This window comes from Sciurus vulgaris (assembly GCF_902686455.1).
Source record: "Sciurus vulgaris genome assembly, chromosome: 10".
Taxonomy (NCBI): domain Eukaryota; kingdom Metazoa; phylum Chordata; class Mammalia; order Rodentia; family Sciuridae; genus Sciurus; species Sciurus vulgaris.
Window position 1 is genome coordinate 74,965,851 of NC_136470.1, and position 288,358 is coordinate 75,254,208.

General features: G+C 38.8%; 2 protein-coding genes and 1 long non-coding RNA gene across 11 annotated transcripts in view; all 3 read right to left on the bottom strand.

The window, feature by feature from the left end:
• Positions 1-2,205: 2,205 nt before the first annotated feature.
• On the bottom strand, positions 2,206-159,219 carry SLC12A8 (solute carrier family 12 member 8). The gene is made up of 15 exons (XM_079156219.1): positions 159,169-159,219; positions 156,493-156,675; positions 154,144-154,233; positions 132,373-132,519; positions 124,998-125,189; positions 112,347-112,578; positions 67,302-67,415; positions 44,432-44,519; positions 42,578-42,665; positions 34,697-34,843; positions 27,965-28,610; positions 12,390-12,487; positions 11,780-11,897; positions 6,695-6,755; positions 2,206-2,666 (listed from the first exon to the last, which is right to left on the bottom strand). The coding sequence occupies exons 3-15, from the start codon at positions 154,192-154,194 to the stop codon at positions 2,507-2,509; spliced, it is 2,142 nt and encodes a 713-aa protein (XP_079012345.1). The 5' UTR covers positions 154,195-154,233; positions 156,493-156,675; positions 159,169-159,219; the 3' UTR covers positions 2,206-2,506.
• Positions 159,220-166,881: 7,662 nt separating this feature from the next.
• Positions 166,882-288,358, bottom strand: part of ZNF148 (zinc finger protein 148) — a 130,660-nt gene continuing 9,183 nt past the window's right edge. For 2 of the 9 annotated variants that reach the window (XM_079156189.1, XM_079156190.1), the window contains 8 exons: positions 261,937-262,018; positions 255,013-255,148; positions 243,902-244,250; positions 219,500-219,625; positions 209,981-210,104; positions 208,637-208,720; positions 173,649-173,767; positions 166,882-173,388 (listed from right to left, as the gene is read on the bottom strand). In XM_079156189.1, the coding sequence (XP_079012315.1) occupies positions 171,790-173,388; positions 173,649-173,767; positions 208,637-208,720; positions 209,981-210,104; positions 219,500-219,625; positions 243,902-244,234 (2,385 nt within the window). In that variant the 5' untranslated portion in view covers positions 244,235-244,250; positions 255,013-255,148; positions 261,937-262,018 and the 3' untranslated portion in view covers positions 166,882-171,789. Of the gene's footprint in view, positions 173,389-173,648; positions 173,768-181,750; positions 182,731-202,334; positions 205,018-208,636; positions 208,721-209,980; positions 210,105-219,499; positions 219,626-243,901; positions 244,251-255,012; positions 255,149-261,936; positions 262,019-288,358 lie in introns of those variants that run through there. The other 7 variants (XM_079156193.1, XM_079156192.1, XM_079156191.1 and 4 more) reach the window with 6 other exon arrangements.
• LOC306670890 lies at positions 200,411-201,816 on the bottom strand. Its single transcript, XR_013766529.1, has 2 exons — positions 200,961-201,816; positions 200,411-200,906 (listed from the first exon to the last, which is right to left on the bottom strand). It is a non-coding gene; the product is annotated as an uncharacterized lncRNA (long non-coding RNA).

A 288,358-nucleotide genomic window follows, 5' to 3' on the forward strand; every position in this document is an offset into this window, starting at 1 on the left:
GGAAAGAGGACCAGGAGATAAATTCTGACTCCTTCCTATCTGGAAGCGGGTCTTAAGACAGGCGTCCCTACGGTCTCTTCTGAGTCCTTTGAGAGTAAGCATTTGGATGCACTCCCCAATAAAGTGGTAGCTTATAAAAGTCTGCTTTCTGGGGAACCCAGGCCAAGACCTGATTCATATTACTATTTTCACCATCTAGTTTGATTTTAGACTTCTGGCCTCTAGAGCCATAAGAGAATAAATTTCTGTTTAATCAAAGTTTGCTTTCTTTAAATTGTTTCTTTTTTTGGGGGGTGCTGGGGATCAAACCCAGGGCCTTGTGCTTACAAGGCAAGCACTCTACCAACTGAGCTATCTCCCAAGCCCCTGTAAATTGTTTCTAATTGTGACCAGGAATCTGACATTTTACCAAATCTATATTTTGTGAACATAATCATAAACAAGAGCCTATCTTTCAGAGAGAAGGTTAAGATCTAGCTGGTCCATTGCCATGACCTTTCTGACCCTCACCCACTCTAAGCCCTTCCATCCAACATATCTCTGTTTTTCTTTTCCTTTTTTCCCCTCATATGTTTTTATTGATGCATTATAATTTTACATAATGTGGGATTCATTGTTATATATTCATACGTGCACATGATGTAACTATAATTTGGTCAATGTCATTCTCTAGTATTTCTCCTTTTCCTTCTCTCCTCCCTCACCTTGGTCCCTTTCTTCTACTCTACTGATCTCCCCTCTGTTTTCATAAGCTCTCTCTCACACACACACACACACACACACACACACACACACACACACACACACCTTTTTCTTCTCTAGCTTCCACAAATGAGAAATCCACAATGCTTGACGTTCTGAGTTCGGTTATTTCACTTAACATGATGGTCTCTAGTTCCATCCATTTTCCTGCAAATGACATAATTTCATTTTTCTTTATGGCTGAATAAAACTCCATTGTGTATATATATCACATTTTCTTTGTCCATTCATCCACTAATGGACACCTAGGCAGGTTCCATAATCTGACTATTGTCAACTGTGCTGCTATAATCATGGGTATGCCTGTATCACTACAGTATATTGATTTTAATTATTTAGGACAAATACTAAGGAATGATATAGCTGGGTAATATCGTTAGTCCATTCCTAATCTTTTGAGAAATCTCCATAATGCATGTCAGTGTTTTCCAAAATGTGGTCCATAGACTACCCACTTTGAATCACATGTAGCACTTGTTGAAGATGTAAAGCCCATGATTCCACACCAGATGATAAAAGGCCTAACGTGAGGTACAGACATTTGTTGCCTTGAACAAGCATCCAAGGTGATGCTTAGCACACCAATTTTTGAGAAGCTCCAATATCAAAGAATCAGAAGTGAGCCAATAGTCCTTTCTTCTGAGGATCAGTGGCAAAACCACTGACCCTGGGCCAGATCCTGAACTTATCAGGAGAAGCCATTGCTGGGCCCCCAGGGCTAGATGCTTGTGATGAATGTCAGCCTGTGCTTTTAAAGCAACCAAGAGTTCCATCCCCTGTGCTATTCATTCCACAAAGACAGTTGCCTAGGTGTTCAGGGAGTCAGAGACTATAAATATTTTTGAGAACAGGAGTTGGCATTAGGCAATTCATAGAAATTTAATTTTTAATTAAAAAGCCTTCATCAAACAATAATAGCCTTTTGATTCTGTGATTCTACTTTTGGGACTGTCCTACAGATATGCTTTATGATTGTATATATGTAGAAGATTATTCACTGCAGAACTGACTGTAACAGCAAAAGATCAGGCAGAGTTAAAATGCCCATCACTGTGGAGCTGGTGAAATAAATTATGGAAACATCCATACAATGAAAAATAATGAGGAAACTCTAAGTATTGATATGGAAATGTCTCTGAGTTAGATCGTTCAGGGTAAAAATAGCAAGGTGCAGAACATGTGTATAATAAGCTACCTTTATGTACAGAAAGGGAATGATAAGAATCCACATTCCTATTTACTTCAATATTTATAAAGAATTGCTGGAAATGTGTATGAGAACAGCAGTTACCTCAGTGCCAGGGGATGGGAACCGAGCAGACAGGAAACAATGATGGGAGGAGACTTTTAGCTCTATGTATGATTATACTTTGGGACTCAGAACCATGTAAGCATATTAAATATTCAAAAAATTATAATACAATAAATTTTAAAATGCCTTTATTGTGGCCCTTGGAACAAGCAATCTGGTTTTGGTTCTCCACACCTGATCATCTTGCTGTCACCTGAAAGTCCTGAGGTCCCAGGTGGAGCGCTCCAAGTTGGGTGCCACATAATGGAGGCCACTGCCATTCCTACTGTTCCCGTGGGTCAGACTGGTGCTCCAGAGCAGAATGCAACCCAAAGTAGCAGCAGGAGGACAGACCTTGGACTCTCCTGTCAAGGAGAAGCAGCTCCACAGGGTTCTATTTGGGTCCACTGAGCTCAGTGAAGCTCTAGGAGAGGAAGGGTCCCGGCCTGGCCCCTAGTACAGAGGCATCAGCTGTTCCTGATTCACGAGGGAGGAGTGGTGGTAGCGATCTCGGGTGGCAAAGTCTGTGTTCTCTTGGGTGAGCTGAGTCATCTCCATGTCAACTCTAGCCAGGGGCGGTGCCAAAATGATCTGCTCCTGGGACCGCAAGCTCCTTCAGAGAGACACAGAGGACGGTGAGGAGGAGGGAGCAAGCAGAGAGGGAGTAGCGGAGACAACTCTACTCTGAATAAATGTATTTGTAACCTGAGACAGGAGGATCGGAGTTCGAAACTAGCCTCAGCAACTCAGTGAGACCCTGTCTCTAAATAAAATATTTGGGGGGGTGTAAGAGGTGGGCGTTCACCGGATTGGACAGGAGCGAGTAGGGAGAAGGAAGGCAGGATGGGAACAGAATGATAGTAGAATGAATCGGACATCACTTTCCGATGTTCATATATAAATACACGACCAGTGTAACTCCACATCATGTACGACCACAAGAATGGGAAGTTATACTCCATGTATGTATGATATGTCAACATACACTCTACTGTCATGTATAACTAAAATAACAAAAAAAATTTTTTTAAAGGGGCTGAGGATATAACTCAGTGGTTAAGCACCTCCTGGGTTCAATCCCTGGTACCGCCCCCCTGAAAAAAAGAAAATTCAGTTGTGCTAATGTTTAGCATGTATTTAAATGTTTAAAACACAATTGTGCTTTTTTTGTTTGTTCTTGTAGTGCTGGGAATCAAGCCCAGGGCCTTGTGCATGCTAGGCAAGTGTTCTATCTCTGAGCTTCACCCCAGCCCAAAGTACTGAGAGCTATATGTACAATAGTTTGTGAATTGAAAGTATGAGAAATACAGTGTATTGAAGAGAGGAGGGGAGAGACAGAGAGGGGAGGGGAGAGAGAGAGAGAGAGAGAGAGAGAGAGAGAGAGAGAGAGAGAGAGAGAGAGAGAGAGAGAGAGGGACTTCTTACCCTTTTTAAGTAGAAAAGCATAAAACCTGGTGGGAGATAACCCATAAAGAGAGTTTTTGCCTCATAAATAGTGTTGTGTTGGGGCTCTATAGCTTTTCTTTGCTTTTTTTGTGAAACGAAATAAAGGAATGGAGAAGCTGGAAAATTGCAGAGTGAAAAGAGAAACCATCCCTTTGATTCACTGGATAGAAAGTTGAATGAGAAATGATTTCCAGAGAATGATTTCCAGGTTTACTTAGCAAGTAGCTGAGGTAAACCGCAGAAGATTTTGACACTAAAGTGACCTCCAAACAAAAAGTAAATCCGGATATAGATCCCATTGTCACTACAGTCTCTGCATGCAGTTATGGTTGGAATAAAAGAAGAAGGTTAGGGATACGAGGAAAGTGTTAGCGGCAGAAGGGAATTAAGGAAGGCCCAGACTAGCAGCCAGGGCAGCTATGGAAAGCAAATCTGGTCACATTTCTGTCCCTAATCAGCTCAGTGGCCTCAGAAAGCCTCTTTATCTCCACATACTTCCATTTTCTCACCTTTCCAGGTTGTTTCCAGTTCCTACAGATCTTAAGTCTTCACTGAGGCATGGATTTCCTCTCAGAATTTTACTCTAAAAGAATTGGTTACTCTACTAGTAAGGTTCGATTGTTTAAATCAGGAATATATTTGAAAGTTGTAAAAAGATAGGAATTAATGTCATCAATCTGTGGAACTTAAACAGTAACTTCAACTGACTGTAAAATGTCCAGCTATGAGAAGATCAGGTCCCATGATTATGGCATTATTTGTAGAGAACATATTTGAATTACATAGGTTGAGAGCTTCGGAAAGCTAGATTAACATTTACAGAGGTTAAACCTTCAAAAAGTAAGATTAGGAAGTGACAAAATGCCACACCAATCAATCAACACAGGACAGCTGCTACGGCTGCAGGAAAAGTCTTCTGGAGGTCAGAACTAACTTCACCTAGTAATGGGAGCTATAGGTGTAACAGAGGACATTATACCCAAATCCTTCTGCTCAAACACTTGGCTACAGTTTTCTTCTTTGATTTTGAAGGACATTGTGGGGTATAGTTGGGAGGGAAAACTCAAAACTACAAAACAGAAAATACAGCTACCAATTTCTATTTTTAAACGAGTCACCATTTCGTGGTCCTTTCTGCTCCTGAACATCTACAATATATGGCCCAGGATCCATGGTGAGCCCAGCACCATTGTTGCTGACTGAGCTGAGGCTCACCACCCACTTCACTCTCTTTAGCACCAGGATTGCTATGAATCATGTGGAGTGTCCTTTTCTAGGATTAATCTCTTCCTTGTACATCATTCTTTCTACACAGCACTATAGTGACGTACAAGGTAAAGCCTCAAGAATTCAGGATGCCACCAAATGATCTCCCACAGCCATCTTTAGGCTTTAAAACTGGAAATGACTAAAAATATTCTTGTAAATCAGACCACGTCAGATATCATCACCCACAGACCAACTACAGCTCAAGAATGTGTAGTTCACTTCTACACAGAATCTATTTCTACTTCAACTCTACTTGTCCTCAGGACCAGGTTGTAGGGGAAAAGAGATCAGTGTGGGTATGCTGTGACCTGAGTCACCTGGCCTTGTGCCTCAGACTGAACCAGAGGAGGACAGGCCACCCACCTTTCCTGCAGCCCCACACAGGACAGGGAGCCCTGCTGGCCATGCAGATGATGGGCCTTACAAACTCCACCCTCCATTCCTCCCTCGGTCTCCAACCCTCCCTGTGGGTTTCTAAAGCGCTGCTCCTTTTTCTTCATCCAAGCTCCAGCATTAAGGTTTCATTTCTTGTGCCAACGTGAACAGATCAGCAGTGCTGGCAAAGAGCTGTCCTAGAAGGGATTCTGGGAAATGAGGAGTGGGTGTCAGTTTACGAAGAGAAAAAGTCCTAGAGTCCAGTTATGGTGGTGGTTGCATGACAGAGTGAGTGAACCTAACACCACTGAGCAGTACTCTTAAAAATGGTTAAGAATTCTACTGTCATGTATAACCAATTAGAACAAATAAAGTTAATTAAAAAAATAAAACAAAAATAGTTAAGAAGGTAAAGTTTTTGTTATATGTATTTTACCACAATAAAAACAGGAAGTGGGGGAAATTTTTAAACTTACTTCAAGGATCAATGGGAAAGAGCCCTGTAATGCATTAGCAATGTCTGGGCATGGAAGGTGGGAATACTGGCAAGTGCAAGCCAGACATCAAGAGCTTTCACAAACAAACCCACTCCAGGTGTGGTGGCACACACCTGTAATCCCAGCAGCTCAGGAGGCTGAGGCTGGAGGATTCCAAGTTCAAAGCCAGTCTCAGCAACTTAGCAAGGACCTAGTGAGACCCTGTCTCAAAGGGCTGGGGATGTGGCTCAGTGGTTAAGCACCCCTGGGCTCAATCCCTGGTACTTAACAAAAACAAAAACGCGTACACAGAGCGAAACCCCGTAATTGCTTGGTTGGATGGGTTCTGCCTAGATTTGCCCAGTCTGCAGCTTTGGTTCCTCACCGACACTGAAACAGGATGGAACGGTGGGCTGATTCCCCAGAATCCTGAGGTTTTAAAATGTGAGGAAGTGCCGGCACTACAAGAGTGGAGGGGAAGGAGAAAGATTAGGGCCAACGGACAGTACATTCTCCACCTTAGGCATTTTAGATAGCATTCTGCCACTGACCTACTCTGATCCCAGGTGAAACCTTACCTTTTCTCCAAAGCCATGTGTCTCAGGAGAGTTTATTCCCTTTGTTGTGTATCTGTATCTGAACGTGGAGGTCCCACGTTCAAATCCCTACTTTATTTCTGACCTTGGTTTTCTACAGTCACCAATACAGTGACACCAGCTACCTCTGGCTGAAGAGGGAGGAATAGGAGTCCTCGTTTCACACTTCCTTGGGCCTTAATCTTCTGTATACTTAGATACTGATGCTAAAGTCCTAGACCATGAACTCACTGAGAGTAGCTCTCTTGACTTGCCATCCCAGAATCAGATTCTAGACAAAGCTCCTGTGCATAATGCCTGAGGATAAGAATGTGAGAGGACGTGAGCTTGGGGAAGCTTCTGAGGAGCCGCAGCTGGGGACTGGTGGGGTGGAGGGCAGTGAGGAGCAAATGTGAGCCTCCTGGAGGCTGTCAGGTACCAGGTTCCCACACTACAGTGTGGCCCAGCCAGGAGAAGGATCACTTAGCACTGGCACAGACCTGTAGGAGGGGATCAGAAGAGACCTTATCCATCGGAAAAAGCTGAAGTTGGAGGCTGCTCCTGCAGGGAAGACAGATATAAATATTTATAAATGTCCCACATTCCCAGGTTGAATCAGGTGACTCTGTGCCCCAACACACACACACACACACACACACAGCATAAGCACAGTTTTCCCTTCTTCATTGTAATACTCTGTGATATGGCGGCCCATTAAGAACTCTGTACCCATATGTAGCTTCCAAAAATTTATTTCTAAATTACAAAATCCCAAGAAGGAAATTGGAGAAAGTGCTGTAAAGAAAATAGCAGGGATTTACTAACTGCTGTCTTAGGAGCTCAACATTTTTGTATAATACTTTGAATATTATCCATATTACTAATTTTTAGTAATATTTTTAGATTCACAACAACATGTGTTGAATCCATGCTCTAAAACCTCCCCACTAGACCACCCTCTGAGAGTAGGCAACATGTTCCTTCCATCCTGGCAACCCTCGGAGCATCTGGCCCTTGGGAAGTTTTCAGCAGGCATTAAGAGAATCGAATGGCTCAACAGGTAAAACTGAGAGGGGATATGAAGTGAGACTGCTATTGATGCTGGACAAATAATTCTGATGTCAAATGCACTGGTTTGACTAGGGGTTATCAATCCTTTCTTTAATTATTATTTGAGCTTTAGAACTTTATAGTTCTAACTATAACTTTAGAAAATGCTTTTCTAACATATATAGTGGGAAATTGATGAATTAGATCATGTTCACTATATGATCAGGAAATTAGCATTATTTGAAGAGGCTTACATTAGAATCTTGGTTAATGTCAACAGTATGCAACTGATAATATTTATTCAGTATCATTTAGAGTTCTTATGATTAAAGGGAGCATAAATTTTAGATTTAGGTTAAAATCAGAAATTGCAAAGGGAAGATTCCTAATACATTTAGTGAATCAGCTATGTATTTTCAGAGGTCAGAAAATAAAACATAAAAATTTTATTATGTGATTTTATTTATGTGTGATCACTTAGATTTTACATTATCTAAATATTAGATGGCTATCAGCCTGAAATTTAATCTCTACCTTTCCTGTGATTAGATTTCTAGGAAATATTCAAATTTCTTAAGATAAAACCATTTTTAAAAGGAAATTCAGAAACAACCATTGATTTAATCAGTTTTAATTAAGATATATTGTGCTGGGCACAGTGGCACATGCCTGTAATCCCAGCAGCTCTGGAGCCTGAGGCAGGAGGATCATGAGTTCAAAGCCAGCCTCAGCAATTTAGTGAGGCCCTAAGCAACTTGGTGAGAACTTGTCCCTAAATAAAATTTTAAAAAGGGCTGGAGATGTGGTTCAGTGTGGTTCAGTGGTTAAGCACCCTGGGTTTAATCTCCAGTACAAAAAAAAAAAAAAAAAAAAAAATATATATATATATATATATATATATATATATTATCCATGAAATTAGCTGGCATAAGGATTTCTTCTTAACATTACTAAATCATTATTTTTAGTTAGTTTAATATATATTTAGTTTTAATTAGTTTCTATTGGTGCTTTATAATTATATATATTAGTGGGGTTCATTGTGACATATTTATACATTCACACAACGTAATTTGGTCAATTTCATTCTCCAGTACCTTTTCTTTCCCTTCCTTTCTTCCTCCCCCACTCCTCTTCCTGTACTCTGTCTCACTCCTAACTTAATGAGATGCTCCTTTCTCCTTTTCTTCTCTCTACCTTCCACATATGAGATAAAACATAATCCTTGACTTTCTGAATCTGGCTTATTTCACTTAATGCTCGCAAGTTCCATTTATTTTCCTGCAAATGCAATAATTTCATTCTCCTTTGTGGATGAATAAAACTGCACTAATATATATATACCACATTTTCTTTATCCATTCATCTGTTGATTGACACCTAGGTTGGTTCCATAACAGCTATTGTGAATTGCACTGCTATAATTTGGGGAATGCCTGTGTCACTATAGTATGCTGACTTTAATTCTTTAGGATACAAACTGAGGAATGGTATAGCTGGGTCATATGCCAAATCATTACTTTCAGTACACATGTGGCTTAAAGTATTTGAAGTGTATTTCTTTTTAAAAAAATGCATCTATTATTCTAATTGTGAAGAATTTATTTTTCAGTTTACCTGGATTGTTCTGGTTCATCTGATTTAGTTAGGACTTGAAACTAATCGCTTTATTTTAAAATGAGCATCATAGAATTTTCTGCAAAAGGCTCTCTATTGTATTTGTCTTCTTGGCAGTAGGGCAGGGTAGTAACTGGGGATTGAACTCAGAGGATTTACCAGTGAGCTACATCCCCAGCCCCCTGCTCAGCCTCCCTAGTTGTTGGGATTATAGGCATGCACCACCAACCACAACTGTAATGTATTTTTAAATAGCTTTATTGTTGAGGAAAAATAGACAGTAAACCTTGTGTTATGACTTGAATGTACCTCCAAAGTGCATGTGTTAGGAAATTAATTCCCAATGCAACAGTGTTGAAAGATGAGAACTTCAAGAGATGATTGGGTCATGGGGACTCTGCCCTCCTGGGGAGTGGGTTCTGATCAAAAGATGAGTTCAGCCAGTTCTACCCTCTCTTCCCCCACCTCCCCCTCCTCTTCCTTCTTCTCCCTCTTCTTTCTCTTTTACTACGTTTTGCTTTTCATCATGCTATAATGCAGAAAAAACGTCCTCACCAGGCACAGACCTTCTAACTTGGACTTTTCAACCTCCAGAACTATGAGCCAAACAAACTTGCTCATAAATTATCCAGTCTGTGATATCCTGGTACAGCAGCAGAAAAGAGACCAAGACAGTAAGTACTGACTACATTTTTCTATTTTTTTGTATTCTTAATGTGTTGGCATTTCAGGTCTTGATCCTGGAGGAGGAGGGCCATCTAGCTAATTTCTAGATACAGCAAACAACTCCCCTGTGGGTGTGCCAAACCAACCAATCCAGAGGCCATCTTCATCCTTCATCAGACTCTAACATACCAAGTCAATAATCCCCTTGGCCTAAATCACATGGGTATGGACAATTAGAGACTGTCCCTAAAGTTCAGTCTGCCAAAATTATTCATACTGTTCAATCTTAACCTTACTCAGTGAACCTACCTGCCTCTCCAATTCCTTCCCATAAAACTCCATTGACAACTCTGACCCAGGCTTTCTCCTCTTCCTCTTCTATCCCTGACACTGGTCCTTCCCCCATGTGGCGCTGTGTGCCAGGCCTCCTGTTTCTGGAGTACAGCTCTGTGGCTATAAACTTCTTCCTACATGACAATCATTTCCAGGCTTGTGTATTGTACCACATCTGATTAAATCAAATCCAAACAACATTTTCAGAACAAACTGCAATGCACTTAAAATGTACAAGTTGGTCTGTTTACACACACACAGTGAAACCATCATGCAAGCCAGATAATGAACATATTTGTCACCTCCAAAACTTTCCTTCCATGCATCCCTACTCTACACTATCTAAAAGCAACTACTCATCAGCTGTCACTATAGATTAGTTTGCATTTTCAATAATTGTATATGCACACACATATATATGTACATATGTCACATATATGTATATACATATAGCATGAAATAACATGCTATGAACCCCTTTTTGTCTCTTTCACTCAGTATAATTTGGGGGTTCATTCATTTATCAACAGTTCATTCTCTTCACTGTTGAGTACATTCCATTATGTGGATACACCACAATTAATTTAGAGTCACCTATTGATAGATCTTCAGATTATATCCAGTTTGGGGGTATTATAAGTTAATCTGCTATGAATATTCATGCCCATGCTTTTATATGGCCATATGCTTTCAGTTCTTTTGGGTAAATACCTAGGAGTGTAATGGCTAGGTCATATAGTAGGTATATGTTTAACTTTTTCATTAACTGACAAACTGTTTTACTGTTTTACTAAATGGTGAACCATATTTCACTACCACTAGCACTAAATGATAGTTGTATTTGCTCCACGTTCTTGCCAATACCTGGCTCCAGGCTGTTTGTAAAAATGTTAAGGTTTATTATGTCTTCTTGATGAATTTTTCCCTTTATCTTTATGAAACAATCCTCTTTACCCTTGGTAAGATCCTTATCTCTGAAATTTACTTTGTCTGATGTTAATATAGCTATTCCAATTTTCTACATCTTTTTATATCCTTTTACTTTTAATCTACTTGTGTCTTTATATTTAAAAGATGTTTTTAACTGGGTGCAGTGGCAAACACCTGTAATTCCAGCAACTCAGGAGGCTGAGGCAGGAGGATCTCAAGTTTGAGACCAGCCTCACCAATTTATGAGATCCTTAGTACTCTACATGTTACCTCAAGATTAAAAAAAAAAAAATTTGAAGGACTGGGCATGTAGCATACTGAGTTCAATCCCCAATACCAAAAAATAAGAAGATGCTTCTTGTAGACAGCATATAGTTGGGTCAGGCATTATTATTCAACTGCCAATCTTTACCATTTAATAGGGAGAGTTTAGGAATTTAGACCATCTATATTTAATGTGATAATTGGTATGATTAGTTATATATAAACCATCTTGTTTTGTATCAAATATCTTTTATTGTCTTTTTTTCCTTTTTGCTGCCTTATTTTGATTTGGATACTTTTCCATTCAATTTTATCTCCTTTATTGACTTGGTCCCTATAACTTTTCATTGTTACTTAGTGGTTACTCAAGGGTTTCTAGTACAGATCTTAAACTCACCAAAGTCTAACTTCAAGTGGTATTGTAGTACTTCATGCACAGTATACTTCATCAGTATATTGAAACCTCATTTCAACAGCATGTTTCATGTGTTATTGGTACCATCCATTTCACTTCTCTGTGTCTTATAAACCTCATAATTAATTTTTATTATTTTTCATTTATTGTCATTTGTGTCCATGTCACATTTCTCTTGGACCATAAGTTACTTGAAAATGGGATTCAAACATGAGTCAGTGTTGGCAATTAATAAGTGTTCAAAACACTTTTCCCCCATGAATGCTAAAGAGAGAAAGAAAAGTAGTGGGCAAAGTCCTCAGCCACTTACCAAGGTGAAGTCCTGGACTGGCACAGCCGATGTAGAAATACACAATGGCAGCCACAGCGATGTTAACCAGGGTGTAGACCCACTGGGTCACAAACACGATGAGAAGGGACCCAACAGCCTATGGCAACAGTTGGAAGGACAAGTCACCTAATGGTTTCTACAAGTAACAGGCCTTGAGAAACATTAGACTCTATCATCAACTGATTGCTACAAAAGTCTAAACAACTGAAGTTCAGTCATAATTCAAGAAACTTCACTTAAGTAGATATTTGGGATAATGAATACCTCTGAAAGTAACCCTTTAATCAAAATTATCCATAAACAGTTATCCTATCCTAGTTCCTTGGCCTATTCCTCCCCACAAACAACAAGTTAGTATGAACCCCATGTAACCCAGAGGTTATCCGTTATAATTATTTAATAAGTAAATAATTGATTAAATAAGTGGCCCATTAAATGTAAATCTTGCCAAATGCAGTCTCATCTAATTTTCAATACAGAAAGCAATTAAAACACTTTGCTCCTAATTAAGCCCTCTTCTTCCTCAAATCACACATCCTCCACCTGAATTATTTCTCAAGACAAATAAGATCAAGATGAAGTTACTCACCCCTAATAGGGAGACCCAGGGGTTGCACATGCGGGCATAGAAAGAAGTTGGTCTCCTCTGGATTTCTTGTTCCTGAAGTCTGGACTTCAGGAAGAAGCCTAAAAAATAAGTCAACTCCTTGGTTACCAGTTTGCTACCCAATACTTTTCTACTCTGCTGTATTCACATGAGCAAATATTTCTAAGTTCCTCTTCCCCAATTTTGTAACTCAATCTCAAGACAACTCCTATCACTTGCTCTTGAAGAAGGGAGAAAGAAGGGGTTTCTGGCCTCCCATCAGCCAAGGATCTGATAAGAAAGGTAAGTGAGAGGCAGAGTAGAGATGGAAGCTCCCCTAAAATCCATTGTGCATCCATCTAGGTTTGTCATCTGGGGAAAATAGAAGTTTGGATGTCACTGCTATTCTTGGCCCTTACATGTGACCATTTGCACTAATGAGTTGGGTTGGCTTTTGTCTCTCCAGGGGAGTTTTTGCTAACCCCTGACTCTAAAGGTAAGCTCAGCTCAGCCTAGTCTCAGGTTTGGACCAGAAGATGATGAAGGAGAAAGAGGAAGGGAAAATTGCTCCTTTGATTCCTTCCTCTGGTGGTTGAGGGGACTGAGGGGGAAAAGGGTTTGGCCATAAATACATGTATGGTCCTACTTCATCCTCCAAGGATTTCAGGCACACTGGAGTTTCTCAGAAACAGGTCATGTTTTATGTAGTTCTGCCTTCCTCATACACCTGGTTCCAGAAATGATCAATTTAACCATGAAAATGTGTATAGGTTGTTTAGCAATATGGTCTAATCGATGAACACTGCAATGGTGATTTCTAACAGATGGTATGTTGGGTTAACTTTGCTGTATGCTTATACTGTGAGAAATGGAAAGTCCAGTGGTCCATTTTCAGAATAAAGTCTTTAGTCTTAATAGGAATGTAAGATCCAGCTATAGCCATTTTAACTGTAGCCCTTCCCTTTGTCCACCCAATTTTCAAACTAGCCAATTGCATAGATTATAACCCTGATTTCCTCCTATCAGAGCAAGGGACAGTGTTGTGTTAGAGATAAACACAGGCAGACTGCCCACCCAGGTGTGCTTGTTTGGCAGACTTGGTTTAGTAGCACACCCATCTGTAGAGTGTGCCTTCTGAGCTACTTCTGAGGACGCGTTTGATTCCTTGCGGCACCCTGGTATTTCTAACAATACTCATTTCAACATTAAACCCTCAGAGTTTGTTGCTTGGGAAATGTGATTGACAGCTCCCTAACTCTCTATTCTCCGGTCCCAGTTCCTGAGTCAGCAAAAATGCTTTAAATATGCCATCTCTTCTGCCCATCCCTTCCCTGCTACGCATCCTGAGCCTGTCTCAAGCAGCTGTCTTCTTCCCCATCTCAGCTACTTCTGATGGGTTGGCCCTGGGAATCCAGCTGGGATCCACTTCTCAAGGATCCCCTAACCCTCAACTTGCCTAACTCCTATTCATCCCTCAGATCTCAGCTCAATATCACTGCCTCCCAGAAACTGTTCCCCACCACAAAAATCTAATTTATCCCCTCATACTATTAATATTTCCTTATGACCCATTTCCTTTCCTTCATAGAATTTATCATTATTTGTAGTTGTATGTTTATTTATATACTTCTAGGTCCATGGGATGATGTGTTTCATGGAGACAGCCTGTCCTAAGTGTAGGGCTTGGCATGTCGCTGGCATTCACTATGTATTCTTACTCCAAGCCTTCATCCTCCATGGTCACTGTGACTTTCAGATCTAGCCCCCTGAAGCACATTCCTTTAGACTATTTCATTCCCTGCCCTTTATCATTGCTGTTCTTCCCCAACTTCCTGGTTACTCTCTTTCTCTTGGTAAAGACTTAAGCCCCTGTCTCAGCTTCTTTCTATTACTAAAGTGATGGATGATAAAACCAGGCCTGGATGTGAAGAGCACGGTCGGGCCTGGAAAGGGAGCGTTCCCCTCCCCTTTTAACCAGTCCTCCTTCAGGAAACCTAAGCAACACCACAGACCCCTACCTTTTGGATTGTCAATAACTCTAGGAATCTAACTACTCCCCTTTGAAGTGTAAATGCCCCTGTGGAGGCTTCTGGCCCAAGGCCTTGTGTGAGGAGCCAGTTTCCCCCTCTGCTTTTATAAACACACTTCCATCTAGAATCCCCTGCGCAGGGCCTTCTATCCTATAGACAAGAACTTTTATGGCACCAGATAACCTATAAGTGTTGTGAGAAACTGGAGCTGGGGCCTCAGAATTTGGAGTCTGATCTCTTCTGGGCCCCCCAGCATAAAGTAAAGTTTGAGCTCTTTCTCTCTCACGCTCAAGTACCATCTGCCGCTTTCTTGACAGGTCTGACTCTGGCAACACTACATCATTCTTGGTAACTTCCTGGTGCCTTCTACATAAACAACTTACTTGATGCCCTGCTTGCTTAGTTCCTTCAAGTCCTCCTCTAACAACCTTTTTAAAATTTTTATTTGGGCAGGGATCAAATCCAGGGCCTCATACCTGCTGGGCAGGTACTCTACCACTGAGCTTCACCCAGCCAGTAACTTTACACTTCTTATACTCATTTTTTGGTTTGTTGTATGGTTTTCCTTGAAACACAATTCTTCCAAACAGATTTACTAAATCAGGGAAAATATACAATTTTATATTTCTTGTTACATCTTGAAAGATCACTCTTCAGAAAGAATGAACCAGACTTCCAGTTATGGCAGTGTGAAAAGTTCAGTGAATTGTCTTCCCCCAAAGTAAGTACAAAATGAAAGAAAGTATCAAACTCAACCACTTCAGGGCTCCAGAAACTTACCAAATGAGGACAACTGAAAAGCACTTATTTATCAAAAATTGCTGGAACTAAGGGTAAGCACAGTGAGAGCGTTTGACCTTCCTGCCCAAGCTGCTCCCTTTCCTGTCCCAGTTCTTACCTGTGTGAAGCTAGTCAGACACCAGAAGTTTTTCTGCTAAAGGGAATAAATAATTTCGATAAGGGGTAGGAGGAAACTGCCTTTTTAAGTTAAACATTATAAGCACAGTAGAAAAATGAGCAGAGAAAATCCTCAGATTTGCAAGCGTGAGGGTGCAGTGCCAGTTAGGATGATCAGTAGTCCAGCCAGAAATGTAATGGAGAGAGCCTGGAAATGAGAAAGCCATCAAGGGACTAAGTAACTTCCCAGATTTCCCTGGGTGACAGGAAAACAATGTCCATGACTGGGGAGACTGAGAGAGCCTGGCAAAGAGTAAAAGTCAGGGGAGACTGGAGAACTGGCCGAAACTTTGTGCTTCAACCCACACAGAGCCACTAGCACAGAATTATACAGACATGGGGCAACCTCCTAGGAAGCTCATTAAAATGAGAATAAGAAACTGACTAAAGACATCAGCAGCCACATACCACAGGGAGATGGATTCCACAGTTCAAATCCAGGCAATTAACTACAATGAACAAATGAAACCAACATATAAAAACTCAGAAATAAACATCAGAGTCAAGAGCTGCTGCAATTTACCCACAATGTCCAGTTTTCAGCCAACGATTACAAGACGTGCAATGAAATAGGAAACTGGGACCCATTCTCAAGACCAAAAATAAAAAAAATAAAAAAAAAAAAACAAGAGAGACCAACTGGGAATTAGGTCTACCTGTTAGATTTGGCAGACAAAGACCTCAAAGCAGTCATTATAAATATATTCAAATAATTAAAGGAAGATACAATGTCAGTGACCCAAGGAAAATATGATGACAATGACTTTAAAAATAGGGAATTATCAATACAAAAATATGAACTATAAAAAAGAACCAAAGGAAAAGTAAAGAGTTAAAAAACCACAATATCAGAGAAGAAAAATTTACTAGATGGGCTCTTCAGCTGATTTGAGAAGGAGAACAAATCAGTAAACTTGAAAATAGAGCAACAGAAGTGATCCAAAGTGAAGAACAGAGCGGGGAAGTTGGAAGGGAAAGAAAGAGAGCCTCAGAGACCTAACAAATGTACAGTGGGGCTCCACAGGGGCAGCAGAGGAAGGGTGGGAAAAAGGCTTGAAGAAACAATAGCCAAAATTTCCCAATCTGATGAGACACTTTAATCAACAGGTCTAGAAGGAGCAGATCAATTGTTCCTAGCAAAATGTACATATACCTGATTACCACGGACCTACTATTTTTTATTAAATTTTTGAATACTTAATATACATGTGCAATGATATCTTAAAGGTGGTTTGTGTTCATTTAATCAATACCATGGCCAAATTCATAAGAAATATAGGAAGTGTCATTCACTTTGTAGACTTCTATACAAACCTATTTAAAGTCAGACAAATCTGGGTTCACATTGCTTTGTATCTTGAGCAAGTGCCCACCTTCTCAAAGTGTTTTATTATCTGTAAAAAGCTAGTAACAATTCCCAACTCTAGGCTTAGGAATGAAATAATCCATATTTAGGGCTTACTTGGTAAATGTAAGTCACATAGGACATACTTGGTAAATGATGGCTAATTTTAGCTACTAACAACATTTAATACTTAATAATAAAAGTTAGTCTGTTGAATGAACATGAATGAATCTGGGCACTGATTTTTTTTTTTTTCAAATGTAAACTGTGTATTCATCTCTCCTGACCTCTTTTTAGAATCTGGATTGTGATTTTCCTGTACTTTTTAAAGAATGTGCTTTGGAAGTTGTGCTTTTATCAGTTGTGATTGTCAGAATAATTGTTTCCTTCTGTGACACAGTGTTGTTCAAATGTTTTTTATTTCTATTTAATCAGATCCTTTTTGTCTTTGATGATGTCCACAATAGTCAGAAAGATCTCTCTTGCACAGCTGTTATAAATAAGGAATCCATGCATATATAAGGTACAGTCCCAAGTTATTTTTTTAAATCCATTTGCTCTCAAGAATATTTATTCAATTGTGATTTGATTCTTACCATTTGATGACATCTGGGTTGCCAAGATTTGGTTCTTCTAACAGTTTAACTCTTCCTAGTCTGCTTTACTAATTGACATTTCGATTTTCTAGCTGTATCTGTTCATTGCTTATTAGCTTCACAGGGCTTTACTGAGTGCTGCTCCATGTGCTGTGTGGGAATACTGAGATGAAGGCAGATGTGCAAAGACATGGTTTGTGACCAAGGGAAGCTCAAGTCTAGTAGCAAAGACATACAACAAAATTAATGTTTATCGTCCTTAAGACACCCAGATGAATAGGCTTGCAGACAAATGTATAAACAAATGTGATGTAAATGTGACAATACTTGATGCTACTAGCAGAAATCAAATGTTGCGCAGTGGAGGAAATCAGAGAACTTTTCTCAAAAGAGGTGACAGTCTTAAAATAGTTTTAAGCCAGACTTTTCCGAATAGAGAAAGTAAAAGGAGGTAAAGCAATTTGAACAGGATGTGCAAAAGCATGAAGCACAGAATGTGATGTGTTTAGGGCACTAGTTTGGGTGCAGCTGAAATGCACAGTGCATGGGTTGTCATGATATAAGCAGCCAGGAAGGTAGGACAGGGCAGGACGTGAGGAATCCTGCATGTCACACAGATCTGGGATTTTAGGTGTAGGTATTTGATTCCCGCAAAGGTTTTTTTGTTTGTTTGTTTTTTGTACCAGGGATTGAACCCAGGGGCACTTAACCACTGAGCTACATCCCCAGCCCTTTTTTAATTTTAATTTTTTATTTTGAGACAGGGTCTTACTGAGTTGCTAAGGCCTCACTAAGTTGCTGAGGCTGGCTTTGAACTTGTGATCCTCCTGCCTCAGCCTTCCAAGCCACTGGGATTGCAGGCATGCACCATGGTGCCCATTCCAGCAAAAGTTTTTAAGAAAGAGAAAAAGATCATTTAGTGGACAGTGTAGAAGAGAAATGGGATGCGGGAAGAGCCTGGAGGCAGGAGACAAGTTTGGAGACTTAGCAAGAGTCCAGGTACAAAATGATGAGGGAAAAGGCAGCAAAGAGGGAGAAAGGAAGTGGTCAGCAAGAGTGGAAATACCAAAAACCGGGCAGCTGGGTAGTGACCACTTCATTCATTAAGTGGTGTAAACTGACAACATGTCTCTCCTGACAGTCCACTGAGAAGACAGAAAACGCATAAAATAGGCATAAACCTACATCCAAAGAGAGAGAGGAAAGATAGAAACAAGGCTAGGAAGTTGGGAAGGTGGCAGTGGTGACAGTCTGAGCAGAGCAGAGGAGCATGAGCTCTAGGCCCTATGGAGGGTGCTAACAAGGAGCTGCCCATCCACCCATTAGACCCAGCAAAGCTTAGGACAAGGAAGCACTGTGTCCCTCAAATGGCCAGATGCACAGGGCTAGTGGCCAGTCTCCATCTGTTGTACTCCAAGATCCTCCCCTCTGCCCAAGTAGCCCAGCACCAGCGTGGATCCCTTCTCCTGCTTGACCCCCTGCTGAGGGGGCTTTTCCTCTGAAGAAACCCAGCCTGAGTGCCAGGCTGGGTGCACCAAGTACAGCAAAAAGTGGGATGTGAATGTCCATCCCCTAAACAACAGGATCCCCTCTCCCTTATCTCACCTTGCTCCCAGAATGTAAGCAGCCATTGGTGTGTCCCCCAGGTAAGAGATTAAAGGACTCTGGAGGAACAAAAGAGCCCCAGAGAAAAACCTCTAGATATTCACATTTGGGTCCCTCCAATGAAGAGGCCAGCCCAGTCCTATTATGCTACAGTGAGGTCCTCCAACCGAGAAGTCCTGCCATGGACACAGTCTCCTAAAGAACTTTTTAGTACACTCATCTATCCCTTAGTAACCATGGGGACATTGGTTTCAGGATCCCAACAGCCCCAGCCCTTTTTATATTTTATTTAGAAATAGGGTCTCGGGGTGGGAGGGGTGGGGGGAAGGGAAAAAATAACAGAATGAATCAAACAACATTACTCTATGTAAATTTATGATTACACAAATAGTATGCCTTTTCGCCATGTACAAACAGAGAAGCAACATGTATCCCATTTGTTTACAATAAAAAAAAAAAAAAAAAAAAAGAAATAGGGTCTCACTGAGTTGCTCACAGCCCTGCTAAATTTCTGAGACTGGTTCTGAATACTGGGATTACAGATGTGTACCACCACCCCCAACTCAAGTCCCATATAGAAAATGGTATACTATTTGCAAATAACCTACACATATTCTAGATTACTTATACTAATACAATGTAAATACCATGCAAATACTTGCTAAGTTACATTGAATGCATGTTCTACACAGACACAACCCTCACAGGCCTAACTAGAGAGTACACAGCAGCAACTATGAGAACTTTTTTGTCTATCATTTTCCATCCACAGTTGATTGAATTGAGCAGATGTAGATCCCATGGATACAGAGGACTGCTTGCACTCTACCTTTAAATCTGAAAAGAAATCAAAAGATCAACAGACATTTTAATAAAACCTCCAAAATGACCGAGAGCCAGAAGAAAACCAAAGAGAAAAGAATCTAGAGAAACGAGGAGCAATGATAGGAACAGAAAGAGATTTTAAAGGGGGAAGCTAAGCAATAACATCAGAGGTAAGGTAAGTCATTGTGTTCACAAAACAAGAATGGATGACTTTCAAATTAGGGGGAAAAAGATTTAGACAATCAGGTTACCACCGAGAGTTCTTAGAAATAAAACGCAGGATAATTGTGGCATAGACTAAGTGTTGCTACCCTATTTCCCCTTCTGTCTTAAGGAAAAACGTAAAAAATGTAATTTTATGTGAAGTAGCAGTATGACCAGGTAAAAAGACTCTCCCCGGCCCCCCTTGAGCTTGTTACCATCAGAGGACTCAATGCCCACCGCTGAATCACAGGAGTGTGGGACGGGACTTCTGAGGAGTCCCCAGGTGCCTCCGCTGGCAAGTTTTCTCCTTGGTACCTCCTCCCTTCCCTTTAACTACTGCCTGGAACACGAAAGTAACACCAAGGCTCCAGCAGCCACATCACGGATCATGGAATAATGTGCTAAGCATGGTAAAGAAAGAAGTCAGAAGGAGCCCGAGTCAGTTAGGACCATGAAGTGGCCATGGCAGCCCTGGACTGCCCACTTCTGGCTCCTTTTGTATGAGCTAGAGTAAGCCACTATTATCTTGAGATTTTATTATTTGCAATCAAGCCTAATTGTGACAGATACAACCACCAACATCAATTATTGGAAGAGTTGGGAGATAAATTCAGGGAATATTCCAGGAAGGAGAACGAAATGATCAATAAGCGAACAACAGGAAAGAGCAAAGGGAAGAAAATGAGAGAATCACTTTGGATGATTCAGACCAGGGATAATGGAGTGGGGGCTGAAGAGAATCATCAAGGAGGAACCAGGCAAAAGCACAGACTTGGTGAATAAGCAAGAACAATAACAGAAAAAAAAAGTCATGAGACACGCCAGAGCTGCTGAGACTGACCCAGCCAGGCTATGTCTGTGCCACCATGCCCTGAGATGGGGTAACGAGAAGGCAGGTGACTCACATATGACCTGTATAACCCTCACCCCGTGGAGGGAAAATAGTATAGGTGACTGAACACTAAAGAAAGCTGGACAATGTACTACCTAAAAACCAAACAGGCTAGCAATGAAGAAAAATATATAAACAGCATCAACATGATGGATGATAAGGGGAGAGAGGACCCCAAAGATATAAAGATTTTGTTCTTGGGGACCCAGAGGTATTAAGAAATCAATAGGAGTCAGTAGACAGAAGTGCCTTTTGAACAAATGATGATGACATGCTCTGAACTCAGTTGTGTAGTCTTCTCAACTCTCTACACCTGAAGTCAACAGAAAAACCCCAGGACTGAAGGCTGGGAGAAGCTCTAGAATATAAGTACTTACTCAGTGGCCAGTACAATGGCTGAGAAATGAAAATGTCCTAAAAACTTGCAGAGAGGGAAAAGCAGGGTCAGGCATCATGCGAAGGCTCTAAGGTTAAGAGATCGGTTTGCCAAATTTCTCAATAGTGAAAAGAAAGCTCCCTGAAAGTGAACAGATGATAAAACATTGCCTCCAAAAATCATAGGGGAAACTGCTTTCAATTTAAGAGTTTTATGCTCAACCAAACTATAAATCAAGTGTGAGGTCAGAAATTTTCAGACCTGTCAGGACTCAAAAAAAATGTAATTTTCATTCATTTTTTCCTTAGGAAGCTATTGGTGTATGTATCTCAGCAAAACAAAACAGTAAGAAATAAACCAGGAAAGCTGGGTGCTACAGCCATGCCGTGGCTGAGGCAGGAGGATCGCAAGTTCAATGCCAGCCTAGGTCACTTAGCAAGACCCTGTCTAAAAAAATAAATAAATAAAAATAAAGGGGGTTGGGAGCATAGCTCAGTGATTAAGAAGAAGAATGAAGGAAGAAGAGGAGGAGGAGGAGGAAATGGAGGAGAAGGTATGTCTCATCCAGAATCTACCTTTGACTGGTTTAATCACTAAGGGATTTAGCAAATAAATATTGGGTCTTGTTGATAGAAATGTAAAATGGTACAGCCACTGAGAAATAATATGGCAGTTCCTAAAAAATTTAGAAAGTAGTATTTTCCTATGATCCAGCAATTGTACTTCTGGTGATATACTCAAAAGTGTTGAAAGCAGAGTTTCAAAGAGATATTTATACACCCATGTTCATGGCAGCATTATTCACAATAGCCAAAAAGTAGAAGCAGACCAACGATGCATGGATGGATGAATAGATAAGCAGGATGTGGTACATTCACATAATGGAATATTTTTTGAGCCCTAAAAAAGAAAATGATTCTAACACATGTTACAACAGGGGTGAACCTTGGATGCATTCTGCTAGATGAAATAAACCAGTTACAAAAACATATACGATTCCACTTATATGCAATACCGGGAGTCAAAGGCATAGAGACAGTTAGGATGGTGGATGTCAAGAGCTGGAGAGTGGGAGAAGGGGAATTAAACTGAAACAGTTTCAGTTTTACAAGAAGAAAAGAGTTATTGAGACAGATATGGTGATGATTGTACAACACCATAAATATATTCAATAACCCTAATTAAATATATTTAATAACCCTAAACTGTACTCTCAAATGTCTAAATTGGTAAATTATATTTTGAGTATATTTTGCTACAATTTTAAAAAAGGATTCTGGACCTCTGAGACTAGCTGGGCCAGGTGCGATGGCACATGCCTCTATTCCCAGCAATTTGGGAGGCTGAGGCAGGATTGCAATTTGAGGCCTGCCTTGAAACTTAGTGAGACCCTCAGCAACTTAACAAGACCCTTAAAAAGGGCTAGGGAATGTAGCTCAGTGGTAAAGTGCCCCTGGGTTCAATCCCCAGCACCAAAAATTTAAAAAGAGACAGCTGGAGAGGCCAGGGAGTCAGGTCAGGGCTATGTAACCAAGGAAACTCAAAATTATAGGTCATAGCAGCCTGGTGGGCCACCACTGCTGCAAATACCTGATCTGGAAGTCCTGGACACTGGAGCCAGTAATGTAGTTGCCCTGCAGCTATCATCGTGCTTCTAGAAAGTTCCTTGAAGTCCTCCCTTTCTTCAAGTTTCCAGTTCCCAATTCTAAGTCCAGGGAGGACTCATCTGATTAGCAGAGCTTTGGTTACGTGTCTAAACTCTGACTGCAGGACAAACCAGAGAACTGAGTACCTGACATTTTCAGTTTTGAGTGTGAAAGGCTTGCTTTGCCTTCCACCAAGACTCATAACATTGGAAATTCCTTCAACACAGGTCCAATGCCGGGCAGGTAATAACAACAACAAAAACAGAAGTCCACTACAATATTGAAATTTATTGTTTCCTGGATCTGATACAGAAGTGTGGTAAAGAGAAGAATTCAAGGACAACAGTTTGGTAGCAGGTCTCAAGTACAAAAAGACTAGAGTGCACCAGGAAGATGGGAGCCATAGAACAGAGGGGAATAAAAAAAAATGGATATGATAGACTCTGAAGAATGGGAACATTGAGAGGCATTTGAAGGGACAGAGGAACCTAATTCAACATCATAAAGACTGTATATGAAAAACAAAAGCAAACCTCATAGTAAAGGAGGAAAAACTGAAAACATTTCCTTTAAAATCTGGAACAAGACAAGAACGTCTACTCTTATCAATTCTATTTAATATAGTGCTAGAAATTCTAGCCACAGCAATTAGGCAAGAGAAGGAAATAAAAGAGATAAAAATAAGAAAGAAGTCAAATTATCACTGCTTACAGATGATATGATCCCATACCTAGAAGATTCAAAAAACTTCACTAAAAGACTATGGAGCCAGGGGCTGGGGTTGTGGCTCAGTGGTAGAGCACTTGCCTGGCATGTATGAGGCACTGGGTTCAATCCTCAGCACCACATAAAAATAAATAAATAAAATAAAAGTTTTGTGTCCATCTACACCTAAAAAATATTTTTAAAAGACTACAGAGCTAATACACTTGGCAAAATAGCAGTAAACAAAATCAATATGCAAAAATTTAGTAGCTTTCCTATATGCCAACAATGAATCTGACGAGAAAGAAATCAGGGAAACAATTTCATTCACAATAGACTACAAATAAAACAAAATGAACAAACATAAAAACCAAGGCATACATCTAACTAAGGAGGTGAAAGACCTCTACAATGAAAACTATAGAACACCAAAGAAAGAAAATAAAGACCTCAGAAGATGAAAAACGACCTCCAATATTCATGGATACTCAGAATTAATATTGTTAAAATGGCCACACCACCAAAGCAATATACACATTCAGTGCAATCCCCATTACAATATTAATGACATTCTTCAAAAACTAGGAAAAAAAAAAAAGAATCCGAAAATTCATTTAGAAGAATAAAAGACCCAGAATAGCCAAAGAAATTCTAAGTCAAAAAAGCAATGCTGGACTTTAGAGCTACAGTAACTAAAACTGTACCTGACTTTAGAGCTACAGTAACTAAAACTGCCTAGTATTGACATAAAAACAGACACATAGATCAATTACATAGAATAGAATACACAGAGACAAACCCACATAGATACATCATCTGATCCTTGACAAAGGTACCAAGACACATTGGAGAAAAGATAGTCTTTTTAAACAAATGATGCTGGGAAAACTGATTATCCATACATAGAAGTATGAGACTAGACTCTTATCTCAAAATGGATCAAAGATCTAGGCATTAGGTGAGAAACTATGCAACTCCCAGAAGAAAACACAGGGTCAACACTCCGGCACACAGGCACAGGAAACGACTTCTCAATAGGACCCCTAAAGCTCAGGAAATAATACCAAGAGTTAATAAATGGGACGGCATCAAATTTAAAAGCTTCTTCACAGCAAAGGAACAATTAAGAATATGAAGAGAAATCCTACAGAATGGGAAAAAATCTTGGCTAGTTACTCATCTGACAGAGGACTGATGTGTATAAAGAACTCTAAAAACTTAACACCAAAAAATCAAATGACTCAATTGTTAAATGGGAAAATGGATTAAACAGACACTTCTCAAAAGAAATACAAATTGACCAACGAATACATGAAAAAAAGTTCTACATCATTAGCAGTTAGGGAAATGTGAATCAAAACTACCCTGAGATTTCATCTCACACCATCAAGAATACAAATAATAATAAATGCTAGAGAGGATGTAGAGAAAAAGGAACACCTTTACATTGTTGTTGACATTGTAAATTAGTACAGCCACTATGGAAATCAGTATGGAGGTTCCTCAAAAGACTAGGCATGGAACCACCATATGACCCAGCTATACCACTCCTTGGTATTTATCTTACAGAATTAAAATCATCGTATCATAGTGACATATGCATACCCATGTTTATAACAGCACAATTCACAATAGTCAAACTATGGAATCAGTCTAGGTGTCCATCAACAAATGAATGGATAAATAAAATGTGGTGTATATAACAGTGAAATTTTATTCAACCATAAGGGAAAAATGAAATGATGTCATTTGCTGTAAAATTGATGGAATTTGAGAACAGTATGTTAAGTGAAATAAGTCAAACTCAGAAAGTCAAGGGTCGTATATTTTCTCTCATGTGGAAGCTAAGAGGAAAAAGGAAAAGAAAGATGGTGGTGGAGAACCTCATGAACATCAAAGGGAGATCACTGGAATAGAGGAAAGGGGGGCTGGGATTGTGACTCAGAGGTAGAGTGCTTACCTAGCATGCATGAGGTACTGGGTTTGATTCTCAGCAGCATGTATCAATCAATCAATTAAATAAAGGTCCATCAACAGCTAAAAAAAAATATTAAAAAAAGAGGAATAAAAGAAAGGGACCAGGGAGTGAGAGGCAGGGAGGGAGTGGGGAAGTGCTGGGAATTTATATTGGCCAAATTATATAGTTATATTGTGTGCATGTATGACTATGTAACAACAAATCCCGTCATAATGTATAATTATAATGCACCAATAAAAATGTGGAATAAAGAAAGAATATTGAGAGGCATTTGAAAAATCTACAAAAACATTTAGAGAAAAATGATGATAGGAAAAAAAAGACTATTATTAACCTCAGGAAACGGAATAAGTTGCACAAAAAAGGAAGGATGATCACAGTGCAATGTATGGCTCAGAATTAAGCAATATTTACAATCATGATAATGTGAATACTAGTACTTAATTTAATATACAACTGTGGTATAGCTAAATTGTGGCATTAGATGAGAAGTCAAAGTGCATGAAAGAGTTAAGTCCCTCATCAAAGGAAGTCAGTAAAAAGATGATGTCTGAAATTGACACAGGTTAAGTAGCAATACAAATACATTATTTAGTAACAGGAAGGTTAACAGAGGAGGCAACTTTTTGGTTGAGTCCCAAGTTTTTTGGTCTGGGAGTGGGGTTGGGGTAATGAAGGGTAAAAGGGATGATATGGAAGAGTAGGAACTACTGTTTCTGATTATCTCAATTTTATTTATTTGTTTGTTTGTACTGAGGATTGAACCCAGGGACATTTTACCACTGATTTTATCCTGAGTTACGCCACCATCCCTTTTTTTCTTCTTTTTTAATTTTGAGACAGGATCCTACTACGTTTTGAGGCTGGCTTCTAACTTGCAGTCCTCCTGCCTCAGTACCTTGCCCCAAGAGCTAGGATTATAGGCATGCATTCCTGTGCCTGGCTGATTACACAAATTTTAATATGATTTTGCTTATTAAACTGAATACTTATTAATTTGATAAAAGTAAAATAACAAAAATTGTTAATAATATTCCTATCATTAAAACCTTTCCATCAATTTAGAGGTAAAGAAAAGAAATCATGTTTATAGAAGAAAATAAAGTTTTTAGATATATCCTTCTGTCTTTTGCCTCCTCCTTGCCCACACCTGTCTGAACAGATCTCAAGAGATGGTATACTACAGAAGAAAGAACATGAGCTTCAAAAATAGGGAGACCTGGGAGTGACATTCAGTGTGCAAAGAATCAGCTCTAAGACTTTTTTGTGACCTCACTAGAACTTAAGAGTCTTTGTTTGTAAAACAGAAAATGCTGATATCTGTAATATTTATTACATAAAATAATAGGTGTGTGTGTTACTCAACTTTCCATCACTGTAACAAATACCTGAGAAAATCAACTTATAAGGGGAAAAGGTTTATTGGCTCACAGTTTTGGAGGTTCCAATCCATGATTGGTTGGCCCTGTTACTTTGGGCCTATGGAGAGGTAGCACATTATGGCAGGAGCACATGGTACTCCCATTTATATAAGCTGGGGAGCAAAAGAGCAAAGAGAGGGAAAGGGCACATTCAAGAGCAAGTCTTCAATAACCTAAGACCTCTCATTAGCCCACCCCCACTTAAAGGTTCCAACAGTTCCCAACAGGGCCATGCTAGGGATCAAGCCTTTAACATGTGGACCTTTGGGGGATATTCCAGATCCAAACTATAGCAAGATGGAAAGCACCTGTAATATGGAGGTCCTCCAACATTATGAGTTCTTTCTTACTCATGTCCTCTAAGCTTCTCCTTGAGAGTTTCTGTTGGTGTCTCTGTGCTTATAGGTTTGAGACAGCAAAGAAAAATTATGTTTCTTTATCTGCCTTCTCTCTATCTTATTGTGCCTGGTTTGAAAGATTCATCTTCCAAAGTCTCATGCTGGGTCCTCACCAGGGTATTGACTTCAACATGTTTCCGCTTCTCTTGAAAGGCGAAATTGGTTTCATGCACATTGGCATTGTATTTCAGCTGATTTTTAAATTATGTTTTAAGATGTTGGTGGATCTTTATTTTATTCATTTATTTATATGCGATGCTGAGAATTGAACCCAGTGCCAGAATTGAACACATGCTAGGCAAGGGCTCTACCACTGAGACTCAACCCAGTCCTATCAGTTGACTTTTGAGTGACAAGAAATTGCTATTCAATTACTAGCCCTGGCTTCCAATTCTTTACAAATAGGAGTATAGAAATTTTTGTTGAAAACTAACTATACTATGTGAATTATAAATAATACAACTGGTACCTGGTATTTATTCTAAAATAAATATCAAACAAATAACGCCAAGAGTTATGAAGATGATGAAAGCTGGATAGGAGAGGCAATCAGTGGTCACTCTCAAATAGGAGGTTCCCAGGTGATTCCAAAGCACTCACCTTCTCCACTGGCCCTAGGCTGGTTGTTCGGCTCAGGGACAAGTCGTTGCCCATGTGCTCCCGCAGGCAGAATCCCTTCACTCCTGGAAGTCAGCTGGTTCTGGTAGAACTCCTGGTACTCCCAGAAGACAGTAGGCAACCTGTCAGAGCCCTTGGGAGGGAAGGAAGTAGGGGACTTGAGGTCCAAGAGGAAGCTATCTTGTAGGGTCTTCTTGGTGGCCTTCTTGCATTTCTTCTTCTGACTCTCTGGGATCCTATCACTCTCTCCAGAGCTGGGCTGGCTACTCTCCAGCCTCCTGGTTAGCTGGAGGAGATGATCCATGTCCTTGGTGAATTGTATCAGCGTTCCCTCAGACAGACTTTGGGCAGAGCCCTCAGAGCCATAGCTGGGAGTCTTCTCTAGGAGCAGGTGCTCAGAACAGCGGAGCGCTTCTGAGGTCTCTCTGGGCACAGGCTCAGGCACCTGAGGAAGGCTGCAGGGACCCATAGACAGGGAGAAGTAAGAATAGTCTACTGCCATGTACGTCAGCATGAAGTTGATGGTGACGATGGGTGCCAGAACATTCACCTGACCCACAAGGACAAAAGCCATGGTCACCAAACTGGTCAGGCAGATGGCTGCTACTGGTGTCCTATTTGGCCCTTTCTGCAGAAACAAAAATAACATGCGGGACTATGAAATTTCAGATGAAAAGTTTCAAACATTTCAGAATTTATATGATGGAAACCAAAATCATAATGGCTCAGTCACTTCTCTCTGTGTGAACTTGGGATAATAATATCCAACTCATGGTGTGTTTCAGTCAGCTTTCATGTTGCTGTGACCAAAATACCTGACAATAACAACTCAGAGGACAAAAAGTATATTTTGGGTCACGGTACCAGAGGTCTCAGTCCACACACACAGCTGACTCCATTGCTCTCTGCCCAAGGTGAAGCAGGGCATCATGGGAGAAGGGCGTGGTAGAGGGAAGCTGTTCACTCATGGCAGCAAGGAAGAAGAGAGAGAGTGGAAGAGGGGAAGAGACCCCCTGCACTGCTAGCAGTCTGAAAGGTAGGGGCAGGCTGAAGCCACCTCCAGATCTGGCCTGTAGGTCTCCCACACATGTTCCTTCAGGTGCCTCCCGCCTCTCAGAAGACTGCAATAGATAGCAGCCCAGAGGCCACGGGTTGAGGATGGCAGGTCACCATCTGCCTGTGTCTGGGGATCAGAGCCTTTGCTGACCTAAACTCCTGGCCCAGACAGTTAGAATACAATTCAAAAAAAAAAAAAAAAAAAAAATTAATTTAAGAATAATAAAAATATACTTCTCCTGTGTCTGAGAGTTAAATTTTTGGGTATATTTGTTATAGCTGTTTTGCAGGCTCTACTAATAAAACCACAAATAAAGTAAATCCTCAGGAACTTAAAGAATCTTAAAAAGGAGGGTCTTGGATAAGCTGAAGAAAATGCTAGTGCTTTAGGCCAGGACCTTGATAAGAGTGGATTCTAAATTGATTAAATAGGCCAACATGAACTCCTCTTTACCAAAAGATACCAAAAGAAATGAAAAGATCAGCCACAGAATGGAAAATATATTTGTAACACATATAACTGACAAAAGGTATCTAGAAAATGGAAAGATAATTGAAAAACTGCAGCCCAGTAAACAAAGAAACAAGTAAAAAATTGAAACAAGTAGTTTACAAACCAATGTCCATTAAACATAGGAAACACTGTCTGGCAAGGTGGCCGACACCTACAGTCCCACTACTGCGGGGAGAGGGCTGAGGCAGGACTGCAAATTGGAAGCCAAGCTGCACATGTAGTGGGACTGCCTCAGAAAAAGTATAATGAAAGGGCTGGGGTTGAAGTTCATTAGCAGAGCACTCCTGGATATGATCCCCAATATTATGAAATAGAGAGAGAAAAAGAAATCAAGCCCAACCTCACTAGTAATTAGAGAAATACAAATTAAAACCACAGTGAAATACCATATAGACACTGACCAGATTAGCAAATATGTAAAATTCTGATAGTATCAAGTTCTGGCAAAGCCACAGAAGAATGGGAACTCTTATCCACTGCTGATAGGAGTGTAAATTAGTATAACTACTTCAAAACAGAGAGGTGTCATCTGGTAAATAAAGATATGCACATCTTGCAATTCAGCAATTCCTTTACTGGAATATAGTCTGGAGGAAGTCTACATTTACAACTAGTACTAGAGTCTTTATAGAGTCCATAACACCCCCAAGTAACAACCAAGCTGCTGCTACAAGCAAACTGAGGATGACTCTCACGAATATAATGGTGAGTGAAGAAAAAGCATGCCACGAAAGAACACACACACACACACACACGCTCCATTTACAGATTGATTATTCCGAACACAAAAACTCTACATTCCTCTAAAATTTTTTGAGTGCTGTTATGATGCTACAAGTGGAAAATCCCACACCATGAAATTTTGTCTCATGCATAAAATTACTAAAAATATTGCATAGAACTGCCTCCAGGCTATGTGTACACGGTGTATATGAAAAACATAAATGAATTTTGTGTCTACAGTTCCATGCCCAAGCTATCTCACTATGTATATGCAAATATTCCAAAGTCCAGAAAAACCCCAAATCTGAAACACTTCTGGACCCAAGCATTTAAGATTAGGGATGCTCAACCTGTATTTAAAGTTCAAAAACAGGCAAGTCGGGGGTTGCAAACTCTGGCCCCCTAGGCCAAATTCAGCACTACCTGTGTATGCATGCTATGAGCTAAGAATAGTTTTACATTTTTAAACAGTTGGGGGAAAAATCAAAAGAATAATAATATTTTGTGACGTGAGAATTACATGAAATTCATATTTGGGTCCATCAATAAAGTATTTGGCATTATCTGTGGCTCTTTTTGAGCTACAACAGCACGGCTGATTAGTGGTGACTAATACCACATGGCCTGCAGAGTCTAAAGTATGTAGACACTTTCAGAAGAGGTTTGCTGATCCCCAAGAAAAACCATAAATAAAGCAAGGAAATTATTATCAACATTGGCTACAGCAGTGAGAGGGAAGGGCTTTGACCAGGGAGGAACAGGGCTGGCAGGGTTCCTGGGTGGAGGCTACAAGGGTGTTCACTTCATGGTTCTTAAAATGGTTCACACTGGTTTTATGCTCTTTTTTATATGTTGAATACAGGTCCAAAAATGTAAATTGCTACTCTTCCTCCATTAAAAAAGAAAATAAGCTAATATAATTTAATCATATATAGAGAAGCTTTCGTGGGGTGTGGGGGAAGTTCCGAAGTTAAAAGACAGAGCAGGAGGGGTAGCTTAGTGATAGAGCACTTGCCTAGCATGCACGAAGCCCTGGGCTTGAACCTCAGCTTTGCTAAAATTCAAAAAAAACAAAAAGTTAAGAGAAGACAAACCAGGAGAAACATTTGTCATACATAGCGCAGTTAATCTTCCTAACAAAGAAAGACCCTCTAACAATTAAAATGAAAATCACCAATTAATCACAGAACAAAATACAAATAGCTTTTAAACAGAGGAAATGAGGTTCAACTTCACTCAGATAAGAGGACTGCGAACTTGTCTCCTAAGGTGCCATCTCTCACTACACGATTGGCAAAAATCACATTTGGCAACGAGCTGCGGGCAGAATCCTTGTTAAACTGTGTTTGCTGCCCAAGGCAAGAGTGCAAACGGGGTTCTAGACACCCTATGTCTAGATATTTACAACTAAGAACCTCATTAACAACCTGTTAAACTAAATAGGTTCTGACATCCTTCCTCAGCAAACATGAGGAGGAATGTCAGGTTCAAGTTCAGAATTCCTCAGACTTCCTCAATGAAAGATGACCATGTGTAGCACCAGCTCAGAGCCCACCAGCTTCTCTCCTGAGACCATATCATGGGGGCCTCACATGTATATGTGACCCTCTGCCCATACTTTGGGAAGTGCGCCATCTAGGCAAGGAATTCCAGGGACACCATAGCTGGACATTGTCTAGAGTAGGAACATTGCATCCAGGTGGGCATGTCCCTTACAAAGAAGCAGTCTTATAAAGCAGGATCTTTTGGCCTGAGTCTAAGAGTGGTACTGGCTCTCATCCACTGCTGGTGGAAGTACAAATGAGCTGGGCATGGTGGCACATGGCTATAATCCCAGTGACTTGGGAGACTGAGACAGGGGGATCACAAGTTTGAGAACTGCCTCTGCAATTTAGAGAGACCCTGTTTCAAAATTTTTTAAAAAATTAATTAAAAAGGTTAAGGATGTATCTTAGTGGTAGAGCATCCCTGGGTCAATCTCTAGGACTAAAACAAACAAACAAACAAAAAAATGCACAATGATACACATCACATGGTAGGTATTTTGGCAAGATCTATTAAAATTAAAAGTGCATTCACCCTTTGACCCAGCAATCCTACTTATGAAAATGTATTCACATATGCAAAACCACACACACACACACACACACACACACACACACACACACACATACACACACACACAAAGACTATTCATTGCAACACTGCTTACTGGAAGCCACTCAAGTATCAATCTATAGGGAAGTGATTAAACTATGGTATATCCTCACAATGGAAAAAGAATTAAAATTTCTGTGTTCATATTTTTAAAAAAAGTTTCCTAGGCTACATAAAGTGAAAAAAAAAAAAAAAAAAAAAAGAACAAGGTACAGAACAACATACAGAGAACACTATCTTTTGTGTAAAAATGGGAAAGAGAATAATTCATTAAAAAACTAAGAGGTTGGGCTCGGTGGCATGTGTCTGTAATCCCAGCAACTTGGGAGGTTGAAGCAAAAGGGTCCCAAGTTCAAAACCAGCCTCAGCAACTTAGTGAGGCTCTAAGCAACTTAGTAAGACCCTATCTCAAAATAAAAAAGGGCTGGGGATGCAGCTCAAAGGTTAAGCACCCCAGAGTTCAATCCCCAGTGGGTCTCCCTGCCCCAAATACAAACAATAATAAGTACAGGAGAGAATGTGGAAAAAAAGGAACACTTTTATGCTCTTGTTGAGATTGTAAATTAGCACAACCACTATGGGAATCAGTGTGGAGGTTCCTCCTTCTAGGCATGGAACCACCATATGACCTAGTTATACCACTCCTTGGTATTTATCTTAAAAAATTAAAATCATCATAATACAGTGATAACATGCATACCCATGTTCTTAGCAGTACAATTCACAATAGCCAAAATATGAAACCAGCCTAGGTGTCCATCAATGAATGAATGGATAAAGAAAATGTGATATACACAATGGAATTTTATTCAGCCATAAGGAAAAATGAAATTATGTCATTTGTAGGAAAATGAATTGAATTAGGGACCAGTGTGTTTCTTTATTTGGAGGAGGGTACCAGGGCTGAACTCAGGAGCACTTGACCACAGAGCCACATACCCAGTCCTATTTTGTGTTTGTTTAGAGACAGGGTCTCACTGAATTGTTTAGTGCCTCTCTTTTGCTGATGCTGACTTTGAACTTGTGATCCTCCTGCTTCAGCCTCCCAAGCTGCTGGGATTACAGGCGTGCATCACCGAGCCTGGCAAGACCAGTATGTTAAGTGAAATAAGCCAAAATCAGAAGGTCAAGGGTGGTATACTTTCTCTCTTATGTGGAAGCTAGAAAGGAAAAAGGAAAAGAAAGGGGTGGGAGGGGGAAGTGCTGGGAGTGATATTGGTCAAATTAGATTGCTACCTTACATGCATGTAACAACAAATGAATGAATACACAATAACAAATCCCATCATTAGGTGCAACTATAATGAACTGATAAAAAAATGTGGAAAGAACATAAAACTAAGAAAAGCAGTGACTACAGGACAAGGGGAAAGAGGTAGGAAGACTCATGACAGAAGTGTATACTTTCTACTTTCTTTTTAGTTTTCAACCCTGTGTTCATTTCACCTCATAAAAAATTAAGTGAAAGAAAATAAAATAAAAGCCATATCACTATCACAGATGGAAGGCAGTACAGACGACAGTCACCCTTCCTCCCCAGCCATGCTGACTGGGGATAAGAAGTGGATGAAGGTCAAGGCAAAAATTACAGTTGATTTTCATGTGCCGTCCCAACAGGGAGGCTGGGAATCAGAGAGGCTGGGGGAAGGCCTCTGAGGTACCCCCCACGACAGAAACAAGCCATAACTTGCAGATCAATGGGATTCTGTCTATTTCTCTTTTGTAATCCTCTAGTTTTAGGAACATCTCTTTTGATCATTCCAGTCATGACTCAACTAATCTACTCTGTATCATTTAAGGTTTGGGTCATGGTAGTTAAGAGAGTCCAGAACTCAGAGATGTGGGAAATCTTCAAACAGCACTCCCCAAGAGCAACATGAGCATCAAGGGGCAGTTAGACCTGCAAGGACCAGCTTCCGTCCTAACCAAGAGATTCTTTCTTCTATGCTAAACATGGAGGATTCAGAATTTGTTTTTATTAAAGGAGAGGGTATTTCACTTCTCTGCAACTAGGGTCCAAGCTACTGTGACTAGTTAGTTAGCTAGTTAGCTAAGGAGCCATGCGGTGGTGATATTTAAAATGCTTCATGTAATGGGTCCCAGCCTAAGCCAGCCAGAGGACAGAGTTGTAAGAAATAATGGCTGCACTTTGTCCTACCCTAGAGAACTTGCCCAGAGGCTCTAATCAGAAAAACTTCAGCAATTGATGAGTCAACAATTGGGTTAACAGAAAAATCTGTTTCTCAATAAAAAGGGTCACTCACCCCTTGCCCCAGACAGGCAAGTGCAGGAATCACTTTCTCCTGGGCAATGCACTGCAGGATCCGGGGAGCGCCATAGAGTCCTCCCATACAGGAGGCCAGGGACGAGATGTATAAACCCAAAAGGAATAGGAAGCCCACCAGGGACACCTGTGTGAGAAAGCAGTTTCATTATTGCTGTAGTTTGGATCTTGAAAGTCCCCCAAAAGGTCCATGTGTTAAAGGCGTTGGACACAAGGTGGCCCTTTGGGAAGGTAGTGGGACTTTAAGAGGTGGGGCCTAGTGGGAGGTCCTTTGGTCATGGGAGGTGTACCCTCAAAGGGGATTGTGAAACCCCAGCCCCTTCCTCTCTCTCTTTTGTTTCTTGGCCGCAAGGTAAGCAGTTTTGCTCCACCACATACTCCCTGTCATTGCCATCTGGCATCCCTGCCAGAGGCCCAAAGCAATGAATGGATCCACAGATCGTGAACTAGCACCTCTAAAGCCATATGCCAAAATAAACCTTCTCTCTTTAAAGGTATTATCTCCGATATTTTGTTATAGTGACTGAAAGCTGACTGACATAATCATTCAATGCCAGACCCTGTTTTTACTCCCCTGGCACTTGCCCACCCACACTCACCTAATTATACACTCCAGATTCCACCTCTGAGTTAGAGTTCTCATTCCCAGCCTGACTCTGCCACATTCCACTATTTCGAGTGAGTCTACCATCACATCTTATAGGGATGACACAGTGGTTCTTAAACTGAACAGGAGTCACACTCATCCATAGGGCTCATCAAAACACAGATTTTGGCCCCACCCGTAGAGTTTCTGCTTCAGTAGGTCTGGGGTAGGGCTTGACAATGTGAATTTCCAACAGGTTCCCAGGTGATGTTGATGTTGATGGGCTGGGAACCATCCTTGGAGAAGTGCTGGCCAACTACCATGCCATTGGTCTCCTGCCTCTAAGCATTTTCTTTCTCAATCACCCACTAGGCCTCCACTAGAGTTACCTCTCTAACCTCAAATCTGATCCTAATGCCTCTGCTGCAAACATATCAATGGTTTGATACACAGGCCCTGCACAGTCTGTGCCCTCTCTATCCCCTACCCTGCACAGAGTCACTGGTCAGCACGATTTCTCTGCCTGCTGAAACCCTGTCTGCATCCCTTAATCTATCCATTGTCTGTCTATTGAACTCCTAACTGAGCATCAAAACTCAGCACAAACCTCCCCTCAAGAGGTCATCCCCAAACCCCTTCACAACAGTGGTTGCTCCTCAGTGCCCTGGGCACCTCAATATGATGATAGAATAGTGCCCATCATTGTCTTCTCCACCAACCTGCAGGCTTCCTTTAGGAAGGTCTCCTGTCCTGTTCACCCAGTGTTCTTGGTGCCCAACACAGATACATAAATGAATGAATGAATGAGATCCATGACCAATATGCCCCAAAGGCACCAACAGATAGAACAAGAGAGGGCAGAGCTGTTCTCCTTGGCATCAACTTGCAAAAGATCCGTGCTGTTCAACATGCAGCTCTGTCCCAGCCTGAGTCCTGAACCCCTCATCCTCCTGAGCTGGACTCCTTCATACCCTCAGGGAAGCCTCTCCGTTTTCTTGACTATTTGTGATACCCTCTCCATTCTACCTCACTGTAGGCACAGTGGTGGGAACTGTGTATTCAAGTGCTTCTTTGTCAACTATTATAGATAGGTTAGAGACGATTTCCAGCTTTGTCACTTACACCCTTCTTGATGAAGGCTCTCCATGCCTCACTTTTTTACTTCCTTGCTTCCACAATGCACCAGATCTATGATGTCAAATTACACTGAACCTAAGTCCCTGGCTGGATCTATTCCCTGACTCATAAATTATCACTAGAATAATTTGATGAATTCATCAGTCAGGATTCTTGATTGGAAAAAAGAACTTTTTTTTTTCAAAAAAGAACATATTTGTAGGGCACTGGAGGTTCACAGAATCATCAAGAGGCCAAAAAATCAGCCATGGAGAAAGGTAGGACCCAAGCTTGAAAGCACTCCAACTCTTCACCAAGAAGTGGCTGGCCAGCGTGCTACCTGTACCCCCACCACCCTGCAGATGAACTGTCACCGTTTCTTTGTCTTTCACTCATTCACACACTTGGAGCATCTGATGCCCAGCTGTGATCATGTGCCCTACCAGGACTGTAAAGGGACAGGTAAGAGGTCTTGTTCTTTGGGCTTCTGAATATGGTCTCACACCCTTCAAGACCATGCATAGGTGGAATAACCCCTAAATAGTCAGGGAAGTCAGAGGCTTGCCAGACCATCTAAGGTCCACTACAGAGTATATCCTGTCATTGATTCAGTTGGATTGCCTTTCCCTATGTGTATGATCTCATTCTTATCCCCAGTGAATCTCACCTCTCTCTTCGTTTTCTTGGGTTTTCTCCCCTTCCTTCACTTACCATTTTATTATATGAAATTAGTATCATCTGATGTTTCCCATCACTTTGTATACTCTGATGGCATTTTTTTCCCCTTGCAGGATAGGAAAAAAATAACAAAATGCCATGGCTTGCTTTGCTCCTTAGGGTAGAAATGAATGGTGTACCTCTTCCCCGCTGCTCAGCACCTATCACAGTCTGGCAAACAGGGCTCAGTCGCTGAATTAATAAGGCACATGACTTATGTGATCTGTGCCCTTGATACCTTACAAAACGATTAGATAAACTGGTCCTGTGATTAATCCTCCTTCCCTTCTGAGACGTGATCATTCTTCTGTAGCCTTTGTTTCTGTCTTCTCTACCAAATGCATCCTGTTGACTGGTTTAAAAAAAAAATAGACTCTATGATGAAATTTTATCAAAAGCATTTTGAAAATTTAACTCAGTATTTCTCCACTCTGGCTTTACATAAGAATCACCCCAGAGGTTCTGATTTAATTAGTATTGAGTGGGATACACATTTTGTTGATTTTTAAAAAGCCTTTCAGGTGATTCTGATGTGCAGCCAGTGTGAAGGACCTCTGGGCATAGTACATCGTATCTATTGCTTTTGCCTTTAAAGACTTTTTCCAGAGAGGCAAGCAGGGTATCTCCTTGAATAAATTTGTTTCTTATCCGAAAAGCTGTACAGTTCTCTCTTGGTATCCATGGGGGATTAGTTACACAACTCCTGACATACCAAAAATCCATGGATGGGCTGGGGTTGTAGCTCAGAGGTGGAGCCCTTGCCTAGCACATGTACAGCACAGGGTTCGATCCTCAGCACCATATAAAAATAAATAATAAAAAAAAAGATATTGTGTCTATCTACAACTTAAAAATAAAATCCAAGGATTCTCCAGTGTCATATAAAATGGCAGAGTATTTACATACAACCTGCACACATTCTTCCACATACTTTAATAAAAGGTGAAAGATTCATATGATCCTGTATACTGCCTAAGTGTAATGTAAGTGTTAGGTAAATAGACATTATTCTGTATTGTTTAGGGAATAATAACAAGAAAAATGTCTTTCCATCTTCAATATAGATGCAGTGATTTTTCTGAATATTTTTTGATCCAGGTTAGTTGAATACATGGGCGTGGGATCTGGGACTATAGAGGGCTGACTACATATTTATGTTAATTTTTTTTTTTTTTTTTTTTTTCATTTAAAGCCTGTCCATTTACTCTGAATGGGAATGAGACTCCCTAGTCTGCATCCTTCTGTGTTGGGTTGACCTCAGGAACTTGCTGAGTCTCCGGCTCTGTGAGTACGTGACACTGGTGACTTCATCTTTGGCTAGTCATCCAGAGACACACCCTGGGATTCCTCCAGAACCTTGGGGCTGGGGACAGATGAGAGAGTACCCAAATATAGTGACTTTTTAATGTTCAGTTTGTCAGTTGTGTTTAGGATAGCCTATTCACTTACTGCTTTTATATATAAAACTATTATTCAGTCTATTGCCTGAAAATAAGTGAAATATTGGTCCACACATGTAAAGAAATTATAAAAAAGTAAAAACCCTCCATTCCATCTCTCTCCCAGCTCTGCTGTTCTGTCATCCATCCATTTAGTAAGAATTTCTTGAGGATGGTTGTAGTCCTGGCATGGGGCCAGGCATTAGAGATTAAAGTGGTAAGTCATGCAGCTTTGCTCTCAGCCCTTGCTGAACTTAGTCATTTTCTCTTCGTATTGTACTGAAAGTTTGCTAAACATGCTAGTGGAGGTAGAAGTGAAAATTTATTTGAGTAGATCTGTGTCATTAGTTTTAAAAGAAATGATGTTCCTGTGTCATGTGCCTGTTTGCATCATCACAAAAAGCTATCTTTTCAAAACGTTATATGGGTATGAACTAATTTCTTTTTTCAGTTAACTACTAATGAAAATAATTGATTATATCTTTCTGCCATTGGTATTTTATTCCAGCTCTCATTCTGAGTTTCAGCTACTGAGGGATTCCACCAATTCACTGCTGCTCCCTCCTCTTGGTTTAAAGTCATTTGCAAGGGACTTGGTTCTGCCTCATCTAGTTCCTGTGGCCCCTTATTGATACTGAGGGTGACAACCTGAAACCCTTACAAGGCCATATGTATTCATAAGGCAACGTTTCAATAGTCCCTGGGCTTTCTCCCATATCATGTTTTCACAGAGTCACAAGTTTCTAATTCTCTCCTTACTCCATGGATTGACCAACACTGCAACTTTCAGTCAAGTTTTATCTCTCACTTGAGAGCATTTTTCCAGTAAGAGGTAAAGTCCGCTTTACTTCCTGAGACGCAGCACTGTGTCCATGATGAGAGCAGAGGACAGTCGGGCTGGGCTGGTGGCAGGTACAGAGCAGATGACTCAGACCACTCACTGTCCACCAACTCTGTCCCAGCCCCACCTTCCCATGCTTGGGCTTTCAAGGACCCTCCTGAACCTGTGAACCCATGACAGCCAAATCCAAAACAGAATTCACTTGGGGATTTCCAATTTTTCACAAAGATACTTTAAGGGTATTATTCCTACTTAGTTTGCTCTTACTCTGCTAGTTAGCATGCCCCACAGTTCCTAAGGTACTTAAGTCTTTTTAATTTGTAATAAACATCCATTTCCTGGAATATACATATATATATATATGTTTTTTAAAAACATTAATTATTTAATTCTAAAACTATTCTTTATAAAATTTCTTTCTCTGCCACTGAATGATATTGGGATTGACTATTTTAGCTTTTTCTATTCAATTAAACATGGTGAATTCATTGAGAGAGGAGGGGATTCTTCCTAAAACAAATGTCTCTATCTGTAAAGGTATCCCCAAAAGGAGTGTGGAGAGGAGTTAAAGTTCACAAGAAAGCATAACATTTCTGAGACTTGACACTCAGAAGTGGGGAAAGAGTTCCTCTGGGGGTGGGGATTAAAAAGTAGAAGACTTGGAGAAACCATGGGCTGGGAAGCCAAATAATTAGAAATAGATCTGAGAAAGTGCAGGAAACCCAGAAAGAAACAGATTGACTGACCAACTGCAGGCAAGTGGAAAGGAATCCAGGCAGCCTCCAGTCATTGAAGAGAATTGTTCCAGCAGAAAACACCCAAGAGAAAGAGAGAGACATGCATTGAGGAGACTCGTGTGAACCAGCAACAGGGACAGAATGTTGAGACTGGCAGGTGTCCATGACTGAAGAGGGTAGTCAGGGCACCAGACAGAAGCAATCATGCTTCTTCAGGGACCAGGAAAACTCAGGGATGTGCTGGCTCAGAACCAAGGCCATAGCTAAGATGTGAACCTGAGCCAAGCAGTTATTAAAACTGCACAGGGTAGCGGGTTGTGTCAAGTAAAGAAACTGCCCCTGCACCTCCCAGGCTCTGCAGGCTGCACCTTCTCATCTGCAGGCTGTGCCCTCCAGGGACTGTTAGTAAAGTCATCTGTGGCCCAACTTCCTGCCAGAACGTAGGACCTGCAGCTGAGTCAGACCCAGTGAGGTGAGAGCAGGAAAGGAGAGATGGCTTGGGGAGATGCTGCGCAATCCCCACGTGCAGCAGCAGAACACCAGCAAGTTGCTATTTGAAGTTGTCCGGGTTGGTTCCATCCCTGTTCACTCACTTGCTGCACCAATCCCTGTTTGTGACTGAGAACCAAGAACAGTCACTTATTTTTCATCACAGTTTTTACAGTCACCTATTCCAGGAAATGGTCTTTCTTCCTCTCCAGGATCTAAATCTCCACCATCCACCCCAGTGTATGCTCAAGAAATACCTCCCACAGATTATGGCAGAGGCCTGTGTGGCCAGTGCTGCCAACCAGCTAAGGGGTGCCTACCTGTCTCGACCACTGGGACTGGTGACATTTCAAAGAAAGTTCCTTCAGTTTGAGTGTCTATTATCGGGTGTGGAATTTCTACCTTCTCTGAAGAAGCTTTTGCTGTATTGCTCTGTGGCCTTCCTTGGATACAAGGCTACTTACCCTCACACATACCAATTCTGAGCTCTCCCTGCAAAGATGGGGAAGGAATCTCAAACCAGGAGAAAATCATCTTTTTCTATCCAGATCAGAGTCTCTAATGGTTGAAATGAGCTCTGTGAAGGAATCCACTAAAGAGGAACAAGCTTTAGAAGCAGGCAGGGGTAGCCAGCCACTGGCAAGTTGCAGATGAACAACAAGCAGTTCCCCCTGGTCAAACAATCCCTCTCCTTTCAGCTGCTCCCTTCAATTCCTTAATGCAGCTAAGCTTTTCATTTCACCACTGGAGAAAAGGCCTTTGGAGGTGAAACTTCAGATGAAAGGGGCATCCGATATATCTGATGGACACAGATTCTTTCCTCCAGAGCAAGCTTTGCAAGCTGGGGACCTGAGGCCTTGGGTGCTACAAGGTGTGTGTCAGCTCTTCCACTGCCTGACCTACTTCCCTTTCAAAACCTGCTTTCATACTAAGGTCAAGATCTCTAAAAACAAATATCACCTTTACTTCAGTGTCTACATGCTCTAAAAAGAAACCTGTGCTAAGGTGAGAACTGAGCCTCAGTGCAGTTCTACAAAGTAAGTCCATAGTCTCCCGACCTCCTGTGAAGATCAGCTGCTTTGCAAAGCTGCACACCAAGAGAGGAAGGTACTCTCCCCTAAAATAGAAGTGGCAACACTCAAGAGTTAACCATAAGAAAAACTCCCTGACAACACTTCTCAGAAAATGATGGGAATCTCAGGATCCATGTTTTCTCCAGGAACTTGAGGAAAGGGAGGAATTTTAGGGGAATTTTCAGGAAAACGTCTGGAGATCTTATTCTTGTGGGTTTTAATGATGCCAAATAAATGTCCTTGATGTCACGTGGCCTCCAGCATGCAAAGGAGGCTATGGAACACAAGGAATATGCTAATCTTCTCCTGGCAGAGTGCATGCCCCAGAAACAAAGATGTTGCAGCCAAATCAACCCAGAGTTTCTGAGATTCTGGGGAAAGTCAGAAGGGTGAGGGTCCTGCCCTACTTCCCTGTCAGGCCTCCCTAGCACTGAGCTCCTCCTCTCCTCCACCTCCCTGCTCTGTCCCTGTCCTTCAGCATCCACTTTGCTGCTTGTGAGCAGCTTTCTGTTTGTGTTGAAAGGTGAAGCTCTTGGCAAAAAAGAGTTCTGTGTAGTCGGCTGAGCTGGAGATATGGGGCAAGCAGATTCTTCTGTTTCTGTCCTGATTTTCAACATGAAAAAATGTCTCCATCATCCAGTTACCTGCCTTTGTGCCCCTTCTCTGGGTACCAGGATCTGTTTTGTGGGATCCATAAGCAAAACCTGCACCTTCTCCATCATTTCTGACTCCCCAAACCTTCAGCCTAGGTGCAAGACTACATGAATTCCCAAGTTAGAATTGCAAGGGAGAGGTAGCCATTTGTTGATGGGAACAAATAAATAACCCCAACAGACCAAGGCCTTTGGGTAAGAGCCACCCACCTTTTCGGCTATCAGGAAGTTATAGCGAAGGGCCTCTCTGGTGCAGATGGCGCCAAGCAGGAAGGTGAAGACGATGTACAGGAACCACCTGTGAAACCCGAGAGCAGAGGGACAGCTGCCATCTGACCTGCCAGCCCTATCCCAACAAAACCCCCCAGCCCTCACCCCCGCCAAACTGCTCAACCTGTGCTTCCTATGGGAATCTGTCTTTAAAATTAAAGAGAAGCTAGCCATGAAGCCTACCCAGTTTGCCTGGGTGGGGTCTGTTTATGCTGTTTCTCCTCTAGCACATTTCTTACCAAAAAACAAAAAACAAAACAAACAACAACAACAACAACAACAACAACAACAACAAAACAGAAAAACAAAAACCAAAAAACAAAAAGGCTATCAATGTTTTGTTTCTTTCTAATATTAAAGAAGAAAAACACAAAGGCTGTTGGGGGTGAAGAGCAGGAGGCCCAGCTGGCCTCTAGGCTGCCTGGATTCAGGTCAGGGTTGACCCAAGACCCCACACCCTATCCTCCCAGGCAGAGGACACTGAGCCCTGCTGGTCTTTGGATCACAAATAACAGGCTGGGAAGCCAAGTGTGAAAAGGCAGAGTGTAGCCTGCCCCCCAAGATGCCCTATAACCCTGAATAGGTCAATGATCCCTGAGGGCTCCCCACCACCATCTGGGCACTGAGAGGACAGGTCAAATGTCCCTCCTGAGCCTCCTATCTGTGATCAAAACCAAGGCAGAGTTCTTTTTTTTTTTTTTTTTTGCGGTGCTGGGGATAGAACCCAGGGCCTTGTGCATGCAAGGCAAGCACTCTACCGACTGAGCTGTATCCCGTCCCAAGGAAGAGTTCTTATGTAGAACTCTCTTCTTTTCTCCCCATCATTCAACTGTCTCCCCATTGTCTGTATTATCTTCCCAATGTTGTTGCCTTATTTTGCACAAAATGACCTTGTGCCCAGGGCCTGACTAGTAGCAACAGTGCTACTGCAATAAGATATGAGCAGATTCTGTGCTTATGAAATAGATATATTAATATTTTTAAGTATCATAGTTAAAATAATAAAAGCATTTTCAATTTCCAAGTCAGGCTGGTCATGTCTATGATCTCATTGCTTTCTTACACTTCCCCAGTGAAGCTTGCTTCTTGGTCCTGAGAGAAAAAGAAGATTCTAGAAGATCAGAAACAGACTTAAGGTCACCTAGTCTGCTAGTGTGGGTGGCACAATGAAAACTAAAAGTCCAGAAGCCTGACAGCCTTGGGGAAGGTGGAGGGGAAGGAGAGCTGGTCTGAGTGTCTACTATGTGTCTTTCTCTATGGTGCATCTCTTCCTCAGTCCATGAGGCACACATTTATCATTATCCTCATCTTATAGAAAAGGAAATGGAAGCTCAGAGAGCTAAGTGAAAAAGTCACACAGCAAATCAGCCACAAACTTGGGATGCAAACCCTAATCTGTCTGATTGTGAAGCTCTTCATGCGTATGTTCCTGTCAATGGTCTGGAAATTCAATGGTTAAAAGAAAATCCCCAAGTTCAAAATGAGGGTAGGGAAGGGGCAGGGGCAAGGGTGGGAGGCTGAGGAAAAAGGAATGAAAGACTTTGGCCTGTGATCTGCATTAATGACACTCCTCCTCCCAGCATTCCCAGGGGGCGAGGGGGATGTGCAAGGGCAGTGTCTGAGCCCACCAGACGTGAATTTTCCAGCCCAGCGCATATTAAAAGGAGGATCGGCATATGAAATAGATTGGTCACAGTTGGGGCACTCTCAGAACAAAAGGGGCAATCCCCTCTTTTGCCTGGGGTTTTCTCTCCCACTCTCCAGCTTAGACTGATTGCCACGAGGGGAACTTACGAGATGCCAACAGCTGCTAGGGAGCCCAGGGGGATGCTGGCAGCCGGATCCCTGAGGTCGCCTCCCATGTTGAAGCCGGCCATGACTCCTGAAAGACACCCAGACCGGGTAGGCCCCACGGTGATGTGGCGCACTGCACGAATCACCTTCCCCAGGGCTGCTCTTCCTCTCCTCCAGTGTCCTGTCCTGGAATCTATCCCACATCAAGCCCTCCCATCTGCAGCTCCATAAATAGGCCTCTTCTCAATCTCCCCTGGCAACTGGGGAGGCATCTGCATGGCCATGAAAGAGACCTTTGTGGTTGAGTGAGACTCAGGAGGAAATCTCTTCTAGCTACAAAGGCATCCTATCGCCCAGCACAAAGTATTGGGGGTGAGGGAGGTACCTTGCAAGTCACACAAAGGTCCCTGTACTGCATGCTGAGCCCTGCCTTCCCAGCTGGAACAATGCCCTGGAGTGGCTAAGCAGTAGCAAAAGACCTGGCAGACCTCTGCTGGGCAGATTTCCTTGCCTCGATGCCTACTGATTACACTAGGGATTCAAGTGTCCTTGGGTCACATACCTCCAACAGTCAGGACCACAGACCACGTTCAACGCTCCTGAGCTACCAAAGGGCTCTAAACAAACTCCAAAAACCTATCCGATGCTGCCTTTTCCTTAACACCTATCGACCCCAAGAACACTAATGAAAATGAATTGATCCGTCATGGTGAGGGACCAACAGCTCAGTCAGTGAGGAGATATGTTGTCGCTCCACCTATGTGAAAGCAACAAGATGGTGTGTTCTGAACATGGGATGAGGGTCCAGCCCGCGAGAGCTCTGAAACTCAATTCAGTGGGCCAGGAAACCTCACAGGGGCGGTGGGTGCACCTCCAGTGTGGCCTAAAAAGAGGGGTTGAATGAACTTAGTGGTCAAAATGGGCTCCACACTACCATTCTAGATTTATGAACACTTCCGCCCGAGAGGGCCTATGCTAAGTGCTTTACATATATTTTTCTCTTGTGTAAGCCTCAAAACAATCACTTCAGAAAGGTCAAGAATTATGTCCTCATTTTATAAAAAAGTCCTCGAAGAGGATATTAAAAAGACTAGGTCACACGTTTACTAAGTGGCAAGACGAGGATTCAGTCATGGTCAGACTCTGAATATTAAGCTTTCAATGTTTCTGCTGAAATATTTCATGGAATCCAAGTGAAATAGAGGGAAGTCAAAGTTTGGGGCAGTAAGTCACAGTTGGGCTATTTCAAAGAGAACCCTGAATGCTGGAACAAGACTTGGGCCTGCATATACGTTGACCCAGCAGTTCAGTAACCACTAGGATTTTATCCAAAGTAAATAGTCAAGGATATGAGTAAAGATTTAGTACAAAGTGTTTATAAACACGTGTTCGGAGTGAAAATTAGAAACAACTTCATGTCTAAAAATGAAGGATTGCCTAAATAAATGACAGTCTGTCTTTCAATAAATACCAGAGGTGAAATATTGTCAGGGATATGCTGTGACATGGAAAGATATTTAAAGCTATTGTTTAGTTTTAAGAGGCATATTAGAAAGAGAACATGTGTCAGGGTCCCGATGTTGGAAGGAACGGAGAGAAGCATGGAAAGAGGAGCTAGAATGTTTTTTAATGTCAACGATGTTATTTCTGGGTGATGGTAGAAGACAGCTTTTATTATTGGATTGTTTATATTTTTTCTTAAATTTCCAGTGATCCTTTTGAAATGTGGGGGAAATAACGTTTAAAAGGTTCTTTTGTTTAAAATGGCGGGTAGGCTCATTTTCTTTCCATTCATTCCCCTCCCCCAAGATCCTATTAAACAGATAGTAAAGGGGGACAAGGAATAAATAGCCACAAGCAAAGAGAATGGCATTTACACTATGTAGATGAAAGGCTCCCATAAATGTCTGGGACACAGAAGATGATGAGTGAAAGGGAAGGAAAAGAGCGCTAGGGAAGGCTTCTCTAGAGGTCTCAATAGTCCACCGGAAGAAATCCAGGGCAGCTAGGTGGATATTGCACCCAGATGAGGCCCTGCTCAGCAGGGAAACACACCTAAACACCCTACGACAGGGGAATCTTTGCCAGCTACCAAGGATGGCCTGATGTGTGGTGAAAACCAGCAACCAATAAACAAATATCTGCATAAATAGAAAAAAAACTTGACTGGAAGAAACACATGAATCAGGATACAGAGAGCACTTTGAAGAAAACACTGATTAATAATTCCACATACATCCAAGAAGAATATCCTGCCTGTAAAATAAGATACAATGAGGAAGCTGGGCACTGTGGCACACGCCTGGAATCCCAGCAGCTGGTGGGGGCTGAGGCAGGAGGATCACAGGTTGAAAGCCAGCCTCAGAGACTTTGTGAGACCCTACCTCAAAATAAAAAAATAAAAAGGGCTAGGGATGGGCCGGGGTTGTGGCTCAGTGGTACAGTGGTTGCCTGGCATGTGTGACACCCTGGGTTCAATCCTCAGCACCACATATAAATAAATAAATAAATGTCCATCGACAACTAAAAAAATATTTTTTAAAAAAGGACTAGGCCATAAAGAAGAAGTATATTATGGCATTTGCAGATAAATGGATGGAATTGGAGAATATCATGCTAAGTGAAATAAACCAATCCCAAAAAACCAAGGACCGAATGTTTTCCCTGATAAGTGGATGATGATATATAATGTGGGTGGGGGTGAGAGTAGAATGGAGGAACTTTAGATTACATAGAGGGAAATGAGAGGCAGGGGTATGAAAAATGGTGGAATGAGACAGACATCATTACCCTATGTACATGTACGATTACACGAATGGTGTGAATCTACATCATGCACAACCATAGAAAGGAAAAGTTGTACCCCATTTGTGTACAATGAATCAAAATGCAGTCTGTAAAAAATTTAAAAATAATAATAATAATAAAAAGGGCTAGGATGTAGCACCCCTAGCTAGGTTCAATCCCCAGTGCCTCCCCACACTAAAAAAAGATGCTATGAAGAAAAATACCATATGAAAAAAAAAAAAAAAAAAAACCACAAGAAAAAGCATTTAGAAATTAAAAATATTAAAAATGTAATAGATCTGAAGGATAAAATTAAGTAAATATCCAAACATTTAGAATATAAAGATGGGTAGACCATCTGAGTGAAATCAGAAAGATATCTTAGAGTTACAACAGCCAACTAACATGAAATCCAGAAAAAGAGAAGAAAACAAATGCAAATAATCAGGTAGGTAACAGAGGTAAATTTCCCTAAACCAAAGATACAAGTCTTGAGACTGAAATATCCCACCAAGTACCCTACACAAAAAACTAAAATTAAAAAAAATCTATACCTACATGTATCACTGTGCAATTTCAAGAGAAATTCTAAATGCTGCAAAATATAAAACCTGAACACTTGCACAGTGTTATGACTTAGATCTTAAATGTTCTCCAAACACTCATGAGTTAAAGGCTTGGTCTCCAGTTGATGCCACTCTTAGGTGTGGGTGGTATCCTTGGTTGGTGGGGCTCAGTAGCAGGAAGTGAGGTCACTGGGGAGTGTGCCCTTGGAGACCCCTCCTCTCATTTCCTTGCCGCCAAGATGTACGCACCTTTGCTCCACCAAACACTACCTGCCGTGATGTGCTGCCTCACCATAGGACCAAAGCCTCTGAAGCCACGAGTCAAAATAAAACCTTCCTCCTTTTGTTTATGTCAGGTATTTGTCACCATGACTGATGGCTATCTAACACACATAAAATCAAAAACTGCACTGGCATCAGACTTCTCATCAGCAACAGTGAATGCTGGAAAATAGAGGGGAACCAACTTAAAAATCCTCACAAAAAAATTTCTTAAACTTGAATTTTGGCCAGATTACCAATTAAGTGAAAGTAAAGTTAAGCAAATAAAGAGTCCAGAAACTTTATCTCCTCCATATTTTTTCTGAGGAAGCTACAAAAGTAGGTACTCCAGCAAAATAAAGACAGAAACCATGAGGGAGGGGGAAAAAACCCTCAGAAAATAGTGGTGATAACTCAGTACTGAAGTGAAACCCTAGAGTAACAGCTGGACAGCAGAGAAAGAAGCAGGGACTGAAGCAAAACGATGGATACCCCAAGAAGGATGCTTCTGGACAGGAAATGTACTCAAAAAGAGAGGCAATCTGATTAACACACTGAATGATCTTAAAGTATATGCTGATTACTTGTTTTAGCAACAAGAAAAAATAAAAGTTATTGAAACTCCAGGAATCTAGGTGCTGTGGGGCATACCTGAATCCCAGGGACTTAGGAGTCTGAGACAAAAGGATCACAAGTTTGAGGCTGGTCTTGGAAAGTTAGTGAGACTGTCTCAAAAATAAAAGGAAGGGCTGGGGATATAGCTCAGTTGGTAGAGTGTTTGTCTTGCAAGTATCAAAGCCCTCGGTTCAATTCCCAGCACCGCAAAAAATAAATAAATAAATAATAAAAGGCAGAAGCCAGGTGTGATGGTGTGCACCTGTAATCCCAGCGGCTCCAGAGGCTGACACAGGAGGATTGTGAATTCGAAGGTAGCCTCAGCAACTTAGCAACTCAGTGAAACCCTGTCCCTAAATAAAAATTTAAAAGGGCTGGGGATGTGGCTCAGCACCCCTGGGTTCAATCCCCAATACCAAAAAATAAAAAAATAAAGGGAAGGGACTAGGTATACAGTTCAGCAATAGAGCACCCCTAGGTTCATCTCTAGTACCTCAACAAAAAAAAAAAAAAAAAAAGAAAGAAAGAAAAAAAAGAAAAGAAACTCTAGGAAAAGAAGTGACAAGGAAGTTAAGTCAAGGTCTAAATATGAAGCAAACTCGAATGTGAGATAATCATAACTAATAAAAACTAAGAAAAATTAATCCATTTGACCTTGATATTGGGAACATTCTCCTTAAATGGCAACAAGGACCACATCAAAATCACCGGGAGGAATGGAATTCTAGGCCACTACTTTACTTAGTTCTTCAGTGAACAACCATTATGGGGTCATAAAGTACACATTAATTGGTTTTAACTTCAGAAACTGAACTACAGACAACACAGAGGACATAACAATAGTTATAAAGCAGAATTTGAACATTATCTACCTTGACAATGTAAAAGTCAGGCTATAGTCAACTGATAGTAGGAAGTGAAAAGAGGGTAATGAAGTAGAGGGAAGGAAAAAAAACACACTAAAATCGTCATCAGAGTAATGTGGGAGAAAATAATGTCCCGTGATCTTCTCTCAGAAAGATTTAATGGCTGTAGTGTCACAAATTTAATTAGTCCAAGAAGAAAATCTGAAAGGTGCTTCAAGCAACACCTTGGGCTAGCCATTAAACTTGTTTGGTAGACAAGGAAAGGACTAACAAATATTTATACACCTGTTACAATAAATTTAAACTTAACTGTGTACTTGTAATATGTCTTATCATCATAAATTTGAGTTTCTAAGTGTTTCCTAAGAAGAGCAAAGAAGTTTCCAATATTTCATAGTTCCAAATACTGCTAACTTACAACCTTAAGATAAAAAGGTTGAATGGGTGGAGGGTGGAGAATGGGTGTATAACTGTGTGGGTTCACTCAGAGTTGTAAATAACATTTTTCATAGGATTTGGTCCACTCACTTGCTAATAATCAAACTTGCTATTGTTTTCCTGATATTGCCCCAAAAGCTCAAATATAAAAAGAGTATACAGATTCTTTTAAAATGAGGACAGTAACTAAAGCACTCCATGTAAAAATATTTTACACATAAAATAAAAATGACTCTAATGTATCAATCTTAAAACACAACACAGAATCTCAACTTCCCACACTAACAATAAGGAGTGAAGAATGAAGCCTAGAATTAATAAAATAACAGAGATTTAAACATATTATTTAAAGTTATCAAGGTAATCAACAAAATAACTAAGAACAAAAAAGTAACTGTTGCCCCGCACAGTGGTGCATGCTTGTAATCCCAACAGCTTGGGAGGCTGAGGCAAGAGGATTGCGAGTTCAAAGCCGGCCTCAACAACAGTGAGGTACTAAGCAACTCAGTGAGACCTTTTCTCTGAATAAAATACAAAATAGGGCTGGGGATGTGGCTCAGTGGTTGAGTGCCCCTGAGTTCAATCAAAAAATAAAGTAACTGTTAAAAATTGGGAGTGAATGGGGGGCATGTAAGTAAGCTAAACTCCACACTTCCTAGCACAGGTCAATATATAATGCCTGGCTTTGATTAATCAAGTGACAGGTATAATGGTATGGTTCTGTATTATATAGTTAGCTCCTAAAGTACTGCAAATGAGTAAAAGTGGTTGCCCCTCAACCTAGGACCCTTCAATAGATGAATGGATAAAGAAATTGTGATATAAATATAAATATATATATATACACACACACACACACACACATACACACATATACATACAAACACAATAGAATATTACTCAGCCTTAAAGAAGAATGAAATTATGGTATTTGCCAGGAAATGAATGGAGCTGGAGAATATCATGCTAAGTGAAATAAGCCAATCCCAAAGAACCAAAGGCTGAATGTTTTCTCTGATATGTGGATGCTAATTCACAATAAGCGGGGCAGACTAATGAAGAATGGAGGTACTTTGGATTAGACAGAGGGGAGTGAAGGGAGGGGAAGGGGTATGGGGGTAGGAAGGACAGTAGAGTGAATGATGACCCTATGTGCACATACGATTACATGACAGGTGTAACTCTAAATCATGTACAACCAGAAGTATGAGAAGCTACACTCCACTTACATATGATGTGTCAAAATGCATTCTACTGTCATGTATAACTAATTAGAACAAAAATATTTTTTAAAAAATGTGGTTGCCCCTATGGACAGATATTTCAGGTAGTAAGAGGCAGGTATGAGAATACTATTTTGTATTATAGCTTCTCTGTACTGAGATATATATCGATAGATAGATTGATACACACACACACACACACACACACACACACACACACACACACATATAGGGAGAGTTTAGATTAAAAAAAAAAAAACAGAAATGCTAGGCTCAGGGCCTGCCCTATTCTCACCATACTCCGGTCCCAGGTCCTATTACCCAGTCTCTGTTCAAGGCCAGGAGCCCCTCAGTTTGCTGCCAGAAAACTCTGATGTCCAAGGTTACCCTTGACTGCATCACCATTTATCAGACTCCCAGGCTGCAGCACCATCCACTAACACCACCCCTTCCTGGACCACCCAAATTCTGACCCTCTGCAAGGTCCCCACCTGTCCCCAGGTTGACTCTGTCGTGCTGTGTCTCACCTAGAGAGCCACATTGCCTCCCATCCCCTGCCAGGGACTCATTGTGCCCCCAAGACCCTGGCAATTTTCCACCCTTTCATTCAGCTCTGTGTAATTACATGCCACTCTGTATTTCTTGCCGTTTTAGTACCTCCTGGAGTGTGTCATGTCCTTTTGGTGTTTTTTTGTTTGCTTGCTTATCTGTTTGTGATACTCGGCTTGAACCCAGGAACACTCTGCAACCGAGCTACATCCCCAGCCATGCCATGTCATTTTGGACACTTTCCTTCAGATCATTTGTGAAAGTTAATTCAAGAAAATGTATGTATATATAAATATAAATGTGGGCACTTTTTTTTTTTTTTTTGAGATCCTAGGGAGTGGACTCAGGGGCTTATGCTGACACAGAGTGGGGGTGGAGGCCAGGCACCCCGCTCTCTAGAGTACCAGAGGTGAAAGTGTGATTCTGCATGCTAGGCAAGTGCTCTGCTTCTGACATCACAGTCCTTTTTATTTTTTATTTTGAGACAGGCTTTTGCTGCATCACCCAGGCTGGCCTTGAACTTACAATCCTCCTGCCTCAGCCTCCCTAGAAGCTGGGATTATAGGAGTGCACCACCTGGCCGGGTTATATATATATATACTTCTACCAAGGAAAGTGACTGACTCACCCCTAATTGCTTCCTGCTTCTAAACAGTTTCTGCATCCATAACAAACACCCTTTCCTCCTCCCTCACATCCTTCCCACAGGCCCTCTTGGCTGGCCCACGCAGAATACTAGCTCGGATCCTGGTCAGGGGGAGGAGAGAGGACTGACACGTACCCAGGAATGAGCCGACCCAGATATGACCACAAAGTGGCTGTTGAGACAAAGCAGAGGCCAGAAAGCAGATAATGAGAATCACAGGCACAGAGGCCCAGAGACAAGGAGATGGAGGCAGCTCAGACTCCAGAGGGAAGTTTTCTGGGTGTGTCCTGGGGGACCAAGGAGGGTGACCGTTTCTGCTGGCACAGTGCACACGTGGTCAGTGGGCTTGTGCCTGGCAGCTGTCACTTCCAGATGTTACCCTTGTACCACTACACGATTCTTGGGCAGATGTTCTCTAGTTTATTAATGTCTTACGAGCTAGATCTAGAAAAATTATTTTGATTTAGCGTGTGCTTGCCTATCCTTGTTAAGTGTTTCAGAGATGCTTTGCTTTCTTTCAGATCCTGGTGCAATTTAAAAATATCACCAATAACATTAGAACTAGATTTAGACTTGGTGCATAGAACAGAACAGACACCCGAGTGTCCAGATGTCTTACAAAGATTACATTTTTTAAAAGTTTCACAAATGCTAGGTGTCGTGGTCGTGATGTGCAGGAAGTTGAGGCAGGAAGATCAAAAGTTTGAGGGCAGCCTCAACAACTTAATGAGACCCTGTCAAGATAAAATTTTAAAAAATGGACTGGGGAGGTTGCTCAGTAGTAGAGCACTTGCCTTGCATGAATGAGTTTCTGGATTTAATTCCTATTACTCCAAACAAAACACACACACACGCACACACACACACACACATGAAGAAAAGGAGGAAGAGGAGGAGGAAAAGAGACAGCTAGCATGCTGCTCTGTCTTGCTATAGAATGCCTTCCACCATGTTATAACACAGCAGGAAGGTCCTCACCAAGTGCAGAGCAGATGCTGGTACCATGCTCTTAGACTTCCCAGTCTCTAGAGTTGTGAATCAAATAAATTTCTATTCTTTATAAATTACCTGGTCTTAGGTATTTTGTGATAGCAACAGAAAATGGACTAAGACAACACATCTGTCTCTGAACCACTGAGGATGTGGTGAAGTTTAAGTGAAAATCTACATAAAGCGTTCATCACAGTGCCTGACACAATAGGCTACAATAATAATAATTATTATTATAGATATTTAGAATAATTAAAATTATAAATTAATTCTATAAATAAAATTACAAAAACAAGCATATATGACAATTACAAAGCTTCCTTCTTTTCTCCTGTTCCAGGTTACAAATCCATTAGGATGAGGTGAAGTCTGCCCCATTTTCAGGTCATCCTTTCTTGGTCCGCTCTATTCCTTAAACCAGGGGTCCCCATTCTGGTTCCACAGATTCTTGTCCTCTCACCCACAAGACATACAACTTGTGAGAAGCCTAGGGGATGGCGTGGGAGGAGAGGAGTTGGGGAGTAGAGAGGGGTCAGCACTATGGCCAGGAGAGGGAGGGGAGTGGACTCAGGGCACCTGACCCAGAACAGGGGGCAATCTGGGTTGAGGATGCTGCAGACAGCAATCTGAGGTGCCTGGCAGGCTTCCCAGGTTGTACATGTGAGTAGGAGGGGAACCAGGCTTAAAAGGTCAAAGGGCATCACAGAAATCACAAGGCTCTTGACAAGGAAGGTGGCTATGGACACTCGGGTAAAAGCCGTTGGTTTCCCACCACGTTTTTTTTGTTGGGTGTGGTCAACCACAGGCCCATGTGCTGCCTGTGGCCAAAGACGCTCTTATCCCTTCCAGTAAGAGTTTGGGATTTGGGGACAAGGGTTATGTGACTTCACACAACTGGTATTTTTCTCAGTGAATTTCCATTTCCTAGTTCCTTCATGGACTGGTCCTGGATCCCTGGAGTGGCTGCATTTGTCAGGGTGTGTTTGTGAAAATCCTGTCAGGAGAGACGTCTGTTTTCCAGGGAAAGTTTGGTGGCGTAGCTTAGAGGAGAGGGCTTTGAGAAACAAAGCAAATGCAGTCGAGGCCAAAGTCCCACCCCCACCCCTGAAGCCACCACAGGGTGTGGCAGAGTGCAGTGCAGTGAGGACAGGAGGATGTGCTGCGTCAACCCAGAGGTGCCACCAACACCCAATCTTCAGCTGCTCCTTGGAAGTCGCCTGCCTTTGGGATAAAATGCCTGAAGTAACTTAAGTCATATGTCCAGGGGTGGCGGGGGCAGAAGTGTTTGTTCTTCAAAACCCCTCTCTCCTCTCCAAAGCCTGGAGGTTCTCTTGTTCCAGAAGAGGATGGCGTTGGAGGGAGCCCCAGCCATGACTCACTCACAGCTAATCCTAGGCAAATCTATCACCATGGAAACTGCCAATCATCCATGCTTTTCATAGCTCAACCAAACATCTGCCAGGGGAAACAAGTGGTACAAATAATTCATCCTGCCTACCATATTTGCATTTGGGGTCCTGGTAAACAGAGAACTAGGGGTGGGCAACCTCCACAGCAGGACGATGACCCCACTCCACTCACTTATTAGCTGGGTGACCTTTATCAAGTCCTCATAAGCCGCTCTGTGCCCCTCCTTCCCCATTTGGTAAAAGGAAGGATCAGATCAGTGATTCTCAATCTGCCTGGGCTGAGGGGCAACGGGAGGGCAGGAAAACCCATCCCTTAAGAGAAGCAAGCTAAAGAAGACTATGTAATTGACAGCCTATTAAGTATTATAATTTTATATTTGGAATATCATAAAATAAAACTTTCATAACTTAGACCACAAAAAAATAAATCTTGGCTATTACTCTTAGGTAGCTATTGTTTTTAAAGGAAGTACAAAGGCATCCATCCCTGGACCAGAATCTCCAGTGTCTGTGAGGTTTCGAGTATGATTGTCAATAAGGAATATGGGTTGTGGGGGGTGTGGTGGCACACGCCTATAATCCCAGCTACTCAGGAGGCCGAGGCAGGAGGATAGCAAGTTCAAAGCCAACCTTAGTAACTTAGTGAGGTCCTAAGCAAATTAGCAAGACCCTGTCTCTAAATATAAAATGGAAAGGGCTGGGGTGTGACTCGGTGGCTAAACGCCCCCGGTTCAATCTCTAGTATGGGGGGGAAAAAAAGAAAGAAAGAGAGAGAGAGAGAAGAAGAAGGAATATGGGTTTTAAAGGCAATAAGTTGAAGGGGCTGGAAGTGTGGCTCAGGGGTGGACAGCTTTCCTGGCATGCATGAGGCCCTGGGTTTTATCCCCAGTACCACAAAAGAGAGTTGCTGGACTAGCTGGTCAGAAATGTTAATCTAGCTCCAACTCTGGACTGCTGGGGGCATCCTCAAACCTCAGGCCACTGCTGATTCCTGTCTGGAAGAAGTGTTGGAAAGGAGGTTTGATACCCCTGTCCCAAACTCAGATCAGGCATCCTTTCCTGTAACAGGACTCGGGGCTTTCAGAGGCAAAGGAGGACATGCACACTATGGGGAAATCAGGGCCCTCCTGGGGTGCCCAAGGACACCCTGAGATAACAGCCTCTGGAGAGTGACCAGCCAATAAGTCACACAGCCCCTGTCCCTGCTAACCTGGCATAGTCGTCCCCTGGCCAGGACTCTCCGTCAGGCCCCAGGGAACATCCCCAGGGGAGTGAATATGTGCTCAACTCGTGCATGGGAAGGGAGGGGCTGGAAAAGAGCTAGAAAATACTGTCAGATGTGGACTTTTCTCCTTCCTTCTCTTTCCCCTTTCCTCTTCTGCCCATTCAAGAGGAAACTGACCTAGATTTGACGGCCTTGAGGAAGTTGTGCAGCAGAGAAGAGTCAGGATCCATCTGCAGTATTCTGATTTGTTTCTTCAAAGCCTGGGTTCTGAGGAGGTTTTCAAGGATTGAAGAAGTAGACAAGAACCAGGCAAATGGCTGGGATAACATGGGGGACACGAACAGGAACTACCACATGGTATATGGCACTCAGTCAAAAAATTTCCAGGATCCCTTGCTCAAAAGTGATTAAAAAAAAAAAAAAAATAGGAACAGCAAAGCAGTAGACCAAGCATGGGGCCCTTTTCTGCATGAGGCCCAGTATGACTGTATTAGCCGGGTTCCCATGTAGCTGTCCCTGGGCAGGGAAACAGAAGCACACAGGTTCTGGAGCAATGGGGACTTGGTACCTAACCCCTGGCACCACTGGTGGGAATTCAGCAAAGCCTCAGAAAGGATAGTCTTGCCAGACCATAGGGTTTCTAAGGTCAGCAGATGTCCGTTTCCCCGAAGTGGTGCAGAGGCAGCCTAAAACTGAAGGCCCTGCACACAGAACAATGGGAGCACCTGGCTCTGTACACAGATGGAGAAGAGCCAGAGAGCCCGACATCCCCTGGTGCTGTGTAAGACCCCAAGACCCTGGAATTGATGCAAGCAGGACAGGGCCAGGAGGAGGGATCATGAACCACTGGAATTAGTTTTAAGTCATCCTGGCAGGACAAAGGCTTAGAGTCGCTATTTCCAGCAAACGTGGGTTTGTAGACCAGGATTCTATCTGTCACTATTGAGCCCTGATTTCAGGCTCATTTTCATGAACAAGAAATATCAAGCAACAATCCAAGTGAGAAATGAAGCTTGGACCAGACTTGTCAGATGGCAGAAATGAAGAGAAGAAGAGAGAATCCACTGATACTTAGGAGGTAAAATTGACAGAACTTGTAGAATAATGGGAGAAAGAGAGAAGAATCACAAATAACTCCCCTTACTCTCATGAACAATTGACTGCAGAGAGACACCATTCACCAAGACCAGGAGCAGAGCCAGGTAAAGAGCCATTTGGAGGCAGGTGGGATGGTTTGGTTCTGAACTTCTTGGGTCCAAGATACCCAAAGAAGATGTCACATATAATAAATAATGAGTAAATCAGGGGAACATGAATAAATAATGAGAACTGAATAATGTCACATGTAATAAGTAATGAATAAATAATGGGAACTTTCAAGGAGAAGTCTATGCTCGAGTTGTGAATGAGGGAGTCATCAGCTTTGGGGCTGATCACTGAATAGTGGTCAGGGATTGGATTCCAAGGAAAACAGTAGAAAAAGAAAAGAATGGATCTTAGTAGCTTAAAGAACCCCATCATTTAATGGGTAGGCAGAAGAGGATGAGCTCACACAGGTGGTAGAGTAGAAAAGGCAAGGCAAGAGAAAGGAGGAAGAGGCGGATTGCTGCTCAGAGCTTAAATAAAGCAAGAAATCAAGAATGCCCTCTTCTCAGCAAAGGAAACAATAAGGTGAAGAGAGAGCCTACAGAATGGGAGAAAATCTTTACCACACGCACCTCAGAGATATATATATATATATATATATATATATATATATATATATATATATATATAAAAAGATATATATTCAGGATATATAAAGAACTCAAAAAACTTAACACCAAAAAACAAATAACCCAATCAGTAAATGGGCTAAGAAACTGAACAGACACTTCACAGAAGAAGAAATACAATCGATCGGTGACTGCGCCAGAGCTACAGGCGGTTGCCAGAGGAGAAGCCGCGCGGCGAGCTGTTTGGACTCAGAACGACGCTTCTGAACCCCGGGGCCTGCCCTGAGGACGAGGAGGAGGAAGAGGAGCGCTGCCGCTTGGATTCGGGTGACTACACCAGAGCTACAGGCAGTTGCCAGAGAAGGGGCTGCGTGGCGAGCTGTTTGAACTCAGACCACTTCTGAACCCCGGGGCCTGCCCGGAGGAGTAGGACGAGGAGGAGGAGGAGCGCGGCGGGTCCTTTGGACTCGCAGTGACTGCATTAGCGCTCCAGGCGGCTGCTCAGAGGAGAAGGCGAGTGGTGAGTTGTTTGGACTTAAAGTGACAGCTCCTGAACACGGGGGGCTGCCTGGAGGAGAAGCGTGGTGGGACGCTTGGTCTTGAGTGGCCGCACCAGAGCTCCGGGCGGTTGCCCAGAGGAACCGTGCAGCGGGTCACGTGGATTCAGAGCCACTCAGAGGGACTGCTCCTGAACACCCGGGGGGTTATCTGGAGAAGGAGGAGGAACGGGGAGGGTCACTTCGACTCGGAGTGATTGATTGCCCCGGGCTACGGGTGGTTGGTGGGAGGAGGAGGCACGAAGTGAGTTTCTTGGACTCCTAGTGACCGCACCGGAATACTGGGCGGCTGTCTGGAGGAAGAAGCCTGTGGTGGGTCTCTGGGACTCAGAGCGATTGTTCGGGGCCACAGGTGGCTGCTCAGAGGAGGGGCCACACAGCCAGGCGTTTAGGTGCAGAGCAGGGTCCCAGGATCTAGGAGGCTTCTGGGTGGAAGAGCCGCACAGAGACAGGCTTAGGGCGGAGCGAAGGTTCCAGGCCTGTGGGCAAATTCTCTGAGGAGGGGCAGCCTAAGGAGATTCATCTGCGAAGGGTGAGGCTCCCAGGCCCAGGAGGTAGGGCCGGGCCCCTGGGAACTTTGCAGAGGAAGGCAGCCCAGCCCAGACGGTAGCTGTAAATTGAGGGGAACCTCTAGGAGGGAACTGACCAGCGAGACCTCCCCACCGGGTGAGTCTTCCCTGCTGGGTGAGGTTTCCCCACAAGGACGATAAACCAGAGACTCAGGCCCAAACAGGCCTTGCCTCAGCCCGCAGCCTAGGTCCCCTTTGGATGACCATTGGTTAACAAGTGGAGGCACCTCTGCCCACTAGCAGGGATTATACCCCACCTGAAGGCCACCACTCCTAGAGAGGCAGCTTCCTTGTGGAGCACCACATTATCAACTTCCTCCATGACTTCAGCCTACTGAAGGCTAAGGGGGGATATATATAGAAATCTTCAGGGACATTGTAAGTCAATAGAGGAAATCTGCAATATCTCAGCGGTCCACTGATACCTGAACAATATGAGAAAACAAGGAAAGAAAATGCTGCAAACAAATCTAGATGCTACATCAATAAAACCCAATGACAGCATGGCAGAAGAAATGACAGAAAAGGAGTTCAGAATGTACATAATTAAAATGATCAGAGAAGCAAACGATGAGATGAAAGAGCAATGCACGCACTGAATGATGAGATGAAAGAGCAAATGCAGGCATTGAATGATCGCACCAATCGACAATTAAAAGAGCAAATACAGGAAGCAAAAGATCATTTCAATAAAGAGTTAGAGATATTGAAAAAAAAACAAACAGAAATCCTTGACATGAAGGAAACAATAAACCAAATTAAGAACTCCATAGAAAGCATATCCAATAGGATAGAACACCTGGAAGACAGAACCTCAGACATTGAAGACAAAATATTTAACCTTGAAAACAAAGTTGAACAAACAGAGAAGATGGTAAGAGATCATGAACAGAATCTACAAGAACTATGGGATATCATGAAAAGGCCAAATTTAAGAATTATTGGGATTGAGGAAGGCCTAGAGAAACAAGCCAAAGGAATGAACAATTTATTCAATGAAATAATATCAGAAAATTTCCCAAATCTGAAGAATGAAATGGAAAATCAAGTTCAAGAGGCTTATAGGACTCCAAATATACAAAATTACAACAGACCCACACCAAGGCACATTATAATGAAAATACCTAACATACAAAATAAAGACAGAATTTTAAAGGCTGTGAGAGAAAAGAACCAAATTACATTCAGGGGGAAACCAATACGCATATCAGCAGATTTTTCAATCCAGACCCTAAAAGCTAGAAGGGCCTGGAACAACATTTTTCAAGCCCTGAAAGAAAATGGATGCCAACCAAGAATCTTATACCCAGCAAAACTTACCTTCAAATTTGACGATGAAATAAAATCCTTCCATGATAAACAAAAGCTAAAAGAATTTACAAAAAGAAAGCCAGCATTACAGAACATTATCAACAAAATATTCCATGAGGAAGAGATGAAAAACAAAGAAGCAAATCAGCAAAGGGAGGAATTATCCTAAAGGAATTGTCAAATAAAGGAGGAAACAAGTTGTGTCAAACAAATAAATAAACAAAATTTTAAAAATGAACCAAATGACCGGGAAACCAAATCATTTCTCTATAATAACCCTGAATGTTAATGGCCTGAATTCATCAATCAAAAGACATAGACTGGCAGACTGGATTAAAAAGAAAGATCCAACAATATGTTGCCTGCAAGAGACTCACCTCATAGAAAAAGATACCCATAGACTAAAGGTGAAAGGATGGGGAAAAACATACCATGCACATGGACTCAGCAAAAAAGCTGGGGTATCCATCCTCATTTCCGATAATGTGGACTTCAAGCCAAAGTTAGTCAGAAGGGATAAAGAAGGTCATTTCATACTGCTTAAGGGAAGCATAAATCAGCAAGATATAACAATCATAAACATCTATGCCCCAAACAGTGGCTCATCTATGTATGTCAAACAAATCCTTCTCAATTTCAGAAACCAAATAGACCACAACACAATAATACTAGGTGATTTTAACACGCCTCTCTCACCACTGGACAGATCTTCCAGACAAAAATTGAACAAAGAAACCATAGATCTCAATAACACAATCAATAATTTAGACTTAACGGACATTTATAGAATATACCATCCAACCAAGAGTGAATACACTTTCTTCTCAGCAGCACATGGATCCTTCTCTAAAATAGACCATATATTATGCCACAAAGCTAATGTTAGCAAATACAAGAAGATAGAGACACTACCATGTATTCTATCAGATCATAATGGATTGAAGTTAGAAATAAATGAAAGAGTAAAACACAGAAACTATTCCAACATCTGGAGATTAAACAATATGCTATTATAGGATGAATGGATAACAGAAGATATTAGGAAGGAAATTAAAAAATTCTTAGAGGTAAATGAGAACAAAGAAACATCATATCAAAATCTCTGGGACACTATGAAAGCAGTACTTAGAGGGAAATTTATTTCATGGAGCGCATTTAATAAAAGAAGTAAAACTCAACAAATAAACAACCTAACACTACAGCTCAAAGCCCTAGAAAAAGAAGAACAGAACAGCACCAAAAGTAGTAGAAGACAGGAAATTGTTAAACTCAGAGCTGAAATCAATGAAATTGAAACAAAAGAAACAATACAAAAAATTGACAAAATAAATAGTTGGTTCTTCGAAAAAATAAACAAAATTGATAAACCTTTAGCCACACTAACAAAGAGAAGACGAGAGAAAACCCAAATCACTAAAATTCGGAATGAACAAGGAAATATCACAACAGACAGGATTGAAATACAAAACATAATTAGAAGCTATTTTGAAAATCTATACTCCAACAAAATAGAAAATTTCGAAGACATCAACAGGTTTCTAGAGACATATGAATTGCCTAAACTGAACGAGGAGGACATAAACAATTTAAATAGACCAATTTCAAGTACTGAAATAGAAGAAGTCATCAAAAGCCTACCAACAAAGAAAAGTCCGGGACCAGATGGGTTCTCAGCCGAGTTCTACAAAACCTTTAAAGAAGAGCTCATTCCAATACTTCTCAAAGTATTCCATAAAATAGAAGAGGAGGGAACCCCCCCAAACTCATTCTATGAAGCCAATATCACACTGATACCTAAACCAGACAGAGACTCATCAAGGAAAGAAAATTTCAGACCAATATCCTTAATGAACATCGACGCAAAAATTCTCAACAAAATTTTAGCAAATCGCATACAAAAACATATTAAAAAGATAGTGCACCATGATCAAGTGGGTTTCATCCCAGGGATGCAAGGTTGGTTCAACATCAGGAAATCAATAAACGTAATTCACCATATTAATAGACTTAAAGTCAAGAATCACATGATTATTTCAATAGATGCAGAAAAAGCATTTGATAAAATACAGCACCCCTTCATACTCAAAACACTAGAAAAAATAGGGATAGTGGGAACATTCCTTAACATTGTAAAGGCCATTTATGCTAAGCCCATGGCTAATATCATTCTAAATGGTGAAAAACTGAAAGCATTTCCCCTAAAAACTGGAACAAGGCAGGGATGCCCTCTTTCACCACTTCTATTCAACATCGTTTTTGAGACTCTGGCCAGAGCAATTAGACAAACCAAAGAAATTAAAGGGATACGAATTGGAAAAGAAGAACTCAAACTATCCCTGTTCGCTGATGACATGATTATATATTTAGAGGAACCTGGAAATTCCACCAGAAAACTCTTAGAACTCATAAGTGATTTCAGTAAAGTAGCAGGTTACAAGATCAATGCCCATAAATCCAACGCATTTTTATACATAAGTGATGAATCTTCAGAAAGAGAAATTAGGAAAACTACCCCATTCACAATAGCCTCGAAAAAAATAAAATACTTGGGACTCAATCTCACAAAAGAGGTGAAAGACCTCTACAATGAGAACTATACAACACTAAAGAAAGAAATTAAAGAACACCTTAGAAGATGGAAAGATCTTCCATGTTCTTGGATAGGAAGAATTAATATTGTCAAAATGGCCATACTACCTAAAGTGCTATACAAATTCAATGCAATTCCAATTAAAATCCCAATGACGTACCTTACAGAAATAGAGCAAGCAATTATGAAATTCATCTGGAAGAATAAGAAACCCAGAATAGCTAAAGCAATCCTTAGCAGGAAGAGTGAAACAGGGGGTATTGCAATACCAGATCTTCAACTCTACTACAAAGCAATAGTAACAAAAACGGCATGGTATTGGTACCAAAATAGAAAGGTAGATCAATGGTACAGAATAGAGGACACGGACACAAACCCAAATAAATACAATTTTCTCATACTAGACAAAGGGGCCAAAAATATGCAATGGAGAAAAGATAGCCTCTTCAACAAATGGTGCTGGGAGAATTGGAAATCCATATGCAACAGAATGAAACTAAACCCGTATCTCTCACCATGCACGAAACTAAACTCAAAATGGATTAAGGACCTCGGAATCAGACCAGAGACCCTGCAGATTATAGAAGAAAAAGTAGGTCCAAATCTTCACCTTGTTGGTCTAGGACCAGACTTCCTTAACAGGACTCCCATAGCACAAGAAATAAAAGCTAGAATCAACCACTGGGATAGATTCAAACTAAAAAGCTTTCTCTCAGCAAAGGAAACTATCAGCAATGCGAAGAAAGAGCCTACAGAGTGGGAGAATATCTTTGCCAATCATACTTCAGATAGAGCGCTAATCTCCAGAATCTATAAAGAACTCAAAAATCTCTACTCCAAGAATTCAAATAATCCAGTCAACAAATGGGCTAAGGAAATGAATAGACACTTCACAGAAGAAGATCTACAAGCAATCCACAAACATATGGAAAAATGCTCAACATCTCTAGTAATAAGAGAAATGCAAATCAAAACCACCCTAAGATTCCATCTCACCCCAATTAGAATGGCGATTATCAAGAATACGAGCAACAACAGGTGTTGGCGAGGATGTGGGGAGAAAGGTACACTCATACACTGCTGGTGGGGCTGCAAATTAGTGCAGCCACTATGGAAAGCAGTGTGGAGATTCCTTAGAAAACTTGGAATGGACCCTCCATTTGACCCAGCTATCCCACTCCTTGGCCTATACCCAAAGGACTTAAAATCTGCATACTACAGAGATACAGCCACATCAATGTTCATAGCTGCTCAGTTCACAATAGCCAGACTGTGGAACCAACCTAGATGCCCTTCAATTGATGAGTGGATAAAGAAACTGTGGTATATATATACAATGGAATATTACTCAGCCATAAAGAATGATAAAATTATGGCATTTGCAGGCAAATGGATGAAATTGGAGAATATCATGCTAAGTGAGATAAGCCAATCTCAAAAAGCGAAAGGACGAATGATATCACTAATAAGTGGAGGATGACACATAATGGGGGGGAGGGAAGGGTTAGTGTTAGGGTTAGGGAGGGGGGCAAGTATGGAGGAAGGAACTACTGTACAGAGGGTAAAGAGGGGTGGGAGGGGTGGGGGGGAAGGGAAAAAATAACAGAATGAATCAAACAACATTACTGTATGTAAATTTATGATTACACAAATGGTATGCCTTTACGCCATGTACAAACAGAGAAACAACATGTATCCCATTTGTTTACAATAAAAAAAAATGAAACCATTAAAAAAAAAAAAAAAAAGAAAGAAATACAATCGATCAACCAACATATGAAAGGATGTTCATCATCTCTTGCAATTAGAGAAATGCAATTCAAAACTAAGATTTCATCTAGAAATCTTAGTCAGAATAGCAATTATCAAGAATAAAAGTAAAAATAAGTTTTGGCAAGGATGTGGAGAAAAAGGAACACTCATACATTGCTGGTGGGACTACAGATTAATGCAACCATTATGGAAAGCAGAATGGGGATTCCTCAGAAAACTTGGAATGGACCCACCATTTGACCCAGCTATCCCACTCCTTGGTTTATACCCAAAGGACTTAAAATCAGCATACTACAGTGACACAGCCACATCAATGTTTATAGCAGCTCAATTCACAATAGCTAAACTATGGAACCAACCTAGATGTCCTTCAGCAGATGAATGGATAAAGAAAATGTGGTACATATACACAATGGAATATTACTCAGCCTTAAAGAAGAATGAAATTATAGCATTTGTTGGTAAACAGATGGAGTTGGAGAATATCATGCTAAGTGAAATAAGCTAATCCCCAAAAACCGAAGGCCAAATGTTTTCTCTGATAAGGGGATACTGATTCATAGTGGGGGGTAGCAGGTAGGGAAGAATAAAGGAACTTTGGATTATGCAGAGGGGAGTGAGGAGAGGGGTGGGGCAGTGGGGATGGCAAGGATGGTAAAATTAGATAGACATTATTACACTATATACATATGATTATCCTTCTGGTGTGACTCATCACCATATACAGCTAAAGGAATGAGAAGTTATGCTCCATTTGTGTACAATGTGCCAAAATGCATTCTACTGTCATGTATAAGCAATTAGAACAAATTTTTTTTTTTTTTTTTTTTTTTTTGCGATGCTGGGGATCGAACCCAGGGTCTTGTGTTTGCGTGGCAAGTGCTCTACCAACTGAGCTATCTCCCCAGCCCCCAAATTTTTAAAATTCTATAAAAATGCTCACTGGAGATTCTAACATGGAAGTCAATGACAACTTTGGAAAGACCCATCTCATCGGAGAGACAGACTTGAAATTCCAAAAGGAGAGAGTGAAAGAGTTGATCAGGGGGTAGGAAAATGGGAGACAGGCTATGCAAAGGGGAGGAAAGGGGCTGTTGCTAAAGGGAGAAGTGGAATTCAGGAAAGGTGATCAAAGTTGTCATTTTCATTTTACATCTTTATTGAGGTATAACTAACATGCGATACACTGCATACATGATTTTGTGTGTGTGTGGCACTGGGGATTGAACCCACGGGTGCTCTACCAATAAACTTCATTCCAACCCTTTTCTTTTCTTTTTTTTTTTTTTTTGTTTTGAGATAGGGTCTTGCTAGGTTGCCCTGACTGGCCTTGAACTTGTGATCCTCCTGCCTCAGACTCCTGAGTGGCTGGGAATATAGGCGTGCACCATTATTCAGGTGCGTATGTTTTAAGTGTAACAATTTGAAAAGCTTTGACATATGGGTATACCTTGAAACCATTATCTAATCAGGAACACATTTTTCGTCCTCTGAAATTTCCTCCTGCCCCTTAATAACCCTTCTCTCTTATTCCTAAACCTCATTCCCAGACACCTACTGATTTGCTTGCTGTCACTAAAGTTTGCATTTTTCTAGAATTTTATTATCTAATTTTATTTTTTTAGGTGCTTTTGGGGGCATCTGACTTCTTTCACTCAGCATAATTGTTCTGGACTCCATATTCGTTGTGTGTGTCAGTGATTCATTCCTTTTTACTGTTGAGCAGTGTCCTGCTATATGGCTGTACCAAGATTTGTCTAACCGTTCATCTGTTGGTAAGTATCCAAGCTGTTCCCATTTGGGGACTATTACAAATTGAACTACTTTGAACTTTCACACACCAGTCTCTGTATGAACACAGGCTCTCAGTTCTCTGTAGTACATAAGCAGGAGTGGCATGCAGGGTGTGTGCCTAATTGTTAAGAAACTGTCACTGGTTTCCAAAGTGGTAGCACCACTTTACATCCTGTGAGTGGTGTGTGAGGGTTCCAGTTTCTCCACATTTTTTACATTTGTACTCTCTTTTTCACCTGAGATATTCGAGTAGCTGCTTCTCTCTCTACCCCTATCCTATCTGGGGAAAGGATAATGAGCAGGGACGTGGCATACGTAGGAAGGCAGAGGGAGATGGCGGAAGACAAGGAGACAACAGCAGCCCGTTCCAGGTCACAACACTACCTAGACCAGGAGGGACATGCTCTGCTGAGTCTGTGCCCTGGGGACAAGCCCAGTCCCTAGTGAACCTATCTCCAGTGGGTCACCTGTCAATGTTAGCTTACTGCCTCCCCCTCAGAAGGTGCTGCAGGGCCACTGAAGAGCAGGAAAGCAGGGAACAGTAGGGTAAAGAAACTCATCCACTGCCCACGGGACCCTGGTCTGGCCTATACCCAAACCCCCTGGGAGAAGACATACAGGAGAGAAGCAGGTGGGGAGAGTTTCTAAACCAAGTATGCACTCCTTCCAGGTTAGAGGAGGGGAGCCTGTCACACTGAGGAATCCATCCTGCTCAGCCCTCAGAGAAATATATCCTTTCTGTTAATTTAGCCAAGAGATCAATATATAAATATAAGGAGGCTAAAATCATGCTGGGGCCTTCAGAAATTATGAACAAGTAAATGCTTTGTTAAAATAATAGATTCTTAGTCAAAGCTAATGCCACCTCTAAAGTTAGATATACATTCTAAGTGCATGTACAGGCAGGCCTGTTACGACACTGAATTTTGGGAACCAAGAATATATACCCCTGGTGTATGAGTGAAAAGGAACCCAAATTATAATACCTGTAGCTGCTGGGAAGAACACCCCAAACACAGTGAAAAAGGACTCCCCGGTGCTGTAATCTGGCAGAGTGTTGTTCTGTAGAAGTTCTGGTGAGTATCCAACAAAACCATGCTCTGAAATAACACAAAGGAACAGAATGAGCTGAGTGACAAGAGAGAGCGCAGACACCCCTTGGTTACAGTGGTATTGTACATAAACTTTAAGTACTAAGTAGGGTAGTGAAAGAGGAGGAGAGGAAGAGATGGGGGCAGTGAAGGTCTGACAGATCCGCCTCCCTTCCAACACCAGGGTCTACTCATGTCCGTAGATATGGGTGCAGTGACATCCTAAGTCAGAACAGTGGTTATCTCTGGGGAGGAGGAATTTTCATCTCTTGCTTCATAGACTTCATAGATAGCTGGAATATCTTTCAATGAACATATATTTATGAGTTTGCTTTTCATTGAAAAAAAATTCACTTGATGCTTACAAGTTACTTCCCTGCTCATAAAGCTCCCGTAGGTCATTATGAGCTACACAAACTCCAAATTCCTTAAGATGAATATCAAGCTCTCAGTCACCTGGTAACAGCCCACCATATCCCCTCATTCTCTGCCTTTTCATGTCCCTAACAGTCCCTCCTCCCAGGAGCATCACTCGTACCATCCTATGCCTCTGCTCAGGCCACATCCCCTGCCTTCCAGATCCTTCTCCGTGAATGTCACTATTGTGTTCATTCGTCAAGTGCAGCTCAGATGTTGCTTTACCTCACCCTGGATCCTCCCCCTCACTTGCTCTTAGTACTAAGGGCTAGAGGTGAGAAATCCAGTCCTCGGCATCTCCCAAGTCCAGCGCTGCACCCAGTGCACAGTAGGTAGGTTGCCAATAGGCAGCACATCAAAAAGAATCTTTCTCTTTAGAGCTCTTGGCTTATGGGCACATCTCACTGCCAAGCTTTCTGTTAGACTTGCCCAGAGACTACTTTATAGCAGGAACATCTCAAACATGAATTCTTTAAAGCGTTTTAAATATGTTTGCACGTTGACCTTAACAAAGTTTTTCAAGTGACTTCAATCTTACAGGCGCTTTGCTTCTTTGTCAAAGGAGGTCACTTTGAACAGCCTCTGTGAATATGCTAGCGGGCTTTGGAATTTTAAGATACAAGTCAAGTGATCTTGGCTCAGGAACACCCAGGATATTCAGCTCTGCCTTTGAATCTCATCTCTGAGAACGAGTTGGTTTGTTCTTATTGACTGAAGTCCAGGAAAGGCAATTCCTGCTCCTTTTCCCTCAGCCCCTGCAACCACAGAGGATGGATTTTCAGTCACCAGAGGGCCCTGGTCACAAAACCTCCTATGAACCTGGTCCTCCACCCATTCAGACCTTGACTGGACCTGAGCTTCCACCAGGAGAGCTCCCGCGACCCTGACCAGTCCAATGAGGTCGCCTGTGCTTCCCCAGCTTCCAAAGTCATAACTTCACTGGAAAACTATTTCCAAAAAAATAATAAAATGAAAGCTCAGTGAAGCACAAGGGACCCCAGGGAGCCCAGTCAGGACTTAAAATCATTGTCAATTGCTTTCTTTTGCCTGAATACAGAATTCGCTCTGGCATATTAAATCCCAACGTTTCTGAATGGTTTGGCATCTTCACAGCTGGTCCTCCCCTCATTAACAAAATGCAATAAGAGCTAGGTTAACTTTAGCTTATCCGCTGGCTGACCCCACCGACTAGTCTTTCTGAGGAGAAAACCAGCCCAGCCCGTCCTGGGACTCAGCTCTGTCTGAAAGTGCATCTGAGCAGAGGCTGCGCAGCTGGGCAGGCAGGCCGGCCTGCAGTACATAAACACTTCATCAGGCGCCACTCACCTCTGCAGTCCCACAGGGGCCCTGATGCAGGGGAGTATCCGATCACAGGCCTCAGGGCTTTGCCCTGCTCAGCCTGAAGGTTCAGAGGGATTTCAGACCCAAGTGTCACTGGGAAACTTTTCTACTCCAGTCCTTTCAAGATCCACAGGTTGAGAGGATGGGTTGGGGAGAGGGCCTGCATCCATTGCCCTCTCTTGCAGGGTCACCAAGAAATGCAGCTCTGACATACTCACAAGCACACACTCACACTGACACACTCACAAACATACATGGACACACAAGCACATACAGGGACACACTCACAAGGACATACTCACTCCTGCTCGCCCAACCTCTGAACTGGATCCAAGTCTAGTTCTGATGCTTACTTAGGAAATAATCTTAATTCTGAACTCGATGGACAAAGATATTTGTCAGTGTTTTACTTATGATAATGTAAAATAGGAGAAGGGTCTAAATGTCTAACTATGGGAGACTGAGGTATTTTAGATGTTTATAAAGAGATTTTTTAGTAGCAAAGAAAACTGTCCTATCTATCTTTGTAGGTTAATTTTTTTTTTTCAGTATTTTTTGTTGTTTGTTTTTGTTTTGGTGCTAGGGATTATATCCATAGCCTGGAGTAAATTAAGTGTACACTCCACCAGAGCTACATCCCGAGATGGCTTTTTAAAAATACTTGACCTGACTGTGCAAATAGGACATTCTTTGATAAATCTGAATGTATGTGGCAGTGAGTACCATCAACTCCAGTCATAGAGATAAACTCTACCTTGTTAGCGAAAATCCTGTCATTGATGTAGCACACTTCCATATAGGTTAATTAAGAAAACTGAATACCAGTTACCAAAAAAAGTTTTAATTTACACACGTAAGAAAAGTCTAGAAGGAAACATACTTAAATACTAACTGTGATTATACAAATAACTAAAGGAAATTCTTTTTCTTTCTTATTTTATTTCTACAAAATTTCCACATTTTTAAAGTTATTACTTGTTATCAAAAATAATTATCAAAACAAAACTTCTTTTAGGAAAACAAACAAAAGGGACCCTACAGCTGAAAGCCACTGTCTCCAGGAACCGTATGATACAGAACTATCTTTCTTTGGTTCCCCCTTCCTTTCAATTTGTACTCTCCCTGCCTCCCTGAATAATTTGGGTGGTTTATGAGAAAAACATAAGCAAATAGGCCAGGTGTGGTGGTGCACACCTCTAATCCCAGCAGGTCAGGAGGCTGATGCAGGAGGATCATGAGTTCAAAGCCAGCCTCAGCAATTTATGGAGATCCTGTCTTGAAATTAAAGGAAAAAAAAAAAAAAAGGACTGGAGATGTGGCTCAGTGAGTTCAATCCTGGGAAGGAAAGAAGGAAGGAAGGAAGGGAGGGAGGAGGGAGGGAGGGAGGAAGGAGAGAAAAAGATAAGCAAGAAAGGACAAATAAAATTAAAAACAAAATAGAAAAAGAGGGAGCACATCCATATAGTCATACCTCCATAACAGTCTGAGGCCTCTGAATAAGGCTTTGAGGGGAGCCCTGCCGGGAACTTCCGAAACCAGAACCTGTGCCTGGAGAGACAATTTTGTAAGTGTTTTGACTAAGTCTCCTGGGGCAGGGCATTGGACTTGATGGCCCATCCCGCCCATGGCATGGATGAGAAGTAGCCCCTGAGCTGACCTCTTTCTTCTGCCCTTATCTTCCCAGGTCTTTTTGATCTTCACCCAACTCATGGCCACTCCACCTCAAGACCCCCAGTCCTGAGCCAAGCCCATGGAGGTCTGCCCTACTGATCCCCATCCCACCTGCTGAGTCCCTTTCCCATACGGAGCCTGGTAGTCCCACCAGACCTGGAGCTCAGGCAGAGCATGTGTCCAGGAGAGGCACTGCTGCTCTTATTGGCTGGCTTTGGCCAGCTGAGGGATGGTGTGAGGGTCACCCCCAGTGCCAGGGTTTAGGGCTGAGGCACACACTGGCCATGCCCTCCCACAACGGCTCTGAATGTCTGACTTGCTGACATCCAGACCAAAGTTTCCTACTTATTTTTATCGTGGCCCCCTTTGAGAGTCTGAAAGCTGTGGTCCCCGTCCCCATCTACACGACCTTTGGCACACAATCTAGATCTCTGAAGCTTCCGGGTGCAACACAGTTCCTCCAGGGACTCTTTCTACCTGAGACTGTCCTGACAGGCCCTGTATGCATCTACAACTTCCCAAGCCCTGGCTGCCAATGTGCCCCACTTCAGAGTGGGCAGCAGCCCCAGGAGTGATGTAGCCAGACATGCCTTCATACTATAGTCCCTGCCAGGCAATGAGGAGACCTTGGGCACAGAGATTGTACAGGTACCCCCAAGGATATCCCAAGCCAGTCTTGCTCTTGAAAATAATGCTGCACAGTCATCTATGGAACACTTCCTGTGGGCCAGCCGCTGGGCACCAAGTTCTGACATCACCACCTTAATCTTCATAACTACCCAGCAAGATTGAAAAGGTCAGAAAACCAAGGCTCAGGAAGGGGAAGATTCCTACAAGTTACAGAGTCAGACCTGCCTGTACTTCACCCACTGCCTCTGCCTGGGCTGAAGACCAGGCGTTTCTCTCCAGGAGATGAACCCTAGGCCCTGGCATTCACCTCCTTCAGAGAGATGAATGCCAGACAGGTTCCCCTTCAGCCTCTGGAAATGCCCCCAGAGCTCAGGGCCTCTCCCTTTGTTCCACCTGGGGAGCAAACAATTTTAGGGTAAGCAGAGCCCTATCGTGTAGAATGCCACAGACTCAAGAGTGTGTAATGGGTTGGGGCTTGTATGGCTGGGAGAACACACAGCCTCCCCTGGACTCCAGGTCTGTCTGCATTTAAAGCTTTCCACCTCCATACAGTCTGTAATTCATTGCAGAGTTGTTTCCCCGGGGATTCTAAAGCTTGTTCCTATTTTTTTTTTTTTTCTTCTTTTCTTCCCAGTACTGGGGCTTGAACTCAGAGTCTCATATATGATAGGCAAACTCTACCACTAAGTTATGCACCCAGCTCCTTTTTAAAAAAATAATTTTGAGAGGGTCTCACTAAATTGTCCAGACTGATCTCAAGCTTGCCATTCTTTTGTCTCGGCCTCCTGAGTAGCTGGGATAACAGGCACATGCCACTGCGCCCAGCTAAAGCTTGTTTCTTGACCTCAAGTATCGCTGCCTCAGTGGACCTTTAGGTTCCTTGTCTAGAAAAACCAGCTCACAGGACTGGGGTCCTGTCAGCTGACATCTCCAATTCTGAAAGGCCTGGGATGCCCAGGACCTGCAGCTGCTGAATGTGAATGTATCTGGGCTTGACCTGAACATCTGCTTCTGTATCCACAGAATAAAAATACTCTGGTCCCATTCGAGCTGTGTGCTTTTAGGCAGAACAAAAGCAGAACAGGGGGAGAGAGAGAAAATCCCCACAAGACCCAGGCAGGAACAGCAGAGGAAAGCCTTGAAGGCCTGCATGCAGGAAGACCTGACCTCTCCCTCCTAGGATTCAGGTCACTCCAGCTTCTTGTGATGCTGTCAGTGGACTGCAGTTCTTGGGGATCACCCTTGGTTTCCAGGAGCTCCCTCCCCACTTTGGACAAAGGTAGTCAGCTCTGCTCACAAGTGGTGACAAAGAGTAGCTCCAGCAGGGATAAGAAGGGTCCCCAGGCTGCCCAAGCTCGCAGACCTGGCCACCCTGCTGAAGTGACTGCTGGGACACTCCCTGCGGCACCTGTGGTCTCCACACCGCACCCCACCACCCTCCCCACCGTGGGGGCGGGGAAGCTGCTGAAATTAGTAGAAGCAGTCAGGAAGTCTCCCCGTTGTGGGTGTTGGGTTGCTGCTATTGACGAACTTAGAAAGCAAGATTTCTAAAAATGATGCTGGCACTGTGGGCTGCGGGCGGAGGGCAGGGGCTTCCGGCAGTACTGGCTTTCTTCTGGCCTCAGCTTCCCACCCACCCCGCCACGACCAGTAGTGACCAGCCAGACAGCCCTTTCCTGGGAACAGACAATGGGAGAGGCTGGTCCAACCAGGAATAGAAAGAGTGGAGGAAGGGCCGGGAGAGAGGAAGGGAGGGAGGGGGCCTGGCCCAGACCGAAGCGAGGGTGGGGCCTGGGAGATCACAGGAAGAGCAACTATGCAAGGAAAAGGAAAGGAGAGGCCGAGGTTCTGGGAAGGGACACAGGCACCAAAACAACGCCTTAGGGGAGGGGAGTGGGGCACTGGCAGGGCAAGGGAAGGCCACAGAGCGCTCGCTGCAGATCCTCAAAGGAGCAGGAAGTACAGTACGGAGTGGGCTCCTGGAACAGAATGGGCCTTCCACAATGGCCAAGCGCCTGCCCCCGCGGACTCCTCCTGAGGCCCCCCTCGTGGTGGAGCTGAATGGGAATCCAGGAAAGCCTGCCAGCATCTTGTACTACCTGGACCACCCTGGGCTACTGTCCCAGGGGAACAGATCTGCAGCACATCTGAACTGGCCTGACAGAGTAGGATCAGGGAGAAGGGGAAGAAAGGGAGTCACTTAAGCCACCCACAGGAATTCGGCCCAAGCAGCCAACACTTACTCAGACACTGCCCAACCCTAGAAGGACGAGGATGAACAGAGAGGGCAACTGAACCTGCATACCCCATCTGCTGAGACCCGCAGGTGGAGTTTTTCCTGTGGGCTTTGGTGTCGGTTCCTGGAGGTGCAAAGAGTGAGGAAGTCGGAGGTTATCAGGAAGGAACCCAGCAGAAATAGAGTTCAATGAACGTGGATTTGGGAGAAGTCCCAGCTATGCTCCTCCTCCCTGGGTATGGGGCATGGTGACCTCTTCCCAGCACAAGATCCCTGAAGATCTCTGTGAAGAAGGCAAGATCCATGGCAAGACCAGAAGTTAGGACCCCTGGGTTGGGGCCCTGGTCTCACCACAGACTTAGAGTAGGCGCCCTTTCCTCCCAGGATTCTACATTCCTTAGGAGCTCCCAGGTGATACCAACTCCAGACAGTAGATCATATCTCAGAGGCAGGGTAATAGGTGTTTTTTAGAATCCTCTACTTCTCTCTCTCTCTTTCTTTTCTTTCCTTTTTTTTTTTTTTTTTTTTTTTTGTTGTTGTTGTTGTTGTTGGCAATACTAGGGATTGAACTCTACCACTGAGCTATACCTCTAGCTCTTAGTATTTATATATATCTATATATATATAGGCTCCCTAAATTGCTCAAGCTGGCCTCAGATTTGCAATCCTCCTGCCTTAGTCTTTCAAGTCGCTGGGATTACAGGCGTGTGCCAATGTGCTCAACTAGAATCCTTCTACTTCTTAGAGCTGCCTAATCAGATGCCCATTCTTAGGACTCAGGACACATCATTCAAAAGCACGAATGATTTCCAATGGCAAAAGTAAAATCCCAAACCAGATTCCAGAACATGTCTGCTTTCCCTCCTCTCATTCCAGAACTGTGAAACAAGCTCACAACCACATTTTGAATATATAAATGAAAAAACGATTAGTCACTGCCATAAGGTCTTACATGTTTTCATTTTCTGCTGTTTCGGATGACCAAAATCTATAGTGTCTTCCATTAGTGCAGATAATGAAAGATTAAAGAGAGAGATGGGAGCAAAGTCACCTACGGTCTAGTTTGTTGGACCATTTTAACAACTGAGAAAACTGTAGTGCAGAGTTGGCAGTCAGTTATTCAAAAGGCATGGGGAAGTTAAAAGTGGAAGAATGACCCTGATTTAGAGTCTAGTGTGGAGTACAGATAGTACCAAGTCCATTTTGCTGGACTTTCCCCTTGAACTGGATTATAATAATCCTGGTACAATTACAGGTGTTTGATACAAGTGTTTTGAAATGGAACTGAATCGGGTTGCATTGATTTAGACTGTACTGACCATGGCCTGGAGAAAAGGAAGAAGATATCGAGGCAGGTTTGGAAGAAGCCCCTGAAGAGTTCTGGGCAGCTGGAGCTTCCACCAGACCACAATCTCCTCTCTGACTTCAGCCCTGGTGACTCCGGTCTTCCAGAGGGTGGGGAGAGGATGTGAGCAGGGTTTCCAGGCCTGAACCCCCACCCAAAGAGAAAATACGCAGAGGGCTGGGCCTTCCAGCAGTGGCCAGCAGGGAAATGTGAAGTGGGGCCAGGCCTGTCCAGAGGCCCTGGAAGTTCCACCCAGACCGCCCAGGGAGGAGCAGCCTGGAGCCTCGCCTGGCCCTAGGGAAGGCCTCCACCCTGTGGGAGGGTAGGCTGTCAGCAAACAAATAGAAAAGCCCCCAGTGCTGGACAGCCAGGCTAGGGGGATGTCAGGATAGCCCCTTTGGTTGGGGAGGGCAGTGGCTCTAAGCGTCCAGCAACAGGAGGGGCTCCTGCCAACCCGAACACCCCAGGAAGGCAGCTCTGGGGTTCTATTTGAGCAGAGGACTTCTTACTTGTGGAGAGGAAGGTGAGCCATTTCCTCCTGAAGAATGGTTTCTAATATCCAATAAACAACTTCCTGGGCTGGCGTGAGCTCTATTTTAAAAGCTTGATGAACCTCTGTGACCATGGCCTTGAGATCAGTAAGTCGAGCTGAGGAGAGATCTCTGCCTAGAAAGGTCTATCATAGAAAGAAAGCGACTTGGGTAGACACCCAGGGTTCACCCAGTCCCCAGGAAACGGGTGGCATCTGGGGGTGAGGATAATGACGGCCACTTAGGCTGAAAAAGATCATACCAGATATTGTCCTGAAGGTTCTTTCCAAATCAGCTCGTACAAGATTCCCAAGAGCCCTACAAAATACCTGTGTTTGTTGTTGTCATCGTTGTTTGTTTTTCAGGTCAAGAAACTGAGGCATGAGAGGCAAAGGGGATTTGAACCTTGTGCTGGGTTGGGGCTTGCCCAGGGATGCAGGGAGTCTTGGACTGTGGCCAGGAGCTCAAGCAGTGGTGTGCAGGGTGGGAGTGTGCGCAGGGGACTAGGGAGGCCTCACACAGCCCAGCCCCTCAAAGCCCCCACAGGCCTCTACACAGCTCAGCTCAGAGGAGCCCTGAGAAAGGGAAATCTGGCCTTCTTATCTCCTGGGGGAAAGGAATGCACTCTCCCGCCAGGATAAGGGGCTGTTTTGACAGGAAGTCTCCACCCTGACTGTGGGTTCCTCCCCGCCACCACTTATTCCTTCTGGCTGTCCCTGCCTCTGCCATCCCACTTCCCATGCTTAAACTCCTGACCCCGACACCCCCAAAATCATCCTAACCGGACTCCCCCCACCCCCTGCTCCAAGTTGGCTGCTCCTGCCCGGTTTCATACTAGCCAGGAGTTCTGACCTGGGAGGCCACTCCCCTGCCCCATCCTTGCCAGGCAGGCAGCTGAGGAAGGGGTGGATGGGGGAGGCAGCATCGACACCCTCCTGCCAAGCACCCAGCTGAAAATACTCAAACGCCCAAGCCCCCACTCCCAGCACTCAGTTCTGCAGCCATGAGCAGCTCTCCCTCCAAACCAAGTTCTACCCAAGTGTGCTCAGGAGTTTAGGTGGAAAGCAGAAATCCTCTGGATTCCCGTGGCCTGGGGCTTGGGGTAGAACACAGGGGTAGAGTATGTGCTTAGCATGCACAGGGCCCTGCATTCCATTCCCAGCAACACACACACACACACACACACACACACACACACACACACACACACACAGAGAAATGCCATAGCTAAAGATTCAATGCCATAGAGCCCTAGGATGTTAGCCTCAAATTCACTGTACAGATGGGAAGGTTGAGGCCCAAGAAAAGAGGCCCTACACCACAAAATTAGCAGCTGGTCCAGAACTCAGTGAGTCCAAGCCCACATTCAACATGTTCTGTGAGTCCCCACAGGCCTTAAGGTGGCACTCATCTCTGTCATAACTACCTGGCTATTGGCCTGTTTTTCTACTAGGCTATGAGCCAGGTGGGTGCAGGGACTTTGCTATTTCCTGGGGTGTCTCCAACGCCTAGCCCCAGTGGATGTGCAAAAAATAAAATATTTTGACTAATAAACAAGAGAAACAACTTGAGTGTCCATCAAGAATGAAGGAATAAGCAGAGTGTGGTATACTCAGACAATAGAATATTATTCAGCCTTCAAAAGAAATGACACTGAGACACATGCTACAAGACAGATGAACTTTGAAAACATTACACTAACTAAAGAGCCGGACGTAAAATGATAAATATTGTATGATTTTGTTTATCTGAAATATCTAGACTTGACAAGTTCACAGGACAGAAAATAGAATAGAGGTTGCGAGGCAGGGAGAGGAATGGGGAGTTATTGCTTAATATAGAATTTCTGTAAGAGAAGCCTTTTGGAGGCAGATGAAGTCCATGGTTACGCAATAGTGTGAATGTGATCAGTCCCGCTGAATTGAACATTTAAGTTAAATCAGCAAACTATGTTACAGTTCTGACTACAATTAACAATAAATAAGCAAGCCCTTTCTTTGCACAATGCCCCTCAGGGGCCCCACCCCGCAGCCCTGCTTTAGGCCTGGCTCCTCCTTGCTTTATAGATGTGGAAAGAAGGAATGAAGGGGAAAGTGAAGGGCAGAACCACAGTCTCCAGAAGCTTCTCTCCACCCCAGACTGCGGCCTGCTCGGGCAGAAGCAGCTGGAGTAGCTCCCGCTCTAGGCAGCTCCGCGGCGGACTTGAACAGAGAGCACCGGCACCATGTGCTCAGAGGTTTAAGCAAAAAGCATGGCTCCTTCTGCTAATGCCAGAACCCATGGCTGTTTTTGTTTTTTGATTTTTCATTTGTTCTTTTTAGCTACACATGGCAGTAGAGTGCATTTTGGCATGTCGCACATACATGGAGTGTGACTTCCCATTCTTGTGGTGGTACATGATGTGGAGTGTCACTGGTCATGTATTCACATATGAACATAGGAAAGCAATGTCGGAGTCATTTCCCGGTCCTTCCTAGCCCCACTCCCCGCACTGCCCTTCATTCCCCTTTGGCTAATCCAAAGTACTTCTATCCCACCCCACTCCCCAACCCCCGCCCCCTTATTGTGTTAGCATCTGCATATCAGAGAGAATATTCAGCCTTTGGAGTTTTGGGATTGGTTTATATTCCCATGGGGTTTTAATTCAGGGGTGAAGGTGAGAAGATTTATAGCAAAGCAGTCAAGAAGCACAGATTTGGGTGTCTCTCTTTAAACCACACCCGACTCCCACAAAAAATGTCAGCCAAGTCTCCTAGTCCCTCTTGGAGCACATGTTCCCACTTTTAAAACTTTCATGGTTATTAGGTCCCAAGGCCTGGGAGCAGCATTTGACAGGGGGTTCCAGTAAGAGAGAGGTGGCCTTGAAGGAACATGCCTTTAACCTGGGTTGCCCTGGGCCAGTACACTGGCCTTACAGGCTCTGATCTCACCATGCACAGCCTTCTGGGTCTAAAGGAGGAAACCAGAGATGCATCTGCCTATATCCTGTATTGCTTCGAAAGCCTCCACGTGGCTTTGCAGCAGGTGCTCAAAGGAGTGAGGGGTGTCTGGACCATCTCCCATCAGACGAGGACTCCTCAAGGTCAGGGACAAGTTCCCTCCTCCTCCTCCTGGATTTCTGAATCTCCTCCTCATCCCAAAATGAATGCAATCACTGGGGTGCTCCATGGGCAAGGAAACCATAAATCCTGGTAGGACAGTTCCACCAGTTTTTCTGAAGTACTTGTTAATATAGCAGGAAGTGTTCTGATGACCTTGCCCCAGAGGGCATCAGGAGGGAGCATTGAGAGAGGAGCGGGGAGGACACTCCTCTGCCTGGCCTGGACTGACCAGGAATCTTCCTTGTGATGGGAAGTCTGGTCCTGGAACTAGCAGCATCAGAACACCTGAAAGCTTGCTAGAAATGCAGAATCTCAGCTCTCTCCTCTCCCTCCTTACCCCACCTGCAGAATTGGAATCTTCATTTTAATGAGATTCCAGACCCTGAAGCTTGAAGCATCTTCTTCTTTTTTTTTTTTTTAAAAACCAGGGATGAAACCCACTTTAATCTTAACCACTTAACCACTGAGCCACATCCCCAGCCCCTTTTTTTGTATTTTATTAGAGACAGGGTCTTGCTGAGTTGCTTAGGGCCTTGCTAAGTTGCTGAGACTGGCTTTGAACTGGTGATCCTCCTGCCATAGCCTCCCAACCTGCTGGAATTACAGTCATGCAACCTGTGCCTGGCTTGAAACATCATCTTAAGGGTATGAACCAGGGGCCTCCAGACACCTATCTTCCAGAATAAACAATGCTAACAACAACAATTACTATTCATGAAGCACTTATTTTGTGCCAGGTATGACATTAGGCTTCTTACAAACTTTTTTTTTTTTTAATTTTATGCTTTGACAACACAGTAAGGTAGGCATTATTACCTGCTTTTTAGAAAATGAGGAGAGTAGGCAGAGGTTGATTGATTCCAGACAAAAAAGTTGTAGCCAAGTTGGAATTTGATCCCCAGGGTCTAACTCCAAAGCCGTGACTCTGACAACTTAGTAAATATGACGCAATCTTTCAAACTAAGCCAGCAGTTACAGCCACTTGCCAACTCTCTGTGGCCCACAAGTTGGCATGTAGATGCACACCCCAGGGAAGTGTTCCAGAGGCTGCCCTGTTGCCTAGCACTAGCCTGCCTATGGGTACCTGTGTGCTGGGGTTGGGCTAACCCTGAGGCAGAAGCCTTAGTGTCTCTTTAGAACACACCTCTGAAGACGAGTTTGTATGTTCCAGTCTGCAAAGAGCATGAAGGCCCACAACTAGAGTGACATATAAGTTGGGTGGTGAGCAGGCCTTGGGAACCCTTTCTGCCACAAGCTCAGGCATCTCTAGTACTGGCTTCATCTTGGCCCTAGAATGAAGGTCCAGGGGAGAAAAGCAGGGTGAGGCCACAGAGGTCCTTGTGATTTCATTCAGCTTTCGAATGTGTGATTCGGACATCATCTGCTGTCAACCCTCAGGAGGCAGCACTCTCTCACCAGCTCCACCTGTGATAGACTCCACACCCCACCTGGCCAGCATCCATAGGCCCCTGTGTCACCAAGAGGGCCTTAGCTAGGGTCTTTGCCCCACCCACTCATGGCCTGGGGTTGTACTGTGGCTCTCTGGGTCTGCAGCTGGCTGCCTCATTCCCCACTCAAAAGTGAGTGATTTGAGGGCACACGTCCCCTGCCCCGTGCCCCACACAGACCCACCATCAAGTCTCCCAACCTAGAAAGCACCCCCAAAATGTCTGAGCCTGAAAGTGCCCCTTCTGTGATCACCCAGAGAGCATTCTGCAAATTCTCAGAGCCAGAGGACATCTTCCAGGTGCAAGGAGAACACAGCTCAGCTGGCTGAGCAGCTGGGGGTACAGACAGGATAGGCAGACCACCCCTCGGGCTGTCACCCTTACCTTCTGTGGAACTCCCAGCTGCTCAGGGCTCAGCAATGTGAACCGGCCCTCCCAAGCTGGTGACTTCATTCGCCAGGCATCCATCCCCAGAGCACTGGCCAGGAGGCCTGGCTAGCCGTCTCCTCCTGCCCACAGAGCTGCAGCAGATGCAGAGACAGAAATTGGGCAGCTCTCACTTCCTCTGCAGCCTTGACCGGGTCCCACAGCCTCCTCAGCCTATGGCTCCTATCTCTGGTCTCCAGAGCCAAATTCAGCAAATGAAAATAATCCAGTGGCGACAGCTCAGTTGTGGGGTGGATGTGGGGACTTGGTGTCAAGGGTCTGAGATTCTGGTAGGCCATTCTTTCTTCATCAGAATCAAATTCGGGACAAGCAGGGATGAGTGGAGACTACTGCTCACAGAAAACCTTCTAATGGGGCCAGATCCAAAAGGCCAGGAAATTCAGGCTACTTAAAATATTTCCTCCCTTGACCAGAGAAAAATCAAATGTTCAACTCACCTAACATTAAAAAAGGACATAAAATGTTATTCCGTAGGCAGAACAGACAAAAGTCATGCTTTTTTTTTTTTTTGTCATTCAGTAAGGGAGAAGTGGTGGATGGTGAGAAAGGGTACGAGATGGTGAGAGGGAGACAAAGAGGAAAAAGAGGGACAAAAAGACTAGGGCGGAAAAATAGAAAGAGGGAGAGCCATAACACAAGAGAGAGGCAGTAAGAGACAAGCAGAGAAGGCAGGTTTGTTCTGAGGAATGCAGGAGGTCACCATTTGATGCTGGTTTATTGGCTCGGTCAGCAGAAGTCCAGCAATCCTAAACCCAGACCTGAGTCTTTGTTTACGATTCTTCACTGCTCTAATCCTTAAAAATTCCTCTCTTCTAATCCTTAATCTTTCTCCTTTCACGGTCAAAGATGGCTTTGAAAATCTGGCAGTAGTTCTGGAGCTTCTCCTAGGAAAAATATTCTTATCCACATAAAATCTTGCAAGCAATTTCTGGGTTTATGAACTCTGTTAAAATTACTTATTCTAGAAGCTCCTCTCTGATTGCAAGACCCACAACAGCCAAAGCAAAAATACCCCAATTGCCAGATTAAACTAAGGGTGGGAATCATATGTGTACTCAAGCTTAATAACAACATTTGCTTCATTGATAGAATTTTGTGGCACCAGTACCTACCCCTAGCTACTGTCCCACCAGATGGGGAAACTAACACTCAGACAGATCATTTCCCCAAGGCCATGGAATGAGCCAGAACTGAAATCCAGGTTCTGGTATTTCTTTCCTGACACTGACAGCAGGTTTGTTCATGCTGTAGGAACTCAGGACTGCAGAGTAATGGGTCAGGGAGAACAGCACTGTGAAGTCGCTTCCACCAGAAGTCTCTGGAGCAAAGAAAGCAAAAAGTGATTTTCCTTTTGTTTCATGTAGAAGTTTGAGAAAAAAAGATAAATGTATGTTGGGTTTGTTTGGTTACTGTTGTTTGTTTTAGGCCACAACTAAAGGCTGTTTATTGCTTGAGGAACTTACAAATGTGCCATGGCTAAGGAATCATACCATGATCACAAAAGGCAAGTGTAGGTTTAAAATAATGTTCATTCAGGCAGCACATTTCAGATTTACTGTTCAAATTTATTATTTTGTTTACTTTTGAATATTTTTAATTTCTTACAATTGGGATCATAAGGTATCATAACTTAAGAAGTACAGCATTAGCCAGGCATGGTGGCACAGGCCACTCAGGAGGCTAAGGCAAGAGGATCAAAAGTTTGAGGCCAGTCTGAGCGTCTTAGACGTCTTAGACTCTGTCTCAAAATAAAATTAAAAAGGACTGAGGATGTAGCTTGGTGGTAGAATGCTTACCTTCCATATGTGAGGACTTGAGTTTGAAGAAAGAAGGAGAGAGAGAGGGAGGGAGGGACAGGGAGAAAGAGAGAGAGAGAGAGAGAGAGAGAGAGAGAGAGAGAGAGAGAGAGAGAGAGAGAGAGAAGAGAAGAGAAGAGGAGAGGAGAAGAGAGGAGAAGAGGAGAGGAGAGGAGAGGAGAGGAGAGGAGAGGAGAGAAGAAAAGAAAAAAGAAAGGAAGAGCTTAACATTTTAGTTTCTGCCAGTTTAATGAGAGCCAGAAAAAGCCAGGAGAAACATCATTGAAATAATAAAACCAAGAACTTGTTCTCTACAATATCCAGTAAATGTTCATTTTCTGGAAAGCAGCTAGGGAGAAAAAAGAGAGAGAGAAACTTCATAAAACTTAGAAAAAATTATCTGCATTTGATTGATCAGTTGATTGATTTAGCAGTACCGGGGAACTGAACTCAGGAGCACTCTGAGCCCCCAGCCCATTTTGTTTTTTATTTTGAGACAGTGTCTACTAAGTTGCGGAGGCTGGCCTGAAGCTTGTGATCATCCTGCCTCAGTCTCCTGAGATTTCGGGTGGCTGGCAGACATATTATTTCTAAGGCTTACAAAAAGCCCTTCTGGGGCAGGATGTCCATTAGACAAAAAGCCCACTCAGTTTCAGTGACTGGCTCACAGTCACTGAAGGAGCATGTGTTTGCACAGAACAGATCACAAAGCGCATATGACTGTCAGCGATCTTCCTCCTCTCGTTTCACGAGGGCCGGGACTATGCTCCCCACTGCATCCCGGAGCCTACTCGGGGCAACCCAGGGATCAGTGGCTACATACGAGTGGGCGGAGGGAAAGAGGGCCGGGCTGCCGCGCGCCGCCACTCCACGCAGCTCTTATCACACTTACACAGGCGGTACAGATTGTTTTCCAGCACCGTGGCCATCTGCTCAGCGGATCCTCATCCACCCTGGTTCATTTCCCAGTCAGTCACTCAGCGAAGTGTAACTGGGAGCCAGCCTCGTGCCAGGTACTTTCTAAGACGCCAGATACAAAGGCAATAAGCGGCGAGTCCTGTGCTTGAGGCGTGGTGGCCTGGAAACCAGGACCGCCCTGCTTGGTCAGCTCTGTGCCGCACAGTCCAAGGCACGCGGGTTTTCTCAGTGGCCTCCCCAGCCCTCTTAACTGCCGCATGCTCTTTTCTACCACCCCGGATGCTTTCTTTGGTTCTTTTCAGAGATTCCAAAAGATGGCCCCAATGGAGGTACTCTCCTCAAGAGCATGTCCTGGTGTTCTTCACTCGGGCACGTCTCCCACGCTGGGAAGCACAAGACAAGCATGAGGAGTGAAGCCTGGGTGTCATACGAGGCTCTGACCCAGCCGTGAAGGGACACGGAGCTGGAGGAGGGCTTGTGTCTTACAGGTGAGGAAGCAGAAGGTGAAGTCTCCTCAGTCACCGGTGGAGCTGGAGGACCTGGCTCCACCTCTCCGGATGCAGAACACTGTACCTACAGGCCCCCTTCCCTATAGTACTTAGCAAATTCTCAAAAGTGGGTTTTAAATGCCACACACTGCTTGCTTTGTAATTGAGCCAATAGATAGCATTGAGGCTCTAACAGCTAGCAGCAACATGAGCTTGATAGAAAGATGGACAGGGACCTCAAGGTCAGACAGGGTTCAAGTTCTGGCACCCTGCTCGGCTTGTGAGTGTACACCTGTAATCCCAGTGGCTCAGGAGGCTGAGGCAGGAGGATCTCGAGTTCAAAGCCAGTCTCAGCAATTTAGGGAGGCTCAAAGCAACTCAGTGAGACCCTGTCTCAACATAAAAAATTAAAGGACTGGGGATGTAGCTCAGTGATGAGCACCCCTGGGTTCAATCCCAATCCCTGGTTCAAAAAAAAAAAAAAAATTCTGACACCCTGGTTTACTAGTTATGTGATCTTGGGAAAGACAGCTTGCCTTTCTCATCTTTAACATAGAAGCAATAACTGCAAAGGGACCCTATGGGGATTGTAGGGATAAAACAAGATGTACGATGCTTAGCACAGGGCCTGGCACATAGAGAGAGCCCAACAAACACAAGGTATTATTACCTTCTTTGGTCTCTATACCACCTTCAAATCTTTAAGATATGTATAGCAACGTGAATGGACTCACTACTTTTCTCTAATTAATTATTCTACTTTACTTTCTTCTGTACTTATAAGTAAAAGTATGCAGTACTTAGAGTTTCTAAAAGTAATACATTTTATCTGGGCCACTTGGTAAGGAATGTCTGAGAAGGGCACTGTGAGATTCTAACCTACCAGCAGACGTGGACATCTGACATAAACACCTGATGGCCTGTTACAAGTAAGTTTGAAAATACTAAAAGTTGGATAACGATTCATGAATAACTTTCCTAAATCATTATGCTTATGCTTATTCCTGAAAAAAAAAAATGCTTCATAACACATTTTCAAGTTTTCAGAAAAATGACACAAATTCTCAGAGAAGCAGGAGAAATTTCCCTTCACATCTCTAGACTCAGTATTCAGGGTGAAAGAGACTGTTGTTTGGGGGGAAGACTTGTGAGACAGACATCATTTTCACATACAAATGATGACCACATCCAGGGATAATCCAGGCCCCAGGCCAGGCAGAGACCCCAGCTGTCCAGTCCCATTTACAGTGCAGGCGCATGTGGCTGAGCCCCAGTCCCAAGGTTAGGAAGCCCACCGCCCAGCAGTGGGAAAGGATGTGCATGATAAAGATTAAAAATGCAAAACACCCTGGACACTGTGCAAATGAACTTCACTCTAAGAAGGCATTAGTCGTGAATCACAGAGGGGTTGGCCAGGATTTACCAGAGGAAGTGAACATCCAAGTTCATATACCAGATACTGTGCCAGGTGCTTTCTGCACAGCATCTCAGGTGGCCAGGCCATGGGTACCCGCAACCACACAGGGGTTGACATTTGTCCACTCACACGGACAGTACTACTGGAAAACCAAATTTTCATGAGAGGATTTTGGAATCTTTTATTATCATTATTTTGAATCATAAACTAACCAGAAAAATCAACTAAGGATCTTACTGGTGAAAATAAATTTTGTTTGCTAGTGTTGAAGTAGTGTGTGTTGTGTTCCTGATGGTGGTGGTTGATAGTAATTGAGGTGGGAGGAAGGTGAGAAGGGAGGAAATGGAAAAATTAAGGAGGCATTTAAAAACAAATTAAGAGCCAGGCACCGTGTCCAGGCCTGTAATCCCAAAGGCTTGGGAGGCTGAGGCAGGAGGATCGCGCGAGTTCAAAGCCAGCCTCAGCAACTTAGCAAGGTCCTAAAGCAACTTAGTGAGACCCTGTCTCTAAGTAAAATATAAAAAAGGTCTGGGTATGTGGCTTAGTGGTTAAGCACCCCTGGGTTCAATCCCTGGGAAAAAAAATTAAGAGAAGGGGATCATAAAAATGGTTCCCAAATTGCATCTGGTCTCTTCTCCACCCAATACTCCAGGCTGCGTCTTCTCTTCCCTCTGAATTGTCTCTCTGCCTTTGGTCTCTCTCCATCCCTGCCCACACTAACCCCAGGCAGGGTTTCTGAGAGAAAATTTCATTCAACCGCTTCCCTGCTTGAAAGAAAAACTTTCTGACCTTTTGCTTAGCTTTTATGATTTACACATTTGTGATTCTTTTGTTTGTTTGTTGATTTCCTAACTATAAAGACTAAGAAAATCCTCAGGATAAGATATGTCATCCAGCCTCTGTTTATATCACAGGCCATCTGGGATTTCTGAATGTTGCTACATCAGTTTTAACTTTATAAAAATACTACATACTATATGAGCTCAATTATGTTTAAAAAAGTTTTAAAGGGATCACCGAGGCTGGGTGTGGTCGGGCACTTGCCTGGCAGGTACTAGGTCCTGGGTTCTATTCTCAGAACTACAAAAAAAATTTCTAAAAAAACTTAAAAATCATGAAAAGGACTGGGAATGTGGCTCAGTGGTAGAGCACCATTGGGTTTCCCCTGGGTTTAATCCCTAGGACTGAAAAAAAAAGGCTACAATAAACATTTCTAACTCTAACTTCATATTTTAAAATTCGACATGTGTGATAGGGTGCAGCTCAGTGATAGATCCTTTGCCTAGCATGCATGAATCCCTGCATTTGGTACCCAGCACTAAAAAAAAAAAAAAAAAAAAAGTTTAGATGTGTATTATTCTTGGTAAAAAATAAACAAAAATTATATTTTAGATATAGTCTTATCACAAATATGAATAAAAATATGTAAGACAAAAATGCCAGAAGGAAATATGCTGTTTATATAATATTTATATTTATATTATATAATATTTATATAATAATATAATAATCTTATAATTGTCTGAATGATAGGACTCTGAATGACTTTTTTCCTTCCTTTTGCTTTCCTTTGTCTTTCAGACTTTCTGGGATGAGTATGTATTGTTTTTGTAAAATGCAAACTTTGTTTCATTCTTCAAGTTGGCTAACTCCACCCAGCCACAGACTGAATCCAGCCCTGTCTATACTGTTGGATGCAATCACAGAGACCTTTGACACCTGTCACGAGGACACAGGCTGAGAGAATTTGTTTCTCCCCAAGATCTCCTTGTGCCCTGTGACTCTCTTTCCTGGACACAATCTCTGGGCCAGAGATGGAGCCTGAGCCAAAGATGACCACACAGAGGCTGATCCCGAGAGAGCCCACTGTCCAAGAGGTTTCCCATCAGTCCCAGTCCAACCAATGATAGGAAGATAGTTCTTCTTATCATTCTCTCTGGGCAAGAATGAATAGAAGACCCTTCAGAGAGGCAGCAGGGGGCAGCAAGTGTCAGCTGTGGCCGTGATCTGAACAGCGGTGAGCTAACCTTCCATCCTCACCAAGGCCTGTGTTTCAAACCCTCCGGCTACACAACGGCTGGTTTTCGCAGCTTCCCTCATCTCCTCACACGGAACCACCATGGCAGCAGGAAACTGGGTGTGACTCTTTCTGAACTTGAAAAAGCCTTACTTCCTTACAGTCCTCTTTCATGCCTGCACCATCCCAGAAGCCTAAGCTCCACACACTTTTCTGCACTTCCTAGAATTTTCCATGCACTTTCTCCACCTAAGTCTTCACACACATTTCATTTCCTTGGAATGGCTCTCCCCAGCCCACCACCCTGTGATCTATGGGACCTCCAATATGCACTCTGTCCTTAAAGACCTCTCTGACATCTCCAGGTCAAGGTCCATCCACTCTCCTCCACCAAAAACGTGTGTTTTCCTTTATAACATTTAACCAGGGTATGATGATTATCTGGTTAAGGGAGAGACTGTGTCTTATTCTTGTGTCTTAAATGTCCAGTTTGGAGTCCACACATTGTGGCGTTCAAGGAAGTCTCTGGTTAATTGATTAGAGTGGAAGAAAGAGGAAACTAAAAGTGGTGTGGGAACAACAGAGACAAAGGGACCAAAGAAGGACAAGGTAGAAATGTAAGTGTCAGGCAAAGGATGTTAGTAAGACAAATCCTTAAAAGGCATCAGGAAAAATCTTTTCAGAAATAAATGCATTTTCCTAAGAAGACCTTTTCTCTGTTTATTTTCAGTCCTAGTGAGTCCTGGTGCCCAGTGGGCTTATTCTAATTATAAATGCTTCCAAAAAAATAGAAGCCTCATTGGACAACTTCTGCTTTTTCCTTGGTTGCAATTCCCATGTATTTCAAGCATGGAATCAGTGTTTTCCCCAGAGCAACACCTGAAACTTGTTTCTGTATAGCCTACAAATACTCCACCGTGGGGGAGGGAAGTTCTCACAATAATTGCAGAAGGTTTTTACAATACTAATTCACAGCTCCTCGCTGCTATGATTAAGGCACCAACCCATGAAATTGTACCTAGTGATAACAAGGATTCCCAAATATTTATTATGACATAATAATAAAAATAATACTAAATAATAATAAAAATCATACTGCAGCAATCCACCAAGAGAAAATACCTTCTTATTCTACAATATCATCCAAAAAAAAAAAATTTCTAAAAAACTCAGAAACCTTCAGTTGACAAAGTATGAATTTGTGTTTTCACAAATGGTCTCCAGAATCAGAGAATAATCCACAAGATGATGGCAGCCCTGAACACAGGAACTTTAACTTTTCCAGAGCAAGAAAGACAGTGATCTCTCATAGAGAGAGATATATTAATCTTCTTTAAAGGTGGAAAAATGCTACTTTTTGTGTCTGGGGATTGAACCCAGGGCCCCTGCATGCTAGGTAACCAGCACTCCACCACTGCACTACACTCCCAGCCTTTTTAAAAAATTTTACTTTGAGACAGGGTCTTGCTAAGTTGCCCAGGCTGGCCTTAAACTTGGGATCCCTCTGCCTCAGTCTCCCAAGCAGCTGGAATTTTAGGTATGCATCACCATGCCTGGGAAAAATGCTACTTTCTAAGGGGAAAAGGTAAATTAAATCTTCAAATTAAAAAAAAATTAAACATAGTTTGTCATCTAAAAATATTAATAGCAGATTGCTGTGTTGAGATGAAAGACTGAATACATGTACCTGACTTTGTTCCCTCTCCAAACACCACTAACATACAGCAAAGAGGGTTTTTGTTTGTTTTATAAATAATAGAGTTTTATGCAAATATAAAGCTGTGCACTTTCCAAGCTATCACTCCAACAGAGGCATTTGTTCAGCAAAAAATCTTTTAAAATATTTTAAAGATGGACAAATATATTCAGAATATCAGAATATAATCTACTGATTAAGACACCAACAAAGTTTATAGTGCCTACAACAGAATTTATAGATGACTACAGTCTACATTATAGATTGGTTCTGTTTATAGTTATATGCCTTATTTTAAGAAATATTAATACTGGATGAATGTCTGACTTTGGATTTTCTTAGTCTATTAGCTCTCTCTCTCTCTCGCTCTTCTCCCCACCCCCTTTGGTACCAAGGATTGAACCCAGAGTTGCTTAACCACTGAGCCACAATCCCCAGCCCTTTTTATTTTTTATTTTGAGACAGGGTCTCGCTAAATTTCTGAGACTAGCTTTGAACTCCTGCCTCAGCCTCCCTAGTTCCTGGGATTATAGGCGTGTGCTACCACACCCAGCAGTTGTCTTCTTCTGCATCAAACAGTGAAATGTCTTCAGTGTTGTCATCGCAGCCCTGTGGCCACACATTGGCCCTGCGCCAGCTCCACTTCCAGGAGCCATCCCAGAGCAGCGTGGCCAGGTCTGGCCTGAAGTTACGTGGTCACCACCCAGAAGGCACCAATGTACAGCCCTAGCCAGGCTTCACTTCCCTTAGACACCCAGAAAAGAGGTTTTAAAAAGGATTTAAACCCATAAGATTGTGGAAAACAAAAGAATTACTACATACTGGAAGTTATAAAGCAAATGGTTCATGGCACTGACATCAGAACCCCAAAAATTGAATGTCAAGTTAGTAGAGGGAAAAAACAAAACTGTGATTCACCCCACATAATTCTCTAAGGCCTCTGGAATTGGCAATGCCTGGTGTCTCTGGATGTTGGGTCTGAGAGACAGTGTGTTAAAACAAAGAAGTCCAGGGTGGAAAGTCGCCAAGAAGTTACTGGTGCTGCCAAGCACCTGATGCAACCAGACTCAGCCAAAGCAGAGACTCCCCTAACCCTCTTCTCCCATGCAGCTCCCACAGCAAGGGCCACCAGACTCTTATCTTCCAGTTAGAATGGAAGAGTCCTCTCAGGAGAAACTGAAACAACCTGAGAAGTATCTAAAAGCTATAGGGGCAGAGGTGTAACTACAGTGCTGCTTAGCATGCCCAAGGCCCTGGGTTCAAGCCTCAGCACCACACTCAGACACACACACAAAAGCATCTCAACGATTGAACTTAGGAGAGAGTCCTCAACAAGCGGTCCACTGAGGTCCTCTTGTTACAGTAGGGGGTTCCAAGGAGGTCTCAGGAGCAGAGAAGACTTTTCCCAGATATTCCAGGTTTTTTACTACACCGCAGTAAGAATTTAAGGATACATCAGGTATAAGTAGCACAGCAGGAGATTTATCATAAAGCAGAAAGTACACACTCCAGAATGGGAGTGCCGGGGAATCTCAGGGTCAGCCATCTTGGTCTGAGCTTTTAACCTGTATACAGGGACAGTAACTGGGGGCTAAACTAGAGGTGGAGTCAGGGTATGGTGATGCAATTTCTGATTTTTTAAATCAGAAAAAATGTAAAATATGTATATTGATAAATCCTTTGAGAGAGAAGAGAATATTGCATCTATGAAGGGGCATGTTATTAAATTAGTTAAAAGGAACTTTCAGGAAACTAAAAAGAAGTCTTAATTACCAAAAATTTGATAGCAAAAATAAGGAAACTGATAGAAGTGGAACATCAAATTCAGGAAATCTCTCAAATAGTGAAGATAAAAATAGGTGATAAATAATTTTTTAAAAATTTTTGTAGTTGTAGACGAACAGCATGCCTTTGTTTTATTTGCTTATTTTTGTACGCAGTGCTAAAAATCGAACCCAGTGCCTCACACATGCTAGGCAAGCACTCTGCCACTGAGCAACAGCCCCAGCCCATAATTTTTAAAAATTATTTTAAAATAATTTAAAAGGGCCAGTCTAAGGTATCCAATATCCAAATAACAAAGTGCTAGAAAAAGAGAACAAAAAAAATGGAAAAAATAATCATCATTGAAATAATTGAAGAAAATTTCCCAGAGCAGAAGGCTGAGTTCCCAGAACAGAAAGGGTTCACAAATGCCCAGACTCTCACTTTTTAGATATGATTTTGAAATCTCAGAAAACTGGGAACAAAAAGAATTTCCTACTAGTTTTCAGTTACACATAAAGGAGCATGAATCAAAATGACTTCAGACTTCTCAACAGCAAAATCAGAAGCAAAGAGACAATCAATCAAAAATCTAAAGAAAATTAATTTTCAACCTGGAATTTGATATCCAGCCAAACTATCAGTTGATTGTGAGGATAAGATAAAGATTTTTACATCTTTATTCAGACATAGGATTCAGAAAAGGGAAATGTGAGAGAGAAAGAATGGTGAGCAGAGATCTGGGGATGACAGAGACAGAAGCAGTGTGACAAGGACTCACTGAGAGCTCTCATCACCAAGATCCCTGCAGCCACTGCACCCAGTTTTTAACCTGAGGTCAGAACACTCAGGTGAGTCTATCTGGGATTCTCATCTGTTTTCGGCTTATCTTGATATGAGCCGATGAGGTTGCTGCTTCTCCTTCTCACCTTGCTTCACCCCAGGAAGTATTGCACTCTGACCTACTTCCTGTGGACCAGAGACAGGCAATGACAGCTTAGAGGGAGAAATTCAGAGCAGCTCACTCCCCTAACATATTCTCTCCAGTCCTATAGAACTGACACCTTATATACTTCCTGCTATCCCAACCCTGCACAGATGGAGACTCAGATGTGTCCTCAACAATTCAGAGTTGGTGAGGCTACAAGGAAAGGAGGGTTCATAAACAGCTAAAAGTCAAATAGTGACTACTTCTGATAGAGAAGCAATTGTGAAGGAATAAGGGTGCTGGTCATGTTCTATTTCTTTTTTAACCAGTACACATGTTTTATACATGCTCCTGTGTTGAAGATATGTTTTATGATAAAAATAACTTAGATTAATTCCAAATTTTAGAAGGACTAATGTTTTCCTCCAGGTTTAGGGGATGAATCTCATCCTAGGTTCTTTTTCTGGAAACTTTGTGTATGTGTGTGTGTGGTGCTGGGGATTGAACCCAGGGCCTTGTACTTGTGAGGCAAGCACTCTACCAACTGAGCTATATCCCCAGCCCTCTTTTTCTGCAAAGTGCTGTACTATAAGACTTGGGAATACTGTCAGTAAAGACTGAGAATCTCTGAAATTTAGCAATTTTAGGCATAAATGATGTTATGATTTGAATATGAGTTGCTCCCCAAAGCTCCCATGTTCATGCAGGAATGTTCCAAGGTGAAACAATTAGATTGTGAGAGCTATAGTCCACACTACTTTGAATGGACCAGCAGGGTGGTAACTGTAGGCAGGTGAGGTGAAGTTAGAGTAGGTGGGTTGCTGGGGCTGCCCTAGAAGATTCTTCTTCCCAGTTGTCCCTACCCCTGTCCGCCTGCTTCCTGGCTGCCACAAGGTGAGCAGCACTCTTTCCACCACGCCTTTCTGCCATGATGTTCTACCTCACCTTGGGCCCATAGCCACCATGGACTAAACCTCTGAAACTGTGAGTCAAAAATAACCTTTTCCTCCTCTAAGTTGTTCCTGTTGGATATTTTGTTCACAAAGATGAAAAGCTGAAAAGGTATCATTTCATAAAAACTGACATCGAGTATAGATTAAAATAAGTCAAGTCCTCCAAAGGCCCAGGTCTAGGGCCATCAGATCCTCAAGAGGTTATAAAATGTAATGGGTAAGAGCTGAAGCTACTTGACTCTCATCTCCACCCATGACTTACCCCTCTCCATCTCAGTTTCTCCATTTGTAAGATGGGAATAATAATCATAGTACATCCTTCTCTTTGTGAGAATTAAGTGAATGAGTACATGTACAGCAGTAAAATGATGCTTGGCCTATAGTGAAGATTAGCTGTTGTTATTATCACTATGACAGATCATCAGTTGCCTGACCACACATGATGACCATCTTTTTACAGAAGTTCTTTCCACCCAAAGTTCCATGAGCATTGGCCCTTGCTGCTCTCAGTCTTTCTCATGGCTGCCTGACATCCGCAGCTTTTATGATCTTTCAGCCAGCCACTAACTGCAGAGTGTGGAGAAGCAGGTAGTGTTTGTAACTACTTATCTTAGTCTTTTCACACTCAGGAGTAAGATATGGGTCCCCAAGAGGTGCAAACTCAGCTTGCTGGTGGGCTGCCTCTGCCCCTCATCAGGCCCCCCTCACAGGAAGCAGAGTCTGAGATCTGCATGACGGCTTGCCGTGAACTTAGGTGGAACTCAGGGTAGCATGGTGGCACAGGCCAAAGAGCCCTGGATTAGGGGTTGGGAGACCTGGGTTCCAACAGTGGCTCTATGTGACCCAACAAATGTCACTCAACCTCCCTGTGCTCCCACATAGAATCAGGCGCATCATTCAGATTCCCAGATTCTGGGACTCTTATGTGCATATCGGTTCTCCCTTAAGTCACATATAATTAATGCAGGGGAAGGGAGGTCAGTCACAGGGCAGCGAGTCTCCTGAAAACACAACTAATCCTCCGAATCTGACTTCAGGGCTAGCGCTGGCCTGCTCGGTTTCCCATCCCCTTGTCTAGGCAGAGCCCACAACAATGTTATCACTTTTTAAGACATATGCCTAAACTCATTCCTATTCCAGACAATTGGCAGGTGCCCAGTTAATAGATTATTCCACCAGACAGTTGAATGCCTTGGCCATTGGTCAAAAATGAGATCACCATAATCCTATGTGCTAAAACTGGAAAAGCCTGATGAGAAACAATCGTCCATTTTTTTAAATGAATAGAAATCTATGTTTCTATACCATATCCCTAAATTTGCCTTGTCTGTATATGATTCAGGAGCAAAGGAGGACTTCATTCAAAGTCACTTAGTTTTGCTCTTTGGCCCCATACACTGGGAGTGTGACAGTCCATGTGGGTTTCACATCAGCAAATCCCCAACCAGATTCCAGCTGATCTGCAGGAATTTCTGACCAACATCACCAGATCCCTGATCTTTCTCTCAGACCTGCACAGGTCAGAAAGGTCCTTGTCCCAGCTATCTGGATTCTCATTTAATTTAATTTACTCACTCACATATGTTCAGCAGATACTAGTAATACAAAGCTCAGGTACAGAGAGAAAAGGAAGGTTCTAGGGAGTACAGAGCTGTTGTTACCAGAGGCTGTGGCATCTTCCCAGTACACAGGCATTCATGAACAAAATTCACCCCTGACCTGCGTCAGGTAAGATACCTACAGATTTTACCAGCGACTCATCCACACTGTTTCATCAAGTATTTGATGCCTCTCTAAACATCTCCACTCCTTACAAAAGAAAAAGAGAAAGAAAGAAATCCCAGGAGGAAAACTTTTCAAAGCCACAGTTCTTTCAGCAACAACCCTTCCTTCCTTCCTTCTTCCCAAGAAGGTCTGACTGAACTTGCAATTGGACCCCACCCTGGGCCGGGCCCTCCGCGCAGGCATTGTGCGATCCGCTGCCAGCTGCGGCATGTGCAGACAGAATACCTGAGAACCGCTGCCAAAACAGGAAGGTTGGCGCCTTTCTGGAGGGAGGCCTGGGGAGCATCCGTTGCCCAGTGACTTTAGATAAGAGGCCAAGGGGCTAGGGGGCCGCACCTCTGCTGGGGCTCCAGAGCCCTTCCCTGGCATTTTCTTCATTCTATTTGATTCATTTTTTCATTCACTCACTCAACAAACACAGAAGGCACCTAGCATTGTGCTGGTGTTGGGGGACACAGAGGTGACAGATAAATCTTTGTCCCCCAGGACACTCATGTAGTTGTGACAGGCCACTCAAGGGACAACTCTGACACCTCAGATGCCTGTGAAGCCCCCAGTGGAACCATCTCTCTGCCATCCCAGTGGTGACCCCTGCAACTTGTTTGCCACAAACAAAGCAAATGGGCAAATGGGAGTGTAAGCAAGGGGGACAGGTAGAGGGTCAACCCCATCTCCCCAGTTTTCCTTAGCACCAGCAAGGCTTCCAGATTCAGGTCCAGTTTCTGGTCTCAAGCACTTGTCTCACTGTGCTGTTTGGCAGGTTGGCCATGATAATTGGTTTATGTTGAACTCCAATCCGGGGGATGAAGACTGTTGAAGGCAAAACCTTCCATGCTGCCCGCCTCGGATTCTCCAAGAGTCTGCTCATTACCAGCATTCACAACACAACTCTTCAGCAAGATAATAAGTAACTTTCATACTTAATGGCAATTTTTTTTTTTTTTTTTTTTGCTTTACAAAGAGGAATTAGAACAGTAATAGGAGGAATCCCAGGTTGGGACAGAAACCCCCATACAGTAGCTCCTTTCAAGGATCCAACCACAGACAGGGGCTGATGGAAAGAGATCAGAGGAGGAAGCCAGAAAATGAGAAGGCGAACAAAGGAGTCAGAGAGGCTGGAGAGGAAAGGGGAAGGAAAAAAAGACGGGAGAAGTGTCCAACAGGGCTAGGAATGCCACTTGTTCCTGTCTAAAGTACTCTTCAGCTACTTTGAGGACTGCTTCTCTCTGCTGTTCCACCAAGGGGCGGAACACTGTGGCGCCTTCTATTTCCCCTGTCTAAGTCACTGCTTCTGCATCTCTGAGCTGAGGAAAACAACCCTGCTCAGCCAGTGGCACTGCCATTTGTGAGGGTCATTTGTGTATGTGTGAAAGTTTTTACTGCACAACACCATTCGCCCCAGAGCCCAGAAGTAAAATGTAAAGGCCAGGACACCACAGACATCTCACACAGAAGCCCGTGTTTCCTCCTGGGACCTCTGTGGGCAGAGAGGAAGGGCTGAGCCAGCTGCCCTGGGACAGGCTCTCCAGCCTTCAGGTCAGAAGACAGTCAGAATCACAACGCCACACAGAGGCCATCCTGGGCACTGCAGGGCCCTTCCAGGCAGGCCTGGCCAAAGCCCGGGAAGCCCTTCCAGGCAAAGCCACAGAGCTGCCCTCCCACCACAGCGGGCAGGAAGCTGCTGGCTTGGATGGTGATACAACAGAGCCATTTTGGTAATAACCAGGCTTCCTCGCAGGAGGGAGCAGAGCTCAGGCAAGGTAGGAAGGGCTAAACCCCATACTGGGGACCAGGTGGGGGCCTGAGGTCCTCCCTCACGGCCTGACTACACCTGCTGGGGTAGAGAGGCCTGGCATCGCCGTCTTTCACTTAGTAGGTCATTTCTTGAACAAACATTTACCCAGTCTCTCTAGATGCCAGGCCCTGCATTCCAGAAGACCCCAGCTTTGTCCTCCCCACAGGTCCAGACTGACCTCAAGCAGGCCAAACGCTGTGTGTTCATTGTACCTGCCTGGAAGAGCCACCTGGGGAGCTTCTGCAGCCTGCTCCTGGGTGAAGAATCTCAATCTTTAGCTACCCACTGTGTATGCTTAGAGTTTTATTAGAGAGCTCGGTCTGTTTTTGATTTTAAAATACAGAAGAGTGCAAAGTGCCTCTTCCCATGAATAAATTCCATCTTCATAAATACGGCTCTTTCCCCATCAGAAAGCAGCACTTTCCCCAACAATTCCAGCCCCTCCCACTGCTTTACCTACTCCCACCCTGCACACAGCTTCACCCCCAGCCCTAGTCACACTTCCAGCTCCCTCCAGTCACATCACTAGCCTATTGGTCACCTCCGTGTGACCTTACTGAAACTGAGGTGGACCTGGCCATCTCCCCTACACCTGCTCCCACTGCTGTTTCCCCACCCCCATCCAGGGCCTGAGGCCCTGCCAGCCGGGGACAGTGTTGTCTCTTGCCCTCCTCCACCCCACACCCACCCCTTTCCTAGCACCTTGGGGAGGCTCCCCAGGATTATCCCAACAGCCTCCCAGGGGCCTTCCTGCCTCTGCTCCTCATCCCTATCCCACATCGTTTTCCACACTGGGGTCAGAGAATTCTTTCTAAAACACAAAACAGATGCCCATTTCCCACTGTTCTGAGATAAAGCTCAAGGTGGTCAGTGCAGGGGACCAGGCCTTCCCTGAACTGGCTCTGTGGCCTTTCTATCTGCCTCTCTCCACCACCCCCTCCCTGTTCGCTGGTACAGCTGGCTGTCCCGCTGCTTAAGCTGTCCTCCCTGCAGACCCTGCTTTCTTCTTTTCCTCTGGTTAAATTCTGGTTCCCTGAACACTTGGCTCAGAGATGATCTCTGGAAAGACTTCCCTGACTTGCCAGCTATGTTAGGAGCCCCAGGGATCCCCAGGTCCCTGTGCAAATCTGTCACAGCATTTGTCACTACCTCGTAACATGTCTGGATCTCCCATGACAGCATGAGCAGTTAAAATGAACGAAATGCCACAGCCTGTAGTAACGTGGATACATCTCAAAAATATGTTGGGTGAGAAAAGTAATTTGCAGAATCATTCATTCACCATTCAGTATTTTATCCAATGAATTCATGCAGAATGATAAACATGTATGCAAATTCTTTAACCACTAAACAATAGAAGTGATTGCTTGTGGCCCTCTCTATGTGATAGAAAAATAAAGCACATGGGGAGGATGTACTTGAGCCTTGGGGACGGAGGTCAATGAGGGGAGAGGCTGGGGTGGGTCAAAGTAGGGCTGAAATTGTATCTGTGATGTCTCATTTAGTTTCATTTTTAATACCGCTCTCAAGCAAACTGGCAAGTATCTATTAAATTTGAATGGTAGATAATGGATATTTGTTATATTATTTCCACATACTTGAAATATTTTATTAGTACTTTTTAAAAATTTTTAATAAGGAAAACTGAGTGGCAAATGCTGTCAGTAATGTCCCAGGGACCTGGGAAGACTCCTGCAGCTGCTGACCCCAACAGGTCTGCATGGGCATAGCTGTCACTCTGAGATGGCAGAAATATAATCTAGAGAAGTAAATATGACTTATGTGTGTGCGTGTGTGTGTGCACGTGTGTGTGTGTGTGTGTGTGTGTGTGTGTGTGCGTGTGCGTGTGCTGGTGGGGATTAAACCCAGGGTCTCGTGCATCATAAGCCAGTGCTCTGCCACTTTGCTACTTTCCCAGCCTTTTCATTTTTTATTTTGTGAAAAGGTCTCACTGTTTCCCAGGCTGACCTCAAACTTGCGATCCTCCTGCCTTGGCCTCCCGAGTAGCTGGGATTACAGGCCTGCACCACTGTGCTGGATGCTGTTTTTGTTTGTTTATATGTGGGGGTGGAGAAGAGAGTAAGAAAAGGAAGGACGGAAAAACAAAGGATGCGAGCTTACTGTCTTTAATTCAAGATGGTGTTCAGATTCCTAAGCAGAGATCCAGTAGGAGTTGGTCACAAGGGAGCTGAGTTTGAGAAAGCTGGAGAAGCAAATGGACCAGGGCAGTAGTGGTCGGGAGGGGAAAGGAGAACACAGGCATAACAGAGGACTGAGCCCTGCGCTTCCCCTGCCCACGCGAGGGGACAGGAAGACCAGGAACAGAACTAAGACATGTTGTGTCCCAGAAGAAATGAGCACAAGTCCTGGACTTGGAGATCAAGAGGTCCCAGGAGCCTCAGATAGAGCAATTTCAGCAGAGAGGAGAGGCAGCCATGCTTGCTTCACCGCTACTAAGACAGCTCCTGAGCCAAGCACCAGCCACCCCTCTCCAAGCAGAAGCACTTCCCACCTTCTGGATGCGGCATGAGATGAACTTGGCCCTGCCGAGCTCTGTCCCACTGGCCCTCCTCTTAGTAGGTGACAGAGCCATGACAGAGCAACATGCAGCGTGGGTGTGGAGAGGAGGATACCAAGAGAGAGGCCAAGCAACTGCCTTCCTAGATAACGGGCAAAGTAAGCTTAGGAGACACATAATTTCATTTTCAAATGCAGAACACAGAATTAAAATGGGCCACATGTCACTTTATTTTCTAAAATGTATTTTCTCTATATTTGCCTGACTTTTATGGCAATAAGATCGTTTTGGCATGACACTCATCTTACATAAATGAAAATATGAGCCAAAAAATGGCATTTTAGGAGCCTTAAGCCAAACAAATGCCTGAGAGTATCTTGTTTAAATTGTCAAGCTATCTAGCTTTTTATAGTAATGAAGCTCTGCATCTTCACAGAGTCTTGGGCAATAGTGCTTGTTTTGAAAAAGACAAGACAGGAGGTGGAGAAAGGAAGAGGGGCCCATGCTGCCAGTCTGCAGGGAAAGGAGTTGGGAGGTGAAGAAATAGTAGTGATGAGGAAGACCCACGGTCATGAGAATCTGGAGATGAAATGAGAAACATGACCCAAAGAAGATGGCACAGAGAGTTTGAGATGGAAGGACACAGTGGAGGAAAAGATGGGCCTGTGACAAGCACTGACCTAAATGAATGTCTACAGCCTAACTGTGAAGCCTCCAGCCCCTCCTCCTACATTTCCCTGTTCCCAGAACTGTGACAGCCAGGCTTGTCCCTGGAAGGAGACTGGAGAATTCCTCTTTGGAAAATATGAACTGCACCAGAGGAAAGACCTATAGAAACTGACTGTATTAGTCTATTTTCTCTTACTATAACAAAATACCTGAGGGTGGGTGCTTATAAAGAAAAGAGGTTTATTTTAGTTTACAGTTTCGAAGGCTGAAAATGCAAAATTGGGTGGGCTCATCTGTTCAGTCTTTGGTGAGGGCTCCCTTCATTGGATCACAACATGGCAGAGAAAAGAAAAGGGACCTGGCTGCATACAGAAGGGGCCAAATGCATGGGCTGGTTGGTTGGTTGGATGAATAAATGGATTTATTTGTTTATTCATTCATCCATTTATATGCTGCTGGGAAATGAACACAGGGCCTCACATGTGTTAAGCAAGCATTTCACCACTGAGCTGCACCCAAATCCCAGATCTTACTTTAAAATAATCCACTGTCATGAGCACTAATTCTTTCTACAAGCCAGGCTTCCATCCTTTTGGAGGATTATGCCCCCGTGACCTGATTACTTTCCACTAGGTTCCACCTCTAACAGAATCCACCACCTTTCAACACCACTAAACTGGAAGCCAAGCTTCCAGCATGTGGACCTTTGGGGACAACCACATCCATACCATAGTGCTGAAAGCTGGGAGTCTTCCCAGGAAATAGCTCAGCGTGCACAGGATCACCCTACCTGCCAACTGCCCTGCGCTCAAGGTGCACACACGGCTTCCCATTCTCTTCTTGTGCCTCATTATTAAAGATGAATCAACAACCAAGGACTATCAAACATTTGAAGAAAGTTGGTAGAATTAACAGGGAGAATAAAATAACAGAAAAGAAGACTCTAGACAGGGGGCAGGAGGACAAGAGATTCAAAATAAAACCCTTATATTTTATATCCTAAAGGAGTCAGAAAGAGATATTATATCCATGAAACAAGAACAGGATGTGTTTTAAAATTAGCAATCAGAGAACAAGGATCTCTTAGAAATTAAGGATAGACAAAATAAAAAATGCAGTAGAAAGGTAGAAAACAAAGTCGAGGAAAGCTCCCATAAAGTAGGGAGGAGGGAAAAGATATAAGCTACGCAAAAGAGATTTTTTAAAAATAATAATAATAAAAGAAGGTTCATATCAAGAGTTCCAACATCTAACTGTGGTTGTAGTCCCCTCTTATCCACAGGGGACTGTTCAAGGACCCCCAGTGGACACCTGACTGCAGATACACCACAAATGCTACACATAATGTGTTTTCTTCCACACATATTGTTATGGTTTGGATATGAAGTGTCCCCCAAAAGCTAGGACGTGAAAAGATGGGATTTTGAGAGCTAATCAGTCTGCCTTAGCTTGAATGGACTCACTAGGTGGTAACTGTGTCATTGGCGGAGATCACTGGGGTGTGCCCTGGAAGGGTACATCTTCCTGCGACTGCTTCCCCTTTTTCTCTCTCTTTCCCCTTCTCTCTGTTTCATGAGCATCATGAGGTAAGCAGTGTTTCTCTGCCATGCCCTTCTCCCACAACATTCTGCCTCATCTTGGGCCCAGAGCGATGGAGTTGGCCAACCATGGACTGAACCTCTGAAATCATGAGCTGAAATAACCTTTCGTTCCTCTAAGTTGCTCTTGTTGCATATGGAAAGCTGACTAACACAACATATCTATGATAAAGTTTAATTTATAAATTGCAAAGTAAGATACTAACAAAAAAAGAACAATTATAAATCTTATGAATTGCTTATGAAACATCATTTATGAACATCTATGAACTGCTTATTTCTGGAATTTTCCATTTTTCCACCAACTTATGGAAAACAAAACTATGGTTAAGAAGGGACTACTATAGTCAGAATTTGAGGGGGGGAAAGTAAAGAAACAAAACAAAGGGGAGGAAATTATCCAAGAAGTAATAAAAATTTCCATATTGAAAGTGCCCAGGACAATGAATCAAATTTTTCATTATGAAATTTTAGAACATTTTAGGTAAAGGGAATACCACAAATACGTGGAAAAGAAAAAACGGGTTACCTACCAAGAACAGAAATCAGAATAACCAAACTCCTGGTGCCACTGAATCAATGCTAGAAGATGAAGTGATAAGGACTCCAAGATTCTGTGGAAAACTCTTTTCCACCCAGATTTTTATATATCCTGCCAATTACAGTGAAGGTAGAAAAGTGATATTTCTCTTGTAGGCAGAGAGGATGATTTGGGATCCAGAGAATAGGGAGCAACCCCTGGGAGCAGAGCAGTGAGGGTGAAGACCCAGACCCTGAAATCATCCATCCAGGAAAAGCAATGCCAAGGAGAGAATCTCCAACAAGGAGACCCTAACAGAGTGGGCACTGAGGGAAACGCCCTAAGTTATTTGAAAGCTCTATGGAACATTTTTTTAATGGTAATAAAATTTTAGAAAATAAGGCAAATAAAAAACAATGGAATATCGTGGTTTGAGTGGAGACCCCTAAAAGATGTCCACCTCAACCCTGGGAAACTACAAATGAGACCATATTTAGAAAAAGGGTCTGCAGTTTGCAGACGAACTTAAGGCACTTCAGGCGAGATCAGCCTGGATTACCTAAGTCAGACCTGTTCCCAGTGACAAGTTGTCCTTACACAGTGCACAGAAGCAGGAGGAGAAGGTCACATAGAGATGGAGGCTGAGGAAGGAGTACCACTGCCTCAAGCTAAAGAGGCTCTGGAGGATCCTCCTCTTGGGCCCTCCAGGGAAACTGGCCCTGCCTGACACCTTGGATTTCATACTTCCAGCTCCAGAACTGTGAGAGAATAAATTTCAGTCATTTTAAGCTGGGAGTTGTTGGGGCAGCCCTAGAAACTATTACAAGAAGTGCTTAATTTCAGGAAGAGCTGGAAAATACAAGAGAAAACAAGCAATCAGAGTACCAATTTGGCTCAAAAAATGAATATATTTATGTATACATATTACTTCCATTACATATAAAGTCAATTTTAAAAGGACAAATGACATATTAGGAAAAAATTTTCAACATATATAACAAACATTGTCTGTCACTAATGAAAACTAAACAAATATTTGTTTTGTATGGATTAATGGTTAAGGTAGAAAAGTTTCTGTAAATCATTAAAGAGTAAGATAACCTAATGGAAAAATAGGGAAAGAATATAGACAACTCAGAGAAAAAGAAGCACAAGTGGCAATAAAAATATGAAAAAATTATCCTCATTAATGATTGAAGAAAAACAAATATAAATGATTACTTTTTTCTGCCTATCGCATGACAGAAATCTAAAAGATTAAACCTATCCAATATTTTCCAAGATATGGGGAATCAATAACTCTTTATGTACTGTTAGTGAGAGTCCGAAATGGAACAACCTTATTGGAAAGCAATTTGGCAGCATCTAACAAAATTTAAAATGTGCTTGACCTTTGTTCTATGAATTCTATTTTTAAGACTTAATCCTGCAAAAAATAAGCTCCAACTTTGGTACAGCATGTTCACATCAACATTTGAAATGGCCGCAAACTAGAAAAATCTAAACAACTACCAATAAATTAACCTTTAATTACAAAGAACTTTACATTTGTAAAGTGGAATGCCTTGCAGATATTGAAAAAGAATGAGGGAATCCTAAACATACTGGCATTGCTATCCACGATATGGAAGAGAGTGGGGGAAGGGGCCAGTAGCAAAACAATGTGGAATTTAATTACATTTTTATAAAGAACTATGCTGTATGTGTTTATGTGCAGGCACACCTGCATTTGTGTTCACACGTGTGTAGAAAATAGACTGCAAAGATACATGCTCATCTAACGCCTGCTGGAGTGTAAGAGTGTTCTGATTTTAAAATTAATTACCATGGCTTAAAAATGTGCCTGCAAATTCACTGAAACTTATCCATTTGAAAGGTGGAAACTAATTCTCCTCCCTCTGAAGCAGCCTCAGTAACTCACCCTAACACGGAGGTTACGAGGGTGGTGCCACTAAGTGGCTTCTGAGGCTAGATCATAAGGAGTTTTGCCTTTCCTTTCTCTCTGGTAGCTCTGGAGGAATCGGCCGGCCCTTGACTTGAGGACACTCAAGCAGCTCTCAAGGGAGGACCACGTAGAGAGGCACTGAGGTCTCCCACCAACCACGGACCATGACCTGCCAGCAAGACCTCCTTGCGCCTTCAGATGACCACAGCACTGCTGGCACTCACCTGGACCTCACAAGAGACCTGGAGCCCCCACCACCAGCTAAGTCGCACCCACATTCCTGGCCCACAGGGAAGGCCAGAGGTAAATGTTTACTGATGTTTTATGCCACCTACATTTTCAAGAAATTTGTTTGATAGCAATAGGCAACACACATGCCAATCTCCCTCTAGAGAGAAGTGGGGAAAAAATGGTTGAAGAAGGGAACTTCCATCTTTTACCACACTTTCTACATTTTTACATTATATATTTTAGGATTTTTTTTTTTTTTTGTCATTGACATTTAAAGAAAGGAAAATAGGGTTTGTGCTGAAGCTCAGTGGTAGAGTGCTTGCCTTGCACATGTGATCCTTAGCACCACATAAAAATGAATAAAGATATCGTGTCCATCTACAAATAAAAATATTTTAAAAAAAGAAACAAAGTTCAGTTTAATTATATTTAAAATATTTTTTTCTGATTTAAAAAGCAACACTAGTTAAAAAAAAAAAAAAACAGTTGGAAGACAGGCACAATCCAACTGTAGGATGTACAATAAGGCTATGATAATTCTAGTGGTGTGGAATGGAGAAAGAATGCACATACATCGATGGAATAGAATAGACAGCCAGAAACAGACCCACATAAATAGAGCCAATGATATTTGACACAAGAGCTAAGGCAATTCAATGGAGACAGAATAGTGTTTTTTAAAAAAAATTGTGCTTGAAAAACTGAACAGTCATATACAAATAAATAAATAATCTAGATACACCCTTCACAAAACAATTACTCAAAGTTGATCATGGACTTAAATGTGAAACACAAAACTTCTATACATCAACAACAAATTTGCTGAGAAAAAAAAATCATGAAATCAATTCCATTCACAATAGCTACAAAAATAAGATAAAATACCTAAGAGTAAATTAATCAAGCAAGTGAAAGACCTACAAAACACTGAAAAAAGAAAACAAAGAGGGCACAAAAAGATAAAGATCTCCCATCTTCAGGGACTGAAAGAACATTGTTAAAATGTCTACACTATACAACATAATCTACAGATTTAATGCAATCTCCATCAAAAAACTAATGATATTCTTCACAGACTAGAAAAAACAATTCAAAAATTCACATAGAAGCTGGGGTGGTGATGCACACCATAAACCCAGCAACTCAGGAGGCTGAGGAAGGAGGATCACAAATTCAAGGCCAGCCTCAGCAACTTAGTGAGACCCTGTCTCAAAAATAAAAAAAGGTATGGGGTATAGCTCAGTGATAGAGCACCCTGGGTTAAATTCCCAGTATCTCGTGTACATGCAAAAAAATTCATGTGGAAGTACAAAAGACCCCAAGTAGGCAAAGGAATCTTGAGAAAAAAAAAAAAAAAACAAAGCTGGAGATATCATACTATTTGACTTCAAAACATGCTGGAAAGCTATAGTAATCAAAACAGCATGGCACCGAATGCTGTATAAAACAGACACACAGACCAATGGAACAGAATAGGGATTCAGAAAAAAAATCCACACATCTACAGCCAATTGATTCTTAACAAAGGCACCAAAAACATCTGTTGACATGAAGACCAATGGTCCAGAATAGAAGACACAGAAACAAACTTTCTTAATACTGTTAACTTGGATTAGACAAAGGCACCATAAACGTACATTGGAGAAAAGATAGCTTCTTCAACAAATGGTGCTGGGAAAACTGGAAATCCCTACATAGCAAAATGAAATTAAACCCCTATCTCTCACCCTGCACGAAACTCAACTCTAAGTGGATCAAGGACCTAGGCATTAAACCAAAGACCTTGTACCTACTAGAAGTAAAAGTAGGCCCAAGTCTCCATCATGTCGGTTGAGGAAACATTCCTCAACAAGACTTATAAAATGCAAGTGAAATCAAGAATCAATAAATGGGATAGTATCAACTAAAAGGCTACATCACAGTAAAAGAAACAATCAAGAATGTGAACCAAGAGCCAACAGAACAGGAGAAAATCTTTGCCACCTGTAGCTCAGATAGAGCATTAATCTCCAGGATATATGAAGAATTCAAAAACACCAAATAAATAAATAACTCAATCAATAATGGGCAAAGGAATTGAACAGGTACTTAACAGAAGAAGAAACACGACTGGTCAATAAAAATATGAAAAAATGTTCAACATCTCTAGCAATTACAGAAATGCAAATTAATACTAAGATTCCATCTTACTCTAGTCAGAATGGCAATTATCAAGAATACAAGTAACAACAAATGTTGGCATGGATGTGGGGGAAAAGGCACACTCATACATTGCTGGTGGGACTGCAAATTGGTACAACCACTTGGGAAAGCAGTATGGAGATTCCTCAGGAAACTTGAAATAGAATCACCATTTGATCCAGTTCTTCCACTCCAAAGGGCTCAAAATCAGCATACTATAGTGACTCAGCCACACCAATGTTTACAGCAGCTCAATTCACAATAGCTAAGCTATGGAACCAACCTAGGTACCCTTCAACAGATGAATGGATAAAGACAACGTGGTATATGTATACAATTGAATTAGCTATAAAGAAGAATGAAATTATGGCATTTGCTGGTAAATGGATGGAACTGGAGACTATCATGCTAAGTGAAATAAGCCAGTCCCAAAAAACCAAAGGCAAATGTTCTCTCTGATATGCAGATGCTAACACAAAATGGGGGCAGGGAGATAGGGAAGAACAGAAGTTCATTGAATTGGACAAAGGGGAATGAAAGGAAGGGAGGGGGATGAGAATAGGAGAGATAGTAGAATGAAGCCAACATAACTTTCCTTTGTTTGTATATGAATACAGGACCAGTGAAACTCCACATCATGTACAAACACGAAAATGGGAAGGTATGCTCCACGTATGCATATTATGTCAAAATACACTCTACTGTCATGTATATCTAAAAGGAACAGCAAACATCTGTTAGAGAAATGACAACCTCTTCAATAAATGGTGCTGGGAGATCTGGATATCCACATGCAGAAGACTGAAACCTGCCTGCTACCTCTCACCCTGTACAGGAAGCAACTCAAAATGGATTGAAGATCTAATGTAAGACCAGAGACACTGAAACTAATAGAAAAACACATACGGGTTGAAATACTTCAAGCATTGATACAGGCAATAATCTTCTGGTTAGGACCCGAAAAGCACAGGAAACAAAAGCAAAAATTGACAAATGATAGTGCACCAACTAAAAAGTATCTGCACAGCAAAGGAAATGATGTATCATCAGAGCAAAGAGACAACCTACAGAATGGGAGATAACACTTGCCAACTATTCATCTGGCAGAGGGTTAATATCAATAATACCTAAGGAACTCAGAAAATAACAACAAACCCCAGCAATTCTGTTTAAAATGGACAAATGGGCTGTGGGTGTAGTTCAGTGGTACATACTTGCCTAGCATGTGTAAGGCCCCCAAGTTCAATCCCCAACCCTGCAGGGAAGAAAAAAATGGGGTATGATTCAAAGAAACATTTCTAAAAAGAAGAAATGCATATATTTACAGCCTACAAATATATGAAAAAAAACACTCAATGTCATTAGCCACAGGGAAATGAAATCAAAACTACAATGAGATACCATCTCACTCACTGCACTTAGGATGGCTATTATAAAAATAACAAATCCTGGCAAGAATATAGAGAAAGAGGAATTCCTAGATACTGTTGGTGAGAACGTAGATTAGCACAACCATTATACAGAACAATATTGACGTTCCTCAATAAACTAAGAAAAAATCTACTACATGATCCAGATCCAGCTCTCCCACTTCTGGGTGTACAGCCAAAGAAAGTGAAATCAGCATACCAAAGAGACACCTGCATCATCATGTTTTATTGTGGTACTATCCACAAAAGCAAAGATATGAATCAGCCTGGGATCCATAGATGAATAGGATCTACAGATGAATAGATAAAGAAAATATATACAAACACAATGGAGTATTATTCAGCCACAAAGAAGAATTAAATCCTGTCATCTGAAGCAAAATGGTTGGAAGTAGAGAACAAGTTCTCTCTGTCTATCTATCTGTCTGTCTCTCTCTCTCTGTCATATACACACATGTGGAAGCTAAAAACATTAAAAAATAAATAAAAGACTGGGCACGGTGGTACATAACTGTAATCCCAGCAGCTCAGGAGGCTGAGACAGGAGGATGGAGAGTTCAAAGCCAGTCTCAGTAACTTAGTGAGGAACTTAGCAACTCAACGAGACCCTGTCTCTAATTAAAATATAATAAAGTGCTGGGGATGTGGCTCAGTGGTTAAGCACCCCTGGGTTCAATTATTCGTACCAAAATAAAAAAAGAAAGAAAGAAAGAGAGAGAGAGAGAGAGAGAGAGAGAGAGAGAGAGAGAGAGAGAGAGAGAAAGAAAGAAAGAAAGAAAGAAAGAAAGAAAGAAAGAAAGAAAGAAAGAAAGAAAGAAAGAAAGAAAGAAAGAAAGAGAAAAAGTCAACCTAGCTGGGGGCAGTGGCACACATCTGTAATATGTTACTTGGGAGGCTGAGACAGGAGGATCATAAATTCAAGGTCAGCCAGGAAAATTAGCAAGACCCTATCTCAAAATAAAAAATAAGAAGGGCTAGGGATATAGTTCAGGGGTAGAGCACACCTGGATTCAATCCTCAGTACTGAAAAAAGAATAAAAGCGAAATAGAACAGGGATTACTAGAGATTGGGTACAAGGGCAGGGAGATAGGTAGAAAAGGGAGGTTGGAGTGATCAGTGCCTGCTAGGTGAATGTTTGGAACCACACACTGAACTCCATGAATGTGGACAATTAATATGTGTTGATAAACAAATTAAAAAAAAAAAAAAAAAAAAACTTCTAGAAGAGAACGTAGGAGAAAAAGTTAGGTGACATCCAGTATATGATCCATTAAAGAAAAACTTAATATGTTACGCTTCATAACAATTAAAAATTTCTGCTTTACCAAAGACATAGTTAAGGGAATGAAAAGACAAACCACAGACTGGAAGGAAATATTTACAAAACACATATCTGTCAAAGGGCTTATATCCAAAATATGCAAAGAACCCTTAAAATTCAACAGGAAGAAAACAATCCAATTTTCAAAAGGGCACAGTATTGAGACAGTTCACCAAAGATGAAAGATGATACACAGATGGCAAATAAGCATATGAAAATATGCTGAATATCAGATGTCATTAAGGAACTGCAAATTAAAACGATGAGATACCAGCACTCCCAGAAGAGCCAAAATCCAGAACACTGACGTGCCAACTGCCAACAAAGACACAGAGCCACAGAAACTCATTCAAAATGCAAAATATTATGGTTGCTTCAGAAGAAGACGGTTTGGTAGTTTCTTTCAGAGAGAAACACAGTCTTACCATATGATCTAGTAATCATGCTCCTTGGGATTTATCTAAATGAGCTGAAAAAATATCATCACAAAAACCTGAACAAGGACGTCTATAACTGTTTTGTTCATAACTGCTGAAAAACTGGAAGTAACTGATGTCCTTCAACAGGTGAATGGAGAGATAAACGAGGCACATCAAGACAACAGAATATTACTCAGTGGTAAAAAGAAATGAGTGGGCTGGGGTTGTGGCTCAGTGGTAGAGCGGTTGCCTGGCATGTGTGACACCCTGGTTTCGATCTCAGCACTGCATATAAATAAATAAATAAAGTTAAACCAACAACTAAAAAAATAGTTTAAAAAACTTTTTAAAAAATGAGCTAGCAAGCTGGGGCTGTAGCTCAGTGACAGAGCACTTGCCTGGAACATGTGAGGCATGTTAACTTACATGCAACTATTTTTGGAGAATAGTGTTTCCTTGCTAAAAATGAGCCACCAGGTAGATGGGCTTTACATAGATTATACTCTCAAGATCCATGAGATTTTTTTTAAATGTTTGCAAAAATATTGGCAATAAATATTTTTTTTAAAAAATGAGCTATCAAGCCACAAAAAGACATGGAGGAATCCAAAGTGCATATTAGTAAGTGAAAGAAGCCGATTTGGTAAAGCTACATATTGTATGATTCCAACTATATGACATTCTGGAAAAGACAAAACCGTGGAGGCAGTGAAAAGATGAGTGGTGGCAGGAGTGGCAGTCGGGTGGGTTTAACAAGTGGAGCACAGGGGTCTACATGCGCTTCTGTGAGAGTCTATAATGGTGGACACGCGTAGAACATGCAACGGCAAGAGTGAACCCTACACTACGGGTGTCAGTTAATAATCATGTGTCAGAAGTGGTTCATCACTTGTTAACAAATGTCCCACACTAATGCACATGTGAACAGGGGAAGCCGTGGTGAGGGAGGGGGAGAGGAAGCAGGTGGGACCCTCTGTACTATCTGCTCAGTTCTCCTCCCACCTAAACCTGCTCCAAAACATCTATTAATTTTTTTTTAAAGTAACACTAGTCAATTGAAGGAAAAGAAATAAAATAATATAGCCACATGTCATCTCCATAGATGACAATTATCATTAACACTTAGGCATAGATCCTTCCAGTCTTTTTTCAAATCTCTATGTATATGTCTTTTTTTTTTTCAATAGCTGAAATCATTCTGCTAAACCCATTCTGAAGGTTTATAGTCTGGTTTCAGTTTGGATTTTTAACCACAAAAAAAAAAAACCAGCCCGTATAAAACATCAGTGATACCAAAAACAGATTCTAGAGGGGCCAGTTGCTATGGGAATAATTGAAAATAAATTTTGGTTCACACTACACCCTGCTAATGTACTGACCAGAAGGAAGGAGAAATATTTGGAGAAACTTAGAAGAGCAGCCAAGAAAACTTCTAATCAAAAAGAAAGAAAATGCATCAGACTAGTAGGATTTCAGAGAGGCCAGAAGGATTGCCCTGCAATTTAACTGTGCAGTTTCAGCAACTGTGAAGACACCCGGGAATCAGGGACTAGAGTGGGTGCTTTCTCCCTCAACTGACAGTTTGGCAGGCAAAGGCCAGTAAGTCTCCCTCAGTATCGGGGCCCCGGTGTAAGATGGTTCAAGGCCAAGGGGAAAAATCGCCCTTCCCTCCCATGTACATGTTCCAAACAGCAAGCCACAAGAACCAGGCTTCAGGTGAGCAGTGTGGATGCCACCGTGGCCCTGAGTACTGGAGTGGCCCTTGGGACCTCTTCTGTACAGGAGTTAACTGTTAGGTGCTGGATCGTGGGGCATCCTGGAGATTCTGAAGAAGGGCCCACAATGCCACAGGGTAGGGACATTCAAGGAATTTACGGAAGCTGCAATTCTCCAACAGAACAACTATGGTGTTTAAATAAATGAGGAGGCCAGACCAGCGTATACTAACCGAATTCTAACCTTTCCACACCAGCACTGTGATAAAAGATAAGACTGCTTAGGACACACATCAGGTGTAGCCTAGAAGGGGAAAAGCAGAGTTGCCATCATGGAGTGTAAAAACAGGTTTGCTTCCCACATCAGGGATCAGCTCAGCTGTAGTGACAAAGAAGCCTAATTTTAAACCCAGCTCTGGCAAGCAGACCCACAAATAGGCTCTTTGAGCCTCAGTTTCCTCATCTGCAAAATGGGTATAGCTGTTCTTACTTTAAAATGTTCTGATAAAAATGAAACAAGAGGGCTGGGGATATAGCTCAGCACAGGGCACTGAGTTCAATCCCCAGCACCACAAGAAAAAGAAAGAAAGAGTTAAATAAGCTAAGCCACGTAAAGTGCCAAGCACCATGCAAGTGTTTCAAATGCAGCTACCATCCCCACCTGTACAGGTCACGGTCCATGCTGTGTGTTTTGTTTTGTTTTGTTTTAAACACAGCTAGGGACTCCATCTTTCTTTCCTCATCCATAATCCAGATGAGCTGTGTAGTCATACTGTCATATAAAGACAGGGTCCCTGAAGTGAAAAACATCAATTAGTGGCCTTTTTTCCAGTGTTCTAGGAATAGTTCTGCATTCTGGAGAGGAGCAAAGTTGGTCTTGATACCAAAACAGAGCAAATCAGAAAGCTGCAGGGTTAGGACACTGTGGGTAAGAGCTTGTCACTCAAGGCCTAAGGCAGTAGGGTTGAGTTGCCAAGCATCCTCAAGGCTGAGGAAAACCCAGGGTTAGGTTAAATAGTGATGGACTGCTTATAAAGACGGGATACATCTCCACAGGGGCAAAACTATACCTGGTTGGTTGTTTTCATTAAACTTAGTGAATGGATGCATATTTTTATTTTGAAAAAATAATTTAGCACAGAAAACCATAAATCATCAAGCATATATCTGTCCCTACCTCCCAGAAATTGTTAATATTTGTTGTATTTACATAAAGTCCTTCATTCACAGTGCGAAAGATCAAACCCAGAGCCTCACACACTCTAAGCAAGCAAAGTCCTTAAAAAAAGAAAAAAAGGCAGATAAAATTAAAGTCTATTTATCTTCTCTTCACCCATATATTTATTTCTTGCCCAGTCTTCTAATCACTGTTATCAATTTAATCTCTATCTGTGTACTTCAGCTCATTCTTTTAATCTAAGTTTTCTGAATTTTGTTTTAAAAAGGAAAGGAAAGGAAACAGAAAAAGTGTGACGTGAAAATGTGTGTGTGAAAAGAGACTTTGTGAATTCGCACCAAGACATACCCACTCACCTGATCAGGAACGGCCCACACTAATTGTAGGTACAACCCGTGGCGGGAGGATCGTCTCCAGATTCATACCTATCAACATTCACAATGCAGTACAGATCCACAGGATAGGCCACATACCGAACCCTGAGGGGCTTACCTGGGTCCAGGTGGGTGAAAGAGCCCACCACAAAGTCCAGCGTGGACACGGCCAGCAGGAACAGCAGTAGTAGCTGGAGTCGAATGATCCATTTGACACCCGCTAGGTTGATCCCCAGCAAGGCCAAAAGCACGGCAACTGAAATTCCTCGCACAGCCCAGATATTCCTGAGGCCCAGCAAATCCGAGATGGACTCAGCAAAGCCAGTGATGTACATGGCACCTGCAACACACTGCCAGCCATTCCAGATGAGAAGAGCCTGCAGGCAGAGAAGCCGCAGGAGCCCCTGGGCAGACCACCTGCACGGAGCACCCTGCTTGCCCCAACAAGACAAATACTGGCGCCAGCCCAGGCTCAGCAGCAAGGAAACAGCACAGGATACCCTGCCCTTCTCGCCTGGGAATCTGCCTCAGGCCCCATTTCTATGTCCATGTCTTGACCAAGGGGAGAATGAGCGCTGAGCCCAAGCTGAGAGCCAACTGCCGGAGGTAACAAAGATGAAGAGGGTATGAGAGGAAAGGGCGGGGAGGCTGGGTGGAAGAGGCCTTTGGATGTCTCTGTCTGCACTATTCAAGAACTAAATCTAGAACAAGAACAAGCAGGGGGTCCCCTCTTCAGAGCTACGGCAGGGCACTGTGGCAAACCAGCGTTTCCACATTTCTTTGTAGGTTAATATTATTTCTGAAATTATCTAAAACTTGGAAAAAGGAAAAAAAAGGGGACGGCACATCTTTGCAAGGTCATATGTTACAAAAGCTACCCAAGGAAATCTAGGTGAATGTACTCAGTTCAACTTACTTTTCACTATTGATTAAACGTACTAAATGTCCCAGACTTAGTAAAGTTACATGTTAACTTATAGATTTTTTTTTTCTAGTAGAAATACAAGTAACTTTTATCCAGGGGAACAGATAGCCCAAAAGATTAGAGTTTGTTGTACGGCAAGACATCAACTAGCTTTGGATCTCACCCAGCAACCTTGTCCTTGTCTTTATTTGGTAAACTGCCCATGAATCTGTGGGTTGATCTCCATCCGTCTAACATCCACACCTAGCTTCTCCCTGCTCTTCATCCTGTTGGCTCCTCCACTGATGGAGGAGTTAAAAGCTCGTTTTATATTTGCCTCTGAGCCATGATTTTACTTTTGGGGGGAAAATATTTGAAAGATAAATCAAGAGTTGAAAATCCCACCTGACTTTGCCTAATCCTCAGTCTTAGCCCCCTTCACTCCTCAGGTTCATCCCTTCACGGGCCCCAGAGTCAGCGGTCACTCTCATCCCTCTTGCCCTGCTCTTGTCATTCCCCCAGGGAACAAACCCGTAGGGCCTCATTGGAGACACCCCTTTCCATCAAACCTTTCTTCATCTCCATTTTCTGAACAAACGTTATGCTCACTGCCAGTTCCATTCAATTCATTATCTGCGTCCACCTCCTATATAGCATGTATAGAAGTAATACAGTAACATTCAGCGAACCACTACCAGGAATGCAAACATCTTCAAAAAAAAAAAAAAATAGCTGATTTACACCTCTTCAAGTCCCCTGCATTTGCTAAGTATGTCACAAGCATCCAAGGAATATTTTGTGATGGGCTGACTGAATAAAAAGTGCTTTGGGAGGCAGGCACTGCTAAGCCCCAGCCCTGCCGTGCAAAGGCCAGGAGGGTGACACAAGCTCTGTATCTGAGGGGAGCTCACACACACGGCACAAGGCCCCACTCGTCACTGAGAATATTCAGCATACACCATTTTTGTCGATGTTCTCCAAAATCTACGCACTTAGCTTAGACAGTTATTCCAGCCCTCCCAGAGTCCCATAACAGCAGGCATCTCTGTCCACATTAGAAATGGGGAGGAAATACAATTATTTCTGATAGAAAGAGGTAGAGAGGGCAGGAAGAGAAAGAGAGTGACTTGTGTTTGCCTACATTCACCTCAGAACTCAGATTTTCTTTTAACTTAACACTAAGAGTGTGGTGGTGCTAAGAATGCTATGTCATTAGCATTTGGCCAGGTCAACAGGAGTTTTCATGGTCATATTTATCTGAATTTAAAAACCAAGTGACGGGCTGGGGATACAGCTCAGTTGGCAGAGTGCTTGCCTTGCAAGCACAAGGCCCCGTGTTCAATCTCCAGCACTGCAAAAATAAGTAAATAAATAAATAGATAAATAAATAAATAAATAAATAAATAAATAAATAAAATAAAAACCAAGTGACAAGAATGGAGTAATAATGATCATTTGTATGGGCAACACCTTCCCAGGTATCCCATGTCACCCACATGCCTCTGCCAGAAGATGCCAGAACTTGAATGTGACCATTTGCATCTGGAGCAAATTCCAAAATTTGCAGAATATACTTGCTTACATGAGGGGGCCCAAGCTGTACATACCACTTATGTTTCCAGTAATTCCAGTAGAGCCCTCTTCGGGGTTTGCACCTATATGCTTTTTAGCTCAAGTTGCCACAACAGCTCTCTGGGATGCTTGAAAGACCTTTTTGGTGGTTAGGTACATATACTATGAAGCCATGTAAGGCCAAACCCTGTGTGAATTGGGAAAGTCTCTCAAACTCTGTGTGCCTCATTTTCTCACCTGTGAAACACAGATAATAACAGTACTGACTTCAGAAGGTTATTGGGATGATTAAATGCAATAATTTGTACAAAGCCCTAGACAAATATCTGACTCATACTTGGAGTTAATAGAAATAATAACTATTGGCATTATCATTGTGACTTTATTAGTAGCTACCAAAGAAGAAGAAATAGGGACTAGCTTATAAATACCATAAAACACTTTGCTAATGCTGAATAGATGATGGTAATGCCACTGGAAAGTTGCAATATAAGTTGTAAATAAGGATTCTTGAAGTCAAAGAGACTGGCTTGAAGGAGAAGAAATGGAATTTTCAAGATGGCAGACTAGAGGGTGGCTGCATTTCATGTTGCTCCAGGACTCAGGATTCAAGAAGAGGAGATATTGATAGACTTGGGACCAACTCAAAGCCACTGGGTGAGTCTCTCCCGTTGGGGAGGCGTCCCGGATGGGGCGCTAGTCCCGGAACGCAGGGAACTTTGTGAAGTAGAGCTGCCCAACGAGACACCCCTCCCCCCACTGGAGCAGTGAACCCAGACAACTGGGAGCATCGTAGAGGAGGCTGCTCAGCACAGCGCTTGGACTCGGAGCAACCACTGGGGCTCTGGGCGGCAGCCCAGAGGAGGAGCTGCGTGACGAGCTGTTTGGACTCAGAGAGACCGCTCCTGAACACCGGGGGGCTGCCTGGAGGAGGAGGAGGAGCGCAGCAGGTTGCTTGGACTCGGAGTGACTGCCCACGGCTACGGGCGGTTGGTGGGAGAAGGAGGAGTACAGTGAGTTGCTTGGACTCCTAGTGACCACACCAAAACACTGGGTGGCTGCCTGGAGGAAGAGGCATGCGGCAGGTCACTGGGACTCGGAGCGACTGTATGGAGCTCCAGGTGGCTGCTCAGAGGAGGGGCCACATAGCCAGGCGATTAGGTGCAGAGCAGGGTCCGAGGACCTAGGAGGCTTCCTGGTGGAAGAGCCACACAGAGACAAGCTGAGAGGCGGAGCGAAGATTCCAGGACTGTGGGCAGATTCTCTGAGGAGAGGCAGCCTAAGGAGACTCGTCTGCGAAGGGTGAGGCTCCCAGGCCCAGGAGGTAGGTCCGGGCCCCTGTGAATGTTGCAGAGGAAGGCAGCCCAGCCCAGGTGGTAGTTGTGGATTGAAGGGAACCTCTAGGAGGGGAGCTGACCAGTGAGACCTCCCCACCGGGTGAATCTTCCCCGCCGGGTGAGGTTTTCCCACAAGGACGGTAAAACCAGAGACACAGGCCCAAACAGGCCTTGCCTCAGCCCGCAGCCTAGTTCCCCTTTGGATGACCATTGGTCAACAAGTGGAGGCACCTCTGCCCACTAGCAGGGAATATACCCCACCTGAAGGCCACCACCCCTAGAGAGGCAGCTTCCTTGTGGAGCACCGCATTATCAACTTCCTCCAAGACTTCAGCCTACTGAAGGCTAAGGGGGGATATACTAGAAATCTTCAGAGACATTATAAGTCAATAGAGGAAATCTGCAATATCTCAGCGGTCCACTGATACATGAACAATATGAGAAAACAAGGGAAGAAAAAGCCCCAAACAATCTAGATGTTACATCAATAAAACCCAATGACAGCATGGCAGAAGAAATGACAGAAGGGGAGCTCAGAATGTACATAATTAAAATGATCAGGGAAGCAAACGAGATGAAAGAGCAAATGGCAGGCATTGAATGATCGCACCAATCGACAGTTAAAAGAGCAAATACAGGAAGCAAAAGATCATTTCAACAAAAAGTTAGAGATATTGAAAAAAAAACAAACAGAAATCCTTGACATGAAGGAAACAATAAACCAAATTAAGAACTCCATAGAAAGCATATCCAATAGGATAGAACACCTGGAAGACAGAACCTCAGACATTGAAGACAAAATATTTAACCTTGAAAACAAAGTTGAACAAACAGAGAAGATGGTAAGAAATCATGAACAGAATCTACAAGAACTATGGGATATCATGAAAAGGCCAAATTTAAGAATTATTGGGATTGAGGAAGGCTTAGAGAAACAAGCCAAAGGAATGAACAATTTATTCAATGAAATAATATCAGAAAATTTCCCAAATCTGAAGAATGAAATGGAAAATCAAGTTCAAGAGGCTTATAGGACTCCAAATATACAAAATTACAACAGGCCCACACCAAGGCACATTATAATGAAAATACCTAACATACAAAATAAAGACAGAATTTTAAAGGCTGTGAGAGAAAAGAACCAAATTACATTCAGGGGGAAACCAATACGGATATCAGCAGACTTTTCAATCCAGACCCTAAAAGCTAGAAGGGCCTGGAACAGCATTTTTCAAGCCCTGAAAGAAAATGGATGCCAACCAACAATCATACCCAGCAAAACTTACCTTCAAATTTGATGATGAAATAAAATCCTTCCATGATAAACAAAAGCTAAAAGAATTTACAAAAAGAAAACCAGCATTACAGAACATTCTCAGCAAAATATTCCATGAGGAAGAGATGAAAAACAAAGAAGCAAATCAGCAAAAGGAGGAATTATCCTAAAAGAATTGTCAAATAAAGGAGGAAACAAGTCATGTCAAAAAAAATAAATAAATAAAATAAAATAAATGAACCAAATGACCGGGAAACCAAATCATATCTCAATAATAACCCTGAATGTTAATGGCCTGAACTCATCAATCAAAAGACATAGACTGGCAGATTGGATTAAAAAGAAAGATCCAACAATATGTTGCCTGCAAGAGACTCACCTCATAGAAAGAGATACCCATAGACTAAAGGTGAAAGGATGGGGGAAAACATACCATGCACATGGACTCAGCAAAAAAGCTGGGGTATCCATCCTCATTTTAGATAATGTGGACTTCAAGCCAAAGTTAGTCAGAAGGGATAAAGAAGGACATTTCATACTGCTTAAGGGAAGCATAAATCAGCAAGATATAACAATCATAAACATCTATGCCCCAAACAGTGGCTCATCCATGTATGTCTAACAAATCCTTCTCAATTTCAGAAACCAAATAGACCATAACACAATAATACTAGGTGATTTTAACACACCTCTCTCACCACTGGACAGATCTTCCAAACAAAAATTGAACAAAGAAACCATAGATCTCAATAACACAATCAATAATTTAGACTTAACAGACATTTATAGAATATATCATCCAACCAAGAGCGAATACACTTTCTTCTCAGCAGCACATGGATTCTTCTCTAAAACAGACCATATATTATGCCACAAAGCTAATGTTAGCAAATACAAGAAGATAGAGACACTACCTTGTATTCTATCAGATCATAATTGATTGAAATTAGAAATAAATGAAAGAGTAAAAAACAGAAACTACTCCAACACCTGGAGATTAAACAATATGCTATTATAGGATGAATGGATAACAGAAGATATTAGGAAGGAAATTAAAAAATTCTTAGAGGTAAATGAGAACAAAGAAACATCATATCAAAATCTCTGGGACACTATGAAAGCAGTACTTAGAGGGAAATTTATTTCATGGAGTGCATTCAATGAAAGAAGTAAAACTCATCAAATAAATGACCTAACACTACAGCTCAAAGCCCTAGAAAAAGAAGAACAGACCAACACCAAAAGTAGTAGAAGACAGGAAATAGTTAAACTCAGAGCTGAAATCAACGAAATTGAAACAAAAGAAACAATACAAAAAAATTGACAAAATAAATAGTTGGTTCTTCGAAAAAATAAACAAAATTGATAAACCTTTAGCCACACTACCAAAGAGAAGACGAGAGAAAACCCAAATCACTAAAATTCGGAATGAACAAGGAAGTATCACAACAGACACGATTGAAATACAAAACATAATTAGAAGCTATTTTGAAAATCTATACTCCAACAAAATAGAAAATTCTGAAGACATCAACAGGTTTCTAGAGACATATGAATTGCCTAAACTGAACGAGGACATACACAATTTAAATAGACCAATTTCAAGTAATGAAATAGAAGAAGTCATCAAAAGCCTACCAACAAAGAAAAGTCCAGGACCAGTTGGGTTCTCAGCCCGAGTTCTACAAAACCTTTAAAGAAGAGCTCATTCCAATACTTCTCAAAGTATTCCAGGAAATAGAAGAGGAGGGAACCCTCCCAAACTCATTCTATGAAGCCAATATTACCCTGATACCTAAACCAGACAGAGACACACTGAGGAAAGAAAATTTCAGACCAATATCCTTAATGAACATCGACGCAAAAATTCTCAACAAAATTTTAGCAAATCACATAAAAAAAATATTAAAAAGATAGTACACCATGATCAAGTGGGTTTCATCCCAGGGATGCAAGGTTGGTTCAACATCAGGAAATCAATAAATGTAATTCACCATATCAATAGACTTAAAGTCAAGAATCACATGATTATTTCAATAGATGCAGAAAAAGCATTTGATAAAATACAGCACCCCTTCATGCTCAAAACACTAGAAAAAATCGGGGTAGTGGGAACATTCCTTAACATTGTAAAGGCCATCTATGCTAAGCCCATGGCTAATATAATTCTAAATGGTGAAAAACCAAAAGCATTCCCCCTAAAAACTGGAACAAGGCAGGGGTGCCCTCTTTCACCGCTTCTATTCAATATCATCCTTGAAACTCTAGCCAGAGCAATTAGACAGACCAAAGAAATTAAAGGGATACGAATAGGAAAAGAAGAACTCAAACTATCCCTATTTGCTGATGATATGATTATATACTTAGAGGAACCACGAAATTCCACCAGAAAACTTTTAGAACTCATAAGTGAATTCAGTAAAGTAGCAGGATATATCAATGCACATAAATCTAATGCATTTTTATACATAAGTGATGAATCTTCAGAAAGAATAATTAGGAAAACTACCCCATTCACAATAGCCTCAAAAAAAAAATAAAATACTTGGGAATCAATCTCACAAAAGAGGTGAAATCCTCTACAATGAGAACTACAGAACACTAAAGAAAGAAATTAAAGAAAACCTTAGAAGATGGAAAGATCTCCCATGTTCTTGGATAGGAAGAATTAATATTGTCAAAATGGCCATACTACCAAAAGTGCTATACAGATTCAATGCAATTCCAATTAAATCCCAATCTATTTCTTACAGAAATAGAGCAAGCAATTATGAAATTCATCTGGAAGAATAAGAAACCCAGAATAGCTAAAGCAATCCTTAGCAGAAAGAGCGAAGCAGGGGGTATTGCAATACCAGATCTTCAACTCTACTACAAAGCAATAGTAACAAAAACGGCATGGTATTGGTACCAAAATAGAAAGGTAGATCAATGGTACAGAATAGAGGACATGGACACAAACCCAAATAAATACAATTTTCTCATACTAGACAAAGGGACCAAAAATATGCAATGGAGAAAAGATAGCCTCTTCAACAAATGGTGCTGGGAGAATTGGAAATCCATATGCAACTGAATGAAACTAAACCCATATCTCTCACTGTGCACGAAACTAAACTCAAAATAGATTAAGGACCTCAGAATCAGACCAGAGACCCTGCAGATTATAGAAGAAAAAGTAGGTCCAGATCTTTAACATGTTAGCTTAGGACCAGACTTCCTCAACAGGACTCCCATAGCACAAGAAATAAAAGCAAGAATCAATAACTGGGATAGATTCAAACTAAAGAGCTTTCTCTCAGCAAAGGAAACTATCAGCAATGCGAAGAAAGAGCCTACAGAGTGGGAGAATATCTTTGCCAATCATACTTCATAGAGCACTAATCTCCAGAATCTATAAAGAACTCAAAAAAACTCTACACCAAGAATGCAAATAACCCAATCGACAAATGGGCAAAGGAAATGAACAGACACTTCACAAAAGAAGATCTACAAGCAATCAACAAACATATGGAAAAATATTCAACAACTCTAGTAATAAGAGAAATGCAAATCAAAACCACCCTAAAATTCCATCTCACCCCAATTAGAATGGCGATTATCAAGAATACAAGCAACAACAGGTGTTGGCGAGGATGTGGGGAGAAAGGTACAACTCATGCGTTGCTGGTGGGTCTGCAAATTAGTGCAGCCACTCTGGAAAGCAGTGTGGAGATTTGTTAGAAAACTTGCAATGGAACCACCATTTGACCCAGCTATCCCACTCCTTGGCCTATACCCAAAGGACTTAAAATCAGCATAGTACAGAGATACAGCCACATCAATGTTCATAGCTGCTCAATTTACAATAGCCAGACTGTGGAACCAACCTAGATGTCCTTCAATTGATGAATGGATAAAGAAACTGTGGTATATATATACAATGGAACATTACTCAGCCATAAAGAATGATAAAATTATGGCATTTGCAGGCAAATGGATGAAATTGGAGAATATCATGCTAACTGAGATAAGCCAATCTCAAAAAACCAAAGGACGAATGATATCGCTAATAAGTGGATGATGACACATAATGGGGGGAGAGAGGGTTAGTGTTAGGGTTAGAGTTAGGGTTAGGGAGGGGGGCAAGAATGGAGGAAGGAAGCACTGTATAGAGGGAAAAGAGGGGTGGGAGGGGTGGGGGAAGGGAAAAATAACAGAAGGAATCAAACAACATTACCCTATGTAAATTTATGATTACACAAATGGTATGCCTTTACGCCGTGTACAGACAGAGAAACAACATGTATCCCATTTGTTTACAATAAAATTTTTTTTAAAATGCAAAAAAAATGAGAGAGTAAAAGGAAGTATTTAATATAAAGAAATATAAAATTGAAGAATTAGAAGAACAATAACAGAGAAATGGCACAAAAATCAAAAGCTGGCCCTATAAGAAAATCAATAAAATAGATAACCCCTGGCAACGTGATTAAAAAGAAAAGAGAGAATGCAAAAATGTAGACTATTAGGAATGAAAAAGGAATAAAACTACTACCACAGAAAAATTAAACAGAGGACAGAAATGTGCCCATAAATTAGGTATGTTCATATTATTTGATATTCAGTAAGTATTATGCTCATAAAGTACTAGTTGAAAGCACTGACCTAGGGGAATATCTGACTTCGGGTTAAGTGAGGCCCCCCCCATTTTTATAAAAATAAGCAAGTTCTTCAAAAACCCACAGGTGTGAGACTGGAGTGGTGGAAGACAACACAAGCTGTTGACGCTGGCTACCTTGGGTGGAGGCAGCTCACTTTTCCTTACATTATGTCTGATGCGTTAACCGACCACAGTGTAAGATCATTTTGCCATTTTATAAGAATTCATAAAGGAAAAATAAAAACAAACATACTAAGAGTACCATTATGTTTATGCAAAAACTACCTTCGGGTACCCTGCAGCCCAGTCATCTATGTTCAGAGAAGTAGCCCAGAACTGGAGGACTTCACCACACCTGGCTCAAAACAGCCATCTCAAGACTGGTCTGAGCTCGGCCACAAGGTATGGACGCTCAGTGACTGCCAGGCCTTCCGCACAGCAAGCCAACTACCCTAAGCAGGTCTACCTTCCTAGCTGAACACCACTCTTTCTTGGAAAGCATTCTTGGCAATTGGTATAAACATCTCTAGTGGTTGTTTTTAGTTTTTAAATTTTCTGGCAGTAACAGGGATTGAATTCAGAAGCATTTTACCCCTGATCTACATCCTGGGCCATTTTTATTTTTTAAATTTTATTTTATTATTTAAAAAAAATTTTTTAGTTGTCAATGGACTTTTATTTTATTATTTATTTATATGTCGCGCTGAGAATCAAACCCAGTGCCTTGCACGTGCTAGGCAGGTGCTCTGCCACAGAGTTCCAGCCCCAGGCCCTTATTCAAAAAAAAAGCAGAGGGAAGGAAATAACAAAGACTAGAGCAGAAATAAATGAAATAGAGATCAGAACAATAGCAGAGAAAATCAACAAAATAAAAAATTGGTTCTTTGCAATCTTTATCTGGACTGATGTACAAAAAAAGTGAGAAGATCCAAATCATTAAAATTAGGACTGAAAGGGATAGATAGAGAGGATTATAAAACAAAGATAGATAGGATTATAAGGGAATCTGTAAATAATATGTCAGTATGATAATCTAGATGGAACAGACACATCCCTAGAAAGACACAACCTTCCAAAGCTAACTCCAGAAGGAATAGAAACATGAAATATGCCCATGTAAGTAGAGATTAAATTAGAAGTCAAAACTTTCTAAAAGAAAATCCCATCACCTCACGGCTAAATTCTACCCAACATTTAGAGAATTAATATCAAACTCTTTCAAAATAGTAGGAGAGAAGGGAACACCTCCCAACTCACTCTGTGAGGTCAGTATTAGCCCCACTCCAAAACCAGACAAAGACGTCACACATAAAACTACAGACCAACGTCCCTCATGAATATGCACAAAAAGTCCCCAACAAAATACTAGAAAACCAAATCCAGTAGCACTTACAGGATTAAACAGACACCACACCCTGCTCAGAGACTGCAGCCTGGGGGAGCTTCAGACAGAGCAGAGGCGGGAGGAAGACACTGAACAGAGGCACTCCAAGGTTTCTGACGAGGCCCAAATGGAAAGAGGGCAGAACAGCAGAGCAGCTGACACACAGGCTTCTCGGGTGTGGCTGCCAGGGCTGAGGAAACACCTTTCTGGGATTTCCTTCCAAATCAGCCCCCCTAAGGGAGACTCAGTGAACCAGTGTCCTCTCTCTAGCCTGGGTGTTCAGAACTGGCACCTGCTTCTAGAAGCTGGCTTGTCACCTGCCCAGGGAGTGGGGAAAGCAAGGACTTCTGTGTCCAGCCTGCAGCCCACTTAGCTCTGCAATAGCAGAGCCATGCACAAATCCTCAGGGGAAATAAGGTACTCCAGCCACTTACTATTCACCTCTCAGGCACTCGTTTGAATATCTCCCAAAATGCATGGAATCAGAAATGTTTCTGATTTCAGAATTTTTCTGATTTTGGTATGTTTGCACAGATTTCATGGGATGAGCATCCGAATGTGAAAATCTGAAATCAGATGTTTCAAAATCTGAAACTTTTGAGCAAATAAATCGAATAAATTTAGATTTTGGAGCATTTTGGATTTTGAATTTTCAGATTAAGGATGGCCAACCTATACTATTCTTAAAGAACTTTCTCTGGTAAAAGTACTTGCTCTTTAAGAGTCAGTGACAACCCATCTGCCTTCCATGCACCTGTCCTAGACAGAAAGACACGTGCGGGCGCATGTGCGCACACACACACACACACACACACACACACACACACACACACACTGCTTTGTGCTGTTAGAGAATCAGATGTACTTTTGATGAAATCCCTTACCTGTGCTGCCTAAAAATAAAAGAAATAAAACCAGTGCTTTCCTTGAGGAGACTCTTGTATTCTTCTTTACACAATTCTTTAAGCTGTTTTTAAAACCACCTTTGGGGTACCATAAAAGCTTTTTCAATCTAAGAAATGCTTACAAAGAACTGCTACTTAGTGTCTACACTTTGTTTCCTCAGCATTAAGTCACCGCCCTGTGTTTGAGCTAAGAAAGCCTTAGAACTTCTCCCTGCTGGCTGGTTTTCAGGTGCCTTTGTCCATCCCAATGAGGTGGCCTCCTCATTGCTATTCTCCTCCTCAGACACGGCGTCCACACAAGGGCTCTTAGTATTCCTCTTAAGGTCACCTGAGTCATCAAATGTGTCTGAGAGCTCCAGCTTAGTTGAGAAGGGCCCGCTTCCAAGAAAGTCCCTTGACACAGGCAAAATACCCTCTCTTCAGCTCAAAAGCGCCCTGGTCCCAGGCCACATGGCTACCACCTGGGCTCCAGCTGCTACAGGGCACACCCTTCCTAGACGGACAGCAAGAATGGTGCTGGACCAAGCCCCTTGCCAAATCAGGAATCCATGAGGCCGGAGTGGGAACAGGAGCTCTGGACTAAGGAGTCAGGGATCTGGACCACAGCCCAGCCTGCTTGCCTATAAAATGGGGCCACTGTCCCCACCCTCATCTAACATCAGGTAGAAAGGAAGCAGAAGAGAAGATGGTGAGAAGAGAAGAAGCAGAGCGCAGGCAGGGGCGGGGTGTCGCGCTGTTGGCAACCTCACCTGTCCAAACACATAGAGCAGCCCGATGGTGCCTCCCATCTGCCCGCCGAGGACGGAGGAGATCATGGAGTAGACGCCGCCACTGCCAATGCCAACGTGCTCCCCGACGCCGATGCCAGACAGCACGGTAACAAGGGCCACAAGGATGACAAAGGACACCAGAAGCATGCCCATGAGCACACCTGTGTTTCCCTGCAGAACAGCAAGGAGCAAGATCAGGATGAGGAGCAGAGGCCTTGCCAGAGGGGCCCCTACTGGAGCACTAGCCACTTCCCCTCACCCTGTATCCACTAGAATGGGGGCACAGGCAGGGCAACCAGAAAAGGATAGAAGGCACCGCCAGAGCTAAGGCCCATGAGAAATTCTGGATGAACAGAAGGGTCCTTGCTTTACACTTTCCAGAGATTTCCCATCGCCTGCATAGTAAAGTCAAAGTACTCAGTATACTCGCAAGGCACCTTCTAACCTGTTACTCTGTGCCCTACACTACAGGGACATTCTTTGTCCCTGCCGCCCTCTTACCTACATGACTAGAATGCCTTTACTGCTCATTCTGCTTGTTTGCATCCTGGAAGACTCAGCGTTTAGGATTTCCTCCTCCAGGAGACATCCCTGTAACACTTCTGGGCTCCTCCAAGTATCCAGGGCTTAGTACTTATCACAGTACTTGCCATACTAAGTCTCTTCCCCAGTCAGCCCCTACCTCTAGCTGTCAGTCCCAGGAGAGCAGGATTCCCTTCATGCCCTTGGGGCTTAGCATATCCTCCACACAGTAGGTGCATACTCAATGCTCCTGAGTACATAGGCACACACACACACAGGCCCAGAGGGGCACACCTGTAGACAGACACATTTCAGTGTGAAAAGCAAGTGTCCTGGAGAGGAAATGGACACAGCACACACACACCTAAGGAGGAGAGGTCTGCCCAGAGCAGGGCCATGGAGGTACCGAGCAGCAAGGCTCTACTGTGTGGATGTTGGAGAGAAAACTAGGAGTGGGTAGGGCCAGGACAACCGCTGAGTGGCCTTAAAATGAGCTGGAGACATGTCCTGGAAATCAGGGGTGCCCTGTTCCCTGTTCACAAGATGATGTTCTGGGCTCCACCACTGGTCTGCGATGGGGAGAACAAGGACTGCAGGGGGTCAAAGCTGGAAAGACCTTTTACTCCCTACTCCCACTCACAGTATTCCTGATACCCTATCCTAGGAATTCCTACTGATTCTTACAAACATTTTTTGGAATATTTGCATTCTAACTCTTATATTAACTGTGAACTTCACATGGACCAATTTGGGTTTTTCTTCCCTGGCCAAATTTCTTTCTGCAAGGACACTGCCACCCAGTCGACCTAGAAGAAAGCCCTCCACCTCTCCTCTCCCACAGACCCCTGGGAGGAAGTTCTGGGACATACTGCTCATCTAGCTTTGGAGCTACCTGCAAGCGAGACCTGGCTGATGGGATGAGCTCAGGGTGATGTGCCGGCCCCCTGGTGAGCAAGCTTCACCTTTCCCCTTCACTTCTGGGACCTGTGCTTTCTCTCTCATGAGTTTTTCAAGGGTTTTTTAGCTTGAAGTACTGTGGGGTTTTTTTTTTGGTTTGGTTTTCGTTGTTGTTGTTAACTACCTCAAATTCCTTATGGGAATAAAGCCAAATAGAAATAAAATGTGGGAATGGGGGTGAGCTCAGTGGTAAAGCGCCTGCCTAGCATGTCTGAAATCCTGGATTCTATACCCAGAATCAAAAGAAAAGACAGAAAAAGAAAAGAAAGGCAAATGTGAGATGTTAAGGGCTGCATCAACGTGCAAGAAGACAGCCATAGCAATGCAGTAGACGTTACCCACACACGTCTTTGACAAAAGGGATGAGCCTCTGACCATCTGACCTAGCATGGAAGTGAGGAGCAAGGAAAGGGTCTCCTAGGGGACACTCAGGTCAAGAAAGGGACAAGCATCTGCAGAGGTAGGGCCCCGAACACAAACTGCATGCTGAGCACAAGCAGACACGGCATCTCCTCAACTGTGGCTACTGGGACTTTACCTCTGCTCAGTTTCCTCTTCTGTGAAATCAAGATAATATTTATCTTGTGGTTTCAGGAAATACCAAATCACAGGGGGATTAAACACATATAATGTACTTAGAATGCCATATGGCATATAAGGGTTTGATAAACTTTATTAGCTATATTCTTATTTTTCTATAAATCCTATGCCACTATTATTACTATTATTAATTATTATTATGCAGTTCATAATTACTCCACCTACTCGCTCTCCTCCTCCTTAGTGGCCAGAATGAAGCATGAAGATATCTGTGGCTCCCTCTGGGAACAGACCATCAACAGATGTGTGGGAATGTGCACAAAAACCCAACCACAGCCAGATGGTTCATATCACTGTTGGGATTTCTAGGGGCGGCAGCAATGAATGATTCTGGAGGTGAGACAGGGGCAGAAGAACTGAGAGGAGTCAACCACAATACCCACTTGCTTTGCCCCACTCCATCACCCCAGGCCCAGCTGCCCCCAGGCTGATGCCCTCAAACTATATGTGATTATGACATCTCAACATGCTGGGGACTAATTTTGCTGAATTGACACTTATAAGAAAATTACATAGGGTCATTTTTTTTTCCCTTTGTTCATGCCTGTAAATCGTCTGCATGTGAAAATAAAATATCCAATAACATCTTTAAGTTTTCATACCAGAATGACCACTTTTCCATTTTCCAAATTATAAGTATGCCTCCAAATTATTCTTTACAGTTTAAATCTTCCATTTAAAATATAGTAATTCTGGCATGATCTCTACCTATTTTCATTTTATGCCATTCCCTAGAAGCTCTATATTTGAAGCTCTATATTATTTTTGGCATTTCACATTTGCCTTTGTTTTCATGACCAAATATGAATTTTCAGGTAAAAATAATGTCAGAGCTGAAAATGAGGGATCATTTTAAGGCAAAAGGATGTATTTGTGTGGTAGACAAACTTAACGCCCCAGTGGTCACTGTCCCTTGGTGTTTCTGTCCTTGTGTAATTCCCCAGCCCTTTGGGTTTGGTCTGCACCAAATGATTCACTTTTTAAAGTATGAAAATATTTTGTCAGTCACTCAAAATGATCAAATTAGTTGAGATTTATTTCATAGTTTTTGAAGTGCAAAATTAAACATGCGCATACTTCCATTTTAGGCTATTTGTTTTATCCATGTAGTGACTTGCTTTTAATGATTGAAATACTGCAGAAATGACAGAATGTCACTTCTAGGATTAGGATAGTAAAAAGATTGTGGCTTCTGTTTCAGGCTCTTGCTGTCTTTCTCTCTTAGATTGCTCTCCCTTGTAGAAGTCTATTGCCTTATAATGAGGCAACCCAATGCAGACATCCACGTGATGAGGATCCAGGCCTGTCAATAACCACTCCCTGCCCCCAGATGAGACTTCAGAGAAGACCGTAGCCCTGAATGACAACTTGACCAAAGCCTTATGAGGACCTCAAGCAAGAGGCACCCAGCTAAAATTGCACCTGGATCCCCAAACCACAGACAATATAAGAGAAGACATATTTATTGCTTTAGTATTAGGGTAATTTTATATGCAATAATAATAACTAATGTAACTTGTACCTTCACTTTGGGGATGGAAATAATAGTTCTTGATAGTGATAAAAAAAAAAAAAAGAAAAGAAAGGGAGAGGGCTAAAAGGCTAAACACCTCTGCTTCCACCTTTCCATAACCATCCCTGCATGAAGCAGAGCTCAGGAATCCCAGGATGTCGCTAATCAGGCCTCCCCTGCCTTAGATGTCAGGTTGTTGGGCCTCCCTTGGACACAGGCTAGAGACTTATTGAGCAGTGAGGCGATCCCCACAGGAAGAGGAATAACGGGGCAGGTCCCCAAAGCCTGAGCCTGCCTGCCAAGATGAACAGTGTGAGCTGGGGCTATGTTTTCATAAGTCGGGGGCCCCCTTAAATTTGAAGGACTTGTGAGAGGCATAAATTCTTCACTTAAACACTAATTTGTTGACCCAACTAAGCTTTCTATGCATTAACAATAAAAATCTTCAGACTTACCCAGGTACAGTTAAGGCTGAACCCTGGGGCAAGGACTAGGGTGTGATAGAACAAGGGCTTAGGAAAATCTGGCCTTATCCAGACCTCCTGGGGGGGTTCAAGGACTCTGCATGTCCTACACCTCAGAGCTTTAACCTCCTGGAATATGCCCACAGCATGGTTCATTTCATGTGTCAACTGTGGTGACCAGTGGTTTAGTCAGACACTAGTCTAGATGTTTCTGTAAAGGTATTTTAAAGATGTAATTAAAAGTTTTTTAAGTTCTTTATAAACTTTGGAGATGAGTGCTCTATCTGAAGTGCATGTGGAAAAGATTTTCTCCCACTCTGTAGGCTCTCTTTTCACGTTATTGATTGTTTCCTTTGCTGAGAAAAAGCTTTTTAGTTTGAATCCATTCCATTTATTGATTTTTGCTTTTATTTCTTGCCCTCTGGGGGTCTTGTTAAGGAAGTCTGGTCCGAAGCCAACATGATGAAGGTTCGGGCCTACTTTTTCTTCTATTTGGTGAAGGGTCTCAGGTCTAATTCCTAGATCCTTTATCCATTTTGAGTTGAGTTTTGTACAGGGTGAAAGGCAGGGGTTTACAGCAGAAGATATACAGGTGATCAACAAATATATGAAAAAGGGCTCATCATCTCTAGTTATTACAGAAATGCAAATTAAAACCACCCTAAGATTTCACCTAACTCCAATTAGAATGGCTATTATCAAGAACACAAGCAATAATACAATAATAAGTATTGGCGTGGATGTGGGGGAAAAGGCACACTCATACATTGCTGGTGGAGTTGCAAATTGGTGAAGTCACTCTGGAAAGCAGTATGGAGATTCCAGAAAACTTGGAACAGACCCACCATTTGACCCAGCTATCCCACTCCTCAGTTTATACCTAAAGGATTTAAAATCAGCATACTATAGTAATGCAGCCACATCAATGTTCATAGCTGCTCACTTCACAATAGCTAGATTGTGGGACCAACCTAGATGCCCTTCGACTGATGAATGGATAAAGAAACTGTGGTATATAGACACAGTGGGATATTACTCAGCCATAAAGAAGAATAAAATTATGGCATTTGCTGGTAAATGGATGGAGTTCGAGAATATCATGCTAAGTGAAATAAGCTAAGTCCAAAAAAATAAAGGCCAAATGTTTTCTCTGATAAGTGGATGATGATACATAATGGAGGGGGGCGGGCAGGAGGGGCAAGAGAAGAATGGAGGAACTTTGGATGGTGTAGAGGAGTGGGTGGGGAAAGGTAAGATAGTAGACAGAGACAGACATTATTACTCTATGTACATGTATGATTACATGAATGGTGAGAATCTACCTTGTGTACAACCATTGAAATGAAAAGTTGTACCCCATTTGTGTACAATGAATCAAAATGCAACCTGTAAAAATAAAAATTAAAAAAAGAAAAGGAAAAAAAAGATGTGATTAAAATAATCAGTGGTCACAAAGTAAAGGAGAGTACCCTCCATAACGTGGGTGGGCCTCCTCTGACTAGTTGAAGACCATCAGAGCAAAGACTAGAGTTTCCCAAAGAAGAGATTCTGCCTCTAGGCTGCAATGTAGAAATTCTGCATGAGTTTTCCACCTTCAAATTGAAGACTTACCTGGTAATATATACCTCGTAAATGTGTATCTCCTATGGCATTGGCTCTGTTACTTTAGGAATATTCTATTCCTTCAAAGGCCCTCTCTTCCACCTGTTTAGTCCAACTCTCCCTTCAAGGCCTTTCACAACTGCACCTCTCTTCAGGAAGCTTTCCTGGACCCTTCAGTGAACACAGCATCCTTAGCCTCTTCCCCCCTTGAGGAATTTCATGCTGCTCTGATGACTTGACCCTGCCCACTACGGGAAGGATGAGGGGCAGGGTTCCTCAATCCCATTGGCGCTAGGAGTACTAGCATGCAAGAGGTGTTCACCTTTGGTTCTGGGTGGCCTATTTGGTCTACAGAAGTCCCACTGTGTGAGAAGACACAATAGGAAGGGCTGAGATGCACACCTGTAGAGAAGAATGCTTTTGCATAAGACAAAGGAAAAGACTCTTGTTCTCTGTGCAGAGAAAGACAAACTGACCCCAGGATCTGGTGCAGAGCAATCCATCCCCCAGAAGTAGGGAGCCTATACCTCTGACTAAGCACCCCCATGCGTGGTCACACATAGAGTCAGGAGAGTGAGGGAAGGCAACCTTGTGGGTGAGGAGCTGGCGCATTAGCAAGACACAAGGCAAGAAGAGAATAAGAAGGCCAGAGAAGGTCACAAGCTGGAAGCAAAACTGCCATCCATCTGACTCTCTGCCCAGCTCTAGTCCCACCCATGATGACCCCTGACTTCTTCATGTAATCAGATCCATGGTGAGGCTTCCATTGGAACCTCTGAGCCCCAGGCGCACAGACTCTCAATTAAAGAGCAATGCCATGCTGGGCATGGTGGCACACACCTGTAATCCCAGCGACTTGGGAGGCTGAGGCAGGAGGATCATGAGTTCAAACCCAGCCTCAGCAAACTAGCAAGGCCCTAAGCAAATCAACAAGACCCCTGTCTCTAATTTAAAAATATTAAAAAGGACCGGGGATGTGGCTTGGTGGTTTTGTGCCCCTTTGTTCAATCTCTGATACAAAAAAAAAAAAAAAAAAAAAAAAAAAGAAGAGAGTATATGGAGAACAAAATGTATTCCAAAGACAGACAACCGGACCACTGCCCTATGTATGGATGGTGCTTCTCTAGGGAGGACTATTTGGGTTAATAATAGAATTGGAGGTCAGCATACTCCTGAATGCCCCGGGTCTCTTGCCTTCCACTGGTGCATCATCTGCAGGTTCTCTGCTCCTCCAAGGCAGCAGCAGCAAGGCAAGGAGGAGCCAGGGTAGAGCCTAGGGGGTGGGAGGTTAGATCTGCCTCTAGTCTGAACAAAAGGTATCAGGGTTCACCTGGAGAGCCTGCCCAGCTCACCAACATCTGGGTTTTCTGATCCTAACTAGCAATGAAGAGTTTGTACTTGCCTTAAAAAAAAAAAAATTAAAATCAGGTATATAACCACTAATAACATCATAACAATAACAATAAAATAATCATAACATAATCATAACAATAAAATAAATACATAACATAATCATAACAATAAAATAAATACATAAAAAGCAATGCCAGCTCTTCACTGTACTTACGTCCGGTCTCATATTTCAGGAGCACCTGTACTTCAGGAAACTGTTGCCTGCACTGAAGGATGCCAAGCATAACAGCTTTCCAGGTTGGGGACCCACAAGAGGCACCAGGGCCACCAGTTCATCACTTACCACCAGCCAGCCAGTCCTCAAGAACAGGACAACCCCAAAAATGTTGATCATGCAGGACGTGAACACGCCATCCCAGGTCCCAAACAGCACTGGCTCCCACACGAACAACTGGACCTTCCACCAGGGCTGGGGCTGGGCCAGGGCCCCCTGCCAAGACAGCACACTGAAGTCAGCTGAGCCACCACCAGGAGGGCCAGGAGGGAGGTGGACCAGGAGGAGGCAGGAAATCCAACTTTAAGAAGCCCCACCTTATGGTGCCAGGGCAGTCATGTGTTTTCAAAAGTGTGCACACACACTCTCACAAACACACACACTGAGGGTTTTGTGGTTTTTTTGTTTGGTACTAGGATTGAACCCAGCACACTGTGCCACTGAGCCACACTCCTGGGTCTTTTTGAGACAGGGTCTCCCTAAGCTGCTGAGGCTAACCTAGAGCTTTCAATCCTCCTGCCTCAGCCTCCCAAGTTGCTGGGATGACAGACATGTGCCAAGGTGCTTGGCACAGACACAGTTTTGCAGATTGACTCTACAACAGGATCACTATTCTCTACAAACAGTAGGGACTGCTGTACCCATGTGTAGCAGAGACTAGTTCTTCAACAAACCTGACTTCCTTTCCTTTTGGCCACCCAGGTAGACTGCATTCCCCAACCTTTCTCCAGATGTGGTCATGTGACATGCAGGTGGGAGCCCCAGCCCAAGCAGTGGTCACGGTTCTGAGCAATGTTTCTTTCCTTTTCAGTCCCAGGTCCTAGGGCTGAAAGCGGCTCCCAGCGGTTACTAATCTTCAGATAACCTTACTTTATGCTCTTTGTTCCTTCAGCCTTTCCAACACCCTGTAATCAATCCTGTGTATCAGATTCCCTGTTTAATACCTACAGTAGTTTCTGTTTTCCCAACTGAACACTGACCGGGTGACGCCTACGTCTTCTTCCCTTCCAAGACCCTAGGACTTTAAACCATCGTTTGGCAGTTATTTAGCATCAGAGGCTAATAAATGGTTCAAAAGATTCTCTGCTTGTTTTTCCAATTCAAAAAAATAACGAAGGTATGTATAAATACTCAAATGGAAACCCTTCACTGAAAAAAACTAAAAACTTGTGGAAATACTAAAATGATCTCAAACAAGACCAACAGCAACTCATACTGTACACTGCTCCTGTATAGATGGAGCCTTCCATTACCCTCAAACTATGCAGCAGGGATTAATGATTCTCAGCCACGGGTTGGGGTAGGTGGGGAGGAGGAGGCACCCAACAGAGTCGTTGTGCAATGAGACTATCACTGGTCAGTGTGTGTTATCCACACACGCACAGTGAAAGGCAAGAACACTAAGAGTACATGGGGCCTGGCTCCTCGATGACCGAGAACAAGACATACAGCCATCATCTAGGGCCCCAACTGGGGCCAACCACTCTTCCTCCTTTCCAGCCACACACTCACAGAAGGAAGCTCCTCAAAGTGAGCACTGGTCACTAGCGGCTGGGAAGGGAGGGGGAGGAGAGAGAGGAAGGTTGGATAATGGGAAGCAACCCAGACACAAGAGGGAGGAAGTAGTCCTAGTGCTCCACAGCACCAAAGGGTGAGTAGAGCTTACAACGACTTACTATGCATTTCAATAACTTGAAGAAAGGAGTTCGAAGGTTTCTAGCAAAAAGAAATGATAGAGGCTAGGGTTGTGGCTCAGTGGTAGAGCGCTCACCTAGCATGCATGAGGCCCTGGATTCGATCCTTAGCACCACATAAAAATAAAACAAAGGTATTGTGTCCACCTACAACTAAAAAATAATTTTTAAAAAAAATGATAAATGTTTGAGGAGATGGAAATACTAATTACCCTGATAGAATCATTACACATTGTAGACATGTATTGAATTATCATACTGTAGCCTATACATGTACAAATTTTATGTGTCATTTTTATCTAATTTAAAAAGACACATCAAATGAGCTGGGGTTGTGGCTCAGTGGTACAGTGCTTACCTAGCATGTGTGAGGCACTGGCTTCAATTCTCAGCACCACATAAAAATAACTAAATAAAAATAAAAGGTATTTCGTGTTCATCTGTAACTAAAAAAGAAAAAAAAGCCAGGCGCAGTGGCACACACCTATAATCCCAGTGGCTCAGAAGGCTGAGGCAGGTGGATACAAGTACAAAGCCAGCCTCAGCAACAGCAAGGCGCCTAAGCAACTCAGAGAAACCCTATCTCTAAGTGAAATACAAAACAGGGCTGGGGAGGTGGCTCAGTGTTTGAGTGCCCCTGAGTTCAATCCCTGGTACCCAAAAAACAAAACAAAACAAAAACAAAAAGTAAAAACATCAAGAAAAGGAATGAAGGAAACAAGAAATAAAGGAAGGAAGAAGGGAAAGAAAGGGGCTCAAGAAATAATTGGGAACATCAATTAAGCCACATGGGACAGATGGTCTGGGGACCCCTTGGTTTCCCTATCAGTCCTGACAGCTGAGTTCTCAGCTCCAGCAGGAACTTCTTTTATCTGTGTACATGACTAGTCATCTGTCATTCACAAACCACAAACAAGGAACCTCCTGCCAGGTAATAAAGGTGACAGTAGTCATTGCGGCTCAAAGAGGAGACTGACAATCTATACTTGTCCTTGACTAGATGGTACCAAGGGACCTGCCTGGTGAACACAGGATTATTTTCCAGGTTTCATATCTCAAAACTCAGGACATGGCCAACTTCCTGCCTCTTCTTGTGCTCAACTTCCTATCAAAGCTTACTGTAGGCCTAATGTCATTAGAAACAGTAATAACAGCAACTATCAGCAAGGAGTAATAGAGTGTGGTCAGCTTCCACCGAAGTGTTCTTCTTTGATCCTTAGTACACCAGCCCTGGGAGGCAGGCAGGCAGAGGGTTCCTGCTTGGAGCTGAGAGGACTGGCTGTCCTAAGTCCCTGAGCCGGGGGTTCCATCCAGCACTCCAGACTGTAAAACGTGTGTTTTTCCCTCTGCCACACTTACCTAAATGTTATGTGCCCTTTTCTGCCCTAAATTTAAGTCTTTCAAGGTTTCAAACATTAACGTTCTGGACTAGGTTTAACTGTGCACCCATCTGCCTTACCCACAAAAAGCTTGGTGATATTTTTCAACTTTCCACTCTGAAGGTTGTTTTGTTCACCTAGTGGAGTACAGGAAGCCTTCCATTCCCTTGATCTCATTAGTCTAGGAACCTGAAGGGTTCTTTACTTCCACAGCAGGTAGAACCTTTAGGGAACCCTTTACCCAGAGAAGGACGATATAACTGGTTTGAAATGGGTTTAGTTTGAGCCATGACAGCTTCTTTCAGGATGTTTAAGGGTGTGTACCTACTTTTCATCACTAATTGATCAAAGAACATAATTGAGTCTTCCCACCGCCTGTCCATCAGACAGAGACTGGCAGGAAGAGCCTGGGTTTGACCCTAAGATTGACACTCACAAGTTCTTAGAGAGAGACCACATAAGCCCACTTAGAGGGAGAGAAGGACAAGGAAGAACAGTAGCACAGAGAAAGGGAAAGAGGAAGAGAACCCTCGAATGAAATGCAAGATGGCTAATGCAGAGACACCCAGGACGATCTCCCAGACTGCCCTGAGAAGACTCGCTGCTTCCTAGGCAACTGCATAAAAGCACCAGCTTGGGCATCACCACTTGTGCAAAGCCCTTCAGCCTTGTGCTATGCTACCTGGCACACTGACTACTCGCTCAGATGGGCTGAGAGACAGAGGCGCCCTGTGCAGTACAGACAGGACCCCACAGGAAGGCAGAATATCAGTTCTCACAACCACCGCACACTTTGTGATTCTCCTGGGTCCTCAGACCCACCTCCTTCGTCTGTGGAAGGGGAAGCATCCCCTCTCGTCCTAAACACGCCCAGGCAAAGCCCATGGCTCCAGCGATGCTCTCTGAGTGCCTAGCCAGTCAGGAGAGGGATGGCTGGGACGAAGGGCGAGGACAGTTAGGCCAGTTCCCAGCTGTCCTGCTAAGCAGGACAGAGGTCTGGTCCCAAATGTTAGTAGCTACTTTTAGAACGTAGTGTCCACAGATTTGAGTCCTAGTCATCGATTCCCAAAACAACGGGAATCCCATCTGATGTTCCATAGATACACAGGTTGGGGAAGGGGAGGGAGCTAAAAGATGTATGCTAGGCCTAATGTTGGGTCCACTGGGAAGAAGAGATGCAGGCTGAGAAGGATGAGGCAAGGGAGAACCAGTCCTCTCTCCCCTGAGGACCCTCAGCCTGGAGGGCAAGCTTGACAGGTTCCAGGGGTACTGTTTCTGGGAGCCTGGTCCCAGGCAACCACTCCTTGGGCTGCTCACTGCTGGAGTTCTTCTTCCCAAGTTCCCAGGACAAGAAGCCCTCAGCACCCAGGGACCTGCACTCAACATGGGGAAAACCAAGGCTACCTGGTGGGTGTTTTCAGTTCCAAGGTAGCATGTGAATAGAGAATTTCCAAACACTTGAGCAGGGTCTAAATGACTGGGGAAAACACCAGGTAGGAACTACTCTCCTTCCCACACCCAGCAAGCTGAGCTGAACGAGAGTTAGAAAAGTCCTGCCAGAGACAATGATATGGGCTCGTGCACATGAGCCTTTTGCCTCTACTGGTCACCCACTGGGCCTTAGTGAATACACCTGAAATGTGAAATGACACCTTTCCTCTCTTCTGGCAACTGGAGGGGAAAAAACAAAAACAAACAAACAAACAAACAAAAACCACTCTGCTTCTTCCCACCTAGGTCAGGGGTGGGTCAAAGCACATGATTCACCTTTTCCTCCCAAGTACACCTGCAAAGACTGGTTCTACCTGGATTACTGCAAACAGATGAACCAGCAGCTTGCTTTCTGAAACTTCATTATTTAATTATTAATTAGACACCAGAGAATAGGCTGGAGCTGCTGCTGAACTGTGATCCAGTGGGCAGACTGGGAGGCTTTAATCCTTTCTCCTGGCTCTGGACAGGCACCATGTGCCAGACCACAGTGACCAGGATGTGGACAGAAGACCAGCATGGCCATGGGCTCAACCTGCACGAAATGCTCTCACACACCTGAACCATGGGGTTTCTGTAAAGTTTAGGTGGGAAGATAATTGCAAAAGCTTTGTGTAAGGTTGAAACACCACAGATGATCCTAAACGTGGGTGAGGAATTTCTCAGGGAAGTTGGAAGGCAGACAAAGAAAAGAGGTCTTATTGACTGTGTGGTTTCTGTTTTCCCAGGCTAACTCATCTTCATGGTGAAGGTGGAATTCTTGCTCTCAGGCTCAGACTTCAAAGCTGTCTCACTAGCCCCGCTCTTCTCAGGCTTTGGGGGAGCCAGCCCTCTGCACTGTAGAAGGAGTTCTAGAGTATCCTAGAAATCCAGTACACTGCCAGCCCCACTCAATGGGACCTGACTGGATCTCACCTAAACCTTATTACCTTGGATTAGGACCATGCGGTGCCCTTGCCAGTTCTGATTTAGTGATTCCTAGAGAGGTGAGGTCTTCCTGGCAGTGTTGCTCTCCTCTGCCACAGAAGCAGCCGGAAGCCAGTGCCCAAGTCCAGCAGGTCCTGTGTGTCTGACCAAGTACTTTCCAGGCCTGTGTATCCTCAGACTTGTCCATGGCTGCAGCTCTCTCGAGGGCACAAATGAGTCACCCAGTGGCCCAGCCTCAGAGGCACAAGACCCTTAGAGGCTATGAAGACATTGATGCTGCTGCAGAAACCCTGGATTCTGCCACTCAGGACCAACAGCAGCTCCCTCACCACGAGTATCCATTTCTGCCCTAGAATGCAGAGTCTGCAGATACATGCTCTGGACACCTGATGCCAGCTCACAAGTGACAGAAACCGGCAGCAGCAAGGCCAGGGCCACCTAAACAAGAGCTTCCCCTTCCCTTCCCCATTTCCTTGGCAAAAGGGGAGAGCCTTTCCTGCAGGGCTCAGGTTGCTGCTAGGAAGTCTACCTGGATTCCACCTGGACTTAACTAAGAGGAGCAACATGGACCCTAACGCCTTCCCCTCAACAGGCAAACTGGTTAAAAATCAACTGCAGGCCTGGGGCTGTAGCTCAGTGGTAGAGCACTTGCTTAACATGCAAGAAGCAATAAACAATAAATTTTAAAAACTGCAAAAGTTTTATTCTTCTAGGTCCTTCAGTGAATCATCCAATATTATATCCATTTAAAGAATACTCCATGTAATAACTATATCCTTCCCTATAGTTTAGAGTTTTGGAATCATGTTAATATTTTACATACTCAAATCGAATCTATGAGAATTAGAGATAAAAATTTAAAAAGAATGCAAAGAGAAGGAAATTACCAAATGAATAACATAACCACACTTAAGGTGAGAAAAGAATGAGATTACAGGCAAGGGCCGCCATGCCCAGCTCGTGGTGCTTTTTTCTGTAGAGGTATGCACTATCAGTTCTGAATCTGCTTTCTGTCAATTATAGGACTGTGCAAATATTTCAATATATCAACTGGAAGCCAAGTTTCTCACTGTTGGAGATGAGGGTTCAACAAAGGAAAGAGGAAGAATAAAAGAATGAACCCTGTGGGGATGAGCTTGAATTAGAAGAATCAGTTTGAATTTGTAGTTGTTAATATATACACATAATATATGCATACATGTACATGTGTGTATACATATGTAAAGAGAGATAAACATGCATGTGTATACTTATATTTATCTTCCTTTTCTCTGTCTACTTAAAGGGTCTATGAGCAAAGAAATCCCAGTGGCAATGAACAGACCTAGTACTCAGATCATGATTTCTAGATACCATTCCTTACCTAAAGGAACCGGGCAGGGTTCTTTGAAGAAGTTGCTGATTCAAGGCTAGGCTAGAAAAACTACAATACGTGTCTACAATGGCTGGTACCAGAAAGTAAGAAAGTGCTTAAAAAAAAAAAAAAAATGGAAAGATGTGTTGAAAGTATATAGGAAGGGCTGGGGTTGTGGCTCAGTGGCAGAGCACTTGCCTAACGTGTGAGGTACTGGGTTTGATTCTCAGCACCACATGTATGTGAATGAATAAAATAAAGGTCTATTAACAGCTAAAAATAAATAAATAAATATTTTTTTTGGATTGTTATTTTTTTATTTTATTGTAAACAAATGGGATACATGTTGTTTCTCTGTTTGTACATGGCATAAAGGCATACCATTTGTGTAATCATAAATTTACATAGAGTAATGTTGTTTGATTCATTCTGTTATTTTTTCCCTTCCCCCCACCCCTCCCACCCCTCTTTTCCTTCTATACAGAGCTTCTTTCCTCCATACTTGCCCCCCTCCCTAACCCTAACTCTAACCCTAACACTAACCCTTCCCTCCTCCCATTATGTGTCATCATCCACTTATTAGCGATATCATTCTTCCTTTGGCTTTTTGAGATTGGCTTATCTCACTTAGCATGATATTCTCCAATTTCATCCATTTGCCTGCAAATGCCATAATTTTATCATTCTTTATGGCTGAGTAATATTCCATTGTATATGTATACCACAGCTTCTTTATCCACTCATCAATTGAAGGGCATCTAGGTTGGTTCCACAGTCTGGCTATTGTGAATTGAGCAGCTATGAACATTGATGTGGCTGTATCTCTGTAGTATGCTGATTTTAAGTCCTTTGGGTATAGGCCAAGGAGTGGGATAGCTGGGTCAAATGGAGGGTCCATTCCAAGTTTTCTAAGGAATCTCCACACTGCTTTTCAGAGTGGCTGCACTAATTTGCAGTCCTACTAGCAATGTATGAATGTACCTTTCTCCCCACATCCTCGCCAACACCTGTTGTTGCTCGTATTCTTGATAATCGCCATTCTAATTGGGGTGAGATGGAATCTTAGGGTGGTTTTGATTTGCATTTCTCTTATTACTAGAGATGTTGAGCATTTTTCCATATGTTTGTGGATTGCTTGTAGATCTTCTTCTGTGAAGTGTCTATTCATTTCCTTAGCCCATTTGTCGACTGGATTATTTGAATTCTTGGAGTAGAGTTTTTTGAGTTCTTTATAGATTCTGGAGATTAGTGCTCTATCTGAAGTATGATTGGCAAAGATATTCTCCCACTCTGTAGGCTCTTTCTTCACATTGCTGATAGTTTCCTTTGCTGAGAGAAAGCTTTTTAGTTTGAATCTATCCCAGTTATTGATTCTTGCTTTTATTTCTTGTGCTATGGGAGTCCTGTTAAGGAAGTCTGGTCCTAAGCCGACATGTTGAAGATCTGAACCTACTTTTTCTTCTATAATCTGCAGGGTCTCTGGTCTGATTCTGAGGTCCTTAATCCATTTTGAGTTTAGTTTCATGCATGGTGAGAGATATGGGTTTAGTTTCATTCTGTTGCATATGGATTTCCAATTCTCCCAGCACCATTTGTTGAAGAGGCTATCTTTTCTTCATTGCATATTTTTGGTCCCTTTGTCTAGTATGAGAAAATTGTATTTATTTGGGTTTGTGTCCATGTCCTCTATTCTGTACCATTGATCTACCTTTCTATTTTGGTACCAATATAGGAATCAACCTGAAAGGTCTCCCACTGGCCAAATGCTTGATTATCAAAATGAATAGCAATAAAATATTCATGGAATAGAATAAGAATCTGAATTCATACAAATATAAATATATGAATAAATTGAAATGGGAGCAAGAAATGAAAGCCCTTTTTTACTGTAGAAAACCAAATAGTGCATGTGGAAAGAATTACAGAGTTAGAAAATTACCATTTGTAGTCATCACAGTGAGAGCCATTGGCCAAGAATTATCAATGGTTGCTAAAGCTTGTGGGTAAAAAGATCAGTGAGGAACAGGATATTTCCATAGTCTCAGATGAATCCCCAACAAATGATTTATTAATTATGAAAGGAAAATTAATAATTTTAGATTGGATTAACCTAGTGGACACCACCTTATATAAGCAACCAAAGTTAACATCACCAAGATGGAACAGATGGAATCATCTACCTCCTGATAGGATGCCTTGAAAACCCAACATCGCTTCTCTAGTAGTCCTGCCAAAATACCACACCTTAATCAAGTCATGAGGGATCACATTCCAAACTGAAGAACATTCTACAAAATAACTGACTTGAGTTCATCAAAAAATGCCAAGTTGGGGCTGGAGATATAGCTCAGTAGGTAGAGTGCTTGCCTGGCAAGCACAAGGCCCTGGGTTCAACCCCCAGCACTGCCAAAAAGAAAAAAAAAAAAAATGTCAAGGTCATGAAAAACAAAGAAAAAACCGGAACTATTCCATGTTCCTCTCATCTCCTCCTCTAATAGTCTCCTCTGTGAACTGTTTCTTAGTCTCCCCTGTTAAAGGCACCAAAGAGATACAACAGTTAAATGCAATGTATGATCCTGGATTGAATTCTGCACCAGGGGAAGAGGAAGAGGAGGAAGTTATAGGATATTAATGGCATAACTGGCAAATTTTGCATATGGAACTATACATTAGATAATAGGATCACCATGGGTGGTAAAAGAAATTCTTATTTTTAAGACGCACACATGGAAATATTTATGGCATTTATGGATAAAGAGACAGGAATGTTGGCAAATTACTTCCAAATGGTTTAGGGAAAAATGAGAGAGAAAGAGATCAAGAGTGAGAGTAAGAGTGAGAGAGAGACCTAAGAAAGCAAAAGGCAAAATGTTAAACAGTGGTCAAAGAGTCAAGAATATATATAAATATTTTTGTTTTGGTACTACTACAAGTTCACTATGAATGTGAAATTTTATCAAAATGAAATTTAAAAATAAATAGATGGTACAACTTTATCAATGCATTTGATACCATCAAACTACACTGAAGAATGTTAAAAGATAGTAAATTTTATGTTTTATATAATTTACCACAATAAAATATTAGATAATGTTATGGTTTGAATGTGAGGTGTCTCCCAAAACTCACGGGTGAGACAATGCAGGAAGGTTCAGAGAAGAAATGATTGGGTTAGGAGAGCCTTAACCCAATCAGTGAATTAATCACCCAACGGGATTAATTGAGTGGTAACTGGAGGCAGGTGGGGTGTGGCTGGAGGAGGTGGAAATTGGGGGCGTGACTTTGGGGTACACGTTTGTATCCGACAGTGGAGACCTCTCTCTCTCTGCTTCTTAATCATCATGCGAGCTGCTTCTCTCTGCCACACTCTTCCGCCATGCTGTTCAGCCTCCCCTGGGACCCCAAGGAGTGGAGCCAGACTTTACGGACTGAGATCTCTGAAAACGTGAGCCCTCCAATAAACCTTTCCTCCTTTCTGATTGTTCTAGTGGGTCCTTTAGTCACAGCAGCGACAAAGCTGACCAAAACAAATATAAATAATAACTTCAATCAAAGCTCTTTTATAAAAGGATTTTTTGATTATTAGTTATTGCTAATCTCATACCTGCTTAATTTAGAAGTTAAACTTTATCACAGGAAAGTATGTATGGGGAAAAGCAGTGCATACAGGGTTTTGCATTATCTGTGGTTTCAGCATTCACTAGGGGTCTTGGGATGTATCTCCCATCAACAAGGGTGGCCTGTACTTATTAAATGTGAGTTAGCTGAATCAAAGAGGGAAATGTGCTTTAGAAAGTGACATCAAGCATCTCTTTTAAGATGGCAAAGTAAGCACTTTTCCTACCTTCTAAATTACCATGGAAATGACAGAAAAGATGTGGGTTTTCTTAAAGTTTGAAACTCTAATTATAACCAGAAGGGGGAAAAACAAGTGCCACCAGACTTTTGGAGGGATTCCTGAAGATGGGGTTGGAGGGGCAGAGAAAAAGCAAAGGACAGAATAGAGTTAACTCTTCCACGGCGCCTGAGAAGACCCAGTTCAGAGCTAGCTCATCCCAGAGCTGGGGCCCTAGATGTGGTCCCCAGGCAATCACAGGTATAATGCTGTCTTGAAGGCTTTATCACATACATGGAAGTAATATATATGACAGATAGTATAAAATATGGAGGGTTGGTAAGTGAGCCAATATGACTGCCAAGTTTCTACATTTTACATGAGGTGGCAAAATAATAACTCTAAATAAACTGAAATGCTTAAAATATATATTAAGTCCCTGTAACAGCCATTCTCAAACTTTTTGTCTCAGGCCCCCTTTATATTTAAAAATTATTGAAGACCCCAACGAACTTTTGCTTATGTGAATTATTTCTATCAATGCTTAGCACATTAAGAACTTAAAAGGAGCTAATAATTTATTAATTAATTCTAATACAATAATAAACCCATTTCTTGTTAAGATAAAGGACGTTTTCACAAAAGAATGCCTATTTTCCAAAATGAAAACATTTTCTCTTTGTGAAAAGACGTCGTTATAAATTTTGCAAATCTTCTTAAATTCTGTCCTGATAGAAGACAGCTGGATTCTCAAATCTACTTCTGCATTCAATCTGCTGCAAAATGTTGTGTTTGAAGAAGATGGAAAAAAAAAAAAACAAAAAAACCTGACTTCCACAGTTCTCAAGTTAGAAAAGGAAGAAATCACTACCTCTGATCCATGTATGAAAAAATTAGTCACCCAAATGATGAGAATCACCAGAAGAAGGTGACATAAGAAACAGCCGTAGCAGCATATGAACAAGAATTAAAGAAAACTTGAAAGAAATCAAGACTTTCAAGCAGAAAGGCCTGAATGACTTAAGATTGTTTTCTTCTCCATGATTCTAATAATATCACTTGGTTAGTCAGTTACACACACACATACATTTTACTGTTTTAAATTACTATTCTAAAATTTTAGAACCCACTAAAATAAATATGACAATGTGCATTGCAATTACGAAAAATACATAAATTTATAACCTTGACAATGTAAAACTAATACGCTAACAAAAAACTAGAAATGGAAGAGAAATAGAAGGAAGAATATGTGTGCCAATGTCTTATTTTTTCATATCAGAAAACAGTGTATTGATAACTTTATTAAAAAAATTGAAGTATATTATTTAAAATGATATTAGTAAACAATAGAGGAAATGAAAGCCAGAAACCACCACAGTGACCGCCTCTGGAAAATGGCAGGGAGGGAGGAGGGGGAAGAAGTTTTTTATTGTCTATCACTGTCTTATTTATTTTTTCTGTCTTATTTAAATGCTTTTTTCTGTATATATGTTGTACTTCTATGGCAAAAATATATAAACTTATTTTTTATTGAAGAAAAAATCCCCACCATTAGAAATATTCTGAAAACAGAACAGGTTCTTTAACTGACTTAATGTTATCCTGTTTATAGCTGTATTCAGTAAATGTATTTAGATTTTAAAAAGATGTTTATGATCTAAATCACATTTTAAATGCAGTCAATGGTATACTAATATATGGTAAAGGCTTTTGTAAAATTAATGACTGACCCCAAATTTGTGTATCTTTAAAAAAAAAATGAACTTGTTTTTGCTTTGTGTTGTTCTTACTGATAACTGCCTAAATTTAAAAATGACTCAAAATGAGTCAAGGCTGTTTTCTTTTAAGTTGAATTCTGTGAATACTGAGATTCATGTTAGAGCAAGGACACCACTATTTCTGACTTACTGAGGGTTGCAAGGCCACTGTGGCTTCATGCTATTCCCAAGAACAAATGGCCTATAGCCAGGGACAGTGACCACAGATGTGACTTAAAAGCCCTGCAGATTAGGAAAAGAACATCTCAGAATTTCTATACAGACGAGTGGTTTTTAACTCCACTATCTTTTTCTTTCTTTCTTTCTTGTGGGGAAGACAACATTCTTACACCAAATAAAAGCAAACAAAGGAAACGCACATAGGACCTGCCCCAGTCCGGATGTTGAATATCCCCCAAAAGGCCCATTGGTAAAAGTTTGGTTCCCAGCGTGGTGGCACTGGGAGATACTGTGGGCCTAGTGTGGGAGGTCCTTAGGTCACTGGGGGCATGCTCAGAGGGTACTGTGGGACCCTGGGGTGTGTGTGTCTACCTGTCTGGCTGTCCCCCTCCCTGCCCTTTCTCTGCTTCCTGGCTTAAGATGTGATTGCTCACTGTGCCACATGCTCCCTCCACTGCCTTCAGCAGACCTAAGTTGATGCAGGCACCATGCCTTTGAACTTCCCAAACTGTGAGCTAAATAAACCTTTCCTCTTTATAAATTAATTGCCTCATTTGTGCTAGTAACATGAAGCTGACTAATACAGCACTTTTCTCCTGAGAAATGGTAAGGCACTATCCTATTAGAAATGCATCAAAGTCTAACTGGGTGTTACCTTGAAAGACTTCATATCAAGCTGTCCTAAATCACCATCTCTACATGTAGACACCTTTCAATTAAGGCATTAAAACTAAAGGGGGAAAATTAATTTTAAGAATTAGATTAAAGTATACTTGATAATTATTGAAAAGCAAAGAGATACTGATTTGAATTTTATTGAGGCATGTGTATTTCTTTAAGTCTAACTAGAACTAATTGATTTTTTCCATTACTATAGAACTATCTAGTATTTAAACTATTACCCCAAAGAAATATATTTTGGTGAGAAAAGGTGCAAAATGAAGCTAAAACTCAAATGTCCACCCCTATAGGAAGCCCCCATAGTCTAAACACCACCTAGTGGTACCATACTCAAATTACAAGAATAGTTCTTCAGCATCCTTAACATAGCATCTAGGGTATCTCTTGTAAACCCCTATCTATTAAATGATGGCAAAGACAGTAATTTTTTTCTGTATCTGACATAGAAGAAAGAAATAGGCAATAAGAAGTTTTGAAGTCACTTAGGTCATCCATTTACAACTAAGAAAACTGTATTACCCATGTTTTTATTTATTTATTTTAAATTTCCATATCTTACAATACATATATTAATTGCTTCATTTTGTTGAGGCAATTAAAAAATTGACAACTAAAAAATTGTGCTGACTTGGAAGAGACTGACCCTCCCAGGACTAGCCAATTCTTAGAAATAGCAAAGGGCTTGGCAAGAACATGCCTTTCATACACAAACTAACCAGTTCTGAGTCTACAGCTCCAATCACCACCTTGTCTAACGCTTATACACCAAGGCAGTATCTTCCCTGACCTAAATCATCCCAGGCAACTAGAGACCACCCCTATAGTCCAGAGTCCATCAGAATTATTTAAACTGGTCAGTTCTAAACTGTTTACTGTTCTCTGCCTTGCCCTTCCTGCAGAGACCCCAAAAAAGGCTTTGGCCTGGGTTCTTCCTTCATTCCTGTCTTTGGCCATCTGACCAACCCTGGAACTTCCCCTGTGGCCCTGCACAGTTGGCTTATTCCCTTCTCTTGGGAAATATAAGCAATTAAAAGATTCTTTTAATGACACTGACCTGTCTGTGTTATCATTCAGTAACCACCATGAATTAAACTCCTGCAGATACAAATGAGACACAGAACCACACCTAATTCATCCCAGTTTCTAGGTAGGACTCCTCTATCCAGAAAATGTCTCCATTTTATTTTTTACAAACATACAGCATTTTGGGCCCACTTATCATTTGGAGGCAAAGATGCTGAAACAGTCTTTTTAAAATGCCTAGTAAAAATGAGGCTATAAAATGGAAAGAGGAAAGTCAGTGAAGAGAGAAGGGAAGGATGCAGTGTCCACGCAAAGTGCCTCAGATGCATCTCAGTCCTGAGAATCTGTCATTTCTTCTGTCCCACTGATTCCAGGATCATAAGCTTCTTTTCTTCTGCTACCTCCAAACATTGGTTTTGTCCATTTTCTAGAGATAGATTTATGGTGACACCAATAATTTAGATCCTTCACTTGCACTAGATGCCTTTCAGAGATATCTAATTTTGTATTTGTAATTTGTATCATTTTACTAAAGAGAGTCCTAAAGTTTTGTATGCTTCTTGTCCTCCAAAATCTGAGAGAGCAAGGGGGTTCATGGTACGGGAAATCTAAGATAGGGGTCCTATTTTCCCATCCAAACATCTGGGCCCAGGTTTCCTTATCTGTAAAAGGAGGGAGTAGCAAGACCATCTTGCTTTAATTTCCCTTCTTCTTTCTCCTCAGTTGCATTCATTTCTGTACTTATTAATAAAGTAATATGCTTTTGCCTAACACCGGGAGGCCAATGCTTACTTTGCACAATTGTGTGTAGGGTTTGTTTTTATTTTTGTTTCATGGTACTGGGATGGACCTCAGGGACTTGCACATGCTAGGCACAATGTGGTTTTAAAAAAAAAAAAAAATATATATATATATATATTTAAATATATATTTTTAGTTGTAGATAGACACATACCTTTATTTATTTATACGTGATGCTGAGGATTGAACCCAGTGCCTCACATGTGCTAGGCAAGCACTTAACCACTGAGCTACAATCCCAGCCCCAGTGTGGCTTTTTAAAGATGCTAAAACAGTCTTTAAAAAAATGCCTAGTAGAATTCCGGCGAATCCGGTCCCGCCGTGCATCATGGCAAAGTGAGACTGTTGTCTTGCCACCTGGTTCAGCTTGGCCAGATCGAGCGGAGAAATGAGGAAGACACTTAAACCCAGAGAAATGAGGTGATCAATTCAAGGTTCTACATTGTCGGGGATGGAATCCAGACCTTCTGATTTCCTTACTGGATTTCGCCAGGTTGCTTACAGCCTCTGAGTTGCTGGCTTTGTGATCCTCCTGCCTCAGTCTCCCCACGTGTAGATGTGCTGACATTTGAAGGAATACTTCAGATCTGCACTAATTTTCAAATTCCACACCACCCATTTTATGGATGAAGCCAGTGAGATACGGAACAACGGATTGAATAGTCAGCATCCCACCCCTGGAACCTCACACACGACTCTTCTCTCACTCAAATGACCACAGCTGGGTTGCCCTAACCCTATATAATGTAAGTCCTGTGCTGCCGGGGACCATCTTGCCACCCCAAGGAGAACATCGTCCAAGAGTGAAGGCAACATAGATGACGTCTGAGCTGTGAGATGGAGAAAACTGGAGACCAGATGGTGTCTTGAGTACCTGGACCTAACCACGCATTAAATTGGTGTAACCCTGGACATTTTCTTTGCATGGACCCAGACTTTCCCTTTTGTCCCCCTTATAAAAGTTTGATTTGATGAAGGAGGGGTTGATGCTGTTAAATAAAGATTGCTTTATTATTGGACCTGAAAAAAAAAAAAAATGCCTAGTACCTAAACTCATCAGTCAAAAGACACAGACTGGCAGATTGGATTAAAAAAACAAGACCCAACAATAAGCTGTCTCCAAGAGACAGGCAAAGACATCCACAGACTGAAGGTGAAAGGATGGGAAAAACGCATCACTCACATGGATCACATAAACAAGCAGGGGTTTCCATCCTCATAGCAGAAAAAGTGAACTTTAAGCCAGAATTAATCAGAAGGGACAAAGAAGGCCATTTCATACTGCTTAAGGGAATTATACACCAACATGACATAACAATTGTAAATATTTATGCCATGAACTATGGAGCATCTACATACATCCAACAAACTTTCTCAATTTCAAGAATCAAATAGATCACAACACAATAATACTGGGTGACTTTAACATGCCTCTGTCACCACTGGATAGATCCTCCAAACAAAACTAAATAAAACTATAGAAGTAAAAAATACAATTGATAATTTAGACTTAAGAAACATGTAGAATATTTCATCCATTAGTGACAGAATACACTTTCTTCTTAGCACACAGATCCTTCTCTAATATAGACCATGCTATGTAAGTTATCACATGTTGGCATGCAACTGTAATATTACCTTAATATATTTTTAGCATCCATAGGGTTATTTTGATAGCTCCATTGATATTAATTTTTGTGTTCTTGCTTTTTTTCTTGTTTAGGCTTGTTTATTTTTATTTATTTATTTATTTATTTATTTTGCGGTGCTGGGGATTGAACCCAGGGCCTTGTGCTTGTGAGGCAAGCACTCTACCAACTGAGCTACATCCCCAGCCTTAGGCTTGTTTATTTTTAATCAAATTTTAGCTATATTATTTCTTCTCTTATTTCATATATTTCTGTTCCTACTCTTATTTTTTCCTTCTTACTATATAATTTGAGAATAATTTATTCTAGTTTCTTTCTGCTACAAGTACTTTGTTATAAATGTTCATCTGAATACTGTTTAATCCCAGAGATTCTGATATTTTAAGCTTTTATTATCACTTAGTTCAAAGTAATTTTTATTTACTTTTCTTGTGTCTTCTTCGTTGACCACTGAGATATGTATAAATGTGCCATTTAATTTTGAAATAGTTCACATGTGGGGGTGGGGTTCTATATATCTTAAGGTGATTTCTTTTTTTAAATTTTTAAATTTTTTTTTTTTTTTTTTTTTTTTTTTTTTTTTTTTTTTTTGGCAATCTAGGGATGGAACCCAGGGCCTCATGCTTCCAAGGCAAGCATTCTACCAACTGACCGATCTCCCCAGCCCCCAAAATATTTTTTAGTTGTCAGTGGACCTTTATTTTATTTATTTATATGTAGTGCTGAAGTTCAAACCACATGCTAGGCCAGTACTAAGTTCAAACCAGTGCTTCACACATGCTAGGCCAGTACTCTACCACTGAGCCACAACCCCAGGCCCAAGGTGATTGATTTCTAATGTAATAAATCATGCAGGAAACACAGTCTGCATGATTTCAATTTTTTTAAAAAAGTAATGGAAATGCTTTTTATATTGATCATATTGGTTACATACATGTCAAAAGTGATCAAATTGCATACTTCAAATATGTGCATTTTATTGCACTTCAATTTTACCTCAATATAGCTATGGGGGGGAAATGCCTAGTAAAAATACAAGTCAGTTCTTAAGTGTACACTGGCTAAAGAGGACTCAGAAATAAGAGCAAAGCTTTTGAGATGACAAAGTCTAGCATCAATGCTCAATATTATATTAAAACCTGAAGACCAGATCAACCCAGTACTGTTTTGTGGGGTCATCAGCCTGGGTTCTAGCCCAACTGCCACTCCTTGCATGTGTCTCTGCACAAGCCATTCAATATCTCTGGCTTGTTTCCTAACACACTAAGCAAGGAGACTAAGGCTAGAGAATCTCTGAGTACCTGGTTATCTCTTGACCAAACCAAAACTTGACCAAACTCTCTTACTGTGCCAAGCTAGTTTAGGTAAGACAATTTGAGAAGGAAAAGAGAAGAGAACAAGGGAGGAAAGGACCAAGAAGAGAAAGAGCAGCAAGTCAGGCGGTGCTGGGAGAGGAGGGGCAGGGTCTCAGGTGGATAACACATTGGGACTCATGCAGGCCTCAGACACAGGGAAGCACCTCCTCCCACACCCCCACATTCCATGCTGGCCCATGATGTCATTCTGGATTTGCCTTAAGACTCCTGCCTTAGGTCTTCTGCCTAACTTTGCTGTGCTGAGTCACGCATTTATTTGCCAATGGATCCTTCTGATAATTTACATAGTACTCTTTGGGTTAAATGTGCACTCCCCACATTAATTTTATTATTGGCCAACATTTACCGAATGCTATGAACTATACTAAATACTTGCAGGAATTATCTCCTTGATTCTTTTTTTTTTTTTTAATTTAAATGTAGCCATTACATAGGTGAGGAAATGGAGGCTTAGTGAGGTAAGTAACTTGCCTGAGATCACCAAGTGTTACAGCCAGTACGTGAACCCAGGAGGCACAGGTACTCCTGACCACCACGATCTACTGCCCCTCTGTAGGGGGAGCATTGTGACTGACGAATACACATACACACGGCCACTCCATCTGGTCCTAAAATGATTAAAGCCAAACCAGTGAATCATGTGTCTACTTCTCTACCTAACTCACAACCTGTGAGCAACCTTCTAGTCACAGTGACCAAGAGAAATGCAGGTCAAGACCAAGGGTCTGACATGACAACACAAGCCTGTTCTCTCACTGGGCACTGCCTATTTAACCCCATGTTCCACAGTCCCCAAACCTCTTAACATGATTTCTGACCCCCAATACTGGAGTAAGGGTTCAAAAAGGTTCACAGGAAACTTCTTGAGGGCCAGCCAATCCCAGAGTTCAGCTTCAAATACATTAGCCTACCCCTTGTTCCCCCACAAAGGCCCTTGAGTTACCATCTGAGTAGCCTTGCTTATATAACTGGAGCAGGTGGAATATAGTAGAAAAGATCAAAAATTGGTCCTGGGCATCAAACATGCCTACATTCAAAGTGCTTCAGTCCTTCATCTATTAAACCAAACTAATCATATCTCCTCCAGAATAATATTGTGAAGATTAATAAAGGTAATGCATATTAAGTGCTCAGACCATAAAAGGTACCCAGTAACTGGCAGCAATGATCACTTCCTTAATCTCCCTTCTGGGATGTGCTTCCCTATTTGCCATGTGTTCCATTTCTACCAGTACTTCAAGACTAGTGCAAATGGCAGCTTCTCTAACCTCTAGCTGAAGAGTTCAGCTCAGTAGGACCAGAACTGATGAGCATCTTCTCTGCAATGAGCACTATGGCAGGGATTGGGATGTGACATGAATAAGACATGACCCTGGAGTTGTGGCTCACTGGTAGAGTACTTGCCTAGCACGTGTGAGACACTGGGTTCAATCCTCAGCACCACATATTAATAAATAAAATAAAGGTATTGTGTCCATCTATAACTAAAAATATATTTAAAAAAAAAGATGTGTCCCTGATCTTGCAGAGTTTACAGGCTTGAGGAAGACAAGAAAGAAATAGCTCATTTCTGTGCCATGTGGGCAGTGATACAGGATCCCTCAGCAACAGGACAGGTTGGTCAGATCATGGAGGGCCTTGAGGGTCATGACAAGGAGTCTGAACTATATATTGAAGGCAATGAGAAGCCACTGAAGGGGTCTAACCAGAGGAGACAAATGAATAGATTGAGACTTCAGGAAAGGGTCACTGTGGTAGCAATGTGGAGAAAGAAGGAACATATGAATAATCTAGTGACAACACGGTGCCCTGGACAGTGTAGGAGAGACAGAAAAACGAATGGGTTTCAATGTGTCTAGACAGTATAGGTCAAAGGTCTTACACTGGACATTGGACAGTGTTCAACCTCTCAGTGTTTAGATACTGAGGAAGAAGGAGCTGACACTGACCTTGGTGTCCATCACATTTTAAAAGACAACATTCTCGTCAGGCATGTAAGATTTCTGACATTGCCCCTTCAGTCAACAAACATTCATTGTCACTTAAATGCCAGGCACTGCCTTAGGTACTGGGAGGGTTCCAATGACATCCCAATCAAGTGAGAAGTATCAACAAAGACCAGAGAAGAAACAAGCACTGGGGAATGGTGTGGTTTGCCTGAAAGTAAGAACATAGAATGGAAGTTATGGGAAACCTATCTGGGTAAGACCACACAGGGTTTAAGCTGAAGACTGAACTCATGACAGTGGACATGGGGAGCCACTGAAGGTCTCCGACAGGGAAAGAGGATGAGAGCTAAGACTGAACAGATTCCTCTCACAGAGAAAAACCCAGAATGTCTTCTCTGATTCTCTTTTTGGAATTTCTAGGCCTCACGTTTTCCATTTGGGGTTATTTTTCATGCTTGACACAGTGCCAACTAAAAGAAGTAGTCCATAAATAAGTGTTACAATCACCAGATCACGTACAGTCTTACCCAAAGAAAACACAGGGGAAATTATGTGAGAGACTGGTCAAACTAAAGAAATATAAGACCCTTAACAAATCAAACTGAGAGTCCCCAAACACACCAAGGACATAGTCCTGGACAAGGGTAATGAAGTATCATTGAGGAACAATGTCACTCATTGAGGAACAAGTCACTCATTTCTAAGCAGCTTGAATCCTTCAGGGCTAGAGGCAAGTTTCTAAGTGCTGAGGGTGCAGAAACATACCCTGGGCCCAGGGGAAGGCAGTAGTAGTTTTTACTGAGCACTTACTGCCTGCCAACAGGCATGCTACATTTTTTTCACATGTGCTTGTTAAGAGAGGGTTACCAGCCAGTTTAGATCTGCCCACCAAGCCTAAGCCCCATCTTCCTCACCATCCCCTGCCCTTTGGTTCAGGGTACCTTTGGATCCTTCTCTCTTGCTATTGTGTGAGGACTTGAGTTAGTTCTTTCCCCTCTTGGAGAGGCTTATCCTCCCTGTTAGAATGCTGAAAAGTCCTCCTGCCCCTTTCCACAAAGCATGAGAGAAATCCAAAGGACACTGAAAACTTCAAGTTGAGTGACTGAGGATGGCAGAGACCCCAGAGGTAAGTAGTTTCCTGATTAAACACCTAAGTATGGTTTTTCATTTTTCTTTTTTTCTTTTCTTTTTTTTTTTTTTTTTTTTTTTTTTTTGTCTTACTCCCCTCTCCCACCACCCAGTGCTAGGGTATTCTTTAAGGAATCAACTCTCTATTTCTGGGGAGAGCCACTTCAATTGCATATCTACATGTCAAATATTTACTATAAATAATAATCAACAGGGAAAGGATAAAGAAAAAAATCCAGTAGACATTAGAGAATCCAGAAATCCATTTGATTTCAGTACATAGGAGGTTTTCTCACATTGATTTGAGAACATTACAAGGAATTCATATTATCTGAGGTTCTCACTTTGTTCATGGAAGCTTCTCATGATGGGGGCAGGGGTGCAAAATTCAAAATCCATTACAAATAATACCAAAGAAGATTTTCTGCACGCAGACAGTGAAGAGTTCTCTGTGAGGTGTTCTCAACTAAACTGGAAGGCCAAGGTGAATTTCTGAGATAGCTGCTTTTACAATACCATCGTCATGTTCCCGTTCAGCTGGCTGGCTGGCTGGTGACCTCTGGCTCACAGGCCTCTCGCAGCTCCATCACCAGCCCCATACCTCCTAACCTACCTGCTGGGCTGCCTCATGGAAGAGTTCCTGCACTGTAGACATCTGAGCCATTCTCCTGGAAATGGGATCCTGGTGCTCTGGGTGGGGAGACTCCTGTGGATAGTAAACACCATCCTTGGTCATGCTGGTTCCTCCTTCCCTGCCTCCTTACTGTCCATTCTTCCTCCATGTGAGGCAAGGCCCTCAGTGCACAAAAGACTTATTGTACCTCTGGAGACTCCTCCTAATGGCCTCTTTGGTATTCACATAGATCCCCCTTGTGCCCAAGGCCCACCGATGCTCAAATTCTGCTGTTCTAAAGCCACCATGCCCCAGTATGCTTTCTCTTCTGAGCTCCTTCAATATATGGGAGTCAGAGCTGGCCGCCCAGCCCTTGAGGATCCAGTTTTACACTTCTCCCCCATCCTCTTGTGTAGGTATGTGCTTTGGGAGCCCTTTGTCCAGGGCAAGGGTATCATGGGATCCCTTGAACAGGAACCAGGTGGTGAGTGCATGTGGACTGGACCAAGATCAGTGTGGGGAAGGGAAGATTAGGAGGTTGTCTTGGGAGACTGAAGCAGGACAAGAACGGGGAATGAAGCCAACAGTGAGTAAAAGATTTCTGAGCATCTTTGTAAAAGCATAGAACCCATCCTCCAGAAAAGTCTCTCCTTGGCGCAAGGCCTGACTTTCCTGGGGGTAGGAACCTTATCCCTGAGACAGGACTCATGGAGTTTTGGAGGAAGGAGGAAAAGACAGAGTGAGAGAAGGGGTTCTCCATTCTGTGGGAATAGTCTCCATGAATAGTGAGTGAGGGAATGGGCACTAAGAGATACTCAAATGCAAAAACCTGGGAGCAGTGTTCACCCAGCGAACCCTGGGGAGACTGTGGGGACTTGGGCTAGGTATGCTATAAGCAGGGTAGGGTGCTGGGTCAGGTACACCCACATAGACCCTTACTGCGCGGGTGCCTGCCAAGCGGCACTGACCTCTCATGTACAGCAGCCTCGGGGCAAGGACCCGGTCCGACGCCCACCCTTCCCCACCAGGGCTGGCTCACTGAGCACAGCCCCGACCCCAGCGTCTCAGACCGCCCTGGGACGCGGTCCTCACCCCAAACTCTCAGGATCGCTGATGAAGGGCTGGGCGCTGAGCGCACGTCTGAGGGACCGGGCTGGCAGTGGGAGGAGAGCGTCTACCTGAACCTGGGGGCCTAGCTGACCCCAAGCCTGGACTCTTGCTGTGGGTCAGGGCTCCTCCTGGGGAGAGGAGCTGTCCTCGAGACCACCTTCTCACTCCCCCACTGGCCCAGACCGCCCTCACCTGTTCCCGGGTCTGCGAGCTCGCGGCGCTGCGTCCGCCCCATCCCCGCCCCGCCGCCACGTGGCTGACGGGGTTCCGGCCACTCGGGTCCCAGCTGTCGGGATGGCGAAGTGGTTCCCTCCCAGTTTCGGGCACTCAACCACCCAGCAGCCTGATCTTCGGTCTAGGTGGAGAGAGGGAGCTCCCAGGTCTTCTCTCCCCTCCCCGCCCTTCCGCAGGAGTCAGCGGCACACCTGCCCCTCGCGAGGGGCTGGGCTTTCGCAGACCCAGGGGAGCAGAAAGAACCTGCACCTGGCGGCCGCTGGGTGGGGATGCGGTAAGGTGCGCAAGGCCACCGACTGGACCCGGGCAGCCACTGCCGCAGCGGCTGAGGGAGTGCTGGGGACCACTGCGGCGTGCGCGGGAGGCTGCGGCGGGGGAAGCCCATGCTCCAGCCCTGGCCGCGCAGAGGCAGAAGCGTCTGGAGGGAGACTGAGGCCCTGCGCACCAGGGGTCCCAGACGCCCAGGGAGTGAAACTTCTTTCGTTAGGAAAGTGCCTCCGGGCATGTGGGGTGTGGAGGGCTTACCCTCACACCTCAGAAGCACCTTGACTAGGGGCGAAACGTTTCCAGGGCCTCAGATTGCAGGAAAAACAAATTAACATACAGAGAGATTAAATTATCTCCATTTACAATCTGGCATATTTCCTAAACCTTAAATAACTTGCTCGCTTCCTTGTAGGCTTCTGAGAAACAGGAGGGCAGCTGGGAGCACTTCCCACACCCACATAGGCCTTTGCGTGATGTCCCTAAAAATAGAGGTTGTGCTTTAAAAAACAAAAGAGAAGGCAAAGCCACAGGAACATTGACAGAGCCTCAACTCTCTTTTCTGCTCCAACAAAGAGGTTGCATGTGTGGAGATATATTACATAAAATTTGCCATTTTCTTCCATTCTTTTCGTTTTATTCCATTTTTAAGTGTACAATTCAGTGACAATCACATTCACAGTTTTGTGCAACTATCATCATTATCTAGTTCCAAAACTTTTCATTACCCCAAACAGAAACCCCATACTCATTAAGCTCCAGCCTATGGCGGCCTCTAATTTTCTGCCTCTTTTTATTTGCCTATTTTGGATATTTCACATAAGTGGAATCACACAGTATTTGTCCTTTTGTGTCTGGCTTATTGCATGTTGCATAATGTCCTCAAGGTTCATTTCCAGTAAAGAAGTTTTTAATAAACCATCTCTGCAAGAGAGATAAAAAAAAAAAAAAAAACACCCAAAATAGTCATCTGTGAACAAAGAATGGATAGGCAGACAAGACAATATATTTTTGGAATCTACTGTATATCCATATATTCATCTGTATGGCCAGCAGGGTCATCTTTCTTACTTTTGGCTTACGCATGACATCTTTTTTTTTCTTTCTTGCCTTTTTTTTTTTTTTTTTTTTTTGCCTTATTCTGGTTTCTTATTTGCTGTCACCTTCTGATGAGCCTTTAAGCATCAGTGGAATTTTTAGGAATTCACATTCAATTCCATATCAGCTTGTGTTAAAACAGTAGAAAGGGGGCTGGGGATGTAGCTCAGTGGTAGAGTGCATGTCTAGCCTGCCTAAGGCTCCGGGGAAAAAATTGAAAAGGAAATCCACCCCTCTTCATAATCACCTACTTCCTGCCACTTATCATTTTCTAAATAAATGAGTTCCCTTCAAAGCTTACAAGCAACTTCTGAACATTAGGACAAATGTGCTTGCTTCTTTCCTTCATGTTAAAGCAAAGTAGAGAAACCTATTCCTGCCAGGCGCCACCAACACCTACTTGTAATCTCAGAGACTAAGGAGGCTGAGGCAGGGGGATAGCAAGTTCAAGACAAGCCTAAGCAACCTAGGGAGACCTTGTCTCAAAATGAAAAATAAAAAACTTAGTAGTAGCCAGGTGCAGTGGCCCATACCTGTAATACCAGCAGCTCAGGAGGCTAAGACAGAAGGATCGAGAGTTCAAAGCCAGCCTCAGCAAAAGCAAGGCACTAAGCAACTCACTGAGATCCTGTCTCTAAATAAAATACAAAATAGGGCTGGAGATGTGACTCAGTAGTCAAGTGTCCCTGAGTTCAGTCCACAGTATCGTCCCCCCCAAAAAAAGCTTAGTGGTAGAGCAACCCTGGTTTCAATCCCCAGCAGTGCAAACAAAACAAAACCTACTCAATTTGCAAAGCAAAAAGCAAAAAGCATATCCTACTTAATGTAGATTTACCTTATAACAATGACACTAACTTAAAAAAATACTCGTGTTGAAAAATAGTATCCTGCATATCCTTATAATAGAACATTTCCACTTTTAAGATACTACCATAAAGGAAATAATAGGAGGATGTTCATTACATCATTAGTTTTTAAGAGTTGAAAGAAATAAGAACAACCTAAAAATCCATCAATAGAAGACTGAGTAAATACATTATGGTGTAACCATACAAGGACAACCAGCATTAGAGAATTGGGTGATTTTATGTGTACTAACATAAAATTCTGTTCATGATATAACATTGAATAAAATTAGCAAGTTGCATAATAATATATATGGTGCATACTTTATGTATTTATATATGCATATAGTTTGCATAGAATATGCTAGCAGTGTTTATATCCAGGGAGTGGGATTGAAATAGTAAAGTGGGAGAGGAAACTCACTTTGGTATAAAAATTCTGGACTTCTACTTAATTTTTTCCTACAACGAGCACATTACTTTGGAATCCGAACAAAAATGAGTAGACAATGTAAGAAAGATTGTGTTTTCCAAAGTAGGCTGTACTAATATATCCATCCCATTTACTCTTCTTACAATATGAGATTGAGTTTCCTTCCAAAAAAGACAGATCTGTGTTCACTCTCATTTAGCCTGAGTGGACCTTTGTAAGTACTCAGCTGAGAATAGAAATGGGAGAAATAACTGCTTAACCTCATAGGCTGTCTCGAAGGCAATAGGCTTCTTCACTATTGAGCACTTACCCTTGGGATTTAGCCACCATGTTGGAAGGAAGCCCAGGCCACATAAAAAGACCAGATGTGGGTATTCTAGTCAATAGCCAGTATAACCCATCGAACTTGTGAGTGAAATAGGCCTTCCGATGATTCCAGCGCCCAGCCCAGGTCCCAGGCATTGTAGATCAAGGACAAGCTATGCTTGTGAACTCTGCCGAATTCCTGATCCACACAAGCTATGAGAGAATAAATTATTGTGGTTGCTTTAAGCCACTAAGTTTTGGGGTAATTTTTTTTTTATTGTAAACAAATGGGATACATGTTGTTTCTCTGTTTGTACATGGAGTAAAGGCATACCATTTGTGTAAATCATAAATTTACATAGGGTAATGTTTGATTCATTCTGTTATTTTTTCCTCTTCCCCCCCACCCCTTCCACCCCTCTTTTCCCTCTATACAGTCCTTCCTTCCTCCATTCTTGCCCCCCTCCATAACCCTAACCCTAACACTAATTGGGGTAATTTTTTATGCAGCAATAGAAAAATGTATAATACATCCAACCAAGGTGAAAATGTTTTGTTTCCTTTTAAAATAGTTTTATTCATTTCAGTGTTTGAATTTATTGGTATTGAAGCCCAGATATGTAAAATAAATAAAATAATATTATTATTAAACTTGCCTCCCCCCCCCCCCCCATTCAGTAACAATCCAAGCTCAAGTTGAAATACACAATAGGGAGGCTGTCGTGTGGGTCTTACCCGACTCAACTGCAGACAAATTCTCCTTCATCTCCTTCCTTCTAGTGGTTGGAACTGAGAATTGCCTTCTTAGAAGAATGGCGAAGAAAACATGTCTTGAAGTTGACCTCATTTTTTAGAAGCTCTGAACTCTGGGGAGGTATCAGAGCTTGGAGAGAGTCAAGCAGTAGAGAAATGTGAAAGCAGGTTGGAAACATTAAATTGTATGTAGGTATGTATGTATACAAAAATACGTCTTGCAGCCTAAACCCCAGGACCAGAGTCTCCATGCTGCAAGATGGGGGTTAGGTGTGCACTTTACAATCCCTGGATGTACTTCACAATCACGTATAGGTGGATTTAGAAACCCTACCCCCAGAGAGTCCATCTTCAGTTTTAATTGGTCTGGGGTGGGGCTTAGGCATTAGCATTTTCTTTAAAACCCTCCAACACTTCTAATATGAAGCCAAGATTGGAATTTCTAGCCCAGTAGTTTTTTCCTCTCTCAAAAACACCTGAGAGATAGAAAGCACCAGCTAGCTGTGGGGTCTTACTCTAGTTACAATTTTTAATGGCAAGGAGTGTGAAATCTGTCCCCGAGAGAGCACAGATAGTTTACCACATGATAAATGTTTAGTTGGTCGCTGTGATGTACTGCCCAAGGGTACACCTGCCTATTTAAAAAAATTATGGCAATTCTGCACACACTCAGACAGGCCTGCTGGCCCTGAAGGTGGATTCAGGATTTGAACCTTGGTCTGGTTCCAGTTTCAGGCTCTCCTCTACACAATGCAGCTTCTTTAGTCCTAGGAAGAAATAAAACTGAAAAAGGTTATCCTCCTTCCTGGAGTTTGAAGTGTGCTTCAGGAACTCCAGACCTGGGGGGGGGAAGTCTGTCAGAAGGGCTGACATGCATTCCCAGTAGCTGGAGTGATGCAAGCTTGCAGCACGAGTCCCTTGCAAGACTGAGGGCTCCTAAGTCCCAGAAAAGAAGAGGTGGGACTCTAGGGAGACCAAAATCCTGCTCTGGCTCCTCTGGGTAGGGCTGAGTAGAGAGGGAGGGGCCACCACTGTCCTGCCATCAGGTGTCCCCGGCTCCTGTAGAGCAGGTTTTTCCTTCAGGATCCAAGCTATTTATTGACTCTTAGCATTTGTCCTGTGGCACAAGAAAGCCATTCACCTGTATCAGCCACCTGGCACCTGTCATAGGCCAAGACCTGGTAGGAGCATGAGAAAACAGTTGATGCAGAGTGGAAGCCTAAGAAGCAGGGTGCAGTTTGCTTTATGACGACAGTGGTGGCCTTATTGGACTGTGACAGCAGTGTGATTAGCATTCACCGTTTACTTAAATATTGTGTACAGGAGCCACAGAGACAAAGCTTCAAAAGTGTACGTGTGAGTAGTCAGGTCTGAATTTGAGATCCTGGTTCTCTTTTCACTATATGACCTTGTTCAAAGCTCAGTTTCCTTATTTGTAATAATGTAGTTAATGATAAGACCTGCCAGGCCTACCTACCTGGCAGAGTTCTTATGGACATTCTAGAATTTTGCTGGGGATTGAAATCAAGATCGGTTGTTTTCAGAACCCATTATCCTTCTCCCTTTCTGAAAATCATATGACCAGTTTTCTGGCCTGCCTGCTGTTATCCATGCAGTCTCTAAACCTCTGGCACTGCTTCTTCTGTGGGATCTGCAAACCCTCTTCGCACACTTGTATTGCCTGGGCCCTCTCGGTCAGTCACGTCCACCAACTATCTGTGGGTTACCAAGCATTGTGGCCAACAAGGGATGCACAATGAGGAGTGAGACTGTTCTGGACACGCAGGGAAGACAGACATTAATCAAATTCTTGCCTGATAAGCACAGCATTACAGACAGATATCTATGCTAGGAAAACTGTATGGGCTGTTCAGACTCCAAGATGATTGAAATTACCTAATCAGGTAAACTTTTCTGAGGAAGTGATGATAGAGCTGAAATCAAAAGATGGATGGGGGCGTGGAGGTTTTCGTATAGAGAGAAAACAATGCATTTGGGGGGAAGGGGGATATCTTGAAGTACCAAGAGCTGAAAGCAGTCATCCTGGCCCTCCCATGAGTTGACAAGCTGACTGATCAGATCATAGACTATTTATTGAATCAAATCCAGCAGAGAGCAAGGTCATTTTTCATTCATTGGCCACACACGCAAACTTGTTCATTTTTTCCCCCTTCTTCCTTCCTTTGTTCCTATGCAACTGGGTTGGGAAAAGGACTGGGGTCGGAGACCTGGCCATTCCATTCTTTAGTCTAGTCTTACATATTGAGATTCTCTGGTCAACTACAGGATGCCAAGGGGAAGGAAATGGCTCTAGAAGCCTTCAGTCCTGGCCACATCCTCTGCTCCTTTCTATGCTAGGTCTTGGGAACTCATTTCCCACTAACTTTGGATTCTTGGGTATCTCCTTTAGGAATTTTGGTTAGAAGCCTATGGCAGCTGTGGTTGAGCGCAGAATTAGGGATCTCCACCAGATCCTGGGACTGAAAATCCACCATCATTTCTAATACCTTCCAACAGCACTCCTAGTGCTTCCCAGACTTTGTAATATTGTTTATTCACTTATGCATACCAGTGTGTGTGAGGCAGCTTGATGCTCTGTGAATGAAATACCTCCAAAAACCTTTACAAACTAATACAGGGTTCCCATGATCTTCTCCTGGTAAACAACTGAACTTCCCCAAAACATTAATGCTAAACAAAACAAAACAAAACCACTTAGGTAGACTTAATTTGCACAAGAGGCAGGGTATCACATAACATCAGTCAGTTGTTTGGTAGTTACCTGCAACACACATATATAGTTGCTCAGGAAGATGAAAACAGAAACAAGCAAAGGAGGGATGGAAAGAGAATAAATATGATTAAAAATAAAACTAAAATTGGAAGACCCACCACCTCCACATGGGTAGGATATGCCTTCCTTCCTCCCAGATGGTAAAGCTGGCTGCAATGTTCCAACTTCATTGTCCATAATTTTGCTTTTGCCTCATGGGCCAAATTCCTGTCCATGATTGGCCGATAGCTTGCGAGTGAGAAATTGGGGACCTTTACCACCTCTGTGCATTACTTTTATAGGATATTTCTGCCTTATTTCCAATATGTTGTGATATACCTCAGAATGTTCTATACCTTTCAGGTTTCTGACAAAGGAATATTTGGTGGGGGCGGGGGGACCGTACTGGGGACTGAACCCAGGACCTCACACATAATAGTCAAGTGCTCTAGCACTGAGCTATATTCCCTGGCCTTTATATTTGTGAGACAGAGTCTAAGTTGCCCAGGTTGGCTTAGAGCTTGCAATCCTTCTGCTTTAGCCTCCTGAGTAGCTGGAATTACATATAGGTATGCACCAACACTCCCAGCCTTTTTTTTTTTTCCACTTTCTTCTTCCTTTTTCTTTGGGCTGTTTGAAATCTGTGTTCCTTAAGTTTAGGGCACGTACTTGATCTTACTCTGCACTCCACTTGTCAGCAAATGCGAATTATAAGTATTCTTTCCCTTTCAGAATCCCTATCACTTCCACATCACTACTTATTTTTTGCTGGTCAATTAAATCCAGACACATCAACTTTGTTGTATCTTCAGTCTTTTTAAAGATAATACTTGAGTATTTGTTCTCTGAAATGCTTGGGGTTACAAGTATTTCAAATTTTAGAAAATTTTCATAAATGCAATGAGTTATGTTGGGGATGGAACTCAAGTCTAAATATGAAATTCATTTGTTTCATACATACCTTATTCACATAGCCCCAAGTTAACCTTATACAATTTTAGCGCACCTGCAATACTGTCAGGAACCCATTATGTGAGGTCATATGTGGAATTTTCCAGTTGTGGCAATATGTCAGCAATCAAAAAGTTTCTCATTTTGGGTTTTCAATTACAGATGCTCAGCTTATATTTTCTGTAAGTCAGAAATGTATTACATGCCGTGCTTCATATGAAATGAGGTTTCCAACACTGGTCCAACTCTGCTCTATTTTTCCTTTATGATACTTAAAATTCTGAACTAGAAAATGTTTACTGTGTTACAAGTTTAAGACAGTCACAGCAACTCGGATAGTTTGTCATCCTCCCTTCCTGATGGAAAATACTGAGGTTCAGAAATGGCAAGTGGCTTGAACAGGGTAACAGATAGCTCAAGGCAGACCTGCGATTTTTAAGTCCCCTGCTCACTTGACTGCTCCATATTTGCCCACGCAGCCTGTAGATTATCAAGTCCCAGCCCTACCACAATCATCCTTCATGACAAACAGCTCATTTAAAGTCATCCCAAGCCACACTGGCCTTGCTGCCTGGGAGTTGGTTTCCTAAATACATTTTTTGCATACTTATTATCGGACTGCATATTCCTCCCACCCTGAGTGCACAACTGCTCTCAAACCATGAGGGCTCAGTAAAACTTATGCAACCGCCCTCACCCAGTAAGGCCTGAAATTGAGAGGCCAGTGCTGTGTCCTCTTCCTGTCATTTTTGTGCTCTAGCAAGATAAAATGCTAGAGCACAGGTTGCACTGCCAGGTTGCACGGCAATGGTGCTAGCGCTCCCGTAAACAAAGGAAAGCTACCATACTGGAGGTTTAAAAGGTGAGTTTACAATGGCTCAAACACCTTGAAGGAGGTGGAACACCATAAACATAGCTGTCATCTGGGAGTACTGCACACTAGTATATGACTTCAAGGACTTAAAGACTATGCTAGTATGACTAATTAGGCTTTGGTTCAGTTAGTTTCCCTACTTCCAAGAAAGCATTCTCCAGCATCACCCCCAACACCCCAGGGGAGTACAGATGATCCCCTGGTCTTTTATCCTCAGGTTTGAGAATCCCTATTTAGCATTCATTTCCCACTCCTGTGATGTCAGTTTCTTTGGAAATAAGTCTATTTCATGTTCATAGACTAGGCTTGATTCCTATTCATAAATCTGGATTTTAAGTAGGAGGGTTTTTTTTTGTTTTTTTCCAAGAAGGGATTGAACTCACGGACACTCAACCACTGAGCCACATCTCCAGTCCTATTTTGTATTTCGAGACAGGGTCTCACTGAATTGCTTAGGGGCTTGCCGCTGCTGAAACTGGCTTTGAACTCGTGATCCTCCTGCCTCAACCTCCCAAGCTGCTGGGATTACAGGCATGCACCACTGCGCTGGCAAATAGAGGGTAATTTTTGACAATATTCTCTATTTCCATTACATTGACCTGCTTATATTTTCTATCTTCTGGAACCAATTTATTAAAATTGTATTTCCTAGTAAACTATCCTAAAGTAGAGAACTGTACTTACCCATTTGTTGAGGAATGAGATGTAAATTATTCAGCACAGCACCCATCTTCACACTGAATGTTTGCTTTAATGATCTCAAATACCATACTGCAACCAGTAACTGACAGCACTACCAAAGCCTTCCATATGCTCAAAAATGCCCGTAGCCTCAGCTATTATTTGTATCTAGTACAATGTCTGTCACTAAGTAAGTGATCAATGCTGAATAAATGCAGGGTCAATGTTTTATGCCCCAGCAAGTAAGGATTCAAATCAACAGAAAACACCATGACTACCACAGGTAATGCATTCTTGTTTACAATACTACATTTCTCATCGCAGCTTTTACACATAAGTATATACATCTGCATGAATGTGTGGGTAAAAGGTTTACTCTAAATGTCCTTTTCATTTGAAAATAAAAAACTGAGAATCACATTTTAAATTTTAGTTCATTTAAAAAATTCACCTCCATTCTTTATTCATCATATAGATGTTAACTTATTTTAATACTTATCAGATTCATCAGAGGGAAATAGCAGATACAGCTCTGAAAAAAATCAAAATCTATCCAAATATATAATCAGAAAAATGTTCATATTCTTTTTGTGTGTGATAACTAATCAAGTAAGACTCAATGACAACACAATAATTCAAGTGACTTCAATTTTATTTTTTTCATATAATCTTCAGGTGGGAGAAGTGTCATGTAGAGTATCTCCCCACCCCTCACCCCACCAATTTGAATCATTCAAGAACTGGGATCTAAGAAATGCATTAGTAGACTATCAGCGGTATTATTATGTACAATTGGTTACAGCACCATGCTAATAAGCCGGGGTCATAGGACTCATCTCTGCAAAGGCCAATTAGTTTACATTTGTCCCATGGACCCAGGCTGCACTCCTGACTGCTGACAGCTTTCTTACAATGCATCCCACTGTCATGAGATAATAAGGTACTGGCAAAAGTGGTAGATAAATGAAAACATATCTACCTACACTAATGAAAGGGGGGAAAAAATCCCATGTATCCTACGATGGTGGTTAATAGAATCTTATCTGTAAAGAAAAAACCCACATATGCTGTTTGCTCTATGTTAAACATATTTCAAGTCTAAAATATTCAAGGACAGTAACATGACTCTTGCGCTTTACAACTCTCTAATAAATAAAACATTCCACATAAAGCTACAGTAAAGACCCTGATAATTATTACCCAATCTGTGAACTGTTAATTTCATACAGACATCTTTTTAAATATTGACTATGTACCATGGTTTTTGCATATTTACCACTAGTTATTTGGTTTAAAGTACTGTGAAAAATTCAGCTAGAAAATTAGTCATAAAACTGTATTCTGTATTTTATTTTTCAAACAGCCAGTGTCCACATTTAAAACGCAGAATTTGAAATTAAGTCTAGTAATTCAATTTAAAATAAAGCAAAACAACTTCCTTTAGTATCACAATACATAAAATGGTATTACAAACTCCTTAAGTGGCAAGACTAACTATACGACAACAGTGTCAAAAGCCGTGACTCATTAAACTTCTTAATGAATAGGTCAGTTTAAAGAACATTTCTGTGTTCCATGACTACACATGAAACAAGCTTTCACTGTTATTATAAAGGCTCAGCAAATCATTCATGGCATAATATGGGGTCAACCAAGACTTTTTTTTTTTTTTTTTACAATGATGATAAAAATGTATTTAAACAAAAAAATCCTCCCAACTATTTAAAAACAATTATATATGAAGGACAAAATATATTTTAAAATATACTGACTTACTAAATTTCAACCATCAGGCTGCTGACTACTGATGTAAAAGTTTGTATTTAAAAATATCACAAATATCTTATTTAACAGTGAAAATTTCAATGTGATAAGATTCATCGCAAAGCGATTTTCACCTGAGTAGATTCTGAAATTTAGTGCTCATATTTTGGGGGGAGGAGAAGGAAAGAGCCACTTTTTATCTGATCTGAGTTTGCAGTTGGTTCCTCCACACTAATTTCCTAGGGGGTTGAAGAAACAATCTGCTGTGACTTTCCCAAGTCATACCATGCCCCCGGTTTCCCTCATAAATTTGCTCTGGCATTTCATGAATTCTCAGTATCCATCAAATATTTCCACTTAGTTACCCATTCAAGCATGGCAACCAAATTCATTCAGTTCTATACAACAGCATCTATTATATTATGTACATGTTTAATTATCAATAGGAAATAGAAAATAAAATTTTACAGTGATTGGGAAAAGGGTCAGAAAATGGGATAGGAAAAATAATACTGTATCATCAGAATATCCTATTATCCTACTAGTTTCAATGACAGGGTTTTTCTTTTATTAGTTGATATACAAAGAAGGCTTGGGGATCCCAGGAAAATAACACTATGTATCAGAAAATTCAAATGCTCCACCATCAGGATTTCCATCACACATTTAATTTCTTCTGTACAATTTTTATAAACTTGTTTTCTTTTTAAAATCATCAGATTTCCAGATTAAATTCAGCACTACACAGTATGCCCTTGAAGTAAAATGAGGTTACCTGCTTTATTTGGATACCAAGTTCCCTTCCAGACAGCATTAAAATAAAGACAAGTAAGACTACACAGATAAAATCCAGTATAATTCAAATCCAACAATGAAAAATTTCCCCCATATTTTTGCAAAATTCTTTCTACTGAAATGCTCTGCTACAATAATAAAAAGCATACATTACATATAAAAGATACCAGTGTACTAAAAAGTGACAGAAGTGGACTAGCAAATCCTTCAAAGCACATTATATAAATGACTAGCATTTAAAAACATTTCTCCTATAAAATGTAGGTCATATACATTTATAAATTGGCGGTTTTATTTCTAAAGCAGTGATGTGTGTGTTCAAATAGTTAGCTGTTCTGTACAGTATAATATTGACTCACTTCAAACTACAATAAGTTTGTCTTTCTTTGTATTGAAGTTGATAAATTCATCTGATCAGCAGAGAAATCAAGCTTGAAAAATAAGTATCTAAAAATCAAAGTAGAAAGTTTAGAATTATTGAAATGTAGCTATGAAATATGAAGAGAACTATCTATTTCACAATGGAGCTGAAGTGACCTCAAAACTTACGGGCTTGAATCTAAAACAGAAACAAATATTAAAATCCAAAGCAAACCACAAAGTTAGGTAGCAGTACAGAAGCAGGGAAAAACAACAACACATCCCTTCCTTCAGTGTGATGGGCACTAAGTTTTGCGGTCTTCCTCCATCTTGCAGAAGAGTGGTAAGGCCATTCAATGCTTAGTGAAAGTGAGTACAGATGAAGCCAGATTTAGCCTGTCTCCTCTGCAACTTCAATTATGCTGTGTAAACAGTGTTACGTTCCAATAGGAGGAACAATGGAATTTGCTTATAAAAACTGATTAAAGATAATCATTATTAAATGAAATAGGATAATTAATAACTCTGAAATGTTTTTAGAACTTTCCTGATGCTACTTGTAAAGTTAGCACTGCTATGTATTATTGCTTACATACAGTACAACATCATATGCCTTCTAACATAAAGCAGTACTGTGATTTGTTTGTACATATTTACAGATTCTTAAAAACAAGCTGTAAAAACATTACATACTTTCAGACAATACAAATTAGCACATTGGTACTCACTTCAAAACAAATGGAATGCATAACATTAATAAACATCATAAAGGAAGACTCACATGAAAGTCCTTGATTGTCAAGACACGTTTATATATAAACTCTAACTGTGCAGAATTAAAGATTCAATCATAGGTACATCCTTACTTGATGAACCATATTTACAGCATGGTATTGCATAAAAAAATAAAATAATGTTTACAGGGTTTTACTTTTTTATCCATTGGATTAAAGAAAGCAACAAACATAACAAGAAATGTTTGTCTGCTTTAATTTGTTTCCTACCAAAGTTTAAGTGAAAAAAGGAAACATACGGTTTTTATTTGCAGAATATAGCAAAAACAACTGGAAAATTATTTCCCTGAAATAAAGCAATTTGAAACGGAAAAGGTTTAAATTAAAATTGCAGACTCAAAAAATTTCTCATTGATTATAATAGTGCTTCTTCAAGTAAATACATACTGTGAAAAAATGAGTTCTAGTTTAAAATGTTCTAAGATACGTAGTACTACAGTAATGCCTACTTTTAAAGTTTCCCGGCTTTTTTTTTTTTTTTAAACAGCCCTTTAAATACCCAAATTAATAAAGTGAAAGAAGTGGCAAAAGATCTAACCTCACTAGCACTTTGCAAGGGTCTCACATCTGTGGAAATGAAAGCCTGCCCTGAGCACAAGGCCTTTTCTACCTCTCAAGAGATAAAATGACCCAATTGCTGGCATCTTCAGCCAGAGCGAAGAAGATGGATTTCTACCTTATCAGGTAGCACATCTGCATGTAGATCTAAAACATTTAGGAGCCACTCAAATATTCTAAACCAAATGAAATATATGTGCAATAAAAATTTAAGTTAAAAAAGACACTTTTAGAAGATGTTCAAAAGATACTTTATCTAATATGATGTTTCCAATGCTCAAACATAAAAATAGGACCTAAGTGAAAAAGCACACCTCGCTCACACAGATCAAGGGTTTAAGGGTGTAAGAGCATGTTTTTATAGAACAATTTGTTCACTGAGAGAAACAAGAAACATGAATTACTAAGGATATCTCATATCCTCCATGTTTCAAATTAAAGCAGCACACAACGCCACTTATTTTCTCTACTAATGCCCAGATAGAAATTAAACAATTTTCTGAATAAAATGGGGAAACCCAAACTGTCAAGATGTTTATCATAGGATGATAATACAAGGTAAGTCTGGTAGGCATTTAGAATTTCACAGTAAGAGAGTGATGACTATACTTAAATGGTAAGTCAATAAGTTATGCTGGCTAAGTATCAGTTATCTGAAAAATGCTTATAACCTGGTAGAAAAGTCTGCCATTATGTAGATTTAAAGAAATGTGTTGAAGACAGGAATGCAACACCTGAAAATCTGCTTGCATAACTACCATTTTCAAAGGCCTTCCTTCCTAAGCTTATCCAAACTGCTCAGCGATAGTCACATTCTTAAAACTGTGCTGGTGATGTTAAAACAAACCAAAAATTTTACACAGTATCAAAAACTGCATCAAGTTTCCAAAGGAACAAAATTTTTGATCAGACTAAAAAAAAAAAAAAAAAAAATCAACTCAGGAAATAAATGCCTACTCTCATCAAAAGTACTATGAGAAAAATGTCTATCTAGGGTGAGCACAGTTCCATTTTTAACATCTCACCTGAAATAATTCTTCTTGCAATTAAGTGATGCATAACACAACACACATCAATCTTACGGTCAATAATGGCAGAACTTAAATATTTACTTCAAAGAAGTCTAAAATTATTGAAAACTTTGGCAGCAAAGAAAGCTGTCAAATGGGAAAACTAGTATTTCAAACAAAGCTTAATAACCAAAGTGTAGAGGAAACCACATTAAACATAATTTATATTCTTACCATAAAAACACCAATATATTTAAAATAAATGAATATAAGTGAAGAATGTTAGGAGAGGATATTTCTTTGTTCCCTTTCTTTATGAGAACAGTCTTGGGATAACATTAAATAAGAGACAAAAATAATTTAAATGGATAACATATTCTATACTGAAACAAAGAATGTAGACTTACAGGGCCAATATAAAAGTTAAAATCAACAGCTTCATCTTCCAAGGACATTAATTTTAGGTTACCACTGGTGCTATATATCAGTACGAGCATTGTGACAAAGATGGCGGAAATTTAAAATACAAAAACCAAAAAGTTAGAACAAATTAAAGAGGATGATAGCATCAATATGACTAATGTTACTCTCCAAAAATCAAAACTGTCCAATGTGTAACTCAAACCATCATTCTTCAGAAAAGCATATATATAAAAGCACAATTTATTGTACCATGCTGTATTATTTTAAGACAAAGTATTTAAAAAAAAAAAAACATTCATGGTATAAGGATAAAGTCTGTAGTTTATTTAGATTTTGAAATGCAACAAAAAATTTCCGGTCACTCATCTAGCTGAAAAAGAAATTGTAGTTACTGGAATTAGTAAACACTTTTGGTTTGTAAAACTGTAATGAGCAGTGTTCATTAAAAAGTAACTCAAGATAAAATAAGCAATTAAAAAGCCCATTTCTTGTTTCTCTGGATACTGTTTAATAATCCAAGAGTCTAGAAAGAGAAGGATTAAACCAGATTTTACAGTTCCAAAGATATCCCAATTTCCTTTTATTGCCAAAAATTAAAATTGTCAATTATGAGATGATTATGACACAACCATATCAAACCTAAAAATCTAATCTTTCACTTTGAGAAATCAAAAATACCAAATAGATTCTAAGTGCTCTATGTTAACTGAAGTGTATATGTAAAGTAAAATACAATTAAGCTTTAAAACGTGGAATATACATTTTGTGTAAGCATTATGTTCTTGGGAATGTAATCTACAGAATATTTTTTACTAAAACTTCAAAACCTCGATACTTGCACATGAAAAAATCATAAAAAATATCTAGGTACAACTGTACAAAGAAACTGACACCAATATGCATACTTCCATACAGAAGTGAATGCTTCAACAGTTGTGTATTTTGGTAAAAGTTTTGAAAGTATGCATATTTTAAAAGTAATTAGGCTTTTAAATAGTGGAGTCTTAGACTATCAGATTTTTATTACTTTTTTCTTCAAAAAAACACGTCAATATAATGCAAAATGAAAATCAAGGGTATATGGCATATCATTCTTTTTGAAAGGTGGTTTTTTTCCCCCATAGGACAAACTAATGTATTTAAGCCATAATCTCTTGACATTTAAACTTTTAAGTTCACTCTGTAAAGTATACTCAGATTCCCTGCTGAAGTGCAATGACTATGCTGAAAAACTTAGAAACAGTATGAGTAAATTTCACACAATTACTAATCTCCTAAGAATGTACAATGTTATCAGTTAGGAAACAATTGTGCGAAAGTCTTTTTTTTTTTTTTTTCCTTTTTAACTTGGTGTAGGTGGAATAGCAAGTTTCTGATCTAAAACAAGTATATGCATTGCTTCTATAAAGGTGACAACATGTAAGGCAGTTCAAAGAATGCTGACTAACCAAACAAAACGCAGTTATGGGATTATCTTGCTATTCATATCAGCTTAACTTGTTATAACGCATTGCTCTTAATCTGTACAGCACTCCATTTTACACAGAGTAACCCCACTCTTGATTAATCTGTTCTAAAGTGCCAGTATTATTTACACTTTTTTTTTTTTTTTTTTTTTTTTTAGCCAAAAGTCTGGCCAGTTGTGGCATCCGGTGAAGATGTCATCCCAGCTCTATTATCATTTACATTCACCAAGGGAAATTCTGAAAATTCAGCACTTGTCCCTGGTCCCCGAAGGTTCACCTGTCCATTGGCAGTGCTAAATTGAGTAGCTATTCCAGCTCTGGATCCATGATATGGAGCACGGAAGGGCTGTTCAAAGGAGCTCATTTGGTAAGCTTGGTGGACAGGCTGAGCCTCAGCTTTCTTCTGAGAAGTCACTTGATCCAAAAAGTCCTGTGTTGATGTGGCAGAAGCATGGTTTGTCTCATCACCTGAAAAGGGAAACGAGTGCTGTGAATCACCAACTATTAGTCCAAAGTGGGACTTATCTGGAGTTGTTCTTAGTGGAGAATTCATTCCTGATCGAAAGCTATTGATGGGCATGGCTGCATAGACTTGCTTGTCTATGGAAGAGAATGCTGGCTGATTTGGAAGGGTCTGGTTATCAGTCACAAAGTTAAGGCTCGGGCTATTCAAATAGGCATCATTTTGGCTAGTTCTGTCCAAAGCCTGCTGCAGAAACTTTGAGTATTCCTGCAACATGTTGGCTTTATCTGATGAGGATGCTTGGGAGCTTGATCCAACATTCTCTGACTGGGTGACTTCAGGTACTTCTGAAGAATTTATTGATATGCTAGAAGTCACTTCAGTGTCTGCAACACTGAAGGAAATTTCATGCTGTCCATTAGCTTTATGGGAATAATGATCCAACAAAGTCTGCAGTACCTCATCTGGAATAACATTTTTGTCATGATTACTCTTAATCTCCACATTCAGTGCTTGTGAATCTAATATGGATGCTGTGGTACTTTCATCAATGACACTTGCCACAGCTGCTTGTGTTACAGAAGGCTGAGAAGCTATGGTACCCACATTCAGCGCATACTCCCTGCTGTTGTTGCTTGCTGCTTGAAGATACCGCTTCTTCTTCAAAAACTGCATGGCATCATCATAATTAGTACTACTATGCACAGGTTTACTGGGCCCCTCTTGCAAGTTATCAACCTGATCAATGTCAGCAGTGCCTTCTGAGTCCAGCAAAGCTTGCTTATCCACAAGTTCAAATGCATACTTTGAAACTTTGCTCTCTTCATATGTGGATAAAGGCGAAATTGTTTGATTTTGCTCCAGTGGCTGTTTCAAACTTCTCTTACTATTAATTTTTTTGAGAACCAACTTCGGTGGATGTATTTCTCCTGATGCGTCTTCTAAATGGGATCCCCCAACTGAAGAATGTGGCATTTCAACAGCATATTCTGCCACCATATACTCATCTTTTACTTTAGTACTTGAAGAATAAAGAGGCAAGTAATCGTTTTTGTCTTTCTTCAGGTCAGATTTATCCAAAGAACTCTCTTTGTCCATTCCAGATGATTTCTTCTCAGTTTTCTGCCTTTTCTTTTTTGGCAGTGAGTTATCTTTTGGTGATGTAGAAAAGCCAGAATCTTCTTCAGATGTCAGAAGGCCACCTTTGATGGCACATCTGTTTAGTTTTTTGTCATGATTTTCATGGCACATACGTTTATGTTTCAATACACGATCTGTTCTGGAAAAATACTGTTGAATTCAGAGATTGGATGTGGTTTTTTGTTTGTTTTTGTGTTTTTGGTCAACAAAGAAAAGAAAAAAGAAAACAATTAATATAAGTATAATATAAGCAATTTCAAGCAAATTAACTGAGCCAATTTTCTATTATAAATTTTATCAAGAATTTAAAATTTCCTCAAGTAGTTCTAGCATTAAATAGCATTTTCTAATTTCTTAGAATTACTTTATAACTTAATAAGAATAGAACAACTGCAAACTACCTATCTTACCTGTAAACAGTATTCACACTGGTAAGGTTTTTCTCCACTATGAGTTCTCTTATGCCTTTCCATATGATATTTTTGTATGAATCTCATACCACATTCATCACAGCGAAATGGTTTTTCACCTAGTACATGATAGAAATTTTAAAACAAAACAAATATTGTAAAATAATGAATTGCTTTGCAGTAAGAATCTCTAAAATAAATATCCTTTGACAATTAAGATAATTCACTTTTTTTAAAAATATTTTTACAGTTGCAAATGGACATAATATCTTTATTAATTTTTATGTGATGCTGAGGATCGAACCAGTACCTCACACATGCTCTACCACTGAGCCACAACTCCATCCCCAAATTCACTTTTTTTAAATGACAAAGTTTTCCCTGAAAGCAGGCAAACTCAATTTTCCTCCCTTCTGTTATGTGTGCACAGAACATAATCTCTCTCTAGAAAGACCAGCAGTACCAGGAATTTACAGCAATACGGACACTCTTTCAATAGAGTAGCTGATAATTTCTCATCTTTCTTTTCAATCATATAAAATATTAGAACTTTAAAAAATGTTATTCATGCATACTCTAATATAATTCTCAGGTACAGCTTCTTAATTCTGAATCTATTTTAGAAACATTTATGGTTTAATGAAATATGAATCCTAGGAAATATTCTTTAAAATCTTGTTTAAGACATAAAACAAGCTTAGAGGCCAAATTTCAAATGTAAGACTTATTTATATTGATTCTTTTTTTTGGGGGGTAGGTACTAGGGATTGAACCCAGGTGTGCTTTGTCACTGAGCTACATTCCCTAATCCTTTTTATTTTTATTTATTTATTTTTTACTTTGAGACAGGGTCTCACTAAGTTGCTGAGGCAGGCCTTGAACTTGGGATTGTGACTGTTCTGCTTTAGTCACCAAGTCACTAGGATTATAGCCATGTGCCACCATGCCTGGCTAAACTAATGCTTTTTCTCAACTCAAACCAGCTTTTCTTGTCATCTGGCAATGAATTACAAATTGAGTACTGTTAATTATACATACAACTGCTTTAGCCCACCCCTGCCAATTCCTTAAGAACTTTTTAGCTATAAGGTAACATTACTATGGAGCTCTATAAATAGTTTTTACTGATAAATTCTATAGTTTTGTTACGTTTATTTGTTTTTTGGTGGTGCTGGGGACTGAACCCAGGACTCTGTGCATGCTAGGTAAGCACTCTACCTTTTTAAAAATTTTTTATTTCTTCTTTTTAGTTATACATGACAGCAGAATGTATTTTGACATATTATACATACATGGAGCATAACTTTCTATTCTTTCTTTTTTTTTTAACTTTTTAGTTGTAGATGGACACAATACCTTTATTTTATTTATTTATTTATTTTTATGTGGTGCTACGGATCGAACCCAGTGCCTCACACATACTAGGCAAGCACTCTCCCATTGAGCTATAATCCCAGTCCATAACTTTCCATTCTTGTGGTTGTACATAATGTGCAGTTACACTGGTTGTGTATTCATATATGAACATAGGAAAGTTATGTCTGATTCATTCTACTGTCTTTCCTATTCCCATCTCCCCTCCCTTCATTATAAATAGTTTTTACTGGTAAAACAGAAGTCTAATAAAAAAAAAATAATAAGTTACCTTGTATAATATTTATTCAGGGAAACTACTGTTTCTACCTATCTATATTTAACAAAATTTTACTGAATACTGCTCCTCTATCCATAGACCTGCTGTAAGGAGGTTAAAAGTACAGGGCATACAACTTGTTTTCTAAGAGTTTATAGCATAATTGGAAAAACAAGATACACATATTATAAAATGATAACTCACAAATGTCTAGCTCTGGTTTACTTTTACAACTTTTACATCATACTATTTCCCTTCTTAATCTTGTCCTTCAGTCAAATACCTATCATCTCACATTTCCTACTTTCACCTTGATTCATGCTGCTCCTTCAGTCAGGAATGCCCACCAAGTGTTCAGACACTACACTAATAATGAGGCCCAATCCATCTCCTGTCGGATACTTTGCTCCCTCTTCCTACATTTTCATAGAACCCCATTAAAGTTCTCCTATGGCGCCCATTACTTACAGCTCAATATTTACTTCATACATTTCTATTATTTACCATATTACACTTCCTTAGACTTAAATTATATTTATGTAGCTCACAGAACCTTCTGTGATCTTTAAGTGTCAAATAAATGGCATATATAATGATTACTATTGTGAATGATCAGTGAGAAAAATATTACTGAGTTGGTATGATTTGGAAAAATTTCTTGGAAATGAAGGAATCTAAGCAGAGTGGCACCTGAAAGTTAAATGCCACAGAAAGAAAATTTGGGGAGGAATAGCAGAGCAGCTAACTGTTTAGATACTGTCTGATATCCAGGAGAAATGGTGCCGAAGAAGAGAATTTAATTTGGCAACAAGTAAATTATTTAACCTGTTAAGTCCTAAGTTTTTAATTTTATGACTATTTCAACAAAATTAACAGAAGTGCATTAAAATAGGTTGTAATTCATAATTTGATTTTACATATTATTTATTAACATAATTTCATAATTATTGTTATTATGGAATTACATATTATGTACAGTAGTTAAGGTTTTATATGAGTTTCTTATCTGGGACAACAGGATAAAATGCGTTAAAACATTCAAGGATGTAAGTTATCAAATTTTAGGGTAAAAGAGACTTTCCAGTGGCTTTCAAATAGTGTTCTTGCCGGTTCCATAGAGGCCCACATGCCCTGCTGCTGGTGTGGCAAAAGGTTCAAAAGCTTCTTAAGCAAATTCAGTTGCAGAGTAGCTCACTTTGATATGGAAACATTCCAAGGGTTCAGTGGTTGCAGGCTAGAGAGCTTTACCAGCAAGTCTAGACTAATTCACAGTAAAAAAATACTGAAGTCCAGAAAAGTTAAGGAACTTGCAAACCGAATAATTAATACAACAGAAGTTGGGAGAGGAAAATACTTATTAAGGAAGTCTGGAAAAAATGAAATGAGAAATGAGATGGGAAATAATAGAAAGTAATCCATTCAAGAATAAAATTTAAAGAAGGAGACAAAACTGTTTGAAGGGCAGCGGAATCCGAATAGAAGAAAAACTGAACTAAAATTAAATTATTACAGTGAATAATCAAAGGATTAAGATTCCAGAGAACCAAGATAAGGAAGGAAGGAACAGACAATGTTGGAAAGAAGTAAGAATAGGTGCACATTTTAAAATAGGGAATGTAGATGATAGAGATCATTAGGTTAGAACTTAAAGTCATTTATCAAACGCAAGAAAGGAAGGCTGGGGTTGTAGTTCAGTGGAAGAGCACTTCCCTGGCATGTGCAATGCACTGGGTTCCATTCTCAGCACCACATGTAAGTAAGTAAAATAAAGGTCCACTGACAACTAAAAAATATTTTTTAAAAAGTGAGAAAGAATAAAAGAGAAAATTAGTGTGTTGATTAGAATTCAATTACATCTGCCTAGTATTTGTGGACTAGAAGACTTAATATAGTTAAGATGACAACATTCCCCAAACTGATCAGAAGATTCAAAGTAGAAATTGACAACCTTATCCTAAAATTCACATCCAAAAGCAATCTTAAAAAAAACCACATAATCAAGATAATGTGATAATGGCTTAAGGACAGATACATCAAAAAAATGAAACTGAGTGGACTGGGGTGTAGCTCAGTGGTAAAGCACTAGCATATGTGAAGTTCTGGTTCAATCCCTAACACCATGAAAGCAACAAACAAACAAGCACAAAAGAAATGGAATTGAGAGTCTAGAGAAAAACCCTTACATTTATGGTCAAGTGGTTTTCTAAAAAAGGTGCCAAGGCAATTCAATGGAGAAAGAACAGTGTTTTCAACAAATGCACTTGGACAATTTGATACCCACATGCAAAAGAATGGAGTCAGACGCCTCCTACCTCACATCATAAGCAAAAATAACTCAAAATGTATCATAAACCTAGAGGTTAGAACCAAAAGTATAAAAATGACAGAATAAAACACAAGAATAATCTTCATGACTTTGGCTTGGCAATGGTTTTTTAGGTGTGACACCAAAAGCACAAAAACCAAACAAAAAAATAAATGAACTTCATCAAAGTTAAAAGTTTTGTGCTTCAAAGGACACCATCCCCACCTCGCCCCACAAAAAAAAGTCTGCTGTTGTAGGAAAGTATGACAATTTCTCAAAGTGCTAAACACAGAATTACCACACGACCCACAATTATACTCTTAGGTACATTTTTAAAGGAATTGAAAACAGCAACTAAACAGATACCTGTATACCAATGGATATCAAAATAGCATTCAAAGCAGATGAAAGGTGAAGCAAGCCACTGTCCCAACAACTTAAATAGAGACAAAAATGTGATGGATACAAACAGTGGAGTAGTATTCAGTTGTAAAAATGAAGTATTGATACATACTACCTATAAACATGGATAAAGCTTGGAGATATTTTGCAAAGAGAAAGAAGTCAGATACAAAAAAGGATAAAAATGGACAAAGACTACATATATATGAAGGATCTAGAATAGGCAAATTCAGAAACACTGAAAAAGGACCAATGGTACCAGGACTAGGGGAGGCAGGAGTAGGGGGGTGGAGAGCTAGGGGTGTTATTGTTTAATGGTTATAGAGTTTCTGAAGGCTGTTTTTTTGTTTGTTTGTTTGTTGTTTCTCTCTGAGATGGAGTCTTATTATGTTGCCCAGGCTGCCCTCAAATTCATAATCCTCCCATCTCAGACTCCCAAATAGCTGGACTCACAGGCATGCAATATGAGCCTGGGCTTGGTTATAGAGTTTGTTTGTTTACATAACCTTGTAAATTTGCTTAATATCACTAAATTATATAGTTTAAAATTATTCAAATAATAAATTCCATGAAATAATTTTTAAAGTGAAAAGACAACTCACAATGGGACAATTTATGAATCACATATTTGATAAGCGCTATAATATAAAACAGTTCCTTGTCCAAAAAAGATGTAAAAATGACAAATTAACATATGAAAGGATGCTCGGCATCATAGTTCTTAGTAAAATATAAATCAAAACCACAATGGTTTTAAACCTACTAGGGATGGCTAAAAGAGACAGAAACAAGTATTAGCATTGGGTTGTAAATGGCTACTATGATTACAAAAGTGTGGCTATCAAAATGTAAGTTACCATATGACCCAGAGATTCTATTCCTAAGCTTACACCCAAGAGAACTAAAAATTTAAGACCACATAAGCACTGTACACAAGTATTCATAGCAGCATTATTTACAATAGCCAAAAAGTAGAAACAGTTCAAACACTCAATTCATACATGAATTATTCAGCTATAAAAAGGAATAAGGTACATGCTACATGTCCAGAATGGGCAGATCCATAGTGACAGAAAGTAAATGATTGCCTTGGGCTAAGAGGAAGAGGGCAATAGAGGTGAATGCTAATAGGTATGGGTTTTCTTTTTTGGGTGATAATAATGTTCTAAAAACTAGATAGTGATAGTACAACTCTGAGACACGCTAAAAAACTACTGAACTGTATACTTTAAGTAGATGGGCTTTCTGATACTATGAATTTTATCTCAATAAAGTTAAAATTTTAACAATATTGCATAAGGGCCTGGGGCTGTAGCTCAGTGGTAGAGTGCTTGCCTAGCACGTGTGAGACACTGAGTTGGATCCTCAGCACCACATAAAAATAAGTAAATAAAATAAAGATATCATATCCATCTACAACAAATACATTTTTAAAAAATACTGTGTAAGCACACAACTGGCACCATGGCCCCCACAAAGTACATGAACTAAAAATTCTTTCTTTCATTCAGGAGCTCAAAATTAAACAACATAAATTAATTGGAGAAATTTCATGTTTAAATTATTCACATTCTACTAGATGACCAAGAAGTTAACGACTTATTAACTAGAAGTAACACAAAAGAAAATTCCTTTAACAAAGAGAGTACTAGAAACATAAATGCCTTAAAAATAATTTGTACAAATGTTCCTTTGTAACTATGAACCACCTCTCAGCTCCTGCAAATTAAACACAGGCTGAGCATCCCTAATTTAAAAATCTGAAATGTTTTAAAACCCGAAATGTTGAGAGCCAATGTGAGGCTACAAATGGGAAATTTCACAATGTGAATCTGTATTTCATGCATAAAATTTAAACTAGTGTATAAAATTACCTTCAGGCTATATATACATAGTATATATAACATTATAAATTTCATGTTTAGACTTGGGTCCCACCCCCAAGACATCTCATTGTGTATATGCAAATATTCCCAAATCTGAAAAAAATCTGAAATCTGTAATACTTCTTGGTCCAAGTATTTCAGATATTCAACCTGTAGAACAATTATGTCTAAATAAGTCAAAGATTAATGTACATACAAATTCACCTTCCACAGTCATTTTTGATTACATATTGCTGTTATTCTCATTTTTATTCATTTTTTATTCCTTTTAGTATTTCCTTTCTTTTTTACTTTATCATCTTTCTTCCTATTTTCTTCCTCTTTCACTCCCAGTTTTATACTCTTCTTTCCTACCTTTTTAACTAGACAATCTAGAAATTTTTTAAATTTGTTTTGTCATTTAAGAATCTGTTGTTTATAAATTAGGCAATATATGTACATGGTTCAAAAAAAATCAAAACAATATAAATAAGCTATCCTATCTTATCCCTGCCCTGCCACATATTTATTTGTTTCTAAATTTCTTCCACGAGTTTCTTGATGTAAATACAAGCTAAATACATGGTCTCTTTTCTATGGTCCCCTCTTTCTTTTACAAAGATGACATACTTTACTCATTGTTCCCATGTTGTTTTGTTTGGTACTGGGGACCAAATCCAGGGCATAGCTCTACCACTGAGCTACATCCCCAGTTCTTTTATTTTTTTACTTTGAGACTATCTTGCTAAGTTGCAGGCTGGCCTTTAACTTTCAATCCTCCTAAATTGCTGGGATTACTGGTGTCACTGAGTCTGGCTTGTTCTCATGTATTTTCCCCTTTAGTTAAACAATATATGTTGGAGATCTAATCGTAGAAAGAGCTCTCATTCTGTCTTACAGTAAATATTTTTCACTATTATTTCCAAGTATTTGTTATGATAGGTAATTCTGTAATAGATAATCTTATAAATAGGTTATATTTGAATGATAAATGTGTGGAAACAATTCTTGGTCAATAATAAATATATTTATAATTCTGAAGTATATTATCAATTGATGTCCCTCCACAGTAGACATTATCAATCTATACCCCTACCAGCAAAGCTATTTCCCTATAATGTTGCCATGTACTACGATGTTGTTGAACTTTCTGTTGTTGAACTATACACCTAACAGGTGAAAAAAACATGATCTCAGCTGGAGGTCAAGTCATCTTATATCTCATTCAGTTTTTATGAACTATCCATTTGTCACTTTCACCCAGTTTTGTCGTAGGCTGTTGGTATTTTTCTTGAAAACTTGTCAGGGTTTTGTTAAGGAGGCTGATCTTTGGTTTTTGAGTTCTAGGTTATTCATGGTCTTTCTATGTCCCTTGAATGGTAGGGATGGAATTGTCACTTGGAATTAAAAGTTTATACAGCTGGATTTATCAATCTTCTCCTTCATGGATACTGGATTCTCGGTGTTATTCCTTACTCCAATCCACATTTTTACATATGTACTTGGAGCTGCTTTTAAAAAATGTATTTATTTATTTTACATTTCATTTGATATATTTGGAAGTCGTCTTGAGGCAGAATGGGAGGTATGAATAAAACTGGTTTCTAGACTGCAATTCAGTTTTTCCAGCACCATTTACTGAAAAGGTCAGCTTTTCTTTTCCTCTTTCACCTTCCCTCTCTTATCTTCTATGTACTTTTTCTGGTTATTAATCTCAAATATTGTACTAAAAAGTAGTAGTGATAATAGATTCTGTATCTTGTCTCTGGCTTGGGTACTTCGGTGTTTCCTACTTTTGAATACAAATGAAAATAAAATAACTGTTGCCTATTTGCCTTAAGTAGAATAAAATATTTAAATATCTTTTGGAGAAAAATTCCTTTATTATTTTTCCAGTTTCTCTTCTAATGATTATCCACTAAATCCCCCATTGTGCTATTTTTCCCTGGTAACTTTGACACTGTACATGATCAGTTTTATACTGGTAAAAATTCTTTCTGTAACAGATAGATAACTGCTATGGTTTCAATATGGTTTGAGTGTGTCCCTCAAGGGTTCACCCTGGATTGGGAGCTTGGTCCTTGCTGTGATGGTGTTGGGAAGTGATGAGGATTAAAGAGATGGATACTACTGGGAAATACTGAGGTCACTGAGGGCAAATCCTTTAAAGGATTTGATTAGTCCTTACAAGAGGGCTTACAAAAGCACAAAACTGGCCTCCCCTCAGTTGCTCTGGCTTCCTTCTCATCGTCTGATCAATCCCTCTCACACTCCTGCCATAATACCATCTGTCATAACGAAGCCAAACAGTCCTCACCAAAGGCTGAATTAATTACATGATCTTGGACTTTCAGCCTCGAAAACAAAAATAAACCTCTTTTCTTTATAAAGTACCTAGCCTCAGGTATTCATGCAACGGGAAATAGATTACATTAGGGTAAATTATATATGAAAAAGTTATAGGGTTCTTGCAAATCCCCTTCAGGTTATCAATAAAACTAAACCTCTTCCATTATTTCAATAGTCCTCTCAATGCCATTCAATTCAAGTGATCTCTTCCTTTTTCCTGAAACTCACTCTGCCCGTGGCTTCTATAACATCTATACTCCTTCAACTTCAGTGACTGTTCCTTCATAACACTCTTTCCAACTCACCCTCCTCCCTCCAAATGTTGAAAATTTCTTTGTAGACTTTCTGCTTTTCTCATTCTATATTCTTTGGAAAGAAGGGAAGCTCACCTATTTCCATGGCTTTCATTACTCTCAATCTGAGCTCCAGATCCACACATCCAAAGTGCCTATTTAACATATCCACTTCTATGACACAGATCTCAAATACATTATATCTTGCACTAAACTTGTGATCTTCAACCTGCAGCTGGGTTGAAGGAAAGCAATAACATGGTGAGACAAAGGTCACAAGTGGCATGTTTATCCACCTATTTATGTGAGCCAGGAGCCTGTCTGACTTTTCTCTGCTTTACCTTCTCTTTGCATATTCACCCAATTAATAGGTCCTACTGATTCTCCTTACTAAATGCCTGTCAAATCTGTCCATTCTCTCCATTTTCACTGTTATCACTCAAGTTCAAGACACCATCATCCCCTGGTCTGGACTGTAACATCCTTTTAACTAGTAGTCTCTTTGGGATCTGCTTTCTTCTCCTAACTCCACACTACTACTCACATTCTGTTAATATTAAGTAAATGTGACCATATTTAAAGCCTTTCAGTGGTCTAAAGTTCTTAGGATAGAATAAAAACTGCATCCATTATCATCTGGCTTCTGCCTTTCTCTTGTGTCTGACCTTTATTTACAATTTGCCTTTTGATTTCTCAGCTCTAATCAAAGTTACCTTCTTTTAATTCCTAAAACTGGCTTGCTTTACCTCACCTTTAGCATCATTTTCTCCTTAATTCCTCCAAAAATTTCTCCAAATTAGTTCTTGATTATAATAGTGAATGTAAAGCATTTAACAGTCAAAAATATTTTATCTTTTGTTATTAATGAGAATATAAGTAGAAATTTTCAGTCTAGTCAAAATATTTGTGATGATACCTATGACAAAGATCATTTGGTCTAGTAATACATACTTGACAATGGAAGTTTATGACTTTTTAAATTATTTTTTAAATCATAAAAAAAGGGCAGAAACAAAGTTTACAAGTAAAATAAATACTAACAAAAAAGAAAAAGATCATGCACTATTTAGAAAAGTAATATAAAATAGTACTTAAGAGTGTAGATTTTAGATCTAGAAGAGCTGGTTTTTAATGCTGGTCTTAGCATTTAACTGTGAGAAATTGTATGTATTATATAAACTCTTCAAATTTGATATTCTCATCTGCAAAATGGAAATATTAATATACCTCAGAACCAAACGTTAAAGTAGATAACTCAGGTAAAGCAGTAAATTGAGAATACAGTCTGGTATATTATAATAGCTCAATAAACAATTAACAATAGAAACGAAGAGGCTGCAAGGCATGGTAGAGCATACCGATAATCCCACCAATTTGGGAGCTTGAGGCAGGAGGATGCAAGTTCGAGGCCAATCTCAGCAATTCAGCTGAGAGCTGTCTCAAAATAAAAAATAAAAGTGCTGGGGATGAACTCAGTAGTGCCACCCACTCCCCCAAATGAAAGAAGGAAAGAGGTTGACAGCAAATGATTAGCATTATATTTACATATTGATTATAGCTATAACCCAGTGACTGGGTTATACATCTCAAATGAGACCACTCTGAAGATACATATAAACTTAGGAAAAAATGAAACAGAGAATCATTTAAATAAATTCATGGATTGGTAACCACGGACCCAATAATTCTGCTTTGAACTTTAGAGAACATGGGAGTCTATCTTTGGCACACAGCCCTTCAGAAAGTTAGAAAGACAATTTACCAGATTAATAAGAGAGACCATACACTATGCAAAAAATTACATTCTATAGGAAATCATCTTAGACTAAAATACAGTCAATAAAGTACAAATAAGGTTATTAAATGAAAACTGTAGAGTTGCCACAGTAATAACCAAGATATGTCACTCAATGTCAGTTACACCAGACTGACAAAATCCAAAAAGTCCTAAGATAACTAGTGAAAGATCTAATTTTCCTAGGTAGCAAATTTTATTAAAACTCACCTTTCTAGTATATAATGATTTTCTTTTCCTAGAATGAAGGGCAGCAAAAAAAAAAGTAGACAAAAATTCCAGGTTTCTTTGTAGAACCATGAAATTATATATTTATAAACACCATAATATTTAAAGTGGTCTAGAGCTGGGAGGATAGCTCAGTGGTACACTACTTGCCTAGCATGTGGGAAGCCCTGGGTTCAATCCGTGAAACCACAACAAAAAAGAATGAATGAATAAATGATTACAGCAGTCTCATCCTTGATACAGTTCCTTAGGATAAAATAGCTAATGACAGGAGAATTATTTCTTGCCTTCTGAAGATTAGATTTTAGACTTCCACTTTATGGGACAGACAACAATGGAAAATGATCAATGACCTCTAGTAAGATCGACATCCCAGGATAACCCTAATCACAATTTTTAAAGATTTGAGAGTTGGTGTAGGAACCATATGTAAAAACAAAACAAAGCAACAAAACAAAACAAAAACAAAAACACTTCCTTTCTACGGAAGTAAACTGAACACTACATGAACATGACCATTTCTACACCTCATTTTTCTATCATTACTCAACTGGTACAAGCACCTAAATATATTAACACTATGTAATTGACATCCCAATGACGGATGACCTTACAGATCTAAATTAAAGGAATACTATTAATTTATGGTAAATAGGGGCTGGGGAGATAGCTCAGTTGGTAGAGTGCTTGCCTTGCAAGCACAAGGCCCTGGGTTCGAACCCCAGCACCACAAAAAAAAAAAAAAAAAAAATTATGGTAAATAAACCTAAATGTAAAATAAGCAATTAGTTAAAATGGTTGGGTATATGAATATTAGTGTGAATATTAGGAGGCAACTGCCTCCTTCCTCTTCCAATTACCTAATATCAAATGATGAAGGGCCAATCTCTCAAAAGGATACTTTTGTCATCACTAAAATCCTTTTCCTAATCGGGGCCCTAAATAGGGGTCCTTTGGCTTTTTGCTATCCCCCACAACAACGTCTCTAGTATTCCACCACAATAAAGTAATTTTTCATATTAACCACAACTTAACGTTTTTCCATGTACAATTTGAGAAATATATTCAAATGCTTTAATTTGAGCACTGAGCATTAACACTATTATAATGCAAAGAATCCAGACAGTATAACTCAGAATGATCCACAATTGAAGCAACTATGTTTTCTGGATTTGGCTGTCAATTAAATAGCTAAAGAGAACTAACAAACACTACATATTCTAAGACCATAAAGTGGTCTGCTACAAACACAATACTTTTTAAACTGTCACCTTAAAAATACAGGTGAAATTTATATCCCAATCTAGAATAACTGTTTTATTACATCTTAGGCTTAAAATTTTGAGTATCCACATGTGCAAAGCACTTGTTGGGCACTCTTACATTCATATAAACTTGTACATTACACAACAAAAATCAAATCAAAATGGATTAAAGACTCCAACAGAAAACCTGAAACTTAAAAATCCTTAGGGTGGGGGTGGGGAGAGAAAAGCTCCATGAGAGTGGTCTTGGCAAGGATTTTATGGATGTGACTCCAAAAGCACTGACAATAAAAGCAAAACAACTTAAAAAAAAAAAAAAAAAAAGTAGTACTATATCAAACTAAATAGTTTTGCTGAGTAAAAGACACAAAACAACAAACTGAAAATGAAACTTACAGAAAAAGAAACAATATCTGAAAACTGTATATTCAAGAAGGGGCTTATAAACAACATGTAAAGGGAACCCACAGGAGCAGGGGAATGGCTCAGTGGTGGAGTACTTGCCTAGCATGTGTGAGGCTTTGGGTTCTGTCTCCAGCATGGAGGGAGGGCAATACAACACAACAGTACAATCAAAAAAAGAGAGACCTGAATAAACATTTTTTTCCCCTACAGAACACATCCAAAAGGCCAACCGATACATAAAAGGTACTCAACATCACTATTCATTAGGGAAATTAAATTCAAAACCATGAGATAATACTTCATGCCTATTAGGACAGTTATTATCAAAAAGTCAAATGGTAAGTGTTCTTGAGGTTATAGAGGAAAGGGTACACTGCTACACTGTTGCTGAGACTGTAATGTGGGATAGTCATTAATAGAAAACAGTACAGAGGTTCCTCACAAAACTAAAAATAGAACTACCATATGACCCAGTAATTCTACTTCTGGGCACTGATCCAAAGGAACTGAAATTAGTATCCTGAAGAGATAGCTACACTACCATGTGCACTACAGCATGGCTATTTACAATAGCCAAGATATGGAAACCTAAGTGTCCACTGAAAGATGAATGGATAAAGAAAATTTAGTATGTAAGTACATATAGAACAGAATATTATTCAGATTTTAAAAAAGAGATCTTAGGGAGGGGGGTATAAAAAATGGTAGAATGAGACAGACATCATTACCCTATGTACATGTATGATTACATGAATGGTATGAATCCACATCGTGTACAACCACAGAAACAAAATGATATACCCCATTTGTGTACAATGAATCAAAATGCAGTCTATAAAAAAATTAGAAGATAAATTTAAAAAAAAAAAAAAGGAAAGGAAAGGAAAAAAATAAAAAAGGGAGATCCTGACATTTGCAACACAGGAATGAACCTAAGGACATTATGCTATGTAAAATAAACCAGGCACAGAAAGACAAAGATTTTACATATAAGATATAAAGAAGCAGAACTCAAATACACAGAAAGTAGAATGGGGTAGGGAGAAATGGGGAAATTTCAGTCAAAAAGTACACATTTTCAAGTTATAAGATGGTAAGTTCTACAGACCTAATGTACAACATAGTAACTATCGTTAAGAATAATGTATTACATATTTGAAATCTGTTGAGAGTAGATCTTAAGTGTTATCACTAAGGTAACTAAAGGCAACTAAGTAAGTCGATGTGTTAATTAGTTTGATTTCAGTAATCATTTCACAATGCATATGTATATCAAAACATGTACACCTCATACGACTTTTACTTGTCAAATATACCTCAATATGGCTGGGGTGTGGAGGGGAAATTATTCCTATTCACCAGGTAATGAAAAATTTGCCCAATATCATGGTGTTAATAATAAACCAGGTCCAGGAATGAACCTTGGATGACCACCTTTCTACTCCAAAAAAGTTGCTTTTGCACTATCTTAGTCTACTTTACAGTAGTCCCCAAATATGGACCCTCTGATCATGTGTATACACTTTTAAAAAATCTGTAGCTCACCATTAAGAAATCAGATATTCACTATTTTCACTATTCAGATATTCACTATTTTCTGTAAGGAAAAAAATAGTGCAGAACAATAATATAATAAGTGATACCTCAGTCACAGATTCATTTGCAAGTACTAAAGAGTTTATTAACATAACAATCTTTTCTCAGGAAAATGACAATAGCTGGGATGGCTGGAACCTAGGTTTTCTCATTTTTTAACACAATTTGACTACTTGGTGAGTTTTCACAAATGCATATACCTTTGCAAGCATCAAGACAATTATGACAATTAATTTACCTAAAAATACAAGGGTTTCCTGTTCCTCTCTCTAGTCCCTCCCCCTGCCTCTCTGTCATTTCTTCCTTGCTTCTCCATGTCTGCTTTCTGTCCCTATAGTTCATTTAAATTATTGTTAGGGATTTTTTCAAACATACACAAAGCAGAGAAGAAAATAAAGACCCTTCATGTACCCATCATCTAGCTTCAATAATTACCAGCAATGTGCAAATTTTATTTCATCTAGCTTGTCTCAGTATTTCTTCCTTTATTTTAATCAAGTAAGTTTTTTTTACTAGAGTCATAGAAAAAGTAAATAAATCATAACCATAGTTCACTTGACTCCTTACAAAAAGCCCACTAACCAGAGACAGAACAGGACATGTTCCTCCTAAGTACTGCCTAAAGACCCATCTGATTGCTACCGTCTCAACGATAACCACTATCCAGCACCACATGTTTTTCCCTTTTAATTAACCGTCTATTGTAAAAATTTTAAAACATATCAAAAAGCACACAGACATTACACTCACTGTATTTTTCAAATAAACTTACTGAAATGTAATATGCCCACAGAAAAGTACACAAACCATAAATGCAGTCTGAGGAATTTTCTTAAAGTGAACACACTGTATAATTAGTATTCTAAGGAAGACAGAACATTGTCAACCCTACAGAAGCACCTCTGCCCCTTCAACAGTGATCACTATCCCAATTTCTGCTACAATTTTGCTTTGCTTAGGAACTCCACAAAAATGGAGTCTTACAAGTATATTTTTCTGTGTCTGGCTTCTTTTTACTCAACATCATATTTAACCCAAAATGTATGTCTAATATGAATATACCATGATTTACATTTAACTGTTGTAGAAATCTGGGTTGTTTATAGTTTGGGATTATTACAACAATGCTGCTTTAACATTCCTGTACATGTCTTTTGGTGAAAATACCTACACAACCATACAAGGAACATAATTAGGGGCAGAAATAACAAATCATAAGAGATTGTGCATACTAGTCTTGGTAGATAGTTTATCAAAGTAGAAGCACCAATTTACAGGCCTGCCAGCAGTGAGAGTTCCAAATATTCTCTAAATACTTTGTACTGCCTGTAGTCATTCTGGGGTGTGTTCTAGTGCCACCAAAGTGCAATTTTAAGATAAATTGATGAATGATGAAGTTTAGTCCCTTTCAATACATTTACTAACCATTTTGATAACCTTTTCTGTGTATACGTGCAGTGCCTGTTCAAGTATTCTGCCTCTTTTTCTTTTAGCTTGTCTTTTCTTTAGTATATTTGTAAGAATTCTGTATGTAATCGTCAGGCTTAGTTTTTTTGACCTTCTTAACAGTGACCTTGGTGAATAGTTGGGCTTAATGTAACAGAACCAATTTATTAATTCTTCTCATTATGATTAGCACTTTCTATATCCTGTTTAAGAGAGGCACAGTGGTGCCCATCTGCAATCCCAGAGACTCGACAGGCTGAGGCAGGAGGATCACAAAGTCCAGGTCAGCCTGGGCAACTTAGAGATACCAAAAGCAAAAAGGGCTGGAGACATAACTCGGTGGTAGACCACCCCTGGGTCCGATCCCAAGTACCATTAAAAAAAGAAAAAAAAGATACACATATCCTGTTTAAGAAGATTTTTCCTACTCTCAAGTTAGGAAACTATTCTCTAATGTTTTGTAATACAGGTTTTATTCATACTCCTCACATGTAGATCTGCAATCCATCTAGAACGGATTTTTATGTAAGGTGTAAGGCAGAAAGTAATTTATTTTTTACCCATGGATTCAGCTACATTCAATAAAATATCATCCTTTCTCTACCATATTACAGTATCATATTTAACGTAAATCAAGTGAATATATATATATGTGTAGACCTATTTCCAGACCAGTTGATCTTTGTTTCTCCCTGTGTAAACAAAGCACTGCCTCAAATGATTAGTTTAATAATATATATTGATATGCAACTCTATAAATCTATCAGCTTCTTGAAGACAACCTATCTTGGCTATTCTTAGCTCCCTGCTTTTCCACATAAGTTTTAATTAAAATCAGTTTCAGAGTTCCTCCCTCCCATTCTCCTCCTCTCTCTCTTTCACTCTCTCTCACAGTCTCACACATTGGTATTTTACTTATTTTTTTAAAAATTTTAGTTGCATATGGACATAATTTATTTATTTATTAATTTGTGTGTGTGTGTGTGGTGCTGAAGATCAAACCGAGTGCTCCATGTATGGGGGGCAAACACTCTACTACCATAACCTCAGCCCCAACACATTGGTATTTTAAATAGAATTAATCCACTACCTAAATCAGTATGGAGGGTAGAGTAATAAAGCCTTCAAATCAATGAATATATTATTTCCCTCCTTTACTTTTCCTTTAGTATCTCTTAATGTCAGTTTAGAAGTCTTGTGTATCATTTGTCAGATTCACTTCCAGTTATATGACATTTTTGTTATTTAAGTGATATATTAAAATTCTCATTTTCTATTTGTTCATTGGTATACATAAAAATATAATTAATTTCTGAATACTGATGCCATGATGACCTTGATGAATTCACTATAAATTATCTGTATATTATTTTGAATTTTTAAAAAAATATTTTAGATGTTGATAGACCTTTATTTTATTCATTTATTTATATGTGGTACTGAGAAACAAACCCAGTGCCTCACACACATGCTAAGCAAGCACTCTACCACTGAGCCACAACCTCAGACCTATTTTGGATTTTGATGTATATCAAACAATTTATAAAGGATACTTTCCCTCACCCCTTTTGTTCTGGCCTTAGTGCACCGGCTAGGACCTCCAATACAATTCTGAATATAAGAGTGATACTAGGCATCATTATCTCATTCCCAATCCCAGGGAAATTTCACTGCTAAGTATTTTAATAGTTGCTGGAGGGATATGATACACAGTACTTCTGTACTGTGTATCTGCAAGGGATAAGATCCAAACCTTCAGCATATGCTGGAAACCTTGAACAACACTGGACACTACACATGTTTTTTTCCTATACATACAGGTCTATGATAAAGGCACAGTAAGAGATGAACAATAGCTAATAATAAAATAGAACAATTACAAAAAATACTCTAGTGAAAGTTATGTGAATGTGGTCTCTCAAAATATCTTATTGTACTTTCAGCTTTTCACTTAAATCATGCACTTTATAACTTCTCTTTGGCACATGAATTTACCAGCATTAATATTCTTGCAATTTGCAATCATTATTGAGTAAAATAAGGTTTACTTGAACACAAGCACTGTGATACTACGACAGATGACCTGCTAACAGAGACAGCTACTAAGTGACTAAGTTGTTGGCAGCATATACAGTGTGGATATGTGACACAGGGAATGATTCACAATCCCAGGCAGTTGGAAGAGGAAGACACAAGATTTATCTACATTACTCAGAATGGCACACAACTTAAAACTTATTGATTATTCCTAAGAGTTTCCATTTATTATTTTGGACAATAACTAACAATAGGTAACCAACACCTTGGAAAGTAAATACAAACATTAGACAGGACTACCATATATTTTTATTCCCAGGTACCTAAAAATTTACTTTCTTAATCATAAAAGAGATGTTATATTTCATCAAATTCTTTCTAACCATCTACTGAGATAAAATTTCCCTCCTTATATTAATGGGGTAGATTAGATTTACTAATTCATAAATATTACACTAGTTCTGCATATCTGAAAAGTCAATGCTGACATGGTAATATTATCACTTTCATATAATCCCAGATCAGATAACTAAAATTTTGCATAGGCCCTTTATACCTATGCTGATACAACAGAAATAGGCCTGCAATTTTCTTTTCTTGTCCTTGGAATTTGGTATCAAGTTATAATGGTTACATGAAACAAGTTAAGAAGTGTTCTTTTTCTATTTTCAAGAAGAGTTTCTGGGAAAGACTAGTATTACTCCTTGCTTAAATATTTAGAAGAAAATCCCCTGAGCCTGGAGATTTCAAGAAAAAAATTTAAATTTAGAGTCAATGGTTTTAGTAGAGGCAGTATTCTTTAGATTATTGTTTTTTCGGTAAATTTATTATTTAAGGAATATAGACAGTTATTTTTCAAAAACTTAAAAAATTGTAATAGTCTCTTGTCTTTGTGTAGGATCTCCAGTGATATACACATTTATATTCCTAATAATAGCAGTTAACTTTATTAATGTGCTGAGGTAAGGTTTATGGCCAAATATATGATCTCATTTGACAAATGATTCATATACACATTGAATTTGTCTATTTTTTCCTCTTAATATTTGCTTGACCCATGTACATTTTTTTTAAAATTTTAATGTTCTACTGCAGTCAACCTGTTATCATTGTGAAGTGTTTTCCTTCATTTTTAATGTTTCTTGCCTAAAAATTCCTTTGGTCTGATATTAGTTTAGCTATATTTGTTTTTTATTGTGTTTGGTGAATTTTTTCTATCATTATATATCCAGTTTTATTGACCCTTATATATAAAGCATAACTCATGTAAGAAGTATGACATAAGAGTTTTGTTTTGACCCAGTTTATTTCTTTATATTGGTATATTTAGCTATTCAAATTTAGGGTACCTTCTGAACTATTTTGAATTGAATCTAATTATGTTACTATTTGTTTTCTACTTGTCCCATTTGTTCTTTTTTTCCTTTTATTCTTTATCACTTCATTAAGAGTTAATCAATTACAGGTTGAACATCCCTAATCCAAAACTCTGAAATGCTCTAACATCAAAACATATTAGTGCCAACTACAGGCACACACCACAAAACATTGTATAAAATTACCATTAGGCTACGTGTACACAAAACACACATAAATTTTGTGTTTACACTTGGGTCTCATCCCTAAGATATTTCAATACGCAAATGCTACCAAAAAGCTTAATCACTTTTGGATAAGGAACACTCAAGCTCTATCTTTCATTTTTCCCTTTTTCTGCCCCATCTGATCAGGCTGGTTTCAGTTTCTTTTACTATTCTTACAATGGTTACACAGAAATGAATTATACTCCAATACAAATTATTTTTACTGGGGGCTGGGGTTGTGGCTCAGTGGTAAAATGCATGCCCAACACATGTGAGGCACAGGTTTGATCCTTAGCACCACATAAAAATAAATAGATAAAGGTACTGTGCTCATCTACAACTAAAAAAAAATTTTTAAATGACTTTTACCATGAAAATATTAGCATCTTAGAATATCAATTCCATTTACCCACCTCAAGCCCTTTTGCTACTATTGTTATACATGTTAGTGCTACAAATAATTTAAGTCTGGTAGTCACATTATCAGTGCTAGGAATGTGAACATTCATTTACACTTAGCTTAAAAGTTTAAAGTTTGTCACTTTCATTCCTTCTTGTATTTCTGTTTTCTTAAGGGTTCATTTTCTTTAGTCTAAGGAATTCTTCAATGTGTCTTGTAGTGTGGGACTACTGGTAACAAATTTACTAAGTTTTGTTCACCTGAAGACAATTTTATTTTACCCTCTTTTTAAAATATATGTATTTAAAACTTTATATTTTTATGTGGTGCTGAGGATGGAACCCAGTGCCTCACACATACTAGGCAAGTGCTCTACCACTGAGCTACAACCCCAGCCCTTGTAACCTCATTTTTGATGAACAGTTGCCCTACGTGCAGTTTAGGTTGGCTTTCAGTATTTTAAAGGTGTAAATCAATATCCTTTCTCATTAGTTCTACTGGGGGGAAAAAAAGCCATTGATATTTTCAGTTCTTTGAGGGTAATTTGTCTCTGGATATCCTTAAGATTTTCTTAGTCTTTAGTCTTCAGCTGTTTGAAATATGCCCTCCTTTTTTCTTCTTTCTTTTTTAAATTCAACTTGCTTAACGTTAACAGTGCTTCTTGAATGTAGCTTGATACTCATCATAAGTTTTATAAAAATCACAGCCATTCCCTTTTTAAAAGTTGTTAGTCCCATTCCTTTTCTTTTTCCTGGGATTACAATTATAATTATGCTTTCAGTTTTCTACAACCTGAATTTTGTGAAAGAATCAAGTCCTAAATCCATTGTATGTAGTAAGTTAACTTCTCTCTTAAGAATCTAAAATATAACTAGTTATGTACTATCTTTGAGAAGTGAGAAAAGCAAATTATGAAAGGTGTCATCCTATATCTTTTTGTTTTTCTTTTGTCACTCTGTGATTTGCTATTGATGCCCCACAATTCATTAATCTTCTCTTTTATAGCCTCTAGTCTGTCCTCCATTTGGGCCTATATGTTAAGTTCTTTATATCAGTTATTATATTTTTCAGTTCTAGCATTTCTGCAGACCTTTTTAAAAGAATGTAATTCTCAAGTAAAATTATTTATCTTTTCATCTGTTCTGTATCCTTTGTTTTCTTAAGTGTATGGGTCACAGTTTAAATTTTAAAGCCCTTCTCTGATAATCATATAAAAAACAGATTATGTAATTTTCTCTTAGCTTTCTGTTATTATTCTCTCCCATCATGTGGCATGAGCTACAATTTTTGACTGAATGAGAAACACTGTATATCATAAACTATAGACTCTGGATGATTATCTTCTGAGGGGGGGTTTCTTTCTTCTCCAGAACATATAGGAAAGATTAGGCCGATTTAAGAATGGGTTATTTTATAGTAAATCCAAGACTGTAGCTTTTCAATAAGGAAATGCTTCATTTCCACTCTAACCTCAATATATATGTATATATATTTTTTTTTAATTTAAAATTTTTAAATTTAAAAAATGCTCAAAGCTTACCCCTGGCTTCACAAATTCTTGCATATTAGGGGAACTATTACACTTTTTTATTCTTTCTTCTCAATTCTCAGATTTTCCCCTCTTCTGAATACTACTTTATCCTTGCTTATTTATTTATTTTCCTATTCTGCTTCCTTCACTTTCTCTACCTTTATAGTCTTCTGGTCAGTGATAAGCAAACTGTCATTGAGATTTATAACATATTATTTGGTATTAACCACCATAATACCATTAAAATAGTTCACTTAAAATTTTATAACCTGAGACTGAGGCTGCAGTTCAGTGGTATAGCACTTGCCTAGCACGTGTGAAGCACTGGGTTTGATCCTCAGCAACACATAAAAATAAATAAATAAAATAAAGGTATTGTGTTTACCTACAACTAAAAATATTTTTAAAAATTTTTTTCTATGACCTATTTTAATAGGACCTGGTCTCTATGAATTTTATCATGACCTCAGATTATTCAACGTGAATGAGGGTCTTTGCTTACTGAGACTGCAAAGTTAATTTCACATATAATATGATAAATGCATTTTTGGAGGCAAGGGGTACCAGGGATTGCACTCAGAGATGCTTAACCACTAAGCCACATCCCCAACCCTTTTTATTTTTTATTTTGAGACAGGGTCTCACTAATTTGCTTAGGCCCTCACTAAGTTGCTGAGGATGCACGCCCACTCGTGATCCTCCTTTCTCATCCTCCCAAGCAAATGGGATTACAGGCCTAAGCCGTGGTGCCTGGGTGATAACTGCATTTTAATTGTTGCAAGTATAGCATGATTCTTATGAATTCATCCCCCAGTCCCCTGGTTTTGGAGATGGAATACAGGGATGCTCTACCACTTAGTTATATCCCCAGCTTTTAAAATGAAACCTTTTGCAGCAAATGTTTATAGATGTTTTATTCAAAACACCAAATATTAGAAAGAACCCAAATATACCACAACCAGGAAATGGAGGAACCAATTGTGGTATACATATACAAGGTAATACTACCCAGCAATAACGGAAATAAATTACTGATACATCAACAACACAGACTGTACTATGCTAACTGGGAGAAGTCAATGGCTACATGTCATATGATTACATTTAAATGATAGTCTGGAAAAGGCAAAATTATAGAGGCAGAAAACATACTACTGTCTAACATAGGATTAAGGACTTAAGCTACAAAGAGATCCGAGGGAGTGAAAGAACTATCTTAATTGTGATGGTGGTTCACAAATGCATATTCATTAAAAGCTAAACACAATAGAAAAATTGAGAAGTTATGCTCCATTTGTGTACAATGTGTGAAAATGCATTCTATTGTCATATATAACCAATTAGAATAAAAAAGTAAATACAATAAAAATGGTAAAGTCTGTTGTATGTTAATTATGTCAAAAGAAGTCTAAATAGATAGTTTAAATAGATTATACATATGCCTACGAAAACGCAGAGAAAAAGCCTCAGCTGTTCTGTCAATCTTTCCAAGCGCTGCCTCCTATCATTCTTGCTCATGCCATTTAGTGTTTAGATTTCAAGAATCTTTAGTCGCACTGGAACGTATAATCTAGTAATTCTACCTTCTTTCCCTCAAATCTTCACCACCCTTATCCAATCTAAATTCTGTCATTATTCAAAGGAAGGTTATTAGCCTACCTTTCTCCAAAATATCAAAACCTTCCAACACATGAATGAATAGACGTAATACTAGCAACTTATTGACAATATTTCTCTTCTTGAGTAATTAATTCAATTATATAGGAAGTACACAATCTGCTAAATGTGAGAAGGGATGAGGACATGTTGGAGGTTTATGGAAACAAAGTAACCTGTGGGATAGGATGCTAATCTAGGTAGTGTCAGAGTTGGATTAAATCATAGGGTACCCGACTGGCATCCAGAGTTGGAAAACTGGTATGAGGAGGGAGATTTTTTTTTCTTTTGCAGAGCCAGAGATGCGACCCAGAACTTCATGCATGCAAAGTACACACTCCACCATTGAGCTACAGTCCTAGTTCCATCACATGCATCTGGTGTCATAAGTGTTCTGTAAGCAGAAACAGTTTGTAGTAATTGGTATCATCTACTAACATATAAAGAGCTGACTGAAATCATTTACCCTGACATTTTTTTTGTTTTAGGTTTTTTCTTTTTTGCAGTGAAAGGGACCAAACTCATGCCTTGTTTTTTAATTGATTCAATATTGTTCTCAGGATGAATTTCATTTGAAAACCATAGCTCAAAAAAAAAAGTATGAAAATCACTGTCCTACACCAGTTTCCCTCCTCCTGCTACAAAATTTAATCTGTATTTATTCTTTCTTTGAAATATATTTCATAGGCATTTCATTCAATATTTTGTCTTAAAGTCTTGTTAATGGGTTCAGGTCCTGATCACTTAACATACACTTTGTTGGAGTATGACAGTGATATTTCTAAGGAATCTCATTATAAAGACAATAATTTCAGTGAGGTAGGGGAAAGTCTAGGATTCATTTTAAAAGTGACTTTCCTATGGGGGGAGGGGGTTATAACTAATTAATTAAAACCCACACACTGCTGAGCAAATCCAGACTTATAGAAGCAGTTTTCAACTCTCAATTTAGCAGAGTATGATTTAAGGTAAATCTCAGTTTTATACACAACACTGAATAACTCATTTAAAATTAAAACAATGCTAACTTAACAGATTTGGAATATAAAATATCACATACAAGGGGGAGAAATGATCAAAAAAATGCTTTTATTACTCCAACATAGTCTATTACTATTGCTCATTTTTTCTCTCTCTTTAATATCAGAAAAGGCCTAGGTAACATAAGTCAGTTACTGGATAAATTCTCCTATTAAATATAATCTAGCAGAAGTCTAGATGATTAAAGTACAGCATTAAGCACTGTTTTTGGGAGCCAGCCTCCACTTGTCACATTCTCTTCTCTGTCTTTGCTTAGCATCTCATCTCCTTAACAATAGCCTCTACAATTTCTCCAGGTCAGATCCTAGAATTTATGTCCAGGGCTTCAGTACTTGTCATTGAATCTTAACATTTTTTTTTTAAGTAACACCATGAGTCCACTGTCCATTTCTCCTAATTCTCATTTTAAAAAATAACATGTCTGAAGAACATGTAGAGCAAAAGAAGACTTTTCTATGGAGACAAAGCTAGTTAAACTTTCTCAACAGTAGACTTACAGTTGATCAGACTCCATGTCCCTCCCTCCCACCCAATGATAAAGAACTAAAAGGGAGATCATACAATGTATCCAAATGACTTCTGAAAATGAAGAGAGTTCCTTCATTTTTGAAGCACAATAGGCCTACACAGAACATTATGTGAGCTTCAAAGGATAGCAAAAAATTTGTTGTTCTTTCTGTTTATAGTCATTTTTCAACAAATGCAACTGTCTTTTTAAGTTTAAAATAACTAATCTACAATCTGTTTAGTCACCCCTAGGTAATTAAGAGTTGACTGAATATATTTTCTGGAATAATTTAAAAAGTACTTTTAAAGAACTCTTAGAAAAAAATCAAAATAGGAAATGAAATGTGGGTAAGGAAGAAACAAGTGCTGAAACACATTTACAGAGGGGTTGAAATATACGGGGGGGTAAATAAAATTTATAGTTAATTATTTATCAGTTCTTTTATATAGCGATTAATTCCAATTAATTGCAGAACACAGCAGCAACAAGATAAAGATGTCTATTCTCACCACTTTATTCAATATAGTTCTCAAAACACTAGCCAGAATAATCAGGCAAGAGAAGGAAACTAAGAAGTTAAACTATCTGTTGATGACATGATCCAATCTCTAGAAGACCCAAAAAATTCCACCAGAAGACTCTTAGAACTGATAAATGCATACAGCAAAGTAGCAGGACACAAGATCAACACCCACAAATAAACAGCTTTACTATGTCCATCAGGGATTCTGCTGAGAGAGAAATCAGAAAAATCATCCCATTTGCAATAAACTCAAATAAATAAATAAATAAATAATCAAATAAATAAAAAAATAAAATAAAATACTAGGGAATTAGTCCAACCAAGGCGGTGAAAGATCTCTACAATGGAAAATACAGAACATGGAAAAAAGAAACTGAAGAAGACCTTAGAATATGCCAAGACCTCCCATGTTCTTGGATAGGCAGAATTAATTTGTCAAAATAGCCACACTACAAAAGCAATATACAGATTCAGTGCAATCCTCATCAAAATACCAAAGACATTCTTCACAGAACTAGAAAAAACAGTCTTAAATTCATTTGAAAGAATTCAGACCCAGAATAATCAAAGCAATACTGGGCAAGGAGAGATGCAGGAGGCATCACAATTCCTGATCTGAAATTATACTGCAGAGCTGTAGTAACAACAGCATGGTATTTAGCATCAAAATAAGCATGAAAATAATGGAATATGCAGAAACAAACCCACATTCTTACAGTTATCTGATAGTTGGCAAATGTACCAAAAATATTTGTTGGAGAAAAGACAGCATTTTTAACAAATGATTTGGGGAAAACTAGAGAGTCACATGTAGAAGAATGAAACAAGATCTCTCTTTCTCACCCTGCACGTAAGTCAAATCAAAATGGATCAAAGATAGGAATTAGACCAGAAACTTTGCAACTCTGAGAAGAAAACAAAAGATCAACACTCCATCATATAGGTGCTGGCACTGACTTCCTTAAGAACATCTCTAAAACTCAAGAAATAAAACCAAGAATCAATAAGTGGGATGCCATCAAATTAAAAAGCTTCTGCACAGCAAAGGAAACAAGAACATGAGGAAAGAGCCTATAGAATGGGAGAAAATCTTTGCCAGCTGCTTCTCTGACAGGGGATTAATACTCAGAACTCAAAAAAACTTAACACCATAAAAACAAACAAAATCAATCAACTAGCAAGGTAACTAGACATTTCTCAAAAGAAGAAACAGAAATACCCAATATATGAAAAAATGTTCAACATCTCTAACAATCAGGGAAATGCAAAACAAAACTACACTAAACCTTCATTTCTCTCCAGTAAAAATGGCAACTATCAAGAACACAAACAGTAATAAATGTGGGTGAGGTCATGGAGAAAAAGGTACACTTGTATATTCCTGGTGAGCCTGCAAACTAGTACAGCCACTCTGGAAAGCAGTATGGAGGAGATTCCTCAAAAAACTAGGAATGGAACCACCATATGACCCAGCTTTCTACCCCCTTGGTATTTATCTAAAATCAGCATATTACAGTATACAGCCACTTCAATGTTCATAGTAGCATAATTCATACCAGTCAAATTATGGAACCAACTCAGATGCCAGTCAACAGATGAACAGACTAAGAAATTGTAGTATATATATACAAAATGGATTTTTACTCAGCCTTTAAATAAGGAAATTATGGCATCTGCTGGTAAATGGATGGAAATGGTGAATATCATGATAAATTAAATAAGCCAGTCTCAGAAAATCAAGGGTCAAATGTTTTCTCTCATGTATGGAAGCCAGAGCAAAATAAAGGAAAGAAGGATTAGATATCATAAAAAGATATGGAAAATCAGTAGAGTAGAAGGAGGAAATCGAGAGGGGGCAGAAGGGATGGTAAGGGGAGGAAATGTGGAATGAATTTTTTAAAAAAAAATCATGCTATGTGTCTATGTAAATATACCACAGGGAGTTTCACCTCTATGTATAAGTAGAAAGAACCAATAAAATAAATAAATAGATGAGCAAAAGGAAGATCAGTAGAGAAAAGAGAATGGGGGGCGGGGGAGAAGAGGGAAAAGGGAGGAACATGAACTGAAATCAAATTTCATGAATGTGATTTATTGAGATGAACCCAACTACTATGTATAACTATAATGCTCTAATTTAAAAAAGAGAGAAAAAAAAATAGGAGACACAGTTTAATCAATAAAACAACAACAACAACAGAAAGATTAAGTACAACAGGAAACAAACAGTAGGGAGTACTTGCATTGATGAACAATAAGAAAAGAAGCCTGGGTAATGAAACTGGCTAGATAAATAACTGCCTGGGACTACCTTAGTACACTATTCCTATGAGCTATACACCAAGAAATTAGAATCTCTCCAAAAAGTTCTACAGAAGAGCAAAAGATAAGAATGACCTTGATATAAACTTAGATTGGTTTAAAGATTTAGCAAAAAAAAATAAGAATTACCTTGATATAAACTTAGATTGATATAAAGATTCTAAATCCTATTTCTTCATGTTGATTTGTTTCTATATTTGATAGTGTACTTTCTCAGCCATTCTTTTGTCAAAGGCCCAAATAAAATATATGAATTTGAAAGCTAATTGTCATTAAAAGTTAGTTAACTTAAGCACAGTGGCATATGGCTATAATCCTAACTACTGGGAGACTGAGGAAAGAGAATGGTAAGTTCAAGGCCAGCCTGGGCAAGTTAGCAAGACTGTGTCAAAACAGAATATAAAAAGGGCTGGGGATGTAGCTTAGTGGTAGAACACTTGCCTATCATTAGCACAGGGCCATGGGTTCAATTCACAGACTGTATTTAAAATTTAAAAAGTCAATGAAAACCTTTATCAACAAATAGAAAAATATTGTTATCAGTCAACCCAGGCATCTGAACACTCAATTAACTCATGATTTGAAGACATGAATACTGATAATCCACTCAAGTGGTACCCCCACAACCCCAATACTAAGGATTGAACCCAGGACCCAAAACATGCTAGGCAAGTGCTCTACCACTGACCTACATTGTCCAGCCCTTTCCTGGGTTTTGAAATAAATCCAGTAATTGCCACCAAATGGACAGCTCCAAATACTAGAAGTCTGAAGGTGTTCAGGTGTTTTGAGTTCAAGGAAGTAATTGGGCATTTTTCCAAAAGAATATGGTGTCAAAGGATTTGTAAAGCATAGTATCAGATCTAGACTCCAGTGAATAAATGCTTCATCTTCTACAGAATGTAAAATAATTTTTCAGAGGGCAAAGAAAAACCTGTGTTAAAGAGAGAAAAGCTAGTAAGTAAAAGAGTAGATAAATTTACCTTGTTTTTTAAACTAACTGTATTTTCTAAGATTAAGACCAAAAAAAAAGAAAAAAATAATATCAAAAATAAGAAACTATTTCCATGTGTTATATTAAATTTGGGGAATTTCTGAAAATTAAGTGTTTTCTATACTGTTTAAAAATGAAAAAGCTCTAAAGTCCAGGAAATATCATTTTCTTTGTTTTGCTGTAATAGTCTATGGTTTCCAAGTTTAGTCTATTTCTCAAACTGGCCATAACTAAAGTAACACTAAACTTAGAAGCTTAACAATATTGTTCCTTTTGTCTGAAAATTATTTTTAATATCTAAAGATAAATTTGACCAATACTTTTGCAATTATACAAATAAATTCTATTTAAGGTAAAAATATTGAATATTACAGAAAAAAATTCAAAAAAAACCAAAAAGCTAAATATTCCCCCAAATTTCCATCTTTTCTCACAAAATAGTCTTATAACCATGGAAGTTAAATACTCTCTAATTTATAATGCTTTCAGGATAAATCTAACTAGTCAATCTACTTCTAAATTCAACCTTTCTTTTCTCCTCATCCACTCTCTACCCCCCTTTTCTGCTTCCTGAAAAATGACCTTTTACATGTTGTCCCATTTGCCTCTGATCACTCCACACTCGCTAAGATTTGCTCTCACCCCTACAGCTGCAGACTTTACTTCAGGCAGGCATATACAATTATCCACAGACTAAAGGCTACGTCCAGTAATGGTTCTGTTCTTGCCTGAACAAAATAAAAACCTTCATCATTAAAAGCAAAGATTAGGGATGGGGTTGTGACTCAGTGGCAGAGTGCTTGCCTACCATGTGCAAGAAACTGGGTTCAATTTTCAGCACTGCATATAAATAAATAAAGGTTAATTGCCAACTGAAAAAAAAATAATTAAAAAACAAGTAAAGATTATTGTCAATTCAAAAACTTCTTTTGTGCTTAATCTACCTTTCCCACAGCAATTTGTTAAGGGCATGAACTCTAAAAAACCTGAATGCTGTCATTAATTAGTTATATATAGTTGGGCAAGTTACTTATATCATTTTGAACCTTAGTTTCCTTATCTGTAAAACAGGAATACCAGAATTCTTTCCTTACAGGACCACTATAAGGATAAAATGAGATAACTTTTATGCTGTAATTAATTCATCACTTGGCATATAACAAGCACTTAATAATGTTTGTTGGATTTGTGATAATAATTAACTCTTAGAAATTTCTAGCACTTTTTTTTGTACCAGGAATTGAACCCAAGGGAGATTAACCACTAAGCCACATTCCCAGTCCTTTTATTATATTTTATTTAGAGACAGGGTCTTGCCACGTTGCTGAGGGCCTTGCTAAATTGCTGAAGCTGGTTTTGAACTCACAATCCTCCTGCCTCAACCTCCTGAGCTGCTGGGATTACAGGTGTGTGTTACTGCACACAGCTAATTTCTAGCTTTTTATGCCTCCTTCTGGTTCTTTTAAGCTAGTATATATGACACAGTGCTTCCTGAACTGAGTATCATTCCCAACTTTAGTACACCACAAACTGTTTCCCTGGTCCTGGCTTCCATATAAATCCTGAGATGACACCTGACTCCCATGTACTGCACAGACTATATGATCTCTAAATCTAACTCATTCGTAAGGCCGCTATGTTCTACCTCTTCCCTGAAGCCATTCATCTGAACTCCTGATGTATAGATTGTCTATACCAATTTTTTAGAAAATCTGGCACATCCTTTGTTAATGTGAATCAAACGATTCACATGTGCATTCTTTCTGCAATTATACATAAGAAAGAATGAGATCACTGCAACAGCCCCAATTTGTTAAACTAGAAACTTATCAAAACAAACAAGTAAACAAATTTTTTCTTTCTACTATAGCTACAATGAACTAACAAAGATATTATATAGATATGAGAGGTAGGGATACTCACACACATAAATATATACTCTTAATTTAAAACAAGCCAACTTTAACCATAAAGTCTCTGATTCTCCTTAATTCAGTTCTAAAACATAATATTAAAATGAAGTTAATCTTCTAGATGACGTCTGCTCCTCCCAAACAAAAATTTTCTAAAAATTAAGGTATGATTATGATTTTTGATATCTTCAACTGAGAAAATGTTTCATTATGTAGTGTTAATTTGTGTGTGTGTGTGTGTGTGTGTGTATGTGTGAGAGAGAGAGAGAGAGAGAGAGAGAGAGAGAGAGAAGCTTTTATGTTTTGTATGTAATTGAATCTTTTTGTAAGATTTAACAGTTTTGCAGAGCAAAAAAAAAAATATCTCGTTTCTGAAAGCTTTGTTAAATGGGAGAGTGTCAGCCACAGCAATTGGTACTTCCCTGGTTTATTTTCCTTGGAAATTCTGCTCATGCCAGGGCTGTCTGGCTTTAGCAATCACAATTCTAAGGGTGTGTAGTGCAGACAACACTCCTTCATTCAACCTCACAAATAAGCAGTTAAACTTTCCAGATCTCTTACATTTTCTTTCAGCAAGGCTTCTCTATGATTACTAATAAACTATAAATTAGGGATTCAGAAAACATAAGAGGGAAACTTTTTTTTATCAGTAAGTGAACTACACTGAAAGAAATATGAACTATTGAGCCAAGTTAGTCAAATATGAGTCAATACATTCTCCAACACTAATCCAGGTAAGCCCTAACTAGTTAATTTTTTTTTAATGCTATTATTCAGCCACAACATAGTTGTAAAAACAGTCAAGAGAAGAGGATCAACACGTTTTCAGGGTGAAGAATACTAACTTAGAAAACAGGTTTTTCCAGCATTTCTTACTGTAGCCATATGGTAAGAGAGAACTGTAAACATCTAAGAACTATATAGCCTTAAAGAATTTTGTGGGAAAAGTAACCTAGTAATCAAGCACAATTCTGAATAACTCCCTTTTATTTTGGGGGAGAAAAGTTACTTATAAAAATTTGCCTTTAAGTAGAAAGGGTTTCATAACATTTTTACTAAATTAAATAAATAAATTATGAAAACTGCCACAACCATAAAAAACAACCACAATTTGCTACAACAAACAGAATATCAGAATAGGTATTCCATGGTTTACTATTTAGAGAAAGTTAGAAAAATAAAACAAAATTTAAAAATTGTACAGGTTGGGGTTGTGGCTCAGTGGTAGAGCACTTGCCTGGCTTGTGTGAGGCACTGCGTTTGATTCTCAACATCATATCTAAATAAAAAAAAATAAAGGTCCATCAATGACTAAAAAAAAAATTTTTTTTTAATTGTACCTAACTCTTTTTACTCCTTGAACTCTCCCCAACCATGGTGTTAGGACTAGTGTTTTCTTGGAGTAGAACAGACACAAGATGAGGAGAAAAGAACACAACTGATTATATGTTCTAACACTCAACTCTATATATGCATTTTGAAAACACAAAGAAAAGGCATATTCCACCAAAGCAAATTTGTCAATGTCAATGAAGGTTTAACCTTGATTCTGGTTCTGAACAAAATCATCAGAATTATCGTCTTCAAATTTAGCCCTACTCTTATCTTCCCTTCATATCCCCAATTGTACTCTAAGTAAAGGATGTATAACATTCACAAAGAGACACACATCTCCCATAACTGCTAAAAGTAATAGTCTAGTGACTATTTGAATTGTGATAGTTTTCAGAATCAGAATTTCAGGGATTAGACTCTAGGGGGGAAGTACTCCCCCTAAAATAGTAATTTAACAGACAAGCCCAAATTTAGGAATAGAATTAAGTGATAGTGTGTCTGGGACCAGTTAAAAATATTCCTATTTAAAAATCAAATCAAGCTAAGTTCTTGGTTTTTAAAAGCCACAGAAGATATCCTTATGTTGATCAGATTAGCCAGGCAGGTAATGATTTTCATCCAAGTTGTAAAGGGAACAGGGAATGAGTTTAGGGGTGAAGGACTAGGAGGAGACAGTATAATGAAACCTTAGGGGATCTGGAAGGCTGCAAAGAAAATGGGGCCTTTCAAAACCAGTGGTCCTTCTTTCTACACAACCTTTGAGGATTAGTGATGGGTAACTTGTTATCTGCTTGACAATTTAAAAATGGTAGACATATCAGAAAAAACTTTTTTACTGCTATAACTACTTAAACACATTCTCAACTAAAAGTCTACAGAGAAAGAAAGCTCTGACATGAACAAACTTGAAGGCACTACCCTCCTCTTAAAATAAAAGTTATTTAGAGCATGAAAGAAAGGACCGAATAAGTGATGGAGAATGTATTTGTGGGTCCACATATATTATTCCAAACAAGTTTAGCTTATAGATAATTTGACTATAAGATACCCTCCTAATAAAAGAAACAAGAATATGAAGTAAATAAGAAAAATCTATTCCTTTTATCAGTTCCACCTAGCAGTGTGACAGGTAGAGGAGACAGGACAGGAGACTAGAGCAGACTGAGTCTCCCTTCAAAAGAAACTTTTCTTTGTTAAAGAATCCTAAAGACTATGTTGTCATGATTCCTCTGGCCTTCTCTTCTTCTAATCGTTTCTCTATAACATGACAACTCCAACCTTTGCTTCCACAGAACCCTTTTACAAGTTACTAAACACACAGGAAGACTAAGCTACAATTAGCTTAAGCTTAGTGACAGAACAAGAAAAATGCAAAAGTCCAAAAGTTGTATTTCTGTTTCTAGTCCCATTCTGCACAGTCAGTGGTTGCACAGAGTACTCTAGAATCATGGAGACTTGAGCTGGAATCTGAGTTTCATCATTTACTTAGATTATATAAATTTAGGAAAATCTCTCAACTTCTGTGTGCTTCCCACTATTTCCTCAGCTATAAAATGAAGATAGTAATGGCTCTTGCTTTTCAAAACTAATATGAAAACTAAATGAAATAATTAATAAAACATTTAGTAGTAAGATATCCGGTATTTAGTAAATTCTCAATAAATTACCCATCATACCCTGCTTAAATCCAAGATGCTCCCATGGCTTAGCACAGTTTTTCCAATCATGGGTTCAGAGAATTGAGACCAACACTTTAAGAAAGAATTCACTAAAATAAAAATATCTTGGCGTAATATGTATATCATTTCACAAAAGGTTTTCAGATACACTCCCACCCAACCAATTATACACACGCACACGCACACACATTTTTGATGCTTTTCTGTGATGCCTTCACTAAGTAACTTTCAACGGACTGCAAACATTTTGCATAAAACCCTATAACGCCTAATTACATTGTGTGTTTATGTCTGCATCTCTATTCCTTAGTACCTAAAAATGTGAATCAGTAAATTCTTGTTGAATAAATTCTCATTTATTAATTAATAAATCTAATAGATATTAAAACATATGAATATGAAGAAGTCATGTCTAAAGTTATAACTTGTTTTAGTAGGTAACAGTGTTCATGTACTTTTTTTTAAAGATACATGTGCACTATCACCTGTAAACTGACTACTTTTGTTTCCTTGTATTAAAGAATTTGAGAAGAAAAAATAGAAAAAACATGTGAAAATATTTAACCACTTTTATTTTTGTCTGATCAGGTTTTATTACTGCATAGAAACTGAAATTTAGCTAAAATGTCACACAAAATCTACAAAATTGTTCTTTCTTCCATAGTACCTAGTATATACTCCCTTTCGTCTGAAAGTGATGAATAAATATTTACTTAGGAAATTAAAACAAGTGATACACAAAATTATCTTTAAAAAGTAGAACATCAGAGTTGGGGATATAGTTCAGTGGTAGAATGCTTGCCTAGCATGAACTAGGTTTAGCTGGGTTAGATCACTAGTACCACAAAAACAAAACAAACTAGAACATCAAAACACACAGATGTGTTGTGTAGCTGAAGTTTTATTTTAGCAGACTAGCCACAATCATTATTCTTTTAGAAGGGCAAAGAAAGCTGAAGGAAAGTTATTAGGCATAAAAGATATCTATATGATAAACAGTCCAAGGATCACCTTTCACAAGTACTGTATATACTATTGAGAATACATCTAAATAACAAAGTGGCAGATACTTGCTTAAGTACTTATACAGAGAAATACAAAAAACTTCAATATTTTCAATATTCATATTACACCATCATTTTCAATTCTATTTAAATGTAAGAAAGTTATAAAAATTTACCAACTCTACTTTTATTCTATTGCAAAAGAGCAAAACACTATAAAGCATCTCTAATACAATACCTTTTACCATGTTAGAGGCATCCAAGATCTACTAAATCAGTTACTTGTAAAGCCTAGTTTTACATTTGTTTAAAAAAATGCAAATAAATACTTGCTCTAAAATGAGGCTTAAATTTTAATGTATGGATTCCTTTATAGTGATCTATCAAAATATTTGTTTCTGTATCCTTAACAACTTGACCAAGAAATTGGAAGTTAACAACTTTTTAAGATTACATCTCTCTCGATATGATGTTATATAAATGAAATAAAGAAGGGGGCAGGGGAAAGAACAGTACTGCTCAGTCTAATTAGTCCAGAGACTAATTAATGCAAATGATAACTTTACCTACTCTGAAACTGTTAAACACCTAAGGAAATTGCTATTTCAGTAAAGTTTCCTGCTTTTGTCACTCAAAATGTATACTTTAACCCCCCCCCCATGAGGTTCTATTTCAAAGCAATTTACTGAACTTGAACATAAAAGCCAAGACTATTAGTTAACATTGATTTATTTAAGGAAGAAAAAAGACAAGCTGAAATTTATGGTCTTAAGAAATAAAACCAATCAAAGTGGCAACAAGTTGTTGCTACTTATTAAAAAATCTCCCCTACATTTGAAAAAGTAATTTCAATGACCCTAGTAAGGGTGGCAACACTCACCAGTATGAATCTTCTCATGTCTCTGTAGCAGGTACTTCTGTATGAAACGCATGTCACATTGACTACATTGAAATGGTTTTTCGCCTTAAAATAATTTCACATCCACAGATTAGTTAATGGACAAAATAACAGTTTTTTAGTTACTATTTCTGAGGAAATATAAATCTTAGAAGCCCCAAATTTTGGAAAATTCCAAAATATCCACATAAATTTTTTATTCTTTTCATTAATTTAATAGATCTTGATTTCCTCTCAAAATGTTCCCCAGGGTTTTACATTTTCACAATCACAGAAAAATGAAATTAAATTTGATTTATATTTATCAAGGAAAAAACTAGAATTTAAAAATCATAGGCTGAGAAAGAACTCCATCAGTTATCTTTTAATCTTAAATACTTTTTATGTACCCATCCTTTCTCTGTGGCTAACTATCCTTTTTTTGACCTATCACCTGTTTTCTTCAGAACTTTCTAAACATTTCTTTTAATCAAATTTGTTTCTTCAAACTTTCCCTCTCTGCTGGAGCCCTTCCTTTTAAAGGAGAGTATTGTTTAGTCTGCTCCATGCTGAGAAACCTTGCTCCAATCCTGGACTGCTCCTACCTTCGCACTTTCCTTCCCTTTTACCACAACACCTTCTTAAAAGAAAGAGTCTACCCATGTCTCAAATCCTTCACCACTCATCTGTGGCTTGACCCTTCTATTTTGCTCTCTGAAAAGCTACTTATGATCTCCTTGCTAATAATCCCAGAGATTTTTTTCCCCCCTCAGTTCTTCACCCTCTCTATCCTGAGGGTATGACACTGTTGATCCTCTCTGGGATTCTCTCTTCTTTTGGCTTCTGGGACACCACTGTATTTTCTCAGTTCATCACTTCCCTTAGTACTTTGTCTTCCTCTTACATACCCCATTTAATCTTACATGTCTAGCTTGTTTCCCCAAAGGGCTGTAATCAGTCTTTAATTCTTTTCTCAACAACTTCATGATCTTAGCTACCACTTTTTATATTTGATTCTCAAATCCATATTTCAAACTCTGTATGCACTATACTATACAGAAATGAAAGTTGACAATAATAGTCCTTTACCACTTATCTAGCTAAAAGGAGCACTTTAAGCCAAATAAGTGTCCAACTAAGACTATTTCACTAATTTTATACATCCGTGCTAATTGTTTTTTTCATTGAAATTCTTTCCTGATTTCCTTGTGATATTCTGGCCTATGAAATCTGATTGGTAATGCCAGGTTAGCTATGGTCTTAGGAATGGATGACATTTACACAAAAATGAAAATAACAAAGATAATAATTTTAATGGCCATAAGCCCATTTTAATTCAAGAAATACCTGTATGAATGAAGACATGCCTCTGTAAGTGATAGTTCGTTCTAAAGGCAGCATTGCAGTGCTCACAAACGTGAGATTTAGGGGTTTTCAAACCAAGTGATCCATCCTCATTTATTGTAAGGATCTAGTTTTAAAAAAAAAAAAAAAAGGCAAAAACAAAGAAGTTTTTAAAATGGAATATTATTTTTTTAAAAAGGCTAATATAAACAAAGGTCATCAGTGGTTATAAGTATTTTTCCAAAAATAATGTTGAAAAGACTATTAGAATAATGCTATCTTTAATTATAGGAAAGTATAATTTGACTCAAAATGGGTAAAAAAAATCATTAATAAAACCTTGAAAGTTGGTTAAGTAAGATCTCATCACTCTGCCGCCTCCCCTATGATACTGATGAATGGAGTCACTAAGTGTTCTCTGCTAGACTGAGCACAGCAATACTTTCAATTTAAAACTCATATACGCAGGGGGAAAGTCTTATGTTTTAAACATGATCTAAATATCAATCAGCATGGGACCTGTTAAATAAACCATGGGAAATGAATAAAATTAGCATTATGTGATTGTAAAATAAAATGAGAAAATTCCCTGTAAACTCAGAGAGAACACATGCTGCAATATAAGTAAAAAAAATAAAATAAGGTTTAGAACCCAGAGCGTAATTTTGCTAATTTCTATATACAAAAGAATACATATAGGGATATATATTCATATATGCATAAAAACTGCTTGAGAAGGATATACACAAAACGTACATAATATTGGTTGTGATGGCTAGGGAACTGGGCAGATAAAAGACGGGAGGGGCAGCTTACTTGTATACTTAAAACATATTTTCGAACATGAAAGTATTTGTCTATTATATACTTTTAAAAAGAGAGAAAGGGACTGGGGACATAGCTCAGTTGGTAGAATGCTTGCCTCATAAGCATAAGGCCCTGGGTTCAATCCCCAGTACCACACACACGAAAAAAAGAGAGAGAGAGAGAGAGACAAAATTGAGTTTTCATGTCATCCTACAGTAAAATTTGGAGTCTGGTTCAGTCTGGGATCTCTAAGGTTAATCTAGAGATACTTCTATTGTTAAACATATTCCTAAAAACATTTGTTGGTTAGAGGTACGTAATGGAAAAGGAAGACAGGAGACAAAGAAATCAACCTTATCTTCTTGAATTCTTGAGATTGAGAATATTGTGAGTCTGGTCTAAACAGTTACCAAAGAGAAGCTCACCTTGAGGCTCATGAATTCCAATTTATCAACAACTTGTTCATCATGCAATATTAAACTGCCTCTCATCAGACATGTGATGGAATGAAAATAATAAACAATCCCTTTTTTTTATTATTGAGGAGAGAAAAGATGGCAGAATATGATGTGAAGAAGCAAAGAAAATCAGAAGATAAGATCAGGAAGGGCACTGCCAGTGAGAGGGAAACAACACTGGAGATAGAAGTACACAGAATGAAAGCTAAGAAACTGTCTAGTACAGCAAAGAAAGATCTCGAAAATATCTTTAAGTAATACCAAGAACTGTGGAAACTGATAAGGACCTGCAAACACAACAGCTGTGACAACTTCCCCAACCTAGAAAAGGGGTGTAAAAAAAAAAAGGCTTCAAACTTTTAAAAAGGGGCTGGAGCTGTGGCTCAGTTGTAGAGCACCTGCCTAGCACATGTGAAGCACTGGGTTGGATCCTCAGCTCCACATACAAATAAATTAATTAATTAAAGAAAGGTATTATATCCACCTACAACTAAAAATTTTTTTAAAATCTTTAAAAAATATTTTTCACTTTAAATTTCCAGGAAGATAGCACAGCCTATACTATATGCAAATCAACAGTAATTATTATGCAAATTACACAGGGCATTTGGGTTCTGGGCGAACTGCCAACATGACCAACAATGCTTCAAAGTTTATGCACTGAAGTCATAGAAGGGAAACATTTGGCAAGAGAATGGAAATGGGTGTCACAGCTTCCTGAACAGTCAGTGAGAATGGAAAGTTTCATCTCTGGCTGGTCAAACATTTCTGAACTCCTCCAAGTCACACAACAATATGCAAGTTAACACCATTCAAAAAGAAGACAAAAAACCTTTTAAGCTATAATTCAAAAAATATTTCTAACATAAATAACAAAAAGATTAAGTATTTTATATAAAACAAAATTTAAAAAGATAGCACCACGGTTATTTTCCCCCTTAACATATGTTGATAACAAATAAGAAGCTCTAAGTGCCAAAAAACATGGCAGTTCAGTAGCTTTCTGTGGCATAGCAACTGCAAGGAAAGGCTTTATAAAGAACAAATCTGGCCAAGTTGCCTAATGTGAAACGGATGTAATTCCTGACTGTACAAAGCCCTTTTATGAACAGTTTAAGAAGTTCTAGGTCATTGTTTTCTGGCACTGGAGGTAATAATACTACCCATCTCTGTGGCTTTGGGTTTAACATAAGGTGAACTTAATGGGTGAAACCACTATCACTGCCTTGTTGATAAACACAACTAAATTTCTGGCATATTTGTAAATTCAAAAACTGCCACAAAATTCTTGGACCTTTTATATTTAATTTTCTTTTTCTTCCCCCTTAAGGCCAAAGTAATAGAATCTTTGTTTAAAATACACAGTAAAATCCACCTCGCCTCAAACAAGTACCAGTGGTCCCTCCAAATAATTTGTAATGTTTTAAATGTTTTCGAGGACTTTGTCTCTTTTATTTGCCACTACAATTTGTAACCAAAAGTGGAGACTCTATATACACCTACTGACAAGGCTACTGTTCACACAAAAAATCCTTCACAGCTTACCATTTATTTTTTTTTTTCTTCTTCTTCTTCTTTTTCTTTTTTGGTACTCAATCACTGAGCCACATTCCCAGCCCTATTTTGTATTTTATTTAGAGACAGGGTCTCACTGAGTTGCTTAGCACCTCACTTTTGCTGAGGCTGGCTTTGATCTCACAATCCTCCTGCTTTAGCCTCGCAAGCTGTTTGGATTACAGGTGTGCACCACCTCACCCAGCTCATTTCATTATTTTAAAAACATCTTTGCTAAAACCAGTATTTTTCAATCTTTCACATTTTACATCACTGAGTAGTGTCACAGAGGTGGGTATGCAGTGAACAAAGTTCCTTGGTGGAACAAAATAGCACACTGATAGAGGTAACATTTTCTTTCATTGTAAAGACTTGGCTTCCTTTCTTTTTCACACCTTAAAAGAGGTCTTTTAGTAGAATGTGCTCGGCCACAGGAGTATGTTTGACTTAAGAGACTGGCAGTCTTACTCGCTAATGGTACAATAAAATAATTTTTGTTTTTCTTTTTTCCAGCAACATATGAACACCATTACAGTAGGAGAATCTGAAGTTTCAGTATTTTTAATCCTAAAATACTTGCTACAGCATCTTTGTATACTTTTCTTATCTCCTATCACTATTACTTTAGCAGAAATATGGGTGCATTATAATACCAAGCAACTGGACTTTTCCAACTGGAAAAATTAGAAATAATCTAAATAATAACCAACACATGATTTTTTTTACTTGTTTAATAAATTTCAAACAAAATTTTACAGAAAAAGAATTTTATATCAAATGGAACCCCTTAACCAATCTGCTTTCTTAATCTCATCGTCCACTATGGATACAGTTTTTGATTTAATACAAATCTGTTTCCAGATATATATTAAAATACCCATTTCAGCAGGCAAAGTCTTAAGATAACCTGTTCAACTGAGACTTTTTACTCCTCAAAGATAGTCGCCACTGAATAAAACATGACACCTCACAATAAGAAAGAAGTGCAACCCTCTTAAAAGGAAATGATTTTCTACACTTTATGCATACACTATTAAAATTATTAAAGATATTTAAAATTGGTGACTATATATTTTATTACACCTTCCTAAATCAATTTTAATCAACTTCTAAGCCAGTAAAACCCAAAAGATGACTTAACAGAGAATTTAAATTCTCATCTATTATGAGCCATTTTAGTGCAACTAATAGTGGGAAATAAGTTATTAAAATTCTCTTTATTCTCCAAAGCCAATCAGAAGTAGAACAGTGCAACTGCAAAGACATGCAACAAAAGAACAAAGTCATCCAGAGCAATAACCATCACATCTTGACTATCCTACTTGCAGCTAATTTTCCATTCTCACATATTCACTTTGTTTCTTTCTTCAGGGTTTTTAATTGTCTACTACTAGATTTTAACTTACACCAAATTTCATTTTTAAATGGCAAGCTTTAAACAGTGCCAGAATGTGAAGTTCGCTGCATCATAAGCATGGTACAACTAAAGGTCAGCATAATATTCACGAGTTTTAGAAAAAGTTATTTCTTTCTTGATTCTTGAATTTAGAGAAGTATATACTTTCTAAAGGAAGATTCATATAATCAGAATTTTGTTTTAAAGGGTTCAGTTTTGTGAAAAACAATCTACCTAGAACACATTAACTGCCTGGAAAAATTAGGTAAACACTAATCATATTGTTTTGCTAATTTCTTCCTTCATTTTCTATTAGCACTAATTCATAATTCCTGTTTTCATCCCATCTTATAATCAGTTTATCTTCAAAGAAGTCACTTCTTCCTAAAGCAAATTGTGAACAGAAGAAAGTACGACAAATTCCTGGTACATCCATCTCTTGCTCTTTTTAATTAAATTTTAAATCTTTAATATCAAAATGTTGAATTATTTTTTTTTTTAGGAACCAATGGTGTATAATAAATTCAGGCAAAGGATTCTCTATATAGCTCATAATCTATTCATAAGTAGAATGTGCTCTCCCTTCCTGAGTTCAGCATAACCTTTAATAATCGATTTACCTAAAGTGTTCTAACAAACACTGTCCTAAAACATAATAAGAAATGCCTTCATGTAACAGCCAAATTATTTGTTGAATAAATTAAAAAGGAAAAACATTTCAAAATTAAGAAAACTAAAAGTACACTGCTCTTTTTCACTGAATTACTAAGGAATTTGAAAAGGCCTATAGAACATAAACAATACTGGATTATGATATATTTTACTGAAAAGGATTTTTAAACCTCATCAATGTTAACCCAGCAACCCTTCTGCAGTGGAAAGCAATCCCTCCTAACTCACCTAACAAGTCAATAGCAACATCAAGTGATAATACTTCATTTATCCAGGAACTTCTGAGTTCAAGACTTGAAGGTCTCAAGCTTAAGTGATCATAATCACTTCTGCTCTTTTAAGGTATAGATATAAACCTCATCAATAAGAATCTCCAGGGATGAAGTCTGGACATCAGTAACTGGAAAAAGTCCTATAGGTGACTAATGCACAACCAGGAGGGAGAACCACAAACATACATTTACACAGGCTGTTCACACACTTCTAATAACTTTACTATCTGTGGTCCTAACCAGAACAAATTTGAAGTGGTAAAGGAAAGTGGTAATAAGTGGCCACACAGATAAAGCAATGTAAAAATAAATAGCATTGTCCTTAAAGGAATGAGACAGAATAGCACTTAAAAAGTTTAACATTCAAGTTTACAATGAAAGCAAGAGGACAAAGAGCTCTAAAAAGGACCTTTCTGAGGGCTCCATTAAAATACATATGATTTTTAAAAAGTGTTTACAACATCAGCACCAAGACATTAAAAGCTGATTTTTGTTCAAATATAATGCATTTTAAAATAAAACACAATACAAATTTCCAACAAAAGAGTTCAAATAAAATTTGGGCTACAGTGTATAGCTCAGTGGTACAGAGCTTTTCTACTGTGAGTAAGGCCCTGCGTTCCATACCAAGCACTTCAAAGAAAAATAAATTTTAAAATAGTAAAGGGGCAAACTCCTACTATGTAGAAAATTTACTTTCATAGAACATATCATTCCACAATCCATCAAATACTTGACCTACATAATAATCCCTAATTCATTTACCCTATTCTTCAGATACATTGCCAAGTGTTGGGTCCTTTTCAAGTATTAAACCTACCTTAATATAACTAGGTTTTGCCATATAATATAGGTTCAAAAAGCAATTACTGCTTAAAATGCATGGCAGCTGAAGATGGCAAAACAGTATTTCTTATGAAGGTTATCTTTCTTGAAGAGAATCTCATCTACAAGTGTCTAAATTCAGATATTACTAAAAATCACATTATTTTAAATATTTCCTGTAGAGATCTCTAATCTGACAGCACAGTGACACCTACTCAAAATATTCATTATAGTAAAAATCAAGATTTGGAAAAGGTATTGGCAGAAAGCAATCTTTTAAGTACAATAAATTATAATTCTCTCACCCCAAATGTTACATATTATTTCTAGCCACTTCATCTTCCTAAGCATTTCCAAAAATGAATGACCCTAAAATACTTATATATATTATACTTAGAGTTGGCCAAAAATGTGAGAAACTTAATTAAAATTGTTTATAAGCAATCTAAAAGAAGCACCACATTGATTGATAAATCCAAGATAAACTTTTCTTTCTCTTCATAGAAAACGGCAGAACAAGTTACTTTAATGAAAAAACCTGAAGTCTGACTTTTTATCATACTCCTGCAAAAATGTAAATAAACTCTTTGTGTGCCTAAAAGTTCTGAGACTCCAGATATAAAAAACCCATTGAAGACTGCAAATCAGTGTTAGATATTCCACACCTATTCCCTAAGTAAGAACTCAAACATAATTGTTTTTGTTATTCACATATCCATGCTATATATTATTTCTTGTCACTTGGCCCTTTTGAGGATTTCCAAAAATGACTGCGCTAAAAGTATTTTCTTATATCTATTATACTTAGAATAGGCCAAGTCATTCATCTGACCACTACATAGGTATGTAAATACTTAATACCATTAGAAATAGTATAAAATAATAATTAAATAAGCTTATCTGAAGTTAGACAAGCAAAATGGCTGAAAGGCTAAATATCTGATCTACATTTAGAAACACCTGGAACATATCATGATAAAAGGATTCCCAATAACATCAGAAGATAAAAATTTGAATTTTAGTTAAGAATTTCAGAAAGATATTACACTCCTTAATAGCACCAGGAAAATCTGGTACTAAAATAGCCAGAAAACGCAGAATTTACATATATCATGTTGATTTAGAATCTTTAAATAGATTGCCCATAGATTAGCAGTGAACCCAAAGTAACACAACCAATCACTATCACAATTTTGGAAAATAGTTTTTCTCAAACCCTGGAATTATTCTACATAGGAGTCACTTAATTTATTCATTAATGTAAAGAACAAAAAATATATAGTCAGGTGTGGTGGCACACACCCATAAATAAACCCATCAACCCTGGAGGTTGGGGCAGGAGGATCTCAAGTTTGAGGCCAACCTTAGCAACTTAGCAAGACCCTGTCTCAAAACAAAATATAAAGGACTGGGGATGTAGCTCAGTGGTAGAGCACTTGCCTACCATGTGCCAGGTCCTGGGTTCAGTCCCTAATTACACACACACAAAATCATAAAAATCACTAAGAAAAACATTAAAAACATTTAAAAAAAAAAGATGAGAGAAGACTTCAGAAAGCATGAAATATAAAATGCCAATAAAAATGAGAAAAAATTTTAGCATAACCACAAGTTAAACAAATTCACATTTAAACTACAAAGATATACTCATTGTATACCATTAAAAAACCTAAGTCATACTCAAGGATGGCAAGAGAGCAGAGATACACTGTAGGTTCACTTGGGTAGGAGTGTGACAGGTATAATAGTTCTGGAGTAACATTATCCCAGTCTCAAAGTTCACATTCTTTGATTCAATCACATACAATTATAAATACATGAATATTTTTTAAGTACAGCCATGATTTAAAATGGAGACGAAAAGAATACAACTTTCCAAGAACACAGAAATGTTTAACACAGTAATCATTAAATACATGATCGATCAAAAATAATACATTAGCTAATAAAAATGTTTATAGCCACTAATAATTTTAAATGTAAAAACATCTTACACATATCTTAAGGGTTAAAAATCTGGAAATTAAACTCATATTGTATCTACTTATATTCAAAAAAATTTAAAAAAAGAAAAGGAATATGGCAGAAAATCAAAGTAGTTATCTCTAAGAAACAAAACTATGAGTTACTTTAGTCTCTGTATTTTTCAAAATTTGCTGTAATAGGCATACTTCTATATCCCCCAAACTGGTAAATGTTTAACAACCAGCTAGGGAATAAGAGGGCTGGGGAGCGTCTGTTGGTTTCCAAGGGATAAATTCTCCCACCATGGCTAATTATAAGCTACCAATGGTTTCAGTAACTGGCTTGCAAAATTACCTGAAATTTTAGCTATCAGCACTTGAAAGCCAGTGTGAGTTGCTCCAGTACTGTTAGCACCAGCACATTACAGTATAAAAGCATATGAGATATTTAAATGATGATGATGACTATGATTTCAAATCACATACACAAAAAGAGTAGCCAAGAGGGAAGAAAAAAAGATGAAACACTGACTACAGAGATACAAATACACCAAGTTCAAAGATTTCCTAAGAATACCAGAAAGGCTATATATAGCCAACTATCACTGTACAAAAGAGAAAAAAAAAAAAAAAAGGGTAATTTCTAATAATATTTAGTGGGTCATTTCTGTAAATTATTCATCAATTCATTCAACCACAAAATATTCACTAAGAGCCCATTGTGTTTCCTACAATAGTCTCCTGGGATATAACTGTGAGTAAAATGAAGTCCCTGCCCTCATGGAGCTTACATTCTGTTACAGGTATTCCACAAGTTTTTCCTGATAAATAACTGGTTTTTAATTTTCATGAAAAATTTAATATTAAAGTAAGTCGAACTAGCTGGGTACAGTGGCTCACACTTGTAATCCCATTAACTCATGAAGCTCAAGCAAAATGATCTCACGTTCAAGGCCAGCCTCTACAACTTAGCAAGACCCTCTCTCAAAATAAAAATAAAAAGAACTGGAGATGCTGGGCATGGTGGTGCACACTTGAAGTATTCTCAAGTCTGAGGTCAGCCTAAGCAACTTAGTGAGGGCCTACTGCAAAATAAAAAATAAAAGGGCTGGGAATGTAGCTCAGGAGTAAAAGCACCAATGGTTTCAATGTCCAATACACGCACACACACACACACACACACACACACACACACACACACACACACCACAGGTGTATACATGTGTGTAATTTATACATAGGTGTGTATGTAAAACTAATATAAATGGAAAGCAAGGATGCTACATATCATCTCCTAGTTTTATGAGAGAAAAAGAGATTTAAAAAAAGAGAAGTTCATTTTTAGGAAAAAAGAGGGACATGATAAAAAGGCAGAAAAACTCAAAGTCTTGGTCCACTCTGGGCTGGCATCCCTCCCTCTTCCCTCTTGGTGAAGCTGGTACAACATTCCAACTTTACTAAACCACCTAAGATTTTTACAGCTGCCTTAATGTCCAACCAGGTTCCTATCTGTAAGCTATATCAATAGTTTGGGATTAAAAGTTAGTGACCACCACCTTAATACATTCTCTTACTTTTGCAGGAGACCGTTGTTTCCGCTTCTTCTTTTTCTGTAAGTCTACTGGCTCTCTGATTTGTTTTTTGTCTCTCATCAGTTGTTCAGATACATCAGTAAAAGTAATTTCCTGCTTTACACTTATCTGTTTAAAAAAAAAAGCTGATTTTAGAAATGCATAAAAAGTCCATTGTGACAAAAAGTCATTGTATGTTTCATCCTTTGCTGAACCTACATATAGGTGCTCCCACAGTGACTATGTGCTGTGTGCCAACTAAGCAATGTGCGATAGAATTTATTAATAGTCAGTTGAGAAATAAAAATCAAGAGTACTTAAGCTGATGGAGAAACTAAGTTTGTTTTTTTGGGTTTTTTTGTTTTTGTTTTTTTTTAATCTACCAGGAAGATAGATGTCCTGGGAAAGATAATTGTAAAACCTAGTGGAATATAGTGGAAGTCAGGACATCAAAACACCAATTTCACTGCCACATTTGGGAACTGAGGCTGAGGTTAAAAGCACCAAAAAAGGTTAAGTTCCAATATTCAATACAATACTGGGGGACATAGGGGACATTTAGACATCTTGATGGGGTTGCTTTTATAAAATACCAAGAATATAACACAAACTTCTGAAATACGATACATCAAAAGAAAAGACAGACTAACAATGAAAACTTCATTATGTTCAACATCTTTGCCACAACAGCAGAATTTTCCTAGGCTTTACAACAAACCATCACGAAAATTGTGATAATTAAGGTCACTACTCTGCGCAAGATCTGATGCTTACTATATAGAGAGACATTATTCTATCTTTAGATCTCAGTTCTTACAGAGTTGCTTATCCTAAAAGAAACCAAAGCTCTAAGGTCACTAATGGTACAGTCAATTCTCATTAGATCTATTGATGCTACTTTATCCCACCCACTCTTCACTACTGCATTTTCAACCTATCCTTTAAATGAAAACACAAAAATTATCTTAAAAGAAATTTTTAACAGGTAATAAAATATAGCAAAAATCCTCAAGAATCATCTGAGAGGCACTATGTGTTAATGACCACATTTTCAAAAATACACTAAAATTGTGTAAAAGATCATGAGCATCTTACAGATTCACAGTGTGAGTTAGAAGACAGACAGCTGTATAGAAAAGGCTCATGAATGAAATGTTTAAACAAAAGCCAGGGATTTCAGATCGACAAAATAAGGAAGTAGAAACTGTCACAAATTCCTAAAATGTGGGCAATATGAGAATCACAAATCAAGAAGCTTGGCACAAAAAAACTATGATGTAAATGACTATTTACCTAATTAAGAATTCTATCAGGCTACAGAACAGTAAAGCAACTGCTCTTAGGGTTTCTTACATTATCAATTAATTAGAACATAAAATAGAAGGTAGTATCACCACCAACAAGGTTTCGGGTTAGGACATCATAGCGCCTAAGAAGTGATGTTTAATAAAGTACAACTACGTGCTTGGACTAAGTATGAGACAAAGAAAGATGAGAAACTTTAAGCAGCTGTGGAATTGCCTAAGCAGCTGTGGAATTGCTGTCCTATTCAGGGCCTCCAAAAAAGTAATCTAAACCTTTCTGTAGGCTTATAAACTGCAAAGAAACCATGAAATGTAACATGAAGTAAAAAGAAACAGAGGAACTCTTTTTAGCAAAAGTGTTAAGTACAATCAGGCACAGTGGCACAGACTTGTAATCCCAGACACTCTGGAGGCTGAGACAGGAGGATCTCAAGTCTGAAGCCAGCCTCAACAACTTAGCAAGTCCTTAAGCAATTTAGTGAGATCCTGTCTCAAAATAAAAAATAAAAGGAATGGGGATGTAGCTCAGTGGTCAAGTACCCCTGGGATCAATCCCCAGTACAAAGGGGGAGAGGGTCAAGTAGAGGATAAGATAGATTTACAAATAAGTCCTGCAAAGAAGAGCCTTGGTGTACAAACAAAAAAAGTTTCTACATTTCAAACATTTAGTTATTACCATATACATGGAAAGTGATCATATCAATATTGCCATTTTCAAATATGATGCCATACTTTTAACATTAAAAAAAACCTAAACCTAAATCCAGAAAAATGAGTGGATCAATAAGCATAATAAATTGTATTTTTAGAACATTCCACTAAGCTTATCACTCGTAAATGGAATAATCTGTCTATAACTTATAATGATACAATAAAGTAGTCTAACATAAGGCACTTAGAAAAGATGTTGGCAAATCCAAAACTTAAAAGAGATGCATGATAATAAGACAACTACAAAGAATGAGTCGCAAAGACATCTGGAAAAACTTAAGATTTTTTCACCCAAGAAAGACTACAATAGTAATCTATTAAAACAAAACTTCTTATGTATGGTAAAAAAAATAATAATAATTCATTCTTATCTACCCTTTCCTTAAGAACTCTTTTTAAAAGAAAAACAAGTTGTTACTTTTCTCTCTCTCTCACACACACACACACACACACACACACACACACGCACACACACAAAATAGTGTAATTAATAAAAAGCAGGTATCTATCAATGAATGAGTAATGTTTGAAAAGATTTGTTTGCTGCATTTTTTCTAAACTGAAAATGAATTTATTTATTTGGATTATATAACAGCATTAGCCAGTAAGTATATTTATCTTTGTAAATATTCATATTATAACAATCCAAGCATGAGATATAAAGTTTTACCTCAGTTTTCAACTCAGAAAATTTTGTCATTTACAAAAAATATTTTTATTTAAACTTCCTAATATCCATACCTATTTAGTTTCATTGCTTATTAGTTTGGTCAAAACTTCAAAAACCATGTTAAAATTAATATGAACTATTAAGCACATTTACTTTGCCCTTAAATTGAATGGAAATGTTGGTAACATTTCCCCAATTAAGTATTGTAGCTTTTCCTTTTTTTTCCTTCCTCTTTTTTGGGGGTGGGGACGGGGTACTGGGGATTGAACTCAGGGGTACTGGACCACTGAGCCACATCCCCAATCCTATTTTGAATTTTATTTAGAGATAGGGTCTCACTGAGTTGCTTAGCACCTCACTTTTGCTGAGGCTGGCTTTGAACTCATGGTCCTCCTGCTTCAGCTTCCTGAGCCACTCCGATTACAGGCGAGCACCATTGCACCCAGCTCTTTCTTCCTTTATTTTTGAATTCCTTGAAATATCTGTAATGTATGTTACACACTACCATATTTTTCATCTTTTTTTGTTCTTTTTATATATACATGATAGTAGTGTGTATTTTGACATACTATACATACATGGAGTATAATTTATTCTTATTAGGAACTCATTCTTGTGGTTGTACATGATGTGGAGTTACACTGGTGGTATATTTATATAAGTAAAGGAACCATTATGTCTGATTCATTCTAATGTCTTTTCTATTGTCATACTCCCTTTCATCCATTCACTCCCCTTTGTCTAATCCAACGAACTTCCATTCTCCCCCACAACCTAATGCTAAATGTGTGTTAGCATCCACATATCAGAGAGAACATTTGGTTTTTGGGGACTGGCTTATTTTATGTTAGTTTGCTGCGTTTTGTAGATCCACTAGACATCAAGAAATCAAGTCTAAAAAAAGTCAGTTTAAAAAAGAAAACAAAACAAAACAAAACAAAAAAACCCTCATTTCTTCTGACATTTGAGTTTAACCATTTTACTTAGTCCCCTCAGAACTTTCATGGGTATTGGAGAGACTGAATTTCAATGTCCTCACTCACTGTACAGGAATACCACCACCACTACCCACCCCCCAAAACAAAAAGTCCTTTTTCATTTAGACTTAACTAAATCTAGATAATTCACTCTTAAACTCTAGACTCTGCTCATTCCCTGATCCAAATTCTCTCAAACATAGAGGTAGGTCCTATGGTGTCATGATTCCTTGAGACTTCTAAAATATATCTCCCTCTTTATATCTAAAATATACCTCCCAACTTTATAGAAGCCTCCTTATATTAAAAAAATTCTTTCCTTGCTTCTCAAGCCCCAAATCCAATTCAAGTCCAGAATCCAGAATGTCTTTCTTTTCCAAGACATTTCATTTCAGGCCCCAAAATACATAAAAAGTCTTTCTTTTATATTTAATAATCTCATGTACATTGGAAGTGAAAGATATTTTTCACTGGTATTTCTCATATCTTTCACTCATTTATTCACTCAACAGCTATTAAGTGCCTGCTCTGTGCTAAATTCAGTCAGACTAAAATAACAAAACAAAAACATTTACTGAGATCCATATATGTGCAAAGCATCATTTTAGAATGAAGAGATCATTCTCAACAAGAGTTTCCTCTTTGAAGGTCTTAAAATGTAGATGCAAAGTTCTGATAGATTCTAAAACAATGAATAATTCAAGATAGCATGTCCTGCTCCAACTACATGAATGGTATTGGGAATAAAGGTAGGAATTCCAAGGAAGGAATGGGAAATGAAAGAGACCTGAAATAACTGCAACAGACATATGGATGAAACAAGATTTAATCATTATATATTTCTATTTTTTCTTCCAAACCTGCTTGTTGCTCTCCCCAACTCCCTTCTTTCAGACTCTTCCTTCTTTTCACTCCCAACATCCTTATATACATATCCAGCAACATCCATTTCATCCAATTAATACTACCAATTTTGCTGATATGGGGCATTATCATTTCTCAGTGTATTCTCCCATGAATAAATTAATATAAAGCTGTTTACTTGTCATTTCTCTAGTAATGATTTTGCAATACTGCCTCATTGCCAACAGTATCAACTGCAAGCTCCCTAACTCAGATTTTAAGATCTACATGATCAATCAATCTTTGCAAAAGAGACCCACCTAAGTCACTTGGTAGAAGTATCTGTCCTTACCATCTCTTCTCTCCATTTCTGGAGCTTTCTGGTCTTATCGAGTTTCAATTTCAATTTTTGGTATTCTTTCTTATCCTTTCACTCACGGAGAAAAAGAAAGGTATTCTTCTTTACTGTATATGTGTTGATGATTCCATTCTCCCCATCAGCTATTTCTTCTCTTCCCAAAAGCATACTGAAATTTCCCCTATAAATTTCCCGAGCTGGGCACAGTGGTGCACACCTGTAATCCTAGTTACTCAGGAGGCTGAGGCAGAATTCCAAGTTAGAGAGGCCAGCCTAGGCAACTTAGCCAGACCCTATCTCAAAATAAAAAAATAAAAAGGATTTGGTATTAGCTCAATAGCAGAGTGCCTGACAAGTATCTGCAAGGCCCTGTTCAGCCCCCAGTACTGTAAAATACATACATACATACATACATACATACACACACAGATTTTTGTGGATTCAAAATTTTCCACCTACTATCCTTTTTATGGCAAACGTTTTGAAAGAATAATCTGTACTTGGCACATAGAGACAAAATAACTAACCCCAAATTTAGAAAACTAGTTATTCTGAGAGTAAAAGTAGTACATAGCCATATAAAAAGAATGTGTTTAAAGATCACCAGAAGAAACCTATTCCAAAATATTGCCTAGGAAACAGTTAAGTTGAATCAAGGTGACCACAGTATAAATGTTGAAATGTAAAAAGATAAAACACAATTGACCATACTACAAACATAATATCCAAAGAAAGAATGTTAGCAATATTTTGGGGAATCTATGAAATACAGAAAAGGAAAAACTTCAGAGAGAATGTGTGTGTGTGTATGTGTGTGTGTGTGTATTTCCAGGATGATTTTGGCAAGAGCAGTTAGATGTAACCAGTCAATAAGAAGATTTCAAATTCCAAGTTCATAAAACTGAAGAATACAGCAAGGAGGTGAAGGAGTACACTGATGGATAAGACATTGTAAAATGTAAGCCATAATCTTTCTCTCTGCCTGACCCATAATTGCAAGCAAAATTTTCAAAGAAGTAACATTTGCCAGGAGAGGAAGCTGACAACAGTCCTTTGACCTGAAAAAGATGAGAGATTCACAGTTCAAATTATGGTCTACTTTCTTACTATATATACTTATTACTAAAAATTTACACTCCGATTGCTATATCAGCATCTAATAGTTTAAATAACTGTAGATGGACAAAGTGATGGAATCAAGTTATCTTCCTGGAATAGTACCGACCAACCCTACTTGGAAACTCCATTCTTCAACTTCCATGACATCATATGATTTTAGTTCTCTCCTTTACCTAATGGCAGTTCTGGATTCATCCTTCCAATAATATGTGCCTTTATTTTCTAAGAGTTTCAGTAAACCTACATCAATGGTTCTTAAGTATAAGGAATCCACAAGATCCTGACTCCATTTCACAGTGTCAGGTTTCCTGATCAAACTACTTTCATAACACTACTTTTTTTACTCCTTTTTCTCATGAGTAAATACTATCATTTTACACAGGCTATTTAATATTTAACATGTGGTGTAAGTTATCACAGGTTAAAGTGCATAAGTAGGTTTGAAAACCTAGTTATCTTATATTAAACCAGACAATAAAGAGATTTGCAAATATGTTAAAAAAAACTCAATAATTTTTTTTAAAAACAGGATTATTTTTCATAAAAAATGTTATGTGCTAACATGTAATGTGTCTTATTGTTATAAATTAAAAAGTAAAACTTAAAATTTCTGAATTTTTAGTTTCTGATATGGGAAACAATGGTATATATAATCAAAACAAGCAGAAGTTCTTAGGAGTTCTCAATATTCCTTAAGAGAGTAAAGGAATCCCAGGATCAAAATGTTTGAGAATTGATCTAGATATATTATCACCATATTTTGCATTCCCTTCTCCTCTATTCAATCTCTTTTAATACAGATGGCTGGACCCCACCAATGTAAGGAAATTAGTATAGATATTGTGTTCATGTATGGGTCAGTAGACATAAATATACTTCCTAGTTCTGCCTGCTGAAGTTGCCAAGGAGGGATGACATTCACCACAAAGAATTCACCACAAAGAACTTAATTTCTAGCTTTTTTTTTTTTTTTTTTTTTTTTGTACTAGGGAGTGAACTCAGGGACACTTAACTACTGAGTTACATTTCCAGCCCTTTTTTGTATTTTATTTAGAGACAGGGTCTCACTGAGTTGCTTAGGGACTCCCTAAGTTGCTGAGGCTGGCTTTGAACTTGTGATCCCCCTGCCTCAGACTCCCAAGCTGCTGGGATTATAGGCATGTGCCACCATGCCCTGCAAGAACTGAATTTCTAAAATTCTTTATCCACATAAAAAAGGCCAAGGGCTCTTTAGGAAATGGCTGATTCCAGAGCTGGGGCAGAGGAAGATGGATGAAGACCTTGAAAAATTATAGTGCAAGAAACTAACATGCTTGAAAAGGAATCAGAGCATGTCAAAACAACATACAGCTGTGTGCAGTGACAAAAGGCTGCAATCCCAGAGACTTGGGAGGCCTGAGGCAGAAAGATCCAAATTTGAGGCCAACTTAGCAAGGCTCTACGCAACTTAGCAAGACACTGTCTCAAAATAAAAGGTAAAAAGGGCTTGGGGATGTGGCTCAGTGGTCAAGTACAACCCCAATACACCCCCCTAAAAAAGGACCTAGAACCTAGCCTGAAAGAACTCCTAATGGTCAAAGCTTAAAATATGAACAAGAAAATAGGATAATACTATATTATAAACCATACAATAAAATAAATATCCATACTGATAAATACACTATTTCAAAGTATCTTCTGCAAGGTCAATGGTAAAGGAAATAGTAGTAATTTACAAAGAAGCAACCTGGCAGATACCACCTTAACCAAGGGTGAAAGTTAAATCACCAGTATTAAGACATATCCATATTATGCCCACCTGATATGATACCCTGAAAAAGACACAACATCATTTTTGCAGTACTATCACAACTTCAGAGCTTCAATCTAATTAGAGGAAACATCAAACTCAAATTGAGAGTCAATCTACCAAATAATTGACCAGTGCTCCCCAAAAGTATCATAGTCAGAAAAGATAAGGAAAGTCTGAGTAACTGCTACAGATTGGAAAAATCTAAGATGATAAAACTACTAAATGAAATGTGGGATCCTGAATCAAATCTTGGAACAGAAAAAAGACTTTAAAGAGTAGCAGCTAGAATTCAAATGAGGTCTGTAGTTTAAAGGTATTTTTGCCGAAATTTCAGGTTTTGACAATTGTACTGTGCTTGTGCAAGGTTTAACATTGGGGGAAGATGAGTGAAGGGTTTATGTGAATTCTACTATTTCTGCAAATTTTTTAAGTCTAAGATCATTTCAAATTAAAAGTTAAAAAACTCCTAGACCTGGCTTTTCTAACTATAAAAATACTTAACACTTATATGATATTTTTCAAGTTTGTGATTTCTCTTTCTCAACATAGTAAACTAAGGTTTAGCTAACATTTAGCTATTTGTGTTAGGTAGTGTCCTAGTCACCAAGAACACAATGGATTTGAGCAGCAGGCAGGGGACATATGGCCTATAGCCTGTTATAGTCTATTGCATGTAATCTTATAGTAATCCTATAGATAAATATTTTATCCCACTTTAAAAATAAAACTAAGCACCAGAAAGGTGAATACTTACCTAAAATCACATTAATCAAGAATGAAAAACAAATCTTAAAAAAAAAAAAAAAAAAAAAAGAATGAAAAACAAACTTTAAACTCATGTCTTCCATATGCTAGGACTAAAATCCTAACTCTTGTGATTTGTGAATTATTCCTTATACTCATGTTGTCAATAGGAAACTAAAACTTCAGAAGTGTCTCTTTCATTCATACTATAAAGTTTCAAAATGAGGACTTAGTTGAGCCAAGATCTGATTCTTTTCAGTTCAGAGTTATTTACACTACTGTAACTGTTTCTTAATAAACCTAGATTATTCAGATATATGTTAAAATGGTTTCTGCACAAACATTAAAACTTTCCATATATTATCTATAGTCTGGATGCTTCCAGAGTATGGAATGAATTTCTAGTAGTTCTGGAACACAACTAAGGGTTTGAAAGTAATTTTAAAAATAAAATGGACAAGTACCAACAATATTTAGGTAAAGCATTAGAAGGTGTCAGTTTTTCAATGCCACCTCTTCCAATTACTAGCTGAGTGACTTGGCTTCCCGACGTAGAATGGTGAATAGGTTGGGAGTTAAATGAAATACAATCCAATTTCAAATAGTAATATTTGCAGTGTGAGGATAAATGAGTAAAACCTAATTATTTGGAACTTGTTCACGTGTAAATTACAGAAAATCCTCAAAGGATTTCTGTAGCATTAAATGAGATTATATATGTAAAGTACCAAAATTATAGTACACAACAGTATAAATAGATTCTTGAAGCTTTTCAATATAAAATAATCATTTCCTCATCTGTTAATTGTTGGTAGTAATAACATCCACCTTACCTTAGAAAATCAAATGAGATCACATAAAGAACACCTTGAAAACCTTAAAGTACTAAGTAAATATATGTGGTTATTAATCATTACCACACAATTGCAGATGTATAACTGCTTGGATACACAAAGGGTTGGTTACCAAATGCTACAAAATTTCTCCACTTAACATCTAAAATTCAATATAGCTAAAAATAATCTTTCACATTAAATCCTCCTTGCAATTTCCTTGCCTGTCAATAATACTATCCCATCTACTGTCTAAATAGTCTCATTGAAATTTTCTTCTCGACACTCTACCCAAGATCAAGCTCACTTGTTTTTTCACTCCCTCACGATCATATATGAATCCAAAAATGATTTCACATTTCCCTCTAAACCATTATAAAGATATTAAGTTGGGAATCTCATATAGTATTAGAAGAAACCAAACTGGTTGCTTTTCGTAAACTATATTTTGGTCGATATATATCAAGAGAGTTTTAAGGAAACTTAACTGAAAAAATCATCTCACATGACAACATGTCCACATATAACATCACACTATTATTTATAATAAAAATTACAAATGCCTAATATCCAATAATAGTGAAATAAGTTACAATATCAACTATATGGCATTATGCAGATTTTTGACTAATATTAATAACGGAAATGTTCAGTTTAGGATTAATAAATATGAAGATAAATACACCTTTACAATTTTACAAACACAAATATATGTGAAGCAAATTTTACATAAAAACAGTAAGTACAGAGGAAAGCTACAAAAAAGGAAACACTAAAATGCTAACAAAGGAACATCAATAGTGGTTATCCCAGAGTAATAAATTATAGATATTTTATAATGATCTTTATAGCTTTAAAATTTTTAATTTTCTTTGTATTACTTTATAATCTTAACAACATTAAGATGAATCCTAGCACAAATTCCTAGTATAAACAAAGAAAAAAATCTATTTGCCATTATTTTAAAGTACTAAGTTGTTCTAAAAACTAAAACATTATGCCAGCAGTGTGAAACAAAGAAAATTCCTATGGGTAAAACTTTTAAAAGTAAACAGCCAACAAATAAATCTTGATCCTCACCTCACCAGCAAAAATCAATTCTAAATGGACTGTCAATCTAAATGGGAAAGGAAAAACCATTAAAGCTTCTAGAAATTAATAAGGGGATAATATCTTCTTGATGTTGGGATAGGCAAAAACTTCTTAAACAGGACACAAAATACTAAGAAAAAGGGAAGACTTATAAATTGAACCTTATTAACTACTGTTAATCAAGAGTAAAATGGCAAGTCAAATGGGAAATGATCACTGCAATACATACACCAACAAACACATTAAAAAACTGCAAATTTGTAAAAGAACAACCTAGTAGAAAAATGGGCCAGAGAACATCTATCTTACAAATAAATAATATATAAATTGTATGTAAATGTGAGGAGGTAAGTATTCAACTTCATTAATCAGTGAAATGAAACCTAATAGCACACTGCAATTCCACCACACAACCAGCAAAATGGATAAAATTAAAATTTGGTGTGTGACAATACCAAATAACAAGGATACATAGCAAGCAATTGTTATTATAAATTGGCAAAACCAACTGAAAAACTTTTGGCAGTTAAGTACCAAAGCTGGACATAAGCAAATTCAAATCTAAGTATATGATCAACATAAATTAGTGCAAACATGCAACACAAGGCACATCCAAGATTATTCACAGCAGCATTTTTCATTAGGGCCAACATCTAGAAACTTTTTTTGGAGGGGGAACAGTGCTGGAGATTGAAACCCTGAGCTGGCTAGGCAAGCACTCTACACTGAGGCACAACTCCAGTCTCTCTAGAAAAAAATCTAAATGGTTATTATACTAGAACAAATATATATTCATACAACTGATCATATAGAAGTTAATACTATAAGCAATAAGATGGATATATCTTATAAACAATGTAAAACAAAGAAACCAGACATGAAAGTACATGCTGTATGTGATTCTATTTATACTGAATTGAAAATTGAGTGAATCAACAGACCACAATAAAAGCATTAGGGCTCCCAGTGGCTTGGGAGGCTGAGGTAGGAGGATCTCAATTCAAAGACAGCCTCAGCAAAAGTGAAGCACTGTGAGACCCTTACTCTAAATAAAATACAAAATAGGGCTGAGGATGTAGCTCAGCGGTTGAGTGCTCTTGAATTCAATTCTTGATACCACTCCCCCCAAACACACACAAATAAAGAAAAAAGAAAAAAAAAATTAGGGCAGTGATAATCTCTAAGAATTAGAAGAGAGCTGTACCTAAGAGAGATAGAAGAGGTGGGATTTCTGGGATGCTAGTAATGTCTGTGTCTTGAGTTAATTAGTGCTTACACAAGATGTTCCCTTCTGATTAAAGATATCAAAATGTACATGTTAGGGTTTATGTGGTGTCCCCCCAAAAGCTCCTGTGTAAAGTAAGAATGTTCAGAGCTGAAAAGATTGGACTGTGAGAGCTATAACATAATTTAGTTCATCCTAGTTTGAATGGGTTGACTGGATGATAACTATGTACAGGTGAAATGTGAACAGGGGAGGTGGGTCACTGGGAGCAAGTCCTGGAAGGGTACATCTTTCCTGTGGCCCCTTCTCTCAGTCCCCTTGCTCTGCTTCCAGGCTACCATGAGATAAGTGGCTCTCCTCTGCCATACCCTTCTGCCATGATGTTTTGCCTCATCTTGGGCCAAGAGTAATGAAGATGGCTGACCATGGACTGATGAACCTCTGAAACTGAGTCAAAATGAACTTTTCCAGCGTGCCTATAATTCTAGCAGCGGGATAACAAGATCAAAGTGAGTCTCAGCAAGAGGAAGGCGCTAAGCAACTCAGTGAGACCCTGTTTCTAAATAAAAATTTAAAATAGGGCTGGGGATGTGGCTCAGTGGCCAAGCGCCCCTGAGATCAATCTCCAGTACCCAATAAATAAATAAACTTTTCCTCCTCTAAGTTGTTATGGTCAAATATTATGATCATGGCAACAAAAAGTTGACCAATACAGTATGTGTAATAACCTGCATACTTTTCTGTATGAATATTTCAATAAAAACACATATACCTGGACAAATAATGCCAAAAGTGTGCACACACACATATATAAACACAAACACACATAAACAGGTTCCTTTTATCATTTTTTCATTCAAACAAACCAACTAACTAACCATAAAAGTCCATCAATGGGGTGGTGGCTAAATAAATGATGCCATACCATTTAACCAGCCATTAAAATAAATTAGGCAGTTTTATATGCAATAACATATAAATCTCTATAAAATGTCATTAAATGAATAATGCGGATTTCAAATACATATATATTTACATTAAATATATGTATTATATACCCAAAACATATTACATAGACATAAATACATAAACAATATATTTGTTTATAAATTTAAATTTTCCAGAGGAATATCAGTATTAGTAACTTTTTCAGAATTAAGAGTAGGCCAAGGTTAGGAGCTTTTTACCTTTTCTGTGATGCTGGGGAATCAAACCCTGGTCCCCCATTTTAGGTAGGTGCTCTATCACTGAGCAATATCCTAACTCCAAGGAACTTCTACTTTTATATAATTTTATTCACTTCTATATCACTTTAAAACTCAATAGCCCACAAAACTTCTACTGAACCCCTTAAATGAACTGTAAAAGAAATGCAACAGTAATTAGAATTGGCTATAATTTTGGGAAAGTATACAACATAAAGGATGACAAGTTGGGAGATAGCCAAACATAGTGGAATAAACATCCTACTAATGGCTATTCAAGCAAATCAAAGGAAGCAAATAAAAAGGCAAAGAAGTTTGTCACCTTCCAGAATGATTCTGAAAAATCATTTGTCATCAATAATTGCAATCCAATTCTGCAATTAAACCACAGTGCAAAATGTGTGCCAAAAACAATAAATACCTTAAGAAACAATGAAATAATAAAATGAAATCCTTTTTTATTTAAGAGAAGGAAAGAAATTACCTATCACAAAATATTTACACAAATTAATAGCATCTGCATGTTAAGATTTTTATTGACTTGACCATGACATATTTAGGATAAATACTATACCATCCTTCTAAACTAATAACCAGATTTAAGAAAATTTTAGAAATACAACAGAATTCTCATACCAATGGCTAATTATGAGTTTTCTGAGCCATTAAACAAAATTATTCAGACACATTAAATGTATGAAAGTATGCCTAGGATTTTACTCATGCTGCTTTACAGCACAGAAATTTGTGACTAAAATAAAATGCCACACAAATGCTTAAGCACATTCTATTCCTGGAGTTATACATATCATAAATATTATATATTATTATATGACTAAAACATTTTACATAGTTCCTAATTTATAAAATATTTTTACTCAAGTGATATAATCCAACATTTATTAGAATACAAATGTAGCATGTATCATTATGATTTATACTTTGTTCCATTTTGTTAATACAAAACCTAAGTCCTTTTTCTTAACATGCTTGCCATCAAACTAGAAAAATAAAAGAACATAAAAACTTCTATGACTTCTCAGGGCTTGACATATGTCTAGCATGTGTGAAGGCCTAGATTCAATTCCCAGTACTGCAAGAAAGAAAAATTAAGACTTACCAAATCCTCCTGAGTAGATTTGACAAGAATAAAAAGACTAAGCCAAATGCTTTTCTTAAAATTTCTGAAATAAATTTAATTTCTTGGTTGAGAAGATTTCTAACAGTACTATCTAATACAGCAGTCTGCAATGATGGAAATTTTCTTTGTCTATGCTATCAAATTTAAGTCATGAGCCCAGATAGCTACTAAGCACTGGAAATATGACTAGTGAGCCTAAGGAACTAAAAAACCAATTTTATTTAATCTTAATTTAAATGTCTAACATATTAGAAAACAAACTTCTAATAAACAAACTGTAGACAATAAAAGGCTGACCTATACTTTGCTATCAAAAACATAGGGTCACTGAGCTGAATCTGGGTGACTGGTTTAGAGTAGAAATCAAGATAAATCCTGAAAACTAAAAATTACCACAAATGGAGAACTTTGTTACTTAAACTGTCAACAGACACTAAGAAGAGTTTCCATGAGCTACAGAACCTAAAAATCTTTAACCATTTAAGAAACTCAATTTTTTGTTCTGAATAAACAAACAAAAAGAACTAATAAGTCCTTTGTGACTTCTGAGTGAATGAATCAATGAAAGAAGAAAGCCATCAACATGTTCAGTATTATTATTTTTCAGGGGAGGGAGGTTATCAGGGATTGAACTCAAAGTTCTGCGTCACATCTCTAGCCCCCTCCCACTTTTTTTTTTTTTTTTTTTTTTTTTTTTTTTTTTGAGACAGGGTCTCACTGAGTTGCTTAGGGCCTTGCTAAGTTACTGAGGTTGGCTTTGAACTTGCAATCCTCCTGTCTTAGCCTCCCAAATTGCTGGGACTACAGGCATATATCACTGCGTCTGTATCAGTATCAATTTTTTAAAAAGGGATTACAGTACAATCTAGACTGCATGTGAAGAAGGCTTGTAAAAGTTTCCACACTTTTGTAGATCTGGATCATTGTGTTCTAGATAAATGTTCTCTTTTCAACTCAATGAATATATATTCATACCATAATCATCATATAGTTTTAAGTCAACATTCTCTTACCAAGTCAAAAATATATATTCATGCCATAATCCCAGCTACTCTGGAGCCTGAGGCACAAAAAATACAAATTGAAGGCCATCCTCAACAACATAGTGAGACCCTGTCTCAAAAATAAAAAGTTAAAAAGGACTGGGGATGCAGCTCATTGGTAAAGCAACCCGGAGTTCAATTCCCAGTAGTGGGGACGGGAGTATATATTCATGATACTAAGACCCACCCCTTACTACTGTGTCATAATGAACATGAACACATGAATAAGGAAAAGGGTATAAAATTTCTTCTGTCTAATCTGTTCTACTATAAAAACAATGCTACATGAACCCTAAATTCTGCCTCTGTGGTATATGGTATGATAAAGTGTTTCAAAGATTAAATTATCTTTCTTTGCAGGAGAGGATACTGAGCAGTGAACTCAGGGGCACTGAACAACTGAGCCACACTCTCAACTCTTTATATTTTATTTAGAGACAGGGTCTCACTGGGTTGTTTAATACCTCTTATATTGCTATGGCTGGCTTTGAACTCATGATTCTCCTGCCTCAGCCTCCCAGGTCATTGGGATTACAGGCATGCATCACTGCATCCAGCTTAATTTATCATTATCTGTTAAAAGTAATAGCATTCAACTTTGAGTAACCATAAAAATACAATATCAAGCAGACATTGGAGAACTTTTGGAAGAAAAAGAAATTGAGAAAAGTTCAAAATATGCTAGCAAGCAGATAGAGTAAATAAAAAAAAAATGATCCTATGTGCAATATGCATATGAAAAAAGCATAAAGTGCATACACCAAAATGTAGGTGGTGATTATATCTGAGACAAGGGTATAATAGGCTATTCTGGAGATACAGACACCTATGTTCATACAAAACCTGTATACCAATGTTCACAAAAGCTATATTCATAATAGCCAGAACCTAGAAACAATTACACTGTCCCCCAATACAAGAATGGTTAAACTACAGTACAACCATACTGTGGAATACTACTCTACAATAAAAAGGAACAAATTACTGATACACATAACAATTTGGATAATTCTCAATGACATTATGTTGAGTTAAAAAAAAAGTCTATCTCAAAAGATCACATACTGTATGACTTCACTGATAAAAACATTCTCAAAATGACACAGCTACAGGGATGGAAAAATGGATTTGGGATAGCCAGGGGTTAGGAATGGTAGGGAAAGGGAAAGAAATATGACTATAAATGGACAAATCTTGTCCCTTTCCCTTTCTGTCCACATGCCGTTTCCCTCATGAACCATTCAGCCCTAAAGCTGTAAGCTGGGACAGAACAAGGTATCCAATCCAAGTCAGGATGAAGAAGGCATCTGTGTGGAAAGGTGCCCAATAGAAGATGTCAGAGGTCAATTGGGGTGAGAAGATTCTCTTCACAGAATGGAAGCTCACCATGAGGTGTCGGGAGTTCAAGCAGCACTAGAAAGGGTCTACATTGTAGAAGAAAAGGAGACTGGAGCAAGGTTATGAGAAACTGAGTTAAGTGAAGAAAGTATCAGAGTTAGTGTGGATCAGCATAGTCTATCAAAACAACAGTGCCACAACGATAAGGATTCATATGGTGCTGAGTTCAAGCTGTTAAACCACATGCAGGGGGAGAAGGGCATCCATGCAGGGATGGGGTGGCAAGCACTGGTATGGGGTATAGAAGCCTAGGGACAGCTCCACTGAGAACAGAGTAACAGGCAATTATAAAGATAACAAAGCCAGGATTTGCACTAATATACTGTCTGACTGTTGGATTTAATTGGAGATATTTGAAGTGAATCTATCATTATTTCAATAATGATAGATGGATATTAAAAAAATTATAAAAGCAAATGTGTACATATATAAATGTATATAATCATGTATACAAAATATACACATATATATAGTATGTACACATATATATATAGTATATACATATATAGATTCATATTCTGAAGCAATGCCCACTGAGAGGCCTGGGAGCAGAAATATCCCAAAAACAGGGCACAACATGTTGAAAATCAAGATCTTAGTTTCTCAATATCATTCTCCACTAAAATGAACTGGAACTCCTTGGGGAAATAGTTGACTTTAGGACTGAGGCAGGAAAAGTACAAGATAAGCCTAGATCATCTTGTGCCAGAAAGGAAGAAAGATTTCAAAGATTGATGGGCATATTAAAGACATAGAGCCAGTTTGAAGAGGATTCCATTGGCCTAATCTTAAACAAACAAAGCATTAAAATAACTTAATGCAATGATTAAAATCTAGCTTGTGAATAAAATAAAAAATCTAAGTTTATGTTAATGCACATCAAAAAATGAATAAAATTTTTAAATGGGAGGAGAGGAAGTAGGGATATAGCTCAGGAGTACAGCACCTGCCTAGCATGCACAAGGCTCTGGGTTCAAACCCCAATACTGAAAAAAAAAATAAGTAAATGAAAGAAAGAGAGAGAGAGAGAGAGAGAAATAAGATTAACTCTGCAGTGACAAAGAGTAGCAGATAACACCACCTTATGAACTGAACAAAGTCAATCAGAATGAAGGCCACAAAAAGCATGTGCCAACTGTCAGAATGTAATGAGGAGAAATTGCAGCATCACGTCTACAATATTCCTACCAAAGATGGGTAACTTATGTGAAAAAAACAAATCAGATAAATCCAAGTCAAGACACATTCTGAAAAATAAATGCAAATGCAAAAAATAAATTTAAAACCTGAAGAACTAACCTAGATTAATGACAACTAACAAGGGATAACAATTAAATACAACATATAATTTCAAACTGGGTCTTTTTGCAGATAAACTTTAACTTTTGGCAACACCAACAGTCCTCTCTCAGTAACTGACAGACTAAGGAAAGACACAAAAGAACTGAAGAACATAACTACACAACTTGGCCTAACTGACATGGATAAAAAAGTAACTCACCCAACAATAGCCAGACACATATTCCTTTCAAATGAATATAGAATATCAATCCATTAGATCATAAACTAACCACTGATACAAAAATCTTAATAAATTTAAAAGAACTGATATCATACAATATATATTCTCTGACAACAAAGATTAGATATCAGGGATAAGATGATATCTGAGAATTTCAAAATATTCACAAGAGTTCTAATTATTCATCAGTCAAGAAGAAATCAAAGGAATTTTAAAAGTATTTTGAATTGTACTATAATGAAAACAACATATCAAAAGCAGTGCTTAGAGAAAAATTTAGAGCTTCAAATGCTTACATCAAACGAAGGAAGGTCTAAAATCAGTCATCTCATCTTCTACTTTTAAAAGCTAAGAAAAGAAGAGCAAATGAAAACCAAAATAATAAAAGTAAGGAAACAATAAAGAGTAAAAATTAATGGAAGTTAAATAATAATAAAATTTTTTTAAAAAACATCAAAACTTGATTCTTTGAAGAGATCAGAAAACTGTTAAATATCTACCCAGCTAAATTTAAAAATAAGCAAATTACCAATATCGGGAATAAGAAAACATCACTATAGGTCCTTTAAACAACAGAAATTATACAGAATATATCCATTAAATAATTAAGATAGGGACAAATTCCTTGAAAAGTACAATTTACCAAAACATAGTGAACCCAAAAATTTAAATCTGAATAGACTTATGCATGTTTAAAAATTAAATTTGTAATTTAAAAACATTCCTAACAAGAAAACTCAGGTCAGACTAGCCTTACAGGTGACACCTATCAAATATGTAAGGTAGAAATAATACACAAACTCTTTCAGAAAATAAAGGAGGAAATACTTCCTAACCCACTTATAATGAAGTCCGCATACCTAAATACAAAGATATCACAAGAAGATACAACTACAGATTAATATGCCTCATGAATATATATATAACAATTTTTAAATTAGTAAGCTGAATGCAAAAACATATAAATAAAATGACACGTCATGAACCAGTGTGGTTTATCCCAGGAAAGCATGATTTAACATGTGAAAATCAATCAATGTAATTCACTGCATTAAGAGAATAAGAGAGAAAAAAATTATATGGTCACATCAATATATGCAGAAAAAGCATTTAAATATCCCTTCATGGTTTAAAAAAAAAAAAAAACTCAATAAATACAGAAGAAAACTTTTTCAACCTAATGAAAATCACCTATGAAAACCCTATAGCTAACAAAATTCTCCATGGCAAAAGTTGGATGCAGTCTCCTTAAGATGTGGAACAAATCAAAGATGTCTACTCTTACCACTTCTACTCATCAATTATTCTGTAGGCCCTAGTCAGTGCAACAAGGAAAGAAAAAGAAAAAGGCATATAGATTGGAAAAGAAGTAAAACAAGGACAACATGATACTAAACAAACCTAAAGAACATATAAGTATAAGAACTAATAAGTAAATGTTAACAGTCTCAGGATACATGTTCAAAATAAAAAGAATAAGCAACATTTCTACATTCAAGTAATAAAATTTTTTAAAATGGCATTTTAAAATATGTCCAATTACTCTACACTGAAAACTACAGAACGATGCTGAAATAAATTAAAGAAAACTTAAATAAACATAGAGATATATCATGTTCATGAACTAGAAGACGGTATTATTTAAATGTTGCTTTTCCTCAAATCAACATACAGCATCAATGCAATCCCAATCAAAACTCAGTTGGCTCTTCTAGAAGTTGAAAGGTTGATTCTATGCTTTCCATGCAAACACTAAGGATATAAAATAACCAGTCTCCTTAAAATAGTCACAGGATATATATAAAAGAGTCACAGTCTGTTTTTCAAAAGTAACGAAAATGGAGGTCTTAACACTATCTGACTTAGAAATTTACTATGAAAAACAGCAATCAAATTTAAAGATGAATTAAACATAATGAAAACTCAAGAGATATAAGATTTGCACAAAAATGTACCAAAAGAAGACTCATACAAAAAATTCATAGCAGCTTTATTCATAATGATTCAAAGAGAACAAAAATAACCATAAGGAAAGTGAGTAAATAAGTTTCAGAATATTAAAATAGGACACTAATTAACAAGAAAAAAGAATGAACTACTGATATTCAACCAACATGGATGAACCTTAAAAACAATGCTGAGCAAAAGGAGACAGATACAGTTAAATATAATGTCGTTTACATGAAGTTCCCAAGGAACAACAATAATCTATGATGAAATAATCATTAACAAATTGTGAAGGGGATTGACTACAAAGAAATATAAAGAAAACTTTTAGGATGATTGCATATCCTTTACCTCATCTATATCTTGATGGGTTGTAGACTATATAAGTTTATACAGTTGTCAAAATTCTTAACTATAAACTGAGTCTCAGCATTTTCCTTTAAGCTTTTCCAATTAAAAACAAAATGTATCTTTTCACTCAAATAATATCCGACTGACTTACAGCCCAGGAACTAGAAAACACAAAATTTTAGAGGCAGACTTTAGGAAAGAAACCTTAAAGCATACTGTATACTGACAAGAGTCCTGCAAGCAAAGATAGGCATAAGTAAGTTAGTTAACATAATGACGATCACACAAAAGAGAAAGCAAACAACTTAGACTGCCAAATGAAAAATACTACAGGCATATACCATGTTCAAAATAAAAGAGTAAGGTCATAATGACCTTGAGCAATTAAACTAATTTGATTACACTTAATGCATAAGATACAGGAGAGGAGATTTGAACTACTGTAGAAGTTGGATAAGAAGGAACCTGATGCCAGATGCAGTGGTGCACACCTGTACTTCAGCTAGTCAGGAGGCTGAGGCAGGAGGATCACAAATTACAGGGTAGGCTCAGCAGCTAAGAAAGACCCTATCTCAAGAATAAACAAAACAAAATAAAAAGGGCTGGGGAGGTAGTTAAGTGGTGAAATACCTCTGAGTTCAATCTCCAATACTTTGGAAAGAAAAGAAAAAAAGGACCTGATTATAAGGATTATTTCCATGTATGCAAAAAAAAAAAAAAAAAAAAAAAAGGTTCATTTTACCTGTTTGGCACCGAGGAACCACAGAAAAGTTTTAGTAGGGGAGTGAGAAGTTACACATCTCATATGGGAAGATCACTATAGAAACTACCTAAAGGATCAAGAAAGGCTCAGGCATTCACCAAGATAGACCACATTCTTGTGAGGAAAACGGTACACTCATACACTGCTGGTGGGACTGTAGATTAAGCTGTATGGAGGAGATGACTCAGAAAACTTGGAATGGAACCACCATTTGACACAATTATCCCACTCCCTGGTTTATACCCAAAGGGCTTAAAATCAGCATACTATAGTGATACAGCCACATCAATGTTTATAACAGCTCAATTCACAATAGCTAGATTGTGGAACCAACCTAGATGCCCTTCAATAGATGAATGGATAAAGAAACTGTGGTGCATATATAAAATGGAATATTATTCAGCCTTAAAGAAGAATGAAATTATGGCATTATGCTGGTAAATGGATGGAGTTGGAGAATATCATGCTAAGTAAAACAAGCCAATCCCAAAAAACAAAGGTCAAATGTTTTGTCTGATATGTGTTTTGTGATATTGACACATAAGGGGGGGGTGGTAAGGGAAGAACGGAGGAACACTGGATTGTGTAGAGGGAAATGAGAGAAGGGGCAGGGGGAAGGATAGATGGTAGAATGAGACAAACATCATTATCCTATGTACATGTATGATTACACAAATGGTGTGACCCTACATCGTGTACAACCAGAGAAATGAAAAGGTGGACTCCATTTCTGTTTAATGAATCAAAATGTATTCTACTGTCCTATATAACTAAATAGAACAAACAATTAAAAAAAAGTCCACATTATGGATAATAAAACACTCTTAAATTTAAAAGGAAAACAATCATATGGTATTCATAACTTTGACAATAATGGAATTAAACTAGGGAAAAAAAACTGGAAAATACCCAAAATACTTGCACATAAAGCAATGTACCTCAAAGTAACACATGGATGGAAAGAAGAAATCTCAAGAGAAGTTAGACATATTTAACTAAATGAAAATAAAAATGCAAATGGGATACAGCTAAAGCAGTATTCCAAGGAAGTTTATAGGGTTGAATGCATACATTAGAAAATAAAGATCTAAAATAAATAACCTAAGCTTTTCCCTATAGAAAAAAAAAAAAAATTTAAATCTACAGTAAACCTAAGAAATAGCAGAAATCAATGAATTAAAAAAAGGAAATTGATAGAAAAGTCAAAAAAAAACAAAACATCTTTAAAACATCAATAAAATCAGTAAACCTGTCCTGGGAAAAAGGGGAAATGGGGAGTTAGTTCAACAAATAGTTTCAGTTTTTGCCAGATAAAGTTCTAGCAAGGCTGGGGGTGTAATTTAGTGGCTGAGCATTTGCCCAGCAAGTCTAAAGCTCTGGATTTGATCCCCATTAATACTTCTAGAGAACTGTGGTACAGTACTATGAATATAATTCACACTACTGAACTATAAATTTGAGAATGATAAAAATGGTAATTAAAAAGTTAAGTCTATAGCCATGTTAAGAGAAAAATAGAGAATATATAAATTACTAATATCAGAAATTAAAGAAAGCAAACTCCATGGACACTAAAAGGATAATAAGAATGCCAAGAACAGTTTCATTATCACAAATTTGATAACCTTGATGAAATGGACCAATTCCTTGAAAGACACAATCTAATAAAATTCACACAAGAAATATGACAATCTGAAAATGTCTACATCTACTAGAGAAATTTAACCAATGATTTACAACTTTCTGAAACAGAAAGCACAAGGCCCAGAGAGGTGTGCTGGTGAATTCTACTAAACATTTCAAGGAAGAAATTATACCAGGTCTGTACATTCTCTTCCAGAAAACAGAAGCAGAAGGAATACTTACTAATTTATTCTATGAAGTCAACAGTACTCTAAAACCAAAACAAGACAATAACATTATCAAAAAACTACAGACCAACACCTCTCATAAGCACAGATGTAAAAGTCCTCAAAACATTATCAAACCAAATCCAAGAGTATATAAAAAGAATTATACTTGAAATTTATTCAAGACAGGCAAGATTGATTCATCATTTGAAAATCAATTAATATAATACATGATATCAACAGACTGAAAAAGTACTACCACAGGCTAGGTAAAAGTTGGCAAGCCTATGTGTCAACATCTCAGAGTAGAAAATAAGGCAAAACTCCACTCTTGTGGAGTATATAAACCAATTACAGAGACAGACACTGAACAGGTAAACAAAAGTTCCTATTGCAGAGACTCAATCTAGAGTCAACAGAAGTGGCAGGGTGATTATGACTGAAGCACTATTTAGGTTAAAAATCAGGGACAGGATATGACTGGGGGGGAATATTACAAGTAGAATATACGAAGATCCCTAAAGCAAAAGTACAATGACTTAGATAACCTTAAAGGAATCCGGTTTTAAAACCGCAGAAAGAAGAAATGAGACTTACATTATAGTGATCATGGGGTCAAAATGAAAGTAGAGAAGGCAAGAAAGACTGAGTGCTCACAAAAGACTGCCTTAGAGCTAGATGCAGTGGCACACACCTGTAATCCCAGCGGCTTGGCAGGCTGAGGCAAGAAGATCTCGAGTTCAAAACCAGCCTCAGCAAAAGCGAGGCACTAAGCAACTCAGTGAGACCCTGTCTCTAAATAAAATATAAAATAGGGCTGGAGATGTGGCTCAGTGGTCAAGTGCCCTTGAGTTCAATCCCCAGTACCCACTCTGCTCCCTCCCCCCAACAAAGGACTACCTTAGGTACTAAATCATTGAATGGTGATGTCTGTTGTAGGTAGAAAAGAGTGAAGGGTTGATATACTTTAAAAAGATACATATTAAGCAAGTGGAGAATACAAAGAGGACACAATATGTGTGTATCACAAAAAGTTGGTGAAGGCAAGGAACTGGTATACATATAGCTCATTGGGTAGAGTGCATACTTATTGGAATGCATGAGGCCCTGGTTCAAATTAAGCGAGCACTACCAAAAAAAAAAGAGTGAGAATTTCTAAAAGTAGCAGAATTTGAAGGACAAACCCTTGAGTGTGTGATATTTTTCTAATTATGTTTACGATTCAATATTCCTATTCTTTAAAAACAAGTTAAAGTATCATTACAAATTAAGCACTTAAAATTCAATACACACATAATGCTGAAAAATGTTATACTAGAAAAGATAAATTTCTAAAATTATGTAATATGAAATTTAGTTTTGCCTTTCAAGTATGATTTCTGTCAATATTTTAGTGGATACATTCAAGGGCAATATTTAGCCTTTAAAGGTCTTTTGATATTTCTTCAAAAACAGTATTAAGACAAAATTAATATATTTTAACCATAACTTCAATATCTTATAAAGGAATTACTTACAGGGACATTAAGTGCATACTGAAGTCCTTGAGGAAGTCTTTCATGTGCTTCCAACTGTTCTTCATCATTTTTCACTGTCTCCTCATGGACCATGAGTTCATCATGTGATATCATATCCTGTTGTCTCATTTCACTTTCTTGTAACACTTCATCAGCAGCAAGAATCTCCTGGTGTGGCATACTTCGATCCTGAAGTACTGACTCCTGCAGTTCTCCAGACACAGTAGACTGGCCAGACACTCCACCCATTACAACCATTGCCCTGGAAGACTGCATTTCGTCTATGCCGCCACATTTAAGAAACAATCCTTCCAGTTTGTCGTCAATGTTCATGCTTAAGTATAACTGCCTAGAAAGACCAAGTGTGGCAACAAAGCATAAGAAATTAGTTTTATATGTCTAATTGACATTTCTTTTTATTTCAAGTTATGAAAGGTACACATTCGAATAAAAATTTTTATCCAAGAAGTTCAGAATTTTTAAATTACCAAGATAGGTTTCCAAAGGCTAGTAGAGTACATTTTTATATTAAGGTATAAAATTCTAATCTACTTCATTATTGAAAAATGAATCTGCCATAAGGCAAATTGGGGGAAAGCATTTTCAACTCTAAAGAACCCATATCCTTTAAATGCATTAAAGTATCTTAAGTCAAAAAGGATATATTTGATTAGGCCTTTTCTGACAGAGAACACCATCAGGCAAATCATTAAAAGACAACTTAAAAATAGTCATCAATCATATAAAAATAGTCATATTGATAATCAAAGACATCAACACTAAAACAATGGTACTGTACTCATCCACAACTCTGGTAAAAACTGTTTCAAACACATCCAATACTAAGGTAGTAAAAAAGAGAGAGACAAATAATCTACAGAAGGAATATCAAGAGTATTTTCAAAGTCAATTTCGTAGTATATAACTAAAGCCACAAAAATACACAACCTCTTAAGCCAGTAATTCTAAGTTTAGAAATTTATTCTGATGAAAACAGAAGTGTACACAAACATACACAGAAAATTGGTGTTTATGTAAATCAGCAAAAATCATCACAATAAAAAACTAGAAGTATACTATGTATTAAAGAAACAAGTTAAAATATGTTTCAACATATTTTTCAGAACTGGAGTATAGTAACGGTTGCCAGCTGTACCACTCAGTAAATTAAAAAAACAAAAATCAGTAAACATTTCAAATAAGTGGATGTTAATGTAGTTTTTAAAAATAATAATAAAATCAGAATAGTGGGTGCCTTTTGAGTGGGGAAGGGCCACTGCTGATAGGAGGAAGAAAAGGGAAGCTTTCTCGGACACGGTAATGTTTTTTCTTGAAAGGAAGGCTGATTGCACAGGCAGACTATAAAATTTCAAGATGTGCACCTGTGATAGCTGCATTTTTCTTTTGGTTATTATAAGAAGGTGAAGTTTGTTGAAGTTGAAAAATAATTCATACAGTCATAAAAAGTTTTCTTGAAAAATATTTGAAGATTTGGGGAAATATCCCAAATTTGGTAAAGGGAATATATGCAAATGTATGTGTGTGTGAATGTACTAAGATTATCTAAAATAGTAATGACATCGACATTATCACAGGGTGATTAATATACATTTTTTTCTTATTTATATTTATCTCTGATTTCACAACTTTCTATACTAAATTATTACTTTTATGAATGTTTTAATGTGTTAAAATGTAATAATATGGTCATTACTACTACATTTTAAGTCACACATGATTAAATAGATTGTAATAAGGAATTAAGAACACCATAAAAATAATTACATTACCTTATTATTATAAAAAGGAGAGACAATATTTTAAATATGTTCTTCTAATTTAGCTATAAAATCATATTCCACTATAATGACTAATACGATAATCAGGAAACCCAAAGAGATTTCATCTCAAAGAAGATCAAAATGTTGTTATAAAGTTGTCTTTTAAAAACTACTATTACTGTCAGATTACATTAAGTAAATACAACATTCACTACCTAATGTGAAGGCCTTACAATTAGTGATGCACTACATTTCAGTTTAGTTACTTCTTTCCCAACTAAATCACATGAAGATCACTTCCTTAACCATGGTTTTCAGAGGTCAAATAAATAAGTTAAAGTTCAACTACTGCAGAAACCAAAATACTCTTTGATTTTTTTTAATGTTTTTTAGTTGTAGGTGGACACAATATCTTCATTTATTTATTTTTATGTGGTGCTAAGGATCGAACCCAGTGCCTTGCATGTGGGAGGCAAGTGCTCTACCACTGAGCCACAGCCCCAGTCCCTACTCTTTCATTTATTAAGGATAACATCAAGGGAATAACCTTTACTTAAATAAACAGTTAAAAAAAAAAAAAAAAAAAAAGCCTTACTAACAGCAGAGTAAATAAAAGCATAATTCATACTTGATTTTCTTGCTTTCCTTGATAAGATCAATCATCAATCACTTTTTAAAATCTTTAGGTAACAAACCTAAAATCTTAAAAGTCAAAGATTTTAAATATATTACCAATTAATTGCTCTTTTCAAATATCCCACTTTTACACATTTTTTAGAGAATAAACTATCCTACAACTATGTGAATGTTTTTTAAGGCCAAACGGGTTATTCTGGCCAATTCTTCAGAAATCCTTACAAATCAATTATACTCTTTATTCTAAACTATTTTACTTTTTTCTTCAAGAATGTAAAAAGTCCCTAAATTAGTTACAAATCTATACATACAGGGGGCCATCATTTACCACAATTTTTTGTTGTTATTAGTCACATACACCCTTATTTTGAAAAACTTATGAGTTTTTAGAGAATACGAGAGATGTCAAAGAGGTTACTAAAAGATCAACTTAAAGAAACTGACCTAAGGGCACACTGTGATTTTTTTGTTTAAAAAAAAAAAAAAAAAAAAAATTCAAACTTAAAGCCTAATTTGTTGACTAGTCCAAGCTCTGTATTTCCCTAATGAAATATAGCTCAACTTCAATATTTTGATCATGCACTTCATCAACTTTACAAATTTTAGTGTAACTTAATATTATGCATACTATTTAAAATTATATTCCCATTTTATTACGCCTGTAAAATATGAATTTTTACTACCTGTATTCCTAACACCAATCTGAAACAAGTACTGAAGAAGTACAAGTACTTTGGAAACAGACAATGTTTTTGGGAAAAAAGGTATAAAAGTACACAACAGTGAGGGACTTGGAACAGTAAGACAGCACATCTCAATAAAGGAAGTTAACTAATAAAGGAAATAGAAATATTGCAAGTAGAAGACAAACTTGACCTATTCAAAATTTTTTCTGAAAACAGATCGTGGGCAAAGGAAAAGGACTCTGTCCTCCTTTTAACCCATAATTCCTTAATCCTACGGTTCCAAATTAAGTCAGACATTTGGAGTTAAATTGGATAACCTCGACATTGTTTCTGAGACAACTGCCCTGAAATATCAGAAAATACTACGATATTTACACAGACTTCAATATCAATGACTACTACTCAAAGTTTTAAAATGAGCTTTAGAAATAACAAAGTAAAAACTGCATGTACTCTTGACCTAGCAACCTCACTGCTAGGGATATACCCAATCTTATAAGTTATTTATACATTTGGCCTACGAACATACATGAACCAGGATGTTTGATGCAACTCTTTTACAGCAAAAGACCAGAAACAATCTAAGCATCCACTGATACGGAGACTTATTTACATTAATGATTTAACCATACAACAGAATGCATACAATAATAAAAGGAAAGAGGTTAGCCGTATGTGCTGCTTACACAACATAAAGCAAGTGGAAAAAAAAAATCAAGGTTATATAGACAGTAAGACCCTTTCTACATAATTTTTTTAAAAGATAAATAGCTCTGATCAACAGTTATTCTGGAGAATTTTTTCTTTTTCTGGAAAGAAACAATGGAATTTGGGAAGTCAAATAAGAAAAGGATTCATTTCTTCAGGGAAAAGACTGATCTTGATCTTTTGTTTTATTCTTTTTTCAAATCATGTAAACATAAATATATATGTATATATTTTTATATAATATATATTTTAAGTGTGTGCGTTTGTGTGTGTGCATTGTTTTTAAACAAGGCTGCAGATCAAAGCAGGGATTCATGCACATCAGATAAGCATTCTTAAAATTGAGCTACACCACCAGTCCTTCTTTTTCTATTCTAATTTTACAATAGGGTAACAGGTGTGGGTAATATGATTGGCTCCAGATTTTGTTTTTCATATTTATTTCAAAAGAAAGAGTTATTTTTAAATGTGTTTTCAGACAAAATGAGGCACATCTAAATCACACACTTTAATTTGTATCTGGGCACAGTAAACAGGACAGGAAAGGAAACAAGGCCCACATATAAAGGATTCCAAAAGCCTATGAAGAAAGGAAAGAGTACAAGCCTATGCTACAAAAAATGATAAAGTAGGAAAAGGACATTTTTGTATTGTCCTTGCAACTTCGCCTTCTAAACCATAATAGTTTCACCTCCCCCCCATAACTCTTAGGTGGTCTCAGTTAAAGTTCTCATGCCTCACTGCTCGTTCAGAAATCTGAATACAACAAAGGGTACCAAGTTCAAGACTTAATACAAGCTACTTCTTAGTAATTATCAGGGAGGCTCAGCAAAGTATAAAAATAAAAAAAAAGATGTGATCAATTCACATGAATAGTTAAATATCTCTCCCTGTTTACCCCTCATAAAGCCAACTAATGTGCCTATGATTAATGGAAATTCAAGGGTTAGGAATATTACACTGGAAAGAAAAAGAAATACTGCTTCCCTTAAATCATATCTCTCACATAAAAGACTACTCTGGAAGGAGGGGGGGAAAAAAAACTAAACAATGAGTTCCCATGAATCTCTAACTGGGGAAAAAGAAAATAGGTGGAATAATAATCCACTCTGAATATCCTGTGAAGACTTTTATAACTGGACAAAACTTGGGCAACTGACACCAGAGTGTGCAAAATGGCAGAGCTGTTAAGAACCAAGAAAAGATGCATAGTGATGTCCTTGGACTAATTTAGCTAATGATGGGACTATAATCCTGCCTCCTGTGTTCAGGTTACCCAGAGGTGACAAGGCTGAAAACTAGAACTGAGGAGAGGAGAAAGAAAGGAAGAGGCCAAGCTGGAACCAAGTTCTCCTAAATCTCCCTTTAGCAGAGTACTTCACTCTGCATACTTCCCCCACTTACAAATTTATTCTCTCCTATAATCATCCCTCTGCCTAAGAAGTGGAAGGTATGGGAACAGAGGTATTTAGGGGGCTGCCAAAGTTTCCTGATCCTTCATTCACTTATTAATGTGGACCAATTGCATCTGTTTCCTTTCTTTACACTTTGCTAAGCCTCCCTGAAAATAATAAACTAGACAAATAGCATGTGTTAAGTTTTAAGCACGGGACCTTTCTTGTATTTGGATTTCTGAATGTGCAGTGAAGCATGAGAATTTTGGCTGAAATTGCCTAAGAGTTATCAGAGGGAAAGATAAAAACTATTATGATTTAGAAGAGAGGCACAAGGACAATACAAAAACATACTTTTCCTACTTCATCATTTTTTTGTAACATATGTATGTGCTGTTTCCTTTTTCCAGAAGCTTTTGGAAGCTTCCTTTTGTTTGTGTGTATGTGTATTGGGGGGCCTTGTCCAAACCCCTACCCCGACCCACCTAGCATCCTTTCCTGACAAATATTTGGCTCAGCTATATAAAAATGATCCTAACTATAGCAGTTTAGCTAACGCTCTAGTATTTAAGTCTAGTAGCAAAGATGAACTTAAAGAGAACATAAATATATCAATATCACTTTCTCCTGTCTTTCAAAAGAGAGAGCTTACTCTTCTTGTTGTCATCTTCTAATTTAATGTTTCTGATCATCTAATTGCAATTAGAAACAATTAGAAACTAAGCTTTACAGATTTACGAGCTGACCAAGCAAATAAGCTTTGAATCAGTGCTTTTAACGATAAATTAAAATATGCAGATTTAATACAAGCATTGTAACAATGATTTCAAAACTTCAGGCAACTGTTTGGACTTCTTTTCAAAAGACAAACTTAACAAAAGGATAATATATGGACAAACTGGGCATTACGACTCATTCTTAATCAACTACAAGGCACTGAAAATGTTCAATGAGGTTTTTAAATGGGGTTTTAAGAAATTAATGAGGAAATTATCTTTATAAATGTATTAATAGGTATGTGTTTGTATTCTAAGTTTGAAAGATTATGGTAACCTGGAAAAAAAGGATAACTAACAGGATGAGGACATACTAGATATATAAGATACTGTGCTGGACACCTTTATACAGATTACCTTATTACTTAATATTTATAATAATCTTCAAGACAGTAGTAATGCAAAGACAAAGAAACTGGGGCTTACTCAAGACCACATAGGTAAGAAGTAAACTGGAATTTCAAATCAAGTTTATTGATTCAATGCACTTTTTATCATATCATACTACTTCCTGACTTTTAAAGGCCCTGGGGCTGGGCATGGTGGTACACACCTGTAATCCCAGTGGCTCAAGAAGCCAAGGCAAGAAGATCTCAAGTTCAAAGCCAGCCTCAGCAATGGCAAGGCCCTAAGCAACTCAGTGAGACCCTGTCTCTAATAAATACAAAACAGGGCTGGGGATGTGACTCAGTGGTTAAGTATCCCTAAGTTCAATCACCAGTACCAAAACAAAAACAAAAACAAAAGGCCCTGGAAACCTTAAAGTCCTTGAGCTCATTCTCATCTCATCACCTACTTCTGAGGCCTCTCCATCACCACTGCCTGGCTTGGCAAAGCAATCTCCATAACTGAGTACTCCATCTCATGGCTAACACAGGAAATCTTTGAGGCAGAATCCTTATTTCTTCTTAAAGTGGACTGAACCCTTAGTATATTCTCTACTTTCCAACTTCACACCTTAGTGAATTGCTCTTTAGCCAGTCTTTTCTTCATAAGTTTACCTACACCCTCTTAAATTAACTTTCTTCCTCCATTTTTTCTTCAAACCATTGCCAGAAAAATCTTCTACTTTTCCATTTTCAATTAGAAATTTTTTAAAATCCTAAATATGGCTAATAAATCAAAGACCAAAGAAAAGATGACTAAGTTTTAAAATGAAAACAGGAATGGTGGCAAATGTCTTTAATCCCAGTGGCTCAGGAGGCTGAGGCAGGAGGATTCAAAGCCAGCCTCAGGAAAAGCAAGGTGCTAAGCAACTCAGTGAGACCCTGTCTCTTAATAAAATACAAAATAGGGCTGGGGATGTGGCTCTGTGGTCAAGTGTTCCCAAGTCCAATCCCCAGTACCAAAAACCAAACAAACAAATAAATAAAATGAAATAATAACAGATTTGAAGGCCTGTACCACAACCATCTAAAATCCTTATCCCCTTCAGATCATACAAGGAGTATCTATATGCCACTTACCACTTTTAATTAATCTGCATTCAAACATGAAAGTAAGAAATATTTCTCATTTAACATCCCACATTTCTGTTTTATTTATTGAATTAGGCAGTAATATTATTTTCCATCAACTGTAACTGTATAATGTGGAACTTCAATTATATACTACAAGTCAAAACAGTATGGTGGTCAAGCTTAAGAAACTAAATATCATTGTATTTCCTAAGCAGATAATTTTCAACTAAAATATTCTCCCAAATTCAACAATCCCCCACCCTTATACCAGAACCAATTACACCTAAAAAGAAACTTCACTTTAGGCAGGAGAGGCACTCAAAGGAATTTGTTCTGGAAACAAGAAACAGAACAGCTAGATCTTACAAATTACTTCTGATCCAAATCATTTTCAGCAAACCTCTTTTGTATGGAGGATGCCAGTTACATTAATTTTTAACATCCAGTTAACATGTCAGTTACACCAATTTCTAACCTATGCATGACTCATTAAGAAATTATATTTTTTAAATGATAGCATTAAAAATACAAATATCAAAGCTGGGGATATCAAAGCATGTGCAAGGCCCTGGATCTGACCGCAGCAAACCATCCTCACCCCAAATCAAAACAGAAAAGAAACATAAATATCAGTCTTAGGATAATTTGGTAAGATGAAGAAATCAATGGTCAATACAAAAAAAGTTTAAAAATTTTTACCATTTGTCATTCCTAAAAAGTTTTCTACTTTTTTTCATCCTTCAGAATATAGTTATAAGCTGGGCATGGTGGCACTTGCCTGTAATCCCAGTGACTCAGGAGGCTGAAGCAGGAATATCATAAATTCAAGGTCAGTTTGGGCAACTTGGTGAGACTGTCTCCAAATTTAAAAAAAAAAGTCTGGTGATACAGTTCAGTGCTACAACATCCCCGTGTTCAATTCCCAGTTACCCACCCCCACACACAGATATATAGATATATACACACATATACATGTATCTATATGTGTGTGTACATATACATACAAAATGATTTAGCAAAAACTGTTTAATCTCATTTAAAAACAATATTTCTTGTGTAGGCACATTCTACATTCAGAACTCTTCAGATACACCTTTGTATAACTATCATTTTGTATCTTACAAAGCCTATCTTGTAAACTACATTGATTTTTCTTTTAAGAAATATTTTTTTAACTTTTTTATAAACCTTTATTTACATATTTTTATGTGGTGCTGAGGCTTGAACCCAGTGCCTCTCAAATGTTAGGCAAGTGCTCTACTACTGAGCCACAACACCAGCCTCAACTATGTTGATTTTTAATGTGCTATTTTAAAACATCCTAATAGCATCATTTACAATAATGACAATTGGACAAAAAGTTCTTTCAAATCAGTACTAGCATCAATAAAACATATTTAAATAATAAGAATCTAATTTCAAAAGCTGCTAACACAATTATTAATCAGAATGTATAATATGATGATTTAAAAGTGACAATTTTTTAACTACAGAAAAATAATTTATAATTATTAAAGCCCAGGGCTAGGGTTGTAGCTCAGTGAGAGCTCTTGCCTAGCATGCATGAGGCACTGGGTTCGATCCCCAGCACCACATTAAAAAAAAAACTAAATAAACAAAATAAAGGTATTGTGTTCACCTACAACTAAAAGTATCTTTAAAATTTATTAAAGCCAATGTTAATGCATTGCTACATAACACTTAAGCCTCTCAAAAAAAAAAGGAATCCCGCAATCTAATGCATTCCAATTATTTATCACCAAAATCTTCTAAAACACTCAACAAAATAGTGATATTTGGAAACTTGAAATCATATGTATGCCAACTCAAACTGTTTCAGAAATAGCTCTGTGTGTGTGTGTGTGTGTGTGTGTGTGTGTGTGTGTGTGTGCGCGCACACGTGTGTGCATAATTTTTTTTTTCTTTCTGTGGTATTGGGCACTCCACTACTAAGCTATATTCCCAGTCCCTTTTAATTTCGAAACAGGGTCTCCCTAAGAGGTTGAGACTGACCTCCGACTAGAAATTCTTCTGCTTCAACCCCCTGAATTGCTGGGGTTACAGGCATGCCATCACACCTGGCTAAGATATATCTGTAATTTATCTTTAACAGATGGGGAAAAACAGGGAAAAGAATCAAGCAAAACAAAAATCTACATTTTGTTGGTTCTAAGTATTATATCCATTGCATTTTATGCCAATCTCAAAAATTCAATCATTAACAATCAAAATACTGATTCTATTAGAAAACTGAATTTTCCTCAGTTTTGTTAGGCAATAAAAAAAATACTTCTTAAAATAAATTTCACTATATACTATAAATAAACACCAAACATCTAATGATTATTTTTAAAATATGTGCTGAATAGTAACAAAGATACACTCCGTAACAGAATAAGTGTTAACTGACACAAACCCTAATGTGACAGATAGCTGGCCATCCCTCCAGAATCTGTTCTCTCCTTCTTAACCAATTATAAAAATTATTGGAGACACATGCCTGCCCAGGTAAGACTCATTATGCGCCTCTCTTGTAGCTGGTTGTGGCTATGTCACAAAGTTACAGCACATGGGATAAGAGTGAAAGTGATACACAACTCCCATTAAAGGAAAGGATAATGTTCTCCCCTTTTTCTTCTCCCTATTGGCAGATACACTGGTAATCATCCTGGACAACAAGAGGGAAACCAAATATTAAAAACAGCTTAGGGGCTGGGGCTGGGGCTCAGTGGCAGAGTGCTTGCCTTGCATGTGTGAGGCACTGGGTTTGATTCTCAGCACCACATATAAATAAAAAAAATAATAATAAGTAAATGCCCATCAAGAACTAAAAAATTTTTTTTAAAAATTGCTTAGGGTGGGGGTGTAGCTCAGGGGGAAAGTGCAAACTTAGCACACACAATGCCCTGAGTTCAAGTTCCAGTGAAACAAAGAAAAGGTAGGATGGGGTATGGGGAAAAAGGAAGAAGGAAGGAAGGAAAGCAATATCAGGGCAAGAAAAGGGAACCCTGGATCATAATAATTCTCCAGTCTCCATATAATCATTAGACATTTTACACAAACTTTTCAAGCAAATATATTTCTAATTTGTCACAGTAGCCAAGTCTATATACTAAATATAAAACATAAAAGATTTCTGAATTATCTACGAGTGCTTTTCTTTATATTAACATAGGCAAACATATAATATGTATAAATGTACAGCAGTTAGTGTGTTTTATCATATTTCAAAAAATTATACAATAAAAATCAATTAGGTTACTAGGTCCAAGTTTTCTACAGAGGAAAATAGAGATTCCCTGGAAATTCTAGAAAATGTAATATGGACGTATGTGTGTTTAGAATACAAAGGTGAAGAAATGCAATCTGCTGTTAAGGAAGAGGATTAAAAAAGAAAAAAATTTCTAACTTCACTTTCACATACGATTACATAATAAGTTACACATAATTTTCTGTTAAACTAAACAATATAATATTATATCATTATTCATCAAGTTTGTCTTAAAATTAATGTCTTTTCATGAACAAATTAAATCAAAAGTTTCTTTCAGATAAAAAATTAAAACAGAAAGAAACTATTATATAAACACAACAAAATTTTAACAGCAAGGTTTCACGTTTGAAAAAATTTTACTAACTCAAGATTATGAAAAGTAAGTATTAAAATTACCTGAGACTAGGGTAAAAATGAAGACTTCAAGGAAGAGAATGCTGTAGAGTTGAAAAAGAAATCATGGTTGAGTTTCTACCTTTCACAGGCTTCAGAAACCCTCAATACCACCTTAATCACTTATGCCATCCAAATCCTACAATAAAACATACACATACACAACAAACAAATCACATTACTTATGGAGGGAAAGAAAGCTATACAAATACAGTTATGTGCAACCTGGTATAAATTCAGAAGTGACCACTTTTTGAAAATTCAGTAATGTTATGTCTGAATGACAATGCACTGGCTTGTTTTTTAGGTATGAAACAAAATAGGACAGTGGTAGTTAGTAACTGAGGATTAACCCTGGCCTTGTAAAGAATAATTTGCTTACATTTGTAATCTATAGTCTTAGAGATAATAAGTAATTGAAGGAAATGCAGAAGACCTAAAATGTTAGAAAAGATAAAACAAAGAAAGGAACCACTGAAAAACACCACCCTTATCTGCTTTGTAAAGTCTATAAAGAGAAAAGCAAACAAAATGGCAGGCCTTAGAAATAACAAACACAACCAATACCATACCAAACACATGTGTATTCACAATAGAAAAGATCATAGTTCTAAAATCATGTTAAATATCTAAATAAAAAACTTGGTCAGCAAGGATATCTTCTTGAACAGGAGGAGCTAACCGAATCATACAGAAAATGTGGAGTATATCCAAAAACAAAAAACAAAAAAAAGTCCAGGTTGTACATAAGAAAACATCCTGACAGTAAGCATTTCTGACCATACCATCAGACTGAAGATTTTATGGAATTTCCTACTCTGAAGATCCTTAAAAATAATATTCTTACCTATCAAAATTAATTTGTGCTAGGTGTGGTGGCACACACCTATAATTCCAACTATAACAAAGGTTTATTAGGAAGATCGCCAAATTCAAGGAAGGTTTGGCAATTTATGAAGGTCCTATCTCAAAATAAAAGGGGCTGGGAGAATGTAGCTCAGTGGTAAAGTGACCTTGAGTTCCATTCCCAGTACTTTAAAAAAAAAAAAAAAAAGGTTTGTATACACTCCTTCACAGGAAGCTTGGATATAAATGAAAGATTCTATAATGTTCTACCAGTTTACAAGGATACAAAGACAAGAAATCTTCCCACACACAGAGTAAATCCAGTAATAATTTCACCTGTGAATTTCAAAAAGTATTATATTAATTTATTTTTTAAAAATATTTCAAGATTGTTAGCATATTTTTAAAAGTTCAATTCCTGATAGAGTTATATATCTCAGTATCCTTCAATTTCAGAGTTTTCTGGAATATTCATGCTTATTTATTTTCCCAAATAAAACTTTTGTCAAAAATAAAATGTTGCTTTGTTTCAACAACAGAATTGTATTACACGAAAACCATAATGAAAACAACAGTAACAACAAAAACCATGAGTGAGAGGAAGTAATCACAATCCAGAAATTCTACAATATTAAGAAAAATGCCATTTTCAACAATTACAAGACACACAAAAAATATGTGACCCATATTCATGAAAAATATCAGCTAACACGGTGTCTTCTATATGTTGGCCAAAATAAAGATTTCAAAACATCTATTACAGATGTGTTAACATAAAGGAAGGAACCCATGTTTTAACTTTTTTAATTAAGAAAATTAAATTTTTTAATTATGAAAATTAATTATTTAATTATGAAAATTATCAACCATTAAGATTTTCAATAAAAACACAGCAATTACATAAATGAACTCTAATTCTGAAGCTGAAAAGCATAAAACTAAAATCTTTTTAAAAACTAATCAGAAGAGCTGGGCATGGTGACACACACCTATAATCCCAGCAATTTGGGAGGCTGAGACTGGAGGATCCCAAGTTTGAGGTCAGCCTCAGCAACTTAGTAAGGCCCTAAGCAACTTAGGGACACCCTGTCTCAAAATAAAAAATAAAAAGAGCTGGGGATGTGACTCAGTGGTTAAGTGCCCCTGGGTTCAGTCCCCATTATTTAAAAAAAAAAAAAAAAAAAAAAAACAAAAAACAAAACTTAGCCGAAGGGCTCAATAGCTGATCAAGATAACAAAAGAAAATTAGTGACCTTAAAGACACATTAATAGAAATTATCCAATTAAAATATGGAGAGAAAAAAAATGACTAAAGAAAAATAAACAGCTTAAGAGACATGTGGAACATCTAGCTTACCAACATTTCTGGAGTATCAGGAGGAAGGAAGAGAGAAGAGTTAAAAAAAAATTAATAAATCATAGGACGAAAAATTTCCAGATTTGACTTCTTTCCCCCTTTCTTTAGGAAAATAAATCTATAGATCCAAGAAGCCCAAGGAACTTCAAGCAGAATAAATACAAAGAGACCTATTCTTGGACACATCATAGTCAAACTATTGAAAGCAAACACAAGGGGGAAAATCTTGAAAGCAAACGAGAAAAATGACCCAGCATGTGCAGGCCATCATCATAGATGAATGGCTAACTTCCAACCAGAAACAAGAGAGGCAAGAAGACGGTGGCATCACACACGCAAAGAGCCGAAAGCAAAAGAGTGTCAACCAAGAAGAAAACAGCAAGACTATTTTTCAAAAATGAAAATCCCTGATAAGCAAAGACAAAATTTTTTGCTAGGAGACTTGATTTACATGAAATATTAAATAAAGGGCGTCCAGGAAGCTGAAAGGAAAAGACACTAGACTCAAATGCAGAAGCAGCAATGAAAAGCACCAGAAATGGCAAACACGTGGGCTAATCTAAAATAACAAACCTTACTTCTTTTAAAGATCTAAGAAGGTACAAAGAAATGATTATAACATTGAACTGCTGAATTTACAACACATATATAGATATATATTATAATAGTGGCACAATAGAAGAGAAAATGACCTATAATGGACAAAGGTCCTGTATCTCAATGTATTACGCAGATTGATAAATGTATAATATAATGTCAACACACCACAAAAAAAATACCCTTTAAAATATAGTAAAAAGTCAATGAAGTAATTAAAATGGCACACTAAAAAGTATTTAATACAAAAGGCACTAGAGACAGAGGAACAAAAACATGATAAACATATACAAAAGAAATAGCAAAATTAAAATTTAAATCCAGGACTGGGGCCATAGCTCAGTGGTAGAGCACTTCACTCGCACATGTGAGGCACTGGATTTGATCCTCAGCACCAAATAAAAATAAATAAATAAATAAAATAAAGGTACTGTGTTCATCTACAACTATAAAATTTAAAAATAAAAAAAGAATGTAAATCCAATGAAATCCACAATTACATGTGAATGATCTAAAAGCCAGAGACTATCAGATTGTAGGAAAAAACCAAACTTCAATTATAATGCTATCAACAAGCAACACTCTCTTACATTTGAGATTTATAGTAAAAAGATGGGGGGGGGGATTCAGAATCAGTAACAATAAAGATAGCTGGAATGGTCATATTAATATCAGATAAAAAGACTGTAGGAGGGCTGGTGATGAGGTAGAGTGCTTACCCAGCACACACAAGGCCCCAGGTTCAATTCCGAACACCACAAAAAATAAAACAGACTTAAAGACAAAGAACGTGTTTCATAATGACGTAGTCAACAAATCAAGAAGATAAAATAATTGTATATGTACCTAGAAGAAAAGCCCCAAAATAATAACTGATGTGACTGAAAGGAAAAATACGCAATTCAACAATTAAATGGGAGATTTCAAAACCCACAATCTAAATAATTGAAAGAATTAAAAAAACAAAATTAGCAGATATACATGACTTGAACCATATTGTCAACCAACTAGACCTTCTTGGCATATAAAGAAAACTCTACCAACAGTAGAATTCACATTGTTTCCAAACACACATGGAATTTTCTCCAGCACAGTCCATAACATGAAGAAATAAAATAAGCCTCAATAAATGTAAATTTTTATTCATTATAAAGGAATAATCTATAATTATAAATTCATATTTATTATATATTATAATTTTATAAAAGGGATATGCACTGTAAATTATAAATTAATTTATAATTATAAATCAAATGTAAAATTTATAATTATGAAACAAATTTAAAAATTAATATCAGAGAATATTAACTTTAAAATTAAAAGTCATACAAAGCATGTTCTCCAATCATAACAGAATTAGCAAATAAATTATTAAGAATACAAGCTATAATAAGTGTTGGCAAGGTTGTGGGGGAAAAGGTACACTCATACATGGTTGGTGGGAATGCAGATTAGTGCAACCACTTCGGAAAGCAGTATGGAGATTTCTCAGAAAACACTGAACGGAACCACCATTTGACCCAGCTATCCCACTTCTCAGTTTGTACCCAAAGGACTTAAAATCAGCATACTACAGTGACACAGCCACATCAATGTTTATAGCAGCTCAATTCACAACAGCTAGATTGTGGAACCAAACTAGATGCCTTTCAACAGATAAATAGATATAGAAAATGTGGTACATATACACGATGGAATATTACTCAACCTCAAAGAAGAATGAAATTATGGCATTTGCAGAAAAAGGATGGAACTGGAGAGTATCATGCTATGTGAAATAAGCCAATCCCAAAAAACCAAAGACCCAATGTTTTCTCTGATAAGTGGATGCTGATCCATAGTGGAGGATGGGTGGGGAAGAATGAACTGAATTTTGCAGAGGAGAGAGTGAGTAGATAGAGACGGGCGGGTTGGGGTGGAATGGGAGGGGAAGGACCATGGATTGTGAGACAGACATTATTACCCTATGCATGAAAAATTTTTTAAAAAATATATTTATCACTGTCAAAAAAAGTTAATGAAAATAAATAAAAGTAAAAAAAAAAAGAATCAGTAAATAAAATTTCTATTACTTTTTAAATTGTTCTATTACAATTTAAATTGTTTAAAGTCTGCATCTATAGATAAAGGAGTATTTCTGGGAAAGCAATAATTATAGTGATTCAGCTCTACTTTATTACAAATGGTTAACCAGTTATCCTCACTCCATTTAATGAGTGATCATATCTCTTCTACACTTTTAAACACTTTCATTATTCAATTTTGTATGTATTTGCAGGGCCTGTTTCTATAATCTACTGTTCAACTTTTTCAAGTACTATAGCTCACTAAATCTAAAACTGCCAATATTAAGACACACAAGTATTTTATGTGTCACTAAGAGAAAAAAAGAATGCCATACTATGACAAAAAGCCATACAAAGTGCATTCTCCAAAGTTCTAAGAGGGATTTGTGTCATTCAAAGATGTTTTAATATGGAAGGGAAAGTTGAGTCCTAGACTCAAGGATGACACCTAACACAGAACTCTCTACCCTACTCTACCCTACTCCAACATAAAGACGAAGTTCACCATATTCTATCAGAAAAAAATCAGAACTTCTGCAGGATAAAAATGAAACCAAAATCAAAAGATAAGCAAAAATATTTCCCTAGCAAATGACAAGGACATCCTTTCCCTAATACACATATACACAGAGACCAAAAATATACCATATGGCCAGTACTAATGGGGAAAAAAAGCAAAGCTTATAAATAAATACTGACATATATAAAAATGTCTGTTATTAGCTAGTGTTATCAAGGAGACAGATGGATTCCCACTCTGTTAAAGTACTGATACTGGGCATTCTTTTTTTCTTAATTATTTATATATATATGTATTTTTTAGTTGTTGATGGATCTTTATTTTTATTCATTTATTTATATGTGGTGCTGAGAATCAAACCCAGTGCCTCACACATGCTAGGCAGGCTCTCCGCCACTAAGCCACAACCTCAGCCCATGATAATGGGCTTTTTTTTTTGGTTAGGCAATCCATCTAGCAAACTCTAACACACAGAAGCTCTTTAGTGCAACTATTTTTCCCTTAGGAATTTAAACTCCAAATGTTTTAAAATATCTACAAAGGTAAACCCACTTTTGTATATTTATTTCATGACCATTTATATTAGCAGAATATAACCTAAATATCCATAAACAGGTGGCCAGTTAAAATAATTGATACATCCAAATACTAGAATACTACTCAGAAAGAAATGAGAAGGAATGATATGCAAAGATACAAAAGGTTTTTACCTAGTACCACAAAAAAATGCATGCTGCTGAAGTATGCACAGCATCCACCTAAAAAAAATGTAAATACAAGATACAAAAATAAAGGTTTGTATACGTACAGAAAATGTTTGGAAGAATATACAGTGCTAATAATGAATGAGAAAATGGGAGAACTGCTTTTATGACATTTTCTATTGCTTAAGTGTGTATTCCTCTTATAATAAAGCTGGGTAAAAGAATAAAAAGTGACAAACATGACAATTAAGAAAAAAGGAGGAAATCCTAAAATATGGCCAGTAAACTACTAATATTTTCAATTCTCAAGTGTTAAATGAATTCTCAAATTTTCAAACTCATGGAGACACTTTTTAGAATTTTTATCATCATTAATAAATGGCATGAGGATGTGCCTCTGACAGATATGTAAATACCTTGAAAACTGTTATATTTTTAATTTTCTTTCATTTTGTTTGAAAGATAAAAGTACAGGCTTACTATATGTGCCAATACAGGCCAACAAGAAAGGAAAGGGTCATCTGTTTTCCTGATGTAAGGGAACCGGGGCTCAGGAAAAAAGCAAGTAATATATAATTAATCAAAAAAAAGATACTGACTTCATCTTACAAAACCAGTAACATTATTTTCAACATGCAGATATTCACATGTACAAATAGGGGTATCATGTGATTTGTACATAACATTTGTGCTACATATAAGTGAGTAAAAAAGGAAGGAATTGTCCAGTAAAAGCAAAGTACTACCCAACAGTTTTGAGCATGCGTATTCATATGCAAGGCCATGAGTATCTTACCGTAGGAAGAAACTAAAAGATTGAATAAAACAATGAATTACCTCTATAAAATGTGTCAGGCAAATGCCCATCCCGCCAGATCACTTGACTGAATTTCCAAGCTGCTGACTGCTCCCCTCTATCCTATAAAAGTACAAAAATACAGGTTATCCCCTCCAAAGAATCAGAATTAGAAACAGTCTTAAAGTCGGGATGAAATACTTATAGCTAAATGTGAAAAATCTAACAAAACTCTTTCCATAATAGAAACTGCTGAATTAAACATAATTAGCAGCAACTAATACTTCTTGACCCATCAGTGCTTAATAATCATCACAAATAAAATTGGAATTTTTCAAACATAATTTCTAGTTAAAAGGTAAGATTTCTTTAAAGTATGAATGATAACTTTGAATCATTTTAAAACAGAAAAAGCAGAAATGTGTTTCATTAAAAGCACTGCAAATACTCTCCATTATTCAAATAGTATTACTTTACTGAACAAACCGTAACATTTCCCCCAGCTCTTAAATATATTAAGAATGTAGCTTCATAAATAACAGAACTAATAAATATTTTAAAATTTTAAGGGAAAAGGTATTCTTAAAACTAAATTGGTCTGTTGATGTTTTTTAAATGGCATGCTATCATCAATCTATGAGAGACTAATACAGAAAATTAACACTCTTTGTTGGTAGTACATTGATACTGGACCAGATAGTTTTCTTCACATAACTGGAAGCTACATAAACATAGATAATGAAAATTTAAAGCCAAATTATCAGAAACAAAAAGTAGGACAAATGAAATATTTTATCAGAAACAATAAAGCATTTTATGTAACAGCTCTAACACATTTTTAGGTTCAAAAATATATTTCAAGTTAATAAAAGCAAAACAAGAGAAATTCAAAATCTCTAGAAAATAACCTCGTACATTAACTCAGTTGTGTTTATATAATTTTTAATCAAGGGATTATAGTATTTCTGATAACTTAGCATTCTCTAGTCCTTAGCCAGCAGAAGTGTAGTTGCTAAACTAGTTACAAGAAAAAGACCTATTTTAAAATAACTCATTTCTTCTAAGTTCTTAATTGCCTGCCTCAAAGTTTTCTAGCATTCAAAAAAACATACATGCCATTAATCTCAATTATATTTATTTGTTTGTTAAGACAAGATCACACTATATTATGAGGGCTGACCTAGAACTCCTGGGCTCAAGCGGTCCTCCCACCTTGGCATCCTGAGCAACTGGAGCTATATATACATAGCACTGTTGGCTCAAAATTATTTGTAAATTCGTACTTCTAGCCTGACACGGTAGTGCACACCTGTAATCCCAGCAACTCAGAAAGCTGGGGCAGAGGGGGTCACATGTTCAAAGCCAGTCTCAGCAATAGTGAGGCTCTTAGCAACTTAGTGAGACTCTGCCTCAAAATGAAAAAATAAAATAAAAAGGGATGGGGATGTGGCTCAGTGGTTAAGCACCCCAGGGCTCAATACCCAGTTAAAAAAAAATTTACAGCAATAGAGCCAAAATAATAACAGAAAACATGAATCTCAAACTTTACTGAAAGTAGGTAAAGCAAAACTATCTGCACTACACTGCTATTTACTAGTCTATTAGAATATTATACATTCTCTATATATTTCTACATTTGTTACTATATTTAATTTTTATAATTACTAAGTTTAATAGAAAAAGCAATTCAAATCTATACACAGGAAATAAACCTGTTATCAAATTGAGACATTTTAATATTGTGTTTTTTTAAAGTTCATTTACTATACCCACTCTACAATCAAGACAATATTTCATATCTCATCACATATATAACATCGACAGAATGGACAAATAAATTTGAAATGTTAATACAATCCTCATTTTCACAAAAAATATACTCATCTTCTTGCATTGCTTCTTATTGAAAGCACTAAATTAAGGCTGCCAAACATCAAAGAATATAACTAAATCTGTTAAAAGAGAAGGAAAAAATAAAATAGTGAAGCAAGATGTGAAAGGAAATATGTCACATACACAAAATAATTTAAACTCAAAAATCTGCACTTATAAACATTATTTTTTAAATATCTTTCTCATGACAACCTTTCTTCTACCATGGAAACCCACATTTCCCCTAAGTCATCTGTCACATAAGTATTTATTTCTAAAACCCCAATTCATTTAGTATCAATTGCAATTTCATTTCTCCTTTGAATCTTTATTCTGCTTTCTCCTCTCCCATTCCTCTCCACTATCAATGAGAAGAGAGCCTACCATCTGGAAACTAAAATCCTACAAGTATAAAAAGGTATAAAGCTACTTGGACAACCACTCCAATGTGGACAACCACATAGGCAAGATTTCCCCACTTCCTTTGCCTGCTCTCCCACTTTAGCAATTAGCAAATATCGCTTCTTTGCAATTCTTCAAATATTTCACTAGTTAAATGCTACCTGCATATAATCATTTGTGCAAATATAAAGACTAAACATGTACTTATATCTACTCTATCAGGATATTATTTTTTAAATCAGTCAATGATACCCTGTTATACAGTAATGCAAATACAGACTTTTCTTTTTACATGGTATCAACTTTTATATCTATTTAATAATTAAGGTAATTTTGTACCAACACCAAGTTCAATAACTATGGCACAGGCAGAAAATAAATGGAACATTTTACAGGGCCCATTTACTACATTTTCATTGGTTGTTTTTTTGTTTTGTTTTGTTTTTTTATTCTGTTTTGTTTCTGTGGTACTGGAGATCAAACCCAGGGCTTCCCAAATGCTAGGCAAGTGCTGTACCACTGAGCTACATCCCAGCCCCAAAATTTAGTTGTGATGGACTGGTCGTGTTCCAATATACTTACTAGAAGGTGGTCTGATTTACTTTGAGCTAATATTTTTATCATTAATTCAGTTAACATTTTGATCACCTGATTTATATCTACAATACACTAAGATTCCTCCGACACACATAAATACCACAGTCTCTGTCCAAAGTTCACAATTTAGCAAGAATGGTCAGTACTCCTAACAGTAAACGTTTATAATAAAAATGCACTAAGTGCTACAATTGAAGCTTACATAATTTGTCACAGAAAAGACAAATTAGAGAGCAATTATCCCTTTGCTACCTTTTCAAAAGAAGCTGACCTTTTAATGTTGACACACACATAAGAAAGAGTATATACTTCAGATTTTGTTCAGCAGTGTTACAGGACTTTGCTGGTGTTAATTTACTTAATGCAAACACCGAAACTATGAGAAAGGCAGAGATTGAACATTTCTAATCCAAAACAAAGTTGAGTACCAATATTGTGCCCACAAGTAGAAAATTCCATACTATGAAACAGTTTCATGCACAAAATTATGTAAAATATTGTACAAAAATGCCTTTAGGCTATGTAGATAAGGTGTATATGAAACACATAAATGTAATGTTCAAACTTAGATCTCATCCCCAAGATACCTCATTATGTATATGCAAAATTCTCAAATTTTAAAAATCCAAAATACTTCTGGTCCAAGCATTTCAGATAAGGGATACTCAACCTGTACTACTATTATTCACATTTTTACAGGTAAGAAAACTAAAGGGTTATGTAATTTATCCAAAGATACACAAGTAGTAAGTGGCAGAACCTAAGTCTTTATAATGGTCTATAAGGTCCTACATGCACAGTAGTGCTAGTCCCACCCATCACTATCTCATACCTTCAATTTCAGACCTCACCTTCTATATTCTTCTATATTATTCCCGGGCCACAGTGATCTTCCATTCTTCCTAGAAAGTTCCAGTAGGCCTTAAAGTCTATTGCACTGGTTGTTCCTCTGTCTTGAACACACTTCTCTTACCCACAGATCCTCATAACCAAATCCTTTACCCTCCTTCAAAGAATTTTGTTTTATTCATTGGTATATCCCAAGTGCCTAAAACAGTGCTTTGCACACAGTACACATCTCTTAAGGAATTAAATAAAGCTAGAATTGAGAAAATTAATCACAACACATTTTCTTTCAGTTACAAAATCACAGAAAACAAAACCAAGGCATGCAGAAAAAGACACCCAGGTCACATTAATCTGGGAAACCTCCTCCTAAAATCTCGTGGGTTTTTGGCAACATTACCCATGAAAATTTCCCTTCAAAGGCTTAAAGATCTTTACAATAGAGATCCAACTTACTGATGAGTTCAATATAAAATCTATAAAACACTGTATCAAATGCACATGATCATTCTTAGCAATGAAATAGTTTAGTCCTACCTAACTTAATTTCCAATATCTGTTTTAAAAGAATGCTAATAACAAATTTCAGAAGCTTTCTTTGGTATAAACCTCAAAATACTGCCTATACTTTGTAACAGACAAGAAGTTTTTGTTTTCTCAAATATTTCATATGCTTCAAGTTTGGTTCCAGGAAAATTAGACAACTTCTTATGATATATCTTTATGAGGCTGTGATTGTGGCTCAGTGGTACAGCGCTTGCCTAGCATGCATGAGGCACTGGGTTCTATCCTCAGCACCACATAAAAATAAATACAGATATTGTGTCCATCTATAATTTTTTGAAAAAGTATCTCATTATATTGTTTGCAGGGTAGGCTTTCTATCTTCCAAACTGTATTATAAACCATCTTCCTCCTTATCTAGAAAAGACTGCAAAAGATGAGGTCTTATGAATTCATGTAGCATGATCCAAACAAAAGATGCTAGAAGAAATTCCCACAAAAATTCTCAAGAACATTAATTTCTAAGGCAGCAAATTAAAAATAATATAATTAAAAGTCACCTAATATTCTCCTTATATCATTGAGGGCAATTACATAGTTGAATATGCTGTAATCCATGCTGCTGGCATCTGGAGCCAATTTTTAACAGTAGTCAAGAGCTGACAGTTAAATTTCCGGAATTTGTAAGCCAACTGTTAAACACACCCATCATCAAAAATTGCATTTTACCATAAAACAATTAATATAAAAGAAGAACCTAATCAAAACTCCACCATTAGCATACACCTATAAAGCCAAGTACTTAAGAGGCAGAGGCAAGTGGATCACAATTTGGAGGCCAGCCTGGGCAACTTGGTAAGAACCTATTTCTAAATACAATAAAAAGGGTTAGGGATATAGTTCAGTGGTAGAGCCCTGATTCAATTCACAGTACTGATACACACACAACCCTCAACTGCTTTGTAATTATTTCACTGTATCATGTACTTTAATGTTACTCCCAAATATGACCATTCCAAAAGAGTCATACACTGATAAACAACACAATTCTTGATTAATTAAGGCTTTCTGAAAGATTTATTAAAATGTGCTTATAAATTTTTCACTACGCTCCTATAAACTCTGCCAAATAAAAAGGCTGTCCTATAAATGAAATTAAAGCAACAAAAGGATAATTCACCATACACATGGTATAAGAATCTGAAACCAAGTCAGGCACAGGTGGAGTGCACCTGCAGTCCCAGTTACTCAGTAGGCTGAGGCAGGAGGATCACTTGAGTCCAGGACTTAAAGGCCAACCTGGACAATATAGTGAGACACCTGCCTAATAAATAAATAAATAAATAAATAAATCTGAAACCAAAAATACTTAAAATTTAGCATTTTTTAATTATATCACATTTTATACATTAAACATTGATCAAGTTATAGTTTTAATTAGCTCTTAACTTTTAAGATTTAATGATGCTTTAAATAAAATTAGAAAAAAATAAAAAGCAAAAACTTATTGCAGGCAAGAGACCTCTAGGAAAACAGAATTTTTATATAGTGACAAAGCAAATAATAGGCATCTCACTCTTTCTTTGTTTTGGTAGTACAGACTGAACCAGAACCTGGAGCATGTTAAGATAGTAGTATTACCCACTAAGCTATACCCCTAGCTATGTGTCCTTTTAATTTACACTAACTGCTCTGAAAATTTAAGTTATTAAGACTCTAAGGAATAAAGTCCCTTTTTATACATTTTGAACTAAAACTGATACCTGAATAATGGTATACTTTTCATAACCAGATCCACTCAAAAGAAAGAATGAATTCAAACCAATCACCCCAGAAATTACTCGACCCATTCTTCCTCATATTTTTTTGGAGGTGGAGGTGGGATCTAAACCCAGAGGCACTCTACCACCAAACCACACCCTCACCCCCACCTTTCTTTTTAGACAGGATCTCAATAAGTTGCCCAGGCTGGCCTCGAACTTGTGATCCCCCTGTCTCAGCATCCCAATTCACTGGCATCACAGGTGTGCACTACTATGTTCATTATTCTCCATTTCTACTCTCACCAAAAGTCAAGCGAAAATATTAAAAACTTAGCAACTTAAAAGATAAAGTAAGTAAAATAAAGCCACAAACTGAAAATTTTCACCTCACCCTGACCTCTTCAAATCAACTAACCAGTAAACATTTGTTAAACAAAAAACCACTGTCACTTACATTAGCAAAAACAAGCATTTTTATGAACTCAAACTATGAAGTTCTACAAATATAGAACCCTTAAATCTAAATCACCTGTTGTTGGGGGGTGGGTCCCAAACTAACCCTATGGCAGTGAGAATTACATTATCAAACTATGTAAAAAAAAAAAATGAACTAGTCCAAGTTAATTTTAAGACTAGTAAGACATCAACCTCAAGAAAAAGCTGTTTCATTTTTACATGAAGTTTTAATGAATAAACATTAATTCTGCAAATAAAATCTTAAAAAACATTTTTTACTATGATGATCAAGGTCATACAAATATTCAAATGATCTCCTCAAAGAAGACACAAGCATATTCTGATGAAGTACTTCACAGTTTACAAAATGCATTCACATGTGTGATTTTATTTGATCCCTACAACTAACTGGCAGGTTTTATTGTTTGTCTCATTCTATGGATGATGAAACCGAAGTTCAAGAGGTTAAATACCCAAGGTTACACAACACGTAAGTGGCCAGGCAAAGACCTCAACCAGATTCTCTGCTTCTTGATAAATGTCTATTCTAACTTAACACCATAGGAAAGGTCATTCTCAAGTTAAAACATGTTTTAATGTTATTCTTACCATTCTCTGGCAGTCGGAAAAAAAAGAATATCTTGGAAATAAGTATAATAACCAATGAATACAAAATTTGAAATGAAAATGCAATCTACAATGAGCTACTGATGCACATTAACAGAAAATTCATCTGATGTTTATAACACAAAAATCAGTGTAATGCAACAACTAAGCCTAGAAAAGATTATATGAAAACTTATTCAAAAACTAAAGTTTAACACTTTTTGTTGTTTTAAATTTAATTTCAACTTTTATTTAAATTTGACTTTTAAAGTGTCAATTCCTTATGAGCAAAAAAAGTTAAAATACTATTAAAAGTCAAAGAAAATGAAATTATTAATTTTAATATGAAGTATAAATATGCTTATTTTAAAACTTGGACAAGGGCCCGAAAAAGTCCTATTCTATTTCCAGTTCACTTTTTTTTTGACAATTTTCACATTATTCAATGACAGAGTCAATCATTCTTATCAACTCCATCTATGAAACATGCCAGGAATTATGATGGGCACCAATTACAGGATAGAGGTATGCCCCACATAAAAGAAATGGTATAATCCTGACCTAATGATTTCATTTTTAATCTGATTAGGAAATTCAGAACTGTCATAAGAGTCCATCAGAGAATACCTCAAGAAATGGATGAAAAGGAACCCAGTGATTTGTCCAAATTTCCAGGAACTGTAGTTAAGTTTGAATACCTCCATGAAAAGTATTTATTGGTGAGACATGTTTTTTTTAATGGTGAAAGATGACTTACCAAGCTAACTCATCACTTAGAAACACAAGTTTCCACTACCACAGAACAGACATTTTCTTTTTGGGGCAAATTTATTCTCAATTAGAAAACCAGGGAATGCAGAAACAGGACATTTCCCCTTTTTCAATCTATGAATTAGTAACACTGATTGCATGCTACAAGACTTTCAAACTTGTTTTGAAAATATTTAATGGTATTAAAATACTCTTACACATACTGAAATAAACATAAACATAAATAATCTCTTAAACATATCTTTGAATACAGGATTCTAAATGCTTATGAAACAAATGCATAGTAAAATACACATCTATTTCTTAGCACCTTCTTGAACTGGATATGAGTGACCTCTAAAAACTTCCTAGTAGGCATCAACAGTATGGCTTGTAACTGAAGTACACATTTATATGATGCTTAAAAAATCATAAAGCAAATATACACATATATGCCCCACTTAATAACAGGGATACATTCTGAGAAATAGGTGATTTCATTTTTATGCAAATATATAGAGTATACTTACACAAACTAAGATGGCTACAATGTCATTAAGTGATATAATCTTAGGAGGCCACTATCATCCCCCATGTGGTCCTTCACTGATTCAAGGCATTACTGTACAGTGCATGATTGTACCATTATTTTCTTTTCTTCTTCTTTTTTTTTTTTTTTTTTTTTGGGGGGGGGTGGTTACCAGGGATTGAACTCAGGAGCACTGGGCCACTGAGCCACATCCACAGCACTATTTTCTATTTTATTTAGACAGGATCTCACTGAGTTACTTAGCGCCTCACTTTTGCTGAGGCTGGCTTTGAACTCACAATCCTCCTACTTCAGCTTCCTGAGCCCCTCAGATGACAGGCATGTGTCATGGCACCCAGCTACACAGTATTTTCAACACCGAAATAACCCATTAGATGAAACTGATGTGGTTCATAAAAATTAATGAACTTGAAGTTGCAGATAAAATGGCCTAGGATCTACTATTTTCTGGGCCTCCTACACTAAGCACAAGCTATAAACCAATCACAGATATGCAACAAGGAACAATCAAAGAAAACCTGAGAGTCGTTAAGGCACTAACCCAATTTGGGATCCCAGAACTGAAGAAATAAAGGGCAGACCCCACACCCAAGAGAAGGCAACTCAGACCTGGCATTCCCTATACACCAACCTAGCTCAGAAAGCAGACCAGAAAGTCACAATCCTCCCCTAAATCCAACTGAGGTCGCTCTGGCAATATCACGTGAGGGAGATGAACTGGAAGGCCAGTCAACAGGCAACCAAAGTATTCTCCTTCTCTATTTGTCCTGAGATGTCTGTTTTCTGTCTACAGATACGGAAGCAAGTAGGCAAAACCAAGGGACTCAGTCATAGCAAGTGGCTCAGTTTGGACCAAGACTCTTCCTTGCCCAAAGAAACCAGAGCAGGAAAGAAGAAAAGGAGGGGATAAACAGGTAGGGATCCCACCCAAATCCTCTCCCACCTGAACCCAATCAGAAACCCAGCATGGGGAAACAACTTCTGTTCCTCAGGAAGCAGCAGAGGGAGCATATCTCTGAACCCCAACAAATCAGACAAATCAAGCAGACTACAAACTCTGAAAATTACACCACCACTAAAACCACAGACTTCAAAAGTGGGCCAAAACCTGGATATTAAACCAAAAAGACAGTAACTGCCTGCTAAAATTTAAAAAAAAGAAAAAAAGAAAAATTAAGTAGGACCCAGAGTTTCCTAACATAATAAACAAAAACACCCAAGAAAATCACAGCATGAGTGAGAATTCTAAGACAACTAAAGGCAACATAGATGAATCAGATATTGGAATTGGTTGATAAGGATTTGAAAGCAGTCACCATAAAAGTGTTTCAGCAATCAAACATTCTTCTGAAACAAGTGAAAAAAATGGAAATTCTCAGCCAAGAAAGAAGCAAAAGAAAATTATGGAATCAAAAATGTAAAATAACAGATTTTTAAAACTTGCTGGGTGGGCTCAATACACACATGGAAATGACAGGGAAGAGAACACACTGAACTTGAGGACAGAAAATTAGAATTCATGTATTCCAAATAACAGAAAATAAGTAGGGGGGAAAAAAAAAGTCTTAAAGGACCGTCAAGCAAAAATGAAGATCCAATCCATGCAATCCAAGTCCTAGAAAGAGCAGAGCTGAGGCGGTATTAGAAGAAATTATGGCTACAATCTTTTCAAATTCAGCAAATACTAACTTGCAGATCAAAAAAGTGAGCAAACCCCAAAGAGGATAAACCTATAATTCACACTGAGGAATAGCCAGCAGTAGCATGTGTTGAGGTTCTGGTTTTGATCCCCAGCATCAGAGGGGGAAAAAATCCACACTGACATATCATAATTAAATGTTCAAAAACTAAAAACAAAGAAAAAAACTTTGAAAGCAGTCAGAGAAAAATGATACTTTATCCATAATGGAACACTAATTCAAATGACACCAGAATTTCTCATCTAACACCAGAATTTCTCATCTAACACCAGAAAGGCCAACAATACAAGTTGTGCAGAATTTTTCACATAGTTGGGGACTGGGTGCGATGGTAATAACTGTAAACCAAGAATTGTATACCCAGTGAAAGTACACATCAGGAATACTGGTGAAAGAAAAAAGATGAAAAACTAAAAGAATATGTTCCTAAAAGACTTACCCACAAAGATTGGCTGAAGAAAATTTTCTAAACAGGAAATGATTAAGAATAAAAAATATAAAGAACATTGGAATGTCAGAAAGGAAGAAGAAATAGGAGCATGAATATAGATTAAAAAAAGATCTTTTCAACTTCATTAGTTTTATAAATATTTGATGATTCCAACAAAAAGCAAAACACCACCTGACACTGACAATTATATTTAAAACTAGAGAAGGTACAAGATAAAAAAAATTTTAAATGAGGTTTTCACACTTCAGTTAAATGGGTAAAATACTGACACAACTAGACTGTTATAAGTTACATATACATACTGTAATAACCAGAACAACCATTTGGAACATCATACCACAAGAAAGGCTTTTTAAAATTATAAATAAATCAAGATGAAATCCTAAAAAATATTCAATTAATCCATAGGAAAGCAAGAAAACAGTAATAAACACCAGAGAAATAAAAAAAAAAAACAATAAAATGGCAGACTTAAAATGTTAACACATCAATAATTACCTTATGTGCAGTCTAAATAAACCAATCACAAGATAGATTAACAGTGTTTTTTTGTTTTGTTTTGTTTGTAGTTGGAGATGGACAGAATGCCTTTATTTTATTTTTTTATTTGTTTATTTTTATGTGGTGCTAAGGATTGAACCCAGGGTGGTCTCATACGTGCTAGGCAAGTGCTCTGACACTGACCTACAGCCCCAGTTTTTTTCTTTTATAATGGCCCAATTATATGCTGCTTCCAAGAAATTCAAGTTTGGCTACATAAGGTCAATGAAAAAGATATAAGAGTATTTCAAAAAAAATTTTTTAGTTGTAGATGGACACAGTACCTTTATTTTATTTATTTATTTTTATGTGGTACTGAGGATGGAACCCAATGCCTCACAGGTACTAGGCAAGTACTCTATCACAACCAATCAGGTCTAATTGGCATATGCAGAATACTTCACAGGACAAAGCAGAACACACATTTTTTCCAAACACCCATGGAAACATTCCCCCAGGCAGACCATGTCCTAGGGCACACAATGAATCGCAAAAAACTGTTGAAAACAGAAATAATAGAATGTATTCTTAGACCATAATCAACTAAAACTAGAAATAAGTAACAGACTTCTAAACAGGAATAAAACAACACATTTCTAAAAAGTTCATGGATCAAGTAAATCTCAAAAGAAAAATTTTAAATATATACATAAAGACTAATAAGAATAAAAACACAAGTCAAAATGTGTGGAATGCAACTAACACAGTAGTTAAAAAGAAAACTTAAAGCACTAGATGCTTACATTAGAAATAATTACCAACAACATAATTATCTACCACAAGAAACTAAAAAAAAAAAAAAAAAAAGGCAAAAAGAACCCAAAGCAAGTAAAAGGAAATAACAGAGCAGAAATCAATAAAATGAAAAATAGAAAAAAAGAAACAAAAATTTGTAAACCTCTAACAAAACAGAAAGAGAGAAAAACACAAATAATATAAGGAATGAAATAAGGGATTATCAGTATAGACCCTGCATTCATTAAAAGAATAATAAAGGAATACTATGACCATTATATCTTAAATTTGACCCCCAATTCAAAATCACATTACCAAAGCTCAACCAAAATAAAAGAGGTAATGCAAGTAGCCCTATAAAACTGGGTTCTTATATTTTAAAGTCCCAAGTTCTAGACCAAGATGGCTTCACTGCTGAATTATTTTATTAAACTTTTTTTTTTTTTTGCAGTATTAGCAATTGAACCCGAGAGCGCTACTACTGAGCTACACCACAGCACTTTTTTTTTATTTTATTTTATTTTTAGACAGAGTCTCTCACTAAGTTGCCCAGGCTGGCCTCAAGTTTGTGATCCTCATGCCTCAGCCTCCCCAGTCACTGGGATTACAGGTATGCACCACTGTAGAGGGTTTACATTAAACATTTAATGAAGGATCCATAACAAATGTTCACAACCTCTTCCCAAAAATGGAGGAGGAAGCATTTTCCAATTCACTTCATGAGGTATTGCTAATACCAAAACAAGACAAAGACTTCACAGGAAAATTACAAGGTATTATCCCCTACAAATATGGGTGCACAGATCCTCAACAAAATACTAACAAACCAAATCCTCCAACACATATAAAAGATTATGCACATGACCAAGTATAGTTTATCTCAGGAACGCTAGGTTGGTTTAACATCTCAAAATCAATTAATGTAATACACCATATCAATAGAACAAAGGACAAAAACCTGTAGTTTTGGCAGATCAACTCAGGGGATGCAGAAAAACATTTGATGTAATCCAATGGTCTTACACAATTTAAAAAAAAAAAAAAAAAACACTAAGAAGAAATAGGATTTTCCAGCCAGGGGACACTGTTGGCACATGCCTGTAATCCCACACCTTGGAAGGCTGAGGCATGAGGATCAGGAGTTCAAAGCCAGCCTCCACAAAAGTGAGGTCCTAACCAACTCAGTGAGACCCTGTCTCTAAATAAAAATACAAAATAGGGCTGGGGATGTGGCTCAGTAGTCAAGTGTCCCTGAGTTCAATCCCGGGTACCCAAAAATAAAAAAATTTTAAAAAAAAGAAATAGGACTTTCCTCAACCTGATAAAAGTCACCTATGAAAAACCCGAAGTTAACATCATACTTAAAAGTGAAATACTGAATGTTTCCCCTTAAGATGAGAAACAAGGATGCCTGCTCCTGCTACATCCAGTCAACACATCAACAATGTTTAGCAAAGTAAATTAGGCAAGAAAATAAAATGAAAGGTATGGCCTCAAACTTGTCATTCTCCTGCTTCCATCTCCAAAACAGATGGAGGTATGCACCTTCATGTCCAGTTTACCTACATCAATTTTATTTCTATACGGTATCAATGGCAAATCCAAGAGTGAAATTAAGAAAATAATGACATTTATAAAACCACCAAAAAGAAGAGTACTTAGCAATAAAGTGACAAAATAGATACAAGACTCCTACACTGAAAACTCTAAAATATCACTGAAGGAGATTAAATACCAAGACAAACAGACATCTGGAATTAATGGATCAAAAACAAGAATAGTTAAAATGAAAATACTTCACCAAATTAATCTATAGATTTCAATGTAACTCATATCAAAACCCCAGCAGCTTGAGGGGGTGATTAAGTAGAGCACATGCTTAGTATGTGCGAGGCCCTGGATTCAATAAGTAGGACCCAAACACACACAACACACACACACACACACACACACACACACACACACACGACTTTAAATATAAGAGCTGCAACTATAAATCTATAAAAGAATATAGGGAAAAGCTTCATAACATGGCAATGGATTTCTTGGATATGACACCAAAGGCAGACAGGCAACAAAAGTAAAAAAGGACTAGTGGGAACCATATCAAACTAAGTCTTCTGGAGAGCACAGGAAATAATCAACAGAATGAAAAGAGTAACCTAAATAATAGTGGAAAACGTGTAAAACACATCTTATAAGAGGCTAACACCAAAAATATATAAGGAACTCCAACAACTCAATAGCAGGAAAAAAAAAAAAAAACCCAAACCTGTAACCTGATTTAAAAATGCACGCTGGGGGTACAGGTCAGTGGTAAAGCAACTGCTTAGCATGTCAGAAGCCTTTGGTTCAGTCCCCAGCACCTAGAAGGAAAAAAGGGGAAAGGACCTGAAGGACCTGACTAGACATTTTCCAAAGACACACCAAGAGCTAACAGGAACATGAAAACATGTTCGTTCAACATCCCTAAGCAATAGGAAAACCCAAATCAAAAACGATTACAATGGAGCTATTATGTCACATCTGTTAGGATGCCCATTATCAAAAAAGAAAGAAAAACAAATGTTGGTGACCATGTGGAGAAAACTTGTGCACTGTTGATGGAAATTAAAAATAGTACAGCCACTACAGAAAGTTTATGAAGATTCCTGGGTTCCCATATGTGTACAGATGTATAGATATGTAAATATATATATCCTGTACACAAATCAAATAGTCTTAAAAAGGAAAATTCAATATGGATGAATTGACAACATTATGCTAATAAAATAAACTAGTCACGAAAAGACAAATACTACATGATTATACTTATATGGAGTATCTAAAGTAGTCACTCAAAAACACAAAGCAGAATAGTGGTTGCCAGGGGATAGGAGAGGTAAAAATGAGTATTTGTTGTTCCATTGGGTATAAGATTTCAGTAATACAAAATGAAAAGGTGCTTTTATAGTGAATACCTTTTATATACCTAAGTTTAAGAGGGTAAATCATCTCATGTATTTTTATAACAACAAAAAAATCTTTTTAACTATTGGGTTTCAAAGACGCTACTGAGAATTATTTGTAAATCATACATCTGATAAAAGCCTAATTCCAGAATATATAGAAGTCTTACAATCCAGCAATTAAAAGACAACCTAATTTTAAAATGGGTAAAGGATCTAAACAAACATTTCTCAAAGAAAAGTGGCCAAACTCATGAAAAGATGCTCAACAACATTAGCCATCAGAGATATGCAAATCAAAACTATGTTTCTAGAAAAGTTTTTCTCCTCTACTCACACCACAAGAATTCACACAGAGGGCTGGGGTTGTGGTTCAGTGGTAGAGTTCAGTGGTAGAGTGCTTGCCTAGCATGTATGAGGCACTGGGTTCAATTCTCAGCACCACATATAAATAAATGAATAAAATAAAGGTCTATCAACATCTAAATAATATTTTTTAAAAAATCAACACAAGATCGTGTGACCTCTGGCCACCAAGAAGTATGTGGAGATTTCTCCCCACCAACAACTAATCAAAATCAGTCCTCCAAATTCTGCATGGGACACCAGCTTGATGTCCTTTACATCAACTCAATTCTGTGGACCTGGAATTTGATTGGAATTTGTTTCCATATAATATAGAAAATCTAAGTAAATGGAAAGATATCCAGTGATCACTGACTGAAAGTCTCAATATAACAATTCATTTCACATTGAACTACAGGTTTATTCAATTCCTATCCAACTCACAAGAAGATATTTTTACAGATATGAGCAAGATTATTATAAAATTCATATGAAAAGGTAAAGGAAGCAAAGAAGTCAGAATAGAACAGGAGGAATATTCTATCCAATAAGACTTACTATCCAGCCATCATAGGCAAAAAAGTATGATTGTAGTTGAAAGACAAGATAGATAATGGAAAAGAGCTGAGAACTAAAAAATAATCCAACACAAATATGTTTCACGTATTTTTGACAAAAGGGAAAAAATTCAATGGAGGAAAGATAGTCTTTTTAACAAATAGTGCTGAAATAAATGGACATCTACAGGCCAAAAAAAAAAAAAAAAAGACTCTTGACTAAACCTCATAATCATATTCAAAAATTAATTCGAGATGAATCATGACTTAAATGCAAAATATAAAACTATAATCTGTACAAGACAACAAAGAAGAAATCTTTTAGGACGTAAGCAAAGGGTTGCTGGACTTGGCACCAAAACCATGCCCCATGAAAGAAAAGAAACCAGACTTCCAACAAAATTAAAAATGTTCCCTGCAAAAGACTTTATTAAGATATAAGTAATCTGTAGACTGAGGGAAAATGTTTGCAAATTATATATCTTAACAAAAGTTTATGTACAGATTTGTATAAAGAATTCTTTTTGGGAATGTGTTGCACACCTTTGCATGACTTGGGGAAGCAGAGGCAGGAGGATTGCATGTTTGAGGCCCACCTGGGCAACCTAGTGAGATCCTGTTTTAAAATAAAAAATTAAAAAGGCTGGGGATGAGGGCTGGGGTTGCAGCTCAGTGGTAGAGTGCTTGCCTAGCACATGTGAGGCACTGGGTTCGATCCTCAGCCACCACATATAAATAAATAAATAGATAAATAGACAAATAAATAAATATAAACAAAGGTATTATGTCCATCTACAACTAAAAAAATTTTTAAAAAGAATAGAGTGTCAAGAAACAGGGAGGAGAGGGAGAAGGATTAGAGAGGGTAAGATGGAAAAGTATAAATGAAACAAAAGTGGCCAAGAATTGCTAACTGTTAAAGCTAGATCATGGGCTTAGGAGAGTTCATAAAACTCTACTCTTCCTCTACTTAATTTTTTTCATAATAAAAGATTAGTAAAAATATAAGAAAGTCATATATGTGTGTATGTGTGTATATGTGTGTATATATATGTATATACATGTATATATACATATATACACAGAGATCAGAATATTAACTCTTGGTTTTATTTTGCCAACATACATTTTAATACTCTAAATATATAAAATAACTTTTAAAGAAATGTTTGCCCATATTGTTTTTGCCCTTGTTTCACTCTTTTTTAAAAAAGCAGCACTATAGAAAAAAGTTTTAAACATGTGAAGAACCCTATTGATTCTTCTTTCTCTGACAATACACTGCTTTTGAAATATTTCATCTAAATATCAGTTACTATTTCATCTGATTACATTTCACCTGAAGGTTCCAAAACCTTTTTCTAAAATTAACCAAAGGGATCTTATTAGAGTACAATAATTCACGATGACCAGTAATCCTCACACAACAGAACAAATGTATATGTTCAAGATGCCCTAAGATGTTTTAATAATTCCAGCTGGTTTGCATTAGAAATTTTGCTTAAACTGGACATGGTGGTATGCACGCACTCCTATAATCTTGGCTACTTAGGATGATAAGGTGGGAATCACTTGAGCCCACGAGTTCCACACAAACCTGGGCAACAAAGCAAGACCTTTTCTCAACAACAAAAAATTTGCCTTGTTCTAACAAACTTTAAACTGTTCTAACATTTTCTTAAAAAGCAGAGAGGCTAACGCAGGAGGATTGCAAATTGGAGGCCATTCTGTGCAACTTGAACCTTGTCTCAAACTAAAATTTTAAAAAGGGGTTGGACCCAGGTGTGGCAGTGCACACCTGTAATCCCAGCAACTTGAAAGGTTGAGGCAGGAGGATGGGAAGTTGAGACTAGCCTCAGCAACTCAGCCAAGCACTAAGTAACTCAGCCAGAACCTGTCTCAAAAATAAGAAAATAAAAAAAGGGCTGGGAATGTAATTCAGTGGTAAATGTCCCTGGGTCCAATCCCCAGCACCTAAATAAAAAATAAATAGGTTGGAGAAATGGCAGGGCGGCAGAGCACTTGTGTAGCATGTGCCAAGACCCTCAGTTCAATCCCCAGTATTGCAAATAAAAAAGGAAATACTAAAAACTTTACAGTGCCTACTAATCCCATGCTGAAGAATTCAACAAATATGTGTGAATCTGAATAATTCACTTAAAAGAGCCAAGCACAATGATGCACACCTGCAATCCCAGCAACTCGGGAGACTGAGGCAAGAGGATCCCAAGTTCTAGGCCAGCCTCAGCAATTTGGCCAGACCCTCAGCAACAGAGTGAGACCCTGTCCCAAATTTAAAAATAAAAAGGCTAGGAATATAGCTCAGTATTTAAGCACCCCCTTGGTTCAATCCCCAGTACCAAAAAGAGAAAAGAAAAAAACAAAAAATACTTCTCAATGCAATTACTTAAAATTTTTAAAATTTGATTAAACTTAATTGTGTATCAAGCACAAATGATACAATAACTTTTCCCTCCATAATAAGACTGCAATTAAGGGTCTGGGACTGTGGCTCAGGGGTAGACCACTTGCCTAGCATGTGTGAGACACTGGGTTTGATTCTCAGTACCACACATACATAAATGAATAAAATAAAGGTCTATCAACAACTAAAAAATATTTTTTAAAAGGACTACAATTTTAATTAAATAAGTAAATTAAAATTAAATGATAACTGATATAACAAAAGACATGAGTTCTGCATTATCTGTGGGACTCTGAGCAAGTCACAATCTTTCTGAAACTATTACCTTATCTATATATAAACAAAAGGAGTTACACTCTATTCCAAAAGCCTGTGTTCTAATGTTCTAATATACTTTAGAACTTCTGACCCATGATCACTCTATTTAACCAAAATTTTAGGAAAAGATTTATAATATATATGATATAGATATCAATTTTACAACTTTCATAGGTTTAAATCATTTGGAAGAATGTTATTCTCAATATATTGAGAAGAGGTCAGAGTTTCTCAACAAAGGCACTACTGACATTTTGCACAGAATAATTTCTTTCCTGTAGAGGCTGTCACAAACATCATGGGATGGTTAGCATCTACCCATCAGAAGCAAGTCTCCCAGCAAGAAAACCAAAAATGTATCCAGGCATTGCCAAAATCATCTCTGCTCTGAGAACTATTTTATCAGATTGAAATATTCCAGAGTTTTTTGAAGACTGAAGGAGGAAGAAAGATTGTTTGTTTTGTGATATAGGAAGAAAAGCACCAGAAAGGGTGGGAATGTTTTCTAACAAAACAAAAGGTCCAACTGCATGTCAGATACTATAAAAAGACAAGGTACTCTCTTGTAGGAGGCCAACTAAAAAAGCCTTAACAAATGTTGTGTGTGGCCAATGTACTAATGAGAAAAACAGCATACAAAGTTGTGGAGTAAATTCACAGATATTCTATCTGTACCCTGTTGAACATCCTCAATAAAGAATAAAGTTTTTAAACAGAGATCGATGAAGTTAACATAATTCCTCTTCTACCTAGCATTTTCAAGGTGGCTAAAAGTTTCAAGTTTAGCTAGCTAAACTTGCTATTCTCTAACCACTGTGAATACCCACGTGAAAAACACGTTCACCCACAGTTAAATACCAGTAAATATCTATTTTAATCAAAAGTAAATATGGGATGAATCCCATTTAAAGTAACACTGAGGAATATCCTCAAGTCCTTTATGTTTGTAAAGAAAGGCCAATGATACAGTGCAGAGAAATTACATTTAAACTTAAGTATTTAAACAAAATTAATGTTCCCATGTTAGCTCTTTAATACCCATGTTAGCTCTTTAATACACACTATAAAACCAATTTGGCCATATTTTCCTCCAAACAGACAAATACTCAGTTTAATTAGTCTATTCTTGGATAGGTCACCAGACTGGGAATGAGAGACCCAGAGTCTATTCCCAGCTGCAAAAGACTGGTAATCTCAAGCAAATTATTCACTCAGGTTAAGGTTCTACACCCATATCATGCTGACAATACTGAAAATCTGCCCAAAAATAAGCACAGAGAAACCCAGGACAACCTCCTACACCCAAAGGACAACTGCAAACATATTTTTAGATTTATTAAATCTAAAAATCTGAATAGGATTTTATTTATAGAAACATTTAACATACTTGAAATTTCAAAACTGTGATGCCTTTACCATTTTCCTCTATAAAATTAATAAGAAACCTTTTTTTAAATCACACCATGCTCAGTTTTGCAAAATTCTATATGCAAACTGAACAAGTCATAATTATTATGTAAGACAAAAAGCCTGCTTTAAATTCAAGCTGTAGAGAAAAGCTTCAACTTTGCATTTCCTAACTTTAGCTTTTAGTCTACAATGTAAGTATTTCTTTCCTGGCACTGTAAAAGTGCTTCACAAAGTCTGGAGAGCAAAATTTGCCCCACAGCCTAATTCTGGAATGGCCTTGGAACAATCCTACCACTAGATTTGCAGGTTTTACTGACGCAACCAATATAACTGAAGAATACATTTTTTGCTCTTGATTCCACGTAGAAAACAACTTGTGACCAAGTTACTGGCCTGACCTTTCGCAGACCCTAAAACTGAAAACACAACGCAGTCCAATAGAAGATTTGCAAGAACAGAGTTGGTGGGGAGAGGAAGGAGTCCATTAGCCTTCGGCGGCCCAGTTGCCAGGCAGACACTCGTTAGCCACCGAGGAGCACTCACAAAATTCCCCATCTCACGGCGGGCTGCGGGGCCGACCCGGAAGACTCGGAGTCCAGAGGCCGCTGGGCCCCACCGCCAGCAGAGGCCCAGGCACGCCAGCCGCGGTGCAGAAAAGCGCCCGCCTTACAGCGCTCCGCCACCGCCTCCCGGCACAGGCGCACGCCTGCGCGCACACACGCTCCCAAACACACAACAAAAGGAAGCCGTGGGAGCCGCGTGCGGAGGTCTGTTTGAACACGAAGCAGAAGACCCTCCCCCGACCCAGGCGGCGCGGGCCCAGGGCCTGCTCACTTAATGGAGCGCCCCCGAGGGGCCCGCGAGCGCGCGCAGATCCCCAAGGCCCAGTAGTTCGGCTGGGCTGGGCTGGGCTGGGCTGGGCTGGGCTGGGCTCGGCTGGGCTCGGCTCCACCCGGCTCCGCTCGGCTGGGCTTGGGCCCACATCCGCAGAGCTCCGCGCCGCTGCTCCACCGGCAGCCGGCGGACCGCCAGGGAAGTCCTGCCTGTGCAGCTGGTCCAATCAGGCCTGCTCCCAAAGCCCACCGAACCGGACTTCCTACTTCCCGGGTTTCTTAAATAAAACTATGACGCTTAATTATCCTAGGTAAAAATCCGCACCCCTACAAACCAGGGCCCCTTTCCTTACTAAACCAGTCATCAAAAGTAGTATGCAACACAACACGCCAGAACACAGCCCTGTAGTAACACACAGGCTTACAATAAAAAATCTTTCAGTAATTTCTTCCGTAATCCTTCCTCTTTTTAAGCTTACTTCTCCATACCTTAATTTTCTCATTTTATTATCCCTGGCCTATTTTTAACCTAAGAGCTGTATTTTTCTCTAAAACATCTTTCCATTTTACTCTTGAAATTTACGTTTTTAATAGTAATAAGCTTCATTAATCTCTTCCATAACATCCCCCACTTGGCTACTCAAAAGTCTCTTCAAAACTTTTATTTTCATCAGCTCCTACCAAATCAATGCATACATAACTCTCAAACACTGCATTTTTCTCATCTGTTCCTTCATTCCCCCAAAGCAAACACTTTACTATTTAACACACAAATTTGCCCCAAGCTGCCCTCAAGTTTAGTGCAACTATTCCAGACAGGCCACTAGTCACTGAAAAATCCATTTCCTAAGCATACTCCAATAACTTGAACAAAATCTTCCCAAATATTCTCTAACAATTCATCTGAATCACTCATAACTTAAGACTACTAGGCCCATTTCCCTAAATACTAATTATATAACAATCAAATAAACAAGTTCTCATTATATGTTTCTACACATAAAAGTGTGCACATTTTGACAAACACACATACTACAAGAACCCTGCAGAACACCAAAGTGTGTATTTCATTCTAATGCCTTGGATATTGGCTCTTCTCAAATTTGCAAGGAAAACATCCAACCTAGATTCTCAAGCATCCAATTCCTTATCTTATGAAGTCAGTTATCTATGTCAAATTAATATAGTTATCATTTAAAACATAAATCTTTCCATTTCTAAAATAACCCCTCCCGACACCTTAAGATATCTATCACTAGCCTAACCCACACAATCCACCCAAATATTCAGAACATGCTCAACTCCACAGGGCTCAAGTATGTCTGAGGCAGGTCCTGGAAATGATTCTAGACCACTTCAAGAAGGTTGCTGTATGTTAAGCCAAGCTTTCTGAAGTAAGAGCTGGGGATGTAGCTCAGTTGCAAAAGTGCATGCCTAGCACACACGAGGCACTAGGTTGGCTCCCCAGCACCGCCCCCACCCCCCCAAAAAAAATCTGAGTTGAGATGTGACATCCATGGGTTTTCTTAGGCCTTCAAACTCTTTCTTATTAAATTTGATGAGTGACTAGATGAAGAAGTTAAGGAAGAAAAAAAAAAAGTAATGAATGCCCACAGGCAGGATGCTGGAACTAAAGCTACACTAGGAAGGAACACCAGTACTGTGTGCTTTATCATATTTTTCTCACTGCTGCCACTTCGAGTTTCTGCCTTACAGGTTCTCTCTCTGAAACATGACTATCAAAAACTCTGATCTGAACAAGGAAGATAAGGAAAAGTATTCTTTGCTCAGCGGAAAGAGTTAATCATGTGAGGAATATAATATGTAAATTATATTTGGAGCTTACAGCATTGGTCACTTAATGGCTTAAAAGTGTCAGTTGTGCCAGGCATAGTGGTGCATGCCTGTAATCCCAGCTATTTAGGAGGCTGAAGCAGGAAGATTAGCAATTCAGGAGAATTTCAAGTTCAAGGACTGCCTGTGCAACTTAGCAGGACTATCTCAGAATAAAATCTAAAAAGAGCTGGGAGTATATAGCTCAGTGGTAGAGTACTTCTGGGCTCAATCCCTGGTACTATAAATAAATAAATAAAATGTATGTCAGTTGCTGGGACCACAGTAAAGTACATTTAGTTACCCAGTTGAATCAAGTCTTTCGTAATACAAGGGAAAAGGTGACAGTAGACAAAGACTGACAAAAAGGAACACTGCAACAGAAATGGACAAGCTATGGTTTGGGAGCAGAGAGACAAGTCAAAAAGTAAGAGAACTGGTCTAAGTTTCAAATATCATCAATGAAGGTTAAGTATTTGGAAGATGACAAAGGATTCAAACTCTGAGGTTACAATGCTCAAGATTTAAAATAATAAAAAGTCCAGGCACAGTGACACACATCTGTAAGCCCAGCTACTCAGGAGGCTGAGGCAGGAGGATCACAAGTTTGAGGTCAGCCTGGCCAAATCAGCAAGACCCTATCTTAAAATAAAATGTACAAAGAGCTAGGAATTCAGCTCAACAGAATTCCCCATTGCTGAAAAAGAAATACACATTGAATTTATATCAATATATTACAAATTATATTTATATCGATATATTAAATATATATTACATATATTGTAATATATATTACAATATACACAATATATTACAATATATTACAATATATATTTATATCAATATATTACATTTGAATGGTTATGCTACTACAAATATTATTTATTTTCTAAATAAAGGTAGTGAAAGAACTGATTAATGTAACAAATCCATCTATTTCTCTCAATCCCCAGGTCACAAAACAATTTAGATTTTTATCATCTTAAGCTTGATTTTTTTCTGGAAAGCCTCCTCCTCTCATGGCTTAGCTCTATCACTCTCCTACTCCTTCAGCTTAATAAAAGGTCTTAACTGCTTTGTGCTCCCTAAGGCCACTCCCACTGTTAAACTCTATTACTAAAAAATGGCATTGCAGTTTGTCTTATTTGCTTAAACTATTCCCTGTGTAACATCAACCAAACTTCAGAGTACTTTTTCCCCAGTGGTTTCAATTGTTTTGTCCCATATTCAGTCATTATTCTCAATGGCCTTAACAATGAGGCTAAAAATAGTTTCTACACTCTGACCTTCCTCAGCTCCTAAAACCAGCATCTGCACTTCAGCTAGCCATATGTACATACTGAAAAACAGGCCATCAATTGCAAGTGCTGTAACTTCAGAGACACCCCCCCCACACTTTTTCTTAAACACAACCACATATATTCTAATTACACACATACTCTTTACTATCATTTAGCTTCACTTGTTCCCTATGTAATTTAAAACTGTCCCTCAGCCATCTCAGTACTGTCCTCTACAGAATATCATGACCTTCCATTATACTTACTACACATATCCCCAGAGACAGACAATCCTCATCATCTGTCTTCACACCCACACACTGGGTGTTAAACACCACCAGAAAGCCATGTAATCTCCCACAACAGATTTATTCTAAATACAACTTTCTACCTCCTTAACTAATCTAAATCAATTTCATATTTAAATCCTTAATCCTATCAAATAATCAATTCCTTCCACAAAATTCCCTCAAATCACACCTTCTCCACCTGTAATCCTCTTTACAGCTTCTAAAACGCTATCTTCATCCATCTGTTACCTCTTGCCTCCAGTTTTTAGAAAAGTTGTTTTTCCTTTCTAAACTAAATTTGTTAATACAATTCCTACATTCATTGCTTCCTATTCTTCCAACCCCTCAGTAAGCCTCCATGTTGGTCTCTGAATTGCCCTCTTGAAGACCACAAAGAAGGGAGGGAGGGAGGGAGGGAAGAAGAGAGAAGGAAGGAAGGAAGGAAAAGAAAATTCTATGTAACATATCCTATGAGCCACACTTAAGTCCTTATCCTCTGACAATGACACTTGAACTACCTACCTTGGTTTGTATAAGCACATGATTCTACGCTGGACACACTTTTGCACATAATTCTTGGTACATGATTACACTCTGATCTCTCTGCTTGCTGCTTCTGTCTCAAAAGACTACTGCTTCTCCTCTTAGTCAAATTGTGGGTACTTTCCCAAGTTCTGTCCTGGAACTTTCTATATCTCCCTCTACCTCAGGGTCTCATCCCTCACCAAGTCATCTACATTTTCAATCTCCATATGGATACCTTCCCCCATCTCCCCAAAATGAGCTTTAAACCATCAACCTCTGCTATAATCTACATATATTCTTGAAGAATTTAATATATAATTCTTTTTAACTAGATTCAACTATTTATTCCAATTAACACCTTAAATATCAGTCCAAATAATATCATAACCATCACTGCCCTACCAAATCCAGAATTAGTAGCTTCAATGATCACTCTATGGACATATTCCCAAGTCTCCACTGAACCTCCTTCCTCAATTTCAATCCAGTATTTTTAACTCTAGTTAGACAACTCCTCCAATACTTCCACTGGTGCCTTGTATACTGATCAATGTGTCTTAAAATATCAAAATAGTTCTAAGTAATCCAACTAATTTCTGTTAATGGCACCAAAATTCTCAGTCATCCAAGTGTCTTCCATTTTCTTTCTCTGTTTCTTAAAAGTTCCTTCCAATTCTTTTTTTGAGGTACTTTGAAGAATTTTTGTTTTGTTTTTTCCTAGTACTAGGTACTGAAACCAGTGTCATTTTATTACTGAGCTACAGCCCCAGTCCTTTTATTTTTTTTATTTTGAGACAGAATCTCACTAGGTTATACAGGGTGGCTTCCAATTAGTGATCCTCCTGCCTTATTCTCCCAAATTGCTGGGATTACAGACATGTGCCACCCAGCTCTCTGAGATATCTCCTATCTATCCCTTTCCTTTTATTTCCATTACCATTATTCCCAACTCAGATCCTCAATACTTCACAGTCTTGCCATAGCCTTCTGACTTTGTCTCCCAGTTACCAGGGTCTCCTCATTACAAAAAAGAAAATGTCCACCAGATACCATGCTTAAGCTCCCTCATTTCCCCAATCAAGTCATCAATAGTTTCCCAGTACATCCTGAGTCAAGTTAAAATTCCTTAGACATCCCCAAAACAGAAACTACTCAATTGTCCAACAGTCACTGAATGGATAATTACATTGTGGCATATTCACATAATGGAATACCAAGGAGGAATGAAAAAGAATGAACTACTACTATACACATGGACAACCTGACAGAATAATGTTGAGCAAAAGAAATCGACACAGAGAAATATGATTCCACTTGTATGAAGTTCAAAAGGTCACAATAATTACTCTGGGTTATAGGAAACATCCACTTTGAGGAGATACATAAGGGAGCCTTCTTAGATGTTAGATATATTCTACATATTAAGCTGGATGGTAGCTACATAAATGTACACCTAACAAAGTCATTAACCTGTACCCTTAGTATATGTCATATCTCAATAAATAAATATTTAAAAAACAATTAAGCCTGGATTTTGAGATCTTCCATCTACTTTCCAGTTTGATTTCCCTCCATTCCTCAAAATAAACCCTAAAGTATAGCTAATTTAAATTATCAACCCCTAAACACAACTAGAACATTTCTGTCACTCATATCACTTCTTAGAATGCCAACCTTCACCATCTTGTCTACTATAATCCTATTTATCCTGCAAGGTAGAAGCTACACCCCAATTTCTCCACAAAGCCAATTCTGATCAAAGTTGCTATAATATTTGTGTCATTAGTCACATTTTGTCCCCAGAAAACTCCCTGAAGAACATGGACTGTGTCATATATAAATATGTATTCTTCACACTGCCTATCATGAAAACCTGAACACAGCAAGGGTACAAAAATATTCCCTATGAGTACATCCTGGCAGACCA

Coding starts and splice junctions, on each gene's coding strand:
- SLC12A8 (XM_079156219.1), bottom strand. CDS start 154,194: ATGGCTCAGATGTCTACAGTGCAGGAACTCTTCCATGAGGCAGCCCAG. Junction 67,416..112,346: donor TTTCACCCACCTGGACCCAG/GTAAGCCCCTCA, acceptor GTGTTATTTCAG/AGCATGGTTTTGTTGGATAC. Junction 34,844..42,577: donor ACTTCCTGATAGCCGAAAAG/GTGGGTGGCTCT, acceptor TTTCTCACACAG/GTGTCCCTGGTGGGCTTCCT.